At 56.0% G+C, this 275,718-nt stretch overlaps 10 protein-coding genes across 19 annotated transcripts; 5 read left to right on the plus strand and 5 right to left on the minus strand.

The window, feature by feature from the left end:
• The first annotated feature begins 19,096 nt into the window (after positions 1-19,096).
• On the plus strand, positions 19,097-33,820 carry CASQ1 (calsequestrin 1). The gene is made up of 11 exons (XM_054999137.1): positions 19,097-19,592; positions 24,282-24,366; positions 24,660-24,760; positions 25,665-25,776; positions 26,410-26,483; positions 27,370-27,500; positions 29,253-29,298; positions 29,989-30,043; positions 30,468-30,568; positions 31,445-31,519; positions 32,190-33,820. The coding sequence occupies exons 1-11, from the start codon at positions 19,350-19,352 to the stop codon at positions 32,337-32,339; spliced, it is 1,173 nt and encodes a 390-aa protein (XP_054855112.1). The 5' UTR covers positions 19,097-19,349; the 3' UTR covers positions 32,340-33,820.
• Positions 33,821-38,045: 4,225 nt separating this feature from the next.
• On the plus strand, positions 38,046-76,900 carry PEA15 (proliferation and apoptosis adaptor protein 15). 3 transcript variants are annotated; one of them, XM_054999159.1, is made up of 4 exons: positions 38,046-38,172; positions 73,638-73,811; positions 76,280-76,435; positions 76,747-76,900. In XM_054999159.1, exons 2-4 carry the CDS (start codon positions 73,640-73,642, stop codon positions 76,809-76,811), a joined length of 393 nt encoding a protein of 130 aa, XP_054855134.1. In that variant the 5' UTR covers positions 38,046-38,172; positions 73,638-73,639; the 3' UTR covers positions 76,812-76,900. The 3 variants fall into 3 exon arrangements, with proteins under 3 accessions (XP_054855134.1, XP_054855125.1, XP_054855143.1); XM_054999150.1 differs by lacking the exon at positions 38,046-38,172 and adding an exon at positions 40,154-40,324; XM_054999168.1 differs by lacking the exon at positions 38,046-38,172 and adding an exon at positions 44,801-45,024.
• A 5,332-nt stretch (positions 76,901-82,232) lies between these two features.
• Positions 82,233-117,866, minus strand: DCAF8 (DDB1 and CUL4 associated factor 8). The gene is made up of 14 exons (XM_054999189.1): positions 117,710-117,866; positions 117,149-117,209; positions 106,347-106,416; positions 103,732-104,411; positions 102,439-102,579; positions 101,600-101,694; positions 100,893-101,003; positions 93,880-93,952; positions 92,840-92,897; positions 92,398-92,505; positions 91,309-91,439; positions 90,820-90,939; positions 84,797-84,913; positions 82,233-83,298 (listed from the first exon to the last, which is right to left on the minus strand). The coding sequence occupies exons 3-14, from the start codon at positions 106,393-106,395 to the stop codon at positions 83,179-83,181; spliced, it is 1,803 nt and encodes a 600-aa protein (XP_054855164.1). The 5' UTR covers positions 106,396-106,416; positions 117,149-117,209; positions 117,710-117,866; the 3' UTR covers positions 82,233-83,178.
• A 2,259-nt stretch (positions 117,867-120,125) lies between these two features.
• PEX19 (peroxisomal biogenesis factor 19) lies at positions 120,126-123,915 on the minus strand. The gene is made up of 8 exons (XM_054999553.1): positions 123,840-123,915; positions 123,617-123,726; positions 123,344-123,509; positions 122,475-122,560; positions 122,182-122,346; positions 121,915-122,091; positions 121,786-121,830; positions 120,126-121,098 (listed from the first exon to the last, which is right to left on the minus strand). Exons 1-8 carry the CDS (start codon positions 123,883-123,885, stop codon positions 121,015-121,017), a joined length of 879 nt encoding a protein of 292 aa, XP_054855528.1. The 5' UTR covers positions 123,886-123,915; the 3' UTR covers positions 120,126-121,014.
• Positions 123,916-124,053: 138 nt separating this feature from the next.
• On the plus strand, positions 124,054-136,573 carry LRRC71 (leucine rich repeat containing 71). 3 transcript variants are annotated; one of them, XM_055003121.1, is made up of 15 exons: positions 124,054-124,184; positions 124,267-124,386; positions 125,093-125,233; positions 125,324-125,399; positions 125,837-125,911; positions 126,004-126,072; positions 126,410-126,569; positions 127,358-127,441; positions 127,901-127,990; positions 128,648-128,758; positions 133,967-134,072; positions 134,155-134,243; positions 135,706-135,814; positions 135,990-136,105; positions 136,303-136,573. In XM_055003121.1, the coding sequence occupies exons 1-15, from the start codon at positions 124,091-124,093 to the stop codon at positions 136,420-136,422; spliced, it is 1,560 nt and encodes a 519-aa protein (XP_054859096.1). In that variant the 5' UTR covers positions 124,054-124,090; the 3' UTR covers positions 136,423-136,573. The 3 variants fall into 3 exon arrangements, with proteins under 3 accessions (XP_054859096.1, XP_054825811.1, XP_054859816.1); XM_054969836.1 differs by lacking the exon at positions 127,901-127,990; XM_055003841.1 differs by lacking the exon at positions 127,358-127,441.
• Positions 136,574-137,852: 1,279 nt separating this feature from the next.
• Positions 137,853-187,756, minus strand: ARHGEF11 (Rho guanine nucleotide exchange factor 11). Of its 6 annotated transcripts, XM_054999220.1 has the most exons (42): positions 187,655-187,756; positions 176,448-176,480; positions 173,637-173,728; positions 172,676-172,774; positions 170,930-170,979; positions 169,534-169,591; positions 167,533-167,711; positions 167,351-167,422; positions 162,964-163,083; positions 161,222-161,261; positions 160,719-160,789; positions 160,485-160,628; positions 160,143-160,223; positions 159,917-160,018; positions 158,262-158,360; positions 157,963-158,005; positions 157,218-157,314; positions 156,485-156,607; positions 155,931-155,954; positions 155,008-155,149; positions 154,811-154,910; positions 154,587-154,616; positions 153,780-153,906; positions 153,258-153,437; positions 152,931-152,978; positions 152,090-152,277; positions 151,478-151,624; positions 148,357-148,436; positions 148,099-148,224; positions 144,706-144,823; positions 144,417-144,595; positions 144,253-144,328; positions 143,867-144,019; positions 143,194-143,281; positions 142,759-142,866; positions 142,565-142,653; positions 142,141-142,377; positions 141,459-141,827; positions 140,803-140,889; positions 140,082-140,353; positions 138,575-138,755; positions 137,853-138,441 (listed from the first exon to the last, which is right to left on the minus strand). In XM_054999220.1, the coding sequence occupies exons 1-42, from the start codon at positions 187,687-187,689 to the stop codon at positions 138,395-138,397; spliced, it is 4,734 nt and encodes a 1,577-aa protein (XP_054855195.1). In that variant the 5' UTR covers positions 187,690-187,756; the 3' UTR covers positions 137,853-138,394. The 6 variants fall into 6 exon arrangements, with proteins under 6 accessions (XP_054855195.1, XP_054855213.1, XP_054855186.1 ...); XM_054999238.1 differs by lacking the exon at positions 176,448-176,480; XM_054999211.1 differs by lacking the exon at positions 187,655-187,756 and having other exon boundaries at positions 160,485-160,625; positions 176,448-176,995.
• Positions 187,757-218,747: 30,991 nt separating this feature from the next.
• LOC129343194 (ETS translocation variant 3-like) lies at positions 218,748-229,521 on the minus strand. The gene is made up of 5 exons (XM_054999280.1): positions 229,424-229,521; positions 228,058-228,116; positions 227,537-227,774; positions 226,242-226,357; positions 218,748-223,364 (listed from the first exon to the last, which is right to left on the minus strand). The coding sequence occupies exons 2-5, from the start codon at positions 228,101-228,103 to the stop codon at positions 222,163-222,165; spliced, it is 1,602 nt and encodes a 533-aa protein (XP_054855255.1). The 5' UTR covers positions 228,104-228,116; positions 229,424-229,521; the 3' UTR covers positions 218,748-222,162.
• A 19,964-nt stretch (positions 229,522-249,485) lies between these two features.
• MRPL24 (mitochondrial ribosomal protein L24) lies at positions 249,486-250,888 on the plus strand. The gene is made up of 5 exons (XM_054999304.1): positions 249,486-249,764; positions 249,860-249,955; positions 250,069-250,172; positions 250,416-250,546; positions 250,679-250,888. The coding sequence occupies exons 1-5, from the start codon at positions 249,582-249,584 to the stop codon at positions 250,813-250,815; spliced, it is 651 nt and encodes a 216-aa protein (XP_054855279.1). The 5' UTR covers positions 249,486-249,581; the 3' UTR covers positions 250,816-250,888.
• Position 250,889: 1 nt separating this feature from the next.
• On the minus strand, positions 250,890-255,944 carry METTL25B (methyltransferase like 25B). The gene is made up of 8 exons (XM_054999348.1): positions 255,792-255,944; positions 255,586-255,698; positions 255,272-255,473; positions 254,855-254,917; positions 254,512-254,655; positions 252,336-253,030; positions 251,593-251,777; positions 250,890-251,186 (listed from the first exon to the last, which is right to left on the minus strand). Exons 1-8 carry the CDS (start codon positions 255,885-255,887, stop codon positions 250,960-250,962), a joined length of 1,725 nt encoding a protein of 574 aa, XP_054855323.1. The 5' UTR covers positions 255,888-255,944; the 3' UTR covers positions 250,890-250,959.
• Positions 255,945-256,333: 389 nt separating this feature from the next.
• ISG20L2 (interferon stimulated exonuclease gene 20 like 2) lies at positions 256,334-260,385 on the plus strand. The gene is made up of 3 exons (XM_054999293.1): positions 256,334-257,180; positions 258,054-258,254; positions 259,301-260,385. The coding sequence occupies exons 1-3, from the start codon at positions 256,443-256,445 to the stop codon at positions 259,412-259,414; spliced, it is 1,053 nt and encodes a 350-aa protein (XP_054855268.1). The 5' UTR covers positions 256,334-256,442; the 3' UTR covers positions 259,415-260,385.
• Positions 260,386-275,718: the final 15,333 nt, after the last annotated feature.

A 275,718-nucleotide genomic window follows, 5' to 3' on the forward strand; every position in this document is an offset into this window, starting at 1 on the left:
TGGAAAGGACGCAGAAGCCAACTGCGAGGAGGATAAGAGGAGAAGCTCCCTAAGGGCAAGTGGTCATCATGAGCCATGGAAGAGAGGGCCTCAGGAGGCCCTGAACTCTCCTCCATTGGAGGTTTTGAAGGAGAGGCTGGCTGGCATAGTGGCTAGAATATCGAACCAGGACCTGGGACGACCACGCTCAGCCGTGGAAGCCCTGCAGGTGACCTTGGGCCTGTCACAACCTCTCAACATAACCTACCCTCACAAGGTTGTGAAGATTAAGTGGAGCAGAGGGAAATGACATGAAAAGCAACTTTCAAAAAGAGTCCAGTAGCACCTTTAAGACTAACCAACTTTATTGTAACATAAGCTTTCGAGAATCACAGTTCTCTTCGTCAGATGCATGGAGGGCAAGAAGAAACTGGTCAGATATATAGGTAGAGAGGGGAGGGCAGAGTAGATGCAAACAGCTCCTTCTGATATGGAGATCAGTTTGCTCCTGTAAAGGAAATCAGTTACTTTTGATAATGAGATAACCATTCATAGTCTCTATTCAGTCCCAGCTTGACAGAGTCAAATTTACATATGAATTCCAATTCAGCAGCTTCCCATTGTATTTTGTTTTTGAAAGGTTTCTGTTGAACTACAGCGACCTTTAAGTCCTTGATGGAATGTCCTGGTAGATTGAAGTGTTCTCCCACTGGTTTCTGGATGTTGCCATTTCTAATGTCAGATTTGTGTCCATTTATTCTTTTGCATAGAGGTTGGCTGGTTTGTCCAATGTACAGAGCAGATGGACATTGTTGGCACATGAGGGCATATATCACATTGGAGGATGAGCAGCTGTAAGAGCCAGAGACACTGTAGTTGATGCCATTGGGTCCTGTAATTGTATTCCCTGGGTAGACTCCCCTCTCCTCCTCTATATCTGACCAGTTTCTTCTTGCCCTCCATGCATCTGACGAAGAGAACTGTGATTCTCGAAAGCTTATGCTACAATAAAATTGGTTAGTCTTAAAGGTGCTACTGGACTCTTTTTGATTTTGCTACTACAGACTAACACGGCTAACTCCTCTGGATCTAAAAGCAACTTTGGGTCCCCACTCAGGGAGAAAAGTGGGATGTGATTTTTTTAAAACCCTGCAGTGAACAGAAGGCTGGGCTAGATGACCTCTAGGATTCCATCCAACTCTTAACACTCTTGGGCAGTGCTGTGATACTCTGAGGTTCTAGAGCCAATTCAGAGAGGCCAATGGGTCTGGAATTCTCTTCCCCTTCTGAATGGGGGTGCTCGAGAGCCCTTGGTTGCTGCCCCCCTGAAAAATGACCACATTTTGCAGTCGTGGGGGAGGGGAGAGGTTGGCCTGCCCTGGCTGGATTCTGGCGTCACAGCTGCCTCCTTCCTTTCCTCGTACTTGAGCGCTTTTGCATCTTCTGGAGTCCTCCTCGTTTTGCAGGATGGGGGGAGAACTTGGGAGCCAGGACTCCCAGGGGGTCTGTTCTCAGCTCCTGCCCTCCTTTCCTCTCAGGGGGAGGCTCCGAGGGTGGGGGTCCAGCCACACATTCCATGCTTGCAGCACCTCCCTAAAGGCTTTGGGTACAAAATGTGCTCTCTGTGGGAAGCAGGGTGGACTGGGGCTGGGGCTGGGAGCCTGCGAGGTGCTGACTCCGGTGAACCCAAAATAGAGAGCAAGGGGGAGCTGCAGCCGCCGGATGGGCAGAGGGCTCTCTCGGGTTTCACTCTGCTCAGGGGGCTTAAATATCCACCTGCAGTTAAAAATAAGGATGCCAAGACGCCTGGTCATTTGAAACCCGCCCTGGTACTCTTGGGGGTTGAGGGAGGGGAGAAGAGGAAGATTCCCTGTGGCAGGTTGGGTGGAGGGGTGTGATGGGTGTCTGGTGAGGAGACTGCTGGGCGAAGAGACTTGGGCCCGCTGGTGACGTGCGGGTGCAGCCAGGATGGCACGAGCCGGCCAAGCCTGTCCCTTCCCCACTTGGCCTCCATGATGCGACACTTGCCCTGCTAGGCAAGGAGCTTGGAGGAGCCATGGTGGGTCGGACTGACACCAATGGGCCCACCGTCTGCTTCCCACAGCGGCCAGGGAGATGGTCCTGTGGAACTCCCTGCACCTCTTGCACTGCTTCTGAACGCTGGGGGTTTCCATCTTGCTTCCATGGCTCAGGAGGATCGTTCATGGACACGCCCCATCCCACCCCCCGTCACTGGATAAGAGCCATAATAGCCCAGAATCACAGAGTTGGAAGGTGCCATAGAGACCATCTAGTCCAACCCCCTGCCCAGTGCAGGATCAGCCTAAAGCAGCCCTGGCCAAGATTCGTCCTTCATGCCTTGAGAGGTCCAGTCCTTTTTTAGACACGGCTTTACCTGAAAACGTACTTTATTTTGCCTGCCCTGAATCTTCTGCACATGAACTTTATTAGATGTGCCCAAGGGTTTTTTTGGTAAAATTAACTACAAATTGTTTACAGAACAATGTTTAAGGTATTCAAAGCGTCAAAACACCCACACCAATTACTATGTAAGTATTTGTCCATCTAAAATAGAAAGTAGTAGAAAAAGGAAAAAGAGAAACCTTCAGGGCTTTGTCTCAACAAGCCCCCCACATTTAGTTTTAAATCTCAAGCAGGAAGGGGGACGTCAATTGCGTTCAAGTATCACCCCAATTCCAGCCATCACAGCTTTGGAGATGCTAATGGCCGTCCTGGCTGGAGGCTTCCTGGCTCACACCTTGGCTGGAATTGGACACCTAGAAGGGACACAGAGACTTGGGTGTGTGTAGAGGGGGATTGCATTTTCCTGGCCATTTCAGGAAAGGATTCTTTGACCCACATGAGCAGGCAAAAAAAGATGCGCTGAAGGGGGAGGGGACCATTTGGTGGGGTCATTTCGGCTGCTTACATCTGGGGGACTCTCACATCTGAGCTCCACCTTCATGGCCGCCATGGCCGCATGGAGCAGATAACGGGTTGGTACCAGAACAAAGAGTCTCTCTATGTGAGACCTCCTACACAAGGATGCTCACATGAAGGGAGACCCAATGAAGATGAGAAGAACAAACCCTCTGAGGAGCAATCTCTACCAGCTCTGCGTAGAGAGGTGAAACTGGCAGAGCCTTCCGGGCTAATGCCACGTTTCCCTTCGCTTGAGCATCCTTGTGTAAGAGGACTTGTGTAGAGAGACTCAAAGACGCCAAGGTAATGGGACGCTTTTAGGAAACTATAACTTCTAAGTTAAGGAGCCTGCCTTAGAATAAGGTCAGCTAGGGCATGTATGGAGTGAGGGTCCGAGGAATTGTGGGTTTGTACCTTTCTTTTGTATTCCTTGCTTGGTCCGTTGCTATGCAGACAGTAAGCGTACACAGACTTTTAACTTTTTATAAATTCTTAAATATTTTAAATGCTGGTGGTTGTTCTCCATACCACATGTGGTATGGAGACAGTAAGCAGTCGCTAGGTAACGACTATGGGGAAACTTTAATATGTAACACAGAAGAGAAGCTGAGAGTACGGGCCCTCTCAGTGGGTGCCTCCTAAACGGGCCCTCTCAGTGGGTGCCTCCTAAAACACCCGTGGGTGGCAGCGTATCAAAGAAGAAAGAGAAATAAAGAAACTCCCCCAAGGACTGGGCAAGCCAGGAGGAGACTCAAGTCAATGGCTGGGTGCTTAGACACCTCCAGGGTCACATCTTTCCCCCATTACAGGCTGTCTGTGCTAGAAGGGAGTTCTTGTTGACTGAGTGCAATCATTTCTGTCTTGAGGATTTCACTATGAGTGAGTCAGTCTTAGTCAAGATATTGAATGTCCTTTGGCTGTGGAAAGGTCTTCATTGGTAAGTACTGAAAAAGGGAAACTTCATATGCTAACATTCTCTCTCTTAGAGAGAGCTAGTTTGGTGTAGTGGTTAAGAGTGCAGGACTCTAATCTGGAGAGCTGGGTTTGATTCCCCACTCCTCCACTTGAAGCCAGCTGGGTGACTTCGGGCTAGTCACAGCTCTCTCAGAGCTCTCTCAAGCTCTCTCAGCCCCACACACCTCACAGGGTGATTGCTGTGAGGATAATAATAACATACTTTGTAAACCACTCTGAGTGGGCATTAAGTTGTCCTGAAGGGTGGTATATAAACTGAATGTTATCATCATCATCATCATCGTCATCATCATCATCATCATCATCATGATGGCACCCACAGCAATTGCTTGCTTTTCTATAACATCTGTCAGTCTAGGAAATTCATGCTTTAACCAAATATTAAAATTCCCAGTTTGCCTGATGACACCAAATTGAGGATCAAAAATTATCCAGGCTAGTGGGGACAGATTAGGTGCAATTTTAGGTCTTTGACTGTCCCAAAACTTTACTGCGTGGATAATAGTAGGCGTGGCTTCTTTCCAGTCTCCCCCCCCCCCTTAAACTGCATCCAAGCTGATGTCTGTATATTGGATTCCTTAACAATTTATAGCCACGGATTTCCACCATAGGCCTGTCACATCTGTAATGCTGGCCTTTTGTATGTATGAGATGTTAATTCTCATCAACAGTGACTTCGTTAAATTAAATTTTATAGCCAGATATCATATTGAATTCTTGCAATAACTCCATCAGCCTGGGAAGAAAAGTTTGAGGATGCTGCATAATAAACACTACATCAGCTGCATACAAGTGGATTTTGGCAGAAATATCCTGAGTGCTAATGCCAAATAGATTGTTGTCTTGTCTAATTATATCAACTGAAATTTCAACCCAGGGTAGAACAATAGTGATGAAAGTGGGCATCCTTGCCTAACCAAAATGGGAAAGCTTGAAACTGGGCCGAGAGACCCCACGGGCCTTAATTCTGGCTTTAGGGTTTTAAGAGGCAACGTGTGTCCAATGCAAAAACTTTGGACCTGCTCCAAAATATTCTAAGCTTGCATACGAAATTCCAATTCTATCAAATGCTTTTTCTGCATCTGCAAAAGATAATGTAATGGAAATGTTTTTCCATGTCTGGAAGATTTTTCCACATTTTCTAATATTCCAAGATAATTAGGAAAGCCCCCACTCTCCTGGCTTTCCATAAACAATGCAAAACTGAGTTATTCGAGAGGGCTTTTTTTTACTCAGATAGAGGTGCTGTACTGTAAGGAGGTGGTCCCAAAGACATGCTTCACTGAAGAGACAGGGACCATACACTTCACTACTATGTGCTACTGTGTACTATCTGCTGCTTTGATCCTATTGGGGAGTTCTATGTTATTCAATATGTCAGTCTTAGACTTGCTGATGTTCTGTTTCAGCATTTCTTCAACTCTGTATTGGATTTCTGCTGAAGTTATGTCTTCGTAAACCTGGATTTATTTACCCTGCTGCATTGATTATTGAAATGTCCATGAAACTGGCTGTACTCACACTATGTAATGCGCCTCCAATCTCAGTGAGAAAGGCAGACTATAAATGACACAAACAAACACACAAATTTGATCCCACACGGTGTTATCATCTGTGTGTGTGATGTGCTGTCAAGTCGCCTCCGACCTCTGGCGACCCTCTGAATGAGGGACCTCCCCAACGTCCTCTCCTTAACAGACTGGCTCAGATCCTGCAAACTGGATCCTGCAAACTCCATCTTTGATGGAGTCTGGCCATCTCGTTTTGGGTCTTCCTCTTTTCCTGCTGCCTTCCACTTTTCCTAGCAATATTGACTTTTCTGGAGAATCTTGTCTGCTCATGATGTGACCAAAGTACGACAGCCTCGGTTCTGTCATTTTAGCTTCTAGGGAGAATTCAGGCTGAATTTGATCTAGGACCCACTTATTTGTCTTTTTGGCTGTCCACGGTATCCGCAGAACTCTCCTCCAGCAGCGTATTAAACCTCTTTGCCAACATTGCAGCCTGAATTATTATTCAGTGTTCAGTTATTTTATTTATTTCATTTATACTCTGGCCGAATCCACACTACCTATTTGTTTCCGCGGCTTTTTCACAATTGGCGCGCTATTCATGCAGCTACTCACATGCTTTCCCATTCCACGTGTTCCCCGCCATCACCGCGCCACTATTGCACCTTCCCTCCAAACCACGTGATATACGCGAAAATCCATTTTCTTCCCTTTTTTTTAAAACGTGCATAATGGTCGGTATACTGGTAAACCAACTGTAGTGAGCAGCGGTTTGCACAGGAAAAGAAACGGTCACCGGAGCATGCGCATGTCACACGGGGACTGTTTCCCTATTGAGTTCCCCAATTTTCAAGAGTGCGAGGTGCTAAGCTGAGCAATCCTGTATTTCCCACAACGGTCGTCTCCAGTGAACGGCACGTGCGGGAAACATTGCCACTTCTTCAAGATATCAGTATACCGGATAATTGACCCCCTTTTTTTAAAAAAAAGGGAAATGACGTGCACCGTCAATTCTGACGGCAGAGGATGGAACCGCCCATGGTAACGTTTTACTCGGTGGCGTGTGAAGAACTGATTGCGCCATGAAGACGCATCGGAAGGGTGGATGTGAGGATGCACGGCCTGGTAGCGGAATAAAGGCGATTGCCACGATAGCGCAAGATAAGCGGAAGATGAGTGAGTGTGGATTTGCCCTCTGCCTCTCGCCCTAGTGGTGCCCTAAAGCAGCTGACATTGTTTCCTCTCCTCCATTTCCCCTTCACAACAACAACTCTGTGGAGTGCGTTAGACTGAGACTGTGTGGTTGGCCCAGGGCCACCCAGCAAGCTTCCGTGGCAGAGTGGGGGATGGGAAGCTGGGCCTCCCAGATCCTAGGCTGGGGCTCTACCACACTGGCTTGCACAAAACTGAAGGCAGCCCATCAGATGGTACTGGTTCTGGATCTTTTCCATCTTTGTGAATCAAAACTATTTTAGATTATGTCCAGTTCTAAGGGCAATGGCCACGGAGATGTAGTTGCCGGAATAACTTCTCCAGAAGAGGGCTTGTCCCTTCTGCGCTTATAAGACAGAATGCATTAGCAAGACCAGGAGACATATCCAGCGCATTAATTGCTGTTTTGATCTCTTCTAGACTGATAGGCTTTTCCAGATATGCTCTTCTGGAAATCTAGGGGTTCTGGCAGAATCTAGGAAACCTGGAATATCCTTCTCGTCAGCATCCTCTGCTTTATAAGGATTTATTTTCCTAATCTGTATGCATCCGCTTTTTCAGATAAAGTTTGTACCACCTTATTTGTTTTGGACCTATCGGCAAGAAAGCTATTCTGTGGTTTATCTACCAGAAGACAAGCCAGTATTCTCCCTGGTTTATTGTCATGCTCAGAAAGCAGCAAAGATTTAGCTGCTTACGATGTACCTTACTGCTTTGCTTTATCTCTAATCTCTATCAGATTCTTTCCATGAGTGTTTAAATTCAGTTCCCGTCTTCATAACCTCCTGGATGAGGACATTTCTGAGCTGCTCCTTTCGTTTCCTTGCATAAGCTGTTCCTATATAAAGAAGCCCCAAGTATAAACTTTGACTGTTTCCCAGGTCAACATATCATCTACAAACTGAGGGTGCCAGCTATAAGGGAAAACGGGGAGCATGTATCGATGGCACTATAGAGGGTGCCCCCAGCTGAAGGGAGCTTTAAAAGGGGGGTAGACAGATGCATGGAGGATACATCTACCTCCACATTAGTAAAGAGTCCAGTAGCACCTTTAAGACTAACCAACTTTATTGTAGCATAAGCTTTCGAGAGCCACAGCCCTCTTCGTCAGATGCACGAGAGAAAGTGCTGTGGTTCTTGAAAGCTTATGCTACAATAAAGTTAGTTAGTCTTAAAGGTTGCCTGGAGAGCCATTATAACTTCAGGAGAGCTCCAGCAACCACCTGCAGGCTGGCAACCCTATTCACAGTGGGCCAATTTAGGCCCCAAATGGGCAGGAGTGCCCCCATGGGCTGCACAGTGCCCTGAGTAAGGATGTCACTTCCTGGAAGTGACGTCATTGTGCAGCCCAGGACACTACAAGACAGGGGAGTGGGCCTGGGGCCTGGAGATCTCCCAGGATTAGAACTGATCTCCAGGCTACAGAGATCTGTTCCCTTGGAAGAAATGGCAACTTTGGAAGGGGGGCTCTATGGCGTTATATCCTGCTGATGTCCCCCCCCCCAAATCTTACCCTTTGCAGTCTTCACCCTCAAATCTCAAGGAATTTCAGAACCCGGGGTTGGCAACCATAGTCCACCCAGCTTGGCATGGAGTGCCGCAGTGGCTGGAGACTCTGCAGCTACCCAGCAGTGAAAGGCCTTGCTCAGCTCCTTCTGCTGGGGGTCCTTTAAGTGGAGAAGTGGAGGGCAGAACAAGAGGCCTCCAGGCTGCCGGGCAGATGCTTTGCCCTGGAGCTGTGTGGCTCCCGGTGAAAGGACGGCTCTGTCTGGAGGTGAGCCAATCTAACAGACTGCTCGCGATGGGGTATAACCAAAATAACAACCACAAGAAGAAGTCTCTTGTCTTGAATTTGAGCAGCACTTACAGGACCCAGGCTTCTGACCTGAAAGGGGAAATCCGATTTTCTTTTACTTACTAGAGATGTACTTTACTATGGATGGATGTGGAAGTTGGACACTGAAGAAAGCTGACAAGAAGAAAGCGGATTCATTTGAAATGTGCTGGAGGGGAGTTTTGCAGATACCGTGGAGGGCCAAAAAGACAAATAAGTGGGTCCTAGAAAAGGTCGCCCGGTCCCCTTAACCGGCCAGCAGGAGGGGGACCCAGCGCTGACCTCTCCCCTCTTTGTGCGCTCCTCGCACCTGTGTAGGGCAATGGGATCCCGAGTTCTAGACCAAATCAAGCCTGACTTCTCCCCAAGAAGCTAAAATGACAAAACTGAGGCTGTTGTACTCTGGTCACATCATGAGAAGACAAGACTCTCTGGAAAAGTCACTAATGCTAGGAAAAGCGGAAGGCAGTAAGAAAAGAAGAATACCTAAAACAGGATATAGATCTAGAGGAGTTAGCCATGTTAGTAGCAAAATAATAAAGAGTCTACTCTTTACTATTTTAAAACAGGATAGAATCACAGAATTATAGGGTTGGAAGGGACCTCCAGGGTCATCTAGTCCAACCCCCTGCACAATGCAGGAAATTCACAAATATCTCCCTCAAACCTCCCCCCCCCCACACACACCCAGTGACCCCCTGCTCCATGCCCAGAAGATGGCAGAACACCTCCAGGATCCCTAGCTGAACTGGGCTGGGGACAATTGCAATTGTCTCCAGACCCCTCCCCATCTTCGTTGCCCCTCCTCTGGCTGGACTCAGTACAGGAAGCCCGGTCCTACGGTTTGCAAGATCTGCAAAAGCCTGTTAATGGTAGGACATTCTGGAGGTCCTTCACGGAACACAGAACACAGAGAGAAGTGTACTGGCTCCACTCACCCACCCTGTCACTCACTGAAGTCACAATATTTAAGGACAGGCTGGTTACCAAATTAGCAATTCTGCCAAAAGAGCAGCTGCAATACAGGGCGCAGCAAGAGCAAGAGCAATCGTCTTTTTCTGTGAACTGCAGCCAAAGTTTGATTTATAACAATCATTATACCTGGTAACGCTGCCTTTCTCCCAAATGGGGAACCAAGGTGTGTTTCGTTGGTCTCCTCTCCTGCATTTTATCCTCACAACAACCCTGTCAGGTAGCTTCGGCTGAAAGTGGTTGAGCGGCCCGAAGTCATCCAGCAGGCTTCTGTGGCAAAATGGGGCTCCAGTAGGTCGAGAAAGTGGTTGGACCACCTTTGTTTTGACTCAGAGGGGATATTTTTCCAGTCTCTCTGTCTGTGCTTCCTGTACTTGCCTGGCTTCTCGTGAGTAAACCTCTTCCCCCATTGAAATAGCAGAGGGATGTTCTGTGGCTCATCCGTGCCACAATCTCCCAGGTCCCTTCATTTTTGGCACTGCAAGTCCCACCATCACCCTGAAGGCAATGGCTGGTCCTCACATGCCCAGCGTTGTTTTCTGGTGAGCTGCACCTGCCACACACAGAGTACCTCCGTTGCAGATAGCAAGGGGGGTCGGGGCTTTGTTGCAATAACCTGGGCCTGGAGGGTCCAATTCATTTCATCTTTGGCCCTGCAACTTCCACAATCATCCTGAAGCCGGTGGCCAGTTTTGAGACTCCCGCCTTCATGTCCTGATGAGCTAAGCATGCCACAGATGGACAGACAGATGGGTGGACAAATCCTTTTATTATTACAGATTCCAGATCCAATGCATTTTCCCAACCAATAATTATTCCATTAACAACTTTACTTAAAAGTAATCTAACTAAACATGAGAATATATGATACAGGAATATTATAAATACACAAATTGCACAGACATATGTTAAAGCTATTTTAAAAATACATAAGCCTGCACAGAATTCCTATTCTACCTAAATGAAACTGAATGCATCCGAGCTCTAAGTTCGTTCCAAAGGCGCTTGCAGAAAAGCTTCTTCCCTGAATCTAGAGCTGAGAAGTTCACTGCTGGGAGTTGATTTTGGCCCTTTTCACACTACTTACCAGGATGCGCAACGATGCGAAACATCGCGCTACAAATGCGGAAAATCGCGTTTTCTCACTCGAGATTTGTGCAACATCACGTGAGATTTGCACGACATCGCACGAGATTTGCATGATGTCACGCAAATCTCGTGCTAGAAAACGCAATTTTCCACGTTTGTAGTGCGATGTTCCGCATCGTTGCGCATCCCGGTAAGTAGTGTGAAAAGGGCCATAGTGTCTGTGACATCCACGTTCCTGCTGAATTGTCACTTTCATGATGTTCTCTGAGCATACTAATGATACTTTTGCAAACTGTGATGGCTTCGTATGGGTTACCAATTTCAGTGTTCGTGTTGTGTTTCCTGGGAGTTATGCTGGCCGACAAACAACTGTTCATAAAGTGACTATTATCAGAACTGGTAGGTATGAGCTGAATAAATTCCTCAAGGACACTAACTACATGACTGGAATGAAAAATGCGTAGTTGACGTTGTTACAGGAAGTCATAAGCCGATTAAGAGGGCCATTATTAATTCAGGGTAACTTGCGTCAACTGATGGAGCAAGGCCTATAAAAATGCACACACATTCTACACACCAGGCACGATTTTCACTAAATTCTGAAGGGGGTCTCTTACCAGTGAAACATAACTGTGATTCCCATTGCCCCACAGAAACTGGGACTCCTTGTAGGTATTCCGGCCGGGTGGGGCATCACTTCACAAGCAGGCCTTGGACACAGCCACCCACAGCCACCCAGAACTCTTCCTTTCAGCACCTCCTGATGGGTGTTATTGGCTGAAGGGGCTGAACAATAAGACTGGAGCCATATTTATTATTTTCATTTTTATTGACTTATTTATTTATTTATCTTCAATTTCTATTCCGCCCTCCCCGAACTGGCAGGCTCAGGGCAGATTACATTCTATAAAACAACACATTAATAACAACGATTTAAAAATTTTAAAATTAAACAACAATATAAAAACAGTACAATAGAAGTATTTAGAAGTACAAGGAAGGCAGTGCAGAAGTAATCAGTTTATCGATTTCAGTCGGCCCCCAACCCACCATATGAAGATTCCTTGCGTAGTTGGTTAAAAGAAAGGTCGGTGGTGGATGCCTCTAGCAGGGAGGGCGTTCACCTCTATTCGGCCGGTGGGGGCCCAGCTCAGCCTCCACCATACGCCTGACGGAACAGCTCCGTCTTACAGGCCCGGTGGAAGGATAACAAATCCTGCCAAGCCCTGGTCTCATTGGACAGAGCGTTCCACCAGGTTGGAGCCAGGACCGAAAAGGCCCTGGCTCTGGTCGAGGCCAGGCGGGCCTCCCTGGGGCCAGGGACTACTAGCAGTTGTTTGTCACCTGATCGGAGCGTCCTCTGGGGCACATATAGGGAGAGGCAGTCCCCGTCCGCATAGGGCTTTATAAGTAAGGACCAAAACCTTGAATCTGATTCGGTGCTCCACTGGCTGGCACAGGAGCAAAGGGGACTTTGCCAGCCTCAGAACCACCTCCTCAATTGCTCTCGTTACGACTCGTCCCGTTGTGACAATGCAGAAAATGCTCAGGGTGACACTGCCAGGAGGGCAATAAAGCTTGGACGTGAGAGAAGGCTGACAAAAGAGGGCTGTGGGCAGAGACCAACGGGCCGAGGGGGGGGGGGTGGAGATCACTCAGATGGCCTCTGAGGAAGAGCAGAGAAGAAGGGTGAACAGTGCAATTCTTGATGACAGGACCGGATTGAAGCCGAAAGGACATCCAGTTGCTGATGTGAACAAATGCAGAAGGAAAGTCCAAAGCTGCATGACAGGAACAGGGAGTGAAAGAATCCGTCCGGGTAAGCTTGAAATCATAAATCAAGAAATGGAATGTTTAAACATTGTAATCCTGGGTGTGAGGGGCATTTTCAGTCGGAAAAATTACAAGATGTTTTACTGTGGAAACAACAAACTTGGAAGAAATGGTGTTGCTCTAAAAGTAAGGCAAGCGGTAGCAGAAGCAGCCAGGAGCTCTTGTGAAAAGGCTGACTGAATAATAGGAATCCGATTTCATGAAAGGCCTCTCTGCATAACCAGCATTCAAGCCTACACCCCAACTACAGATGCTGAAGAGGAAGAAACTGAAGGCTTTTATGAAAGTATCCAGGAAGAAATTGATCACACGCCTAAACAAGATGCACTGATTATCATAGATGACTGGAATGTAAAAGCAGGAGACAAAGCAGAATCAAACATTGTTGGAAACATTGGTCTAGGATTATGAAATGAAGCAGGAGAACAATTCGTAGGATTTTGTGAAGCCAACCATTTGTATGTAGCAAACACATGCTTCAGGCAACCGAATAGACACTGAACAGCCAATACGAGAATCAAATAGATTACATAATCAGAAGCAGAATATGGAGAAGCTCTATTCTCTCTGCTAAAACAAGACTAGGAGCTAATTGTGGCACAGATTATCAATTGCTAATATCAAAATTTAGAATAAAGCTGAAATGCTAAATTACTCATCGTGCCAAAATGTAATCTAAGCAACATTCCTGAGGAATTGAAATACTATGTAAAGAACAGATTAGCATTACTAAGTTTAATTGATCGAGAACGAGAAAAACTGTGGGCTGAAGCCAAGAAGAATGTGCAAAGACAATTCCTGTAGCCAAAAGGAAGGAGAAGCCTAGACAGATGACTGACGAAACTCTTAAAACTGCTAAAGATAAACGAGAAGCAAAAATAAGAGGTGATAGAAATAGAATCCGAATTCTAAATGCAGCTTTTCAGCAACTTGCACACAAAGAGAACAATTATTATAAGCAGTGTAAAGAAACAGAAGAGAACAACAACAAAAGAAGAAGAAGACATCTGTCCCACAAGATCTAGGAAATCAAAGGAAATTCAAACCAATGGTAAGGGTGCTGAAAGATCAACATGGGAATGCAGGAGTCGATGGGATACCAATAGAGCTATTTCAAGCTACAGAAACTGAGTCTATCAAAATCTTAACAGGAATATGTTAATAAGTATGGAAAACAAAGCAATGGCCCACAGACTGGAAATGCTCAATCTATATTCCAATTCCAAAGAAAGGGAATGCCAAAGAGTGCAGTAACTATTGGACCATTGCACTGATTTCCCATGCAAGCAAACTGAAACTCAAAATTCTACAATAAAGACTTTTACCATATATGGATCAAGAAATGCCAGATGTTGAAGCTGGATTCAGAAAAGGAAGAGGCGCTAGAGATTGCATTGCAAATTTACTACAGTTAATGGAGAAAATCAGCCTGTGTTTTATAGACTACAGCAAAGCTTCTGGCTGTGTGGATCATGAAAAGCTATGGAGAGTCTTAAAAGAAATGGGGGTGCCACAACATCTGATTGTTTTGATGTGCAACCTGTACCCTGGACAAGAGGCTTCTGTTAGGACAGAATATGGGGAAATAGAATTGTTTCCAATTGGCAAAGGTGTCAGACAAGGATGTATATTATCTCCATAATTATCCAGCAGAGTATCAGATCAGGTTCAAGGTCTTGGTATTTACCTATAAGGCCCTGTGCGGACTGGGGACGGCGTACCTGAGGGACCGTCTCTCCCTGTATATTCCCCAGAGGACCCTCCGATCAGGAGAAAAGAAATTGTCATCAGTCCCTGGCTCCAAGGAGGCCCACCTGGCCTCGACTAGAGCCAGAGCTTTCTCAGTCCTGGCTCCTACCTGGTGGAACGCTCTGTCTACCGAGACCAGGGCCCGGCAGGGTCTACTATCGTTCCACCGGGCCTGTAAGACAGAGTTGTTCCGCCAGGCTTATGGCTGAGGCTGGGCCTCCGCTGGCTGGAGGATACAACATCTACCCCCCTCCCTATGAGAGCTGCCCACCACTGTTCTTAAGCTGCTGCTATGCTCAACTGCACTGTTGCACTATTTGTAATTAACTGTATTGCCGCCATCAAGTAAAAGAGTGCTGCTATTTTTTAATATATTTTTGTACAATGCTTTTAAATGTTTTATGTGAAATGTTTTAAATGTTTTAATGCTGTTATCCGCCCTGAGCCTGATTGCAGGGAGGGTGGAATATAAGTACGATAAAATAAAAAAAAATAAAAATAAAGAAGACTACTGAGGAATTACATAATTTTAAGGTTGGCAATGAAGAAATTTCAATTGTTAAAAGATTTTCTATTCCTTGGCTCAATCATCAACCAACAGGGAGACTGCAATGAAGAAATCAGGAGGAGATGGGAGACTTGGGAGAGCAGCTGGGAGGGCGCTAGAGAAGATCCTTAAAGATAAAGATGTCTCTCTGGGGACCAAGATCATCCAAACTATGGTATTCCTCATTGCTATGGATGGATGTGAAAGTTGGACAGTGAAGAAAGCTGACAGGAAGAGAATTGATTCCTTTGAAATGTGGTGCTGGAGGAGAGTTTTGTGGATACCAGGGACAGCCAAAAAGACAAATAAGTGGGTACGAGATCAACTCAAGCCTGAATTCTCCCTAGAGGCTAAAAAGACAAAACTGAGGCTATCGTACTTTGGTCACATCATGAGAAGACAAGATTCTCTGGAAAAATCAATAATGCTGGGGAAAATTAGAGGAAGTAGGAAAAGAGGAAGACCCAAAATGAGATGGATTGACACCATGAAGGACGTTACTGCCTCCATTTTGCAAGATCTGAGCAAGGCTGTTAATGAGAGGACATCTTGGAGGTCTTCCATTCCTAAGCTCATCAGATGCTGGAACTGCCTTGATGGCACTTAACACACACACACTATCAATTTGATCGGGGGGGGGGGTCAGATCCTTGAGGCTGATCCCAAGATGGAGAAGGAAACACGGGAGGTGACTAAAGCAGAACTTTTTGCAGCACTGACTTCACCTACCCTCTTATAGACTGGACAGAAATTTGCTTGAGTCATGCGGGAGAAACAAGCTTTTTTAGACACCGTAAGTGGCTGAGTCTTGGAGCAGATGGTCACAGGCCAACTGGAGGTGCAGCAATTCTGGGACTGGGCCTGATGCAAGATGTAGACCTCAAGCAGTGACCTCAGTGCTATTAAGCATTCAGGTCAATGGAAAGTTTCCCCCAAAGTCTGAAAGGATCACATCTGACTTCAAAGAGCGAATTGTGCTAATGAGTCAGAAGGGAGTTGAAAGGGAGAATTAAGAGACTCAAATCACTTCTAGATGCTGGAAACAATTGAGGCCCAGGTAGAATGCATCGCTCAAGTCAGGATATGGTGAATTGTAAAAGGCGATGTGGTTAGGGTTTCCAGGTGTCCACTGGTCTGGCCCTCTACCTGGTGATCGTTGGTGATTGGCAGGAGATGCAAAGAAGCCTGCAATTGCCGGCCCCGCGCAGGCATCCTGGGCTTGCGTGTGGTACAAGTGCTCCCAGCTGGTGTGACCATGTCACTTCCCAAGAAACTGAAGCCTGGTGGACTGGCCCGCCTCCTGCCAGTTGCCAGGAAGACCCGGTAACCCCGATGCGTGGTTAAGGACTCAAATCAAGGAAGCCATGAAAGGCAAAAAGTGGTCAACTTACCCCCATTAGGAGAACAGAAGGATGCACAGGGTATGGCAAAAGAAGTGTCAGGTGACAATGAGACAAGCAAAAAGAGACTCTGAGGAGCAGATGACCCAAAACTTTAAGACAAGCCATAAGTACTTTTTTTTCAAATATATCAGGAGCAGGAGACCAGCTAGGGAAGCCGCTGGGCCTTGGGACGAGAAAGAAATAAAACGATTGCTTAAGGAAGTTGCAGAGATGGCAGAGAAACTGAATTAATTCTTTGCATATGTTTTTTTCTGTGGAAAATACAGGGCACATATATACGCATGCCGAAGTCGCTGTTTTTAGGAAAGGTGTCTGAAGAACTGAGTCAAACTGAGGTAGTGAGGGATGAAGTTCTAGGACTATTGAAAACAAATAAATCTGCAGGTCCAGGTGGCAAGACCCAAGCGTTCTCCAAGAAGTCAGACGTGAAACTGTTGATCTACTAACAAGTATGCAACTTGCCACTAAAATTAGACCTCGGTTTTTAAAAAGGGGTCCAGAGATGTGCTGGCAGAGTTCAGGAGATAATCCAATCCATGCCTTGGAATTAGCTGTCAATGAATTTACCGCAACAGGATTTTTCAGAAGACATAGCAGACTGCAGCCCATTAATGCAGCAGAGAGGGCAATCACTAATGCATACTAACACACAGCAGAGAGAGAGAGAAAGAGGTCGCTTGGGGTGTTTTCACACTGCTTAGAGGCCACGGAACATCACACCAAGCTCCCGGAACGACAAGCTCCCGGAATGACAGCTCCTGGAATGCTATCATTTCGGGAGCATGGCGCGATGTTCCGTGGCCAGTAAGCAGTGTGAAAACAGCCTTGAACTGCAAGAGAGAGCATTCAATAAACCCTAAACAGGAGAGAATGTTCCTCGGCTCCCTCTAGGGTAGAAATGGACGAAACTACTTTTTCAGCAGTATTTACAGTCACTAGACTCTTAGCAGGCTGCCGCTTCTGCAACAAGATAAACCACAAAATTACACACCAGTTCGCCTAATGTCTATTCCAGGCAAATTAGCAGGAACCATTATTAAGAATAGACTTATTAATCACATAGAGGAACAAAATCTGCTGAGCGAAACTCAGCACGGAGTCTGAAAAGAGAAGTCCTGCCTCACCAACCTCTTGGAGTTCTTTGATGAAGTGAACAAACATGTAGATAATAGTCCAAGTACATAATATGTACTAGGCAGGGCTTTTTTTCAGCTGGAATGCAGTGGAACGGAGTTCCGGCACCTCTTGAAAATGGACACATGGCTGGTGGCCCCGCCCCCTGATCTCCAGGCAGAGGGGAGTTTAGATTGCCCTCTGCGCCGCTGGAGGGCAATTTAAACTTTTAAAAACTCCCCCCTTGTTCCAGCTGATCCAAAGTGACGTCATTGTGCGGTCCAGCGGTCCACCACTGAGTTCCTCCACCTCTTTTCCCAGAAAAAATAAGCCCTGGTACTAGGTAAATATTATTACCCAGTACATATTATGTACTTGGACTTTCCAAAGGGTTTTGACAATATACAGCACCAAAGACTCCTGGGTAAGCTTCGTTAGCAGTCATTGGCTAAGAAGATGGGTCCTCTTATGGATTAAAAATTGGTTAAATGATTGGAAGCAGAGAATAGGAATAAATGGGCACTTCTCTCAATGGAAGGAAGTAGGCAGGGGGTCCCACAAGAAGGGGTCCCACATGGGACTGGTGCCATTTAAATTATCAGGTACTGGGCAAGGTAGCGGCCACGTCTGCAGATGACGCAAAATTGTTCAGGATGGTGAAAGCAAAGGGGGATGGTGGGCAGCTCTGGAGGAATTCCACGAATTGAGGGAGGGGGCAACCACATGGCAAATCACGTTCAGCATCTGTAAGCATATCCCCTCCCTCGAGTCTATGCTCTTGGGGTCTGAACCTGCTGAGACTGAGAGGTGAACAGACTTTGGGGTTGTAGCGGGTCGCTGGATGGAAGTGCTAACCCAGGTGTGCCACAGCAGTGAAAAAGGCCTCCTTCTTGGCATCCCCAGAGCCCCCTCCCCCCCCCCCCGCTTAATGGCTGCCATCCGTACAGGAACCATCTGATGCAAGCGACATCCCTGAAGCCGCCAGATCCCTTTCCGTAGCTGGCCGAGGGCCTCCTGTTGGGAACTTGGCAGGGACCGCAGAGGTGTCACCGTGACGTTGGCCGACTGCAGCCAAGCCAGCAGAGGATGTGCCGAGAGCCGAGCACTACAGGAGACAATACTCCCCCCTGCACATGTACACACCCATTCTTACCTAACCACCCCAGTGTAACTCAAGAGCCCCAAAGAATCTACCAGCGGGGCCTTATAGTATCCTGCTGCCCTGCCTGGCTCTCTAATTACCCTTCCCTCCGCAAAAGTCCATCTTGATTTACCTCCGACTCATCTCCTCTTATTTTTAGCCTGCCAGCCTTCACTTGGAGCCCCCCCCCTCCCTCCACTGGCCTCACACCTCATTGCCTTTCCCTCTTTCTTAATATGGCAATAAGAAAATGCCGTCGAATTTAGGCCATGTGAAGTCAAGGCAGTGGGGAGAGAAGAGGGGGAGGAGGAGGCCTGGGTGAGACCACACCAAGGGAATTTGGGGGACCCAAAAGAGCAGCCCCCCCTCCCCCCCACATGCATCAACATGCATGTACACGCCTGCATGCCTCTCTGGCGACACATGTGGGCAGGCAGGCTGGCTCTCCAAGAGGCTCCCCAAGGTTCTGAAATCTGGCTGCCCCACTCAGGGAGCCCTGCAGCCTACGAGGCTCTGGATCACCCATATACATATATAGGCAGGGAGCAAAGGGGTGGGGTGCCCGGGCAATGCCAAACGCCAGGGGCTAAGCCAGCCCTCTGGCCCCTGGGCCCTCCCCCTCGAGCTGCTTTTATGGACTGCCGGCCTCTTTTCTCCTTTGCTTGTGAAGCTCTGCACCCCTCCGAGTGGTTGTCACCACCCAGCAGCAGGGCTCCCCCGCCCGCCCCCCCAGTTCGCCTGGCCTCCTCCTGTGTCAGCAAAGAGCCAAGACAGCCACTCTGGTTCCCTGCCCTGCCAGCCACCTTAAAGAGAGGAAGGGAGCAGGCGAAGCAGGAGAGAGAGAGGGGAAGGAAAGGAGGAAGGAAGGAAGGAAGGAAGGAAGAAGAAGGCAAGAACCAAGAAGGGCCCCTCTTTCCAAGGACATCTTTTGGGGCAGTTTGGTCTCATCGTCTGCAGGGAGGGGGCAGGACCAAGGAGCGCAGGAGCACCTCTCTTCCCCCTTCTCTCTCCCCCTCGGCTCCGGTCAGCATCTCCCCTCCCAACCCAACCCTACCCTCCAACAGACAGGATGAAGGGGTTCGGGCTGGCATTGGCAGCCCTGCTGCTGGCCGTGGCCAGCCCTGTGGCACGAGGCGAGGATGGGCTGGATTTCCCGGAGTACGACGGCGTGGACCGGGTCGTGGACGTCAATGCCAAAAACTACAAGGCTGTCCTGAAGAAGTATGAAGTCCTGGCCCTGCTATACCACGAGCCGGTGGGAGACGACAAGGCCTCGCAGCGGCAGTTTGAGATGGAAGAGCTGATTCTGGAGGTAAAGCCCGAGGGGTTCGAGGCAGCGTCGACTGACCAGTGTGGGGCCACTGTGGTGGGGGTCTGGCAACTGGCCCTCAGGCCGTCCTGCTAGCCACACAGTTGCTGCTTAGCAGGGCTTTGGACACCGAGGAGGGAGGCGGGGAGCGGGCAGTGTCTGTTGCCCATGGCAGACCCAGGCAGCAGAGCAGTTGGGGGGCAGGGGGGGGCAAAGGGCAGCAGCAGCCATCCCGTGGGGGAGGGCTGTCAGTGTTAGAGGAAGGGTTGGAAGTGTGGGGGGGGTGCTGCTCCCAGTTGCTCATTGGTCACCAGGTCTCTTTCTGGCTCCTCCAAGCCCCCCGGCTGCATTTGACCCTCCTGTAGGTCACTGTGTAATCCACAGCCTGCCCCGTGGCTGGTTGGGGGTGCAAGGCAATGCCCGCCTGTCGTGGCGATGTGTCTGTCTCTGGCGGGGAGCTGGAGGCAAAAGTGGAGCTTCAACCCACACTTGTGGCTGGCTGCTCTGCTGGGCGCCAGGCCCAATCCAGAAAGGTGCTTCTTGTGTTCTCTCCTGACCCTTTAAGGGGGAGTCGTGGGCAGGGGAGATGTTCCGTCCCTGGGCTGTACTGAGTGCGCCCAGCAGGGGCCTGTGGCCTGGGCTCTGGGCAACGGGGACCAGGCGGCTGGTCACAAACGCACCCCTCCCACTCCCTCGGGTTGCCTAACCTGCTCTGAGGCAGGTCCCCATCGCCCCATGGCCAAGCCTCTGCTCTGCAGGCGGCGGGTCCTGGGTTCGATCCCCGGCATCTCCAGCTAAACCGGCCAGTTAGGAGGCGACGAGAAAGAGCTGCTGCCCCTCCCAGGAGACAAGCCATGCTCCGGTCAGGAGAAGGCTGCTTGGGGGGGGGGGGTTGCCGGCTCTCCCTCGGAGCTGCCAAGAGCCAGCCAGGTGCTGCGGCCGCTTCCCAGGCAGAAAGGGAGCAGCAGCGGGGCTAAATCTGCCGCCTCCATAATTGGACCCTTGGTGGGACAGGAATGACGGAATGACCCTCGCTCCGTCCTTAAAGGCCTGGAATAGTTTCCTTGCAAATCTGGCGGGGGGGGGGGGTACGTGGGCAGGGGGAGCGCCAGAGAGGCTGTGCTGGAAGGCTGCACAGGTCTGTGGAGTGTCCCCAAAGTGACTGGACAGGGGTGCGGCATTCCGGAGAGAGTCTCCTTCGGGAAGGTGTTACTTCACCCTTCCCCTGAGCCCCCAAGCCAAGGAGGGGATCCAGGGGTCAGAGAGGGAGGTGGGGTGATACACACAGGCAGTTGGAGCAAGAGATCGGCCGGGGGGCTCTCCTGCTACAGGGGGCGGAGGGATCCCAAAGGTCTGACCCCACGCCGTGCCTTCTGGATCCCTGGGCGTCCGGTGGCTGTGGTGCTGCTCCAGCCTGGGCCGCCTGTGCTGGGCTCACTTCTGCCTCAGCTCTTGTGGTCATCTGGGGCCAAACAAGCCATGCAGGATCCTGAAGGCTAGCCAAAACCTGCCGAACACTCTTGGTGCGACACCCCAGTGGGAGATGATGTCCAAAGAGGCCCACCGGAAGTCCGGCCTGGAGCTGTGCAGGGGCAAGGGGATACCCCAGGCCTCGTGCAGACTGGCGCGTTTGAGCCCCCAGAGTTGCAACAGAGTGCTTGGAAATGCAAGGCAGCTTCCACTGAATGCCTGCAGTGGGTGGCGGGGGGGAAGGTCTTCTGCTCGTGACAGGACTGCCTGACCGCCCCTTGGAGCCCCTTCCCTGCTCCTCCGAAGCTGCCGGCCCCAGAAGGGTGTTCTTCACCTCCTCAGGCCCTGATTGGTGCATCAGGCAGGAGTCCTTCGGGGCTAGAAGGAGAGCACAGCAACCGGCAACCTGTTCTGGTCCTTCAGCATGGCTGAAATGCCTCTGGAACCCACCTACTCCTTGGAGCAAAATTCCAAGAGAGCCTGGGCATGAAGTCAGCTTGTGCCCTAAAATATCCTCGGAAGTCTGCAATTCCCACCGGGTTGGCATGAATCCCTAAAGGAGCAGGAGTGCCATTCCCATTCAGACACTGAGCCATCCTGGAAAGCTGCAGCCGAGTCCAGACAGAAGAGTCGGAGTAAATGCCCCTTGCCTCTACTCCTGGGCTCTCCTGTGCCCAAGACGCCTGACCGGATGCTAAACCCGCTCCTGGGCATCCTGTGGTTCTGGGTGTTGCCTTTGGGCTTGATTTTATCGAGCATTTCCGCATACCTGGGATTTAGTTGACCTGGCATTAAATAACCCGTTCAGGCAGCCCTAGAAACATTGCGTAGAAATAGAAAAACTGATCTGGGAGGGAACCCAAGGGCCATCTAGTCCGCCTCCTGCATAGTGCAGGATATTCACGCACAAAAACGATTTGAGTTTTGCATCATAACGAAGTCGGTATCCTGGTTTGACAGCAGAAAAACGGGTATACCATTTTTCTGGGGCATTGTGTGGAACAAAAATGGTCACAAACCCTGGGAAGTTAACACTGGATGTCTTCGCTGCGGCCAGGCCGTGTGAGGCCGTGTGTGGATGTGCCAACATGACATGTGCCTAAAACCTCCACCCTAGAGACGTGTGCGGCTGAACTGGTCGTGAGTTCATGCTAGATGTTCCCATTGGCCAATCCAGATGGCTGGAGCTGCTGTGGCATGGTGGTTAAGTGGCTGGGCTACGAATCAACACTCTGCTAGTTCAACTCCCACTACAGCCCTGAACTCTGCACGTGGCCTTGGGTGAGCCCCTCCTGCCAGCCCAGCCCTCCGGCTGCCTTGTGGGGATAATAACAACACTGACTTTGTTCACCACTCTGAGTGTGGCACTAATTTGTCCAGAAGGGTGGTATATAAGCGCAGCTATTATTATTTATTATTATAAGCACACTGTTATTAGAAGAGGCACAAGCTTGCAATATGTTCAGCATCGGACAAACCTGTGAACATCTCAGAGCTGATCACGCAACTGCATTTACTAGGTGGCATGTACTGGCATTTTATATTTGACAATGTGATGTGGGCGGCCTGGGGTGGGGGGCTGCTGAAGTTGGCTGGTATCAACACTCAGCCATCAAGTCCTGAACTGAGACCAAACTGTGAACACCGACATGGTTCATTTTCTTCTTTGTCCTCTAAATCTTATCTCATTGCACTGGTGGCCAAGCCCCTGATCCAAGCAAAGTGTGAGTACCTCTGACCATATGCAGACTGCATTTCTTCTACCCCAGACAGTCAACAACCAGCTTTGCACAACTGAAAGAACGGGCAGGAACTTGTGGCTGTCAGACCAGCCTGAGCCTGGTACCTCTCTTGTTAGAAGCAAACCCCCTTGGGACGTGGCCGGCCTCCCGTGCCTGGTGAAGCACAGAAAGGGTGGGATGGGGCTGCCAGTACACTCTCCTGATTGGCCTCAATATTCGGACACTTTTCTGCCTGCCTGCACCTATGGCAGGTGCAGGAGGGAGACCCAAGCCCTGCAGTGGAGGCACAGGGGGGGCTGTAGGCTTGGAGGCACTTCACAGCACAAACGGCCAGGCTCTCTTTCTGGGAGTTATTCAGGGCAATCATGTTGAATATTAACATCCCCCCAAATTGTTCTGTTCTATCTATCTATCTATCTATCTATCTATCTATCTATCTATCTATCTATCTATCTATCTATCTATCTATCTATCTATCTATCTATCTATCTATCTATCTATCTATCTATCTATCTATCTATCTATCATCTATCCATCCATCCATCCATCCATCCATCCATCCATCCATCCATCCATCCATCCATCCATCCATCCATCCATCCCCAGAAGGAGCATACTTACAGCTACAGACAGTACACAGTAGTGTAAGCATCTTTCGGAACCATTTTGTTACAGTACAACCTTACCCACGTAAAAAAATCCTCCAGAATAATTCAGTTTTGCACAGATGAAGGAAAGTCAGGAGAGTGAGGGTCCTTCCACACTCAGCGGGCAGGCTGTTCCCCCAGTGGGGGGCCACGACAGAGCATGCTTGGGTCTGGGCGGTTGCAGATTTTGTCCATTTGCAGGGCGGCACCTTTGTGGTGGCTCCATGTCCCCCCCCCAGACTCCAGGGGCCAAAATGGACGTGTTGTGTTTCTCCCTGCTGCATGACTGTATCCCCTTCCTTGGCCCAGGAGCTCTGCCACGGAGGGTGGGGACGGAAGGGGCTAACAGGCGCATGAGAAAGGAAAACCAGGCCAAGAGAGGGACGAGCTCCCGCCCCCCCCCCTGGTGGGAATGGCCCCCCCTTCTCCAGCAGGCCAGGAGACCCCGGACAGAGGGCTGGGAAATGGGAGAACTGCGTAGCCATTCCAGGCCAGGCTTCACTTGGGATTTAGGTTGCCAGCTGACCAGGGGAAAAGCCCCCCGGCCCATTCCTGTAATCTGCCCGAACCGACAGGCAAAGCTTCTCACAGTCCAGAAACGAGCCCAGTCGCCCTTCTGTGGCCTGCAGAGGATGCTGCCGCAGAGGGCGCAAGGGCAGGTGCCAAGTGGGAAAGCTGGCATCCCTCCCTGCCAGCTCTGCTGTGGCCAGGCCTTGGGCTGCTGCTCAGCCGCCTTTCCCCCGCAATGGAGCTCTCTGAAACCTTTGCATTTTCTCTCTGTCTCTGTCTGCCTGTCTCTCTCCCCCTCGTCTCTCTCTGCCTCTTCTTCCTAGTTAGCAGCCCAAGTCCTGGAAGATAAAGGTGTGGGCTTTGGCCTGGTGGACTCAGAGAAGGACGCTGCTGTTGCCAAAAAACTAGGTACTCTGTGGGGCTGGCGAGCCCTTGGAGGGGGGAGGGAGCCTTGCAGAAGGGTCAGCAGGTAGACAAGGCCCTGCGGTGGGGGTGGCAACGCACCGGGCGAGGCAGACAAAGTGGCAGGCCGGCCCTGCCCTCCTGGCAGGCTGTCACCAGAAGGTGCCTTGGCTGGCCGCTCCCCAGATTGGCTCCTGCCCCAATGAGCTTGCAGTCAGAACTTGCTCATTTATGGGGGCCTTTGGGGGGGGGCCTTTCGGGCCTTGCCACTGAAGCCGCGGCCTCCTTCCCGTGTGCAGGACTGGTGGAGGAAGACAGCGTATACGTCTTCAAGGAGGATGAGGTCATCGAGTATGACGGGGAGTTTTCAGCCGACACCCTGGTGGAGTTCCTCCTAGACGTAAGTGCCCTTGCCCAGCGCCCCAGCTGTACCCAGCCTCTCCATTTTACTGACACTTTGATCCCTTCTGCCTTTCCTTTGTCATCGTCCTCCCCAAGTAGCCGAAGAGCTGCTCTGCAGGAGGAGAAAGGTGCTTCTGTGCTGGCGGGACAGCCTGAGACGCCGCCTGCGACTTGTGGCTCTCTGGGACCCCGGGGCTCCTGGGAGCTGGGGAACCCTCCCCCCTCTTCGGGGAGGGGCATTTGGGCTGGCCAGTTAGGCTTCAGAATGGCCAGCCTGAGCCGGCGGGCGGGGAGAGTGGGGCACAAATGCAGAAACAAATAAGAACAAAGTAAAAGCCTGCGCCGAGGGTCTAGACGCCCACGTTCAGATCCCCCCAGCGACGGCAAGTTTCTAATGGCCCCCCCCTCCTCACACGCACACCTGTCCCCTTCTGCCCATCCCACCTGCCTGGTTCTCCGGTTCTCTTCACCAGACCCCTCCTGGTAAAGTCTGCCATCTGGCACTCGTGGCTGGCATCAGGAGCAACTGCTGAGCCCGAGCTGCCCAGCCTTCCTATGCCGAATGGAAATATAGAAACATGGAAACATAAAGCGTGAAGGGCTCCCGAGGGTCACCTAGTCCACCCCCCTGCACAATGCAGGACATTCACAGCTATCTCCCCCCCTTCACCTCCCCCCAGCGACCCCTGCTCTATGCCCAGAGGAAGGCAAAACCCCTCCAGGATCCCTGGCCCATCTGGCCTGGAGGAAAGTTCCAGCGTGACCCCCAAGAGGCAATTGGCATGCCCCTGGGCATGTAAGAAAGGGCCCCGAGAGCCTAACACCCCGGCTCAGCCCTTCCGGGCCTCCCTCTCCCAGTCTGCTTAACTCACACGCTTTTGCCCGCTTGTCTTCCCTGGCAGGTGCTGGAGGACCCAGTTGAGTTCATCGAGGGATATCAGGAGTTGGAGGCCTTTGAGAACATCGAAGACGAGCCCAAACTCATCGGCTATTTCAAGAATGAAGACTCAGAACGTGCGTACAGCAAGAGGGGAAGGCGGGGGTGTGTGTGTGGCGGCTCACTGGCTGTGCTTTGCTGACACCGAGCGGCAGCCGAGCGGGCCAAGGTGCCGAGTTGCGCTCCTTGTGTGTTCAGGAGGCCACGTGTGCTCAGGCCACCAGAGCCACCCTCTCCCCACAGGCCCCGCTTCAGGCCAGCACTTTCCACCTGCCAGCACTGGCATGAAGGAGGTTCTCGCTGCCACCGCCTCTCTTTGGTGACGGCAGCGTAGAGGCAGTGGATTTGGGCAGCTGGGGGGACATCCAGCTGTGCTGCGAGCGTCCTGCATCAGCTGGGCCTGGACGGTGCAGGAGCGGCTCCGGAACAAGACCCTTTGGCACCTCTCTGCTTTGCCTGCGCCGGGCATGTGCCAAGGGGTCTGGGAGCCCGCGGGAGGCAGTCCTGGGGGCTTTGGCCAAATTTGGGTCCCCCAACCAGCCCTGATAACCTGACTGCTGAGCTGTGGGTGCTTTCCAGCAACATGGCTCTTTCAGAGTGGCCCCTGCTTCAGAGGCTGGCTGGCACCCTGCGGGGTCTAAGCTGGCAACCGCTCCTCCCTGAGCTGGGGCTGGCTTTGGGAAGGGCTGACCCGCCCCTCTCCCCTTCAGATTTCAAAGCCTACGAAGATGCTGCAGAGGAATTCCACCCTTACATCCCTTTCTTTGCTACCTTTGACAGCAAGGTACGTGGGCGGCGGGGGGGGGGCTCACAGGAGGCAGCACGAAATGGGAGGGGGGGGCAGGGTTAGGCGGCTCTTTAACTGCTTCAGTTACAGTCGGCTTTTCTTGCTGAGCCTCCAGGCAGGAGGAAGGGCAGAACTGCAGAGGGTGGGCTGCGAAGGCCTCTCGGGCAAAGCGCTGCAGAACTCTCTCCATCCATCCATCTGGTAAATTTGAATCCTGCCTTCCTGCAAAGAGCTTGGGGCAGCACACATGCTCCCCACCCCCCCAATTTTATTCTCACAACAACCCTGTGAAGTAGGTTAGGCGGAGTGTATGTGGCTGCCCCAGGGACACCCCGCCAGCTTCCTTGGCAAGGCAGGGATTCAAACCCAGGCCTCCCAGATCCTAGTCTGGCGCGCCAACTACAAAACGCCCCCCTGCTCCAAGGAAGGGGGGGCCAGCCTGGAGGTGAGCGGCCTGCTGTGACCCCTCCCAAGGTGCTTATGGAAGAACATGGATTCCCTTGAAAGGTGGGGCTGGAGGAGAGTTCTGCGGACACCACGGACAGCCAGAAAGACAATTAAGTGGGCACGAGATCAAATCCAGCCTGAATCCTCCCTAGAAGCTAAAATGATAAGACTCAGGCTGTCGTACTTTGGTCACATCATGAGCAGACAAGATTCTTTGGAAAAATCAGTAATGCTAGAAAAAGTGGAAGGCAGCAGGAAAAGAGGGAGACCCAAAACGAGGCGGCTGGACTCAGTCAAAGTAGCCGCGGCCCCCAGTGGGCAGGCTCGGAGCCAGTCTGTTCAGGAGAGGACGTTTGGGCGGCCTTTCCTTCATAGGGTCGCCAGAGGTCGGAGGCGACTTGACTGCACATCACCCCCCCCCCTCTCTTCACTGTAGGTTGCCAAGAAATTATCTCTCAAACTGAACGAGATCGATTACTACGAGCCTTTCATGGAGGAACCGGTGACCATCCCCGACAAGCCCAACAGCGAGGAAGAGATCATGAATTTCCTGGAGGAGCACAAGAGGTGAAGGGCGCGCATAGGGAGAGACCCCCCCCCCCTCAGCTCCTCTCCTGCTCTGGAATGGGGAACGCCTGGAGCCCGGGGAGGGGCCTCAGCGGGGTATAAGGCCTCAGAGCCGCCCCCCCCCCCGCCTCCAACGCAACCATTTTCTCCAGGGGGACGGACCTCTGTCGCCTGGAGGGCCGTGGGCATCCCAGGAGGTCAGCCGGGGATAACTCGGTACAGCCCCCCCCCCCCCAGGGTAGCTTCCTTCCCGGGAGCCTGGATAGTGCAGCCTGGAGATCAGCCGTAGTTTAACAACAACAACAACAACAACAACAGCCTGCCCGTTCGGGGAGAGCGGAACAGAAATTTAAAGCAAACAAAATACACAGCAACAATGAGCATAATAGTTCCTGGAGATCCCCCAGGTTGGCCATCTTACTGCGAGAGGGGACGTGCCCCAGAAAAGGCCAGCCCTTCAGGAGGCGGTTGAGCCCCCCCCCCTCCCCCGCAGCCAGCCGATGGGGATTTGGGCCCCCGCCTCGCCCCCGCCCCGCCTGCAGACCCCGCAGGGATTGACGCCCCGGGCGCCTCCTCCCCTCCCGCCTGAAATCCCTCGGAATTCAGCAGAAGGCCCCCCAGCCCGCACCCCCCTCCCTCCCTCAGCCCCATTTGCAAATGACAGGGAGGGGGGCTATTCCCCACTGTTTTGTGGCACAGCCTCCCCCCCCCCGCCATTCAGCCCCCTCCGCCTGCCTCCAGCCCCCCCCCCCCAGCCAGCCGCTGCTCCTGCCGCTTGGTGCAGGGGGATGGGTTGCCATGGCAACTGCTCTCCATGCCATCCCTGGATTAGGGTTTCACCGGGAGGCTTCCCCCCCTCCTCTGCGGTTGGGGTCTCGTTTCCACCCGCCTCCTGCTGCTCGCCTGCCCCACAGAGATCCAGCCGGAGATCCTAAAGGCGCCTCCTTGAGATTCCCCAGCATGATTCCCCCCCCCCCGCCTGTCTGCCTGAAAAGAGGCTCTGACACCCCCAAACTGCCTTTGAAAGACATCCGTGCCCTCCTGTTAGCCTTTGGGGCACCCCTGGGCCTCGGTCTGCTTTTGCTCTGAGGCGGCCCCCGCTTTGCTGGCCTGCTGGCCTTCCCTCTGGGACCCCACACCAGATTTCACTGGGGCCAGACCCACACTCTCAAAGGCTAGTGGTCACAGAGCCTTGGCTCACCTCTTGCCTCTGGTGCCCCTCTGAGCCAGGAGAACCAGGGGCCTCTAGACACACCCCAGGCGAGGGGCTGGCTGTGCCACTCGCCGTCCCCTCCGGGGCTTGTCGCACAGAACCTGAGAACTGCAAGAGACGTCCCAGGAGCTCTGGGGGGAAGGATCAAGTTTTTGCAACAGAGGTGGGGGTGCTCCCTCCCTCCCCTGAACAAGGCCCCCGGTGTGCCTGTGAACTCTGCCCACCCCTCTCTGAGCCCCCCCCCCCCCGCTGGTCTCCAGATATCCCCTGAAAGAAAGAGGATGGTGCCCCTCTTAGCTGCCACTCTGAATGGCAAGCGCACCTCGAGGCCTTGGAGGTTTTTGCTGTTCATGGGAAGGGGGGGGGGCTAAATGAGGCCGGGACTCCCCAGTCCCCAAGACTACAGCATTCTGCAGGGACAGGATCTGAGCAGATTTTCTGGCTGCTTCCTTGCAGCAGAAGCCCCCCTGCCCACAAGCAGCCTTCGGCTTTCCACTGCCTTCTTTCTTCACATGCCATTCTCTGTCTATTTCTTCCAGGCCAACTCTGAGAAAACTCCAGCCAGACAGCATGTATGAAACCTGGGTATGTCCTGGGGAAAGAGGGAGGGTCTCCAAGGAGGGAAGGTCTCCTTTACTCACGTGCCACATTTGCAGCATGGTACAGCCCTGAGGGGCAGACAGGCAGAGATGCCGTGGAAATGGGGAAGGTGGGCCCAGCCCTCCCAAGGGAGCTCTTTGGCATGGCAAAACAGGAATTGCAGCCCGGCCGTGCAGAGTTCACGGGCCGCCTCTCATTCATTCAGCAAGCGACCCTCCTCACAGGGGGTCTCCCAGTACAGAAGGCAGTGCAGTGCACTGGGCACAAAGGGGCAGTCGCCAGTGCCGACGGGCGCCTTGCACCAGGCAGCATCACAGCCCACAAAGAGCCCTTGCTGGGGTTCGCTTTCCACCCGTGCCGCTAGGGCTGATCCCCCCACCCGCTCCCCCACCCCCAAAAGATGCAGCGTGGAGGTGGCCGAGTGTGGGGGGAGGCTCAGGGAGCCTGCATGGGCCAAACTGCACGCTGCACGTTGATGGAGGAAGGCCCAGTCCTTCCGGAAAGCCCTCCTGCGCAAGCCACACCCGCCGGGAGAGCAAGCGCGACTTCTGAGCTACCCGTGCTCCTTCTGAGGGGGCTCATGCATGCAAGCTGCCCTGGAGAGGTGTGCCAGGGCCTGTGCACGTCGCAGGAGGCAGCCTGCTCACACACCCTCCCTTGACTCCCCCCCCCCAGGAGGACGACCTGGACGGCATCCACATTGTCGCCTTTGCCGAGGAAGACGACCCTGGTAAGTGGCCCCAGCCGCTGGGCTTTCGTGGCATCTGGCTATGGGGAGCGGGCAGGCCTGGGGCACGGCACTACATCTGCTCCCCCGCCACCACTGTTTTTCACATTTTACCATGAAGAGTGACCTTGAAAGGAAAACAGATGCACATTATATTATCCCAGAGAAGCTCGGTCAGAAAACGTGTGCGCAGCAGTGTCTGAAACCAGCATCCCATCCGCAGCCGCCCAGAAGCCTCCGGGGCGTTTGTCCCCCGCCGGAAGGGACTGGGAGCCCCTTGAGCTGCTCAGGGGGCGTGTGGGGCAGGGCTTCCCGCGGGGGGGGGGGGTTCTGCAGAGAGGACCTGGCCAGCCAGAGAGGGGCTGCGGCAGCGTCACCCGTGCGGCCTCCCCTCACTCCCCTTCCCTTCTGCTCCCTCCGGCCACAGACGGTTACGAGTTCCTGGAGATCCTGAAGGACGTGGCTCAGGACAATACAGACAACCCGGAGCTCAGCATCATCTGGATTGACCCCGAGGACTTCCCACTGGTGAACAGGCAATGGCGTTCTTAGACGCGGGGAGCCGCAGCCTGCTGTCCTGCAACCTCTCCCTGCAGCTTAGCCTGGCAAAGGTCCTTTAAGCCCAGAGAGGCCCCCAAATGTGCTCCAGCCACTCAGCTGAGCACATCCATTAGACCCAAGGATGGGAGCGGCCCCTTCCAAGCCCTTCAGTCGTGTGAACGGTCCCCTGAGCTGCGGTGCAGAAATCCACTCGCTTCTGGTTTGTCCGTTGGGGCGTAGAAATAACAGCGAGATCTATGGTTCACCCAGAGCCACGTCACAGTTGTACTCCTTTTTTTTTTTTAATATGGAGGGATCTCAGGCAGAAAAGTCAACATGAGTTTGAGGAGGGGCATTTTGGGGAGCATAAAAGTAAATGGATAAACTCAACAACTTTGTCTCCTCCACTGGACCCTCTCAGTGGTGTCTGTGTGTTCTTCTGTGGAAGAAAATCACATTGTACAATTTTCCTATAGAAAGAGCAGATGCTATTTATAGACCCATGCCAGAGCTGAGTCCATCCGTAGTTCCAGAGGAGTTAGCCATGTTAGTCTGTAGTTGCAAAATAGTAGAGTCCAGTGGCACCTTTAAGACTAACCAACTTTATTGTAGCATAAGCTTTCGAGAACCACAGCTCTCTTCGCCAGATGCATTGTCAGACGAAGAGAGCTGTGGTTCTTGAAAGCTTATGCTACTATAAATTTGGTTAGTCTTAAAGGTGCTACTGGACTCTTTACTATCTAGTCCCTCCATGGCACCCATCCCCAGGAAAGGGCAGAAGAGGGATTGTGTGTGTGTGTGTCCTGTCTGCAGGTGTACGTGTGTGTAGACTTCACTCCCACTTCCTTCTCCTCTCCTTCACAGCTGATCCCATACTGGGAGAAGACTTTCGACATTGACCTGAACCGGCCTCAGATTGGGGTTGTCAATGTGACAGATGTAAGTACCCAAAGTACATCGAGATCCCTCACACACACACGCACACGCACACGCACACACCCCAATTCAGGAGTCTTTCTGCCAAAACACTTCCAAAGGGCCCTGTCAAGGACGCTTGGTAGGGGGATGCGGGAGGCTTGCTCTTGCAGCCCGTCCCGGAAGGGCTTTGTTGCTACCGAGAAGGCAGGGACTTGCTGGGCCACCTCCACTCGCTTTGCTTTAAACTGCCGCAGATAATGGGAGTTCTCGGCAGAGTCCTCACTCTCTGTGTACTACTCCATGCGAGGCCTGGTCTTTTCACAAGGATGTGGTGAGACTCCTTCACTGATCAGTCTTCAGTCGCAGCCTCGCCTGCCTCCAGGCAAACGCACACTTGAGCTCCCCCCCCCCCCGCCCAAGTCTTGCAGGCAGTTTTGCCCATTTTTGTTCTTAAAATGCCACGCATTTTGTGAAAAGAACCACACCCCCATTTCTGTATGTGCTTCATGAAAAGTGACTGTTCTTTCCTACACAACCCAACCTGAAAAACTAGCAGTGAAGCCCCAGGAAGTGAAACGGCCCACCCGATGATCCCCTCTGGCCCTGCTCCTCTTCGGCCAGGAGGCCCCCTTCCTAGGCCCTGAGCCAACCCCCCCCTCCCCTCTCACTTGGCCGGGTGTCCTCCCTGCAGGCCGACAGTATCTGGATGGAGATGGACGACGAGGATGACCTGCCCTCTGCAGACGAGCTGGAAGACTGGATTGAGGACGTGCTGGAAGGAGAGATCAACACAGAGGATGACGATGATGACGACGACGATGACGACGACGATGACGACTAGAGGCCACTGCCGGCAGCTCCTGCTACGAGGCAGGTCCTGCCTGGGACCACCCGTGTGCCACACTTTCCCCCAGAGTGCCACACAGGTGACCCCCATGGCAGGGCGCTTGGCCTGCACAAGAGCGACCGGTGCTACCAGACCCCGACGCGAACACCTTTTTATATTGACCCTGTTTAAGCCAAAGGCCCCCACCTTGTCCTGCCCCCCCAACCTCTGGGGACCCCCATTCTGCGCTTCTGAAGCACAGACGGAGAATCGAGGTCAGCGGAGGGTCTTTTCTTCAGCCTCCCCTCCTCCGCCCCCTCCCTCTCCCCCTCCCCCCACTGGAATTGCCAGCTCCTATTGGGCTCCTGTCCTGAGAACAGACATATTGGATCGCAGAGGAGCCTGGAGTGCAAAGCAGAACCAGCTCCCAGGACAGAACCCACTGGCTGGCCAGTCCCTTTTGGGCCACAGAAATCTCACTGCCCCGCCTCAAGTCCAGTATGTCAGCCTAGCAGGAACCAGGAGTGTGTGAAGGCTCCGAAGCCCAGCTCAGCCAGAGACGACCTTTCCCCACAAGACACAGGCAGCCCTAGGGATTTCCCAGCCAGGGCCTTTGACCGGCAGCGCACGCAAGAAGGGCTGCGCTTGCTGGGACTTCTGCCACTCTGCAGCCACTCTGCCACTTCTGCCACTATGATTAGTGACTTAAAACCCAACGTGCAGTGCAGAGGAGAGGCACACCTCACCTAGGAGCAAACGGGCTTACAGCAGGGTAGGAGAGTTCCAGATGTCTGAAGAAGGGAGCTCTGACTTTCAAAAGCTTATGCTGGGAAAACCTTCGTCGCTAAGGTGCCACTGGACTCAGATCCAGCCAAGTAGGGGCCTCCAACAGTTCTGCAGCAACTGGGAGTGCGGGCAGACCAGAATTTAGAATCTGCCACCTCAGCCAAAAGAACACCGAGAACGCACAGAAATAGCTCAGAAAGCTGCTGCTTTCTGATCGGGACTCTTCAGCGCAGGCTTTCAAACACTAGAGGGCAGCAGTGCGGACCATGCAGATGTGAGTTCCAGCTGTGGGCATGTAAACAGCAGCGGAAACAGGCAGGAAGGCTGCCTCTGGTTCTCGTTTTAGATGCAGGAGCTGAAAAGCGGCCCTCGAAGAAGGGTGTCCCGCGTCCCTCTCCCCCCTCCAAAATCCCTGCAATTTCTGCTAGCAGCCCCCCCCCACGCCCCGCCCCGCCCCGCCCCTTGATCCTTGCACACACACACACACACACTCCATGGGCCTGGCTTCTGTTCCCAGGTTCTTTCCGATGCAAAACGAGGCCCGCCTTTGAGCCCTGGGGTAAAGGCCTTCCTGTGGCTTGGCCTGGCCTTTCCATCGCTTTTCTGGAGGGGGGAAGAGCACAGCACTTGGTGGGTGGACAATGTACAATTTGTATATTTTCAAACAACTTTGTACAGATAAACCATGGTGATTAAAAATGTCAAACCACCGCACGCGAGACTGGTGAGGTGTCTCCCCTACCCCTCACCCCCGGAGATTGGGCAAAGGGTCTGCTGCTGCTGCTTACCAGAATGCCCCCCCCCCCCGTGAGCTCCCGCTGGCTGCACAGGGAGAAAGGGAGCGCGGTGAAAGGCGGCTTTTGTTTCCATCCTGCCTCTTGTATGACACACGAGAGAGATGCAGCAGAGGGTGGCTGTCCATTGGGCCTGGACCGGTGGCTGATGGGAGGCCGGGGGGGGGGGGCGTGCTTTCGGGCAGGAAGGAACCTGAGCCCTTTCAAGACTTTCCCCACTTCGCTCCTTTGTGTGCTGAGTTGCCAGGGATACAGCAAACACTGCCCTGGGAACAACCAAGAGCCTGGCCGGAGAGTCTGCACTGCTCAAAGGCGCGAGATGGCTGGGGAGGGGGCCACATCTGAGCACTGCACAAGTGTGCCAGGCAGGGAAGGAGGACTGTGAACACGTGCACTCATGCGCTAAGCACGTTGGCATGCCTGAAGCTGCCCACAGTTCCCAAGAACATTATTGGCCCCTGCAAGGCCTCAAGCCCGGAGAGGCCCTTTGCCAGCCCTGCGCCTCCCACACTCAGCACCCATGCCAGCGGGCTAAGGCCCTCCCTCCAGGAGAGCCAGGGGAACGGGGGGGGCAGTGCTCGAGGCCAAGGAGTGCACATGCCTCATTATGGCCCCCCCTCGGCTGCTTTACTCAAGGATGCCTGGTGGGGGGACAGCAGCCTCCCCCCCCACCCCCGCCCCCTGATCAGATGCCAAGATGCCTGCTGGCTGTTTCATGAGTGTGGGACGCTGCCTGCCAGTGCCCGGGGGAGGGTTTGGGGGCCGCTTCAACGCTCATCCCACAAGCAAGCTTCCATGCCTCATCCGACAAGACTGATGGGGGCTCAGTCCTCGTGAGCCAGAGCCCCACTGTCCGGGGAGCCTGATAAAGCCTGGCTCTGGGGCTGGGCCCCAAAGGTGCCCCCCCCGGCTGGATGCCTCCAAATTCGGCACCAGCAGAAGAGCTTCCAGCAGCCCAAGGCTGTGTGGCAGCCTCAGCCCTGCGGTGCCCCCCTGGATGCGGATGGGAAGAAGAGAACCACACCATCACCCTCCGCTCCCAGCTCATATTCTGGTCCCTCCCCCTTACAGCATTTTGAACAAACCCCCCCCCCCTCTGGAAAAGGCTTGGCAACTGCTGCCTGGCTCACCTTCCCAGCCAGGATTCTCAAGGACCCCACTAGGGCGAGAGGCGGCCGGGGGCTGACGGGAAGCAAGCCCGGCTATTTCCCCACGGAGCATTCTGGGGCACTCCCCTCCCCTTAGCCTGTGAGCAGGGGTGCCAAGGCGAAAGACGAGGTGGGCTGAGCAAGTTCACCGCGGGCCCACGTGGAGGAAGTAGCCCTGTGCCACTCAAACGCCAAACAAGTGACTAGTCCTCAAACACATTGACTTGGCTGGCCGCCTGCCCACCCAAACACCTCCTTGCCGCTCACACGTCACCTCCAAGAACTAACACCGGCCGAGCGGAGTCTCCTGCAGAGAGCCTGGCTGGCGACTGGGTGCTGGTTTCGTTCTTGGGGCTCCACCGGTAGTGTGGAAGAGGAGGTGTACCTGGGCCACGGGGTTGCCCAAAGAAATGGGCTGGCAGGAGATTCAGGACTGGCAAAAGATGGCTCCTCTTCGCCCAGGGCAAAGGGAACTCACTGCCACAAGATAGGGGGCAGCAGCTGAGAGAGCTGGGCAAAGGGACTCGACACAGCAGTGGAGGAGGAGACGTCTGTGGATGGGGCCCAGTCGCCACAGCCAGTGGGGGTGGCGGACCCGTGCAGGCCATTTGCTGGAGGAGGAACAGCTGTGGGGCTGACGAGGCGGCTTTCCTGCTCGCTCTTCACGCTCCCTGGAGGCAACCTGAGGAGCCAAACCCAGTAGCCCTCTGGGGACATCCTGGAGCAGCACTCAGTAGCCCAGCCGGGCACGGGGCCCTGCTTCAGAGCTCCCTCCCCAGTCGGAAAGCCAGCATGGGCCTGCCTCCCCGGCCTGCTTCCTCTTTCCCCATGACCATGTTTGCTGGCCCAAAGTCTGGGCCAGAACCCCTGGCAGATCTCCCCATGAGCAGCACGGCAAGCCTGGGCCCTCGCTGTGAGGAAGAGGCCCGCGTGCTGGAGGAGCATTTGGTACAGGAGGGGCATTAAAAATGCAGGAGAAACCTCTCCGGCCAATTAAGACCGTAAAAAGCCCTTTGGCATCAGCTCTGGAGGGGCCGTGAGGACCCAGCAGCGGAGGAAGCCACCTGGACGGAGCCTTGCCTGGGGTGGCCCTGCTGCTGTCCCTTGGCTCTCCTATCCCGTGCCAAATGGGACAAGAAAAGGCTCTGGGCAGCAGGGCTGGTGGCGTGGGGGGGCCTCAATGGGTCCCCTGGAACAAACAGGCCCAGAGCCAACTATTGCCTCCCACCAAGGCCTGACCTGACCAGGTCACATAGCAGCCCAAAGGATCTTCGCTTCATGAGCCAAAAGGCAACCCCCCGCTCCCCTCCCAGCAGCATCCCAAAGGAGGCCTTTGGGCTGCTCTCATGTCACCCGAGCAGGGGGGCCCCACTGGCTTTCCATGCTCCCCTTTTCTAGCCGGGCGCTGCGCATGCCAAGGCACGCATAAACATAATACATAATACAGATGTGTTATCTATGCAGCTGCTCCACTTTTCGAAGCATTGCTGGCTGATTCCCAGCACTCTGACAAAACAGCAGCTCCTCTTTCTCCCCTAGGATGCTCAGCCTTTGTACAGCGCATGGCACATCAGGGAGTCTTAGGGGCCAAGAGGCCGGGCGCCTCCCCCAAGGAGCAGAGAGCAGGAGGGAGGTTGCTGGTGGCTGCAGGGCGGCTGCTGGTTGTTCAGCCCTCAGCTGACCCTGGAGCGCCAGCGGAGCCAGACTCACCCGCTGAGATTCTCAGCCCGAGATTGAGTCATTTGTCTACAAGGAGCTCCTGGAAAGAGAGTGCAACAGGTGAGGTGAAGCCAACTGGCTCCCAAGTGAAGGACCAGCCCCCCAAACCCCTTTCAACAGCCACATCCAGACAGGAAAGCCCAGTGGAGCAGGCAGGCAGGCAGGCAGGCAGCCTCCTGCTCTCGAGAAGCCCCAGCAGCAGAGCCTGCCGGAGACAGCTCCCCTGAGCCACGTCCTGCAAGCATCCCTGGGAAAACGGGAGGCCTCCTCTCCAGCACGGAGACAACTGAACTCTTGAAAAGGCCCTTAGAAAATTGCTTGTAAAAGGCCATCTTAGCCGAGGGCACGCAGAGGGCGATCAGCATGCCCTGAAGGGCACTCTATCTAGTGCACAAAGGAGGGAGTTGGAGCTGCTCCCAACACAGCAAGCCCCCCAAAGCCCCCAGCAGGGATGGGCCTCGCCATAAAGCCTGGGGTTTGGGGATAAAGCCAGTTTTGGGATGTGCAGACAGAAGGTCCCAAATCAAGAACGTAGCAGGAGATTATCTGGGCAGCCATCCAGAGCTCTTCTGGTGCCTCGCTGATGTGGCTCCAGAGACAGAACTGCAGCTGGAGAGGGAGGAGTCAGAGATACTGTGACGTGACAGGCATGCTGACCTACTGGATTGCGCCCCCCTCCGCCCTATCAGGGACGGCTTTGTCTGCCCACCATCCAGGCCTGAGAAACGCCTCCCTGTGCTTAAATTCTGCAAGCACACGAGGGAGCCCATGGGCAGGAGTCCACGAAACAGCCATCACGAAGAAAGCCAGGATGCCAAGGGCAGCCACTTTTTGTCTGGCTGGCTTCAGAGCCAGACAGGAGCAGCAGACACACTAAACGGTTGGAGGGCCCTGTCTCCGCTTTTCAGAGACCACCCCCCCCACACACTCTCGGCACTCAACACAACTGGGGCTGAACTCCCGCCCGAACTGTGTGTGGCAGGCCTGCAGTCCCTTGCCCAGGTCCAGCGCGGAGCTGCGGCAGTTCAAAATGAGGCCCCCCTACCCCCACACGCAGGGCCCCTGCGGCCTCAAGGTCCTGCGCCTCCAGCTAGAAAAAAGGAGAAGCAGAAGGAGCAGCCAAGCCAGCCCCAGCTGCCGCCCCCCCCCATTCCTCCTTCTCCTTTTCCAGATCCAGCACTGCTCTCATCTGCAGCCACACGCCGAGGGCGGCTGTGTGTGGGGAGAGACCAGCGTTTGCGCCCAAGTGGCCAGTTCCTTCTTTCATTCTTTTTCATGCTCAGCACAGACAAGAACCGATTTCCTGCTGCACTCCTGGCAGTACTGATAACAGGAGCCCAGCAGCAGCTTCATTCATCGGGGCAGCGGCTGCAGGCCCAGAGCCCGTCCTGAGGGCAGCAGGTAAGGAGCCCCCCCCCCCCCGCGCACACACCTGTAGCTGCTAGAAGCACCGCCAGGGGAGGGAGGCAGGCGGCCCCGGGCCAACAAGCTCCATGGCAGGCCCACGTGGGGCCAGAGGGCAGCAAGGCAAGGCTGGGAAAGAAGCACCAGCGAGGCCCGCCTGTCCCCAGGCCAGGGGGTGGGCCAGGCCCGCCTAAGCAGCAGGAGCCCTTCAGCCATCCTGCCTTCCTCTCCAGAAGAACCGGCCAAAGACCTGAAGCGAGATCAGCCCCCGAACTCTCAGCAAATGTGATGCCGGGAAGGGCGGGGCCAGGGAGAGTCCGTGGGCCCTGGGCCTCTCTCGCCCCCGTTGCACCGACTTCCAAGGCTCTTGTGCGGCACACGCAGGAAGGGGGGGGGGGGTCCTCAGAGGAGGGCGGGCTGCAAGTGTGCAAGATATTTGGGCGAGAAATCTTTGTATTGGAGGTCCAGGGCCATCTACTCAATGTTGGGAGGGGGCTGGCAGGCAGCACCCCTAAAGAAGCATCGGGAGGGAGGGAGGGAGGGAGGGAAGGCTCCGTGGGCCAGATGGGGCCCCCGGGCGGGCAGCACCTTGCCGGCCTCTGACCAACCCACTCAGCCTTGCCCTGAAATCAGACGGAGCCCGTTGCAGGACTTCCCATCTCTGAGTCCCGCCCAAACCGAAAAGGACAAACGCACTGCAGACTTCCCTTCCCGAGAAGGTCAGTTTCGGCTCCAGACTGGGCAGCAACACCCCCCACCCCCACCCCCACCCCCACGGAGAGCCAGCCTGGTGTAGCTGGCAGCCGGCCCGGCCCTCCGCTGGGCTCTCCCTGCCGCTGTCTCAGTTCCCCGTCCTTTTCCAGCAAGAGGAACAGGGCCCGCCCCTGGCAAGACAGCTGCGGTCAGCGGTTGCCTCTTAGTTATTGATTGACAACATTTAGACCCTGCCTTTCGGCCCTGATCAGGGCTGCCCACGTGGTTCGCAGAATAAAGCATTAAGACCAAACAAAAACCCATCAAAAACCCACGTAAAACACACACAAGCAACCCCCTAAAAACGACAACTAAAACCCAGGGCAGGATGGAGACCAGAGAGGGGCTGCCAGGCAAGACAAAAGTCTTCACCCGTTGGCAGAAGATGGCAGCCGAAGGGGACAGGCGAACCTTTCCAGGGAGAGAGTTCCGGGCGCCACAACCAAGGAGGCCCTATCCCGGGATGCCCCCTGCACAGGGCCTCGGGAGAGGATCCGAACTGCCCAGAAGGCCCCCCAGCCAAGGGCAAGAAGGGCTTTTCTTCGGCGCCCCCCCCCCCCGGCTCGGCTCGGCTCGGCTCGGCTGCGGGCGGGCTCCTTCCTGGGCCTCTGGCGCTCACCCATCCGGGCTCGGGCAGCGGGTTTGGGGGGCGGCAGTGGCTGCTGCCCCCTTCGCACAGAAGGCGAGGAGGGCAGCGGGGGGGCGGCGACTGGGGGCCCTCCCGGCCTTTGGCCCGGGCCTCCAGGCGCGCTAAGAGGGCCGAGAGCGGCCGCCACCAGCTGCGCGAGAAGAACCTCCACGTCCCGGGGCAGTCTACCCCGGAGGCGCCGTCAGGGGGAAGCCGCGGCCCCGGCGGAGCAGCTCCGAGACTTCCCGACGCCCGCGTGAGGCCGGCGCGTCTGGATCAGCCCGGCGCCCGGCCCTCAGGGCTGCGCCCGTGCCCGCGGCGGAAGGCACCTGGCGCCCCTCCCGGGCCGGGCCGGGCGTCGCGTGTGAACGCGCCGGGCCGCTCGTGCCGCTGACTCGCGCGCCCTTCCCCGGCGCCGCCAGCTCGAGTCGCGGCCGCCCCGCAGCCCGCCCAGGAGAGACCCACCGAGCCGCCCCCGCCGCCGCCGCCCCTGCTGACATCACGCGGCGCGGCGCGGAGGAGGAGGCGGAGGGCGGAGGAGGCGGCCGCCGAAGGTGGGCCGGGCCGGGCTGCCGCCCGCCCAGCCGCGCCTCTCCTCGCCGCGCCTGCCGCTGGCACAAGCGGGCGCCGCGCACAGCCGCAGCCGCAGCCGGAGCCTCTCGCTCGCCGCGCCGCGCCGCGCCGCGCCCTGCCTCGCCGGCTTCCGGGCCAGTCCCGTCGGGGCAGCCGCCGTTCGCCAGGCCGGCCGCGGGCCGCCCTCTGCAGCCGGTAAGTGGGTCCCTGGGGGCGGGACCCCGGCACTCTGCACATGCTCAGGCGCCCGCCGGGAGGGCCTGGGCGCGGCTGGCTGCCCGCGCCGCCGCCCTCGGGGGACGGAGGGCGGATCCCGGGCCGGCGCCTCGGGGCGTTGCTGGGCCCGGCCGAGCGGGGCTCCGCCCGAAGGCGCCCGCCAGCGCCCCGAATCGCCCCGGCGCGCCGGGAAGGGGCGGCCTCGGCCTCGGCCTCGCGCACCGCCGGGCCCCGCCGCCTGCCTGACCGTCGCGCCGGCCCTGGACGCCTCCGGGCGCGAAGGCTGCGGGCCGGCGGGCGCGGCCGGAACTCGTCCGGCCCGGCTTGCCCTCCGCCCCGCCCCGCCCGCCAGGCGCGCTGAGCTCTGCAGTGGCCCCGCGGGGGGCCCGGGAGACGCCCGGCAGAGCGGGGGGCTTGGCCGGGAGCCCCCGGGGTGGGGCGCGGGTCGGTTCCCGCGCGCAGCACTTTCCCGCCCTGTTCCGAGCGCTTCTGCGTTCCTCCGCCTTCAGAAGGGCCGGGCACATCGGCCCTGCGAGGCAGGCCGTGTTATGGCCGGGCTGCGCAGGCGTTCCCGTGAGAGGGGCTGGCCTGGCTCGGAGTTCCTCTGGAGCCCCCCCCCCGCCCGCGCGCTCCTGATGGCTTGGGGGGGGCGAGGGGGGTAAGCAGAACCGCCGCTCAGCGCCCGGGTACCTTGTTGAGGCAGGCAGGGGGGGAGGCCAAAGACCTTCCTCTTGGGATCAGCGGACGAGCCAGAGGGACCTGGCCGGGGGGGGGGCTGCCTCCACTTGGATGGGATTCGCATGCTGGGGTGGGGAGGGGGGCTGCCTCCCACAGAAAGGCTGGGGAGCTGAGACCTTCTTGCTTGGCTGATGTTGACCGCCAGGACACAACCAAGGACGTGTTCGTGGTGTCTTGCTTGCCCCCACGTCCCCCTTTGCATCACACACACACACACCCCTTGAAGTCTGCCTGCCTCCTTGCTATACGATCCTCTGAAAGCCTCTCATCTGCTCCAGGTCTGAACGGTTTTGCACCCCAGGCAGAATTTCAGCTGCATTTCTCTGGGCTTCCTTTCTGCAGAGCTACAGGGGAGGGTCTGGTGAAGGGGGGGGCGCCTCCCCAGCCGCTGGCACTTGCTGTTCTCCAAGGGTTGCTGCGAGGACCCTCCACTCGCGCTCTCTGCTTTGCCCTTGGCCGGGCTTACTGATTGTCCCCCCGCTGGCGGCTGTGACCCTTGTGGGGAGGGGCTGCCTGGTGGGGCGGGGTGCACTTTCAAGCCTCTGCTCCAGCAAACCGCAGGGACCAAAGCGCAGGTTAGTCGGGGAGGAGAGAGGAGGAGGGACGCTTCCACATGACTCAACACGGAGCAACCCAGGGCCGCTGCACGGATGCCCTCTTCCCCGGATCGGGCCCCTCCAAAACAGCTTCACTCACTTGGGGACCCTAACCCTCCGTACCTGTTCCAGCCTCGCATGCTTTCCGTTGCTGTGCTGCTACTCCCAGTAGCTGAATGGAAACTCCGCGTACAGAGGCAGTGTACCAGGAAATGCTCAGCCAGATGTGAAGACCAAGTAAGGAGAGGCGGTCCTCTCCTCCTGCTGCTTCTCAGGAGAGCTCAGGCCAGCTTGCCATGGCCACACCCGCTCAGAGCATGGCGAAAGGAGCTGTTGGGCTGTTCTGATGCCACAAGAGCTGCCGCCGCTGAGGGCCCCTGGCAGGTTTCTCACCAAGCGCCAAATTGCAGGGGAACTTCTTCTCTTGGCCCCCTCCTGGCCGAGGGAAGCAGAACAAACAGCAGACATTGTGTTGGGGGTGCAGGTGAAGCACGGAGCACGGGGGGACATGGGCAGAGAAGCGAGGCAGGCGGGCAAGAGATAAAGTCAGCGCCCTCAGCTCTTAAGAAGTCGTTCCTGCCCCTTCCGGCTACGGTGAGGTGCCTGGGAGCGCATCGTGGAGTTCTGCTGAAATCTCTCGAGCCAGGAAATAATCCGCTCATCACCTCCAGCAGCTGAAGGGGCAGGGTGGGGCTAGAATGAATGCAGGGCAGCGACTTCTGCCCCCCAAGGGAGATTTGTGCCACTTGGTCTGATTTCTCCTGGTCCCAGAAATCCTCTCTTTCCACTCCGCCGCTGCCGGTGCTGGAGCAGCGTGCCTTGGGGATGGAGGCAGCGAGGGCGGGCTGTGGCTCAGGCTTCTGGGGCAGGAGGATGGTGCCCAGCCAGCCTCTGGGGCCACCTGCTCCTCTCTAGCGTGAGCCATTGCGGGGGAGGGGAGGGCTCGTGCTGCTGCCACAGCCTCGCAGCCTTCGTGGAAGAGGGTGCCGCTGTCTAATGGCGTGAACGGATTTGTTGGACCCAGCATGAAAAGTCGGCTGCCTACCTCTCTCCAGTTCAAGCGCTGGACACGCACGGGCAGGGGGCCCTTTGGCAGGCCCCAGGGCCCAGCAGGGCCCAGTTTGTGGCTGGTCTGTGAGCCGAGCCTGGCTTTGTGCCCCTGCCCTGACCCGCTACCTGCCCTGGACTCTGTCGCCTCCATGGGTACGAGGGGTGCCGGCCGCATCGAGGGAGTCGCTGCTTTGAGCGGCCTGGCTGAGCAGATTGCCTGGGCAGCTCTTCTGCTTGAGAGGGTGTGAAGCCAACAGCCTGGCTCCTGGGCCTTTGGCACGCAGAAAGGAGGTTCCCTGCTAGCAGCCCTTGTGGATCCCAGTGTGTGTGTGGGGGGGGGGGGGCGGGAGAGAGGTTGGGATGTCAGGCTGGCCCTGGGAGAGCCAAGGGAAAGCCCTGCTCAGCGCGCATCCTGCCGGGCCACCCTGGGCCAGCCATCCTTTCCCAGCCTAACTTATCCCCAGGGGTTGCTGTGGGAATGAATGGGGGAAGTAGGACCACGTGCTCTGTCCTGGCCTTTTGGGGGAAGCGTGGGAGAGGGAGACGTGCTGCGCCGTGGCCGTGCCCTGTGGATATCCTGCCCATCCAGGGATCCCCGTTCACGCTGGTGTATGCTGGCTCAAGGCAGGGCTCGAGGCCACAGGCGGGGGCTCCTCTCCCCCTCCCCCGTTCCATTTGCACCAGGGCCTGCCAAGTGCTGGGTGGAGAGAGTGGCGGGCCCTGGTTGTCCTGTGAACGTCCCGGCTTGAGTGGGAATCGTCCCCGGGCGCGGCCCTCCGCCGTCCTTCTGGTGGCTCGCCCTATCCAAGCTAAAAAGGTAGAGGTCCGATGGGGTCATGATGAGAGTCCCCCTCCATGCGCACCGAAGATCTTGGGCTTACGATGCTTTGGCGGGGGGGGGGGGGTCCAGGAGGCGTGATGATGGGATGCCTTGCATCTGAGGCGGGATGAAGCCATGGGAGTGGGCCACCCGATCCCTCTGCTGTAGCAGGACCGAAAATGATCCCAAATGGGTGCCTGTCGAGCTGCGGTTGTGGGAGGCCAGAGAGGAATTGGTCGAAGGCTTTGTAAGGGGGGGGCCTTCTGCCTGTCAGCTGCAGGGGGTTCGGGGAGCTTTGCTGGGGCAAAGCAAAGAGAGAACTTTTCCCAGGTCCGGCCCAGAGAGAGGTTTTGGATCTGCACGTGCCACCCTGGCTCTTCCTGCTGCCCTGCACGGGTTTCTGCCTCGCTGCTTCTCCTTGCCCCCAGCCTGGCCTGCGGTGGGTCAGCCTGCCTCTCCGGCCACCTTCCTTCAGGCCTCGGCCTCCTGCTGGCCAGGGCTGGCGTTCTGGGTGATCCTCCCACCCCTCCCAGCCTGCCAAACATTCCCACAACATCCAGGAATCCTGATTCATCCTGGGACTGCTCATCCGCTCTCTGGCAGGGCCTCGCCTTCCGAAGGCAGCCTGCATTCCTTTCTCCCTGCCCCCCCCCCCCCCAGCAGCTGGACTTTTCAGGCCGCTCACTCAGTGGCGGCTGTCTGTGGACGTCAGTCAGTGGCTCGGTTGCTTGCCATTGTCTCTGGATTTGGGCGCTGGGGGAGCGGCACAAAAGCGCCATTGTCTGGCCCCTTCATTGGTATCTCTGTCCTGCCTGGGCTTTGTTTCGTGTCCCTGGATATCCCGCCCCCCCCGTCCCCCCCATGGCAGCCAGCCGGACATTCCATTCCATTTCCGGGGGAGGAGGAGAAGGGAGGGGGGGTGCTGGAAGAGGACGGGCAGCAAAGTTGGGTCGAATGCAGAGGGGGCAGGATGGGAGGAAGAGGCTGGGCAGGGGGGAGGATGTAGAACAGGGAAGTCGAGGGTGGGGAGAGCCAGCCAGGCCGCTGCTGATGGCCTTCCCATCTGTGTGGAGGGCATTTGGACCTGTGGAGGATGACTTAAAGCCCCCCCACCCCCATCTGCTCCTGGAAGAGGCATGCTGGGCGGAGGAGAGACTCCGTTTCTGTTGGGAAGGGCCTGCCTCTTAAGGTCCCAGCTGTGGGAAGCGGACGTGCCGCTGGGCACCTGGCCAGCCTGGAGAGGAAGGAGCCTGCAGCGTTCTGGGCATGGCTTCCCAGCCGGTCTCTAGGCCTGCCGGTCTGCCTTTTCTGGGGACGGGGCAGGCGGAGGCCCCTGGGGTGGACTGTGTTGAGAATGACCTCCTGCCCGCTCCATTGTCTGTGTTGTGTCATGTATTTCAACTGTGCTGGCTTGGTGTAATTCAGCATCAATTTTCCCGGATGTGACACACTTCAGCTCGGAGCCTGAGGCTGGGGTGAGTTTTGTGCCCTGCCTGGTGCCAAGGGGCTTGAGCCCGGTTGGAGGGGGCTTTCCCTTTCAGCGGCGCTTAGGCAGGCGCCCTGTCTTGCTTCCTGAAGGGAGGAGCTCTCCCAAAGGGGGCCCAAACTGGCAGCGTCTCCTTGACCAGAGGAGGCCCAGCATGGAGGCGGCCGCTGTGGCCTGCCCGGCAGCCCTCCACGCTGCCGTGTGATACTGCGCTAGGCAGACTCTCCCAGGGCCGGCCCAGCAGGCTCGGTGCAGGTTCCCCTGGGGCCTGGGGAGCTCGGAAGAGCTGCTGAGCCGCCCCTGCGGCTGGTGCTTTAGTCTTCCGAAGAGCCCCATGCCAAGACCTGACTGGGGTACGTGGCCTGCCCCCCAGAAAGGCGGGTGGAAGGGCTGGCTCTCCTCTCCGTGCAGAGGATGCTGCCCCTCCCCAGGCAGCACAGCTGGCGTCCCGTGGACTGCGCCACTTTCCTGAGCCATGAAACTTACTACGGCCACGAATGGGGCAGCTGGAGAGGGCGGAGGCCTGAGGGAGGGGCCAGGGCTCCCCGAGCCAGGCCACTGCCCCGCCCTTGCCTAAAGGCGCCTGCTGGGGAGGGGGCAAGGCTGAGGATGCAAAGGGGGCCTTGCCTGCCATCGGTGGCCCCCCTTCTCTGGGGCACTTCCTCCCCCTCCCCCCGCTGCGCTGGTGGGCCGTGGCATGTCAGGCTTGGAGAAGGGGGGGTTGGGGGTGAGGAAGCCAGGGAGGAGGGCTGCTGGGCGGGGGCCTGGAGGAGGGCTGCTGGGTGGGCCTGGCCTGGCCTACTGCAGAAGGGAGCGTCTTGGTGCCGAGGCAGGAGGGAGATGCATTTAAGGGCCCAGACCTGCAAATGGCGAGAAGAGAGAGGGTGCCTGGCAGCTGGGCAGTAGTGGATAGGGAGCAGAAACGGTGCGTGCGTGGGTGCCTGTAGGCGGCCTGTGAACAAGGGCTTAGAGAGCAGGGGGCATGTTTTGCCCTCCTCCCAGCACCACCCAAACAGGATTCAAGGAAGGGAGGCTGATCCCAGGTTTGGGGCCCTGGGAAGCCACTCCCTTGCTTTCGAACCAGGAGCTTACAAGTCCTGCCGTCGGCCTTTCTTTCGCTTGCATGTGCAGGGTCTCTCTGTGGGGGGGGGTCTACTGCTACGTGTGTCCCCCCCCCGCAAATCTTGCCGTTGTCCCACCTGACACCTGTGTGACGAGGGCAAAGGCAGGATGAGGCGGCTAAAGGGAAGGGGGCAGAGGAGGGCAGGCGGCCAAAGCCGGGCTGGGCTCCTCTGCCCCCAACCCTGCTGGTTTCCCGAGTCCCACTTCCTGAGTTGACATCTTGGGGTGGATTGAGGGGGGGGGGCTACCCAGGACCCGCCTCAGCCTGCGAGGGGCTTGCCTCCTGCTCTCAGAGCCCTGCACGTGGGACCATCTCGTAGGGGGGACTGGGGACTCGGAGGCCGTTTGCCCGGGACTCAGTGCCCTTGGGAAATGGGGTTTACCCCGCCTCTGTAGCATCTTCCAGCCTCCCCACAGCCTTTCCCTGATCTTTCCCAAACCTGCTTTGCTGTGAAGTTTTTGAGAAAGATCACAAAAAGGCCTGGATCGCTGCCATGTGGGTGGCGAGAAGGTTTGGATTTTCCAAGTCTTGTCCACATGGCAGCTGTTTTCCCTGTCCAGTGGCCATACTGTGATAACAATCTATGTATCATTTTCTGTGAATTCCCAGCTTCCAGTTGTTCTGAAATGTAAGCTTCTTTAGTCGTGGAGATATATGCTTCCCCCCTTATATCTCCACAGTGAAAAAGACTGGAGACTTGCTTTGGGGGGGGGGGGGAATGGGGAAAGTCCTGGTGGCATGGTGGGGAGGGGGTGGGTGGGCTGGCCACTGCTTGGAACTTAATCTTGACAAGTCAGACGTCCTCTGGGTTGGTGGAAAGGCAGACCAGGAATGTGAGGTCCCTCTCGCCTTGCATGAGGTTCGGCTCCCCCTGAATTTCAGGTTCGCCGCTCAGATTAAGTACTGCTTGACATAGAGGTCACCCGGGGAAGCCAAGCGGTTGCAGTGGTTTGGAGTGCCTTTGCCAGCTTTGGCTGGTGTGTGAGCTGTGCCTGTTCGTGGCTCGGCCAGATATGGCCACGGTGACGCACGCCTTAGTTGCATCTCAGCTGGACTGTTGCAATGCACGCTGCTTGGGGCTGCCCGTGAAGAGTGTGTGGAAGCTGCAGGGGGTGCAGAAGGCGAGGGCTGGTCGGAACCAGGTATCGGGAGCGTGTGACCCAGTCAGTACTGCAGCAATTACCGGTCCACCCCGCGCACAATTCAAGGTGTTGTTTTGGCCTTGAAAGCCACTCGTGGCTTGGGGTGTCTGAAGGATCTTCCTACCTGGGGGTTAAGAGCGTAGGGAGAGGCCCTCCTGACTGTCACGTCAGCTAAAGAAGACGAGACTGAGAGGTGATTTGTTAACCATCTTCAAGTATTTTCGGCCAAACATCAGGAAGAACTTTCTGACAGAGAGAGGGGTCCCTGAGTGGAACAGGCTTCCTCGGGAGGTGGTGGGCTTTCCTTCTTTGGAGGTTTATAAGCAGAGGCTAGAGGGCCACCTGACAGAAATGCTGATTCTGTGAACCTGGGCAGATCGTGAGAGGGAGGGCAGGAAGGCTTGCATCAGGGCTTAGTTCTCACGGCCCCTTCTTACATGCCCAGGGTAAGGCCGATTGCCACCTTGGGGTCAGGCCAGTTTGGCTAGGGATCCTGACGGTGTTTTGCCATCTTCTGGGCATAGAGCAAGGGCCACTGGGGGTGTGGGGAGGGGAGGTAGTTGTGAATTTCCTGCATTGTGCAGGGGGTTGGACTAGATGACCTTAGTGGTCCCTTCCAACCCTCTGATTCTATGATCCTATACAAGAGAGGGCCTTTTCGGTGGCAGCCCCTTGATTATGAAATGACCTCCCCAGGCACATGTGCCCAGCCCCCTCACTGTCTTCAGGAGGCAGCTGAAGACTTTGATTTAGGACAGAATTTTTAATGCGTTTTAATTGTGTTTTTAACTGCTGTTTTGAGCACCTTTGGAGGAAATAAATATTTTAAATAAAGAACCAACGAGGGACCAGTGAAACGGTGCCATTTTGCAGGTGGGGGCACCTGAGGGATGGGGGGGCACTTGGAGCAGAGGAATTGTGTTTCCTGGCTGGCTGCGAGGGAGGGGCTCAATGGGAGGCTGGGGAGGTCAGTCAGGGCACTGGCTTTTGGTTCTGCCAGCCCCCAGGTTGGCACAGAGGGCAAGGTTTGGTCAGTCAAAAAGGGATTGGACCCGCTGTGCATTGCTGGACCTGTAGCCCAAAGGGTTAACCCCCCCCCTCCTTCCCCACCTTCAGACCGATACAGAGTCCCTGTTTGTAAAGCCTGGAGGGGGACTGAGGGGGTCAAAGGCCAGCTTGTTTCAGGGTTGCCAGATAAGCTGCTGGCGGCAGGGAAGGGCCAGGGGTCACAGCACTCCAGCTGGGGCGGAGGGGAGACCCAGGGGCTGGCTTTGCAGCAAGTGGCCTCCGGACTCACTTTGGGTCCCGGTGTGCTGCAGTGGGAAGAGCGGCAGAGAAGATGCCGTGCAGAGAGCAGCCTCCTCTCACAGGCCTTTGCCGGGCCTTTGCGGCTGCTCTGTTGCCCCCTCCAGCTTTTGTGTGTTGTGAATCCCTTCCTGACCCTGGCTGTCCTCTTGGGAGCAGCCTGCAGCCCAGCCTGCCCTGGAGAGCCGCCCCTAGGCCAGCCCTTGGGGTGACCCCCTTCCTCCTGGCTGCTGCACTCTTTGCAATGCCCCTGCCCCTGCCGCCTAGAGACAGAGGCCTGGGGGCAGAGGGTGGCCACTGGAGGATGTGGGCCCAGGGACCCGAGAAGGGCGATGCAGAAAGCGTGTGTTGCGGTTCAGAAATGGAGCCAACAGCTAGGAGGCAGTGGGGCGGGTGGATGGCCGAGGAAGTGGGAGCCCCGAGGCCCAGTCCTGTGCATGTCCACGCAGAAGCAAGGCCCCCAGGGCTTGCCCCAGGCCAGTGTGCATCGGACTTCAGCCTGGGCGGGTTGCACAGCTTCCCGTGTGGCCAGGCGGAGGGTGTCCTGTGCCGGAGAAATCCTAGGCAGAGCGGCCAGAGCAGCCTGAGCCAGCCAGGGAGCCGGAGAGCCACCCCAGTGAAGTGGGCTGGGCCTGCAGGGTGAAGCATTGGCTGGAACCCGCCCCCCGCCCCCCATGCACACACACACACACACACTGAACTTGAGAAACGGAGGGGGCGATGCATTTGAGTTGGGGGGAACGAAGCGTGGCTTTCAGCCCAGACCTGTTTGGCTGTTGCCATGGCGCTCCCTCTTGCTCCGGCGCACTCAGCCAGCCAGCCGGCTGTCCTCCCCCTCCACCCCCAGAGCTGAGCTGGCCTCCTCCTCCTCTTGCTGGGCTGGAGCTGCCGGTTCTCAGCCACGGACCCAAACTGTCCTCCAGAGGGGGTCAGAAGTTGCTGAGCATTGGTGGGCATCTGTGCTGGCGAGAACCGGCTGTTCTGCCTGCTGCCTCCAGCTTCTGACTGCTGGCTGGCATCCCTCTGGCGCTGTGCCCCGTACCCCCACCCCACCCTCCGCCAGCATTCATGTGCCAGTTGCATCCCGCATGGGCTGACTGCACCCTCCTGCCTTAGCTACGCTTGCATTGGCAAAATCCCTGCCTGCCTCTCTCACGTGTGTGCACACGCAGCTCCCTTCCATTGGTGCCCAGCCTCTTGCTGCCCGTCCTTTTGCCTGTGGGTCCCTGCCTGCCTGCCTGCCTTCCCTGGGGCATCTCATACATCCTTCTTTGCCTTGGCGCCCAGCAGCCCTCGTTTTGAAGTGCCGAGCTCTCCTGCGGCACACGCTGGGCTAGGGCACAGCAACTGGGGCAGGCGGTGCCCGAAGCATCTTGATTGCTGATCCCCCCTCCCCTGCAACCGCGAGTGCTTCTGCACGTGACTGACATGGCAGATGATCATCAGGCCACGAAGAGGCTGGTGCACAGCTGGGCAAGCTTGTGTGGACCAGCAGAGCCAGGGCTGTGGTGCCCCAGCTTTGCTTACAGCCGCGAGGAACCATGTTGCGTTGGCTTAGCTGGGAATAGAGTCCCTTGCTGCTGAGGCCACTGGGCGCTGCTTCCATCCTGTTGCTGGAACTGGGTGTCCTGGTTTTCAGCTCCTGCAGCCTGGGCTCCCTGGGAACCCGTCGTGAGGGCTGCCTGGCTCCGGAAGTTGCACGTTCCTCAGCATCCTTGTGCAGGGCTCTGAGGGCCAAGGGTGGGAGAAGATGAGGTGCTTCCAGCCCCGGGCAGGCATGCGCTCCTGGGGCGTGAAGGCAGCTGCCTCCCCTGGCTTCGTATGCCCAGCATCGGACCCTCCTCCTCGACAGGGCCAGTGGTTTCCCGGCAGCTTTCCCAGTTGTCTCTCCCCCCCCCTTCTGTGAGTCTTCCTCAGTGTTTCAGAGTCAGGAGGGTCTCCTCACCGCCCCCCCCCCAGGTGACGGCTGCCTGGCCCCGCCCTCATCACAAGGCCTAGGGACCGTTCTGATCTCCAGCTTCCGTCATAACACTTTAATGCCAACAATTTCGACAAAGACAAGAGATTATATTCCTGAGCAATGAAACAAATCTCCTCCTCTCTACCCCCCCCCTTTATTTTTTTCTCAGTCTGTGAGAAAAATATTCTTGGCAGGACAGAAGGAAAAATAATTGCTCTCCGCAGCCCCCCTTGCCAACCCCCAGCTGCTCTGCATGCAGAATTGCTTCTTTTCCTGAATGGACCCCCCCCCTCATGCATATTGATGACTGCTTTGCATGTGAGCCATGAATGGAGGCTCTTTATTTATTTTGCTGTGCGGAGCTTTGCTTTTGCTCGTAAGGCACCTTCCGCCGGCGTGATGAGCTCGTGGGATTGCTTCCCCCCGCCCCATAATTTCAGGCCAAACACACACATTGTGGCTTGACGGCTCAGGCCGTTAGGCTCTGCATCATGTCTTCTGTAACCCTCTTGGATTCATGGTTGTACAAAATGGCCATTGTCACCATACACAAGTATTGTGACAAGAAGGAAATACGGCACTGTGCAAACTGGAAGTGCAAATAGAAGGGAGGCCGAGTCGGGACTCTGGGCATGCAGCTCCTTGGTCTTCGGCATCCTATGGCCTTGGCAGCGATTTCAGGAGGGGGGAATTGCCTCTTGGGCTGCTGGCTGCTTTTGCTACTGCTGCACTGGCGCCCCTAGAAGCCTTGTGGCTCCTGCAAACAGCTGGGCCAGGCCTGTGCCTGTAAAGTAGTCCTGTAAAGTAGTATAAGAGCCAGCTACAAAACACCACTCATTGAGCGAGAGAGAGAGAGAGAGAGAGAGAGAGAGAGAGAGAGGCAGCGAGGGTCCAGTAGCTTCAGGTTCCACAACAGGACTTCGCTTGTTCCCTCTGCGGCTTTGCAAGCCGTGCGAAGGGTGGGGGGTGGGGGGTGGGGATTTAATGCATCATTTTCCTGTATGGAATCCCAAGCTTAGAAACTGACCAGGTCCTTGCAAACTGCGGTTGCATCCTTCTAGAGACCACCAGGTGGTAACACACAGTAATGGACCCGGCCCAGCTGGCCCCTCTGTTTCACGGAGACGTGGAGCCAGGCTACAAGAGATGAATTGCACGAGGAGGAGCACGTGAAGGGAGTCGCCACGTTAGCCGGGAAGTGGAGTTTTAAAAACAGTGGGAAGGCTTCGTCCGTTTCCCCTCTCTAAGGAGCTGGGGGGGTTGCTGCTCAGGGGGTCTGTCAGCTTCCTCTTCGCCTGGGAAGGCTCTGTCAGTTTCGCCTCCCCTCCTAGGAGGCAGAGAGGAAGGAACCCTCTGAGGAGGGATCTTTGCTGGCTCTGCAGAGAGGGGAAATTGACAAAGCCTTGCGGTCTCTTTTAAAACTCCGCTCCCCAGCTAACATCCTGACTCCCTTCACATGCTGCTCCTCGTGTAATTCGTCTCGTATAGCTTGGCTCCTGGAGGAAACCCCTTCACCTTTGCTCTGCAGCAGAATGGCTTCAGCGCTGGCCCCTCCGTGGACTCTCAGAGCGTGGCTGGCCTTTCCTGAGTGAGGCCGCTTTGGAAGACCCCCATGGGAGTCTCTGGGTGCAGCTGATGCCGCTGGCCGGCCGGCCTCACCCATCTCTGCCTGCCTGCCTGCCTGCCGGGTCTCCTGGGTTTATTTATGGTGAGTGCAAGCTTCCTGGAAAATGTGCTTCAGCATCCTCTAAAAGGCCATTGGGATCAAATGTGACCGGGCTTTTTCCCTTAGGAAATCTGTTGTTCCGTGGGACACATTAAAATATTTGCCCAGTGGGCGGGGGAATTCCCAAACCCACCAGCAAATGCCGAAGTTAAATAGGCTATTCAAAATCCAGTTGCATGAAAAGAATTCCATACTTGCTTATTGGTTGGCGGCATTTCAGTTTTTGCTCTTTCACTGGTTTTCAATGCCCGTCTGCACACATTGCCTGTCTGGCCGTAGGCCAAATGAACTGAATGGGTGCAAGCAACTGACAACTGTTGTGGTGTCAAAGAATGTGTTCCCAGTGCAGAGGGACATGCAGGGACTGCAAATTCCTTGGAATCAGAGTGGCACCGGAGCGCATTTTCCAGCTTGTGATTTGCAAGGTGCTTTTACCTCTTAAGAGGGCGGGGTGGGGTGTGTAGATGCTGCTCACAGAAGGGTGCCTCCATTCATGGATGCTTTCCAGGGTGCAAAGGATTTTGTGCTGAGAATGAGTGTCCAGGATCCAGTCGTTAGGTTTATACAGTCCCCAATGTGCGTGGTGTGGAAGGAGCACACCTGCCTGGAGTAGGAGCTGGTGGGGTCTGAAATGTGAGACGAGGGAAGGGAGATGATGGAAGAGTGTGGAGGTGGTGGCAGCTATGGGGAGGAAGGGAGGAAGATTGTGCACGGATTCCCGTTCTGTGTGTTGGCTGGTTCTGTGGGAGGGGAGGGGAGGGGAGGGGAGGCAGTGCTGCCAGGAGCATCAGGAACAGGCAGGTTCCCCAAAGGGCTTTGGAGGAGTGGAGGGGGGGGCAGCATCATTCAGGCGCTCTGGGTGCAAGCGCTTGCTGTTGACCGCTTGTGACAAGCCTGCCCTCTCCTGCTCTCGGTGGCTCCCTGGGGACGCTCCTGTCGGGGAAGTGGCCAGGCACAGACCTGCTGGAATTCAGCAAGATGCTTCCTGGCTCGTGTGACCCCCAACCAAACCCTGGGGAACAAGTGCTGGATTTTTATTTATTTAAAACATGTCTATGCGGCTTTTCTGCCTAATGAGGGTCCTCATGGCAGTGACCAGTTAAGAGAGATTAAAAACAGAATGTACATATAAAATTGGCAATGAAAAACAGGCAGGGAGGGAAGGTCAATAAAAGCCAGTGTGGTGTAGTCACTCTAAAGGGATGGACTGGGATCCGGGTGGCCCAGGTTCTGCCCTGGAAGCTGGCTGGGGGGCCTTGGGCCAGTCCCACACACTCAGCTGTACTTGCCTCACAGGGTTGTTGTGGGGATAAAATAGAGGAGAGGGGGAGGATGTGAGCTGCTTGGGGTTCCCCCTGAATATGGAAGTAAAATAAAGAAGTGAAATAAGTATTTTAAAAAGGGTTATGTCACACAAAATGGAAAGGTCTCCCCGCCTGCTGCGGGAAGACCATGATCAAGGGGGACAGGCAACTCTCTCTGGGGAGGGAATTTCATAATTTTGTTGCCCCCCGCCCCCCTGCCCCCGGAAGGCCATTTCTCACGTTGCCACCCGCCTGGCCTCAGAAAGGAGGGAATTATCCTCCACACACCAGCTCATGGGTTTTGCAGCCTCCCTAGGATCCGCTGTAAGCACCGGGGAGAATGGAGTGTCGTCTGCCCAGATCTCTGGCAGTGATCTCAAGCAGTGGTTTCAGGTAGCTGTTGAGAAGCAAGGGAGTGGGGGGGGCACCAAGTTGGAACCTGGAGGAATTCAGGAGCCCCCCTTCCGAGAGAAGGGAGCGGCTTTCTCTGCTGTCCCCTTCCAGATCAGGAAGCGCCGCCTGCCCCACGAATCCTTCCCAAACCACTGCCAGCGATTTGTTACGTTGCTGTGCCTCCTTGCTCAGCTAACGGCTGCCGATGGGGACGTGTAGGATTTGAGTGAAGCGGCACCTCAGAGACCAACCTGGCATTCAAGGGTCGGAGCTCCCTTCTTCAGGTGGAGACATCACAGTCTAAATTCTGATCGTTCTCAGTCAACAGAGTCTCCTTCGTTGTCCGTTCTGCTTTATAGCCCCAGTGGCTCTCAAAATGTTATAACCAATATTCAGCATTTATCATTGGGATTTAGTTAGATTTGGGGTGCCAAAATTGCATCAGAGCAGAATCTTTCTCCTTTTATAATTAAAAACACCCTTCAACCTCATTTGGGAATGCCAGAGAGCCATCAAAACAGACGCAGGGATTTGCCCAAAGATTTGATAAAATTCATCTAATTCACAATAACCCCAATTCATTGAATTCATCTAATCCTGAAATCTTGCCCCCTAACGATTAATTTAATATCCATTGAAGAAGTAGTTCAAATGTTGTAGTCTGGATTTTACTACGTCCCTTAGAGAGAGAGAGAGAGAGAGAGAGAGAGAGAGAGAGAGAGATGCAGAAAGGAGTCGTTTTTTTGGTTTTCCACCAAAATTCTTCAGTCTTCAGTGTCGGTCAGTATGATGTCCTGTGTACTGCTGTACAAGTTAGGAGAAAAAAAATACAATCAACCTCAGAAAAGGAATTATGTCCAAATGAACAGTAAGTGTAGTCCTTAACTTCTGAATGTAAGACTGTGTGCGTCTTCCACAAGTCCAGGAGTGATGTATATCCATTCCTTGTGACATATGGAGGAGTAGAAGAAAGGACGATCGCCCCGTTTCCTTCTTCCTCCCCAAGTGCCGTGAGGTCTCTGTTCCGTGGCTGTGGGGCACCAGGCAGGAGTCCCTCCCCGCTTTGTCTTTAAAAGGTAAATTGCAGGTATGCTTGGCTCAGGTGTGTGATTTGGCTCAGGCTCCTTTAGGGAGAGAGGGCGTTTGAACCTTGAATCTCTGCGTGGCCTCGCTATCTGGGACTGATCCCTAGTGTTGTATTTGGCGTTTTTAAAACAAATAAGACAGATCCTTTAGTTTTAAAAAACCCTCATCTTTTTCTTTTTAAATACTGACAGAAGCAGGAGGGGGGAGGGGCAATTTTTGATTTGCAGAACTGTGTTGGAGTTTAATGATCAATCGCACTCTCCCACCCCCCACCCAGTCTGAATCGGGACCAGGCGAGTCCAAAATTTACCTTTTAAAGACGTACTGGGAATATTGTGTTCTTTTGGACTGCATTCAGACGTCATGACCAACTCTGATGAAACGGGTCTGTCTGCACTGGGCCCAGTCACAGATTGTTTGCCATGCTGGTGCGCATCGCGCGTGCCTCTGTCTTCTTCCCCCTCCCCCCCCCCCAGTTTGAACTTGTGTGTCTAATTTGTTGTGACACCCACATGCAGGTGCCTTTGTAAAGGAGAGTTTGTTTTCCCCACGAGCCAGGCTCCTTGGTGTGCCTGATGCTGACAAACACCTGTCAGGATGTCTGCCCAGGGCCTCGGTCCTGTAATTCCTATTTTGGCTGGAGATCTGCCGTAACCTCGACTCCCTTCTCAGGACGGTCTCCTGTGCTGTTTGCTCTGGCATGAGAATTATTAGAAATTATTGGTAGAAGTAACTGTGTAACAATTACAGGGGTAAGGGCGGGACATATTCTGTTTAAGTATCCTTGTATGCCGCTGATACAGATGGGAATTGGTTAACTGTGTGAATTATCCACTTAACCTTGTTAAAGGTAATTTTTGATCAGAGCCAGCTGTGCAGGACTTAGTATGGGCTGAGCTCGGTGGAAAGGAGGCAAGCAAGAGGCTCAGGCCCGCAACAGTCACAGCGCTCTCGACAGAAACAAGAAGCTTCCTACATCTCTAGACGACAACACAAAAACCCCGGTGGAAAGCTCTCCTGGGGTCTAGAGCAGGGGACCCCAATGTGGTGCCCATGGGCGCCATGGCGCCTTCCGACACATTCCCTGGTGCCCACCAAGTGTTTTTAGAAAGTCCCAGGGCTTTTTTTCTGGGAAGAGAGGTGATGGAACTCTCTATTATCACCTGTGTGCGTGCACGCTCCTGGAAATGCGTGATGATGTAACTCCCGGAAGTGACGCCGCTTCCCAGAACCCAGCACAATGCATTACGACAAGATAAATATTAGTACGCTTGGAAAATTACACTATTATGAGAAAGAGGTTTTTTTCCTTTCTGTATCCTCTAAAAAAGTGAAATCTTCCATTCCCTTTCCCAAACATTTCATTTCTTTGGAATCATATTTTAAAATATGCAAGAAGGAGGGGGCCTCTAAAAATCCAAACCATCTCACAAATCTAAATTCTAACAGATTCTCTCTGCCAGTGTAGGGGAAAAAATCCCAAAATTCTTTCTCAAAATTTCAGAGTCTGAAATTCCTAATTAATGAATATTGAATTTTCAGATTTTCAGGGAGGGTTTTGCTTTACTGGAGCAATTCAAAATTAGATACTCAACTTTAGCTGCATTAGAGTTGTACTTAGTTTAAAATGGCTTCTTCTTTTTTTGTTGCCTGCCAACTCTACCTTACCAATGGCTAAGCTGTTGTGACATTGTGAAATGATCATAAATATTCCAATGTCTCAGACAAACAATATTCATAACAACTTCCTTAACACCCGTATGTCAACTGCAATTTCAGTGATGTTAATCAGCTGAGGGTGGGGAGAACCATTTGAGTTACAGCTATTAAGACATAAGAACACCTATATGCTGATGAATATATTGATAAAAGCCTTCTGTGTCTTGGACACAGCTATCCATTCCTAGCATAAAACTGGAATAACCGTAACTGATATATTAAACTAATACAAATAACCATAACTGACATATTTAACTAACATAGAACCAATCTGCTTTTAAAAGCTGTGGGAACCATAACAATGTCATCTTCAGTCAACAAAAGAATGAAAGCAACACACACACACAGCCCCACCCACCCCTATGAAAATAAAAACAGAATGAACTCAAAGCAGCACACACATACACAGAAACCCCTGAATGAAATGGAAAGCAGAATGAACTCAAAGCAGCTAAGTCTCCTCTGCAAAGCCGACCCCAGCAGCTCTGCTTACACTCTCTCTCTCTCTCACACACACACACACGAATGAAAAAGCAGAATGAACTTAAAGCAGCTAAAGTCTCCTCTGCAAAGCTGACCCCAGCAGCTCTGCTTACACTCACTGTGTCTCTCTCACGAATGAAAAAAGCAGAATGAACTCAAAGCAGCTAAAGCCTCCTCTGCAAAGCCGAACCCAGCAGCTATGCTTGTGCTCTCTCTCTCTCTCTCTCTCTCTCTCACTCACAAATGAAAAAAGCAGAACGAACTCAGAGCAGCTTACCCTCCTCTGCAGAGCTCTGCCGGGCCCCAGCACTCTCACTCTCTCTCTCTCTCTCTCTCTCTCTCTCTCTCACCCTTACCCTTACCCACACCCACAGGAATGGGAAAAAAGCAGAATGAACTCAAAGCAGCACACACATACACAGAAACCCCTGAATGAAATGGAAAGCAGAATGAACTCAAAGCAGCTAAGTCTCCTCTGCAAAGCCGACCCCAGCAGCTCTGCTTACACTCTTTCTCTCTCTCACACACACACACACGAATGAAAAAAGCAGAATGAACTTAAAGCAGCTAAAGTCTCCTCTGCAAAGCTGACCCCAGCAGCTCTGCTTACACTCACTGTGTCTCTCTCACGAATGAAAAAAGCAGAATGAACTCAAAGCAGCTAAAGCCTCCTCTGCAAAGCCGAACCCAGCAGCTATGCTTGTGCTCTCTCTCTCTCTCTCTCTCACTCACAAATGAAAAAAGCAGAACGAACTCAGAGCAGCTTACCCTCCTCTGCAGAGCCCTGCCGGGCCCCAGCACTCTCACTCTCTCTCTCTCTCTCTCCCCCTCTCTCTCTCTCACCCTTACCCTTACCCACACCCACAGGAATGGAAAAAAAGCAGAATGAACTCAAAGCAGCTAAACGTCCTCTGCAGTGCCTGCAGAGCTGAAGGAGGAAGGAATCATGTAGGCAGATTCTAGAGCTTCCAGAACTGTGCTCTAGAGCGTTCCCCCTCAAAAAAAGCCCTGTGTGCTCCTATGAGCTACTTGTGCTTCATGTGGTCTAATGTCAGTCCTAGAATTGCTTATGTTCTGTTTCAGCATTTCTTCAACTCGTATTGGCTCCTTTCTAATGCTATGCCTTTGTGGACTTACATCTATTTACCCTATGGCATTGCTTATGGAAATGCCATTGAAATTGACTGTACTAATCTCACACTGTGTAATCTACCGTGAGTCTCAGTGAGAAAGGCAGACGATAAATGACATGAATAAATAAATGAGGTGGGGCTTTTGCCCAGCAGGGCTTCTGATTGACTATCCAGATTTTTAAAACGGCTGCCACCACAACCCAGGGATTCTCGTCGTGTGGTAATGCAAGAAAATATTTTAAAACAATATGTTCATTTTAAAAAGCATTTTGTTAAGCAGATGCTTCAGCCTGAAATTTTGAAGAAATGAGGTTATTATTTTATTTGTTTATTTTAAAGCATTTATTAGCTGCCCCTCCTTATTAGCGATATGCTCAACCTCATTCCCCGACATTTGTGGTTGGCTCCGCCTCATTCAGCAGCCATTTTTCAGTTGCGCCCTCCGCCCTGTGTCAGAATTCTGGGAGCCTGCAAGCCCCCAAAGGTTGGGGATCCTGATTCTAGTGTAATCCACCCCAACAGCTGATCTTGCACGTGATACCGTAGCAGACCTCAGTCCGGTTGTTGCTGTGCCGTGTACTTTAATGAAAACATGGTAAGAAGCGGCATTGTAACTGCCCAAAGAGGAATCCTTGTTATGGCAATGTGCAGTGCAGAGCCATAAAACTGCCCGCCTGTGGTTGGCGCGCAGAAAGCCTTCTGTGCTGTCCTGAGGCAGATGTGATTGTCCTGTGGTTCCTTCTTGGTGGGGCCCCTCCCCTCTTTTGAGGAACACGGCCGAATGCCCCGTCCCTGCCTGTGGGGTTGTGGTCTGGGGGCAACGCAGGTCTGCCCTGAGGTGTGCCTGAGAGGTGGGGAACGGCCAGAACCCGAAGCGCCTGGGGAGGGAGGCGGCACGTGGGGTCCTGTGCTGGCTGGAAGCGTCCGTGGACGTTGAAAGTGCTAGAACACACGTTTAGCGTGCATGTGATAACTGAGTTCACGAGACACACAGGCACACACACGAGCTCCCCAGATGGTGGCAGGTTTCTGTTGGGGTAGAGCTGCCATATAGGAATTGCAGCTCTCAATTTCTGCCCAGGTTTTATTTATGGAAACATCTGAACCCGTGCAGGAAAAAAACCGAGCAGCCTTGTATATTTTTGCTGCATTGGCAAACATTCTTTATTTAAAGAATTTTTTTTACTCCTCATCAGAATATTTCAGATTGGAATACAACATGAATTTTTTAAAAAAGTATTATCTGAGCCCAGTGCAGCCCCACAGAGGCAGAGTATCCGGGCCGTGCCTCTCTTAGCCTGACCAGGTGTAAGGACCGCCCTGACCGGAAGTGGCACATTGTCCGTAGGGCAGGAACTGCCCCAACAGCCCACTGAAGTTCCAAGGCCAGCCAGAAGCAACGGAGCAGGACGGGCGGAAGTCGACACCTTCCTGGCAGCTCTTCCCCAGGAAGACCCTCGCCTGCCCACTGCCCAAAGGAATGGCAGGGTAGAGCCCGCAGCCAAGGCATCGGGGCCCGTGGAGGAGCATCGCATCAAATCCCAGCCTTGGCGATACTCGGAAGGACAATAAATTAACAGATTACAGAGCTAAACGGGAGAAAGCTGGAGAGTTCGGGCACCCAGCGAGAAGATGGGGCTAATTGCTGAGGGAGAAGGAATCCCTACGTTCAGAGGCCGCCACTGAGAAGGCCATGCTCCCTGCCTCTGCTTCAGCTTGCCCCTGGAGCAAGGTGGGTGTGTGAGAGCAGTTGGAGGACAGTGGGGGCACAGGTGGTATTCTCTTCTAGTCTTCCTGTCAAAGGAAGAGGAATGCAAAGGGAGCAAACCATACTCGAGGTGAATCGTTGGCTGAGGTGGTGGTGCCGGCAGGAGCGCTTTGGGTTCTGGGACCACAGGATAAGTTTCCTTAGAGAAGGCCTTCTAGCACATGATGGGCTTCACCTCTCAAGGTCAGGGAAGAAAATGTGTGGAAAGAACCTGGAGAGCTTCATCAGGAGAGCTTTAAACTGAAACCGCAAGGGGAAGGGGACGATCGACATGGTGATTTCAATGACGAAGTGATAACACCGGGGGCCCACCTGGGTAGGAAAGGTCAAACAAAGGTACAAGGCTACAAGTGCCTATATACCAATGCCCAAAGTATGGGCAATAAGAAAGAAGAGCTTGAGCTTCTATTGCAAACAGAGGGCTACGATATAGTAGGAATTACTGAGACTTGGTGGGATGATTCCCATGACTGGAATGTGCTAGTGGATGGGTACGAGTTGTTCAAGAAAAACAAGAAGGGTAGAAGAGGAGGTGGAGTGGCATTGTATGTGAGTAGAGGGCTTGATTGTCAAGAAGTTATGGAGAATGGGGCAGACAGCCCGGTTGTTGGAGTCTGCTACAGACCACCTGACCAGCGAGAAGAAATGGATGCTGCCCGCCTTGAACAGATTGGTAGAGTATCCAGACCTTATAATTACCAGGTTCGGGCCAGGTACTTTTCAATATTTTTAATGATTTGGTTGAAGGGGTAAACAGGCTACTCATTAAATTTGCTGATGATACCAAATTGGGAGGAGTGGCAAACACCGAAGAAGATAGAGTTCAAATTCAACAAGACCTGAATACTCTGGAGAAGTGGGCAGCTGTGAATAGGATGCAATTCAACAAAGACAAGTGCACAGTATTACATCTGGGCCACAAAAATGTGAAGCACAAATACTGGATGGGGGATACACTTCAGGGCAGTAGTGTATGCGGAAGAGACCTTGGAGTAAGATCTCTTTTGCAGTTGGGGGCTCCCTCCCTACTGTTACAACTGCAGAGATGATTCTGGAGGAACCCCCAGGCTGTTCCAGGGGAAGAACAAAAGTCTCCCCCAAAGCCTTCCAGACCTGCTGCAAAGCAAGGCTCCCCTATTCTCAATTTTGCAGTGATCCATGCTGTGTGTGTGTGCACAAAGCAGCTTAAAGACAGACAAAAGAATGTATTTCAGTGCATAATCACTTGTGGAACTCACTGCTCCAGGTTGCGGTCGGGGGATTGGACAGGGGACTTGACAGATTTCTAGAGAGGAGAGGTTTTCCCAGTGGCTAAATGCGCAGAGGCCGTGGACCTCAGTTGCTGGCAGAGGAGAGCAAAGGCAATTCCGTGGCCTGCTTGTCAGCCTTTGAGGGGCATCTGGTCAGGCAGGGCAGGGAACTGGGAGCTGACCTGCATGGACCTTTGGCCTGATCCAGAAGGCCTCTTACCTTCCTTGTAGGTTTCTTCAGTCATTCACATCCTGCCTTCTCCCTGGAGGGCTCAAGGTGGCTTACAAAAGCAATACCCAGCAGCCTCCACAAGAGCAACAGAACCTACAATAAAAATCCAAATGACAGTGGAAGGCCATTGACCTGTCCAGAGGCAGAATGCCGGTCAAACGATCCGTCGGGAAACGTCCCTGCAGCACTGAGAAGCCTGAAGGCAGCTGTGTGCTGCTTTTGCCTCACAGAAGCCATTCGTGGCCCTTGTTTTGATTTATGCGCCGCCTCTCTCACTGAGACTCAAGGCAGATCGCAAAGGGGCCGTCAATGCAGTCAGTAGGATGAGACATTTACTAAGCAATGTAATAGCCCAGGGGAGCCTGATCTCGCCAGATCTCGGAAGCTAAGCAGGGTCGGCCTTGGTTAGTAATTGGGTGGGAGACCTCCAGTGAAGACCAAGGTTGCAGAGGCAAGGAATGGCAAACCACCTCTGATAGTCTCTTGCCATGATAACCCCACCAGGAGTCGCCATAAGTCAGCTATGACTGGATGAAGAACAGCCAGCAAGTTTACCAGGATTGGTGCTCATGTAGACGGGTGGTGCTGGCTGCCCAGAAAGTCAGGAATCCTTGGGGGAAGGCGGGCCAAGAGGGCAGAGCACCCGCCCTGGGACAGGGCCCAGTAAGGCGGTGGCGCCCCAGGGAGGGGCCAAGGGAAGTGCCTGGTCATACAGGGCCGGGAGAGGAAGGGCAATGGGATGGCGGTAGCCTGCCCGTAGGGAAGCCTCCTGTGGTGGGGGAGGAGGAGGAGGAGGAGGAGGCATGCTCATCAAGGGTAATTCTCTTTAAAACCCTGAACTTTGATGTAGTGGGCGAGGTGAGCCTTTGTGGCGGGCATGCTGGCATGGATTGGCGACTGTTACCAAGCTAATTGTGGGCACTTGTGCCGGAGATGTCGCAACACACACCGGCACTGGTCACACAGTATAAGACAAGGCAGTGAGAGGAAGAGAGTGCACACAACGAACAGTGTATGGTGCACGCAGTGGAATTATCCACAGTCCTATTCCCTTTATGACGGCCTTGCATGTGTACGGGGCTGTCAAGTCACAGCCACCTTACGGTGACCTCTCAGGCGGTTTTCAAGGCAAGAGATGAACGTGTGTGTATGTGTTGCCTTTGCCTGTCTCCGTGTGGTGTCCCTGGTGGTTTCCTATCCAAGTACCAGCCAGCACCGAACTAGCTTAGCTTTTGAGATGGGGCTAGCCTGGGCAGTCCAGGCCAGAGCAGAGCTCGGTTACCTTTATAAAAATGCCCTCTTGAACAATTCTGTTTTGCCTCGTTTGCAGAGAGGCAGAGGCCGGGGGGCTTTTTTAGCCTTGGCAGGCAGGCCATTCCACAAGGGGGGGGCGCCACAGAGCATGCCCACGGGCAAACACTCCTCCCCTGATGGCCGCAGCCTCTCCAGAAGGTGCCTGGAAGGTGGTGTCCAGATTGCGTTCAGACGGCTTCTCACGGCAGTAGAACTTAAGCATATTTAGAAAGCATCCTCTTCACACAGATCAGATTAACGAAAAGCCAAGCAAGTGCTGATGCGTTCTTACTGTTTGCCACCTATTTCTTTCTTTGTCAGCTTGCATTCAACAACAACTCCCCCGCTGCCACCAAGTGCCAGGAACCGTTTGTCTCCATAGATTCAGGAGTCTGTTTTAATGAGCCCTAGATAAAAATCAGCCTCTTTGGTCGCCATACAGCGAATCCCTTTTTGACTTTGAGGGGAAGCCTGTGTAGAGTGTCTCATTTTTTTTATGGCGTGGATCTGGGTGGCCAGATCGGCTGTGTCCAGGTAGGGGGCCATCCTCTGGGCTGGAATGAGTTGTTGCAGCTGTGTGTACTTTGCAGCTGTTGCAGCTGTGCGTCCTTGCTTCTGTAGCAGCAATGCTGGGTTCAGTATCACCCCGAGGCTCTTAACCGAGTCTGCCAGGGTCAACTAAACAACGTAAAGTTGGGAAGCAATGTCCTTCAAGACCTCAGCCTTCCCTCTTTGCCTCTATATTGCTGGTATTTCATTTCAATTTATTCACTCTTAGCTATTTAATCACTGCTAGAAGGCAGGAACTGAGTCCAGGAGCACCTTAAAGACCAAAGACCAACTTTCCAGGGTACAGGCTTTTGAGAGTCGAGCTTCAAGATCTCTGCTTTGCCACCAGGAGATTTGGATATCGAGTTATAGAGCTGGGTGTCATCCACATGTCGATGACATCCAATTCCAAAGCCACAAATGATTTCTCCTAAAGATGCAGAAATTGAATCACAGGGCAGGGGGAAAGGGCTGTGCCCTGTGCAACCCTGCTGAACAAATCACATACTGATAACAACATTCAATTTATATGCCTCCCTTCAGGACAACTTAACGCCCACTCAGAAAGTGTATTAGTATTATTCTCACAACAATCACCCTGTGAGGTGGGTGGGGCTGAGAGAGCTCTAAAAGAGCTGTGCCAGACCCAAGGTCACCCAGCTGGCTTCAAACGGAGGAGGGGGGACTCAAACCCGGCTCTCCAGATTAGAGTCCTGCTGCTCTTATCCACTGCACCAAACTGGCTCTCCAACTTGCCAGATTGAAAAGGATCTAGCACGGATGAGTTATCCAAGGAGAACTGGCGTTGCTGTGCCGCTGCTCTCTCTCACCTTGCCCAGAAAGGGCAGATTATAGACTGGGTGATAAAAGGCCACATCTTTTTTCTGCTGGTTTTCAAAGTACTGGACAAATAAACATCTCTTTGAGTGTCTAATGAAAGGCACCCCAAGTCACTGGCCGATGGACACCCAGGAATTGTTATTGTGATCCTTGTGTGATTGTAGCAGCCGGGATAGACAAGGTTCCAGAGCAGAAGGGCTGCCCTTCCCTGGTCAGATCCCAAGCAGATGACTCAACATCTTGGATGGAAATTCTCTGCCTCCGCATGGTGAAAAAGGACCAAAATCAACGAAAAGCCCTCCTTGTCATTCCAGGCAATCTTAACAAACGGGAGCGGTGAAGCATAGGCAGAACCAAGGAAGAATCCCTTCCTTTAGGTGTACACAGATCTCCTTGCAGCCCACGTATCAGACGGTACCTGCTTGGCGCAACAAAGCATAGTTCAGCCTTGGATCCAAAGCAACCGGGCCAGTTGCCTGGTTGTCTCGGTCGGCAGCCATAGAGTCCTGAGCTGGGCCTGACACGAGGGCCTCAGTGTGGCGTGGAGGCCCTCAGATCAGTCACGCTCAGGGCCCTCCCCACCTGATCCAAGCGCAGCTAGGCAGAGGGTAAACTCTCAGGGTCTCTGTCCCATCCCTGGAGCCAACACCAGCACAGTACAGCCCAGCTCGGCCTCCAGCTCCTCTGGGCATCTACCGAGACTCGCTGAAGGGCGCAGCCACCCCCCCTATTTCCGTCCAGGGTTTCCGGAGGACCCTGCCCCAGCTGACTGGTGCTCATTGAGATGAGGGCCAGCAGAAGACTCAGCCGGCCAAGTTTCAGCCCCGCGGATCTTTCTGCTTTCCGAAAAGAAGGAAATGCATTCCGGGGATCTTATTTTTCACTGATCTGGTGCTGCACAAAAAAGAAGGCGAAAGAGAGCCGCCTCACCCCTCTCTGAGTATGAAAAAAGGGGCCAGGCTGAACAGCTGAGCTCATCCACACCTTCTAATCTGCCTCTGATGCCAACACCCCTCCCACCACCATCCCCCCCACCCCCGTGCGCCACCTGGATGCCTGTGGATCCACTGCGCACTCCAAGCAAGGCGACCAGATAGTATTAGTCCTGGACATTCGGATACATGTTCATCAGCCACGTTCCTGACTCTGCCGCCCCAAAACACACACAGAGGGCGCCCCGGAGGACCAATCCCCATGCCAGAAAGGCAAGACCTGCTGCTGCTGCTGCTGCCCTCTGGCACACCATCAGCAGTGGCAGAAGACGAGAGTGGCAGAAGACGAGAGCGACTCCAGGTTGAAGTGCCGGCTTATGGCCAATGGCTGCGGCTACCCAGTGATGTGGGGTGTACGTGTGAGTTGAACAAAGTGTCACAGCAGGGGAGGGGGCAGCCCAGCAAAGGAGGCCAGAGGGGAGAGGGAAAGGGTGTGCAGAGATGGCCCCACTTCCCTCCCTCCATCGTTGGCACTAGGGGAAGTGTAGATGGCTCCTGTCGGTGTCCACTCAGCACAAAAACCAGAGACCAAAGAGAGGAAAGGCCCTACAATTAAAATGTGGCTGTCTGGCCTTCTGGCCCTCATTTCTGGAGTGGTGGTGGCGGCTGAAGATCCATAAGCAACAACAAATAATTAAAAGATTAAAGAACGAAGAGCTGATGGTTTAAAATGAACAGGTTAATATTTCAGAGGCTGGGAAAACCCATTTAAAACCTGAGAAACCAATCAAAAAGAGTCCAGTAGCACCTTTAAGACTAACCAATTTTATTTTATTGTAGCATAAGCTTTCGAGAATCAAGTTCTCTTCATCAGATGCCTGATCCGAACCAGTTCGGATCAGGCATCTGATGAAGAGAACTTGATTCTCGAAAGCTTATGCTACAATAAAATAAAATTGGTTAGTCTTAAAGGTGCTACTGGACTCTTTTTGATTTTGCTACTACAGACTAACACGGCTAACTCCTCTGGATCTATGAGAAACCAATGTTATCTTTACCCAACACCTAAAAACTGTCAGTGTGGGTGCCAGTTGAATAGTCAGGGGGCAGGAGTACCACCAGTGAGGCACCCATGTTGAGAGGCCCCCTTCTACCCACCTCATTGGCAAAGAGATGGGCTTCAGGAGGGTTCATGCACAAGCTTGAAATGAACTGTTTGAAATTAAATCAAAAGAGTTTTCAGCTAAAAATTAGGAAGAATTTCCTGACAGAGTGGTCCCTGAGTGGAACAGGCTTCCTCGGGAGGTGGTGGGCTCTCCTTTTTTGGAGGTTTGTAAGCAGAGGCCAGATGGCCACCTGACAGCAGTGCTGATTCTGTGAACCTGGGTAGAGCGTGAGAGGGAGGGCAGGAAGGGCTGCATCAGTGCTTAGTCCTCATGGCCCCTTCTTACATGCCCAGGGTAATGCTGACTGCCACCTTGGGGTCAGATAGCAATTTCCCACAGGCCAGTTTGTCTAGGGATCCTGGAGGTGCCTTGCCATCTTCTGGGCATGAAGCAAGGGTCACTGAGGCAGACAGGTGGGGTGGGAGTTGTGAATTTCTTGCATTGTGCAAGGGGTTGGACTGGATGACCCTAGAGGGCCAACCCTATGATTCTAAGCAGACATCACCCCCACCCAAACATGGAAGGGGCAGAAAAACAAGACATTTCTGTGCTTCTCTGGAAATGTATCATAAACCTCCTGGAAATGATTTGGGGTGGTTTGCCAAGGTAAACAGCCCTGCCCCCCAGTCTGGATGGGGCGAGAGGCGCCTGTGCGTGGAATGATGACCTGCCCCCCCCCAAGTGATGCTGCCCTCAGCTTCTTCCCTCCCTCTGTGGAGCTTCACCCACTCAAACCTCCCTCCAAGTAGCCCACAGAGGGGGGAGGGGGCACTTCAGTACCAGCCCTGCCGCCTTGCCCTCTTCCCTTCAGGCATCTGAGGAAGTGAGAGTTCCCCTCAGAGGCGCCACCGGACTCCTCCTTCACCAGCCCTCCTCAGTTGCTCACTCGGTTCCTAGGCCACCTCCAGCCAAATTGCCCGCCCTCCCCACAGCTCTCCGGCTGGCCCAAGGGGAGTCCGGGCCTCTCCTCCGGGCACAGGAAGGGCCTGAGGAGGACAAAGATTGAGGCCGCCATCTTGACACTCCAGTGCTGCTCGCTGCTCTCTAGCTGAGGAGCTTCCTTGTCGCCACACAGAATGTCTTTGAGCTGGGGGGGGGAATTGCCCCTCTTTCTACGGGCGATGCCTTTCCTGGGCACTCCGTAACGTCCCTCCACAGACTTCCCTCCTCGGCGTGTTTTAGCTCTGTGTTCAGGCCAGCCCTTCCAGGCGTTGCTGGGATCTGGCCGCCACCAGTTGGGGCCTGGCACCCCTCCCGTTTCCTCTACTGGTTCTCCTTTCCCATATCTGCAGGCAGCCGCTGAGCCTAGATACTCCCGCTGGGTCTTGCCCATTGCCACAGCCTAGTGCTTCCAAGCTCTGTGGGGCAGGGACTTTCACAGCCCCACTCCTTGGTGACACTCAAGTGCTTTTTGGCCGTCGATGGAGATCTTGCCCTTTTGTGGCACTTGGCAACCAGGGGGGGCTGTTCGTTCTGCTGGCCCGTTACAAGCTTCCTTGAGCAGGCTGCAAAGGTGGGAAGGAAAACACTGGGAAGGGGGTGGGGACAGACTACTGGTAGGGCCGCTTCTGAGGGCTGGTTTGAGCCCCCCTGCCTTGTGGAGGTGGCAGCCTAGTCTGCCACGTGAGAGAGAGGGGAGGGGGACAAGGAGCAGCGACTTGGGAAGCGGGCCGTGTGCTGGGGCTGCGGGTGCAGGGATTTCAGGCGAGGCAAAGAGGGAGGCGACTGGTTGTGGCCGCAGAGGGCTGGCTAGGTGAGGGGGGGGCAAGGTGCCCTGGAGTTGGTGGCAGCTGCTAAGGGGAGAGAGGGCTGGAGCGGGACCCAGAGAGATTTTGCTAAGGAGGTGGAGAAGAAGGGCTGTACCTGGCGACAAACTGAATCAGTTCAAAGACTTCGGGAAGATGCAAAACTTGCAAATCTCTCTCTTAATGCAAATGGATGCCCCAAATGCTTCACATTTCCCCGAGCACTCCCCCCTTCAAACAGCACCGCCCTTTTTTCTTCCCTGTGGCTTTAGTAATGCTGAGGGGATTGGCTCAGGCGTGCCAACTTGATGCTTCTCACAGCAGCCTGCAGTGGAGAGCTGAACGGTGCGTTGGTTGGACTGAGCAGGCCCAGGTTCAAATCCTGCTTTGCTCATGGATCTGATTGGGTGAATTTGGACCAACTATTCTGGCGTGAGCAGAGGACCATGTGCTGTCCTCAGCTCCTTGGGGCAAAAACAGCCCCAGTTGGGTTGGAAGCGCAGCGCCAGGAGTTTCACAGCCCAAGAGCACACCTGCCCCCCCCTTTCCTGACTCCCACCGCCTCCATTCCCCAGTTGCTTCTTGTTCCCTCCCCCCCCGCCTGTTCACCACCACCCCCCAGCCTGGGAAACGGGCAAAGAGCCCACCGTAGGCACCCCTTTGTTATTCTTGAAGGGATGCTGAATGCCTGGTGGGCACAAGGGAGGAGCAGGAGAAGGGGGGAGTCTGAGTGAAAGGGGGGCAGATTCCCTCCCCCCCCCACCCCCAGAAAAAGAAAAGCTGCTCCAAGGGGCGATGAATGAGGCAGATTGGGGGGGGAGGCTGTAGGCGCCACATGGTTGTGGCCGCTCACTTGATGTGGCCTGCCTGGAATATTGAGTGCCTCGGCAAAGAAAGAACGTAGAGGGTTGGCCCAAGGGGGGGGGGGGGACGTGGGACTTGGCTGCAGCCGCCCTCCCTGCCCCGTCCCCCCAGTGAGTTGCTGCCTCAGGAAAGCCGGCCATCTGGGGAAGGCCATTTCCTCTTCCTGGGGAAGCCGCAAGGAGACCAAAACAGGACAGGGAGGGGGCAGCCCCAGAGCAGGTGGCCATGTTTCCGCCAGCCCGGACTCCTGCGCTAGATCGCTGGCGGGCTACGGCTTTCCTCTCCGTGCCCTCTGCCAGTCTCGGCGCTGAACGGGCCAGGCTGTTTCCTCTTGTCGGCTGGCAGTTCGGCTTCTAGTCCTTGTTCGGACTGCGTTGACAAGCCACGGAGGGACGGGAGCGTCTCTGTGTCCGGTGGCTGCTTTGTGCGTTGGGCTCTTCTTTTTAAAAAAATATTTTATTTTCAGTTCTAACATTTTTTAACAATATAACAACAAGCAAGCATCCCTTCCCCCGATGAACGATCACTGTAACAGGGTCGTTTTAACAGAACATCACAGACTTGCGTAGCAGGTAGCTGTGCTTGGTCACGGACAGTCACGTAATTCAAGAACGGGTGCCACAGATTTACTAAGCTGGACTGAAACGGGGGATCGTACCGTGCTGTGAGTACAGGAAGACTGACCTGGTTCCAAGATGAAGCTGTACGGGGTTTAGCTGCTGAGAGTAGAAAGAAAACACGGTGGTCCCTGACCCTTGGTGTGGTGTGGTCCTTCCACAAATTCAATAGGATGATTTCAGGTTGCAAAGGAACATTATGCCCTGTGATCCTAAAAATATGCCAGAGAACCTTCACCCAGTAGAGTCAGGTGTGTGTTGGGCTCTTCGTGTGGTGCTGGCGCTGTGCTTGGCACTGTCCCAAGAGGCCCCTTCGGGAGGGCAGAGCTGTGTGCCCTCACCACCACCACCACCCCTGGTCCAAGCAGCTGGCTCTCCCCGTATCAGTGGCCCCGCACCCATCTCCCCCTGCTGTACTAAAGCCAGCAAGAAAAGTTCTGTTTGGGCCTGCCCTAGGCCAGGAAGGCAAAATGTGTTTCTGTGTGTGGGGGGGGGGCAGTGAAGCGCAACATTCATTTGCGTTAATTGCCACTGTGGAGGCAGTGAAGGGCACGAATAGGGGAAGAGTTATATTTGTGTTTTTTCTTTTTGGTTTAAAATGAAAATGTGAGTGCACCCCCCACACCCACACCCCCCCCCCTAAAGGGAAGGCCGGAGAGAAGTCTAAAGGGAGGAAGGCGTCCCCAGAGAGGCCCCTGCAGCCCCCTGGCATCTGCCTCCCAAGCCCTGTCTTGCCTGCTGCCCAATATCCTGCCCTCCTGGCACCCACACAGAGAGACGGCGCCTCAGCCCCCCCCCCCCCGCGCCTCCCCCCCCCCCGTCCTCTTGCCAGGCCTGGCCCCATTTGCACAGAATTGACACAGGCTCCAGTGGGGGGGAGGGGCATAATGGGCAGGATATGGCAGTTGCCATGGAAACGCCCATGACCGTCATGGTGGATGATAGCTGTCTCCTAGGCAACCGTGAAGAAGATGGCACTTTTTGGGGCACGGAGGAATAACACTTGAGAAAAACGCGGCGCAAAGGAAGGGATCCGGCGGGGTGGGGTGGCAGGTGCCATGTGCGTCTCTCCAGGAGAAAGAGCGGCTCCAGCTCCAGGCCTCCCTCCTGCAGAAGGGGGGAGGGCACAAGCAGCCCTCGGGGGGCCTGGGAGTGGGCTGCCCAGCAGGCCCCCTTCCTCCCCTGGCAACCTGCCCAGGAGGCAGGCCCCTCTTCGCTGCCCCGTCTTCCCAGGGACGGAGAGAGAAAGAGAACTTTTTCTCCCCGTCTCCTCATGCCGGAATCTGAGGGCACCCAACAGCTCTGCTGGGCAGGTCCAGAACAGACAAAAGGGAGTGCCTCTTTACCCAGTGAGTAATTAAGCAGTGGAGGAGGAGCAGGGGCAGAGGAGGTAGCCACGAATGCCCTGCCTGGCGCAGGAGGGTTGGGCCAGATGACCCTTGGGCCCCCCCAGCTCCACGATGCAAGTATCCCGCTTCGAGCTGGAATGGCCGGTCCTCAAAGACCCTGGCTTCGGTCTGGGATGTGCGCACAGCTGGCTTTACTTTGTTGTTGTTTCCTGATGCTTGTGAGCTGCACTGGAACTCTGAAAAGGCAAAGCCACAGCTGGGGTTGCATTGTAGAGAGCCAGTTTGGGGTAGTGGTGGAGAGCGACAGGACTCTAATCTGGAGAGCCGGGTTCGATTCCCTCCACTCCTCCACTTGAAGCTGGCTGCGTGACCTTGGGGCAGTCACAGCTTCTAGGAGCTCTCTCAGCCCCACCCACCTTGTTTGTTGTGGGGATAGTAATAAATCAAATGCTATTATATTATTATTGCCAAATCTAGGTTGGGGAACTGGTGGAGCTTGGGGATGGAGCCTGGGGTAGGCAGTGTTTGGGGGTGGGGAGGGACCTCAGCAGGGTATAACACCATAGAGTCTGTCCTCCAAAGCAGCGGTTTTGTCCAGGGGAATTCAGTTGTGACCTGTAAATGAGTTGTAATTCTGGGAGCTCTTTAGATGGAGGTTGGCAACCGTAGATACTGCACTTGCGAAATCAAGTTAAAGAAATTAGTGAGAAGCAAGAAAAGGCAAGTTCCCTATTCCACAGGGATGACAACCTAGTATTTGGTGCGGTGGAAGAGAAATGAGCATGAGGCCGAATGCAGAAGGGTCCCAAGCGCCAATGCCTGCCCTGGCACCTCTTTGGCTGGGCGTTGGCCTCTTCTGCCTTTCGGGCTGGTGGGTTCCCTGCCGGCTTCGTAACGGCCATTCCCGCATGGGTTATCTGCCCTGGGTTCCATGCTGTTGGGAAGGAAGCTTTTTCCTGCTTCCTCACAGCATCATGGTGTATTTGTGCACCTTCTGGGGGTCTCCCTGGCTTTTCTCTGATCTTTCCCAAACCTGTTTTTCTGCAGAGTTTTGGGAAAGGTTGCAGTAAAGTGGGTGAGAAAGTGTGGGTTTTCCTGCCCACATGGCAGCCACCCCCCACCACCTGGGTACTGTTTTGATTTTGGTTTTAAGTCAGCAAATGAACATTATAATGTTAAGTCCTCTGAATTCTCAGCTTTCATTTTTTTAAAAAGTAGCCCTTGCCATTGCAGAGATATAAGAGGAAAGGCATCTCTCCACAACATAAGGGGCTAGAGATGTATTTTGTTGTGAAAGCTGCACATTCTGAGAACCTGTTACACATAAGGTTATAGCCAAATAGCAATATTCAGCTGCCCATTTTTAAAAATGGGGAAAAAACCCAGTGGTGTGTGGGGGGGGAATGGGGCAAGGGATCCTGCCACGTGAAAGGCTTCTTGCCACTATCCTGGCAGCCAAGCTTTCTTATGAACCAGGGCTAGCTGCTTGTCTCATTTGCGTGTGATCCCTGGCCAAGCTCTCCTGCGCGCTGCACCCTCTGCCCCGGGTTGGCCTGTGCCCAGATCTGCAGGGCCAAGCAGCTGGGCCCGAGGAGGGAGCACACATTCTGTGCCCGTTTGCAAGGGGGTTGGGTGTTTGTGTGGGTGTCTTCTTGGGAGTGGGTAGCCAGTGCTGTGCAACTGTGTGTGGTTGTGTTGAAGGTTGTCATGAGACAGTGCTGGGGGTGGGGGGGGGGGGGATGAACAGAGGCTTCGCTCCCTCTGTGGGCCGTTGGTGTCTGCTGTGCTGTTGTGTGATGCCCTGTGCTTTGGGAGGGGGACCCCGCCAGGGCTGCTTCTCCTGGCAAACGCTCCCAGGCTGCCTAATCACTGGAGAGGGAGCAGAGCGGCTGCAGGTGGGGAGGCTGTGTGGCTGCCTTAATCGGACCAGCCGTGCCTAGAAATGCAGCTGTTGAATTAATCACTCAAGGGGAGGAGAATTAAGAGGGCTGGCTGCAGAAGTGGGACGACTTACTGGGGGGGGGGGGCAGAGGGCCCTTTAAAAAGAACAAATCCGTCTCCCCCTTCTCTGAGGGGATCACGTGCTAAGGTCCCAGGGTGCGCTCTCACACACACACACACACAGAGCCTAGTTGAGAAGTGTCAAGTAAAACTGGCAGCATGAAGTGCAGAGTTCTTGCATATGCCCCCCCTTGAAAATAAAAAGACAGCCCCCCCCATCCCATGCTGTCAGTCTAGTCACAGCTCAAATCCTCCTTTGGACTTGGGAGATGGCACCTCGGAAGCCCGCATCTCAGCGGTGAGAAGACAGCATATGCGCCAGGCACGGTTTATGTCTGCGAGAGTGACCTGTTCAGAGATCAGTTAAAGGGAAGTCCATATCCGGCTTTTCTGTAACGTGGGGGATGCAGAGCAGCTGGGAGCCGTCTAAGCTTCTCCTGTGAAACAAGCAGCCCCCTCCCCAACTGCAGAGGGCAGCTCAGCTTTCATTTGAAGCCTGCCTTGAATTGGCCAGCATGGCGCATGGAATCCCAGGTCCTGTAGGGGAGCGAGCATGGGCGGCTTGGGACTGGCCAGCTGGGCTGTGGGTCTGACTCCTTCTCTCCCCCCGTCCCCCCCGCAGTGATGGCCGAGTACAGCAGCCTGCTAGAGGAACTGGCTGAGAACATCACCCTGGAGGATCTGGGCCAGCTGAAGTCTGCCTGCAAGGAGGACATCCCGAGCGAGAAGCACGAGGAACTCGCCACCAGCCAGGACTGGTTCCGCTTCCTGGAGAAGCACAAGAAGCTGGACAAAGGTGAGCGTGTGCTGCCCGGGCCATCCCACCCCCACCCACCCCCCGCCGCCAGAGGCCAGACCGAGAGGCGGTGGCCCGTCCGGGTCCAGCCTGTGCTCCTGCCTCGATGCAGCCGGGAGCTGGCTTGCGTGCTGGGGAAGTCCCCAAGCGGCCTAAGCGGAGCGGGTGCTTGGCGTGAGCCAAGGGGGCTGCAGGTCAGCCCCACTCAGGGATGCTCCTGGGCACGAGGCGGCCTGTGGGGCTGGCAGGGCGGGGTCTCTTGGGGGCAGACGGGGCAGCTGTGGAACAGATCGAAGGCGCGACACTGAAAATAAAAGCAAATCTGGCCCCAAAGGAAGGAGCAGTTCTACTGCCTGCATAAATTAGGCGATTCAAGTCACTTCGCGTCTTATTCCATCAGTTATGGGGAGGAGTAGCAGCCCTTGGGAGGGGAAGGAGGGCCAAGTCAACACAAGTTCTGGCCCTCCCTGGGCAAGGGATACCTCTCAGGTTAATGGCACGGGCATGAATCGGGAGGGTTACTTATGCCTATTTAATCTTCCAATTAAAATTATTCTGTTCCTTGAGCCCCTTGGGGCAGGCAGAGTCTGTTTTCACAGCTTAATGCACTGCTGGGGTGGGGGGGTCCCAGGGGTCCCACAGTGGCTGCAACTTTGCATTGACAGAAGGCAAGGGAGGGGACTCGGTAGCCCTGGGCTCCCTCCCCAGGTGGTTGAGGAGAAACCAAGGGGTGGAGGGATCTAGGTGGAGGGGGGCGACTTGGAGCAGAAGGGAGAGGAAGGACCCCCCCCTCCCAGAGACACCCCTGAGCAGCCAGAGCAATCGCCAAGAGGGGAGGGGGAGGGGAAGAAGCCCCAGACGTGCCCCCCTCCCCCGCTGCACTCTAGTCCTGCCGATGGATCGGTCTCAGCTATTCGCCTCTGTTTACTGCCCCCTCGCTCCAGGGACCTCGGAGCAGGCTTTCCCCCTCCTCCGTTTCTGTTCTCCCAACAACCCAGCCAGGTTGCCTGAGAGCAAAGGGGTGGCCCAAGCTCCCCCAGGGAGCAAAAGGGCTGCTCAGGGATTTCCACCCGCCGCTCGCTCGCTCTCCACGGCCCCTCCCTCGCCCTTTGGCCTGCTGAGATGGAAAGGCAACACAGCCCTTCCTCGGGCCGCCTCCTCCCATGGCCGGCTGGCTCCCCCCGCCCACCTCAGCCAGATGATCTCACTTGTTTGGAAGAGAGTTGTTTTCTGAGGGCAAAGCAACCTGCGGCTGGCTGAGTCTCCATTGCGCCGCGGCCTCGCATGGGCACGCACGCACGCACCCCCTCTGCACAGGCCCAGCCGCCCACGCAGCTCCAGCACCAGCTCCAGCGTGAGCAGACTCCCCCACACAGAGCGTCACATGCCTCCGGAGATGTTCACAGTTGTCAGGCACACCTTGCAGTATGCAGGCATCACCCTCCCGCCCCCCCCCCCATACATGCACGCTCACAGGAAGGCTCTGCCAGTGCTGTGAAGGGGCTGGTTCTCAAATTACCAAGAGCGAACCGCTCCTTCTCCACTCCCAAGCTGTCCTTGGTGGAGTCGCTCAGCACCAGGGGTGGGGGCGCTGCCCCTCAGAAAGCCCCATCTACTGCAGGGTATTGGAGGGAGCGAGGCAGGGCTGCACGTTTCCACCAGTGGCGATGGGCCAGCTGTGGGAGATGGCGCCCTGCTGCCCAGACTCTGGGGGTGGGTTAAAGACCCCCCCTCTGCCTTCTGCAGAGTCCCTTGGTTGGGGGATCGGGCCCATTCCTGGCCACCCACCGCCTCGTCCGGCTTCGTTCCCCGTTCCAGCTCTTGCATCCTCGGCAGCCCGTGGGCCTTCTGGACCGGCTTTGCTGTGATGTGCAGAATGAAGCCACAGCAATCTGGTGCATGGAGGGGGGAGAGGGCGGATCCTTAACACACAGGCAGCCGTTACTTTTCAAAGCTGCACTGTAAAGCTCTGAGGCCCAGAAACATGAAAACGAATCCCAAGGTCTGTTTCAGTGGCAGAGCATTTGCTTGGCATGCCACAGGTTTAATCGCAGCATCTCCGGTTCAAGGACTAGGTAGTAAATTACATGGAAGGAGAGCCAGCAGGCCCTGACTGCTGGGGCACTGGGTGCCGCAAACACGCAGCTCCTGCTCAGCACTGTTTGCAAAAATGGACAGGAAACCACTTTTTAAAAGCCCAGGACCAAAAGCTTCAAGAATCTGACCTGGCTGTCTTGGAGAATTCTCCCAGCCCCGGATTCTGGCTGAGGGTGTCTTTTGCAACCGTCTGCCCCGGGGAGTCAGCAGGGCCTTCCAAGAGGAAGGGACTGTTTGGGCATCTCCGAATCTGGGCTTTGAAAGTGAGCCAGGCAGGCCTGCTTCTGGGGCCTCGGTGGGTCTGTGCAGCGTCCGCTCTGTGGCTGCTTCCCTCGCCCTCGGGGCACTACCTCTCCTCCCATCTCCCACAGACAACCTTTCCTACATCGAGCACATCTTTGAGATCTCGCGCCGCCCAGACTTGCTCACCATGGTGGTCGAGTATCGCACACAAGTGCTGAAGATCTCAGAGGAGGACGAAGTGGACACCAAACTGACCCGCATCCCCAGCGCCAAGAAGTACAAAGGTCAGTGGCCGCCCCCCCCCCCAGCACGGTCCTACTTGCTGGGCTCGGGCACCCGTGGCTGATGCCTCAGCCTGCCTCTTGCCACCCTCCCTGCAAGGCAGGGCTAGTAAACATAGCCAGTGGGCAGGGCGGGCTTGGAAGAAAGGCCCTAACCTGGGGAGACTCTTGGATTCCTGGAAGGCCCAGTGGGGGCTTACAGCACTGGATATGCTACACTCCAGCAAGCCCCAAAAGGGGAGCCATTGGGCGGAGGGGGGGGGGAAGAGATGCACCCATCTACGCCCTCAATTTCTTCCCTCCTCTCTTCACAGACATAATCCGGCAACCCTCTGAAGAAGAGATCATCAAATTGGCTCCACCACCCAAAAAAGCTTAAATGAGGGGAGGGAGGAGGGGGGGGGACACGCCTCCTGGGCCCAGCCTCCCCCCCCCATCCCGCTGGCTGTGCCTCTCCTCCTCCTCCAGTGCATTCTTCCCATTGTCTGTGTTGGCCCTTGGATGGGGTGGGGTACCCTTGACCACTAACAAACACCTGAAGCCCCCATGGCCTCCCCCTCCCCCCCTGACTAGTCTAGAGAATTCTGTGCATCTGTGGGGCACTTTGGCAAGGTAGGAACGGACCTTGCCTGCAGCTGCTTTGCCCCCTCGCCCCCCCCCCCACCAAGGAGCAGACCCCCCCAAATTAAGCATCGTTGGATCAAGAGTTTGTGGGGCAGAGAAAGTTGTTTGGGTGGAGATGAGAGCAGACTCAGATGTGAAGGGGCACGGTGCAGGCCCAGAGTAGACATGGGGAATACACCCCTGCCCCCTTTCCTCTTCGAGGCCAGAAGGGGGCTGGCCTGCGTGGCTGGCTGAGGGCAGGCCAAGGGGGTCCCTTTGCGCCACGCAGGGGGCTGCCTCCAGCCAGGTTGCAAGCGAGAGAGAGAGAGAGAGAGAGAGGGAGAGAGCAGCTCTCTGGGCTGGGGGGCACCGCGGGGAGGGTCCTGTGCAGCCCATATTTTTGTGTTACTGCTGAGCTCATTGGGGGGGGGGTGGACAGGAGGGGGCAGCAGGAAGGGCCCCCCACCGGTCCCTCTGCCTGCCTCTCATGGATTGAGAGTTGAGCTGAAAGGCCTGTGCGGGGGGGTGGGGGGCGCTCTGGCTGGAGGGCGCTGATTTCTCGGGTGAGATGTTGCCAGCCCTTCTGACTCGAGAGGGGGCGAACCCTGCAGCTGTGCCTGTCCACAGAGGCCCACTGCCCACCACACTTGGTGCCCCCATTTCAGCAGGCCTGACCAGAGCAGAGCAACGTGGGAGCGGGCAGTTTCCCAAGGCCCTGATTCTTGAGCAGATGGGGGGGGGGCACTTGATGCAGCACAGCTGGGGGGTCCTGCATGAGGGCTGAGGGGAGGCAGGTGTCTGCGGGGGACGAGCAAGAGGGATGCTTGGTCAGGGCTCTTCTCCTTCCCCCTTCAGGTGTGTGTGTGGGGGGGGGCAATGGATCGTGCTCTCCCCTCCCCCAGCCCATCAACCTTGTGCCTTTCCTTGGTGTTGGTCACAGCCTTGCCTCTCCTTCAGGGCGCTCCATGGTGGTGCTTCTGCCGGTGGGGCGTCCAGTTTGCCCCCAACCCTTTACCTGCCGCCTGTGCTTGGAGGGGGAAAGGCAGCAGTCTTGAAGGCCCTTTCCCTGGACAGGGGGGCACTCCCAGTCAGGGACTCACCCCCAGCAGCACCCAGGAGGGTGCCCCCCCCCTTGGTATGCACTAACACGCGACCCGGACCGACTCCCTCCCGTGTGGCTCCGCTTAAGGCCCGGGCCTGTGAAGGACCTTCTGGTCCGGGTCTTTCTTGAATGGATGCTGAAGCCGGCGCTGTGCATCTCCCTTGGCGAGCCGGGTCTGGCCCCGTCCCTCCCCCCGCCTGGCTCGGTGGCCAGCTAAGCAGACGGCCTCCTCGGCTCCAGCCCCAGGGGGCTTCATTCCCCAGGGGTCTCCCCGCCCCACGGGACCAGCAAGCTTTGCTGCTTGAGCGTGCAGCAGGGAGCACCCCTGGCTGAGCCCCTGCCCCGGCCGGCCGGCCATGACTGTTCATAGGTCCCAGGAGCTGGTAGAACCGGCACCGGAGGGGAAAGGGGCTTCTCCCGAGGGCCAGGCCCCTTCCACACGCATCCAAGGAACCCTGCCCAGGGCCCGGGTCTGCCTGGTGCAGGAAGCTGTGGCGCCCAAGCTGTGGGTCCTCCTGCCTGTACCCACTGCTGGCCTGGTTCAGTGGCATGCCTGGCCGTGGCCCTTCCGTGCAGAACCGCACAGCATCACCCACCCTCCTTGGATCCAGAAGGCCAGCGCGCTCCCCGCCCCCTGGGGGCTGGCCGGACAGAGGGAGGCACTCTCAGATCTGTGGCTGAAGGGGCCAAGAAAAGCCTTGCTCGCCTCGAGCGGGCAAGACACCACCCCTGCAGCAGCAGGGGGACCCTGGTTTGGCCAAGCGTCGCATCGCATCCGGGCGCTCCGCGCAGAGCTGGCTGAAAGAGGCCCTTTTGCCCCTAGGCTGACCTCCGCAGCCTCTCCCCACACGGAGCCTTCCTCGGCTATGGCCGTGCTGCTGCCCCTCGCACTGTCAGAGCCATCTGGGGCCAGGGCACCCTAGAGCCATCCGAAGCAGGGCCAGCTGCAGACCAGACGGGGCAAGCCCCATCTGCCGAAAGGGAGGGAAGGGAAGCCGCACCACTGCCAGCCCGCGGCCCAGAAAGGGGCTCAGCCGCTCCTGCCAGCTCGCGAGACTCTCCCCCAGCCCCTCCCCCCCTTCCCCATGCTCAGACCGTGCTAACTGTGTGTACATATATATATTTTAAATATATGTATATTAAATATAATATTGAGCGTTTTCCTGACTGTTGGTTTAGTGTTAACTTATTTTCTTTTTTGTCGAGTGGACCAAAACAAGAAAAAAAACAGAAGCAAAGAGGACACGGAGGGGGGCCATTTCTTTCTAATGCAGCACAGTCTTGCTTAAAGAAATATTTTGCTGGAAAATTCTCCTTTGGGGCCCACCTTGGACCCGCCTGCCTCCCAGCCCGTTGGTGCCACACGGGAGGAGGCCTGAGCACTGGACCCCCGCCCCATGTGAAAGTTGCCCACCTGCCCTGAACAACCAGGAAGGACCCGATGCATGGCACGGGGCGGGAAAGCCTGCCCCCGTCAGTGCCAGTTCTGCACACACAACTACTGTTGCCAAGGTTTGTGCTAAGGAACACAATGGCCAAGAGCGCCCGTGCAAACAAGGGGGAATGTGACCCCCTCAACTTTGCCGCCTCCTCCCAAAGCTCAGCCCCCACCCACCCCATCTCAAAATGACACCCCCACTGGGGACACCAACAAGCCCCCGTCTCAATGGCCACCAGGCACAGAAGGAATTCCTCCCCAATTCTCCCGATTTCTGCTGTGGGTGGGTGTGTTGTGTGTGTGTGCGGGGGGGGGGGGGGAGGTGGCACCAGTGCTGCTTATTTGGAGGTGCCAATCATGAACACACCACCGCATGCCTCTCGAGGGACACCCGGCCCAAGAGCATGGCAGAGGTGTCCGTCAGACTGTGCTGACAGCAGGCAGCCTTCTGGCCCCCATGTCTTCCCCCACCCCTGCATAAACGGGGGGCCTCTGGCCCTGTACCATTTTCAGCAGCAAATTTCATACCTGATTTTGAAAATATTTCTTTAATAAAAACTGGTTGTACCTAGAGGAATTTTTTAAGTTGTAAAACATTCCAACTGACTCGTGCTTTGCTTATTCTTTCCCACCCCCGTTTCTCTTCAAAGTGTAAAGAAAGTTGTTGTGCTAATGGAAATAAAAATCAAAGGTATTGTCTCTATCTGCTGTGACTGGGGCTTTTCTTTAACGGCTTTTTGCCGGAAGCAGCTTCTCCTGCCCTGCGCGTTTCCTGACCCAATGCTAAGCAGGAGTATGGGAGAGTCACACGCCAGTGGCAGAAGGGTCCCGGCCTCTGAGGGGCACAGGTAGCCTGGCACCTCCCTCCCTCCCTCCTATGCCACAGCCCCTCCCAGGTTTGCAGCTTCCAGGAACAGTAAAGCATTCCTGGTTTGCTTGCTCAGAGGACAGGCAGAAGGCAGAGTCAGACCCTGGGACCCTGTGGCCCCGACCACCTCAAGCATCGCCACACACCCGAGGCCACCGCTCGACGTCTCCCTGAGCTCCCACTTCCCTGCTACTCCAGATGCCAGGCTGCAGAGCAGAGCCCTCCAAGGGCAGCCCTGGCCTTCCCGTTCAAAGACCACCCAAGACACAGCAGCATTAATCAGAGGCAGGTCGGTGGCGCAGGACCACCTCAAGGGGATCAGCCTTTGGGCCAGATGGTCCACTGGTTGGGTGGGAATCACTACAGTGCAGACAAGCCCCAGCACTGCCTGTTCTTATCCGGTGCCTGGATGTGTGTGTGGGGCGGGTGCATCTAAGTAAGAGGGTCAGGTGCTAAGGCTGAGACACTGAAAGGCATGGAATAATGGGGACTGAAGAGACTCCAGAAGGAGCTTTTAGCCTTTATCAGTCCTCTACTCCTGCTAGAGGCCTGACCTGGAAAGGTAGGCGTCCTGGCTTTACAGCTTGGCTCTCCATTACAGCTGCAAGACCAGGATGCCTACATTTCCCATCAAGACTTGAGGGAAGCTGACAAGTGTCCAACCTGTGTCAGGCGTCACCTGCAGCTTGGCTCTCGGAGTCTAAGCAGAGTCGGCCTTGGTTAGTAATTGGATGGGAGACCTCCAATGAAGACCAGGGCTGCAGAGGCAGACCACGGCCAGCCACCTCTGTTAGTCTCTTGCCCCCAAAAGCCCACTGGGGGCCACCCTAAACCAACTGTGACTTTAGGGCACCCTCCATTACCCCCAGGTCTTCTCTCGTAGGGTGTTCTCAGCTTCCCTTGGGGCAAAGGTGGTCGCCCCCCCCCCGGACTCGACTGATCTACCTGCACTGTTCCCCCCCCCCTGCAGCCTCAAGGCTGAACTACCACAACGCACCGAGTATAGGGCAACCCTCAAAAGCAGCTTGAAAGAACAACTGGCACAAAATACAGCTGTGGGAACACACGACTCCCCCCCCCTTTGGAAATGGCTCCGGGGGATTTGCTGGCAGATCCAATTCAAGCGCCTCCTGCTCTAAACCCGCCTGGGCTGGGCTGGGCTGGGCTGTGCTGTGCTGTGCTGCCTGCCACGGATCCTCTCCACATACTCCGCTCCTCCAAGACCTCCCCTGCCTCCCACCGCTCAGGCAGGGGCCTTCTTGGCAGGGGCACCAGCTGGCTAGAGGGAAGGGGGGGGGGGAGGACTCTGACACCGGCCCACTCCCAGGCGTGTCTCCTGGAGAACAACTGCTGGGGAAGGTCTGCAGGGCAGCAGCCGACCGTCTGGACGGGTCAGGCCTCCGTGTTCTTTGCCTGTGCGAAGCGACCAGCAGCAGCAGCAGCAGCTTAGATCAAACGGTGCCCCTGCCCTTGCATTGCAATGAGGAAGACTAGGATGGTTGGCAAAGTACCACTGGGGGGAAATGCCAAGAAGAGATGCGTAAAAGTCACCATGGACCGGGGGGGGGGGGGCGCTGAGCCCCTCCTAGGCCAAAAGTCAGGCCTGCCTCTTATGGCCAGGAGGCGGCAAAGCAGACCAGATGTAGCTTGAAGGGGGCCACAAACAGACCCTGCAAGAGCCCCTGCATGCTCCCCCCCCACCCCTACATACTTCTGGGTCTCTGTCTCAACTTTTTATTGCATTTATATAATATATATATATATATATATATTTAAACTTTTACAATAATTTTAACTTGATAACATCCAAGTTTAATTTGGTTCTTGTCTTAATACATATAAAATTAGGCCTCTAAACAGCAATAAGGGATTTTTTTTTCCAAAACAAATGGATAATTCTGAAGAGGAAGAGAAAAACAACCTTCCGTCAAAGGATGGGAGCTCGCGCCCTCGCCGCCCCTGCCCAGGAGGAGGGGCCCTTGGCTCCACTGCCTCCCCGTGGAACTTCCGGCTTCTCAGAGGTGGCGGCGCAGGAGACAGACCAAGTGCAAATCACCAATATGTACAAACTACAGGCAAGCAAACTCTGCTCGAGGAAGCAGCCAGGGCCAGGCTGTTCCCAAGAACCCCCAACAAGCTCAGCAAAAGGCAGTCTAGGCAGCACAGGCGGGCTCCGGACTGCAACGGAGGCGGTGTTCTGCGCCCGAGAGCTGCGGCTGGAAGGGGGGGAGGACAACAAAAAACAGGAGGGGCACAAAGCCCCAAAATGTAAGGGGGGGGGGGAGTAAAGTGTGCTCATCCTTGAAGCAGCAAAACCAGGGTAGGGGGTGCATGCGCTGGCGCTCACTGGAAAAAAGAAAAAACGCGCCTCCACGTCCTGCAGCACTCACGCCAACAGCTCAGGGGAAGATAAAAGGAACTCGCAACCCACTCCACGCAGCGCCATGGGGAAGAGGCAGCCGAGCCCCTGCCGCACCTGGGAGAGGAGGCTTAACAAGACTGAAGCCACGGTGGGGGAGAGCAGAGGGCCGTGATCCCCTCCCCTCAGCTGGAGGCTAAAGCAGAAATCTAAGTGCCCTTCGGGGCTAAGCTGCCTGCCCTGGGCAAGTGTGAGGGCCAAGGAGGGGCAGAGCTTCCTTGGGGCTTCAATAAAAAGCAAAAAAGGTGGTGAATTAAAAGGCAGGGGGGGGGCTTTGCTTCAAGTCTCCGCCCAATCACCCCCACCCCTGGACGCCTCAAGAAGGCATACACTGCACTCGGTCCGGCCCTTCCTCGTCGTCGTCTGACGTGTCGGAGGAGCTGGGGGATTCGTCCGAGTCACTGTCCGCAGCACCCATGCCGGGATCTCTTCGGCGCTGCAGGGAACAGACAGCCATCAGCCCAGGCAACATGCGTGGAAGGGCCAGGGGGGGGGGGGGGGCCGATTGTAATTTATTTATTTAATTATATTTATAACCCACTCCCCCCGCAGTGGGCTCAAAGTGGAGCACAACATATACCATAATAATAGAATACAGCATGGCAGCATAAGATAAAACAGGGAGCACACAACCCGCTTCCTCTCTTTAGTCCATGGAGATGCTAGCTGGGGGGGGGGGGGAGATGGCCTGTCCCAGCCAGCGCAGTGCTGGCTCTCTCCACAGAACGTGGCCCCCCAAATGCAGCCCCCTATTCAGAAGCCAAGGGTGGGGCCCCACTACGCTATTCCACTAACAGGAATGCCTCTCTCTGGGATGCGGAGCTGTGGGGAGGTGGGGGGGGAACCAGGGTCTCATCCAACAGCCGCTCTCCACGGCCCTCCAGGCAAAACTGCAACCCGCCCCTCCCTTCAGGCTGACTCTGGGCCCGCCAGACCCTGGGCCACGGCAGGCGAATCTGTGACTGGCTGACAGGCTGCGCCCAAAGAGTGCTTGTCAATGGTCCCCCATCCTCCTGGAGAGGAGTGGCAAGTGGAGTGCCCCCGGCATCGGTCCCGGGCCCTGTGCTGTTCCTCATCTTTATAAGTGACGTGGATGAAGGAATAGAGAAGCAGCTCATTGAATTTGCAGACGATGCTAAATTGGGGGCTGCAAATGCAGCAGAAGACAGAGGCAAGATTCAAGGTGGTCATGACAGGCTGGAGAACTGGGCAAAAACTAACAGAATGAATTTCAACAGAGATAAAAGTAAAGTTCTACATTTAGATAGGAAAAATCAAAGGCACACTTATAGGATGGGGGAGACCTATCTCATAGCATCACAGAGTTGGAAGGGGCCATACAGACCATCTAGTCCAACCCCCCGTTCAGCCTGGAGAGGAGGCGACCGAGAGGGGGTATGAGAGCCCCCTTCAAGTATTTGAAGGGCTGTCACGTAGAGGATGGAGCCGAGTTGTTTTCTGTTGCCCCAGAGGGGTCTACCAGAAGCAATGGGTTACATTTAAACCCAAAGAGTTTTCGGCTAAACATCACGAAGAACAGTGAGAGCGGTCCCTCAGTGGTGGAACAGGCTTCTTCGGGAGGTGGTGGGCTCTCCTTCCTTGGAGGTTTTTAAGCCGAGGCCACGTGGCCATCAGATTAAGAGAGGGAGGGCAGGGAGGAATGAGCTGATGAGAGGCTCTCGTGGCCCCTCCTTAGATGCCCAGGGTAAGGCCAGTCGCCATTTGGGGCCTGAAAGGAAGTTCCCTCCCGGCCAGATTGGCCAGCGACCCTAGACGGTTCTTTTGCCTTCCTTTGGGCGTAGAGCAGGGGGTCGCTGGAGAAGGCGACGGGGAGAAGTGGCTGTGGAGTTTCCTGCATTGTTCAGGTGGCTGGACCAGATGGCCCGTGGGACCCTTCCAGCCCTCTGTTTCTATTCCTGGCCCTGCCCACCTACCCGATGGTGCCGCCTCTGTCGGAAGTGGTGCATCAGAAACCACATTAAGTGGCTCTCGTACATGTCGGTGTGGTGAAGGCTGTCCTCATCACGTTCGCGCTTGTTCTTCTTGATCACCTGTGGGAGGGGGAAGGGGTGGAAAACAGGGTTCCACTTATCTGTAACCACTGCTGGGAGTTCTTCCGCGCAGGTACACACTGGACTGCACATGCACAGGCCTGCCGGCCAGAGACATTTCTATGGCTTCCTGACTCCTCCACTGGGGGCTGCTTCTCCCAGTGATGTCCCAGCCAGTTTTCCTGCCTAAACGATCACGTGACTACCTCCCGGGAGGGGCGCCCTCTTCCCCTCCTGAGTCACTGCGATCTCATACAGGACCTTGCCAGAGAGTCCACAGTGGGACAGGAGCAGGGGGGGGGGGAAGCGGGCCTGCGCAGAAGAACTCGATGAGCCATGGTTACAGGGAAGTGCAACCCGGTTTTCATCTTTGTTCTTCTGTGCAGTCCCACACTGGGAGATTACCAAGCTACACACTCATGGCGAGGTGGGGTGAATCTCTCCAAGGCAGAATTCACTAATATTAAAACTTAATCCTAATACATAATAAACTTTGCATTTAAAAAGTTTGCAAATGTGTAGGCAAATAGGAGGCAGGCCAAAAAAGCTGTAACAACTTGCAATGACTTAAAATTGTATAGTGCCCACTCTCCTCCTTTTTAAAAAGAAAAAATTATTTATTTTAAAAACAGACTCTAATACAGTTCTAGCTACGGCCACGTCATATGTGGCATTAACACCTACAGTATAATGTTAGACAAAGGGGTCTGGACTATGACCAGGCAGCTATCTTGCAGATTTTTTTTTAAAACGAGGAGTGCAGAACTGCCACACATGGTGTGAAACTCATGTCTAAAGCGTAATGCCCAACGAAGGCACTTGATGAGGACCGAGGAGCTGCCTTACAAATGCGAAATCGAGGTACATTTTGCAAAAAAACCGAAGAGGCAGCTGGAGATCCAGTAAAGCCAACCCTCAGGCGAAGGAGGCCTGAGCAGTATGTCGGCATGTCAACAGGATGATAGACACCACATAATCTATCCATCGTCTGGGCTGATGCCCACCCAGAAACACATAAAAAAAATGTGTATCTAAACAAAAATGACAAAGCTCTTTTGAACTGTAATGAGTGCAATGTCTTCTACGTACTGCATTGCGGGTCTCGGGAAAATACAGGAAGGGTGACATCCTGAGACAAGTCATCGGTAGGAACTGGAAGCCTGGACAGAAGACAGCTCCCTGGTCATAAAATTTGGGAAATGGTGGTTCAGTCCTGAGCGCTAACAAGCCGCCTGCACTCCTAGCCAAAGTAATGTTACGGAGAAGCTCACCCTCAAAGACAGATGCTCCAACATGCTAGTGGCTAGGGGCTCAGAGGATGCTAACATGAGGCGGGATAAAGACTGAGCACCCCCTTGGGGAATTAGCAGGAACCGGATAGGATTCTAAGGTTGAAAGGTGAGCCTTAAAGACATGGTAGGGAAAAAACCTGACTTCAGGGTGTATAGATACTTAAACATAAAGAGTAAAAGACAACTCTCAGCCACAGTGCTATTACTTTGCTTCTTCCCTGAAAGAACGTTTCTATTTGGAGTCCTAAAACATCCTAGTGGAGGCTCTCCTAACATTCAGGATAATTGTTTTATGGAGATTACCACACAATGGGCCGAATGCATTATGCTGACAAGTGCATGGAACTCAAATCATGAGGAAAACAGCGTTCCTAGTTGAATCGTGCCTGGTATCAGAGGAAGTGGCAAGGTCTTCTGTTCGGACCGAGCAAGTACCTTAAGACGCAAATTTGCCTGGGCAAAAAGAGGGCACAATTTGAAATGTCCCTTCTAACAGGCACACGACTGAATACTAAGGGGGAAATGGTGTGACGCGTAGAATAGGCAATCTGTTCATACATGTTGGAACATGTCCCAAAAGAGAGAGGATTACTTCCTGTCCTAGAACAGAAACACCTGTGCTTTGGCATTAACCATAATCTTGAACGTGTTCACATCTGGAACTACCTGTTGCAGGAATACTGGATGTAGGTTGATTTTGTTTACAACCCATTCATGAGTGGAACTCGAGACAGCGCTCAACTCCTTTTGTCTGGTGTTGCCTGAGCCTGGGATGTAGACGTCCTGCATGGAAATGTTGTCAGGAATTGTCCAACTGCAGATGGCGTAGTCTCTGCCCAAGGGTTAGCAATGCTGTGCCTTCCCACTTGTTGCGGTAACAAATCACCACGGTGTTGCCTGTTTGTATTTGAGTATCTTTGTCCCAACACACAGCTGCGACGAAACAGGAGCGTAACTTACAGCTCTGCATTCTCCTACATAAATATGTAACGTCCTTTCACTGCCAGACCATTCATTCTTGTATAATAACATCACAACGTGCACTCCAGCCCTGCAGTGAAGTATCTGTTGTCAGAGTAACCTGATGCTGTCTAGTACCAAAGGATACACCCAAGAACAAATTAATGGCCTGATCACCACCCGTCAAGGAACCTGAGGATCTGTCTCAGGACGGACAAATTCTACGGCTAGGGAAACGTGAGGATGCCCTGAAAATTTCTCAGAAACCACTTTTGCAAGTTTATGTAATTAGCTTGGCAAAGGGTATTATTGCCGTGATCGTCACCATCAGTCTCGACAAACTCTGTCTGCTCCAGATGATTTGGAGTCGCTTGTCTGAGTCCTGCCCAGGAAGATGAGCTTGGTACTTATGGAGTCCAACGTTGTGTCAATGTAGACGAATCTCTGGGTAAGCTCCAGCCGTGACTTTTCCCCCCAAAATCACCAAATGTAGTTCTTGGCATTCCACAAATAGCTCAACACAAGTTACCAATTCCAAAAATGGAACCACCACGGCTAGGAGATGGGCTAACCTTGGCGTCTTTGCAGTTGGTGAACACTCTGCATGTTCAATATATTGTCGAAGGCTTTCACGGCCGGAGAACGAGCTCTGTCTTTTGGTGCTACACCTCTGAAGATGCCAGCCACAGCTGCTGGCGAAACGGCAGGAACTACAATGCCAAGACCATGGCTATACAGCCCGGAAAATCCACAACAACCATCTCTCTGCATGTTGTTGAGAAACCAGAAAGGGGAGCACCGTGTAGAGAATGCCATGCTTTGGCATCTGAATCACTTCTGTGATCCTCTCTAATGGAGATATGGGAATAATCGTCCCCAAAGGCCCAGAGCAGCCAACCAGCAATTAACCTTTGAGAGAGACAACAGAGAGGAGAATATGGCAACATCTGAACTAGGTTTTGCTGTCTAAGACCTAGTATAAACCGAACATCCCAATCTTTCTTATGGACTAAGAAAAAACGTGGCAACGAAACCATAATTGGAGTCCCTGGAACGACCCCTTTGCCTTGCAGAACCAAATTTCTTCCCCTAATGCTAACGAGGAATTAATTGCAGCTGCAGTAGGTAACAGACACAGAGGCAACTCTTTAACTTCTAAGCCGTGGCCATTGTCCGTTATGGCCAAGACCCCAAAGCCAGATGTCACTGATCACATCCAGGGAAGTAGGTTGTCAAACCGTTCTGAAGGATCCTTGTGATGTTGTGAGTGCTGCAATGATTTTGGGGCTATTCAGAGCCCTTCTTCCCACCTGAGGTGGTGCTGGTGAACTGGAGGGACGCTGCAGCACTGATCAGTTGGGTTAGTGACCCCAAGAGACGTATCGTTACGTCGTCTTTTCTACTGAGAATTCCCCTCATCTATGTGAGAAAACAGAGTCACCTACTCCAGACTTCAGTCTCGGGGCGGGGGGGGGGGGGGGGAGCCTGGGAATAGTAGCCGGTGTAACGCCTCATAAGCATCACTTCTGCCATACCTCGGGTGAGGCATTGACAGCATGTCTACCTGCGTTCATCTGATGCATAGACAATGTTATCTTCTCCGTTAGTAACAGGGTGACCGCAGATTTTCACACTGGGAGGTCAGCGATGTAAGCTTTTCCCAGAGATATGGAAGGTAGCCGTCCATAATGATTTAGAGATTTTCAATGCACAGGTTTAAAAAACTGAGGCAGAATAGTGACTTTTGCCCAGTCCATCAGGTTTTCTGCCCACCCTGTGAGGGGAAGTAGAGTGTATTACCAGATGGTAAAATTGATGCATCTCTTCTGTAACCAGCAGAGATGGTGCTGGGCGTTCCACCCAAGATGGCCAAGAATTAAGTTTGACCTTATACATGAGTTCAAACCATTTAGATGTCTGTAGGTGATGACTGGCTCCGATGAGCCCTAGATTGGGGCGAGACTGCCTGTTTTCAGTTCCCAGATAGAAAGGAGGTCTTGGAGTATGGGATTTTTCACCCGTCGGATCAAATCTAGACAAGAAGGCAACACAGATCCAGCCCAAGATGGGGGCTCCTTCACGACAGATGACTTAGCAACTGGGGTATTGGAGCTTGCTGGATGCCCCTTAGCAGCAGATGGCTTCGCTGCCTGAGATCAGAGCTTCCCCAACACCCATCAGTGGTAGAGGACTTCGCTGCCTCAGGGTCGGAGCTTGCTGGATGCCCCTTAGCAGCAGATGGCTTCGCTGCCAGGAGATCAGAGCCCAGCGGATGCTCCTTCGCGTCAACTGATTTAGCTGCCAGAGGAACGGAGCCTGTCAGAATTATTCGTCAGTGTAGGACATCCAGCGTACCTCATGAAAAATGCCCTCTGAGGTAATCTGAGGGGTGGCAGTTATGACAAGCGAAGTCAAACTAGCTGAATCAAACCCACCTCAAAACACACAAGATGTAAGGAGGAGTGAAGATATTCCAAAATTTATTAATTTCCTCCCTCCCTATTTTCCTCTACAGCAGCTTCACTCATCCAAACAGGGTCTCCTGCAGGTGCCAGGCTGCACATGAGTGAAATCAACAGCAGCCCATACACGGGCCTTCTCTGTGGTGGCCCCTACCCTGCGGAACGGCCTGCCTGAGGAGGTCAGGAGAGCCCCCACCCTCCTGGCTTTCCACAAACGATGCAAAACCAAATTATTAAAAAAGGCTTTTTACTCAGATAGGAGGGCTGTATTGTAGGGAGCAGATCTCAGAGGCTTTGCTAATGAGTTAGGGACCACAGACTTCACCACTACGTTGTATTGGATTCCTGCTAATGCTGTCTTTGTGAACATGAATCTATTTACCCTATGGCATTGTTTATGGAAATGTCCTTGATACTGATTGTACTAATTTCACACTATGTAATCTGTAATGATAATGATAATGATAATAATAATATTTGATTTATGTACCACCCTTCAGGACAACTTAATGCCCGCTCAGAGCGGTTTACAAAGTATGTCATTATTATCCTCACGACAATCACCCTGTGAGGTGGGTGGAGCTGAGAGAGCTCTGAGAGAGCTGTGACTGACCGAAGGGTCACCCAGCTGGCTTCCAGTGGAGGAGTGGGGAATCAAACCCGGCTCTCCAGATTAGAGTCCTGCCACTCTTAACCACTACACCGCACTGGCTCTCCATCTTGAGTCTCAGTGAGAAAGACAGACTATAAATGACACAAATAAAAATAAATAAAAATAATTTTTTAAAAAATAACGATGCTCGTGAGTGAAGTTCTTCTCTTCACGGCAACTAAGAGAGAACTGAGGGAAGGGGTTGCTCCTCCCAGATAGTCATGTGACCGTTTAGGCGGGAAAATGGGCTGGGAGAAGCAGCCCCCAGTGGAGCTCTATGGAAGCGACAGGCGTCTCTGGCTGGCAGGCTTGCGCATGTGCACAGAAGGACGAAGATGAACAGAACAGTCACGACCCCCAAGTACAGGAAACCACCATCAACACTGGGGGGCTTCTGTGGGAAGCCACTCCCCGCCCCCCAGGAGCACATCACGTTCCTTGCTCCCCAACAGGCAGGCAGCATGCGCACCGGGGGGCCCAGGCTGGCCACACGGGCCCAGCCGAGAGAGCCCAGGGCCACGGAGAGAAGCTCCCCCTCACCTCCTTTAAGCCTGTCAGCTGAGTGGGCGCCTCGGCTGTGGGGGCCCAGATCTTGACATCATGATCCAAACCGCTGGTGGCCAGCACAGGCAGATGCGGGTGGGGCTCCAGGCAGTTGACCTGCCACCAGAACAGGAACAGAGCTCTGTATTACCGGGGGAGGGGGGGGGCACACAAAGCAGCTCCTGCCGTACCCTCCCGTGGAGAGGGGCGGTTGTCCCCTGCTGTCCTGCAAAACACAGCTGAGGCACCTGAGGCACCTGAGGCCCTGCTCATCCAGACACAGGCCCCTTTCCTTCAGCTGCTCAGAGAGCCCAGGAATTAGGGCCCTGGGGGTCAGGACACCGAAGCAGCCACGGCTCCGTGGTCATGAGTGCAGGGAGGCAGGACTGAAGCACGTAACCCGGCCCCGGCAGCTGCAGCCTGCGGGCACGAGGCCCCCCCCCCACCGCTTGCCCCCTCCATCCCAAGAGGCCAAGCCCAACTCACCACACCACCTTTGTCGCCATCCATGAACTGCACAATCTGGCAGGAGGATTTCTCCCATAGGAAGATGTGGCCACAGTCGCTGCCGCTCACCACAAACTCGCTCTTGGGGCCGTAGAAGTTGACGCCTTTCACTGGAAGCAGAGAAAGCCTCTCAGACTGCAAGGCCCCCCCGTGCCCGTACCCAGCGATCCGCAACTGGGCAAGCCAGCAGGGGTCTTCGGGTGCACTCACAGGGGGGCACACAGAGGACCCGTGTTTGGGGGGCCCAAGCGAAAACCCCCACTAAGCTTTCAGGCTCCTGGGATGCCTTCCAGAAAGGCCCTCCCTCAATCCCCCTCATGGCCCGCTGAGGAGCTGACAGCAAGACACGCTTTTCGGCTGAAGGGCACAAAGACACGGCTGGGGGCCTGCATCAGCGGGAGGCCCTAAGCCCAAGTGACCGGCTCGGCCCAAGCTCCCCGACACAGGAACCCACGGAGGCCCAGCTTCAGGCAGGAGCCCGAGAGCGCCTCAGAGGCAGCACCTGAGCAGTTTGCACGGCCCTTCCTCAGCCCCTTCAGCTTCCGGGAAAAATTCAAGGCATTTAGACGAGCATTTGGAGAATGAAGGGCTTTACTGTCATTTAATAAAGTGGATTTTACTTGGTTATTTCAACCGGTTATTTCCTTCATATCCTCTCATGCGGAGCAGCAGGATAAAAAAAACTACCAAAAAATTAACGCATTTATAAAATGTGGTCAATACTCCTCTGAAGCCATTACCACGTGCATGCGCACTACAGTCCATCTAACTGTGGCTGTGAGGCGTCAAGATAGAAAAACAGGTGCCACTCGGAGGGCCTCTGCGGCTCCCCCAGTGCAGGCCTGTGGCTAAGGCAGGGCTGTGGGGGCAGGAGAAAGGAGCTTCCACAACTCCAGGCAGCCGGTTTTCAGCTAGGAAACTAGAAGGCCATTTGGAGAGGGTGTGCACAGCCTTATGATAGCCTTAGGACAGCCTCTAAACATCACAGTTCCAAGGACTAAGGCAATCCACTGTCTCTACATACGGTGAACCTGTTGGGGGCGGGGGTGTGTGTGTCTGTCTATGCACCTGTGGCACTGTTACGATGCCCCTTATATCTCTTGATGTATGCTGCTCCATCGCTGTGGGAGGAGTTGAAGAGATAAATGTCTTCATCGTTGTAGCTGGCCAGGAGTTCTGCAATGACATGTCAAAGCCTTCAAGAAGACCTCAGGATGCAGACCCCCGCCCCCCAGCACTCCCAGGCCCTCGAAGACCCCTGCCTGCCCAGGAACACCAGCAGAGAAGAACGTCTCCTCCCCTCCCCACTTGCTTTGCAAAGGCAAGGCATTCTGACTGACTGCGCAGCGGCTGGGAAAGCTTCATCCGCATCGTCAATTATGCCAACAAACTGATCTGGGGCAAGAGGAGGCAGAGAAGGGGGAGAAGGGGAAGGTGCCCTGATCTGTGGGCAAGTGAGCACCGGCCATCCCTCTGTGGCAGCCCCACCATCACCAGCCCACGCACCCACCTGACCCGTCGTGGCTGTAAACCAGGCAGGTGATGTTGGCTTTGGACTCGCTGTTGACCTGGAAGGAGAAGCACACAGAATGCACCAGGGGAGCTCCCGCAGCCAAACAAGGGCTGTGCTCAGAGCTTTGTTGGGGACTGGAACTGCACGGGGGCTCTGTGTTTCCCCCCCAAGGAGCAGCCGTTTTGACCTTTACACAAACTACAATCAGTTCTGTAGTCTCCACATGCAAGGAGACTCCGGGGAATTCTTTCTTTCCCTGAAACCCCCTCCCCCCCACTACCCCCCCCCGTAAACTACTGGTGTACCAAAGAGAAGGCTGGCAGCCCTCGAGACAAACCCCCTCCCACCAGTGCCCCCCCCTGCTGTATCACAAATGCCACAAAACCCCCCCGCAGCAGCCCCTCCCCCCCCTTCACGCCCCCTGCAGCAAGACAGCCAAGCGTCTCACTCGCCACAAGGGACGCAGCTGGCGGGGAGAGACAGCAGCCACGTGCAGGCAGCCCATCGAGCCTGGCCGGTCCATTCCACACGGCAGTGGCTTCCCCAAGGCCTCAAGCAGAGGCACCCCCCCTCCCACACACACACACACACACACACACACACACCCCTCCTCCTCCTCTAGAGGGGAGGAAGCCTCCCCTGGGAGCTGGGGCATGCGAAGCCTGCACTTGGCTACGGACCTGCCTCCACGCCCTCTTCCAGCTCACCCCTAACAACCTTGTCAAGCAGGTCAGGCAGAGGAACAGGCAGATGCACCCAAGGTTCAAAGAGGTCCAAGGCTGGCCTGGATCCCAGATCCCCCAGGCCTCCTCCCTCCTCCCACGGAGCGCAGGCAAACTTCAAGCAGCCGCCATCAAGCCGCAACCAACTCAGGAGAGCACTGTCAACACCCCCCCCCCCCGCACATCGTCTCTCTCCCCCCACCCCCACAACGTGAAGCTGCTGGTAACAAACTCTGCGCCCTCCCTGGGCAGAGGGGAAGGGTGGAGGAAGCCACCCCGGAAGGAGGCCCTGCAGAGGATGAAACGGCTTCTTACCAAGTGGGGTGGGCAGAACTTCTTCAGCACCCCATTGCTCTCATTCTCGTCTATCTTCCGCTGGTCGTAGATCCTGGGCCAAGACAAGCATGTGGGTCAGGGCAGCGGGCAGCAACTCAGAAGACATCAGGCCCACCCACGGTCCGTCCCCCCTCCCGAGCCCACACAGCACTGCTGCTGAGCACCACGGGCCCCCCTGAGGAGGAGGAAGCAGCATTTGGCTAGGCATCCAGCAGCAGCAAGACCCACCCCCCCAGCCAGGGGAGTGGGTGTCAGAGACCGGCTGCCAGTGCCAAGGGGGTCCTGGACAGAATCCCCTGCTCTGGAGAGAGGAGGGCGGCGAAGCTGCGTGACTTTCCGCTGGGGCTGCAGCAGGCACTGAGCAGAGAGGTCCAGGCAGTCCAGCCAAGAGCGTCCCCCTTCCTTCCCGGAGACAGCCCCTCCCCCCCCCCACTCCCCGCAACACACTCCACGTGCTTCAGCGCCACATACGAGCTCGCCTGATGGATGCTTCAGCTCTGTCCAAGGAGAAATGTCAGAACAAAACCCCGGACCTATCGCAAGAGCTCCTTCTCCTCAATGGAACGGAGGCCTCCTGGAACTGGGCTGCGTGCCCCACCCACTCCCCAGGCAGGGCTGCTACGCCGTCGATCTTCCCAGGGATTCCCCTCATATTGTGAGATATGCTCCCTGAAGAGCATGAGCTCCTGCCCCAAAGCTCCCCCTTCCCTGTGGGAGGGAAAGGTATCTTCCAGTCCACTGACGAGAAGAAACCCGCACAAGCTAAGTCCGACATTTCATTCTCCACCAGTGAAGGAAGGTATCCTGAAATGGGATGCTGGAAAGCTGTTATCGTCCCTGTGCTGTATCATTATTCTATGATTCTGCCCTGGGTGGGAGGCCTGCTGGCCGCAGGAGGAATTAATGGGGGGGGGGAGAGGCCTGCTGGAGAAGCCGCCTGCCAAAGGCTGCACCTGCAGACCTCCTGCCAGCATTCTGCATACAGCACCTGACACAGGCGGAGGCTGAGGTCCAGGTTGCTGGCTTGCAAACGTCTACGATGGGAGCTGAGAAGACACAGGCTCGGATCCCCCTCACCACAGCTACCTCCGTCCCCAAGGGAGAGGGGCTGAAGGAGACACGCCGCGCGCCTGTGGCTCTGCACGACTCCATGAGCTTCACGCCAGCCCTTGGTGTCTTCCTTGCATCCGGTCTGCGCACCCTTCTTCTGCTTGGAGTATTCTGGACAAGGGCAAAAGCACGGCAGGTGGCGCTCCCGGTCCTAATGAAAGGGTGAACTGACCTGTGGCACGAGAGGGGGATCACGGGGCCATTTCAGAAACAGCCTAACTCGCATCTTATTGAGATAGCAGGAAGTTCCGAGATGCATCTCGCTGACGTGACGGCCAGCAAGAAGGCCCTCTTGAACGACAGGACACCGAGAGGGACTGATCCGAGTGGCTCAAACAGGCCCTGGTGTAATGCCCAAAGGACTCTGTGTAGGAATGGAGTGTCATGGGAGGGGGGAAGAGAGCCGCTCCCTCTCAGAGGCTGACTGATACAACTGGATGATGAAAGAAGCCGCTTGTTCCCTGAAGACAGGGCCGAGACTCGTCATCTCAGAGCGCTGGCCAAGTCCCGAGAGGGGCCTTTGGGGAGGCATCAGAGCACCTCCCCGATTCCTGCCCGCGAGGGCTGCGTTTCTTTCTCCAGCACCGCCTGCTGAATTGCCCTCCATGTGGTTTCACAGATCCCACGGGCTGAAGGTTTTACGGGTGCCAGCGTGATGCCTGTGACCTTGGGAGGGGATAGTGATGCTATTCCATGGCCTGCCTTTCAACCTGCAGACAGAGACGCGGAGCCCGGCTGGGCAGAGATGTGGGAGAGGACCCAGGAGGAGGATGTCGACTGCTGGAGGGATAATCCAAGGAGGCCGGCTTGACGTTGTGACCAGCGGTCATCTTGATCACTGTGGGTGGATGAATGTTAATTCTGCCCCCTCCAGCAAATGCTGTTTAACGCCTTGGTTGGTTATCACGGGTGCTGGTGGGAACACGTACAGGAGGCGTCTCTGGGGCCACTGAGCTGTGAAAACATCCTGCCCTTTTGCTCCCTTAGCCCAGAACCTGGGTCCAGTACCAGGATGCTCACACGCTGCTTAGTCACCGCCCAGACTACGCTAGGGTTTAGTGTCCACTCACCCCAGTTGGTGCGCCTTAGGGGCTGAGCCAGCCTGCCTTCAGTTGCAGGTTCCATGGAGGTGTTGAGCTCACTGGAGGCCCGTATGGGTCTCTGCCCACAGGAGAAGCAGGGGTCCTTTCTTCCGTCAGTTTGGTGAGCCAGCTTGGCGTAGCGGTTAAGAGCGCGGGACTCTAATCTGGAGAGCTGGGTTTTATTCCCCACTCCTCCACTTGAAGCCAGCTGGGTGACCTTGGGTCAGACACAGCTCTCTCAGAGCTCTCTCAGCCCCACCCACCTCACAGGACGTTTTGTTCTGGGGGTAATAATAACATACTTTGTAAACCACTCTGAGTGGGCGTTAAGTTGTCCTGAAGGGCGGTATATAAATCGAACGTTATTATTATTATCAGCAGCAGCAGCAGCCAGCCAGGATCCTGTTCCTCTTTGCTGACTGACACCGTCAGTTGTCTCTGAGGATGAGGAGATGGGCTGGGACAGAAAGGCTAGGAGCTCTGACCTGGTTATGCTGTGTCTGGTTTCCAAGCCGTGGGCGATTTGGTGTTGGCAGTGCCCCACCCCAGCCCTGCAGGTTGGCCTCTGTGGTTATTTCCGACGGGGAGCGCAGGGGCCAGGGAAGGGGGTTCCTTTTATGAAGTTGCCCCTTTGGGTGCACCAGAGAAGAAACAGGAGATGCGACCGTCCCCTGGGAGGGAGATCTGCTTGTAGCAGCACTGCAGGGGTGCTGTCCCAATGAGACAAGAGGATCTGCTGCTATTGTGGGCGCGTTGTGATACACGGATGCCACAAATTGTGCATCCAAACCAGCACGCTGGGGCAAACTGAGCCTGCAGATCTGGCAAACGTAAGGAGGATCAGCGCGCGCTGGATATTCTCTCCTCCAGCAGAGAGATCTTGCACGTGCTTGTGTCCAAAGGGGAGCCCAAATGCACGAGGGATTGTGACGGAGTCTGGGAGCTCTTTTGGCGGGGCACGAAGAGCCCGTACTTCACTAGTGCCTCTGACCCCTCTGGCCTTGGATGGCAAACTGAGATCGCTTGGGGGGATAAACAGGCACTCCTGAGCAACTAGGGTGACCATCCGCTCAGTGAGGGCCAAGGGCCAAGGGGGCAGCACCCTGCACCGGGAGTGCTGGCTACGCTATGCCAAGCGGGGGAACTTCCTGGAAGGTGGCTGCAGGCACATGTGGGCACAGGCCTCCTCGGCATCCACTGACACCAGCAAGTCCCACCGAGGGCTCCCCTGCAAGGTGCCTTTTGCAAACCAGCTTGTTGAGACATGTGAGATCGAGGATGCCCCCCCCCCCGCTCCATTTCTCCTGGCCACAACAAGCTGAAAAGAGCATCTTCTGGGAAATCGGGAGTCTCCGGAACCAGCTCTATTGCCTGTATTTCCCACAAGTTGCTGGGTGACTTTTGGCTGTGCTTGTACCCGGGAGAAGGGCAGTGGGGGGTTTCCACTGTGTACCCCCATGGGACCTCGGCCGCCTTGAGCTGCCCGTCTTCGGGTTGAGGCAAAGGCCTGGAGGTGTCTGCCGATGATCTGCCAGGAGCTGCAGGGCATCCGGACTGGCACTGGCTGCGAAGGCAGAGGCTCTCTCGTTCCTCAGCAGAGAATCTGACGGGGTCCAGGTGAGGGTTCTGCAGGGGCTCCTCTGCCCAAAGGACCAGTGCGCTGGGGAAGACTGACAGTCAGCACTGAGGCTTCGTGAGCCTTCCTGAAAGAGAGGCTTACTCTTTCTGTCTGCTGGATCCCCGAGTGCCTTGCCACCAGCCTTGGCGTGCCTGAGGGTGGGCCATTGCACGGGCACCCACCAGGGAAATCTGCATGGTGGAGGAAGGCAGGAGGAAGAGTAACTTTTTGTCACCAAATGCCTCCTCAGGGACAGCCTGTTCATTCTTCAGGGCTTCCTCAAAGAAATCTGATGGAGTCAGAGTAGGTAGGCGGAAGACCGCAGATGCTCTCCTGCTAGAGGTGGTCTGGGGGGTTTGGAGCAGCAACTCACTGGGGAATTTTAGCCCAGCAGTTACTTTGCTTAAAAGGCAAGAGAAATCTTCTCGCTGGAAAAGACGTGCGGAGGTGGTGCTGTACTCGGAGCCTCCCCTCCCAACCGTTCCCTGTCCTCCGTCAGAAGGCGTGGAGTTTGAGTGCAATGCACAGCCATGAGGATCCCAACGGCCAGAGGCAGCCATGTGCAGCTGCATGTGTGCCAGACCGGGGCTGGGGGGGGGGCTGGGGGGGGCGTTTGCACCCTTCTGAGCCTGGAAGAAGCCCCAGAATCTCTGCCCCTGGAAGTCCATCAGGGTCCTGAGCATCAGAAGAGCCCTGCTGGATCAGACCAGTGGTCCACCCGGTCCCACATCCTGTCTCACAAGGGCCTGCCAGTTGCCAGGGAGGCCTCAAAGATGAGTCAGAGGCCACGTCTTGATGTCACTTCTGGCCCCGGGATTCAGAGGTGGACTGCCTCTGGACATGGAGGTTCCCTTTAGCCACCAGGCTCCGCAGCTGCTGACAGACCCATGCTCCACGCATCTGCCTCATCTCACTTTCACTGAGCTCTACGCCACAACCCCAAGGCCCCTTTCCGTCTCGGCCAGTTCAGACCTCATTGGAATAAACCTGAAACTGGGATTGTCTGTTCACATGAGCATCGCCTGACAACAACAACAACAACTGCACTTATATCCCGCTCTTCTAGACAGATGAGTGCCTCACCCAGAGCAGTGAACAAGTCAGCATCATTATTATCCCCACAAGGCAGCTGGGGAGCTGGGGCTGAGAGGAGGGGCTTACCCCAGGCCACCTGCTGAGCTCATGGCAGGAGTGGGAGTCGAACCAGCAGAGTCCTGATTCGCAGCCCAGCCACTTAACCACTGTGCTACAGCAGCTCTACTTGCCCACATGGAACTTCACTTGCCACCCTGGTGCCCATTCACCCAACTGTTGGGAGATCCTCTTGAAGCTCGTCTCATTCCGCCTTGATTTTCACCATCCTGAATAAGTTTATGTCATCTGGGAACTTCGGTGCTACACGGCTCACCCCAGTTCCAGACGATCTGTGAACTCAACAGCACAGGCCCCTACTCCCGTGGGACCCCCGCTGCTTGCTTTCCTCCGGGGTCTTCCTGCAGGCGGAGAGGATAAGGAGTCAGGCTCTATCAGGGGAACGCCTGCGGGGGGATCTCTGAGCTTCTTTCTTGGAGCAGGAAGCGGGAAGGAGGGCGGAGCCCAAGCCCGGACATCCCTTCTTCCCTCAGGCTTTTCCAAAGCCCGCTGTGGACATCCTTAACGGCCTTGCAAGCGATCCACGTGCAGACACTGGGGTGCAGGGACGGCCAGTCAGAAGCCCTCAGAGGGGATCCCCAGAACAGGTGGGAGCGCTGCACGCGCCTCCTCCTGGACGCTCGATTGGTTGCTCGCTGAACGAGAAGTCTTGTTGCCAGCACTATTTGGAATCTCTCAGGCCTGCCTGTGCTGCGCTGGGGGGGTCTGGCATGCCTGAACAGAGCGTGTCATCAAGATGTCTGACCAGCACGGCTTCCACGGGGGGGGGGGGGGCAGTGGACTCTGGGGAGGCTCCCGCCCCAGCTGAGGAGTTGGTGGGGTGGGACAGAGGATCTCGGCCGGCTCTTCTGGCGGTGGAAGCCCCAGCTGTTCCCTCCACCCGAGGAGCTGCTGCGGGCCAAGCATCTGCTGCAGGAGCGGCCACCCTGGCAGCCGGGTGCTCAGCCGAGCTCCCTGGCCACACCGCCCTCCACGGTCTGTGCTGCGGAGGAAACGGGGCCGGAAGCCCCCGTGCCCAAGGGCCTTTGGGGGCTGCTTCACCATCTCGCATCCTTTTTTCTTTTCCTTGCTTAAACTGCCTCCTCGCCCCGTTTTCTGGCTTGCCCCCTAGCCAGAGGGGGAAGCACAGCGGTAAGAGTTGCCTGCAGAGTGAATGGGGGGGGGGGGAGGCGTAACTCACTCCTCCACTGAAGGAGGAGTCAGCACCCACCCGCAACCGAGCGGAGGCGAGGGACCAAATGCTGAGCACCTACGGGGGGTGTGAAGGGGAGCAAAACAGGACATATCCCAAGCCATGAGACGATTCTGCTGCTCAAACGCGCAGAAGTCCTGATCACGGGGTCAGGGGCTGGGCAATCACCAGACTGTGACTCTGAACAGTCTTCAGCAACTGATGCTTTGAGAGAGAGAGGGGGGGGGCGGGCAGACAAGAGGCTTTGGGGCTCTTTCTCCAGGGCTTGGGCTGGGGGACAGTTTCTTCCGCATGGGCTTCCCTTAGCAGGGGAAGATGGGTGTGATTTCTAAGGCAGCTCAAGGCGCAATATGCTAAGGAACGAGGGGAACACACTGCTCCCCTGTACTCTGAAAGAAGTTTGCCTAGAAGGGGAAAGGACATCCTGGACTTGGGTACTGTGTACAGAACCACCAGGGGAGGACGTGGATAGTCCAGCATAGTCCAACAGGAGGGCAGGCAGAGGGGGAGCCTATCCCACAGAGAGCCCTGGACTGTCAGGGAAGAGCAGATCAGGCCTACAGCATTCATCGGGGAGGGGAGGGCAAGGAGCCACAGCTAAAGCTACCAGCAAGCCCTCCTGCCCTGCCAGCAGCGGGGGCTTCCACGCTCCACTGACAATGACCCCGCCCAAGGTTCCCCAGCAGCCTCTGAGCCCACGCCACCTCAGCCCCAACAGGCAACTAAGACTCGTCCCAATGATGTATTCTGCTTGTAGCAAGCGCATACTGCCAAACAAAGGCGGGCAACACTGAGACCCATGCTGCCCCGCCCGAAGGCTGAGGCTGTTCCAGCTCACCGGACATATTCATCTCTGCCCCCCACAGCGAACTGGTGCGTGCTGGCGGGATTCACGTAGATGGTGTACAGACCCACTTTCTTCTCCTTCTCTTTTGTCACCACCAGTTTCCTAAACACAAGAGCAAAGAGACACAAGAGCTGATGCTCAACAGCCCCTCCTGCTTCCAGACTGAGGCCCCCTCGCGGGCCACTTCTGCCACTCCCACCAACACCAGAGGAGGAAGTCAACGTGTCTGGATGCGGGCCTCGCAGCACTGCCAGCCAGAGAGGAGAGGCAGCCAGAGGTTTCACCACCTGGAAAGCTGGAGGCAGAGCCCCTGAACCTCCCCTCCCCCCCAACACCTGACAATTTGAGGCTCTGAAAACATACAACATTGGGCCAGTCCTGAACTCTGGGAGCTATGCTACCTTGGGGGGGGGGGGGGCGCAGAAAAACGGAGAATACTCTAGCTGCCACGGCAGAGAGAGACTGCCTTGACCCCCAAGCTGAACAAGCAAGCAAGACCAGCTTTGCAATACAGGAGGAGGGCAGAGTCCAGCTCGGGAGCCCCCAAAGTGCCTGGACTGGACTGGAAACATAGCAGGGCTGCTACTGCTTCAGAGGGAAGCCCCAGGCCCACCGGGCACTGCAGCCATGCGAGCGCCAAAGACTGGAGGGGCTGCTGGTGACCGCCTGGCACAACCAAAGCCCCAACCACCACTTACGAAGCAGGCCGGTCTTGTCTCAGGTCAATGGTGAAGACAACGGCATCTTCGCCAGCCGACAGGAAAGTGCATGGAGAATCAGGCTCAAGGGCCAGCTGAAAGACAGGCAGGCAGGCGCATGGACTCACAGGAGAAGCAGGCTCCCAGGCCTGGCGGTCCTTTTGTTCAACGGCTGCTGGGCATGAGAGCCAAGTGCCCACCGCCCTGCCAACTCTCCCAAGCACACCTCTGGCCAAAAGTCCCTCTGGGTCAAGGGCAAATAAAAAGGATTCCAAGGGCGGGGGGGGGGGGCCCACAGAGTACACTCAGCTTGCTAAAAGGCCACTCCTGGGGGCTAGGGAAAATCTCCTCTCAAGCAGGCTGTCTTAGCACATCAGGGGCCATTCTTCCAAAGTGGAAGCGGCTTTGGCCCTGCCAAACACAGATGATGTGGGGCTGACTTCAGAGGGAATGCGGGTTTCCTTCCCCCGCACCGCTACAATTTGTTAAGTGTGTCCTCAAGAGATTCCCATTTACTAGGAAGTAAGCTCTATAAAGGCTCCTTTCCACACAGGTTCCTCCTGTCACCCCTGGATTAATTCTGCTTTCTGAATTACACAAGGTGGGAATCCTCCTCTGGAATGGTTTGGCCTCTGCAGCTATTACCGAAAGGGGAACAGTTTGGCAAAATGCGAGTGCCAGAATATTCTGTGTAAGTATCGGCTCATTCTGCACCCCATTTGTTATGTTACAATTCGACAGGCAGGCAGTGCTGAAGAACACAAGGCCCCCAGTGGGCAGGGTCCAGCTCCTGCACGCCACACTCCTTACAGTCCCTCTCCACTCCCCGGCAAACTCACTTTGTGTGAAGCGCCCTTGTGCTGAGCCACCTTCTTGATATTCTTACAGCACTGGGTAGCAGACAGCTCAGCCACTCGCACTTGGCCGTCCCGCGCACACATGGCGAGGGTCGAGTCACCGCTGTTGGGGAGGAATTTTGCCTGCAAGGGCGGAAGAGGAAGGTGAGCCCCCCCCGTGCCTGAAAAGGAACTGTTGTACGCACACACGCGCACCACCCACACCCCCACAGGGCACATGACACGCTGCCTCCTATTTTGAGGAAAGAAATGCAGAAGGGATTGTTTGCAGCTCACATTTCCATACTTGTTTTCAATTATTTCCACAGAGAAATTAAAATTTGGGGGGAAGTACTGAAAAAAACACTATGGAAACATTTTCTTTTCGAGTGTGAAAAAGCTTGTCTCACAAAGCGTATCATTTTTCTCAAATGTACAGTATGGGAGTCTGAGGATTTTCTCAATCTTTCCAGTAGGACAAACTGGGGGCATTTTGGAGAGTGCTAAAAACTCGCGAGGAGCATCGTAGATAAATACAGTATTATGAAGAATGTTTGGGGGTGGGGGGCTGTCCACTGCTTCAACATTTTTGGAAATTTTACATCTGTCCCCATGCATATCAAACGTTACCTTTTTAAAAGTATGTCTAATTTTGTTTTCAATGTTATAAAATTTAGTGCTAGCCATCGGACTGGAGGAGACCACACCTGTGCAGATAAAGCACTTTCTTTTCTTCACTACAGCTGGGGTAATATACAGGTGTTAAGGCAGCTCTCTCTCGTACTGGGGTAAAGCTTTTTTGGCTTGTAGAAAATGAAGGCATTTATTTTGTTCAATGTCATAGATATATCAGATAGTGCAATTTTACATGCTACCAAGTTAGATGCTAAGTTATTAAGGAGTAAAATAAGTTTAGGTTTGATAAAAAAGTATGTACTAAATACGTATTAATTCCCCCCGCCCCCAATACCCCTTCCCCGACTCCGCCATTTCCATTGCTTCTGCATTCCCAGAATTTCTCTCCCCCCCCCCCCCCATAACAGCAGCCTTTGGAACAGGGACTCCAGTGCAGGGACTGTGAGCCCCTGACCCTCCGCCCTGCCTGACATTCTGGGCCCTCAGGCTCCGCACAGCCAGACAAGCCTCTGCCCCTATGGAGGAGGCTGGGCCACTCCTGAGGCTCCCACTTCTTGCCATGTAGGCTCTCTGACACCTCCCGTGAAGGATGACCCCGAGGGGCGGAAAGGACTTGCCTATTTCTCTGTGTGTGATGGCACCCACTCCTTGTATGCTCACCTGGAACACATTGCTTTTGTGGCCACTCTCAAATTCCAGCACTGGCTTCCTTCTGACCCAGTCCCAGATCACCACCTTGAGGTCATCACTGCCACTTGCAAGCCACGTTCCACGCTGGTTAAAGTGCAAGGTATTGACGCAGCCCCCGTGGCCCTCCAGGCCATACTGGAGGCGGAAGCGCTGCACAAAGACCCGGGCCCCGCAGGCCTCGTAGATGAAGCGGGAGCTGGAGCCCAGTTCCCTCTCCCGGAGGGCACGGATTGCTTGCCAGTGAGGCCGGGACAGCGCCGTTGTCTCTGAAGCTACCCAGTCCTCCAGGGCCCGCTCGTCATCCGAGGAGTCTCGGTCCCGGTTTGGGCGCTTGCGCTGAGCTCGCCTGTGAGAATGCTGCACCTCTACTTCCAGACCTTCCTCCTCCTCCTCCTCCTCCCCTTCCTCCTCCTCCTCTGAGTGAGATCGGTCATAGGTCCGGCTCTCCTCGGTGAGGGAGTAGTGCCCAGTGTCGTCCATGCTGTCGGAGTCCTTCTCTTCTGCAGAGCTCTCTGGGGAGACACGGCTGGGGCCCCCCTCGTCACCGGTGAGGCTGAGGCTGAGGTCAGAAGCTTCCACTTCTACACCTGAAGAGGTCTCACGCCCCTCCGTGGCTCCAGACATCTCCTCCGGGCTGCTGGACAAGCTTCCTGGGTGGTAAAAAACCCAAAAAGTAGCCAATGCTGCTCTGCCCAGCCCCGGAGCGCGCCCACACCTGGCCTCACACCTGGCAGCGGGCGACAGTGGGATTCCTTTCTTGGCAAGTTATGAACCAGTTCCTTACCCCATGCTGAACTGGGGAGCAGAGAGGTGGACAGGGACATGCAGGTGGGGGCAGCAGCCTGCTAGTCAGCCAGCGCCCCAAGACTATTTTATTTATTTATTTATTTCGCACTTCTATTCCGTCCTCCCCGCAAGCGGACTCAGGGCGGAGAACCACCCATTAAAACATTAAATGTCATCTGTATAAACATTAAAAGATCATTAAAACAGCGAAATTTCCTATATCGTACAGCAGCAGCAATTGAGGCTTAAGCATTTAGAACAATCAAAACATTAATTATTTAAACAATCTAGCTTAAGAATTGAAGCATAATGGTCAATAGTCCTCCAAGGGGGGGGGGGTTAGGTCTTAGATGTTATACACCCCCCTCTCGGGCTGGCAGAAGCCTTATGGCGGACAGTCCTTCGCGGGGAGGGAGGGAGGGAGGGAGGGGGAGACGTTATACACCCCCCTCTCACTAGCTGCAGGGGTGGGGCTGGCAAGTTCTCGCGGGGCCCAGCAGGTTCCCGCCTCACCCCATGCGGCAGGGAAGGCCAAAGCTACCTAAGGAAGGATTGCCCCCCCCCCACGCACACACTCGAGAGCACGCACAAAAAAGGGGCAGGCCCTCCATCCGCCTCCAGGCCTGGACCAAACCCCCAAGCTCCATTCTGCCACCCAGTTTCTGCAAGGTGCCACAGCATATTCCTCTGGGCAATCTTTTCTGCCTCAAAGATCTTTGTTTGGACCAGTGCCCAAAGGTCAAAAATTCCCAAGATGTGCCAGTGCTCCATGCCCTTTTGCCCATTCTGCTAATGCCTTGGCTGGAACCCAATCTCATTTTGGCCAGAGGTGCCTCATGTCTGACCATCTGCATAGAATGGAATGGCTCTGAAGCCTGAGCATACCCAGGGAATCCCGGAGCCCCAAAGGACTGCCCTCCAAACAAGAAATGAGCTCCCTGCAGAAGAGGACCGGGGACGCAGCTGTGCTATCACCACAATCCCCCCAACTTAGTCTTGAGCCAAAGGGAATCAACATCAGAGCAGATGAGATGTGGGGCCTTAGCCCCCCTCCCCACAAGATGCTGTAGTGGATCCCACAGATCTCTTTCCAAGGCAAAAGGTTCCAACCCACACTACTGTAAGCACGCCCCCTGAATAAAACAGGCAACCTGACCCCTTTGGATGGAACCAGAGTGCATGTTACGACCCCCTGCCCTGTATGTGCCAACAGTGCCAGGCTCCCTGGCTTGAGCAGCAGTGTCTGCACAAAAAAAAAGACACCACACCCTATGCCAAGGAGACTGGCAGGCCTGGCAAGTGCTACCTGAGACTGCAGAGCCCAAAAAAAAGGCCTTGCCATTTTAATTTGTGCGTTCTATTTTTCTGAGTCGGTGTCGTTGCAACGATGTTGCTATTAGCCAGCTCCCCAGAGTCTAAGGACACAAGGCAGGGACACGCATATCCTGAACAAACCCACAGGGGGACATGGCTTGGATTTCTTGGCCAACGGGGCAGGAGCAGGAGCTCTGAGCCGCTGGCCAAGCTGGATGACCGCCAGTGCTCTGGACACTCTTCTGACACAAGGCAAAGGAGCAGCAGAGGGAATGTCCTCCACGCAAGCAGCAGAGGGAAGGGCAGCAGGGACCCGTGCCGGCGCGGGTGCACCATGCTCCTTCACACGTGCCTGCCTGGCCCTGCCAGACCCGGGCAGCCCAACAGAACCACAGGCACAGGCATCTTCCGGCCTGCCGCGTGACTCAGCCAGCACTTCCTGACAGCGGCAACAGCCGTCCTTGGAAGGAAGGACCACTCCTTACCGTTGGGTATATCTGTTTTCCCATCTGTGCTACTCCCTGCATCTGACATCTTGTTTCTTGAAAATTCACCCTGAGAGTTTAAAACACAAACACACACACACGAAAACAAAAGAGCGAAAGAAAAGTCCGTCACTGTTAGTGGAACCAATCAATGCAAGGATTCTTTGGCCACGGGGCTCTCCGGCCGTCCTTGGCTCTTCAGAACAGAACGTTCTGTGCTGCTGGTCTTTCTTCTCCTCTGACTGGCTCAGAAAGTGAGAATAAGGCCCTCACAGGAAACTTGCACAGCCCATTCCTGCCCATTGTTCTGAGAGGCAGTACCCGCCGCCACTCACACAAGTAACAGCAAGGAGAGCTACAGCTGGCAATGCAGGTGACCTCCCAGCACTCACGGGAGCTTAGAAGGCACAGCCCTTTCTTCAAGGACGCACCACAGCCTTCCTCCGCTCAGCACCTGATCTGGAAGCTTCTCCATTCCTGCTTGCACAAAAGGAAGCGGGCCCGGACAGAGGGACAGAGGCATGGCGGAAGCGCTCCTTCACAGCAGCAGCACACCACCTCACTTGTTCCAACCCCCCTCCCCCCGCTTCAGCTTGAGGCTAAGCAGGGCCACAGCAGCTGAAGCAGCGGCTCCCACCCAAAAAGTGGGCAGGGGCCACCTCGCTGGACTTCCTTCCCGAGGTGCAACACATGGGTTCACCCGCGTGAGATGCAGCTGGCAGGAGCAAAACCACTTCCGATTCAGGGGCGGGGCGGGGTGGGATGTTCTGAACCTGTTGCCCTGCCACTGAGAACAAAAGACCCTACGAAGCACACAAGGGCAAGCCCACAGCCAAAAGGTTCTGTGCCAAATGCGGGGGTGCCTCAGAATCAAGGCGGGACAGCCAGATACATCCAGCAGGAATCTCAGAACGCCCAGCAGAACGATCCGAAGCGGCCACAGGGAAGAGAGCCTGGGTGACGGGCGGCGTAACGGGGGCGTCAGCTTAAACTGCAGCAGGAGGGAAGAGGGCAAGTTCGACTCCGCATTCAGTTTTGGGCACCAGAGTTTATGAAGGATGTTGACAAGCTGGAATGTGCCCAAAGGAGAGCAATGAAGATGGGGAGGGGTCTGGAGGCCAAGTCCTCTGAGGAAAGGCTGAAGGAGCTGGGCGTGTCTAGCCTGGAGGGGAGGCGACTCAATATAGTGGGAAGGACCTCCCAACAGAGCCGCTCCTCAACGGCACAGGCTTCCATGGGAGGTGGTGGGCTCTCCTTCTTTGGAGGTTTATAAGAAGAGGTAAGTTGGCCACTTGACAGAAATTCTGATTCTATGACACGGTATGAATTTAGGAATATTGGGAGGAGGAGGGCATGCACGGATGAGCTGGGGCTCAGCTCTCGTGGCCTTTTCTTCTATGCCCAGGGTAGTGCTGATCAGGAAGGAATTTTCCCGAAGGATCCTGGAGATTTTTTTTTTGGCCTTCCTTTGAGCATATAAGAAATGTAATATATAGTTATACATTTAGGAACCAAATACATGATTATACACTAACCAAGTTATGAATGTAGCATTTTAAACTGTTAAAGGACTGGAGTACTGTATATGTTTTAAGATTTCACAAAAACTTTGGATGCAGAAATGGCACAATTCCCTCTGCAGGTTTGGCCAAGGGGAAGATGGAGAGTGGGGGGGGGGCAGTGTTGGAGGGGGGGTGACAAGGTGCGTTTACCAGCGGACAGCTCCTTCCTTCCCCATGTGGAATTCACTAAAGGGTATTCCCACCCACCCCCAACCCCACTAAATGCGCAGCCTCCCAGTCTGGCTCCTGTCTGCTGCTGGGCACCGCTGGGCTCAGGGGAAACTCACTTGAAACCCCTCTGAAGGGCTACTGGCTCACAGCCCCTGTCCCAGGCACACACTTCCTCTGAAGAAAGCCCTGCTGTGCTCCATGAGGCTGGCAGCCAGGGAAAGAAGATGGAGGGAGGCCGCCAGCCACCCCTGCTGCAATAACTGCCTCTGCCTCTTGTTGGATCCACTTCAGTTCCCCTCCCCTCCCCAAGCAACTTCACAGATCTTTACAGCCAGTACAGGACACCTCTCTATTGCCCCCCCCTGCAAAGGCTCTGCCTCCCCCCCCCCCCCCGTGCCTGTCTGCTCTCTCCCTTCTCTTGCAAAGTGGGCAACTGAGACCAGCCTGCAGGGACTCGCACAGGAACAAAGATGAAAAATATCTGGACATTCTGAAACCACGGGAGGGAAAAAACGGCCCACTCCCAAACAAGGAATATGTATTACTTTCCTATCAATCCAAACATGAATTTTGCCCTTTTAACGTTAAATGTGCCACTTATAACTTAATATCAGGATCTGAGCAAGCCTGTTAAAGGCAGGGCGTTTGGGAGGTCTTTCCTTCTAAGGGTCGCCAGAGGTCGGAGGCGACAAGACAGCACGTCACACACACACACACGCACACACACACACCTTAATATATAAAATTCTACAAATCAGTGCATTTATACAATTTAAAAATAAAATGTCTCAGCTTCCTGCAAGCAAAATTACAAATAAACCCCCAATACTTGAGAAGGAGCTGTAAACTGATGCACTTTACACTATCTTAGCACTTTTCAATTTTTGCCATCTGAGATAAGAAAAAAGAAGTTCAAACTGGAAAACAAAAACACAACAAAGTCTGATGGTTGTTGTGGATTTTCTGGGCTGTAGCACCAAAAGACAGAGATCTCTCAGTGTCACAGATACACCTCTGAAGATGCCAGTCACAGCTGCTGGCGAAACGTCAGGAACTACAATGCCAAGACCACGGCAATACAGCCCGGAAAACCCACAACAACCATCGTTCTCTGGCCGTGAAAGCCTTCGACAATATATACAACAAAGTCTGTTTGGACAGAAACAGTCTACAGACAACGTGCAGAACCAACAGCATATCTGACTATCAAGTTAAACTTTTCAAAGTGACAATGATCAATTACACCATATTAACTGCTGAAGCAATTATTCAAACAACATTCTTGAAATTATGCTGCCTATGTCTATCGTACTCATAGAATTTATTATCTAATACATTTGTTCATGCTATATAGTTTGCATGAGTAAAAACCTTGCCTTAAAAGCATTTTACTCATTCCAAAACACAAATATTTCACAGCAGCTTCCCCTCCCCCACCCCCCGCCAATGCTCCCCAAAATTTCCCAACTTGCCTACTGGAAGAAAACCAATCCCCCCCCTTTACTCCTGGGCTTTCCCATCAATACATAGGAGGAGCAGTCACTTCGCAGAGCTCCAACTGCCCCACTGTGTCCTCCTTCTTGTGTTCTTCTGCAATGAGTGGAAAGGCTGGGGAAAGGAAGAAAAATGACTGCCATGCCCTGCAACCCGCTGACTTGCCTGGGGCTCTGTGCAGTGGAAGCTGGATGCCCCCCCCACCCACCCTTCTATCCCACATGCTCTATGCGCCTTTTCAAAGCTCAGGACCCAAGTCCCAGGGTTCACAGCTCCAAGTCTCCTTTTGCGACACTGCAGGTGCCAGAATGGCCTGCGGGCCTTGCCACTGAAGGGGCTGTGCGGACTGGGCCAAAGGCGCTTGGCTTGAGTTTGCACCTGAGGCTCACGTACAGCAGAATGCTGGGAACAGCATAGCACCAGCCACACACATGGTGCTTTGGAGGGCAAGAGTAAAGGCAGACCAGGCAGGTGGTCAGGGGCAAGCAAGTGCCAGGCTGGACACCAGAACTGTCACGGAAGAAGAGCCCGCTTTTCTCCAGCCCCTCAACTGCACACTCTCTTCCTTTGCAAAGGACCACCTAGCAGCTAAGGATGCTTCCCACCAGCACAGCACAGCACAGCACAGCACCGCGGCAGGCTGAACAACGCGGCAAAGGCTGACTTGTCAGCTCACCCAACCCACCCAAGAGAAGCAAACCTGCCACTGGACAAGAAACTAGACAGACCGCCCTCCAGACAAGGAAGTAACGGAACGGAACAGGGGCTGTTTCTCTTGCCTTGGCGTCAGGAAAGGAACTTGAGCCTGGAAAACTACAGTGCCGTGAGCTGACTTTAAGAGCTGTTAAAAGCAGCTTTACAGGCTTGAGAGGGGTTTCGGCAGGCAAGCAGCTGCCTGCACCTGCGTGAATTTGGCAGGACTTGTGTGTTACCACGCCTCGTCTCCTCTCACAAGCTTCTCCGGGCAGCAATTGTTAAGTGATGGTTTGCCCTGACTGGCTGGATTCGCTTTAAGGTGGGACTCTTTCCAGCCATGGGGGCGGCGGCTCTTCTTGCTATGGACGCTGCTGGACCGTTATCTCGGCCTTAAAACTGCAAGACCAGTTATCCTGCTATGGAGTCCGTTGGTGAGGCCAACCTGTGGGAGTATTAGTCAGCTAATTCAAGTGTCTCAGTTATGTTAGCCTTAATTAGCCTTTAGTAAGGATTTGTTATTTTACGTAGATCCTTGCAAAGTTTGAATTTTCTAGAATAAAAAACATTTTTTTACTCTGTGCACTTTGGTTCACTGTCTCTAACGCTACTGTGTACTGTACTCTAACACTACAGTGTACTGTGTTACACTGGGTGAACTCACATTTAAAGACAAAGGGGTTTCCCCCCCTGACACTTGGGCAATCCAAAGCAAGAGCTGAGTAAACCAATTTGCATTCCAGACAATGGGGGGTAGCAGCTGCACAGCCCACTGTATCCTTCACTCGCTTGTGATTTTAATATCCAAACGAGATGTAAATGCACTCATGCTGGGACCGCTACAGGGCAAAGACTGAGTGCAGAGAAGACAAATAGCACAGTGCCTAAGAGGCAGTGCGGCGGGTGTGTGTGTGTGTGTGTGTGTGTCAGACAGAGCCTTGGGCATGGGGATCGGGCAGGCTGTGTCCAAATCAAGGCACAGCTATGAGGCAGGCTGCTAGCCAGGGTCAACAGCTGCGCCCTGGACACCTCAAGAATGAGTCACACCTATCAAAGCAGATCTAGCCCACTAAGCTACTGAATGCCACAGGTAAGAATTCCCCCTCGAGAGGAACATGGAAGCTGAAACCCAGGGAGATGATGACCAGTTAAAAGTAACTCCTGGATCCAGTTCCTAAGCCCCCCATCTCCCCCTCTCTTCCAGACTAGGGCCAATCCATGCTCTACCACACTTAGCTTTTGGATCAACCTATCTGGAGGGGAAACCGGGCCCTTGCCCCAGCACCCAGGCAGGAGTCAACTGGGCACAGGCTACCCTAGGGCAGTTTGGGACGGCTACATTCTACAGTAGAAACCTCTCCAGCAAATCCCGTTTCTGGTGCTCAACAGCAGCTGGCTTGGGGCAAACCAAGCAGTTCAGGACTAGAGAATGAAAGGAGGGCAGTAAAGGAGGACCGCGTGAGGAAAACAGAGGGCCAGGGGAGTCAGAGATCCTTGGGAGGGGGGAGATGAGGCACAGGTGCCTACATGCCAGTGGTCGAAGACTCTGAGCCAAGATGGGAGAGCTGTCATTTAGCACCAAGCTCCCCGATGTAGCTACAGGTGGTCCTGCCCAAACCTGATGGGATGGAGAAAATCAAGAGGCCACAGTCACCCCTAGACAAGAACAAGAAAGGACAGGGTTGCTCTGTATGTCAAAGGCAGCACAGAATCACGTACAGCCAGAAACAGCACGGGAAGAGACTCCTCTATGGGATCACTATGGGTGAAGACATCCCCCACACCACCTTTTTATTTTGCTGTCACGTTGCAGCTGATTTATGGCAACCCCTCATGGGGCTTTGAACGCGAGAGACTTCAGCGCTGACCTACCATTATCTGCCTCTGCATAGCAACCTTAGACTTCCTTGGTGGCATTCCAGGGCTGACTAGGCTTCACTCCCAAGATCCGATGAAACTGGACAATCCTAGGCTATCATGATAAGGTTAGGCTATTAGGCTGTAAGGATTACTGAAAAGTGGGGGAGCAAGATTTGGTCCAGTCGCAGAGCACGTGCTTTCAAGAGTCAAAGATCCCTTTAACAGATACAAGAAGCGGGGGGGGGGGGGGACTTCTAGAACTGTAATATCCAACAGATATAGTAAAAAAAAAAAAACCCCAGATCAGCAAAGCCAGAATGACACCAAAGGGTTGACCTGCTACAGCAGCAGCACCTCTCTGGTGGTGACGCACAGTCCACTGCTGAAACCGTTTCCACGCATTATTAAGGACCTGAAACCTATGCCAGACAATGATACTGCTCTCTCTCTCACACAGGCATTGGGAGAAAAACATTTTCTTGACCACAGACAGCCCCCAACCTTAAACAATTCCTCTCACAACAATGCACTTCCCAGCATGGAAAAAAACCCTCTGGGACCAGGGCCTGAATAAACCAAGGTGCCAACTCTGTCTGGTCCCATATTCACCTCCAACAACACCATCAGTGGACCTAACACCACCACAAAAAGAATGGAGATAACTCTGGTATCAAAGATCACAACACTCAAAAACCAGCAGCAGAACATTTTCATATTCCAGGACATTCCATCGCTGCCCTAACAGAAGCAGTTCCCACGCAGAGAAACTTCAAAGGAAAACTAAAACAAGAGATTTGGAACAATTGACACCCCATCCCCACCCCCACCCCCAGATCTGAATCAGGACTCCCCCCCCCCCCCACACACAGACACACACACTTCAGATGCTGATTTTCTGCACTTTGGACCCACGCTCTAGTGAGCTAATTACAACATGTATTATAGCTAGTTTCCTGACATCTGCAATACCCCTCGCACTCTCTGCCTGGATTATAAAGACTCCTACCTTTTTTTACTCCTTGTATCTGACAAAGGGAGCTTTTACTCCTAAAAGCTCCTACCCTGGACATCTAGTTGATCTCGGTGCCACTGGACATGAACCCTTGCTCTTCTACTGCAGACCAACACAGCTACCCACATGAAATTAACATTGGGGATGTATTATCACCCCTGATAAAACCAGAGGCTGATCTGAGATAAATGAGGAAGGTGACCAAGGAGAAGAATCTATTACGAATGAGTGACTTTAACTTAAGCAAGTTTTCTAGACCTCAAAAGTAACAACATTGGAGCAGTTGGTCACAAAGCCAGCTAGAGGCATGGCAGGTCTGGACGTAGTTCTGAGTGGCGCTTGAGACCCGGGGCAAGACGTAAACTATGTAGTAAGCAGTGAGGTGCAACAAGGATCGGTATTGGGGCCAGTGCTATTTAACCTGAACTGGGGGTGTGCATCTTAGAGGCCAAGTTTGCGGATGTGACATTTTATTATTCAGGACGGTGGAAACAACATCCAACTGTGAAGAACTCCTGGAGGATCTCCATGAATTGGGCGAGTGGGCAACCACGTGGCAAAAGAAGTTCAGTGTAGGCAAATGTAAGGTGATGTATACTGGATCAAAAAATCTTAATTTTAAATATATGCTAAGGGGGTCTGAATGGGCTCAGAAAGAGGAAAGAGATTCGGGGGCTGTAGTGCAAAGCTCAATGAAAACGTTGCCGTTTGCAGCAGCAGCGAAAAAGGCAAGCTCCATTACTATCAGTGGCAGTATTGAAAATAAAAAGGCTGATAGTAGAATGCCCTCGCATAAGTCCGGGGTGCAGCCGCATCTGGAATTATGCGTACATTTTGAGTCACTGTATCTTTTTTAAAAAGACACTCCAGAGCTGGAAAAAGGAGAAAGGAGGGCCACCAACATGATTAGGAAGTTGGAGCCCCTTTCCCGCGAGGAAAGGTTTGGGAGACCTGGACTTTTAAGTCTAGAAAAAAAAACAAGTAAGGAGAAGCACAACAGAAGCTTCCGAGTAGAGAGGAAGTTCTTTGGGGACATGCAACGAAGTTGCTGAGAAATACTTCAGGACAGACCAAATCAAATACTTTTTTACTCAGTGAGTAATTAAGCCATGAAATTCACTACTAGCGAACACCATCGTGGCCACAAGCATCAATAGCTTCAAAAGGGGATTAAAAAACACGAACAGGCACAATGCAGCTTTATCCCGCACCAGACCACCAAGAGCAGCACTGGCTACTCAGACTGAGAGTGGCTCTCCAAGACCCAGGCAGCGGGGCCTCCGTGCTTCATCCGCCACCGGCTCCTTTCCACCGCGGATGGCAGGGGCTGAATTTGGCTCCTCCCCAAATTCACAGAGGAACGGTTCATCAATGGCTACTAGCCACAGTGACCGAAGGGAGCCTTCATATTCAGAGGCCTCAAGCCTCTGAGTATCAGCACGGGCAGGCAGGCCCAGTGACTGGTCGGCTGCCGTGTGAAACAGCATACGCCATTAGACTGACCACTGGTCTAGTCCAGCAGACTCTCCTGATGTTCTTAAGGAACTGGTGGAAATGCATTAAATACAAAATTATTGAGTACACTGAGGAACGAGCTTTACCTGAGGGGGAGACACCATGGCTACTACAAAGGGAAGTCCTGTTTCTTTGAGGGAGTTAATATTTATATGCAGCCCTTTCCACCAACCACGGCAGCTTAAGACAGCTATCTAGGTGCGAGCGCAACATGGCGAAACATAAGAGCTGCTGTAGTACAGAGGTTAAGTAGTTTGCCTGCAAATCCGCTCTCTGCTGGTTCGACTCCCACTCCTGCCCTGAGCTCAGTAGGTGGCCGGGGGTAAGCCCCTCCTCTCAGCCCCAGCTCCCCAGCTGCATTGTGGGGATAACAACAACACTAACTTGTTCACCGCTCTGGGTGAGACACTAATCTGTCTAGATGAGCTGTATATAAGTGCAGTTATTACTAGATGCCTGAGCTTTCAAAAACATTTGATATTAATCTGCAATAAAGGCTCTGGAGTAAATTTAGCAGTTGTGGGATAAGCCTTCTCATGGTTCAGAAACTCTTTAAATGAGAGGAAGCAACAGCTGCATTTATATACCATTCTTTTGGACAGATCGGAGCCCACTCAGAGCAGAGAACAAAGTCAGTGTTATCATTATCCCCAAAATGCAGCTGGGGAGGTGGGGTGGAGAGGAGGGGCTGACCCACCTGCTGAGCTCATGGCACTAGAAGGACTCGAACCAGCAGACTGCTGACTCACAGCCCAACCACTTGCAACTTGCAAGGGAGGGAAGAGAGCAACAGGGACCCACTGGAGCTATTTAATTTGGTCATGAGCAACGGGGAATCTAGAGCGAGGTGGCCAACGAAGTGCAGAGGATACTCAACTGTTTAGGATGGTGTGCAGTAAAGTAGACAGCAAGGAACTGGAAAAAAGATCTCTTCGAAGTGTGCGGCAACATGGAAAACAAGGTTCCCTGCAAGTGCACAGTGATGCGGAGGACAAAAAAATTCTCACAATACAAACAGGCTGATGGATTCTGAGCCAGCCAAGAATAAGCAGGACAGAGCTCAACTCCATGCCCGGAGGCATTACAAAAGGCAAATTCCAAATCCCATAGGAATTATTTTTTAAAAAAAGCAATTGCAAGTTAAATAATCGGTACTGTACTGACCCGGTGTAAATTTATGGCATGGCTACATTTATAAAAATTGCCTTCCTTTGTTACCCCAAAGCGAAAAGGATATTATAGCACTGAAAAAAGCACAGAAAAGATCAAGCAAATGAATCTAAGAGTTAACCCACTTTCCTTGTGAAGAATAGTTAAAGCTCTTCAGATTAAACTCTTCAGTTTTAAAAAAGGAGGCTAAAGGGAACCATAACAATTCCTAAAATTATTCATAGTACAGAGAAAGTGAAGAGAAAACCAAAACTCAGGACAGACAAAAAGAAGTGTTTCTGTTCAAAAAGCAATTAACTTGTGGAATTCACTACCACAGGATACAGTGAGCACAATATTCAAGCCTAAGGCTGGAGTGCAGCTATACCCTATTAAGGCAACTCAATACCTAAATTCTGGAAGAGGTTAGGAAAGCTCCCACTTTCCTAGCTTTCTACAGGCTATACAAAACTAAATTATTAAGGCAGAGTTTTTTACACAGGTAATGGCACTGTGTTATAGAAAAATGGTTCAGAAAAATGATTTGGCAAAACAAATAGGTACTGTAACTGTGTACTGTCTGTTACCGTAAGCTTGCTTCTACTGGATAGTTTCCTTGTTATTTTACACATCATGCCAAACTGTTTCTTTTTTGTTTCAGCAAAATAAAATAAAAATGGGACACAGCAGCCTGACCACAGGCTCTCTCTGTGGTGGCCCCTTCAGTATGGAACGGCCTGCCTGAGGAGGTCAGGAGAGACCCCACTCTCCTAGCTTTCTGCAAAAGATGCAAAACTGAATTATTCAAAAAGCCTTTTTACTCAGATAGGGGGGCTGTATTGTAGGGAGGGGGTCTCAAATGCTTCACTAATGAATTAGGGATCCAAGACTTCACCACTATATTGCCTTACGTGCTACCTGCTGTTTTAAATATGTGCTCCTACGAGCTACCTCTGCTTCATGTAGTTTATTGACAGTCCTAGAGTTGCTTCTGTTCTGCTTCAGCATTTCTTCAACTCTATATTCGATCCTTACTAATGCTATGTCTTTGTAAACTTGGGCTTATTTACCTGTGGCATTGTTTAGGGAAATGTCCTTGATACTGATATGAATCTCACACTGTGTAATCAGATTACAAAAGACATAAATACTGATAACGATTCGAAAACTGTTAATGCAAGAGCAAAAGCCGCGGATGCAAGGGCTGCTCCCCAACTGCACGCCCATTTACTTGCAACAAGCCCCACGGAAACCACGCAGATGTTCTTCCGGCTCCCCTGCAAAGGGCCAGCGGCACCGCCCCCGCCCCCGCCCCCAGTGCTAGGCAGCCCCCGCCCGGCACTCACCTGTCCTTCAGAGCAGGCGCAGGCGCACCAGGGGGCTGGCGCCAGGGAAGGCCCCGTCAGACTGGGAGGGAGAAGGAGAAAGGCGTTTAAAGCCCCAGGCTGCCCCACCGCCCAGCCCCAGGGGCCTCCCTCCTCTCCGGCCCGGCCCGGCCCTGCCCGCCAGGCCTTTGGGGCCGTGGAGGAGCGCCCCCGCGGCTCCCTTCCTCCCCAGGCCAAACCTCCCCGGCCTCAGGGTCAGGCCCAGGCCCAGCGCGCCGCTCCCCAGGGCCGCCCAAGCTCGCCTCGCCTCGCCCCCCGCCCAGAGGGGGGGGGGAGGAGGAGGAGGAGGAGGGCGCCCCGCCCCGCCCCGGGCCAGAGAGCTGCGGGCCCGACCCGGGCGGGCCTCCGCCGGCGCCCAGACAAAGGAGGCGCCCCTCGAGCCCCGCGCTCTGGGCCCGGCGGAGGCGGGGGGCGGCGGCCCAGCAGCGGGGAGTTCCGCGGGCCCAGCGCTGCCCGCCCGGCCGGGCAGGCCGCCCTCAGGCGTCGAGCGAGGCCCGGGCTCTGCGGCGGCGGCGGCGCTACCTGCGCGTGGGGCCCGGCCGGCGCTGCGGCCGCGCTCTCTCCCGGGGCCTGGGCCTCCCGCCGGGCGCCCGGCCGCCATCTTAGGCCCAACCGCTCCGTCCCGCCGCGGCCTCCGGCGCCGACGCTCTTCCCGACGGCCGCGCTTGACGGCAGACGCGCCTTTACGACGCCCGGGCCCCGCCCCCGCGGCGCCACTTCCGGCCTCTCTCCCGGAAGTGGTCGCCCGCCGACCCGGAAGCAGGAAGGGCTGGCCGGGCAGTCGCGTTCGGCCGGGGGACTCGCCGCCGCCAGATGCGGGGCTGCGGGCGCGGGTCGCCCGGCGGGCTCTCTTGGGCAGCGCGGTCAAAAGCCCTCTGGTCAGGCCCCGCAGGTTGCCAACTCTGGCTTGGGAATTTCCTGGAGATTTGGGGGACGGCCCCTTGCAAGGCGTGATTCCATACAGCCCCCCCTCCTCTATCGGCCACGTTCTCCGGGGGGGGGCGAATCTCTGTGGTCGGGAGAGCTTCAGGCCCCACCGGGAGGCTGGCAACCCCTTTAGCCGCTTGGCCTGGAACCCCTGGACATCTCTCCCGGTTGCCACCGCTCTCCGGCCGCCTGGAGAAAAGGGAAGCTCGGGCGGCCAGACTCGGCGGCTTCCCAGCGTCTCGTCCCCGCCACCCGCCCCCCCCCCGGGGCTGAACCAGGCAGAGGGCGGCTGGGGGTGGGGGCGGTTCGGCAAGAGCGGCTGTACACGACTGGAGAGCCAGCGGGTGTGGCCGAGTCGTCCAGGCTGTTGCCCGAGCTGCTCTGGAGGCTTGCTGGGGGATCCTCAGCCAGTCACTCAGCCCTAAGCTACCCTCCTCCCAGGGCAGTTGTGAAAATAAAACGGAAAAGAGGGGGACTGTGTCGGACACTCTGGATACCCACCAAGCAGCTGCAGATCTAGAGTTTGAAAGCCTCCCTTCTGTCCAGGGCAGGGATAAATACAGCAGGAGCCTCAGAAATTGGTCTCAAGTGACAGCACGCTGGTGGGACTGCCCAAAGCGAAGGGAAATGGAACATATCCTGGCCCAGGTTACCTGCAGACCCAGTAGAGTGATCGGGTGCAATTCAGGGAACTCTCCAGGCCCCACCCCAAAGAGGCCTTCGTTTCCAGCACGAGGATAGCAGCAGTTACAGTGCCAAGAGAGAAGGGAGTCAAAACACCCTGGCCTGCGTTATCTGCAAACTCCCCCCCAGGAATGTGCTACGGAAGCCAAAGTTGTGTTTGTGGCAGGCATAATTAAAGAGAACATAAAGCTGCTTATTTTGGTATTGGCCACCATCAACATGAGCATGGGAGCTGCAGCATCTAAAACGAAGAGAACAGGATCATCCAGGCAACGATTGTCTCCCAAACATCCCTCCTGGCTTTTACAGCAGATGCAAAGCTTTACTCATGGGAAGTCAGCAAGGGCAGGCAGCACAGAAAGGGAGGGTGGAAAATAGTCCACTTTGACAAAGGAAAGGGAGTTTTAACAGTTTCCCTGGCCTCTTTGAGCCAGTGTGTAGTAATGGAATGTCAGACTAGGACCAAGGAGACCCAGGTGGGAATCCCCACCCTGCCATGGAAGCTTCCTGGCTGACCTTGGGGCAGTCACACCCTCTCAGGGTTGTTGTTATGAGGATGAAATGGAAGACAGAACCACGTCAGCTGCTTTGGTTGCCTACCAGGGAGAAAGGCGGAGTAGGACATTTGTTATAAATGCAATTCTGGCTAGAGTTAGTAAAAACAGACAATTGCCCTTCTTTTTGCTTCATCTGGTATTACAGCAGTACCTTTGGCAGGAAGCAAAATTACTTCTGTATTTTTCTTCCGTATTTATCTTTTGGAGAGCTGCTGTGGAACGGTAGAGAAGTGGCTCAGCTGTGAATCAACACCCAACTGGTTCAAATCCCACTCCTGCCATGAGTTTAGTAGGTGGCCTTGGGTAAGCCACTCCTCTTAGTCCAGCTCCCCAGCTGGATTGTGGGGTAATAATGCACTGACTTTGTTCACCGCGCAGTTGTTATTATTCAGCTTTCTGGTAAATAGCACAACTGCAGCAAACACTGGGATTGGCGAACTGAGCCAGTGGGGTAGAGTTCCCAGCAAGGATCAAGTAATCAATAATCAGCTCACCGAGAGCCCGTGTGATGGCTCCGTGCCCCACGCCTCCCAGCAAAGCTGCACGTGCTCCTTGTCATGGGGCTCTGCCTCCCCAGGGGGATTGGCGGCTCCAGAACTCCATTGCTGAGAGCAGGAGGACTAGGCAGGTTTGAGAGCCCAACCCCATTAAGCACAGATCTTGCCCTCCAGCAAGGCTTGCATTACTGGAGGAAGGGAAAAATAAAACCCATCATCCCACATCCCACACAAACATCCCAGCCCCCATTTAGTCAGAGAAAACAGAAAAAATACTGGAAAGGATAAACTTCCACCTTTATTTTATTCATAAAGAGTTCCAACGCCATCAAGTTCTGCCACCCTTAAGCACGGGCAGGAGGTGGAAATTCACCCCCCCTGCCCTCCCTCCATCTCTCCAACTATCCCAGCTGGGCTGCAGCCACAGATGGGGCCTCTAGCCTCACACTGAGGCAGGGAAACCACAACCCTTCTGCCCAGCGGCCTGGAGTGTTCCAGGTAGGACAGTGAAAGTGGCTGCAAGGAAAGGCAGAGAGAAGCTGGACCCCCCCTCCAGGATGCCTTCCCTGGGAAGCATCTAGGCCTGCCGGGCTTCCGCCTTAGCCTCGCCCAGTAGACACAGGCAGCGCTTAGTCAAGGTCCTAACAGAAGCCATCCAGGAGCTCTTGGGCAAGCAAAAAGTCCTCAGCAGCAAAGGGGAGTTGAGTTACAAAGGCGCAAGCCCCCCAACACAAGGCCAGAACCCTCCAGCCCCACATTGGAGACCCACAGCAGGACACCCTTGCTGGCTGCTGCCTGCCTTGCCTGTCAGGAAACAGTGGTCCGGCCAGTTTGTTAAGCTCTCAGCAGGGGCCAGAGAGCGGGGCAAGAAGCACACACACCGAAATGGGTGCTGCTGAGCATGATTTACAAAAATCCAAGAGTGGGGTGCAGACCTTTCCAGCCCACTCGGGAGACGGCAGTGGGGCCTGGGAAGGGCACCTCCCATTCACTCACATTCATTTCATCTCTTTCTTGCAAGCCCCAGACTTAGAATTACCCTTTTGGGATCTTTAAACATAAATGGCCATGTTAGTCAGCCCAGCCTGCTTCAAGCATCCTGGTGATTAAGAAAAGTGCAGCCCTTCCCTCGACGCAACGTTCCACTCCACACGGGTGGCGGTCACATGATCCGGCACTGCTCTCCTCCTGTACTGGCTGCATCGGGCAGATTCAGTCCCTCGAGGTCAAAGTTCAGACCAGGCGGCTGCACAAGGTGCGGGGGGCAGAGGAACACAGAAGAGAAGAAGCGTCAGTGCAGGCAGCAGGGCTGAGGCACGTGCGAGTCCCCAAGAGAAAGTGGCAGGGGCAGCAGCAGCGCCAAGCCTGCGGGCACCTCCACAGACTCTGGGTAACTCCGCTAACCAGAGGGAAGGAGAGCGGTGCCTGCAGAATGAGTCAACAGCCAACAACCTGCCGGGTATTAAAGCACGTTCAAACTTGGTCAGCAACATCACACCTGTCCTGCACACCCTCACACACAGGTGTGCACAGGGCTCCTGCCCCCATTTGCCTTCAAGGCAAACCAGGAATGGATCTCCCCAGTCCAAATCTGGTGTGTGAAATACTAGGCCAATACTTTTCTGACAGATGCTGCCTGGTTGGACAAGAAGGACTGCACTTGAGAACTGTTCCAACAAGTGCTGGCTCCAGAGATGTGGGGGCCAACCCCCGAAGAAGGGAGTCGAGAAGGGCCACACAGACCCCCAACTCCCTTCAGGTGCTCCATGCAAAAAGACAGAATGTTAGTCCTGTTTGGGGGAGACCTGGGTCAGTCCAGAACCCCCAAACACCCAGCCTCTGCCCATACGCTCCCCTGGCAAGAACATGGCCCCCAGACCCCACCCACAAACCCCAGTGCGGTCACCAGCCCGCCCCCAACACACACACTCACCGATTCCCCAGCAAGTTCCTTAGGAGGGTGGCCCAGATCTTGAAGCTGGAAGGCAGAGGCAGGATTAGCCACCGACCACCTTTCCCCTCCCCCACCCTTCCCTTCCACCCGCTGCCAGACCCCCCTTGCCTGCTGCATCAGGTCCAGGATCAGCTCAAAGCGGGCCTTGTGCTCTGTGTCACCGTCGCTGGGCCGCTCCGCCTCAAACTGCTCGCAGATTTTCCCCATAATGCTGTGCTGCTCCTGATACTTCTCGTACTGCTCCTTTGGCAGAGAGTCACAGTGGCTGCGGAGCCACTCTGGGTACTAGGGAAGAAAGAAAGAAAGGCACAAAGGAGGTGGGAGGGAAGGACTGCCGCCCGGCCCCGTGACGCCCATGCCTCCTGGCCCACGTACTTTGTCCGTGATCTCCTTGAGCGAGGGGTAAAGCACATCTTTCGAGAGGAGGTTCCGCATGATACCTTGCATGAGGGGCAAGAGGTTGCCTTCGCCGCCATCTCCCTCCTCGAGGCAGAGTCCCTCCATGGTCTTGGCCAGCTCCTCCTCAGCTGCCGTGGAGTTCTGCAGGGGGGAAAGGACAGCAGCAGGGAAGCAGGTAGGGCAGAGAAGCTCCAGGGCCGGAGGGGGGCTACAAACACAGCCCCCCTGCCCCCTCCATACCCACTTGCGGTCTCCCAGGAGACTCGTACCTGCAAGTCGTTGGCGTTCTTGGCCAAGCCGCTGAGGGTCTCCTTCAAGCAGGAAGTGAACTCTTGCTGGGATGTGGCGTCACTTCCTGCCAAGAGAGAGGGAGGGGCACTGGAGCTGTTTTCCAGGCTTCCGGAATGCTGCAGCTGCGTGTCCTCGGGGCCTACATGAGCTACCGCAGCTGCACTCAGAACACACAACCCAGCCTTCGCGGGAACACTTTCGCGAGGCATTCAAGCCAGGAATTCAACCCCATAAGCCACCTTTTGTTGCAACACAGAACCAGGGCGTTTATACTATCGTCAGCCACAAGACCCAGGAGTCCACCCTGTTTGCAGGCAAGAAGCAACGACTGGTTCTTAATGCTCCCTGATGGAGACGGCCAATTCTGCACTCACGTGAGCGCGAGCGTGGCCGGGAGTTTGCTTGTGACCTCTGCAGCCATGAAAAAGGGCACAACGCTTGACCCTGAGGGAACTCTTGCCCTGCTTCGGCTTGGGAGGCAGCAGCCCGGACAGGCACCCAGCACAGGAGACGGCATCGTTCCAGGGACTAGCACCCCCAAGCAAGGGTGGCTGCGAGGGATTTCGCGCGCCCCAAGTCCTTCACTCCCAGTCCCTCCAGAAGGACCGCCCTGCCTGCCGAGGGCTCCCTGCTGTCCAGGGGGCAGAGACCGGTTCGGGCCCGGGGGGGGGGCGGGGCGGGACCCTGTTTGCAAGCCTCGGCAGCCCCCTGCCCTCCCTGCCCCCCTCATCGCGGGCCTGGCGCGGAGGGGCTGCGGGGAGAGGCCTGGGCGCCGGCCAGGGGCTGCAGCCCGCTGAGGCGAGGGGGCAAAAGCCCTCCCCTTCCCGCCCGGGGCCGCGGCGCTCACCGACTCTGCCGGCGGCCTGGGAGAGCTTCTGGAACTGCTCGACCAGGTGGGGCTCCTCCTGGGCCAGCTCCCGCATGGCGCGCTCGAACTCGGCCGTGGCCTGCGAGGCCAGCTCGCCCTCGAACAGCTCCTGGAAGAAGCGCTCCTGCGAGGCGAACAGCGCGTCCTGCGGGCCGAGGGGGGGGGGCGTCAGGGCCGCGGGGGGGGGAGGGAGGGGGGACCGCCCTGCCCTGCCCTGCCCCGCCCTGCCCCGCCCTGTCCCGCCCCGCTGACCTGGGCGGCCTCCCCCGGCGGCCTCGGCGGGGCTTCGACGGCGCTGCCGCCGCTGCTGCTGCTGCCGGGCGGAGGGGGCGGCGCGGCCTTCTCGAAGTCGTCGAGGGCGCCTACGGGGAGAGAGGAGAGGGGAGCCGGGTGGAGGCGGCTCCAGCGCCCGCAGCCCCGCCGCCGCCCGCCCCGTCCTGCCCGCCGCCCGGTCCCTGCCCGTCCCCGGCCTCACTCTCCAGCAGCTCGTCCAGCTCCCGGTCCTGCTCGGCCGCCGCCATCGCGCCGCTGGACGGGGTGGGCGGGGCCGGGGAGGCGGGCCCCGATTGGCCGCCCTCCGCGCGAGGGGGCGTGGCGGGGAGGAGCGCCGCCCCTTCCGCGCGGGCGGGGCGGGTAGACACCGCCGGAGAGCGCAGGCTGCGCCGCGTGACGGCCCGTTGCCCCGGCGCCCGCGGGAAGCGTCGCCCGGCTCGGCTCGGCTGCGCCATGGGGAAGAAGGGCGAGCGCGGCGCCAAGGAGCGGACGGCCGCCTTGGAGGAGGAGGCGCGCAACGCCGCCCGCCGGGCCGAGCACGGGGAAGGTAAGGCGGGCGGGCGGGCGGGGGGCGCGCGGGGCCGGTCCGGTCCGGGCTCAGCCGTGCCCCCTCTCCCTCTCCCCGGCAGAGGAGTACCAGTGCAGCGGTCTCCTGGAGCAGGACTTCGCCGAGCTCTGCGCCCGCGCCGGACTGCAGGAGGTCCCGCGGGTGGTGCTCCGGCCGCACCCGTCGCAGCCCGCCGCCGCAGGTGAGCGCCGCCGGGACTCCCGAGGGGCCGCCGCAGAACAGGCCCTGCCCAGCCTCGCCTCTCCCGCCGCGGGGCGCAGAGGGCCGGGCCGGGCGGAGGGGGCCGGGGGCCTTCCTGCAGGGGCTCCACCCGAGGCTCGAGGGGCAGAGCGAAGCGAAGAGCTCCCGTGGAGGCGCGGCACCGTCGGGGGGCCGGCGATGCAGGCATGGGGGGTGGGAGCCGCCGGCAGCCTTGCCTTGCCGCGCCTTGCGTGAGCCCTGCTCCGGCGAGGCGCCTGCCTTGCTGCTCCCTGCTGGCTTGTGCCTCGGCAGGAGACCCCTGCCCGGCACGCGCTCAGGGCACGCGCGCTGTGGCCGCCGAGCAAGCCCGAGCTTCCACCCCGGCCAAGAGCGCGCAGCCCCCGCCAGCTGCAAACCTGCCCCCAGGGCAAGGCTGAGAAGCAGCCGGGGCAGCCCCTGGAAGGGCCGCTGACGGCTGGGGCGGGTGAGCTGAGCGCCGGTCTCTGCTGCAAAGGCCTCGGCGCCTGGCCTCTTGCCCCCTCGGGAGAGCCAGAGAGCCCCAGGCAGGCTCTACTTGAGAACCGCGCCTGTTCTCGTGGAGGCAGAGGGGGCAAGAAGGCTGAAGGGGCTGGGCTGGGCGGGCGCACCCTTCCCCCTCCCCCCACCCAGCCCGCCCGATTGCTGGGGAACACCCTCTTTCTCCCCAGAGGAAATGGACCCCCTGGGGGAGAAGGAGGGGCAGAGCATCTTGGCACAGATCCAGGGCAAGTACGCCTACTTCCGCCCCGCCATCCAGGTGGAGCTGGAGCACGAGGACCCCAAGACCACCCGGGAGGTCTTCATTCGGGGTGAGTCGCCTTGCCCCGGTGCCAGGCAGGGCCCTTGGGGGAAGGGTGTGCCCACCCGGTCCAAAGAGAACCCCCTTCTGCCCCTGACAGGTTGGAGACTGGAAGAAAAAATGCTGGCCATCCTGGCCAAGTGCCTGCCAGCCCTCTCTAACCTCCAGGCCATCCGGTGAGTGAGGCTCAAACCTGCCGAGGGAGGCGCAAGGGAGTGCGCCCCAAAGCATTGCTGGGACTGGCTCTGCTACCCCAGGCAGGGCATTTGTGCTCTCCCCCCCCGCCCCCCCCAAGTCTGCTGGAGGAGGTAGGTTGCTTTGGCTGCTGGTGGGGTGGCCTTTGAACGGTGCCTTCTCTCTCCGGACATGGCAGGCTGAAGCCCTGGATCCCAGCCCCCACGGGCCTTGCCCCAGAGCAGCAGAAACGGAGGGTCTCCAGGCTCAGGAGCTGCTCCCAGTTCCAGCAGGGCATCCTGGGAGTGAGGCATAGCGGGGTTCCCTTGGTGTGCCTGGGGGCGAGGTGCCCTCTCAGCCCCTTCCAGCCCTTGGGTTCTGCCAGGGAGTGGGCTTCCAGGGGTCTTTTGGCCAGTGGCCCTGTCTTCTTTCCTTCCAGCCTCTGGAAGGTGGGCCTGACGGACCTCACCTTGCTCTCCTTGATCTCCATCCTGCCAACCTGCCCCAACCTCAAGTAAGGAAGCCCTAGGACTGGGGCCTGTGGGAAGGGAAGACGAGACCCCACGGGGCCACATCAGTTTCCCAGTGTGTGTCTCTCTCCTGCAGGGTGCTGTCCCTAGAAGGGAACCCGCTACCTGAGCGATCTTTCTACAAGCTGATTGGTGAAGAGAGCACGTAAGGCGGGGGGGGGGCGTTTCAAGAGTCTGGACGTGGCCCTTGGGCAGAGAGCATGGAGGGGTTGCTTGCAGGCTCTGGGCCCAGCCTCCTTGCCAGGTGAGGCCTTGCTTGGAGTCCTGCTGGACTTCTCCCACAGCCACCACAGCCCTTTAATGCTGCCTGAGACAGCACAGCTAGGGGCGGCTGCTGTTGCCCCACAAGCCTGGCTTGATGGGAAGAGGCAGCTCGGAGGCGTGTCTTCGCCAGCCTGGGAAGCCAGGGGCCTCCTGAACAGCGGGCACAGAGCTCTCTGCTGTGCAGCTGGCCCTGCTGAGCCCCTCGCCCCTCTGCTCAGCTTGGCCCACGTCTCCCTGCGCAACAATGACATTGACGACGAGGCAGCCGCTCTGCTGGGGCAAGCGCTCTCATCCCTCCGGAGCTCCAACAAGACCCTGGTCTCCATCAATCTCAGCTACAACCACATCACCGACGTGGGAGCTGCCTCCTTGGCAAATGTGAGCCCTGCGAGGCGGGTCTGGGCCTTTAAGCAGCTCCTCAAACACAATGGCCCGAAGGGGGGGGGGGGTCAGGCCACTCAGAAGGAAGGAAGCCTGTGGGAGGGTCGAGCAGCGCAGCAGTCACAGTGGGTCTCTCCTGGTGCCCTCAGGCCTCTTCCCCTCACTAATAATAATAATAATATTCAATTTATACACCGCCCTTCAGGACAACTTAACGCCCACTCAGAGCAGTTTACAAAGTGTGTCATTATTATTATCCCCACAACAAAACACCCTGGTGAAGTGGGTGGGGCTGAGAGAGCTCTAAGAGAGCTGTGACTGATCCGAGGTCACCCAGCTGGCTTCAAACGGAGGAGTGGGAAATCCAACCTGGCTCTCCAGATTAGAGTCCCGCGCTCTTAACCACTAAACTGGCTCTCACAGCACCAAACTTCCTCTTTACCAGTGGGTTAGGGTTCCTGCCTCGATTTGCTTTTTGCTGATGGAACTGAGTCTGGAACGGTCTCGTTGCCAGCTTGGTAGTGGATTGTATTTGTTTGTGGTTTTCTGCCCATTTGGAGAAGGGCAGGATCCGAAGAAAGAAATCCTCCCATCCCGGCGTTGGCGGCACAGCCTGCCGGCCCTTCGGCATCAGTGTGCTGCAGCCGGCTTTGGGCAGAGGCTTGGCTTATGGCTGCTTCTGCCCCGGCTCCGAGGGAGAAGTGCTGCCGAGTTCGCCAGCCCACTGCTCGCAGCTGACCTCCCCCCCCTTTCTCCTCCCTTGCCTCTCGGCTGCGTTCGGCCAGGGCCTGCGCCTCAACCGCTCGCTGCTTTCCCTGTCGCTGGCCCACAACCGCATTGGAGATGAGGGAGCCCTGCAGCTTGCAGAGGTCAGTCTTGGCGGGTGCCCCAGATCCTGCAACGCCTGGGGGCGGGCCTTTTGGTCTGCAGGGCATGGCACGGCTCTCTCCTTGGTACGGCCAGAGTGAACCTCGTGAAGGGCTAATGGATCCATGGGAACAGGAGAGCCAGAGGCAGGCTGGAAGGTGGTGGAAGCAGGAGGGCCTTGGCAGCCATTGCCCCTTCCTTCCTTCCCCCAGCGCTGCAGAGCAAGAAGGGCCCTGTTGCGTAGGAACACTGGCTGGGCCTCCCCCTCCTGCCAAGGCTAGCGTAGACCACGCGCTTTGGATCTGTGCCGGACCCCCTGTCCTGGGAGGCACTTTTGACAACACCAGTGGCTCATTCTAGTCATGGGCTGGGATTGGGTATGAAATAGGAGCCCAGTGAGGAAGGGGGGAGGGAGTGGGGGCCGTGGCAGCAGCCAGCGTGGTCCCCCACTTGCTTTGCAGGTTCTCGCTCCATTCGCCCTCACTCACACTGAGGTCGTGGAGAGGCGGCGGCTTCTGCTGGAAAAGGAGTACCAGGAGCGATGTCGAATGGTGAGAAGAGGCAGGTGCCTCCAGAGCCCTCGCTTCCTGGAGGCCAGGTGCACCTTTCCTGCGTCAAGATTCAGGTCTCCACGGAGAGGGCTGCTGCTGGCGTGGCTGGAGGGCGTCTCCCTTGGGGAGGGAGGGAAGGAGGTGGTCTTGGACCACCTTCAAGAAATGGCAGCTGTTTCATTTTCCTTAAGTGAACGAGGTGACGGATGCCACGTCAGTGCCTGGACGTACACGTGGTTCTTTTAACGTTAAAAAGCCGGTGCAGTTGCAGTAGGGTCACTGGTCCTGCACAGCGGTCACCTGGGCCCAGCTGGCCACCGCCTGCCTTGGGAACTCCATTTACTCACCCGAGGGCCCAGCACAGAGCAGCTGGCTGGCCTGGTGGACAGTGGAGGCTGGTGCTGCGCTCTTCCGGGCCCTGGGTCACGGGCGTCTGAGCCCACCCACCCCACCCCACCCCGCTTCAGATTGTGGGACTGAGCGGGGCGGCCCTCCCGAGCCTTTCTCCTCCATGCCAGATTGAATTGGTGCCGATCCCTCGAGCAGGGGTCCTTCTCCGGGGGGGGGGGGAGGGGGTTGCCCCTCAAGGCTGTTGGAGCAGAGCCTGGCCACCCTGCCACCACCCCCAATGGCCCTTTTTTCTTGGCTTTTTCCTAGCCCCAGCGGCACTCAGATGTCAAGAGCGACCGTCCTTCCAGCCACATGAGCAACACAACGCTGGAGAAGCTGCAGCCTGCCAAGGCCGGCAAAGTCACCACCAAGAAGAAAGTGAGGGTCGAGGGGCTGCCACCTTGGGCCGTGGGGCGGAGGTCCCACCCCCTCCTTCCACGAGGGCCCAAGTCCCCTCCTCCCATCCAGCCCCCCCCCATATACACACTCTGCAACCATTCCTCCCTTCCCCCAACCGATGGTGCCGGAGGGTTTTCTGCTTGTACCGTTGGTCAGGATGCCACTGAAGAGGAGAGACAAGGCAGCCCCACTTAGAGGCTGACTGACCTGAGCCTCTGGGGTCTCACCCGGTGCCACGAGGGGCAAGGGCAGCAGCAAGCGCTTCCACGGGCCTTGAACCAGAGGGCCGCTGGTGCATGGAGGCATTTGTCCTCCCCGCACGCTGGCCATCCCTGCTAGCCTGGCAGGGCATTCCGGGAGGAGGAGCTCTTTTCCTTCACTCCCAGCTGAGTCTTCTCACCTCAACTCTTCTACCTCCTAAGAGTCAGAGCCCCTAGTCTCTGTTGGGGGTGGGGCAGGGTATTGCCGCTTGCAGCCCCCTGGGCCTCCTTCCCTATTGCTTCTGGGTTAGCGTTAGGTTGATGCACGAGCAGGCCCGCTTCTCTTGTTCCACAGCATCATGGAGGACTTGGGTCTCATCACCCCATGTGGAGTGAGTGACCGAGTCCCGTCTCTTGCAGGGGTCACGGAACCCCCGCCCCAACCCTCGAGCACCATTCTTGTGTTCTCCAAAAAGTCACGACACTCGCAGGCCATTGCAAGTCTTCACCCAGTGGAGCACCACTCTCCCGGAGGGGTACCTCACTTCTGGGATTACCACTGCCCCAGCTACTCAGTTAAAGTATAGCCTGCTAAGAGTGCCAGCACTCCTAGCACTCCTTCCACTTTGCAGTTTACAGACTCTTGACAGGAGCCTGTGTCTATCGCGCTTGCACACTACCAGGGGCCTAGCGATCTGTTGAGCAACTCTTTGTTCTCCACAGCGCCGTTTTAATAACATGTTCGAAATGGGTCTGATCATGGTAAACGGAACAAACTTTCAACATTCAAATGAATTAAAACATTTTAAAAATATCTACATACATACTGAGCACCTCAATGGATCGAGCAAGGTTACAAAGTAAAGGTGCATATACACAATCCTCTGTCCCTTGGCTGTAAACGTACCCTGTTGTTATTCTAGGCCTGGCTCTTTACTCTTAACATGACAGCTTTATGTTCAGTCTTTGTCCAGTCTGGCTGACCTTTATGAGCTCCATTTGGTAATGGCGGCCATTGAGATGGAAGCAGCCGAGAAAGCCCTTGCAAGAGGATCTGCCAAAAAATGGACCACTTTCTTCATGTACAGGAAATTTATTCTCTCTGCTCAACCGTCCACCCCACCCCCCATAGGTCAATCCAAGATATTTTGCTTGGCATGGATTTCCTGATGGATGAGGAAAGGGCATCTACAATGGTCTAGAATCCCACACCAAATCCATGATAGTGCCTAGCCAATCCCAGAATAGCCCTGACCTATCTTCTGGTCTTAGGGGCCTTGTAATTCTGTATTGCCTCTACCACATCCCACATACTGCTATGCTCTCAGTACTCAGTGTCCCAAGTAAACTACCTCTGGTATTCCAAACAGACATTCATTAATTTTGTCTCACACTTCCTGGATGGCACCTAACACCCTACCTGAATGCTCAAGAGCAAATCCATGTCCCAGCTAAAAATAACAAAGTCATCTATATGAGCTGTCGCAAATTCTGTCATTATGCCGAACAAGTTATTCATCAACCTCTGAAAAGATGCAGGTGAATTTCTGAGTCCAAATGAAAATACAATAATTCATACAGACCATCTGGAGTAATGAAAGCAGATTTTGTGCTGGCTTCCCTCTCTAACCAGCCAGCTGGGTGACCTTGGGTCAGTCGCAGCTTCCCAGAGGTCTCTCAGCCCCACCTATCTCACAAGGTGAGATAACATACTTTGGAAACCACTCTGAGTGAGTGTTGTTCTGTCCTGAAGAGTGGTATATAATTCAAATGTTATTATAACATTTGTGAAAAACTCTTAGAAAGATACGCAGTAGATATCACTGCAGCAGACCCCAATGCCATCGATCCAAGGCACAGGATAAGCACCCAACTTCATGATACTATTAACGTTCCTGTAGTCCACACAAAACCTGACTGAACTGTCTGGCCTAGCAACTAAGAGAACAGGAGATGCCGACAGGCTCGAAAACCTTCTGAAATTGATGCAGAACTGAATGGATTCTCTCTTTAACCTACGTTGACACTAACTAGCCAGTCCAACTTCTCCCACTGTGCCTATTCAAATAAGCAAGCCAAGGCATCCACCAAGCTTTCATCTGATTCCATGTCATCTCTTCCTCTTACTGTTCCTCTTAACTCCTACTCCTCCCTGTCAAAGTAAGGCTTCAGAATGCAACCTTAATCCTCTTGCCTGACCCTTCCACTGAGACGGCATAAGTGACTGCCTCCAGCCTGTCCGGTCAAATGAGACCTATCCCAGGCAACGCACAACAGCAGAACAACCATCACGTTAACCCATGACAGATTTCCTTGCCTTGGGAACCTTCTCTTCCCACCTCACCACAAAATCCAACGCGCCTCTAATCTTTCTACCAAACAGGAGTTCAAAGGCAGGAAAACTGACAGACACTTGGGGAGCTTCTCTGTATGCAAACAGTGGCCATATCTCATCCCAGTCCCAGGGTGGGTGGGGGCGGGCAACCTACAGAAGTTCCATTAAACTGCTCTGTCAAATCATTGGACTGGGGATGGTAAGCAGGCATCTTAAAATGCTTCTCCCCACAACAATTCCAAAAATATTTGAAATTTCACCTGCTTCAAGATATCTCGCGGTATGGTCCACCAAAATCAGGATAAATCACTTTCCTTTCTGAGAAAGTGAGATGCTTCTGGGCATAGACACAACACATACATTAGACACTGAACTGCCAACACTGCCTTGATTGATTGCTGGAAAACCGGACCTCGGCCTGAACGACTTGGGACTGCAAATACCTCCTTTGACCTTGTTATCTTGAGAAACTGAAACAGACACTGCAACCTGATTCCAGAAGCAGGCAAGCCAATATAGCTTGCTGCAAAATTACACAAGACCAATGATATTCCCTGACATCTTGTGCTAACCTGAGCCAGTAGAATTTCAACAAAAGCCTCATCTGGTTGATCCCTGAGTTCCCTGCACAAGGCGTATTAGTCCCACGAGTTTCTCCTGTCCTCTTTCAGAACGACTGTGCCAACTTCCTGTCTGCCCTGCGGCATCCAAAGCCTACACAACCTGCTCAGTTCTAAACCAATCGTTCAGAGCAAGACTCCAAAAATGCCAGTTCTTGATCCAAGGCTGCTCGGTGGGTGATGTAGTTCTAAGCAACCTTTTGCAGTGGGGTTGAAGGTCTTGGCTTGTGCTGGAGGACAGGATTCAAAGCAGGCTGGCCTGGTTCCAACTTAGAGACTTTCTTAATTTCTGCCAGTGCAGAAGACCCTTCCAGTTTGGAGTGAACCTTCCTGTTCTTCGGAACCCTCTCCTTTCCCCCTCCAGCTGAAGAGTCCTCCATTCAGACCACTCCCAGTTTAGCCCCAGCTGATCCCCAGTTTCCAGTGCTCCAATTGCACTCTTTGGCTTTTTGCCTTTTCCAGATATGCAAACTCTTTGGACAGCTTCAAGGAAAATTGATCCAGCATGAACTGTTGGAATAATGCTTTATATTCCTCTGCATCTCTTACTCATTTCCTTCCCAGCTCAACCGTTTTCACCACATAATCATCCTATGGCTTACCCTGTGATGGCAACAACTGGAACTTTGCCCCAGCTGGAACCATTTGAAAACTGCATCTTTAAAATCTTTAAATGTTTTTCTCCTCTCAACCTGTGGCAAGCGATCGTAGATGGTTCGTATGCTGGAAAGAGAGGACATGTAATCTGCCTCCGCGATTCCTCGCTGTGTAGAGGCGTTCTCAAAGGGCCCTTCCCCTCCCTGTAAGGAACAAAACTTTAGGAGTAATATTTCTCTCTTATGTTTTGCTCGGCTAGCAGATGAAGCACCTCCTGCTTGTTCCTCTGCTCCCCCACCTGGGCCTTCCTTTTTTCTTCCAGCTCTTTTCCTCTCCTCCACCACCTCTCCTCCCGTGATCCTGCCGCCGCTGTTCTGCCGCCACTTCCTTGAGGTGAATCTCATCCTGCTGGTTCAAGTGCTCGGACTTGGCCACTCCTGCCCCCGGCTGACTCGTGGGGGACCGCTCGCCACTGCTTGCATATGGGGGCTTATCGAGACGATCTTTAGCTCCTCTGCAGACCCACCACCACTCTATTCCCCCAACAGACCTGCCGCTTCATTTTCTTGATCCCTGGCTGTTCCGCTAGCTCCATGCTAGCTAGCCTGATCTGACCCGACTTCAAATCAATGTGAAAATAACACAAACTTGGTTGCGTGTGCGCCATAATTTCTTCCTCCCTTTGTTCTGCTCCTCCCCTGCTGCCCTGCAAGTGCCATCCCAGAGGTTGAGGCTTGGTGGCAGTCCTGGGTCTCCTCTTGGAAGTACCCCAGTCTCCCGCAGCCCCCTGGCCCCCAGAGCAGCCCCTCGCTTCTCTCTGGCATTTCCACTGCCACCAGCTGGTCAGTTAGAGGGCTACCTGCTAAGAGGGCCACCCATGTTGCAGTTTACAGGCTCTTGCTCTTAGCCTTCGCAGGGATGGCTTCCCGCCCTTGCACTCTCCGGGCAACCTGCTGACCAGCCGTCTCCGTTGCACTGGTGCCTTTTCAGTAACATGTTCAAGTGGGGCTTATTGTGGTATGGAGAACAAACTTCTAGCATTCAAAATAATAAGAAATTCTCTCGCTCACCTTTACTTTGAGCCTGTGTCTGGGCTGCCTGCCCCTTCTTAGGTCTGCTAGGTAATGACAGACATCCAAATGGATTCCGCTGAGATGGATCTTGCAAAAAGAACCTGTGACAAATGGAACCCCATTTCCTTCTGCCTGGGGACTTTAGTGAAACTCCCATGCTAGCCTTTCAGACTCATTGATTTCTGGGGCCTGGCAGGTGCGGGGACTGCTATCAGTGGAGCTTAAAGACACATCCATGTGGACAGCACTGGGGGGCTTCCTCCAAGGGCAGACCGAGGGGGTGGGGTGAAGACCGCAAGCGCCGGGCAACCTCTGCCTGCCTGTCCCCGGCACATCAACAAGGGGCACTCTGCTCCTAACAGGAACCCGCCAAGAAGGAGGAGAAAGGGCAGGGGAGTGGCGGGGCAGCCACACAGGTTGGAGGAGCAGCTCAGGCCAAGAAGGAGGAGGTCAAGCAAGCCAAAAAAGGTCTGTCCAAACTCTGCCTCTGGGCTGGGCTGGGGGGGCCTTGCCTGGGGACCCTCCTTGACCTCTCCTCATTTTCCCCCAGCCGTTCCTGCCCCGGAACAGAAGGCAGCTCGCGGTAAAGGAACAAAGTCAGGCAACAAAGACAAACGGACCCAAGTCACAGAAGTGGAGGTAAGGCCCAGCCTATTCCTAGGCCAGGCAAGGGGGTTCCTGCCTGCTGGGGGTGGCGGTACCTGGCATAGCCGGGGAATGCCTCCATGGGAGACCCTTGCAGAGGGCTCCTCTGGTAGTGAAAGCCCCAGAGCAAAGGCTCCCCCCCGCCGGCCTTCTTCCCACCAGCCCTTGAGTCGGGGCCTGGTCTAAAGCCTGCACTGGGACTGCTGTGCCACGAGCCAGAGGTTCACTTTGCAGCGCCCTGCAGTTCCACACCGGTCTTGTCCTCCACTGCGAAACCCACACGGCAGGAGAGTCCCACACCCCTCCTACTGACCTTGTTATTTTTATATTCATTTTACTTAGTTTACTAAATGTAAACTAAATACTCTGCCTTTCTGCCCTCATAGGGGCCACCAAGGCAGCCAACACATTGAAAACATACATTACAAAATCAGATTTTAAAAACCTGGAAGAAACGTATCACACAAGACCAACGATATTCCCTGACGTTAAAATACACACGCAAAACCGTAAGAAACAACACTGGGCATGAAGAAGAGAATGCCAATTAAACACACAAAAAAAAGTGGCAACAAAAGGGGGGGGGCAGAGAGCATTCCAGACTTTGGGTGCCACGACCAAGAAGGGCCCCCCCCCTCCTGGGTTGCCCCTTGCCTAATCTCAGAAGGCAGTCAGCTGAAGATGACTGCAGCGCTCAGGGAGGTTTGTGAGGGAGTGTAGGCGGTCCTTGTATGTTGGCCTCAAGCCATGTCGGGCTTTAAAGGTCAACATCAGCACCTTGAATAGTGCCTGGAAATGAACTGGGAGCTGGTGGAGATGGCCCAAGACGGGGTGATCTGTTCCCTGTGAGCCACTCCAGTCAACGTCCTGGCTGCAGCATTCTGTATCCACTATAGCTTTTGGACAACCTTCAAAGGCAGCCCCGCACACAGCACATGGCAGTAATCTAGCCTAGATGTCACCAGGGCATGCACCACAGTGGCCAGGTCTTTCCTGCCTAGAAAAGGTCGCAGCTGGCCAACCAGTTGAAGCTGGTCAAAGGCACCCCTGGGGGACACCTCAAACCCTGGGTCAGTCCCTCCACTCCCCAGCAGCGCCTCCGTCTTGCCAGATTCAAGCTTCAGTCTCTTCGCCTGCATCCACGCCAAAACTGCCTCTCGGCATCTGTTCAGGGTTTCCACAGCCGCCTCCCTGGGATCAGCCAGATTAGTCGCTTGCTGTCCAGTCTGGCCGGCTAAAGGCAAGGGGTGGGAGCAGCAGAATGTTAAAAACACAGCCCCGGGCAAGGACCGGCATCTCTCGCTGGCACAACGCTCGGGGGCCCCCAGTAGAAACCATCACTCCAGGCCGGCCCGTCCGACCACCTGCTCCTACCACTGCTGTGGCCACGTAGCCACTCGTGGGAGACTCTTCCCTGTGCACCCTGCCCTGCAGCCCCCTCTGTTGCTGTTCGCAGGCGATGGAGCCCACAGAAATCGTGAACCCGCTCCTGGAACAAGCCGAGCACAGAGACGGGAAGGTCTTCCTGCCGGGAAATCGTGTCCTTATCTACATGAACCTCCTCCGTATGCTTGCTGGGGGGGCGGGGGGTGGGGGGCACTTGGCTGGCGCAGATCCAGCCCACCCCCAGGAGGGTGCTTGGACAGGCTTTGGCTTTCGGGGAGGGGGGGGGCAAAGGAAGGAGGGGCAGCCAGGGCTTGCAGCCTTCATTCCTTTTCTCGTCGGCCCTCTTCCCTGCAGGCAACCAAATCACGGAGCGGGGCTTGCGGGCTTTTCTGGCGGCCGTAGAGCAGCAGGCGTGCAAAGGGCCCAGCGGAGGGAAGGGGCCGTCGGGCCTCCTGCGGCTCTCCCTGGGGGTGAGTGTACGCTGGAAGGCGGGAAGGAACAAAACGCAGGGGGAGCAGAGGGGACACCGGCTGCCCTTCGGGGAAGGGGTGGATGTCGAACCCAGTCATGCCCCCGCCCCCAGTAAATGCTGGGCAGGGGGCAGAATTGCCATGGCTTCCAGCTCTTGCTTACCGCCCCCGTCCCCCTCCCATGTTGACCATTTCAGAAAAACAACTTCCCCTTGGACAGCAAGGTCTTTGCCCGGATCCAAGAGCTAATGATGCCGCGCGACCCCCTTCCGAGGCCAGCCAAGGCGGCCGAAGAGGATCAGACTGTTGCTGTGTAGCGCCCACCAGACAGAATGCCCCCCACCCCCACCCCACCCCCTTCCTGCCAGCTCTGCCTTTGGACCCTGCTTTAGCCCCCGGCCTGAAAGAGGGCAAAGCAGGACTCCCAGGACTGAGAAAAGCGCCAATAAACAAGAGGCTGCGTCAGAAGGGTGCCATCCTGCCTGGGTCTCGGGTGCGGTCCTGATCACGGAGGAACGCAGGGGAGGGGGGATTCTCTGGGGATACAGGAGCCGGGTGCTGTTGAGAGTCCGCCTGCCTGCCTGCACCACGCGTCACACAATGAGATGGCTGGATCGGGGGGGGGAGGGGCAGCTGAAGTGCTGGACTCTCTCTCCGGGGGGGGGGGGGGGCTCTGCAGCGGCCCTTCACAGCAGCTCATCGCAGGCCTTTCCCTGAGCCCCCCCCTCCCAAAACTGGGCCTGTATGTTGCCCCCATTCCCCAGAGACTACAGGGATCAGTCCTCTCCCCGGCAGGTGTCCCTCAGCCCTTGACCTCAGCTCAGGCCAGGCCAGGCCAGGCCCGCATCTTGCTCTCTCAAGCTCAAGTTCATCACCGCAAGCACCAGACACCCTGAAAGGGGCTTAAGCGTGCACCTGGGTTTTCAGGCAAATATCCCAACCAGCTGGTTCCTGTGCTCTGAAGTGACAACTGACACAGCTTCCCTTCTAGCCAAGTCTAGTGGCATTGGACGCGACAGCCCCTCTCATGGCTCCCCCACCCCACCCCCGTGCCAAGAGCCGCTGTCACCAGCCCCCAGGCTCTGCTCTAAACGCCCCCCCCCCAAATGCCCTTGCACGAGCATGGGAAGAGAACTTTGCCTGGGCTTCTGTGAACTCTCCAAGGCCTTTGCATTGTTGGACAGCCACAGAGCTGGGCAGCAGAAAGACGACTCTTTTTTAAAAAATCCTTACCCTTAACAGGCTGAAAATCAAAATGGCTCCGAGGAAGCTGAAGAGCGCAACAGCCCGGCCTCTCTGTCACCTGTGCCTTCACTGAACCATACAGGCGGTGGCACGGCAGGAGGCCCATCTTCGGCCACAGAGGCCCCACCCAGGCGCCACTCCTGCGGCCTCCTGCCTGCCCTGGCTTGGGAGCGGAGACCTCGTTTCTCTCTCTCAGCAAAGCGTCCGGCTGATTGGAAAGGTGGATTCTCCTAGCCAAAGCGGGCCCTCAGCAGGTGCTCCTTTCCCAAAGGAGACTCCAGCGCAGCCCACGGAATGCGCAGCCTCAGGCCGGAGGGGCCCACGCAGCCTCCCCGCTTCCAAGGGCTGCACGGGGCAGCTGGCCAGCGCCCCCCCCCGCTGGTGCGTCGTCCCCCCCCCCCCCGTAACCGTTCTCCAGCCAAACCCAGGGGGGACCAAAGCAGCGGTTTTTCTAGCTGCCAGTTACCAATCAGGGTGGGAGAGCAAATTTTTAAAAAGTCAACAGTCTATTCTTATATTTACAATAACTCAATACACATACATACATATTTATATCAAATTTAAGGTCTGGAAGCAGCTGGTACTCCAAGAAGCATGGAGAGGAGAAACAAAACCACCCCAAAAAAGTGCAATTATACAGAGTATATTCCAGCTTCCATGTACAGGGGACAAGCCAGTCTGCAGGGTATGGACAGAGTTCGGCCCGGAGGGGTGCGACGGGGAAGCCGAGCTGAAGCCCCAGAGCAGACATGCGGGTGGGGGCGGGGCATAATTCCTGGCGCCGGCGAACAAAACGGGCGCCACCTGGAGGGCCTCACTGGCTGTCCATCACAAAAAAGCGCCCCCCCACGGGAAGAAGTCCAGGCAGCGCTTAAAAATAGGTTAAATTAAACCAGCAGAAGGGATTCCAGTTTCTCTTAGGTTCATGCTGCTTGCCGGCTTGTCCCTGGCCGCTCTGTTCCAGGCAGCCCACCCCCCGTGGGATGGGAGGCGGGGGCAGCCGACGGTGGCGTGTGAATCTTCCTTCAGAACAAGGCCGGTCCCCTAAAGGGTCACTTCTTGATGGCTGTCTTCAGAGGGGGGAACCCCACCTGGAAGGGAGGCAAAGATGGAAGAACAGCACGCACTGGCCCCTGCAATGAGGAATGCCAGCGGATAATCACCCCACCCCACCCCACCCCCACCCCGGAAGTGGACAGGGAGGCGGAGCTCCCTTCTCCTTACCGCGCTCGGCTGCCTCGGGGGACTCCGGGAAGGGCGAAGGGTTCCGGGCGCCTTGGGAGCTGCGACGGCTCTCAGGTGGAGTTCTGCAGGTCCCCCGCAGGGCACTGGCCACAGAGACGGCCTCTGTGGAAGCCTCTCCGCTGAGTGACGTCCGCAGCTGTTGATGGGCCAATTCGACGTCCTGCAGGAGCGGCAACCCAAGAGGGCAGCGTGAGGAGGGGCCCAGGGGTCTCCCTGATCTGAGCACCGGACCAGTTTCCTGCCTGGTTGCACTTTGGCAGCACAGCGCATAGAGAAGGGATGTGCGCACAACACAAGGTCCTCTCAGGACACTGTCACCTCTAGAGTAGGAAACTCTGCCCCCAAAGCACAGCCAGTTACCACGGACAGTTTGCTTTCTGTGAACACAAAAGCACCACGGTAGAAAAACCATCCCAGAAAGGAATGCAGTTTGCCGGGGGGGGGGGGGGCACTTCATGACAACCTGACGACCCTTCCAGGGAACACAGGGAATCATTTACTTCATCCATGAAAATACCCAAGATACAAAAGCATTAGAAATGGTTTGCCTTTAAAATTCATGCAGGTTTGTCACCTAACGTCTTGGATTCCAGAGTTGTTTGTTTTAGTTACTACCTTGGTACAGCAACCACACTGGCGTGGTGGGTCCACGCCAAAGAAACCTGCGGCCCAAGGGTGCTTTCAAGCTCGGGGTGCTGTAACGCTCCCAAGGCCTTCTGCCCCCTCCAACATTTCTGTGTTGCCAGGAACTTCTCTGTCCCAACACAAGGACACTTGGCCTTGACTATATACCCCAGAAGTCATTTTTCAACCGGGTCAGAGGGACTTTCCCCAGTACACAGACTGCAAAAGATATTTTAGGGCTTTTAAATGGGGATGGGGAAGGAGGTAGCTGAAGGGGACCTGAGGTCTCCGGGCCCCAGCCAGAAGGGCGCCCACCCCCCCACCCCCCCATCTCAGAAGCCTGGCCAGAAATCAGCGGCTGCTGCTCTGGAGGCCAGGATCAGCTTAACAGCCATGAGTCAACTTGCATTCACAGGCTTCCTTTTGTTGTCTTCTGTAATCTCTGACTCCTCCTCTTATCTGTCAACAGCCGATTTCCTCCAGGTTTGTGAAAAATGGAGGAGAACTGGCTGGGGGGGGGGGGCGTCCCAAGCAGGCAGGCATGCGCAGAGGACGCTAATGCCGGCATTTGTTGGGCAGCTGGCTAGTAAAGGCACAAATGGGCAACTCCCTTGTTGACCTTCTTTGCAAGACAGTCCTGCATCTCCCAGGCTGGACAGTGTGACCCCGCCCCCCCATACATAGCCCCCCCCCTCCAGTTCCCTACCCAATACTCAAATGTCCCCCTTCGCGCTCCTGTTCCCCGCGGGGCTCCAGACAGACACAGCGGCGGGAGCAACAGCCCGCTCCTTTCCCAAGGGACTGAAAAGGTGGCATACCCCCCCTGCCCCCCAGCGGCAGCATGCTGCCCTCCCTCCATTACTTTGAGCTTGGTCAGCTTCAGGGTCAGCTCTTCTATCGTCCGGAAGATCACAGCCACATCCTGGGTCACTGGACTGGAGGGGGGCAGCTCTGGAGGCACGGAGCCATCGAGGGCGTTCGGCCACAGTGGCCTCTCCTTGGAGTGCCTCTGGGAGCCGGGGGGTCTGGCAGAAGACAGAGTCCTTTGCTGGCCAGCAGGCTCTGGAGGGCACGGGCTGCCAGCATCCGTGTGCGACTCAGCACCAGCCGGGAAGCTAACGTAGAAGTAGTTCCCTGCAGGAGAGAGACGGGCTGGACTGCTCACCTGTGCTTGGGGGAGGGCAGGGGCAGCCTTCCTGCCTTCAGGTTTCCCTACTTGCTTCCCAGAAGCCCCAGCTCTGCTACTGTCCCAGCAAGAGACCCCCGAGAGGAGGGTGTGCAACTCCCTCGAGGGAGCTGCTGAACGGGGAAAGCCCCTGTGCCTTTCACCAGCCCCCACTCCCAGCTCAGGGCCTTGGGGAAACTTCAGAGAGCCCTCGCCCTCCATCGCCCTCCCTCCCCAGCCTCCCCAGCAGAGCAAGCCCATCTGCAGCAGGCTTCCCCCTCAGATGGATCCTCCCCCCCCCCCAATTCTTGGGCCCTCCGTAACAAAGAACAATGTCGGGGGGGGGGCAGAGCCCAGTCGACTGCTTTGCACATCCTCCCCATGGCACAACAGGAAACAAAGGGGTGCAGGGGGTTACCATCCAAGTGCTGGCCCTCTCCTGTGCCACTGCCTGACTGGCTGCCAGCTGGGAAGGGTTGGGCATCGCAAGCTCCCTCCACCGTGGCTGTGCAAGAGACACCAGGAGAGGGGGAGAGGGGGGAGAAGGGAGAGAGGGGGGGAGGCAGAGTGGGAGGGGCAGGAGAGTCACGGTCAGAACCCACGTCCTGGGCACGCCAAGTGCCCCCAGAGAACAGCTAGAGGGCGGGAAAGAACTCAGCAGAGAGAAGGGAAACGAGGGCACCGTGCAAAGGGAAGGGGCCCAAAGCAAAGTGACTGAGATGCACCGCACAGAGAGCAGCAGCAGGCTGAGCAAAAGTGGAGCACAAGCGACGGGGGGGGAGACCGCTGGGGGCTTCCGTCAACCAGACTCGGGTTCCAACCCTGACTCAGTCCTCCCTGTTCCAGGCCGAGCACGACCCCAGAGGGATCAGGGTATTAGTCTGCAGGCAGAGGCCGCAATCCAACTGTCCCCCCCTTGAGGGGGACACGAGAACATTTGGAGATGGAAAGCTGCAGGCAGGGGGCGCTCTCTTTCTTTTTTACATGCTGCTCTTGGCCAACAGCCCACCCACCACAACACAGGGAAGCCCCAAGAGTCTGCCAGCTCCAGCAAGCCGGCCCCCACGCCCCTACCTTTCCGCACTACTCTGAAGCTGCCCTGCCCTTCGGGGGCCACCAGCCCCTCTGCCTCCGGAGAGCCTGCCCGGCCGGTGGGCAGTTTTGTCGTGTCTGCATGACCGGCAGCCGCGGCCGCCTCCGCTGCCCCCGTGCTCCACGCTCCTTGTGCTTCAGGGCTGGCGCCATCTCGTTCAGAGTCCACCAGCAGGCGACCAGAGACTAGCGAGGGCTCGCTGCCCTCCACTGGCTGCTCCCAGCTTCCCGAGTCCTGCCGGGCCAGCCCCACAGAGCCAACCACAGATGGTGTTGGGGTCAGGTCCTCTTTGGGGTCGGGGTCTTGGTAGGGAAGAAGGTTCTGCAGGAGGAGGCGGCGCAGGGTTTCCACTGCCAGGAACGAAACACAGGGGTGGTTGGAGGCAGGCCCTCCGAGAGATTTCCTCCCTCCACGCCAGGCTTCCCCTGGTTACCAAGCCCAGCTGTGCAGGCAGCCGCAGTTCTGGAGGCCGCTGATGGACAGACGGGATCCTGGAGTTCAGGCTGATGCTCTCACTCGCAGGTTCCTCCCCCAGCCCTCCACAGCCTGTGCTGGGAGCCTCTCTCTCCTGTGAAGCCCACAGCAGCAGGCACACCGCTGCAGAGCGGGCCACCAGAGGGACAAAGGAGGGAGGAACCGAGAGAGAAGCGGGCAGGCGCTCACCGTCCTCCAAGGCTGACTCGGCCAGACTCGGCATCACCACCAGTGCTGAAAGGGGCTTCGCGGGTCTGATAAGCCCTGGCCCGCCTTCCTCAGAAGAAATCCGCTCGTCTCCCGCAGGCCGGTCTGCCAACGCAGCTGGCAGTGATTCTTCCTCTTCCTCCGGGCTGTCTTCAGCCTCGGGTTCTCGTGACGGCACTGGGTGCCTCTCTGCGTCCAGGACCTCCGTGGGGGTCTCATCTGCAGGGAAGGGAGAAGTGGAGACCGGGACGGAGCTCCCACCCCAAACCCGCCAAGCAGAGGCTCAAAGGGCGTTTGCAGCTAGCAGAGAAGGCCACCCGCTGGGGTCTGCACCCAGGTCCCCCCCTTCCTAGCAAGGAGCCTTGGACGCTGCTAGGAGCCCTCGGCTGGGCGTTCAGCCACTCACCTGAAGCAGCCTCTTCTTCTGTCGCCTGGCTGAACGCGCCATTTCTATGGGGCACATCTGGGGGGACGTCTGCCTCTTGGAGCTCCAGACTGGATAAAGAAGGGGAAAGATGCCCACCTGGTTCAAAGCAGGAGGCCGGCATCCCGCGACAGCCGCACCCTCCCGGGTGAGAAAGGGTTAGGGTTCTTCCTCACCTGGCAGGCGCAGGGTGGGGCAGAGGCAGCTCCTGGGAACGGTGCTGGGGAGGGGAACCGGCAGTCCGTGTGGTACTCTTCACAGCCTCGTCCAGCAGCTCCATCCACCTGCCGAAGGGCGGGAAGGGCGGGAAGACCGTAAGAGCCTGGAGACGGAACCTGCTCGCCCCTCTGCCTGAGCGGGTTCCACAAGGCAGGCGGCTGACGCGGGGTGCCACACGCCGTTCGGGGCCTTGTTCAGAGACCCGGTGCCAGCTGCCCCCCCCCGCGCACCCTCCAAGCAAGGCTGCAAGCCCCGCACCCCTTCTGCCCTGTGCCCGGGGCCCTGGCCGTTCCCCTCCTCTGCTTCCTTCCCCTTGTCCTGGGCCTTCCTCGCGTCCTCCTCCTCCTCCTCTCCCGCTGCCTCCCACCCCCAGGAGAAAGCAAGTGACTTGCGTGTTTTTCTCCGAAGAGGTTGAAGCGACCAGCTCGTAGATCTGGGGTCCCAATTCTGAGGTGCAGATGATGAAGAGAGCCCGCTTGTCTAAGGGAGAAAGGGGGGTAAGAAAGCGGCCCTGGACCTTCCTTTGAGCTGCCGCCATTTCAGCAGGGACAGCAAATTGGTGGGTGGGGAAGACAGAGGCCAGAACCTGCCCCCAGATAGATTTTCACTCTTAAAAAAAAATAATTTATTTAAAACACCAATAGAAACAAAATGGCTGTCTTACAGAGCATATTACCATCCTTATACAAATCTTAATCATTATGTTAACAAAATGTAATTGAAACAACGGTGATTGCAGAAGGAATGTGGAGAAACTTCGTTCTTTAAAAGTTTTTCCAATACTGAGTACCTCTTATTCAGGAAACTTCATTCTGGCATAGGATACCCATAAGACCGCCTATGGAATGGGCGGGGCCACAGAGGCTGCAGACTGACTGCTCTAGACCCCACCCTTGGACACCTTCTTTCCCAACCAGGAGGCAAGCCCTCCCCCCCTCTGCAAGCATAGAACCCGTCCTCAATTCCTGGCCCTGGCCGGTGCTCTTCCTAACGGGCAACCTCAAGCGTGCCCTGGGCAGGCCGGGAGTTCAGCTCGCCAAGGCTGCAGTCTTCTCCGCTGGTTACCTGTGGCCACAGAACGGATGAGGACAGAGCTGAGCTTGAGGACGGGGCTGAAGAGCTGCTTGGTGTCTGTCTTGCTGTGGCACTTCAGCACCAATTTCTCATCTTGCCTCTGAAGAAGCACCAGGAGATCTTCGAGCAGCAAGACGTGCAGGTCTAAGCAGATCGTGAGAGAGAAAGGAAAGCTGAGCATCTCTGCTGGGTGCCCTTTCCTGGCTGCCCTTTCCCCAGCCCAGCTGAGCGCGCATGGCTGAAACCCAGGGCTGAGGATTCTTGTCTCGGGAGTTGACGAAGACATCCGAGGGTGGATTGGAGGGGCCTCCCAAATGGACAGGGGACACACACACCCCGCTCCCTCCTAGGAGGCCCCAAGGAGCCAAGTTACGCACCCACAGTCTTGTCTTTGCTGATGCGCCAGTTCAATGGCCCCTCATGGATCATGCGCCGACTTCGCAGGTCAAGATTCTGGGCAGGAAAACCAGGGCAGGCGACGTTGTGAAGGAAGAACAAAAACTGGGGGGGGGGGGAGAGGTCCAGCAAGGACTGACCGTACCTTGAACTCAGCTGCTAGCGGGTTGCTGGTGCGCTCGAGAGAGGTGGCGTCCAGGCGCTTCTGATACGCCTCCAGGCGATGCTGATTCTCCGCACGCCTCACCGCCTCGTTCACGTACCTCAGGATTTCACGGCCCTGGTCACGGGCCCGGCAAAGCTTCCTGTGCTCCAAAGTCTCCCCTACACAAGGCAGCCGAGATGGCGGGTCAAGACTCTGGGCTGAAGGATGCTCCACAGGCACCGGCCGGGGGCCACAGACGCACTGCCCCCCCACCCCTCCGCCCACCTACCAGGGGTGTGTTTGATGATGTTCTCCAGCAGGAGGGGGTACTTCGTCAGACGCTGCATCTCCGAGATGAGGAGGTCCTTTAGCTGCAGGCGGCGGCACTGTGGGTTGCTCTCGGCTTCCTGCAAAGAGCAGAGAGGCCAGGAGGAGGGAGGCCGAGGCCGAAGGGTGCTGCGCGGGGGCTGAGACCCGAGGGGAGCTGCATTCCACTCCCTCACCCCCACCCGGGAGGGAAAGACCTGCAGGGAGAAGCCTTTTCATGGCCGGCCATGCCACAGGGGACAGCTGGGGCTGGCGGCTTGCACTTTTCGCTCCGCCATCGCCTCCCCCAAGAATGAACAAGGACGCTTGATTTACAAGGAGGGCGAAGAATGGATCTCCAAGCCCCCCTGCAGCTAAGAGGAGGCGGAAGGCAGAGCGAAGCCCCCTTCTTGCGCCAAGTTCAAATGCTGAGGGGGTTGTGCACAGACACAAAAATTCTGGAATTTTTGAAGTCATAAGGGAAAAACCCAGAAATAATGAGAAAAGTCAAAACATTTTTAATAGTTACATTCTTATCAAACTTACTGTACTAACATCAAATGCATCATTTACAACAGCACATAAAATTGTACCCTTTGGCATATCTTTGGAATTTAGAAGTGTAAAAATATACCGAATACTTGAGAGAGCTATAAATTATGCTCTCATGTCATATATGACCTTTGTTTCTGCCGTCTGAGAGAGAGGAAAAAATAAAAGTTAAAAATGGAAAACAAATTTTGGAGCCAAGCCACAGGGTAGGTGTGACCGGCCCCCATTGGGGACAAAGGTGGAGTATAAATTCTCAATCAATAAAATTAAGTATTGGACTATCATCAATGTTATCATAGAAATCAATATCTAGGATCCATCCCAGGACAAGTAGAGTCATGCAAGAGGAAAGCAACACGCCTCCTCTCAGGACAGGGAACTGGCAGAAATCGCCCCCTGCAATGGGAAATGCCGTCCCGTTGGGGGGAAACCGGGTTGTACGTACCTGTAGCTATTGTTCATCGAGTTCTTCTGTGCAGGCACACATGGGACTGCGCATGTGCGCAAGCCAGCCGCTCGGAAGAATCTTTATAGCTTCTAAAAGGCTCCTTTAGGGGCCGCTTCTCCCACCTCGCGTAGCAACCCATTTTCCCGTCAAAATGGGCAGGTGATAAAGGAGGAGCGACCCCTCTTCAGTTCTCCTGAGTATTTAAAAGAGAGGTACTTCCTGCGATCCCTTCTGATGGACACATGAAGTTTGCATCCTTAAGATCCAGGACTGCAAACCACTCACCGGGGGTTCAAGAGAGCTAAGACTGCCATTAGTGTAACCATTTTACATTTTGCTGTCTTCAGATACCAATTAAGACCCCTTAGGTCAAGGATAGGCCTTAGGCCTCCATCCTTCTTGGGGACTAGGAAAAATGAGAGAAAAACCCCGGCGAGGGATTAGCATCGTCGACCTGCACAATCGCTCCCTTCTTGAGGAGAGCTTAAATCTCAGCTTGCAATTCAGGTAATACATTGTTAACAGATGCCAAAGACAGTATGCGATCAGGTGGCGCCCCAAACTCTAACCCGTAGCCAAATTCAGCAATGGCCAAGACCCGAGAGTCAGCTGCTATTGACTCCCACTCCTTCAAGCAGAGGGACAGACGACTGTTCAGGGTTGGAGGTGGCAGGAAAATGTCAGAATTGCTTGGAAGGGCCCTGATTGTCCTTCCTCGGTGGTGTTGCTCTTGCTGTTGTTTGGGCTTGTACGGTCATCTTCTGTTCTGTTGGCCAGACTGACAGCATTGTTGATTAAATCCTTGGTATGGCTGTGCTGGTCTAGAGGGCCTGTCGTGGGGCTGGTAGCGCTGGTACTGGTGCTGAGGAAAGTACCTGGGTTTGAACCTTTGGTCGGCAGGCAAGATTCCTAAGGACTTTGCAGTTTGTCGATTCTTCTTTTTCTGCGACAGGATTTCGTCGAAGCCGAGAGTAATGTCGGATGAGAACATGCCCTTGGCGGACACATTTCCACAGAATGCCAGACTTGGAGCGTTCCTTCAACCCCGACTTGCTTGACTACGAGCGAGACTTCGATTCTGATCGGGAACAGGCCTTCTTCGACCTCGACTTCGGATCCATCGGGAGACGTGCTCTCTCTTTCTCGTCTTCTTCACAGGCGGATCCGATGGTCTGCTAGGCTCATGGATCCCTCTGCGAGTTTCGCTCTCACTGGCTCTGATCTTGCCACAGAAGCAAGAGAGACGACAGACCCTGCCCGCAAAGAGTGATCAGGGGTTGAGGGTGGCGCGTCACTCTGACCCAGAGCTTGAGACGGCTGCTCAGACGGGAGCAGTTTTTAGAAGCGAAAACCGTCTGCCATAACGCAGCCTTGAGATGGACTGATCGTTCATTGCGCACCTTCAGTGTAGATTGTTGGCAAATGGAGCACGCTCCAACATTATGTCCCTCACCGAGGCAGAGAAGGCAGAGGTTGGAAGATCAGAATGCCTCTATCTTGGTGCCACATTTGACGCACTTCTTAAAGCGAGCCTTTGCCTCTGCCATAGTGGCCTAGAGCGAGGCTTGAAAGCCAGGAGCAACAAGTTAGACGTAAACTGTAGGGGAAGTCAAGCCGATCCGAAGTAATTAACACCAAAGACTTACAAAAGCCAGTCCAAATCCAAGAGAAAAGTCAGAAAAATGGTCCAAGGTTCAAGAAGCCAAAGATCAATCAGACAGAACAGGAAACGAACGAAGCACAAAAGCGAAGATCCCCTCCTCGCGGCAGCTCAGGAGAACTGGAGGGGAGGGGGGGTCGCTCCTCCTTTACCACATGCTCATTTTGGCAGGAAAATGGGTTGCTACGCGAGTTGGGAGAAGCGGCCCCTAAAGGAGCTTTTTAGAAGCTATAAAGATTCTTCCGAGCGGCTGGCCTGTGCGCATGCGCAGTCCCATGTGGGACTACACAGAAGAACGATGAGGAACAACTGTTACTCCAATTCAATAGCAGATCCAACCAGGATACTGCTGCAATATTATCACACACAAGATTCTGCAAACAAGGGGAGGGGGGGCTTTCTTTGGTGCCTCCCTCCACCTGCAGGCTCTCTGCGCATGCTTTCCCTGTCTCCCAGAAGCAGCACGTCTGCAGGAATTGGTGCGCCTCAGATGGAAATCCCTTGTCTATGCAGAAATCGCCCGGATATTCAAACCAATAGCTTTAAAAGAATCTAGGAAAATGTTTAGAAATGGGTCCTTGGGGAAAAGCTCTTCTTTTTCCTCGAGGGTTCTTGCTTTTGTCCTGTGCCTTCACCTCTCTCGTTGCAAAGGTGTCCTTCCCCCACCCTCCCCCTCCCCTCCCCTCCCCCTCCCCCTGAGGTGCCACTTGAGGTACCTGCATGAACAGCTGGAAGCGAGCCTCCTTCCGCTTCTTGGCTTTGATCAACTCAATGGCCGCGGACTGATATGCACAGAAGTCGGCAGCTACCTGCTGGATCTCCTCTCGCGCCGGCCCGTCAAACTGGAGAGAGAGAGGGAGACCCCCCCACACCCACAAGTCACCTCTGCCTCTCTGGAAACCAGCCAGCCCTGTACACGACCTCCCAAGCGACTGAGACTCAGCCCCTGCCCACAGTTCAGCCTGAATTATTACCCGGGACAGCATGAGGTCCCCGATCTCCTTGATAACCGGTCCTTCCTCTCGGAGCTTCTTCATCGATTCGGAAAGAGCATCTTAACAAGAAAGGGAGAGCCAATGATAAGAAACGGGGCAGATGAAAGAGGAAAAGAAGGCCTCTGGAAACAGGTGAGGGGGGAAAGGTGTGTTTTTGGGCAGCCCCCTGCCTGGTTCTCCTGGCAGGCCATCAAGCCCAGTTACCCTCCAACGTGGTCTATGTTGTCTTGTGCTGCCTACAGGGGCCAGCGGGACTCAAACCTTTCAAGGCAACCTGCCAGATCTCTCCACACGACTTTCCCCAACAAAAATGCAAGAATGTCACACCAGGCATTCCTTGTTTCTAGGATATGTTGCGTTTAGGAGTAATTTACACCTCGCACTGCCGAGTGACGCACACCCTCTGTTCTTTCTCCTCCCTCCTGGCTCACTTTTGGGTCCTGACCAAGAGGATCTCCTTGCTATGCCCGTTCTGCATCTGGAGTCCTCTGTTCATCGGGTGGTTTTATGCTGATCTATGGCTTTATGACTTTGGGTATTTTTGGAAACCGCCTTGGAAACAGAAGCTGAGAGTGCAAAGAACACACAAGCAACTTCTTTGCCAAAAGAGCCTGCAGGAGAAGCTCCCGCCTGGAATGACTGGACGGAAGTTTCTCAGCAAATTCAGCCACTACCGGAGCTGGACACAGCCACAGGCATGGGCTCCTCGCACCGTACTGGTGCCGATGTGGCTTGGCTAGCCCAGGCAGGGAGCCGCCAGATGTTGAGGACAGCCACAGGCTTATCTGGGGCGCATCTGGATCCTGTGTAGGACAGCCCGGCACCACTTTGTCACCTGACTGTTTTCTCTCTTGCCATCCAGCAGGGAGAAGGACACCCACTGGGCACCGGATGAAATGGCACCAAGCCGGGAAGCTTCTGCCACAGAGTTGTGTCCGCAAAGTGTCAGAGGACTCCTCGCGCATTAAATGAACGCACGCTCCCATTCTGTACCCACCAGGGTGGAGACAGGGAGGCAGAGGTTGGCAACTGGGACAGCTGCACAGGAGGGGACTTTCTTTTCCCTTGCAAGGAGAAAGACAAACGGACCTCCTGCCGCTTTAGTCACGACAGGATGACAGATCTGGTTTTTACGCCAAGCGCTCGCTTTGCTTGGAGGAGGCAAGAGGGTGAGCAGAGCGCAAGACTAGAGCGCTTGGACCCTCGCGGGGTCAGGTCCAGCCGCAGCATCTCAGAAAGCCGCCACCGCCACCGCCTCAAAGCAGCGTTTTCATTCAAGTTCCCAGAAGGGCCATTTTAAATAGGAACCTGCACGAGAGCCCTTCTGCTCCAGGACCCCGATTCACGCAGCAGCCTACAAACAGGGCAAAGAGGCCGAGGGCCTCCCCGGTGCAGCCCCCCAGCACGGATATTCAGAGGCTGATCGCCACCCTCTGGGCACGGCGGCTCCCTTCAGCCACCGGGACTGGCAGCCCCTGACCGGCCTCCCCTCCGTGAAGCTGTCCAGCCCCCTTTTCAAGCCACCTGTGCTTGTGGCCATCCTGGGACACACACACACACACACACACACACGGCAATGAAGTCCACAATTAAATTACTCATAAGAAGTAATCCCTTTTGTCTGTCCTGGATCTACCACCCATCAAATTCATTGGGTGCGCTTGAGATCTAGCAGTTTGAGAGGGAGAAACAGTTCTCTCCAGCCACCCTCTCTACCCCGTGCATAATTTTACAGAACTCCATCATACCCTGCCCCCACCCCCCACCCCCCCAGTCGTCTCTTTTCTAAATGAGAAATCCCAGAGTCCAGGCTTTCCTCGTAGGAATGGTGCTGCCTCAGCATCTCGGATGCCCCCTCCTGTACTTTCTCCAGCTCTACAAAGTCCTTTCTGAGGTGTGGCGACCAGCCCTGCATGCATGCAGTATTCCACCTTAAGCCGCCCCACGGATCTACAAAGGGGCATGATAATATGGGCTGGGTTTCTTACAGAGTTTGGTGTGAGAGCCATTTTGGTGTAGTGGTGAAGAGCAGCAGGACGCTAATCTGGAGGGCCGGGTTTGATTCCCCCCTCCTCTGCTTGAAGCCATCTGAGTGACCTTGGGTCAGTCACAGCTCTCTCAGAGCTCTCTCAGCCCCACCCACCTCGCAGGGTGTTTGTTGTTGTGGGGATAATAATGACATACTTTGTAAACCACACTGAGTGGGCGTTAAGTTGTCCTGAACGGCAGTATAAAAATCGAATGTTGTTGTTATTATTATTTATTTTCACTCCCTGACCTTTTTCTCCATTGCTGCACACGGGGCCAACACTTTCATCCACCTTTAGTTTAGAGCCACAAGGTCCCTTTCCCTCTCAGACTCAACCAGTTCAGTCCACATCGGCATCTGTTTAAATTGGGGTGTTTTTGTTCCAACAGTTCCTACGCTTACCCACACTGAACATCACTTGCCACATTATCGCCCGCTCATCCAGTTCGGAGATCCTCCCGGATCTCTTTCACTGCAACAGGCCGGACCTCCCTTTGCAGATTGTCCAAGCTGATTTCCCCTCAGCAGGTTTCATTTCTCGTTGCGCTTAATAATTCTATCTTTAATCATAGTTCCTACTAATTCAGACATTAGACTAACTGGCCTGTAATTCCCTGGACCGCTTTTTAAGAACTGGTGTGAAATTTGCTATTTTCCAGTCGGCCTGTATGGCTGCCAGTTTTAGCAATGAATTACACATAAACGTACCAGTTAACAGAATGTAAGATCACATTTGAGTTCCTTAAGGACCCTTGGTGTTTACAGCCCAGGGCATTCTACTTTAATACCATGCTTCAAAAAAGCACGCATTTCTATCAGGTGCAGGACAGACAGGGAGAAGTCTGCGGCTGACAGCCTCGGGCATTTTGGGTGGACGGTGCTGTGGCTTGTCATCCCCTCTTGGTGCTGCTTGGGCTGGCCTCCTGGACAAGGGGCTATGGAAGCCTTGTGCCCCCCCCTCCACCTGCAGGGGGTGAGGCGACAGGCCACCAAGGGAGCAGCCCCCAGGGAGGGCAACGGAGGCCGAATCCCGCTAGGCCCCAAGCAAGAGCAGCTGTCGAGCACCCTTACTGTGGATCTCGATCAGGTCTGGAAGGTTGGGGAAGAGCAGCGCCACTTCCTCCCGAGGCAGCAGGCTCTCCTTCCTCATGCGCTGGTAGAAGACGGTGTCCAGAACACGCAAGATCCGCAGGTGGGAGGCCTCCGTCACAAAGAGCTCTGCCCAAAGCGCACGGCCGGGGGGGGGGGGGCGGGGGGGAGACGGGGGAATGATTAGTGAGCTGGCGGTGGGCTCTGGGACATGGCACAGCTGATCCAACCTGCCCTCTGGCAGGCTGGGATGGGTCCCAATCCCTCCTCCCAAACTGGCCAGCAGGGGGTGGTAGACGACCTGATGTCCGGGGTGGAGGGGGGGGGAGTCCCCATTTTCTGCCTAGTGGCCAGAGTGTGTGAGGGAGGGGGTCAAAACAGGGGACAGGCCCACACTGCCCTCGCATCCCTCTGAATCTGCCAGACCGCCCCGCCCCACCCCACCCCCCGCCTTGATCTTACGGGAGCTGATTTATGTCCTGGTTCCCGAGGATGCCAAGCGCCGACCTGAATGCGCCGAGTCATTCACTGCAGACGCGGGGCCCGGGCCCTCTGCCTGCTTGCCCCCCGCCCTGGCTCCCCCACGATGCTCACCGTTGATGACCTCCTGGCGCTCAACCTCCCTCTGGGGCAGAGACGCCACAACGTCCCGGCCAACGGTGTGCTGCCAGTTCTGCGAGTCCAGCTCTGGCTCCAGGTCAGAGTGGTGACTGAATTCGTCCTCCAGGACGTGGGGCAGGACGGCCTCCGTGCCGAAGCCCAGGCTGGGGGACTCAATGCTCCTGCAAGGGTGCCAAGAGAGGAGCTGCCCAAACCCTCCGGGCACACAATTCCGACCCCAAGGGCTACACAACTGCCTTTCAGCCACATGGGAACTAGAGGAACGGGCAGGAGGCATTTCCTATGCAGGTGAGCATTTTTGAAACATGAACAGGGTCTTTTTTTAATGAAGAGGGAAGGCCTAATGCCAACAATAGCCACTGGGGGGGGGCCAAAATCAGTGTATCTGAGCCAGCGAGCCTTTACAGAGTCACAGCCTGGGCGGCTGATGAAGTATTCAAGATATTCCAGATGTGACTACTTAACAATTGTGGATTTGCTGCTTGGATTAGGGTAGCTGCGCGTTTGTGAAATGTGTGGTGTACGACAGATCCTCTGTAATTTTGAGCTGGAAGGTGTCTTCGTCCAGTAAGTTAAGCGCCCCGCCACTGGAGCACGGGGGCAGCCATTCTGCCAGACCTTTGGGCCAGACAGAGCAGCCTTCAGCCTCCCTATCGAGGCTCCCCCCCCCCCACCCGCCCCCTCTAAGGGGTGGGCTCCATTCCCATCCTGGAGCCAGAAAAAGCAGCCCAGGCATGCTGAGGGTCAGGCGGGCACCAGAGCCTTCGCCCCCCACACCCCTCCCTTTGGTAAACACCCCCCCTCCTCTTCTCACCTGCGCCCCATTTTGGGAGTGTAGGGTGGAGTGGGATTTTCCAGTGACCTGCCAACGAAGCAAGAAATCAGTCCAGCACGGATCCAGCAAACAGCGGCCTAGGGGGGAACGATGCTGACCCCGACCCTTTGTCCCCAGCTGACAGAGGTGGACGAGAAGGACCCAGCAGAGACTCGTGGCCCGGGAGAGTCGGGGCAACAGGCCACCCCTCCGGCACACTGGAAAGGCTGACTGCTTGCAGGAGGACACCCCCCCCACCCCCCACCCCCAGGCTGATCTCTCCCCACTGCCTCTCACTGCCCCGACTCAGCAGCCCTGGGCTCCTACCTGGCCGAGAGACTGGAGGCCGAGGAGGAGGCCGACTGGTGGAGCCGGGTGGCTTCGGCCGCAGCCTCCATGTCCACGTCGCTCCGGGAGCGAGGCACGTTCTCTGCCTTCCGCAGCCGCTTCAGCTCCTCCCGGCCCTTCAGGCTCTCTGACCGGCCAAGCCTGACCTCCGCCCTGGAGCTGAAGAGGAGGCAGAAGCTTCCGGCATGACCCCAAAGACCCCCAGAAATGCCGTGCCCCAAACCCCAGAGCCAGGTCGGCTTTCCCTCCCAAAGTTCCTCTTCCCACTTTCCCCCCTGAAGGTGGGCTTTCTCAGCACATCACAGAAGAAACCACAGCTGGGGTGGGGGGAGGGGGGCATAGGCAAGCGTGTGTGCAGCGCGTGGGCTGAAGGGAGCCCTTTCCCGCTGGGCCGATGCCACTGGACGCCCCCCGCAGCCGTTACTTCCAGGGCCCACAACAGGAAGAACTGTTGGGAGGCTGTGCTCAGGAAAGCCGCCTCCGGCCCTCCCTGCCTCCTACCTGTCCATCTCCAGGAGATCTTCGGGGAAGCTGCCGGTGGACAGGCGCTGGGCGCCAGGCTCCTGGGGCTCATAATACTGGCTGTTCTCAAAGTGTTGGATGATGTTCCTCACATTGCCAGGTTTAACTGGGGGTGGAGAAGGGTCAGAGTTGTGGGTTGGGCAGCCCCGTCCCTGGCAGCAAGCAGGGGCAGCGCAGGGCTCGCAACACGGGGCAAAGACAAGCCACTCCTGCTCAAAGCGGCCGGGGCTGGCCAGCCACCCTCCTCGGGGCCGGGGAGGGGTCTCCAAGGCAACTGTGGCCTGCCCAGCAACAGCTGCCTTCAGCCTGCCCCAATCTCAGCCCCCCGTGGTAATGGCAAACGCAGAGACAGAGAAAGCAAGCAGGCTGGGGGGGGGGCGGGGGGGCCAGAGCACCACAAATGGAGCGAGCCCGTCCAAAGGACCGGCTCAGCTGGGCTCAGGAATGTCTTCAGCTGGGGCGCCAGCAGGCTCCCACGCGCTCCCAGCAGCTTGCCACAGAGACGGCTCCTGGGGTGCAATGTGCTCAGGGTCCACTGGAGGGCGAGAGAGAGGGCCCAGCCAGAGACAAGGGGCAGCGCCCGCAAGGCCAGGCGGGGACTCTGGAGCTGGGCTGGCAGGCACCAAACCCCAGAGCCAGAGGCGGGCACAGGCGGGCAGCATTTGCTGCTGGAGGGTCCCATCAAGAAGCCAGTGGCCCTCCGTAGTCGAGCCCAAAGTCAGCCTCGACAAAAGGCCCCTCCCCTAATTTGGAAACAAGCAACTGAGATGGGCGGGTCACTTTTACCTTCGACGGGGGACAAAGGGACATGAAATGCTGGAAAGAAAAGAAAAACAAGGTGGGATGTCAAAATCAAATTTTGCACAGCACAATGTAAGATGAACAAGGAACGCCAACAAGGGAAGCTGGGGGGGGGGGAGAGACCCCACGGAACCCTCCAAAGAAAGCGGGGGCCAGGAGCTTCTGCAGGCAGCCCCCCCCCATACCGCCCCCCCCCGGTACACACTCACTGCTCTGGGAGGAGCTCTTGGGCTTCCCGATGTACTTCAGGATGGGGTTCCGCCTCTTGTCCTCCGAGGCCTCCTTGTCCTTCTTGGTGCTGCTGCCGCTCTGTGGACCCAGAAGAGGCGGGGTGAGGGGGGGCCCCTTCTGCAAGCTCTTGGGGGCCCGAGACACCCCTAGAGCGCCAGCGGCCCCCACCTCCTACCTTCTTGGCCTTGGGGAAGAACGGCAGCCATTTCTCCTTCTCCTGGGCTTGCAACTTCTCAGCGGTGCCGGCCAGGCGGACCTCCCGGGTGCGGATTCCCAAGTGGCCCACGTAAGTGCTCAAGGCGAAACTCATGGGGGAGCTGCGGGGTGGGGGAGAGGAGAGAGCAACGGCCCGTTCTGCTGAGGCTGGAGGAACGGCACCATCAGCCGCAGGATGGCACATCGCACCATCTGGGCAGCATCCCCAGCCGTGCCAGGTGCTGCAGCCCCGCCAACGGAAGCGGCAAGCAGGGAAGCGCAAACGGTGAACCTGAACGCCCCCAGGCCCCTGCGGGCTGCTCGCTCGGTGCTGTCAGGACCCTGAGTCCTAGCAGGGTGCCTCCCTCCCGTTCTCGGCCGAGGCTCTGGCTGTCAGCAACCCTGCCCAAGAGCCCAGGCCAACACGGGGGCTCCTTGGCAGCCCCGGCGGCTCGAATTCCGCTCCCCCTTGCACTTTCCGCCTGCACGCAGACCGCTCCCTGGCACTAGGGGAAAGTGCAGGCGTCGGGCAAGCGGATCCTCCCAGGGACACAGTCGACGGCTTCCTGAACTGCCTCTGGGCTCCCGAAGAAATTCTAGAGCCCTTCAGGAAGAACGGCCAACCCAAAGGTCCTGGGCAGCAAAACTGCCTTACTCCAGGGATGCTACCCCTGCCTTGAGGCTCTGCGAGAGAGGCGGACTATAAAATAGATTTTTTTTAAAGAAACAGGGAATGTCATAGGGGCATAAAAAGTTGCTCTGGCCCCAACTGCCTCCAGCTACCCAGGATTTGCAGAACTGCCCCCCAAATGTGACTCCCTCCCCCCACCCCCGCCCCAGCACCCTACCAAGAAGGTGTGTGCAGCGGGCTGTGAGCTCTGAAGTCAAGAGAAGCGCACTCACCTCCTGTCCTCTTCATATTTGGATCTGGAGAGAGAAGGGAGAAGGTCAGGCATCTTGCCACGTCTCCCCCAAACCGCCTTTCTAGACCATGCCTACCGAGGCCACATACACACTGGTGCTGTCTGCCAGAGGGAGGCCCCCTCAAACCCCAGCCGTCTCCCCTCTCTTGTCTGTCTTGTGTGCATTTTAAGCCCCTTGGTTTCTCCAGAGCGGAGAAGATCAGCCCTGCCAGGGAGGGGTGCCATGGCTCCCGGGCCAGCTCTCTCTGGGTTGGCACTCCCAGTGAAGACTCCGGAAGGACCACCTGCCTGCCTGCCGGGCAGGGGTCCTGCTTCTCCCTTCGCATTGGAATGGATTCCACAGCAGAGCAGCCCAGGCCCCTCCCTCCAGCTGCCTCCGAAGCACAGCATGAAGCAACGCAAGAGGGGCGGGGAGGGGAGGTCTGCCCTCTGCTGCTGCCCGGCCTCCTGCCCCTGGGAACACACACACACACCCCATTCCCAGAGAGGGTGCCACGCAAGCCCATCCTCCTCCTCCTCCTCCTCGGCACTCACAGTATGTCCCCGAGCTGAGCCATCTGCTTCTCGGCCACTTGCCGCTCCTTGTGGGGGTCTCCGTCCAGGTCGAGAAGGTCGTTTTCCCCATATAAGCTCCCCAGCCCCATGGTGCGCTTGGTCCTGCGAACACAGACAGCTCCGCTTTGGCTTCCCTCCTGTTGGCCTCCCGCAGCTCAGGGCCCCCGCAATGCAAAGCGGCTACAGGCACAACGGCAGGCGTAAGACATCCTTAAAACCAGAGAGGCGCTGCCGCCCCCTTCCCTTTCCAAAGCGCCTACAGCTGGTCGGAGGCCTCCTCTGCTGGCCTCGGCCTGAATGAAAAGGCCCTGCCCCAGGACCCGCACCTTGGTCCCAACTTCTCCAGGCACCGTGTCCTGCTACAGATTGGGGGGTGGGGGGGAGGACAGAGTTGGGACAGACAGAAAACGCCACCCAAGCAGGTCAAAAGGAAACAGCCGTGGGCCTCCTTCGCTGTCCCTTTGAGGGCTTGGCCGTGGCCTCTGAGGGCCAGCCCGAGAGGGCAAAGGACGAGGGCCCTCCAGGGACCCCAAAGACATTCCAGTTATGGGCTGAAGGGCAGAGAGGGAAGGAGGAGGCCACAGCTCAGCGGCCGAGCATCTCCCCTCCACCCCAGGGGCCAGAGCTGGGGGCATCCTCGGGATCCCGGGCGGCCACTGCCAGAGGTCTGACACGAGCAGGAGTGCAGCCAGCCGAGGGAAGAGGGCCTCACCTGTAATCCTGCATCTGCTCCTGAATCTCAGGCAAGACTGCATCCTGCACCTCTGAGAAGGCGCTCCGCACATCCTCCCCGTTCTGCAGCCGGGACTCTGGAGGAACCATTTCGGGGCAAGAACAAAGCGTTAAGGAGCCAGAAGGGGCCCCGTCACCTCTGCAGCTCCCGGGAGGCCTTCACAGCCCCTCCTCGTTTTCAAGGCCCTCTTGCTATGCTCGTGGCACCCGCCACACTTGAGCCACGTGGAAAGGCAAGGTGCAAACGCTTCCCATAGAATAAAGCAATAAAACCGGCTGCTCGAGCCTTGGCCAGCATGCAGCATCCTCTGGGTTGCTCGGGAAGGGCTCTGCGAAGGGTGGATGGAGAAGGCGGAGGCCTGGCAACACCTGGCAAGAGCTGTGCTCTTCCTCCAACCCGCTCAGAGCCTCTTCCGGGGGCCCACCTGGCTCCTCTGCCCAAGAACGGACAGCCTGGCCCCAGCCAGCACTGCTCAAAGCACAAGCACCACACAGCCCCAGTGCTGCACACACACAAGGAGGCAAAACAGCCCCCTCCCTCCCTCCCCCCCCCCTCCCCCCGCCCGGGAGAAGGTCTCCTTCGAGAGGGCAGGTCCAGATCCCTGGAAAAGGAAAGGGCTGGGCAGTGAGCCGGGGAGCTCCAGGCTCTCAAACACTCCCAGAGCAGCTACATTTCTAAGTGCAAAGAGGGGGCGTGCTGCATTCTCACACACAACCCAACATACCTATTTCAGCCAGTAACAGATCGGAGACCTTTACTCTCAGCGGCTGCGGGAGGGAAAAGATGGTGTCAGAACATCCCAGGCTGAGGGGGATGGCTCAGAACAGCTCCCCCCACACCGCCCCCAAGGGGGGGGGGCAAGGCTGGCGCTATCTCTTGGCACGCCCCGTTCGGGAGGGGCTCCCCTCTCTCTTTGCTGAGATTCCCAACTTCAAATGACACATCGATCCAAATTCACGCACTGGGGAAAGCCGCGTCCCGCTCCGGGCCCTCAGCCCCCCCCCCCGCCCCCCCAACACTTACCGCATTTTTCTCCAAAAAGATGTTCCAGATGTCCTTGCTGAGCCCCCGAGCCTCCTTGGGGTTCATCTGCTGGCCAACATCAGCACACAAGTACAGGAGCTGCAAGAGCCGGAAGGAAGAGCGGCAGGCGTCAGAGGTTGCGAAAGGGCAGCGGGCAAGAGGAAGCGGGCACGAAGGGCCTCCTCTGCGCCAAGGCAAGGGAGCCAGGCCCGAGGCGGAGCGTTCGCTCCCAGTTTAGCTCTGCTCTGCTCTTCTCCCGCTCTGTCCTCCCCACCTCTATCCCCACAGGGTGGGGGTTAGGCCAAGAGGGTGGGACTGGCCCAAAGTCACCCAGCAGGCCCCCCCCCCCCCCGTTCCGGACCGAGGAGCTGAGTCTGCGCCCCTCGCCCCCAGATCCTGGCCCGACACTCTAACCAGGACGCCACCCTGGCTCTCGGTTCTAACCCCCCACCCCACCCCGAATGCACCTGATGGAGTTTCCGCCCGCGTGCAGTCAGCAACCGCCTACGCGAATGAACCTGAATGTTCAGGACACGGGGGGCAGGCGGGGGGGGGGGGAGGCGGCCTACATTCAGGCCAACCAGAGAGTGCTCGCCCACCCAGCGGCGCTTCAGGGACTCAGCCCCACCCACGCACCTATTCTAGGCAAGGGTCCATGGCTGCTCCCCACACGCGGCAAGCGGGGTTCGGCCTCGGCTGCTTTCCCATTTCTAAAACGTGTGCTCTAAAGCCCCTGTTGGCTGAGGAATGTTTAGAAGCGCACAGCCAGCGTCCCAGAAGACACTGCTCAGTTTGCTCTTTCACCCTTGGGGGTATTGATTGATTAATTGATTGATTGATTCAAATGTGTGGCCTGCTCTCCCCACAAGTGGGCTCAGAGCGGGGAGCCAGCTTGGTGTAGTGGTTAAGAAGAGCACAGGACTCTAATCTGGAGAGCCGAGTTTGATTCCCCACTCCTCTGCTTGAAGCCAGCTGGGTGACCTTGGGTCAGTCACAGCTCTCTCAGAGCTCTCTCAGCCCCGCCCACCTCACAGGGTGTTTGTTGTTGTGGAGATAATAATGACATACTTTGTAAACTACTCTGAGTGGCTGTTAAGTCGTCCTGAAGGGTGGTATATAAATTGAATGTTGTTGTTATTATTATCAAATGTTGTTATAACAACATCTAAGATAAAAACTACTAGAATGTAAAAATTTAACAATTTACAATTACAATAAAACAGTTTCAGAATGCAGCACACGCTATCACACAAGCCCGGACATCAAATCCCCGTAGGGCAGGGGTGGCATGCTCTTTAAACGGACAACAAGATCAGGAGGGGAGCTCAACGGCCACCCCCACCCCCAGGAGGAGGCCAGCCGGATAATTTGGCCCCCTCGGCCACCATAAGCCTCTCCGTCTTGCAGGCCCGGTGGAACAACTACTGCTGGGCCCTGCGGTCCACCGGCAGAGAGTCCCACCAGGCTGGGGCCAGGGCCGAGAAAGGCCAGGGACCAGTCGCAGATGTGTGTCAGCTGAACAGAGCACCCTGCCAGCTGGCAGGATCCACGGAGGAGGAGGAGGAGGGTGAGCCTGCCGGGCCCCTCTTCTGCCCTGCCCCTTGCCCCGGAGCCCTGCAAGGGCCAAAGCAGCGAGACCAGCGAGGCGGTCATACCAGAGGGCTTGGATCGGCCTGAGAAAAGATGTAGCGCAGGAAAACCCCGAGGTGAGCCGGCCGGGACTTCAGCTTCCCCAGCTCCTGGAACAGGGAGTCGCCCTAGGGCAGAAAGCACCAGACCGAGATCAGAGCGGGGAGAAAGGGGGGGGGCGCGTGCCAGGAATGCCAGGGCACCCCACACGTGTCCCCTGGGCAGGGCCCCCCGGCCTCTCAGGACACCCACCTCCTTGTTAAAGTATCCTGGGTCACAATCCTCCTCGGGACCGATGATGAGTGGTCTTGGCGTTGGGGCTGCATCTGTGCCCTGCAGAGAACAACAAACACAACCAAGCGTCAGGAAACATGGCAGGGCCATCAAACGGAGAAGCAACAATCCGGGAAAGAATAATGGGAAGTCTCTGCTTTAAAACCAAGTTTCTAGCCCCCATTGTCTCAGAGGACCAAAAGCCTGAAGCCACATTGCCCTCCAAAGCTAGGGCTCCACGAGACAGACGAGCTTCCGGTTCTCCCAGGCATCCTACCTGGGGCACCTGCGGAAAGAGGCCCGCCCCTCCCTGTGGCTCACCTGTTCCAGCACAGGGCAGAAAGGCGTGTCGGAGCTGTGGGCCCAGCGGGACTGGGGGGCCTTGGCAGGGATGACCGGGGAGGGGTGGGGGGGACTGTCCACACCAGGGTCAGACAAGACAGAATGTCGATTCAGGGAGATCTGCTAAAACACACACAAAGGGGGGATCGGTCCGTGCTGAGGGGTACTCCCCACCGAGCCCGGGGGCAGCCCAAAAGAGCCCTCCGGCCTCACCTCGCTGAGTGAAGGGAAGCGCTCAGGACCCGAGTCCAAGCCACTGTCGCCATCCTGGGAGTCCAGGCAGCCTGTGGGGAGGCAACGCAATGAAAACCCCGCAGGCAGAGAAGAAGGGCAGGCCTTGCTGTGGCTGCTGCGGCTGCTGGAGCAACCAGGTGGGATCCATTTCTCCCCCAGAGCAGAGGTGGCCCACCCCCACCTGCACTCTCCCGCTTCGGAGCACAGGTGAGTGCTGCCAAGAGACCCCCAAACGGCTCTAGCTGTGCTTTCCCTGCAGGCTTTCTCCTTGCTGAGCAGAGGAAGTCCTCCTTGTCGGGGGGGGGGGGCTCTCCCTCATGTAAGCCACGAGCTGAATGCCTCTTCTGACACCGAGCCCCTTCTCCGGCCACAGCAAGGCACCAACCCACCCCTTCTGGACCGCCTGGGCCAACAGCCGTCTGCGCTACAAACCTGCAGCTCAAAACCAGGGGGCAGAAAAACGCAACCACTGCATAACTCACCATCAGCTGCACGGGAACCGATGGAGCTGGAATCGCCGGCCTGTAATGGAATGAGGCCTAGAGGTTAGCGCTACAGCCCCTCCTGCCAGGCAAAACTCTGCAGCCTCATCCTCTCTGCTGGTTCAGAGACCGCCAACTCCGCTTTTCTTAATCCTAGAATCACAGAGTTGGAAGGGGCCATGCAGACCATCTAGTCCAACCCCCTGCCCAGTGCAGGATGAGCCTAAAGCATCCCTGACATGTATTCGTCCAGCCGCTCCTTGAAAGCTTCTTCCTTCAGGACATCTCCTTGCCTCAAAGGAGAGCCCCCCCCCCCCACTGCCCCACCTTGTTATTATTTCCCAGGGCCTTTGGAAGCTCTGCTTAAGTTCCCCTCCTCTCAGCCTCTGGATCAGCAAAGGGGGCAGCATACTCCACCCAGCCCAGCACCGCCGCTCTGCTCATGCCTTGACTCTTAAAAACTCTCCTTCCCCCAGCTGTGAACCCCACTCTTCCCCGCCCCTCCTGGGGGCCCTTCCTTGGAGAAGAATCCCCGCCCAGCCAGAGGCCCGGCTCTCTTTCACGTCCTCTCCTCTCGCATAACTCTACATACGCATGTCCTTCTGAACACAACCACGTCACTGTCCTTACCCTTGAGGATCTTTTCATTTCCTATATATCCCCTTGCTAAACCTTGCTATGGAAAAGATCTGGCTATTTTGTGGTTACTGCTAACCTATTAGAGGCACTTTAATAATAATAACATTCGATTTATATACCGCCCTTCAGGGCAACTTAACGCCCACTCAGAGCAATTTACAAAGTATGTCATTATTATTATCCCCATAACAACAAACATCCTGTGAGGTGGGTGGGGCTGAGAGAGCCCTGAGAGAGCTGTGACTGAGCCAAGGTCACCCAGCTGGCTTCAAGCGGAGGAGTGGGGAATCAAACCTGGCTCTCCAGATTAGAGTCCTGCTGCTCGTAACCACTACACCAAACTGACTCTACACCAAACTGGCTTGCCTGCCCACTATCCAGGCAAAAGATCCCCCTAAATTGCACGTTCTGCTCTGCTAAATGGCAAATGTGTCAGTTTTCCAAGCTAGCCAGACTGTGGAAGAGGGTTCCCCCAATTAGTTGCGGTTCTGGGTGAGAATCCCCAAACCTAAGATAGAGAGTCCGCACATGTCTCAGAATACACGTGAAAGGGAGCACATGTGGTAACAAGGGACCGCTGGAGTCCATAAATGTGGCGTCTGGAGAAGCACAGAATTGGTGAACACTCCTGTCAGCTTGACCCCACCACTGTCCACCCACATGTCAGAAGGGGCCAGCCAAAGGAATGCACGACCCTCTCCTTCCCCACCTCCAGGCAAGTTCAGCAAGCGATCCGGGCTCCCCTCAGCATCCCCCAAAGCGCCAGAACTCCACGGAGCAGCTCACAGGCGAGGCAGCAATGGAGGCTTGCAGGCACGGAGCACATGAAGAGGCCCTCTTCTGGACCAAGCCTCTGGCCTCTCCTCAAGCTCTGCATCACCTCCTCTGGCTGCCAGGGGCTTCGGGGCAGAGCAATGCCCTTCCCAGCACACCTGCCGCCTGGAGGCACCGAGGACGGAGCCCGGGACCACCTGCCTGCCCGTTTGGGGCCGACAGTGATTGCCCAGCCTCCAGGAGAGAAACGGCCTTCTCAACACTAGGCGTGCCAGAGGCCTGGACTGGAGAGGGCAGGACCGAGCCGGAGCTCCTCCAGACGGGCTTACCGCCGAGCCCCCCATCTCCTGCCTGATCTTCAGCTGCAGCTGGCTGACTCTGCGGCGAGCTCCTTCGATCTGCTCCTCGAGAGGCGACGCCGGGTTCCGGCTGTAGACCTCGTAGAAATGCTGCGGAAGAACGACAAGGGCCCAAGAGCATCAGCCAGTGTTCGACAGCACCTCGCGGGCGGCTGCCACCGGTCTCCTGTGGCTCCCGTGGTCTGAGACGCTGCTGAACAGCCCGTGTCCCACCTCTCTCTCTCCCATGAAGGAATTCAAGGCGGCCTCCTTCAGGTAACGAGGGGCAAACCATTAAGAGCCAAACACACACACAACAGCAACACACACGACTGCTCAGGAGGCACAGCTGAACATTCGCCACTCGTTGCTAAGAGCTGGGGAGGGCAGACAGAGACTGCCGAGGGATGCGGCGGCGGACGACCCCCCCCCCCGTTGTACCTGCTGACGGCTGGCCTGCCCAGCCCTGCCCCGGAGAGGCTCCGCCAGGCCTGTGGCCGAGGTTGGGACCAAGGGGGCTCCTTTCAGCCGGTCTGCCCTTGAGTGAAGAATGCAGCCCCTCCCCCCCGACGGCCTGCCAACCCACCGAAGGGGCAGGCCGTCCACCCCCATACCAGGGGATTACGAGATCAGGCCTCGGCAGATGGGCCGCTGTTAAAAGTTACCGCCTCTGGTACTGATGTTTATGATTCTAATGTAATGACATGTTTGTTTTTAATGCAATTAATATATTTAATGGATTGTAACGTGTTTTTGACTGTTGCTACCTTCTATGAAACCCTTTTCTCTTTTTGAATGAGAAAAACCTTCTCTTGAAAACATTTCACAAAATCCAAACGTATAGCATGAAAACATCCAGGAACTCAATTGTTCCAACAGAAAAACTCAGAAATCTGGGGGGGGGGGCACTGAAAAAAACCCTATGATTCCCCCCCCCCTTGTGGATGGAGTTTGATGAGCGATAGTATGTTACTCAAAATATGCAGTATGGAATTTTTATTTATGACTATCTACAGCATTAGAGAATGATAATTCCTATGTATACTACACAACTTTTTCAAGATTTTTGTTTAACAGTAAATCATTTGGGCAACGATTAACATGCTATAATGTGTTTAATGTGTGACCGCCTCTCTCCCCATGTTCCGCCACAGCCGCTTCGCCTCCTTCTTTGGAGGTTTGTAAGCAGAGGCCAGATGGCCACCTGACAGCGCTGCTGCTTCTGGGAACCTGGGCAGATCACGAGGGGGAGGGCAGGAAGGGCTGCATCGGTGCTTAGTTCTCACGGCCCCTTCTTACACGCCCAGGGTAATGCCGATCGCCACCTTGGGGTCAGGTAGCCGTTTTCCCCAGGCCAGTTTGACCAGGGATCTTGACAGTGCTTTGCCATCTTCTGGGCATGGAGCCGGGGGGGGGGTAGTAGTGAATTTCCTGCGTTACGGTTGAGCTAGGTGACCTTGAAGGTCCCTTCCAACTCTCTGTGTCTATGATCTGAACAAGGCCTTCTGTGGATACCACCCTGCAGTTGGGCAAAATCAACAGCTGCCCCTACATACGCTTTCTCCATGAAAACCCCCACCCTGTGGAACGGCCTGCCTGAGGAGGTCAGGGAAGCTGCCACTGTCCGGGCTTTCCACAAACTACGCACAGCTGGATCGCTCAGGAGGGCTTTCTACCCAGACCACACGGCCGCGTTGTAAGAAACAGCTCGGAGGGATGCTTTGGTAGGGATACTGTATGCTGCGGCAGGTACGGGCCACCAGGGAGCTTCCACGTTGCTTAACACGCCACGTAAATTAGCTAAGGGTAGCTTCAGAAAGATTTCATCTCTACGCTTATTTTATGCTCGTTTTCACATTCTCTGCTACTGCAGCTTTGCACCGTTGCATGTTTCCTTGTTTATGGAAATGTCCTCGACGCTGTATGGAAACGCCTGCCCTTGTCCTTGCCACTGACTGTACTAATCTCACACTATGTAATCCGCCTTGAGTCTCAGTGAGAAAGGCGGACTACAAATGACATAAATAAAAATAAAAACAAGAATGTCCTGTGCTCGCTGTTGTGCTTGCCCAGGGAATGCCCCCCCCGCCCTGTTGACTGCATTGCATTTCAGTGGCACTGTGTAATTCACCTTGGATCTCAGTCAGAAAGTGGGACAATAAATAAAATAAAAATAAATAATGGTAATATGTTATTCAGAGTTCTCGGTATTATAACATTCAGCTTGTCAGGTTCTGCCAAGGGTGTCGCCAGGTGCCTCCGCCTTGAAGGACCTTCAGGGACTATGCGGGATCCCGCTGTATGGAAGGGGGGGGGATACCTCACCCTCACACCCCCTCAGTCCACTCGCAGGTCCCCTCAACCTGACCTTGTCCCGGCTGCCTTGCATGACAGCTGCCCCCATCCAGCTGTCGGTGGTCCTCCTCCTCCTCCTCCTCCTCCACTGCTCCCTCATTCTCTCTTTCCTCCACTCCACCACCCTCCTACACAACAACCCGCCCGGCCCTGTGGGTGGCCTTCCCTTATATCCCTTGCCCCCTTCCTGGCTCCACCTCCCAGCCATGGCCCCAGCACCCTAGCCACAGCCTTGGCTGTCGTGGGCAGTCACACCTGTGGCTGCTTTGCTGACTGCCTTGGCTGTCTCTGCTAAGGGCCTCAGGCAGCTCCACCTGTGGCTGCTTTGCTTTCAGCCCCACCTGGTTCTGGCTGGTTCCTTCTAGCCTGCCTGCAGGCTGGGGCGTGGCCCTGTGCTGCCCTTCCTCTACTGGAGGTAAGGCTGCTGCCTGTCTTGCTGCTGGCTGGCTGTCCCTGCTTCCTGGGCTTCCTCCCTCTGGTCTGATCCCCTCCCGGTTGTCCTCACTCTCCCTGCCTGGGCTCCCAGCCTCCCAGCAGAGGGTGAGGCTAGCTGGCTTCCACCTGCCCCTTCTAGACCTCTGAGGCTTGGGTGCTTCTTTACCTCCCGCTGTTGCTGGCAAGTTTGGGACCTGGTCTGTGGGGGCGGCAGAGTAGTTGCCTCCTGGCTGTGCCCCGCCTGTTCCTCTTGGCAAGCCTGGGGGTGGAGCCTCAGACCCCAGACACAGCTTAATACCCAAACATGCTGACAGCTCTCCCTACAGTAACTCCATGAGAGAGGTTCTGTCCAAATAACATGCTTTCTTCTGTTTACTACAGAATCTTTCTTCTGGGTTCCACTTTTATATCTCCTGCCTCTCCGATGGCAAAAATTAAAGACCCATGTGCTATGGCAGCACAGGGTGCAGCAGTTCGCTACTCTTCCTCAAGCACTGGGCATACCTGCAACTCTTCTTTTAAAAACACCCAGATATGTATACCTTTAAATTCCATGAATATGCCAATAGTACAATTTTGCATGCTAAGTTATAAATGAAGAACGTTATGCTGTTGTTGGGCTTTGCCGTCGTCCGCAGCAGCGTGGCAACCCGGGTCTTCCAGGGAGGTCTCCCATCTGACCCTGCTTAGCTTCTGACATCTCATGCGATCAGGCTAGCCTGGGCCGTCAAGTTATTAGATCAGTAAGAGAGGTTTAGGGTACATTTCCCTTTTCCACAAAATTTCCATGTTTCCCCCCCAGAGGATAAGATTTTTTTCCCCACAGCCTCAAAATTTCTGGAAACGGGACGCTATTAAACTTGTCATCCAGAAGATAGCCATGACAGTGCCAGGTGTATCTTCCCCGCCCCCTGATAAGGGAGCCACCACAGAAAAGGCTCTGCCGCCGCCGCCGCCGCCCCATCCCTGCCAGTCACCGGCCTGGTCTCTGAAGCCAGGGCCAGCGTGGAGCAGGGCTCTGGGTGGCCAACACGGTGGCCCTGAAAGGCAGGCCTACAGGCCCCCCAAGAGGCTGCTCCGTTTAACCAATCAGGGAATCTGCGGAGAATCGACAATGAAAAGCCCACGGCAGCAGCAGCAGCAGCAGCCGCCCAAGAGGGGCTTTGTACGGCTTGTCACAGGCTCTGCACGGGAGCCGACAGGAGCTAAAGGCGCTCTGGCCACAAAGGGCTGGATCCTGCAAGGGCGTTCGGCCCGCAGAGGCCCTTTCCCGCGGGGGAGCCGCGGGGGAGAGTGCCGCTGTCAGCGGAATGGTTCTGCCGGACCCAACCCAATGGCCCCTCGTCCAAACCAAGAGGCGCAAGAGCAACACAGAGAGAGGGAAAGACGTGGAAGAGGCTGAAGCCTGGGAGCAGGCCCGGGGGCCTTCTGGGGCCTCACCCCCCTCCTCCCGCCACCCCAGCAGGCTGCTTCTCAGAAGGGGGAAACTTCTCCTGCCTCCCTTTCCCTCCCCATCAACCTCCCAGCTCCTGCTGCTGTCCAAACTGGAGGCGGGAAACAAGGGGCTGAATCAGGCCACTCCCCTTACCTGCAGCTCCGCCTCCTCCTGCCTCAGCATGTTCTGGAGGATCTGGGTGGCGTGTTTTTGGACTTCCGGATCCTGGATTGGGAAGCAAAGCAAATAGTTGGTCAACATCCTCTGGGCTGCCCGGCCCCCTCCCTGAGCCCCACAGGACGCGCCTGCACACAGCGCCCATGTGCCCCTGGTACCTGCAAGGGCTTTGGGCCAGTGATGCGCTGAGGTGGAGGGAGTGGCGGTGGAGGCAGCGGGGGAGGACACGACGGCGCGATCTGAGGAGGCCCCGTCTGGTCTCCATCTTGCTGGGAACTCAAGAATCCCACAGATGGAGCAGGGGAGCCCAACAGGGTGAGAGCAACGTAAGCGCCAGCTGCGGGGGGGGGGGGGGGACAGAAAGCGAGAGGGGCTTCAGGCGGACTGCAGCCCATCAGCCAACCCTCCGAGAAACAGGGCAGAGGCAAGAGGCTGTTCCCTGGCTTCAGTGCTCAGGAGACTTCGGGCCCCTTCCCGCCTGCGTTTGCACCCGGGGTTTGTCCTGGCTCCGTCTAAAGGGACGTTGCGGTGGCAATTTCAAACAGCATTTACATCCCTTTATGAACTGTACATGAAGTGCCAGGGCCCTTTCAGGTTTTGCCACTTTTTCTGGTGCCGGAAGCGGCCACCCCACCCACCTCCCTGCGCCACCAGGGCTTCTGCCATTTTCTAAAAAACAGCACTAGAGTATCATTACATTGATAGACTGCTGTAATGAGAGGCACAGCCCGTTCCCTGAATGCCCGGCTCTCACTCTTTAAGCCTCTCGCCCCTTTCCTCACAGAGATCCTCCAGAGACTCCTCCCTGCCGAGAGCCAAAACTGCAGCAAGGCGCAAGGGCAGAAGAGGCACAGCCTTCTCTGCCACTGACGTGGCCCCCTCGGAGGGCGCTGGGTGGCGTGCTCCAGCAGGGCTGCATCTCCCCAGCGGCAGGAGGCGAAGACACTCCCAGGAAGGCAGCTATGCTGCTGGCTGGCCTGCTCATGCAGTTCTTGCCCTGGCACCGCCGTTTCCCTGGGAAGAGGCCGGGCCAGTTCGACTCATTTTGCTACTCCGACCAGGAGGAATGCCGTGAAGGAGCAGGCGTGGGCCCCTCCCACTGCCAAGATGACCCGCCCTGGAGCTAGGGGGCAGCTCAAGCACACACTCTGGCCAGCTCCTGGCGGCACTCCAAGGAGCGGCTGGAGGTCTCTTCAGCCTGCCAGCAGTGGGCCGACTGGGATACCATGACCAGTGCAAGCCATGCCTGTCACCTCTCCCACCCACCCCCCCTGCTTGGGTCACTGGGGCAATACGCCAGTCCTGGGAAGCAGCCTTTGGACCGGTCGCCACCCCTCTCGGAACCCTCTCGGGAAGAGGCCTGGCAAAGAGGCGGCACAGCTTCTCAGCATCAGGCAAGGCGCAAGCGTCACGCTGCGACACGAGCGTTGCTCAGAGCTCTATGGGATTCTGTGTATATTCTGCAAAAGTGAAAATGCCGTTATATTTTGAAGTGGGGCCTCTTCCTGTGGGACGGGCCTTGTTCAATACCCGACTCCAGGCTCCCGGACCTTGCTGGAGCGATGGGAGGGGGCTCTGCTCCCAACCAGCTGAGCCACGGAGTTGGCTCACTTAACGCACCCTCTGTGGACGAGCGTGGGAGCCCCCCTACCCCTCCCAAGGGGCTGTGCAGGAAAGAAGGCTGCCCTCCTAGAGATTAGCCACCTCTGGCTGCAGAGAATTGTCCCTGGGTTTTTGCACGGGGGCCAGGGGGGGCAGGGTGTGTGTGTGTGTGTGTCACATCGTGGCTTCCCCAGTCCCCAGGCAGTCCAGAAGTAGGCAGGGGCTGGGCCGTCCCGGCCAGTCTGCTCTGCTCCAGGTGGCAGGGGCTCTCCAGGGTTCCCAGCCCAGAGGCCCTTCACACCCCCTGCTGACTGAGGCCTTTCCTCCGGCGGGAACCAAACCCGGGACCTTCTGGTTGCAAAGCAGGGCACTCAAACGACCTCCCCCGCCCAGGCACGTTTGTTGCTTTGTGCAAAATGGGACTGTGGACACCCCTCAAAGGCCACGTCCAGCGAAGCGTCTCACGGAGGATGCCCAACAGACTCACGGGCAGCGACTCCCCCTCCCTCCCTCCCTCCTCCAAGGGGTGGGACTGCCCCCTCCTTTGCCACACTCACATTTGATGAGTTTCACAACCTCAAGATGAGAGCTGTTGGTCACCATCGTCCCATTGACCTACCGGAAGAAAAGAGGAGGGTCAGCAGCCCCCTCCCCGCATCCTGGGGAGAGTTTCAGAAACCCCACTGCTCTCTCTGTAAGCCGCCTCGGGCTACCCGGGGAGGGCAGGGGCAGAGGATCAACCCTTTTCGTCAGTCACTCTAAAGGAGTGTAACTCATCAGCAGGGGCTCCCTCGAGGGCCCCCCCCCAAGCCTCTCCCCTCGCTGGTGCCATTTCCACAGGTCCGACGCCGTGCAGCTTTATGAAGGGAAAGCCAGAAGTGGAATTGGGCTGCGGCTGCATCTCTTTCGCCCCGTCCACAGAAGCCACGGGTAACAAGGGAAGCCCAAGCCACTCGTCGCACCCCAGAGACCGACGGGCATTCAAAGCTCTCCTCAAGGAGCAGGAGGCAACACCTGGCTACACCTGGGCCAAACCTCCCTCGCCTGCTTGGGCGCCTTTCTCCTAAGTCTGGAGTGGGGGGGGGACCAGAGGGAAGGGGGAGGGGCTTGGACTGAAGGCTCTGCCAGCAGAACACGGCCTAGGAGGGGCAGTGCCCTGGGACAGCCAGTTTGGTGTCGTGGTTAAAAGCGGCAGGACTCCAATCCGGAGAACTGAGTTCGATTCCCCACTCCTCCGCTTGAAGCCAGCTGGGTGACCTGGGGTCAGTCACAGCTCTCTCAGAGCCCTCTCAGCCCCACCCACCTCACAGGGTGATTGTAGTGAGGATAACAACAACACACTTTGTAAACTGCTCTGAGTGTGACATTAAGTTGTCCTGAACGGCAGTACATAAACTGAAAGTTATTATTTTTATTCCCCCAGACTAGTCTGACTCTGAGCCAGTGAGAGGTCTTGGAACACTGAAACTAGGTCCGAGCGGGGGGGGGGGGGGAGCCCATAATCACAAACAACCCCCCGGCCGGTCCTTCCCCTGCCCCTGCTCCGAGGCGATCCCCCTCCATGCTCCGCAATGGAACACGGCACATCCTGCCCAGGGGTTTGTGGCTTTTGGTGCCCGTCTCCCTGCCCTCCTGCATGAAATGGGGCCACAAGACAGTTTGAAGTGAGAGACAGGAAAAAGTGCACGCCAAGCAAGCCCACAGCAGAATTCGAACCAGGGACTCTCTCAGCCAACAAACCACCAGAGCAGCCAAGTGCAAACCTCTCTCAGTCATCAGTCCACTGAGCGGCTTCAGGCCAATCTTTTCCTCTCGTGCGTGGCCCCCCCCGCCCCCCGCCTACCTTTTGTCACAAGGAAACAAACTGGCCTCAAATATTAATCTGAACCGCTTCAAGCTCTTATCTGAAGCGAAGTGGGATGAAAATCAAACCAGTCCATAAATCTGACTCACTTTGACAATCCGATCCCCCTCCTGCACCCCCGCCTTCATCGCAGCTCCCCCTGCAGGAACAAGCACAACACAAAGAGACGTCACCCGTTGAACCTCTGCCTGGAAATGAAAGCAGAGCTTCAGAGCGGGGGCTTTGAGGCCTGCCGCCTGCCCTCTGAAGCCGAAGGAAAAGTTTAACTTTTCAACAGCCTGGCTGAGAAAAATGGTCTTGGGGGAAGAGTGTTAATAACACCAATAAGCATCGGTACAGTCCCAGGACCTTCCAGCAGCCCGGGGCATCGCCTGCCTGCACCCAGCACCCTCCTGGCCCCCAGACGTGTTTTGCATCTGCAAAGCAAGAGAGCGGAGGGCAAGGAGAGGGACTCGGGCCCTCCAAAGAGTAAGGGGCTCCAGTTTAAAGGGCATAAGAAAGGGCTGGAGGGGGCAAGCCCTGAAGGGATGGACTCGCAGGCCCCACATTCTTACAGATTCCCGGGAAGTCGAAAAGCTGTGAGGCCATCCCAAGTCTCCACTCAGGGGCACCGCCTGTTTCCCCCACTCCTGCGGAATACCCAGATACCACCTGGGTAGTAAATGCTGCCCCCAGCAAACCCACTGGATGGACTGGCGCACCCAGCCCTCTCTTCCTGCGCGGCCATTCCGAGGCTCCACCTAAGAACTGCCTCTCCACTTTGCTCCTCTAAGCCAGGGCAGCGACAATCGATCGCGCTCAGAGCTTACCTGCTGCCCCTCCCATTTACCAATCTGTGGATAGCAAGCCTGAATAGGAGTGGTGCGTTTGCAGAGATCAGGCTTTGAGCGTTCAAAACAGACGGAGGGGTAATGGACAAAAGCAGAGCAGTCGTGGCCTTTGCACACATCACGCTGAGCAAGGATACAAAGGAAAGGGGGAAACACGCAGTCCCCTCTCAAGCCTAAGCCCTGTTCTTATCCTAAATTACGTTTCATTAGGATAGGATAGCTATTATTGAAGCCGCAGGATTTAGAAGTCCATCGTTACCCTTTGTTCTGGGAGTTGGGACTTCTCCCCACGGGCAAGATGGAGTCCCCAGGCAAAGACCTCGTCCTTCACGGCTCGTGCCCATCCACAGAGGAGAGCAAGACGGAAGAGAGGCTGCCATGTCCTGGGCATTTCGAATCTGCCCACCCCCACCCCCGGGGTCGTTCTGATCTTCCTGCCTCAAGGAGGAGAACTCTCTCTTGCCCTTTGGCTGCCCAGGCCTCTGCCCGTGAGATGTGGCATTCTAGCGAGGTGCCCCCCCGTGCTACTCTGGCCGTGCTCTGGCTTGATGGCTCCTCCCCCAGCCAGCCCCATTCCTTTCTGGTGGCCGTGAGCCTGCAGCTGGGCTCCAAATCATGAACCAGCCAAGTTCGAGTGGGGTGAAGTCGAGGGCGGGGGCAGTTCCCCGCACAGGCCGAGACTGAAGGGTCCGCAGCAGGCACTCCAGGGGGGCCCAGGCACAGGGCCGCATGCAGCCTTCTGCCCAGCCCTAGCGGCATCTTCTTCGACAAATTAAGAAGGGAGATCAGTATCAGGGAGGGGGGCACACAGGCTGCCACCCCACAGCCGAGTTACCCTCTCTCTCTCTCTCTCTCTCTCTCTCTCTCTCTCTCTCTCTCTCACACACACACACACACACACACACACACACACACACACACACAGAGGACTGTTTCCATTCAGATCCAGGCCTGGACCGGACAGAGCCGGAGGCCCCAGCCCTCCCCGCTCAGGCCCCAGCTCACCTGGCCGGACAGACTGCACCAGCACAACCCTGTCCCCGCTGACGGTGAAGCCGAAGCCGTGCTGGTCCTTCTGGATGATGACGCATCGCTGAACCAAACCTGGGGGGCGGGGGGGGGGGGGAGAAGATCACCAAGTGGCATCTTTGTTGTTGTCCCACCTGCCCCCCTAGAACCCCTCCAGGTGGTCTTTCCACTTCCATCCTACCCAAGTCATCCTGACGGCAACCCTGCGAGGCAAGCCAGGCCGAAAGGCGGCAAATGGCCCGTGGCCGCTCCAGGGGCTCCGTGGCTGAGCAGTCTGGAGGCCCCCCCCCCGACTCTTTCCCCAGCCACAAACGGCTCCCTTCCCCCCCACCGCCGCAGGCAGGCTCATTCTCAGGGCAGATCAACCGCTGCAGCGCCCCCCACCCCTTTGCAGGACAGTGCCTCAATCCGGGGGGGGGGGCGTGCATTAGGAAAGCGGCCACCCCCACTTCCGTGAGGCATGCACAGCACATGTGGGAACCGGGGCAGAGTCCCTGGGAAGAGGCAGGCACCACATCTTGCCCCAGGACAGCACCTCTTGGGCAGCGGCAGGCCAAGTACAAGGGAGCAGAGACTAGGGCAGGCCTCCGGGTGGCCAAAGGGCCCCCACAGGGTCGGGCACGGCAGGCCTACGAGATGGTCAAGCCTCCCATCGGCAAAAGCTGCACTGACTGGGTGTACTGTACATTAAACGGGGAGGGGCCAGAGGCAGACGTGTGAGTAAGAGAGCGCGTGCCCCCCACAAAGATATTCTTCCCTTATCAAGAAGACGCTAGCAAAAGCTTGGCCGCTGGGCAGTCATGCCACGGGCCCCGCACAGTGGGAGTCTCCCTGCCTGGAGCCAAGAGGCCTGCACTTTTCCTCCAGGCCTGAGACCAAGCGGAGTATTAGGGTGCCCGTCACGTGGGACCCTGCCCCTTCCACACAAAGTGGTCACCTGTTGTTTCGCTGCAGTCAGACGGCTGGCGGCGGTGGCCCGGAGAGCGCCGTTCTGGAGCCGAGTCCCCCAAGGAAGACAGGCTGCTTAACCTGGGGAGGGGCAGAGGAAAGAGAGAGTCAGCAAAGGCCGGGAGGGGCCAAGTCCCACCGACGCCTGCAGCTGCAACAGGCCTCTGGCTCGCTGGATGCGGCCCTCCGCCTCTCGCCTTCCTCCCGGGGGGGGGGTGTTCCAGGGGGCAGAGGGGCTGCCACCGACCTCTGATTCAGCCGCGGGAGTGCTGGAGGCAGCAGGGCAGCCCTGCCTTAAGGGAACTGGGGGCAGAATACAGTGGGGAACAAAATATTCTCCCCAGTGCTCTGACCCCCACCTGCTGCCCCGGGAGCCCCGCCTCTGATGGAACTGAGCCCTGGCCGGAGGCGGGGGGGGGGCGGGCTGCCTCACTGGGTGCTTCTTGACAACTGGCACGGAGGGCCCAGCAAGGAAACCTGGTCCCACGGCCTCACTTTGGCCAGAGCAAGAAGGCAACCTACGACACGCTCCCCGCCCTTTCCATTAGCCACGAGGCCCGATTGGACGCTGCCCAGCCCTCTTAGGCAGGAACTGGACCCAACACAGGGTCAAGCAGGCCACCACGGTCCCTAAAACCAAGTTTCTCAAAGGGGCCGCATCAGGCCACACTCCAAGCACCAGCAGAAAGCAGAAGCCTCGTGGGAGGGGCAGCCGCTGGCCAAGGGGGTGTTTTGGGTTCTGCACAACGGGGGAGGGATCTAGAAAGCCCTGGGCACGGCGGAGAGACGGAAGGACAGAAGGGGGCCAGGCGGGCAGCCAGAGAAGCGCACACACAGAGCCTCTCCCCCCCCCCCCAGATCTTACCAGGCTGCAATGGGGCTGACAGAGAACACAACACAATGCAGCAACAGGTGATGGAAAGACAGACAGACAAGGCACAGTTACAACCCGGGCTCCTTTGTCCAAGAGCGCCTGGCTTCGGGGCCCCAAACACAGCCCTCCACCCACTCAGCAGCGGCAGAAAGGGACCTGCCCTCTGGGTCCATCGTCCCATTGGGCGGTAGGCTGGCTTGATAGGAAGGAGGGTTACTAACTGGGCCCGCCCCCGTCCTCTTACTTCACTTAGGAACTCTCCTGGCAACTCTGCAGCCCCCCCCCCCAAGTGTCCCAGCACTGGGCTTGCAGCAAGGGGGCAGTGGCAAGTCCCCCGAGGAGATGCAGCTGCCAAGTGCAGGAGCCCAATTCAACAGGGAACTGCAGCAGGCGCGGGGCGGGGGGGAAGCTCTGCGCTTCCCCTGCAGTTCTCCCAATGCAACATGGCCCAGGGAGGCGGCTGCACCCACGACCCTGATGGGCCAGTGCTCCCAGTGCCCTTTCAGAGGCAGAAAGGGGGGAGGGGAAGCTGGAGCCCCTCCCCCTGCACTGCAGTCCCAATCCGAACCGAGCCCCCGAGGCAGCACTTCAGAACTGAGCTCCCGGGGGCAACCGGTGGCTGCAGGTCCGCAGGGCCAGCAGGGGCTGCTTGGGTCTCAGTTCCTTTCGCAGTGGAGTCTGCAGATTCAGGCTGCCAGCAGAGATGCTCCAAAAGCCCACCGTGCTCAACCCACAGGAGTCCCTTCCAGCTCTTCCCCCCCCCCGAGCCGTCAAGGGTGCCAGCACCCAAGTGTCTTCTCACCAGTCAAGCCCAGCAGGCGGGAGACACCGCCAACACACACAGGAGCTACAGTACGGCACCGTCTCCGGCCCACGGCATTAAGGACAGGAAGCTTCATGCAGCAGCCAGCAGGAGGGGAAGGGGCCCCACGAGTGGGGAGCCACGCCCCCCCCCCCGCCCCCCATGAATGCTCAGCCACCTCGGAACCCAGCGGGGACGGAAGCGGCCAAAAACTGCTTCTCACCCATGCTCGGTCCTTTTTGGCTGGAGAGGCCGGGGACTTGGGCAGGGGGTCGGACTAGAAGGTCTGTATGGCCCCTTCCAACTCTGTGATCCTGATTCTGTGACTGAACCGGGTGGGGCCTTCTGCCTGCAAGGCGGGAGGCCCTTCCCTGAGCTGCAGACCCTCCCCCTGTCCTTTGCAGCACAGAATCTGTCCCTGGAGCCACTGCCAGGACCAGGATCCCGTGCAGGACAAACGCACCGCCAGCCACTCCGCCCTCGCAAAAGCAACGGCATGCGTGCAATTGAGCCACAGAAGCCTTAGCCGTTGATTTCAGAAGCGCGCTGGCGAGCCTGGCAGTGGCCCTGTGGGACCGCCTCCGTTGGGGTGCCAAAGCCGCCTTCTGCTCAGGCAAAGAGATAAGGAGCCCAGGGAGAACTCGGCTGATGCCAGCGTGTCGTAAAACGATTCTGCACAGCTGGCATTTTGGGAAAGCCAAGCATACTCCAGGCGAGCGCAGCAGGAGGCGGTGCGGCACAGGGGCCACGAGCCTGAGTCCCGACTCCAGCCTTGCCTCTGCCACACCCTGTGGCACGCCCCGCCCCACCTGCTCACAGAGCACCTCAGCCCTGAGAGCCTGATAAGGGCCCAGAGGCCACAAATGGTGCTTTGAACACCTGGGACCTGGGAAGCGCTGGGAAGTGGGAAGCAGGACTCTGAACCGTGCCATTTCTGCAACTCAAGCGGCAGACTAGAGGCCAGACGGAAAGGAGCATTCGAGACGGAGCAGGCACCTCGCGCCCCCCCCCACTCCAGCGGCTGGGCACATGCACCCCAGCAACATTCCCTTTAAAAACAAATGTCAAGCGCTGCCACCTGGGACCCTCCAGCCACAAACCCCCACAGCCCGTCCCCATCTTACCTGGGCAGGTGAGGGTGCTTTTTACTGGCCGTTCTGTTGCAAAGAAGGGAAAGAGAGAGACTGGCACCAAGGACAAGGAAGATGGCGAAAGAGAACGTGCAAGGCCCGGAGAGCGTGGGGGGGAGAGAGAAAGGACACAGGCGCATGAAAAGGCAGGGCAGGAACCACCAGAAAGCTGAGGCCGCTTCACGGACAGGGCGCAGTACCCCCGGTGCGCGGGCTGGGAACGAGGGCACCGAAGGGCACTGTGCCGCTTAACAGTATGCCGCTAGCTTTCCTCAAGAGAACCAGCTTCTGGTTTTAAAGACATGTTTACAGCCAGAATGCATCTGAACATATGCAGAAGGCTCCTCTTAGGGCAAAGCAAGGAGGACCCAATTCCAGATGCAAAACACAACAGGAGCCCAGCAGCAACACCTCCAAGGCAGACAAAACTCATCCCAACCCACACTTCTGCGAGGGAGCCGGATCTCCCTTCGGCAGACACACCCGACTCACCGAGGCTTCTGCCAGACCCAACTTGGTGAGTCTTTGCCGCAAGGCCCCTGCCGTATTTTGCAGCTACGGACTCGCACAGCTACCCGCCTGGAATGTGCTCCTAGGTACAGGGGGGCACCTGGCAATCTTTCACCCACCCACCCCCTTTCATGTTTTGTCCTGTAGAGACTAGAGGATAAAATTCTGGCCAGGCCTGTGAAATTCCGGCCACCTGTCGACCCAGAGACCAGCATTTCCGCACCAGCCCAGGAAGGGGAGGAGCTCTCCTAGCAAGGGCAGCAGAGCCCAACACAGGTGCCTCAGCGCTGCCCTCCAGCCAAGAACCGCCCCATACGCACCGCAGGCAAACAAGAAGGGAACTCGGGCAGGCTGCCGCTTCCCAAAAGGCACGGATCCCATTGCCAGGGGCACCCAACACCCCAAACCTAGGTGCAAGTTTTCATGGAACCTCCTTACGGCCAGGAAACCTGGGATCTAATTGAGGGAGGGGCTGGGGGGCTGTAAACGTCTTCATTTTATGAGGCCACACCTCACATCAAAAAAGAAAGAAGTTACACCAGGTGTACGGCTCACTTTGGACTCGTACTGATAAGGTTCAGAGGTGGGTGGCCTGGTTGGTTTCGAACCCAGCTCCGAAACACCTGCAGGCACCCGCTTAGTCTCCTCCGAGACAGGTGGTGGTGCCTTTTACCAGCTGCAGTCAATACGGCAGCTCTGGCCTGGGCAGCCTCCCCAGACACCTGCTCAAAGAGGCTGCTAAGAAAAAACAAGACCATAACGTTTTTTTTAAAGCTGATATAAATTATAAACATTAAAAAATGCCTGGAGAATAAAAGTGGCATAGCCTAAAAAGATATCCATAAAGCGCCTTGGGCTAGAAGCGGACTATAAAAACCTGGTGAAGCCCTTAACTAAAAGCCTGGGAGGGAGTTCTTCACTGTGGGCAGGAACGTGCTGGAGCTCCTCCAAGAATCTGGCCCCAGCCACTGGGGAGCAGGGCCTAAAGGACGGAAGCGGCCCTCAGAACTGTGTCCGGAAGCAGAGGTCCAGAGGAGTCAGCCGCGCCAGTCTGTAGTGGCAAAACAGCAAAGAGTCCAGCAGCACCCGGAAGACTAACCAACTTTACTGCAGCAGAGGCTTTCGAGAACCACAGCTCTCTTCGTCAGATAATACAGTGAAGTTGGTTAGTCTTAAAGGTGCTACTGGACTCTTGGCTATTTCGAAAACAAAGGGGCAGCCAGTGCAGACCTTTCCGCACCAGACTGATATGGTTTCCCGCGTCCCACCCCTCACTATAGCCTGGCTGCCCCATTTTGGACTGGAACTGGCTGGAATTTCTGGACTTTTTCAAAAGCAGCCCCAAGAACAGCACATTTTTGTGACCCAACTTCAAGGCTGAGCACAGTTCCCTCCTCAAGGTCCCTCCAGCAGCCCCAGGCCGCCTGCCCCAGCTGCAGGGCGGTGGGCGGTGCCCGCGCCCAGTCCTAGGGAACCACCCCTGGCTGTGCAGCAGGCTCACCTTCCTCCCCTGGTAGCAGAAGTGGATCAACCGCAGGCAGGCACATGGGAAGTCCCTGGCGGCTGGGCAGGGCGCCAGTGCAAGCCCCGTGCCACCAAGGGAGCCGCTGGGGAAGCTTCAGAGGCAAGAGCCGTTGGGCCGAGGGGCAGAGCAAATGCCCTGCCCTGGGCTGGGAAGGGGTGTGGCCGAGAGCCTACCCAGCCCTCCCATGAGATAGGCTGGGAGAAGCGCCATTCACGGAGGCTGGGTGGGGACCGGGAGGAAATTCAGGGAGGTGGGGAAGGGGGACCTTTTAAAAGCAGGCTCCTGGAAGGGCCGAGGAGGAAGCCCCGGCTGGGCATCTGGGGCGTGCTGACCCTGCCGCAGCAGGAGGAGGAACACGGTGGCGCGGCCCCCTCCGTGCCCACCTGAGGCCTGAGTGAGGAGGACAGGAGCCTTTGGCAGCCAGCAGGGCAGCAGAGGGCCAGATGGGGGCGCCGGTGAGGGAGGAGCCTCACAACGGCCACCATTTCTTTCCATCCGGGCTTCTAACAGAAAGGCCCTCTCTTTTTAGAGCTCTTTTTATGGTCTGCCTCAAGGTCATGATTATTGTTTAATACTTCCTTTATGTCCTGAGAGAGTTCTTAGCTTGCTTGATTAAATATTGATAAAGTTTGTGCTTGCTCTTTTCGGAATTTATCGTCGTGCCGCTTTGGCCTTGTGAGCCGGAGCACGCAAGTCTCAGGCGAGGCCGCCTACCCACTGCCTAAATGAATAATTCCTCCTCTCATCCGTTCACTGGAATCGGCTTACAAAATCACCATCGATTAAAACAACAAACTATATACACAATCCTAATCAACAGTATTTAAAACATTTTAACAGCCAGAAACATCCCGGCTGGGCTCTTCCCTCCGGCCCGACATGGCCTCCAGCACCCAAGAGCAGGCGAGGCGAAGCCTGGGCGAAGAAGCCTCAGCCTCCGCGGGCCACCAACCAGGACGTGCGGTTCAGGACCAGAGACTCGGTCAGCAGGCTGAGACCCCAAATTGCGGAATGGCCCTGGGGGAAGCGAAGGGGGCCCTCGGCTCCTACCCCACCCCTTCCCGCTGCTCGCAGGAACACGAAGGTAAGGAGGTGCAGGGCCCAGACCTCAAAGGGAAACCACCAGCATCTGCAGAGAAAACCCACAACATATTCAGCTGAGAAATCACTCCACTACAAACACTATGGGGCTATTTTGAGCCTGCCACACAGACACACACACACACACACACAAGCTAGGAAAGGGAGTGCAAATGGAGGGTGACGCAGAAGGGCAGGGCAAGGCAGGGAGCTCCTGGAACCGCCAGCAAATGCTAAACTGGCACAAAGTGGGAGTTCAGCGAAGCCTTCAAAAACCTTCCTGCCAAACGGACAACCCAAACGTCAGCCCTGCGGGAAAACCAGCCCGGTGCCCTCTCTCCCCCTCCCTCCGTGGCTCCCAATCCTGAGCAAGCCAAGGGGGGACCCTCAAAGCAAAGTGTAGTTTGCAGCAACCAAGACAAGCGCCACAAACCGCGCTGCACCAGCATAATTTCCAAGACGGAATGTCTCCCCATAACCACAATTAGAGGCACGCTGGAGGCAAGGGAAGGTAATTACATCCTCGTTCCACCAGATCAGCGTTCCCTTTGCCGCCACCCCTCCATCCTGCAAAAAAGCAAAAGAAAAACCTCTCCCGTTGCCAAGACAGAGAGCCGCAGGCACAAGCCAACGGCCTCTCACACACCAGGCATCAGGCCCGGCACGGAATCAGAGGGTCAGTCCGCCAAGGTCACTGCAGCCTACTCAGAATGACAGCAGCTCTTCCAGGCTACCGGTATAGAAAGGTCATTCACCTCACCAGCATCTCGGCCCTTTTTAACTGGCGATGAGGCCAGGAACTGAACCTCTGAGCCACGGCACTCAGCTTGACCAGCTTGCAAGACTTGCCACCTATCATGTTTTGCCGCTCCGCCTTCGCCATCCCTCATCCCTCCGGGTAGGTGGGAGCCCAAAAGGCACAAGCAGGCAAAAGTATTTGCACCAAACACTCAAGGCAGGTGACATAAGGGAAGGAAACCTGGCCAGGAAGGAACCAGGGGCTGTGCCTGGAATCGCGGCCGCCCAGGAGGCCCCTGCCTCAGTTCTCCCAGTGGGGCTGGTGTGCCGAGACTGGCCTTGTGATTTCCTTACTTGAATGCAGAACTGCGTTTATCTGTGCTGAAATTCATTTTGTTTGTTTTAGCCCAGTTATCCATCCTATATCCTGACTCTGTCTTCTCCCGTATTTGCTACTCCTCCCAATTTAGTATCATCTGCAGTACGTGCAGAAGAAACTCAGCTCTACCTTTGGCCAGGTGGCCGCCTGGGCCAAGAGGGCAGAACACAACCCTGCTGCCCTTAAGTCTCCCCGGACAGCTCACCAGCAAACAGGCAGGACCATTCCAAACTCTTAAAGGCAAAGAGTCCAGCAGCACCTTTAAGACCAACCAACTTTACTGTGGCAGCAGCTGTCCTAAGGGGCACCGGCTCCAGCAACGGAACGCAAGGGTGTCTCCGAGCTCCAGGCAAAGCAAGGCCCCGCGGCAGGGGCGGGGGGGGGGGGGCGGGGGGGATTCAGGGTGTGCAGTCCCTTCAAGCAGCCAGCAATCCCCAACTCAAACCCCCCCCCCCCAAGAACTCAAAGCCACTTCGCTGCAAGAACGCTGGACAGAAAGTCTCTCGCCAAGGGCCTCGCCAGCCGGCCGTTCACAGAGGCAGGCACCCCCCTTTCCCCCCAGGATGCCAACTAAGTCAGGCCACTGGGCGGGGGGGGGGGTCCTCCCAGCTTTGCAGGGGAAGAGACAGCAGTCACAGGCAGGCAGGAATTAGGCTGTGGACTTCCCTCCACTCCTCTTCTCCGTCTTTCCTCAGGAGGAGCCCACCCCATCTTTAAGTCAGGATAAAACTGGCCCAGGACGGCTCAATGGAGCACCCAGAGAGGCAGCAGTGACAGTTGTGGGGGGGGGCCTGCAAGAGCCGGGCCTGGCCATGCTCAGAAGAGACCTCAGTGCGACAAGGGCTGCAGTTGAAGGTGTGTTCGCCCGCCCCCCCCCACTGACTCCTGGGCAAAGGGGCCCAGGGTTTCTCCTGCACAGCCCCTGCGCGCGGGCCACTGGGCCGACAGGGCGCAGCAAAGGCCAGCCCACTTTTCTGTCGCTGTCCATGCTACAAATTGCCCTTGCAAGATGCTGAGCTCACCAGGAATTAGCTCTGTTGGCGGGAGCCATTGGGTGGGGGGGGGCCCTCTGCAGCTTAAAATAAATCCTAATGCAAAGCCACAGACAACTCTCTTAAGTCTGCGCACGCACTCACACACACATAGCAGGCCTTCCTGCATTTCTTTTGGAGACGGGGGGGGGGCGCGTGTTCTGAGCTCAGCAGTGCCCTCATTCTCTTGGCAGAGGGTCGGTGCTGCCCACAAGGGAAGTGGCTGCAACCGCGAGAAGACCCAGCATTAAGAAAGCAAGAAACACCAGGCCAGGCAAAGAAAATGCCGCCACCATCTTGCGAGCTGGAGTGGAACAAATGCTTCAATTAGAAGATTAGGAGGGGGGGCCGAGGGGAACAGGATCAAGGCCTCAAAGTGGGTCACTCGGCAGCCAGAGCTTGGCACGTCTCCCCTAGAAGCCTGCAGGGGTCAACCACACACGCCACCCACACCTAACACCGCCAAGAGACCGACAGAAGGTCTCCAGCTGGTATGAAAAGAATAGCCAACAATCTTCCAAGCAAGAGGCGTATCTTTTGCAGCGATTAGAGGGGCTTTTATAGAAACACTTCTGCAGGCTTCTAGCAGTCCGGTCTTGCGAAAAATGCAGAGAATTTTGTCACTGAAACTGGCTATTTAAGACGGAAGCAGTCCAAGACTACAAGCTGTCGACACCTGCAAGCCTCCCGAGCCCCCTTCCCTCCCCAAACAGGTGAACCCGCACCCATTCCTGGGTGAGGAGATGACGGTGGGTGCTGGGAGGGAACAGCCACACTCACACGGTCCCCCCCCCCCAATCTCACACAGACCCTCCGTGTAAGACGGCCAACCCCCTTCTCCCCCTGCAAACCTCTGGGAGGGCCCATTCTGCCCGGCACAGCTCGGGATCTGCACCCGGGACCAAGGGCAGCCCTCCACCTGGCAAAGCACTGAGAGTAAAGCAGCTGAAGAGTGCCCAGGGATTGTGCTCTCCCCCCACACCAGGGAAGCCCCTTCTCCACCAGCCTCAAGGCGCACCCTCCGAGGTCAGCCATGTCCCATTTGCACATCGCATCTGTCTCTGACAAAGGAGGAGGAGGCGGCTGAAAGCCCCTTCCCACAAAGCACCGGCCCCTCAGGACGTCCCACCCGAAGCATCAACAGCGACAGGAAAGGCAGCCCAGGCTTCCCACTTAGGAGAGAGGATGCGGGAGGGGAGCAGAAAACCCTTAGGGGGGCGGGAGGTTTTGACCAAGGGATTTCCCCACGTTTTTCTGATGGAAAAGGTGGGAAATTTGGAGAAGCTCGGGGGGGGGGCGGGGGGAAGAACCTCCTATGAAATATTTTCTTTTTGGGTGAAAAGCTTTTGTAAGCCCACTAAATATGCACAATGAAGATTTATCAACAATGTTTTTTATTAAATGAAATGAAAAATATCCTGACTATCCTGCCCAGCATATTAAAAAGGTTTGTCCTGGCCTAGAAAGAGAACATGGATTTGGAAGCGCACCAGAAAAAGGAAGCCGTTGGCTAAGCAGCACAGAGAAAATCCTATAACATAAAAGCTTTTTTTACAGCCTAGAGCAGATCTTTCAAGATCTTCTCCTGGATCTTCTAGGGGACACACGAGTTAATTTGCAGCAGCCTGAGAGCTACTGAGAGATCAGCACCTTTCAGAGCCCCCTAATCGCGGCACTCGAGCACAATAAAGCACGCGTACTATAGGTCTCTCTGACATATTTCCAACCATATAGTTATTGTTTAAATGTGACTAGTATTGTCCACAATGCCATATATATGACAAACAGTACAAATGTATACGCTAAGTAAGTTATAGCGTTTTATGCCATTACAGCAGTAAAATAAGTTTAGGCTTGATAAGCAAGCAAGTATTGCCTATATTTCAATTTTCCCGCAAACTTCCATTTTCCCCCATGGCTTCAAATTTTCTGGAAACCTGACATGTCGACTCCCATTATATAGACATGGTGCACATTTTAAAACATGCCTGAAGAAGGGAGCTCTGACTCTCAAAAGCTGACCCCCCTGAAAACGTTGTAGGTCTCTAAGGTACCACCATACCCACATCCTACTGTTTGAGAACAAAAGCTTGAAGACATTCCTATTTTCACAGAAGGACTTGGAGGATAATTGCTATGCTGTGGAAGCCAAAGGCCAGCGCAGTGGGGGCACCCCCGTCTGTCCATCCACGCAGATAGCTAAATGCCCCCCTGCTCAGCACCCCGTCTGCTCCAGACAGTTAATCTGATTTCCTGTGCAGGGTGGACGCGGGCTGCTTCCTGGAGAGATCCAAGGCAGAGCACACGTCAGAGCTAATTACGTGCTGCCCATCAGCCGAGGAGATGGAGGGCGAAGGGCTGGGGCTCCCCCCCCACACACACACACATACACTCTTAACAGAGACAATGCCCACCCCCACCCCCACCCCCACCCCCACCACCATCATCACATTTCACAGCTTTAGAGGTGCTCAGTCAGCACAGCAGAGAAGCTCCCCCCCACACACGATGTCCGGTTGTTCCTCCACTCCTCTGGGGACGTGATTTCCCCAGCCCTCTTGGGAGTTTTTGGCTCACGCACAGAACAAACTGGGAGGTCCCCATGTCCTCCCAGAAGGCGCTAGGCCCACTTTCTGCGCTAGGCAGGGAAGAGTTCCTTCTGGGAGGATAAAGGGCTTCCGCAAAGCCCAGATGGCAGCGCAATCCTAAAACTGCACTCCTGAGAGGAGGTCCCACCGGACACAAGCAGACTTCTGACCTGCTAGGCAGGGCTCCCAAGTGGAAGCCAATCCTACTCAAACTAGCAGTGCAGGCAACGCTGTGTAAATTAGATTATGCAGAGTGCCGTATCTTTTAAAATCATGTGTTACTTTCAAAACAGTGTTTGCCTTTATGAAACAAAGTTCAATGAATATGTGACTGGCTGTGTACGTATCGGCTTCTGATACGCAGCGGCCTTTGTGTCCTACCAGGCAAGCCAAGAGCGACACACAGGGCGTGTGCGAGTTTTAATTGCATTGTGTTGCGTTGCATTCTGAAATGAAGTAAAGAAACTCTTGCTGCCCAGAAATCCAAAGTCTACACCACAGGACCTTAAACCCTGAGACTAATGATTACCCTCCTTCACTCATTTGGCCTCATTTACTTTTATTTCCAAAAACCTGGTTTTAAAAGAATTTAAGACACTTTCAGCAAGGCAGGAGATGACCACCTGGACACGCCCAGAGCTGGGCAGGAGAGTGACAGAGCTGCCCTCCACCGCTGCCCAGCCACATGCGCGCGCCCGCCTCCCTGAGCCCTTCCACCACAGGACCCTGGCTGACCTTGGGCCCCGCATTCTCTCAGCCTGCCCTACCTCACAGAGTTGCAATGAGAGTAAAATGCAGAAGGCAAGAGCCACGTCCATCGCTCTGAGCTTCTTGGCAGAAGGGCAAGAGAGACGTGAAAATTAATAAACAAAAAGACCTGCACCAGCCCACAATCTCCTGTGCCGCTTCCCTTTTGAAAAGGACAATATCCTCGAGGGCAATCTCCTACGGCCTCGCTGCACCAGCTTCCGAGACTCCTCAAGTCGAGGCTGGCCAACTCGATGTGCTGACGCCACGGCCGCCAGAAAAAGGACAGGCCAAGAGGCAGGGCCGCGGACAGGCCTCCAAGCCCAGCCCTTCCTCGGGAGAAGGCAGCTGCTCACACCCTGCACCATTCACCGCCTTCTTCACCGTGTCAGTAAGCAGAGAAGGCAGCCACTGGACCCAATCCACAAGAAGAACGCCGAGAGAGCCCTGCCTGAGCAGTTCACAAGACCCCCGCCAGAGACTCCCCCCCCCCGCAAGCCGGTCAGCATCCCCAAAGTCGGGCCACAGCGGAAGACGCGCTTCCCACCCTGGGTCACTTTCCAGCCCTCCGGGCCCAAATCTACTAGGCTCAACAAGGAAGAATAAACTTCAGCACCATTTAGGCAGACTTCCTCCCCCTTTAACGAGCCCTTCCTCCAAAGAATTCAGAGTGCCATACCTAGTTCCCATCTCTTGCCCTCATCCCATCCTCACAACTACCCCATGAGGTAGGCCAGAGAGAGAGACTGGCTGTGTGCACGTTACTGGACCAATGTCGCCCAGTGGCACAGGATTCTTAACCCAGTCTCCCCAGCCCTCGCAAAACACCACACCACACCGATTCTTGTTTTCTGCTGTTTTCAGCCCTGCAAGAAAACACAACAAGGGGTTTGGCCCGGGGTCGAGGAGTCAGCCTGTCCTGGAGAGGGTGGAGGAGCAGGTGTGGGGCTTGGGGCACTGCTGGACCCCCGGCTCAAGGTGAGAGGCCCAGGTCTGCTCTGTGGCACGTAGTGCCTTGCACCAGCTTTGGCTCATGCACCAGCTACGGCCGTTCCTCGAAAAGGAAGACCTGGCCAGGGTGAATGATGCTCTGGTCACAGCCAAGTTAGACTACCGTAATGCACTCTACATGGGGCTGCCTTTGGAAACTGTTCAGAAACGGCAACGGGTCCAAAATGCTGCAGCTGGGCTGCTGTCAGCGTCTGGTGACAGAGATTGCATCATCACCCTTGTGGCTGAGGGTCTGCAGTCATCATCACCCATCTGTGTCCAGGCCAAATTCAAAGTGCTGGTTCTTAAGGCCCAGAATGGCTCCGGGCTGGGGTGCCTGAAGGACTGCCTCCTCCGGTGCCATCCAGCCCGCCAGTCGTGGCCTTCCTCTGAGTGGCCAGCTCCCTGGAGACGCCCTCCCACTGGAAAGGTACCTAGCACGGACTTTTACTGTCTCTGAGACCCAGGCCGCAATGGTCCTCTTCACCCAGGCACTGAACAGAACAGTTCGATCTTTTAGCTGAGGTCTGTTTTGTAGCTAGTTTTCAAGCCCCCGGTAGACTCCTGACTAGTTTTCTCTGGCCTGTCCTAAAATTCATAATATCATGGTCGTTGATGTCTCTGGAGATGCAGTGCTGAAATTTTCCAAACAGCTAAATATGAGGACGTCAAAGAGGCCATCTTCCTCTCACCACCACCCCCCATCTTGCTTCTGTAAATGCTTCCCTAACCCGGATTATATTCCCGCTGGACCGGCCTTTCACGCAGATCAGAAGATATTTGCCTGCGGAGCTTCCAAGGAACACCACTGCAAGCCACAGGGCAGATGGCCGCGGGGCGGGGGGGGGGGCGGCTGTGGTGTGCTCCAGACTGCGGCCAGCAGGGCCTTCTCTGCGGGGGCCTCGGAACTTCGGCATTCCTCCTCCCCGGGATCATTCCACCTGCAGCGCCCTGGCCGGCCCGGCTCCCCGGGTGGGGAGGTGAGCTTTGCGGAAGAAGATGGATTTCTCGGGTCCGCCGGGGGTTTGGGACCAGCGGCGGTTCTGCAGCCCAGTTAGCTGCGGCGCTGGCACTGCGGGGGCCGAGCCGGGGCTGCTCAGAGCCCAAGCGGCGTTCCCCAGCGCCGCCTTCCCCGCCTCCCGCTCCCGTCTGCAAACGGGGCTCCCGGGGCCGCCGGACCCAAACGCGGCGGCTCTCGCGCAGGCCACGGCGGCTGCCCGCCGGGTCTTGCTTGCACGTTACGGGGACTGCTTTCAACGCCTTAACCGGCATCTCGGGCGCCCCAGGCACGGAAGCCCCCTTGGCGCCGCTCTCCGCGCCCTGCCCGCGCCCAGCCGCCCGGGGACCGGGCTCCCTCCCGCCCAGGCGGGCCCGGCCGCCCCCCCCCCCCGGAGGTCCCGCGCCCCAAGGCCCACGAGGGCAGCCCCGGCGCCGCTGCGGCGGCGGAGGGCGACGGTTGGGGGCGGCGGCCGCCCTGCCCGGGCACCTGCGAGCCGCGCCGCCCCTCCAGCCCCGCCCGGCGGCCGCCCTGTCGCCAGAGCCGGCGGGGCCCCCCAAGCGCCCCCGGGCCCCCGCCCGTCCCGCCCGCCCGCCCGCCGGAGCGCGGCGCCTACCTGTCGAGGGCGGCCTGCGGGGCCCGCATGCTCATGGCGGCGCTCCTCCCTCGGCTCAGCGGCAGGCCGGGCCCCGCGCGCCCGTCCCCGTCCCCGTCCCCGTCGCCGCCCCCGCCGCGCCTCCGGGCATCGCCCGCGCCCGCTCACGGCGGCGGCGGCGGCGGGCGGGCCATGGGCGGGCGGGCCGCCGAGTGGAGGGCCGGACCGCGCACAGCCTCCTCTGCCGCCGCCGCCGCCGCCTAGCGCCGCGACCGGCCGCCGCTCCCGCGCTCGCCGGCCGCCTCTGCAGGGCCGCCCCAGGCGCGCGGACGGAGGCTCCGCAGGGGGAGGCGCCGCCGCCGCTGCTGCTGCCGCTGCCGGGCTGGGCCGGGGCGCCTCTCCATGCACCCGGGCCCACCGGCCGGCAGCCCCGCTCTGCGCTCTGCGCTCTGCGCCCGCCCCGCCGAGGCGGCGCCCCGGGCCGGCCTAGCCGCAGCCCCCGATCCCCGGCCTTGCCCGGCCTGCCTGCCCGCCCGCGCCCGGCCTCCTCGCCTGCCTTCCCTTCCCTTCCCTGCCTGCGCTGCCCGAAGCAGAGGGAGGGGCGGCGGAGGCGGGCCCGGCCGCTGGGAGGAGGGACGGGGCGGCGCGGAGGGCGGCGGGGCCGCCGCTTAGGCAGCCCCGCGGCAGCCCCTCGCCGTCAGTGACCAGCAGCACAGCAGCCTCCCGACCAGCCTGGCCTCCGCCTCGGCTGGGCGCAGGACCGCCTGGTTCGCTTTCAGCTCTTGGGCCAGGCAGCCGCTCGCGGTCTGCGCGGCCCTGCCCGGGGCTCGGGGGCCATCTGCATCCACCTCCGTAGCTAGCGATGAGTTCCCCTAAAGGCTTTACATACAGGCTAAAGAACAAGGGGAGAGACGCCCATGAGAGCCAGAGTGGTGTCAGAAGAGGATCTGGGGGGCGGGGGGGGGGATCCAGGTTCGAATTTGCACTCTGCCATGGAAGCTTACAGGGTGACCTTGGTCCAGTTCCACTCACTCAGCCTAACCTACCTCACAAGGTGGTTGTGAGGATAATATGAAGGTGAGAATGATAAATGCAGCTTTGGGTCCCTATTATGAAGAAAGGCGGGGTTGTGCCTGTCCCATCGGTTAGGAGTTTGGGCGTGATTCTGGACTCCTCCTTGTCTATGGAGAGCCAGATCGCAGCTGTGGCTCGGGCGGCCTTTTTCCGCCTTCGGCAGGCCCGGCAACTGGCACCATACCTCTCGGCCCAGGACCTGACGACAGTGATCCATGCAACGGTCACCTCCAGGTTGGACTACTGTAACTCGCTCTACGCAGGGCTGCCCTTGGGCTTGATCCGGAGACGTCAACGGGTCCAGAATGCTGCTGCGTGTGTCCTAACTGGAGCTTTGTGTAGGACACACATTACGCCTATCTTGCTGCAGCTTCACCGGCCCCAGTAGAATTCTGGATCTGGTTCAAGGTGCTGGTTTTGACCTATAAAGCCCTAAACGGGCTGGGACCAGCATACCTAAGGGACCGTCCCTCCCTGTATGTGCCCCAGAGAGCACTTCGTTCAACCAGAAAACATCTACTGGTGGTCCATGGCCCTAGGGAGGCTCGGCTGTATTTTCCGTCCTGGCCCCAACCTGGTGGAGCTCTGTCTGAGGACAGTCGGGCCCGCCAGGATCTTGTATTGTTTAGACGGGCCTGTAAGACAGAGATGTTCCGCCAGGCATATGGTGGAGGCTAATTTTAGTCCAGTGCCGAACCTTCCACCGGTCTCCCTCTATGAGGGATTATGGAGAGTCCACTGCTGGCTGCCCCCGGAAAGGGGCACAGTATTCTATCTGTTCGCTACTACTTCCCCTTTTTGTATGCCGATGGGCAGGAGTGCAGGACTGCCCATCTTCGAATGGTTTTATTGATTGCTGTTTTAATGCGGTGTTTATTGTTTTTATGTTGTAATTTATTCAATGTTGTACCTCACCCTGAGCCCACTTGTGGGGGGGCAGGTTAAAACTATAATACATAAATAAATATAAATAACATAAAAAATTTTAAAAATAAAAGATTGCATCCCTTGGAACCCCACACAATGATTCCCACACTGAAGATACCAGTCTCCCTTCCGAGCCTCTTCCATGAGGAACCAGCCCAAGGCACGTCCCCTGAGACCCAGTGCTGCCTGCCTCCTAACACCTCAACTGGATGAGGTGGTCTACTTATTAAAGACTGCAAGATCGGTCCAGGGGGAGCAGTAAAGAATCACAGGGTTGGAAGGGACCTCCTAGTCGTCCAACCCCCTGCACAATGCAGGAAATTCATAACTATCTCCTCCCCTCCACACACACACCCAGTGTGGCCTTTGTCTGCACTGAGGCAGAGATGCATCAACCAAAGCCACCAGAGCTGTCTCCGTCCCATAGCCCAGCCTGAAACCCGACTGAAACGGGCCTGTAGCGCAAGAGATTTCCAAGAAGACCTACCTAACCTTGTCACCTGCTGCCCAGAAAGGGCAGATTAGAGACTGGGCGATAGTTGGCCACATCATTTTGGTCAAGGGATGGTGTTTTAACTAGTGGACGGATAACCGCCTGTTTGAGCGGCTGGGGGAAGGTGCCCTGAGTTAATGACCGATTAAATAGAATTTGGGCGGCTGAAAAGTGCGATCAAAATACAACAAGCCTGTGTTTCTGTGCCGTCACACAGGTGATCTGGGGGTGCTTTAAGGAGTCTTGCAGAAGGGCTTTTAGTCTGGGGTCCAGGACTTCCTCCAGGGCTAGGAAGATGCCCCCTTAGCAAGAGAGAGAGAGAATCTGACCAGGGGGTTGGAAACGGCACTGGTGTAGAGTGGACTCAGACTTCAGCTTGGCTCATCTCTTCTTAGTTACTGGACCACTTCACAACCGACAAGTTGTTGAGCATTGTAGTTCCCCTCATATCAGCAGTGACTTGTCTGGGATAGGATGTGTGGTGAAGGAGCTATTCCCATGCAAATTGGAATGGGAAGATATCGGTGGGGGGTCTGGAAGCTGGGGGGTGGGAGTAACCCAGCTTGCTGGTACGCTGTGTGCGATGTGATCTCTCTAGTGCCTCTTCCTTTTACGAATACACCTTGAACATCTGGCATTTCTTGCTCCAAGTATGGTAAAAGTCTTAGTTGTAGAATTTTGAGCATCAATTTGCTTGCAAGAGAAATTAATGGAATGGTTCAATAATTGCTGCAATCTTTGGCATTTCCTTTTTGGGATCTTGAATGTAGTTTCCAGTGTGTGGGCCATTGTTCTGTCTTCCGTATTTGTTGACACTTGTTAAGATTTTGATGGACTCAATTTCTGTAACCTGAAAGAGCTCTATTAATATCCTATCTACTCCTGGTATATGTTCCTCCCGCTTTGAGTGCAGCTTTCACTTCACTTTCTAAAATTATTGGTTCTTCATCAAAACGTTCTTCTTTGCAGGAATCTTGTTATCCTTCCATCTCTTCTGTTTCCATCTTTTTTTTTTATTTTCTCCTGATAAGATAATGCCTTTCTATGATGATCTTTTGGCATTCTTACTAAAGGTTGGAGTTTTCCTTTGATTTCCTAGATCTTGTGGAACAAATCTCTCATTGTATTGTCGAAGGCTTTCACGGCCGGAGAACGATGGTTGTTGGGGGTTTTCCGGGCTGTATTGCCGTGGTCTTGGCATGTAGTTCCTGACGTTTCGCCAGCAGCTGTGGCTGGCATCTTCAGAGGTGTAGCACCAAAAGACAGAGATCTCTCAGTGTCACAGTGTGGAAAAGATGTAGGTCATTTGTATCTACTCAGGAGGGGTGGGGTTGAGCTGAGTCATTCTGTAAGAGTTTCCCAGGGTGTGGAATGCTAATGGCGGGAGGCTTCACTGTATCCTGAGGAGGTTCTTTTGCATATGGATTGGTGCTTGATGTGCTAATCTTCTCTGCAGGGCTATTGTCGGGTGTGGAGTGTTTTGTTGGCCTGGTGTTTTTCAGAACTGGAGCCCATGCTCTGTTCATTCTTAAGGTTTCTTCTTTTCTTTTCTTCTTTCTTCTTTTCATTCTTAAGGTTAAGGTGGCCATGGGGAGCCCACTCAGCCCAGTTATAGCAAACTTCTACATGGAACATTTTGAAAAAACAGCTCTAGAATCAGCACCCCACAAACCCAGTGTATGGTTCCGGTTTGTGGATGATACATTCATCATTTGGAGCCATGGGGAGGAAGAATTGAGGGAGTTTTTGAATCATCTCAACAACATCCACCTGAACATACAATTCACAATGGAGAAAGAAAGTGAGGGAAAACTCTCATTCCTGGATACCTTGGTCATCCGCAAAGCAAACTTTCAGTTAGGTCACAAGGTCTACAGGAAACCAACTCACACTGATCGGTACTTACACAAAAACTCCAATCACCACCCCCGACAGAAAAGAGGCATAATGAAAACATTAGTGGATCGTGCAAAACGGATATGTGAGCCGCGCTTTCTCAATGAGGAAATTAATCATCTAAACCACGCACTTCAGGCAAATGGCTACTCCAGAAATGAAATCCGAAGAGCAATCAAACCCAGGATGAATCAAACAACCAAGGAAAAACAGTCACCTACAGGAAAAGTGTTTTTGCCATATATCAAAGGAATTACTGATCAGATGGGAAAGCTTATGGAAAAGCATAACCTTCAAGCAGTATTCAGACCCACCCGAAAAATACAACAGATGCTACGATCAGCAAAAGACAGCAGAGACCCCCTCACCTCTGCAGGAGTATACCGTATACCCTGCAGCTGTGGACAAGTTTACATCGGGACCACAAAGCGTAGCATCCAGACAAGAATAAAAGAACATGAAAGACACTGCAGACTTGGACAGCCTGAAAAATCAGCAGTGGCTGAACATAGCCTAACTCAAACAGGGCACAGTATCTTATTCCAGGACACCAAAATACTGGACAACACTTCCAACTACTTTGTCAGACTGCACAGGGAAGCCATTGAAATTCACAAGCATAAGCAAAACTTCAACAGGAAAGAAGAAACCTTAAGAATGAACAGAGCATGGGCTCCAGTTCTGAAAAACACCAGGCCAACAAAACACTCCACACCCAACAATAGCCCTGCAGAGAAGATTAGCACATCAAGCACCAATCCATATGCAAAAGAACCTCCTCAGGATACAGTGAAGCCTCCCGCCATTAGCATTCCACACCCTGGGAAACTCTTACAGAATGACTCAGCTCAACCCCACCCCTCCTGAGTAGATACAAATGACCTACATCTTTTCCACACTGTGACACTGAGAGATCTCTGTCTTTTGGTGCTACACCTCTGAAGATGCCAGCCACAGCTGCTGGCGAAACGTCAGGAACTACAATGCCAAGACCACGGCAATACAGCCCGGAAAACCCCCAACAACCAAATCTCTCATTCTTCCTTTTTTAAGTCTCTTCTATTTATCTGCACTGTTACTGTAATAGTTCTCTTTTCCTCTGCATGCAAATCACCGAAAAGCTGCATTCGGAGATTCTGACTCCCTTTCTGTCACTTTTTGCTTTTGCTTCTCATCTGCCTTTAGCCGTTTGAAGGCCTTCACCAGGTCATTCATGCAGGCGTCGTATTTCTTTTGGCTGCAGATATCGTCTTTGTGCATTCTTCCGTGATGATGTCTCTGATTTCCATCCACAGTTCTTCCGGTTCACATTCAGCTGAGCCCCGTAGTGCAAATCTGTTCTTTACATGATCTTCCAATTCTTCGGGAATGTTATTTAGATTATATTTTGGCACTACGATTATTTTAGTATTTCTCTTCATCTTTATTCCGACTATTGATATTAACAGTTCAGGATCTGCACACAGTCAGCTCTTGGTCTTGTTTTAGCAGAGAGATCAGAGAGTTTCGATTAAGTATCGTGATTTCTGCCATTAGTGATTTCAGCTAGTAAGAATTTCAGCTCAGAATAACATCTTTATTGAAGACCAGAACAGACAGACAACAAAAGCTCAACAGGACCAAATATATACATATATAAACCACGCCCCCATGTCAACCAACAACCAATAGGCACATGAAGCTGTAATCCTTATTTTGCTTTAGCTATATACAAAGTAACTTATTTACAGCGCTGTGATTGGACTTCGTTGTACAGTGTGGATTGGATGCAGCCAGCAGGAGAACAGCCAATAGCAACCAGGGCTTCAGGAGGCCAGGTTCAGACCTAAACTCAAGCGACACGGCACAAGCATTCCAGACAGGAAACCTGTTGGGGCCCCCTGTGCCAGCTGCGGGGGAAACCACGAGCGTAGGTCCTGCCGATTCCACGATGCCAAATGCCGGCCTTGCAGGAAGAAGGAGCACGTCGCTCGGGCCTGCAGAGCAACCAAGAAGGAAGAATCCCCACCGCAGACTCCGCACCCAACTCTGCGCCAACGGCGGCCAGCAGAGAAGAGTTCTCCCTGGCCTGAAGAATGCCACTCCATGATTGAGTGTCCTGGCAGTACCGTTGTCCTGACCACCAAGCCAGCCACCAAACAAAAAATCCGCATCACGGTGCACATTGAGGGGACGCCGTGCGAGATGGAAGTCGACTCTGGGTCACTGCTCTCCGTTTTCTCCATGGACACCTTCAACCGAGTGTGCTCCAAGGGGAAGAACCGACAACTCGAGCTTTGTGATCTGATCCTGACAGACTGCCAGGGTTGTCGGGTTCCAGTGGCGGGAGTTGGCCGAGAGTCACGGTCAGCTATAAGGACTTCCATGGCCCCCTCCATCTGGTCATAGTCAAGAGGCACTTCACGAGTTTATTGGGACTCAATTGGTTTGAGGCATTTGGCATCCACGTCACCGGGATCCAACAAATCAACCAATCCGGCATTGAAGCTGTTTGTGCAGAGTTTCCCGCCATGCTCGATGGCTCGTTGGGGTGCTACACAGGGCCACCCGTCTCCTTCGACCTCGATCCAGCAGTGCTGCTAGTCCATCTGAAGGTGCATCGAGTCCCCTTCGCACTCAAGCTGCGCATCAACGCAGAGTGCCTGATCACTCAGGGAGTCCTCAAGCCTGTATCGCACGCCCATTGGGAGACACCGATCGTCACGCCCATCAAGGCCAACGGGGCAGTTCGTATTTGCGCAGACTACTAATGCACAATAAACAAGGCACTCCAACAGCACGCATATCCGGTGCCGGTAGTCAGCCACCACCTGGCATCTCTCTCAGGAGGGAAGACATTCGCCAAAACTGACCTAGTGCAAGCCTACCAGCAGCTTCCTGTGGACGACACCACTGCGGAGGTGCAGACCATCGTGACTCACCGCGGTGGTACGTTCAAGGTCAAGCAGCTTCAGTTCGGGGTCAGCGTAGCCCCCGGCATTTTCCAGGGACTTATGGAGGATCTGCTGAGGGGAATCCCAGGAGTCATCCCCTACTTTGATGATGTCCTAATCACGGGGGCATCCTCCACCGAACTCGCCGGCCGCCTTCGAGAAGTTCTCCACCGTCTCCAGGATGCCGAGCTAAAAGTAAAGAAAGAGAAGTGCCAGTTCGGTGTACCCCAAGTGGAGTTCTTGGGGTTCCTGATTGATGCCGACAGCATCCACCCAACAGACAGCAAGGTGTGAGCTATCACCGAGGCACCACCACCGCGCTCAAAGGAAGAGCTGCAAGCGTTCTTGGGGCTCCTGAACACTTACCATGCATTCCTGCCTCACAAGGCATCGCTGGCAGAGCCCCTACATCGGTTGCTAGAAAAGAACGCTCCTTGGACCTGGGGCCGGAAGCACATCATCATGTTTGCAGCTGTCAAAGGAGCTCCTGTCATCCAACACAGTTTTGACACACTTTGATGAACGCAGGCCGCTCATCCTCACCAGTGATGCTTCACCTTATGGAATTGGCACCGTCCTGAGCCACCGGATGCCAGGCGGGCAGGCGGCCCCTATCGCGTACTTCTCAAGGACATTGTCACAAGCAGAACGGAACTAAGCGCAAATAGATAAAGAGGCCCTTGCCCTAGTCGCGGGAGTTAGAAAATTCCACGACTACGTCTACGGGTGCCACTTTGAAATTACGACCGACCCCAAACCTCTTCTAGGCCTTTTGCTTCGGACTGGCAGACCCCACAAGTTCTGTCTCCCCAGATGCTGCGTTGATCAATCTTTCCATCAGGCTGCGACTACCAGCTTTTCTACAGACTGGGCAAAGTCATAGGGCATGCCGACACCCTCAGCCATCTGCTGCTGCCGGGACCTGCCGCCGACCCCTCTCCTGCGTACTGGATCATGCAAATAGAGGGCTTGCCTCGGCCTTCCTTCCTCTCATGGAACATCACAGCGCACTCCACCAAGCCCCCCCCCCATTTCCAGGGTCCTCAACCCCTCTACCAACACATACGCAGCAGGCCCACCTGGGATCACGGGGACTTTCCATAAATCCTCAGGTATCGCTGGAGTTCCGTTGCCCACTCCTTCTGCCATGGCACAGGTAGGGGGATCTCTCTGGTTCCCAGGTTCTGAGGCAGCTATGGCATTCTGGGCAAAATGTCAGGGCTGGCCAGGGGATTCTCTCAGACTCTCCACTTCATCCAACACAGTGGTATGAGTTAAAAGGGTCTTTATTCAGATAAAACTCTTTAGAAGTGCAGCTATACATAGAGATTGCCCAGAATGCTGAAGCACAGTCTTCCCCGAGAGGCTATACTCCAGTCCCCCTCCCCCAGTCCAAACAAGTCGGCTGAAGTCAGAGAAAGTCCTGCAAAAGATGCCCAGCCGAAGTTCCCATGCCTGGTTCCCTCACACGGCAAGCAGCGCTGATACGGTCTCTTAGCAGAGCATAGGCATAGTGAAGGAAGCTACACTGCAGGAAGAAGGCCCATTTCTCCCCCCCCCCGCCCCCCGCCCTCCGCCAGTAGACATCCATTCACAGTTTTGGCAGGCTTGCCTGACAGTCAGCACATAACAGTCTCCATCTTCTGCTTCCGATTATGTTATCTATTTTATCCCTGTATTTCCACATATATAATTGTTTGTTATGTTGCCTGAACAAGTCATTGGCTTCACAAAATTCTGAGCTGCTCTCCGGCTTCATTTCATAATCCTTGTCCAGTTTTTCCAACTGTGTTTGATTCTGTTTTGTCTCCAGTTTTTGCATTCCAGTCAGCTATGATGATCAGGGCTTTTTGTTTAAGTGTGTGATCAATTTCTTCCTGGACACTTGCGTAAAAGCTTTCGATTTCTTCCTCTTCAGCATCTGTAGTTGGGGTGTAGGCTTGAATGCTGGTTATGCTGAGAGGCCTTTCATGAAATCGGATTCATATTTTTCAGTCAGCCTTTGCATGAAAGCTCCTGGCTGCTTCTGCTACCTCTCACCTCTCATACAACCCTATGTAATTTTCTGACATAATCCAGTCAACTTTTGTTCATTCACACTCAGGATTACAATGTTTAAACGTTCCAGTTCTCGTTTTAAAATCGGAGCTTACCTGGATTCAGACTTCTCACTCCACGTTCCCATGATATGCATCGTATGCCTTTGGCCTTTCCTTTTGCATCTCTTCACATCAGCAACTAAGGGCTTCTCCACATGCTCAGTTTTCTCCAGATTTTCTTGACGGTCGCTCCACAAGCATTGGAATTGGTTTGGGCACAGTTTTTCCGCATGTCTGTTCTCCCTCTGCATTTTTTACAGTTGTGGGTTTGTTTTGTTTTCTTCTGCACGTGTCTTAAATAACCAGGATTTTCAGGGGGGGGGGCTGTCATCATCGAGAGTGTCACAGTATCCCCTCCCCTTACATTTTTTGTGCATGCTTATAACCATATGATGGCTGGATTTTTAAAAAGATAAAGATGAACACACAAAAAGAAAGAGTGGGACACACAAGGAGGCCGGGCGGGAGAAGGAGAGCATTCCTGGGGGAGGGGGTGTTGCAACTGGCTACTTGGTAGGGTGGATGTGAGCCCACCCATGCAATGTGGAAACAGCAATTTCAAACAGCATTTAATAACAACATCTAATAATAACAACTGTGCATATATATCGCTCTGCTAGACAACTTAGTGTTCCAGTCAAAGCGGTGAGCAAGGTCAGTGTTATTTTCACTGGAGAGCTGGGCTGAGAGGAGGGGCTCACCCAAGGCCACCTCCTGAGCTCATGGCAGTCGAAGGAGTCGAACCAGCAGAGTGCTGATTCACAACCCAACCACTTAACCAACATGCGACATCCATTTGTGAACCATATAAGAAGCTCTGTATCCCTTTCAAACCATGCTGCATTATTCTTGGGCCAGAAGTGGCCATCCTGCCCCCCACCCAGCCACCAGATTTTTTGCAATTAAAAAAAATCAGCACCAGAATATTGTTACAGGGATAAACTGTTGTAATGAGAGGTTTAGCAGGTTCTGAATTCCTCTGAATTCCCAGCTTTCATTTTTAAAAAAGTAAGTTTCTAGCCCCTTCCCTTGTGGAGATATAAGGGAAAAAGGGTTTTTGCATTTCAGAAAGAGAGAGAGATGGATGTAGCATATTGTGGAAAGGCCTCTTGCCATGGTATAAGGGAGCAGCAGGGAGCCCCTGTATTGGGAAGAATATCCTTATCAAGCCAGTATTTAAGAATTTTCCCCCACCACGATGCTAACTGATGATGAGGGCCGCGGTGGATTCTGGTACTATGAAAGACGGAGTGTTTCTGGCTGATAGATAATAAAGCCTCTTAGAGGCCTGAGTTGGCTGCTGTGCAAAAAGGGACGGCACATGATAAGGGCAGGAAAGAGGTGGACTCCTCGTTGAGGTCTAGCAACTTGAGGCCAATGGCAGTCCTCACACCCCCTCACTCAGCCTTCTCAGGCTCTGGGCCTACCAGTGGAATCAGGTCCCAGCCCGAGGGAGATCTCCGGTGGGGGCGAGGGAGACCCAATGCACATGAGTTTTGCCATGAATGTATGTAAAGTGTGTGTGTGGGGGGGATCTATTTGTAAGGGGCACCAGCCCGGTTCTCCCCCACAATCATCCCCAGTTGTGCTGTGCTTTTCAGAGCGGGGGGGGGGGCTTCCCCAGCTGTACTCTGATACCAACAGGCAGAAGGGCTGGGAGAGAAATACTGAAATCAACCAATCCCAGTGAGCTAAAGGTTGGGTGGTGGGCCAGCTGTAGGGCCCCTTATCTGTACATCCCATTTTTTAAAAAAGGCCCTCTCCCCACCTCTGCTTGAGCATCTAAGAAGAGCCCTGCCAGATCACACCTGCCACCCACCCTGTACACCTAGGGAAAGAGTGGAACTCTCAGCCACCGGCCAACTCACGGTCCACTGTGGCCTCTCAGCAGTATCAGTTGCTGCAGACTTGCGACGTTTTATCTGCCTGGGAACGGGGAGGGAAAGGGTTAGCCAAGACGCACCCTGCTTGGTGGGGGGTGGGGGGAGTTACACCTGGTCGATCTTGTCTTGCTGGAAATCCCTCGATGGCGGGTGTCGTTCCAGAGGGCTAACCAAGTTAGCATGTGGCAGTGAAATTAAACATCTAGTTGCATCTTAGATTAAGCGAATTTATCGCAGCATAAATGTGCCTGGCTGTGATGTGATTTTTCTGACATCTGGGGACTTCATATTGAGAGCCAGCATGCCTAGTGGTTTGAGAGTTGAACTAGGATCTCGGTGTTTCTGGGCTTGGGTTCCCCATCTGCCGTTGAAACTGGCTGGGGGACCTTGGGCCAGCCACGCTCCTCTCTGCCTAACCTACCTTTCAGGGCTGTTGTGAAGACAGAATGGAGGAGAGGCGGATGCCGGCCACGTTGAGCCTCCATTGCAGAGAAAGGTGGGGTATGAATGAAGTCAATAAGCATTTAGGCTAGGATCATTCCTTGTTAGCACACCAGCATTATCGGCAGTCAATTACTCACAACCCTTTGAAAATAAGCAAGGGTTTGAAGAACAATAGACGAAAGAAACTCCTTGTAATCAGCCCTTGATGGTCACTGGAGCTGGGGCACCTGGGCAGCCCCAAACTGGGAGCGAGTGGCCCACGCAAGGGGGCTCCTCTGCTCTCCCCCCACCGCCGCCCCAAGCACCAGCCAGAGCTTGCCATGCGCCTGCAGTGCCACCAGGGGCCCTCCGTGCCTCACAGACAGAGCCACGCTGGACAGACTCTGGAAGGCGCAGAGGGCTCGAGTTCGGGTGGCAGCAAAGAGTGTCAGTCCAAGTTTTGATCAGGCATCTGACGAAGAGAACTTGATTCTCGAAAGCTTATGCTATAATAAAATTGGTTAGTCTTAAAGGTGCTACTGGACTCTTTTTGATTTTGCTACTACAGACTAACACGGCTTACTCCTCTGGATCTAAGTCCAAGGAGGATCCTCCTCCCGGAGGAATGCTTAAACCGACCCGTCCCTTTGCTTTGGTTCCCCCCCCACCAGCTGCTGTCCTGCCATGGAGAGAGGAGCCCTGCACTGTAGGCCACGTTCCACGTTTAGAACGAATTGGAAACTCCTCCTGGACTTTCTGCGTGAAATGGGAAAAAATGAACTGATGATCTGTGGATCTGACTTTTAAGAGGACAAATCTGGGGAAATTAAACAAAAGGGGGGATACATTGAAAAGGTTGTGTATCAATAGGACTACAGGAATATTGTTCATAATGATGTTATACCTGTCGTGGGAAAAAACTGAAAGTGGTTTATTATATACGCATTATTTTTTCTCATTATTTTCTGTTTCTTTCCTTTTTCTCATTCTTTCTTATATATGTTTTCCTTTTCCTTTTAATGAACATTTAATCTTTCTATTAAAATAAAATAAAATAAAAATTTTAAAAAAGGAAAATGGCTTTTCCCAAGTTTCACTGCATGGCTAAAATAGCTGGGAGCAGAGAAGACTTTGCCGAAGACTTCCAGATGCCTGGTGGAGAAGAAAGTGGAGGAGAAAAGTGTTGTGTGCTTGCCCCTGAGTGCCACTTTGGGCCTCACCCTGGGCGTGTAAGAAGGGGGCACGAGAACGAAGCACCGATGCAGCCCTTCCTGCCCTCCCTCTCATGATCTACCCAGGTTCACAGAATCAGCACTGCTGTCAGGTGGCCCTCTGGCCTCTGCTTAAAAACCTCCAAAGGAGGAGAGCCCACCACCTCCCGAGGAAGCCTGTTCCACCACCGAGGGATCGCTCTCACTGTCACAAAGTTCTTCCTAATGTTTAGCCGAAAGCCCTTTTGATTTAATTTCAAGCTGTTGGTTCTGGTCTGACCTTCCGGGGCAGCGGAAAACAACTCCGCGCCATCCTCTATATATGACAGCCCTTCAAGTACTTGGAGATGGTTATCGTATCACCTCTCAGTCGCCTCCCCTCCAGGCTAAATATTCTGAGCTCCTTCAACCTTGCCTCATAGGACTTGGTCTCCAGACCCCTCCCCATCTTTGTTGCCCTCCTCTGGTCACGTTCCAGCTTCTCTATAGCCTTCTGAAATTGTGGTGAACACATCACTCTTGGTGAAGTCTAACCAGAGCAGAGTAGAGCGATACCATCACTTCTCGTGATAAGGGCCGTTTCCAGACAGCCCCCCGCCTCGCGAAACGTCGCGCGTCGTCGCGCGTCGTTGCGCAGAAAACGCGAAATATCGCGTTTTCTCGCGCGAGTTTTGCGCGACGTCGCGCAAAACTCGCGCGAGAAAACGCGATATTTCGCGTTTTCTGCGCAACGACGCGCGACGACGCGCGACGTTTCGCGAGGCGGGGGGCCGTCTGGAAACGGCCCTGGACACCATGCTTCTGTTGATACAGCCCCAAACCGCAATTGCCTTTTTAGCTGCCACATCACACATTGTGACTAAAGGGAACCTCCCCATCCGGAGGCAGTCTGCCTCTGAATCTCAGTAACGTCAGGGGGGAGCCCTGGGCCGCTGTGCCCTGTTGCATCTGATGAAGAGAGCTGTGGTTCTCGAAAGCTTATGCGACAGTAACGTCGGTTCGTCTTAAAAGGTGCTCCTGGAGTCTTTGCCATTGTGCCCCATTGTTGGCCTTGCGTAGCAACTGGTTGGCCAGGGTGTGAGGCAGGAGGCTGGACTAGAGGCCCCCCCCCTGCTCCGATCCTGCCGTGCTCTTCTGATGTCCTTAGTACTTCCTCACTCAGCAGACAAAAGCCGTTTTTAAAGCCTGACTACCCGGCAAGGGTCCTGTGGCCAGGGCTGGATCCACCAGCGGCGTCAAGGAACACCCACCGACCAGAGGCAGCAGCCGCCAGGGCTGATCAGCCCCCTCTTGCCCTCCTTTTTAGCAGGCGCTGGAAACACAGCCAGCAGCACACGGGCCCAGGTGCGCCCCTTGCCCCTCTTTGCGGCAAGGACAATGTGGGGGCTGAGTCTGAGCAACACTCACCCAGAAGCCTGAGCCAGCCAGGGGCGCGGGCCATGCGCTTGGCCAGTTTTTCTGACAACATACAGAGTGGGAAGGGTTTTCCTGTTCCTCCTTGCTAAGTCTCTTTGATGGGCTCCTCCATCCCACCAGAGTCTCTCTCCCCCCCCCCCACTGGAGCAGTTCTGTCTGGATTGCTTTGGAGAGTGCCCTGGTGGGCGTTTGTCTGTCCCCGGGGGAGCCCGCTGTCCTGCTCTCTCTGCTAAATCCTCCCTCCAATCTGCTTAGCCCTTCCACAGCCTCCCCCCCCCCGCCGCCAAGTGGTCCTGGCCATTTCAACTCTTCTCTAGCTTTGCACAAACTGGGCAAGGAGGTCACAGGCCTGTTTTTGTAAACACTTAATAGGATTACAGGCAGAAGATTACAGGATCTCAGAACAGTTAGAAGACTTGAATGCATTGGGGAGGGGGGGAGGGAGACTGGGGGGAGGGGAGGGCCCCAAGAACCAGCCCAGGCAAAGGCTCCTTATCCTCCTTGCCAGGGGAGTTTGGGAGGGGAGGGGTCACCCAGCCCTCCCTCTCCCTCTCTGCTTTAGCAGCGAGCCAGTTGATGCCCAGTCGAGGCCAGTTGGCAAGCAAGTTGGCATGTGCCTTCTACCCGAGGCCAATCTGCTAACTACGTGGTTCTGTAGGGGCAGCAGCGGGAGGGCAGGGGGGAGACAGGCAGTTTTGAATGTGAGCAGAATGGCTCTGGGTTGAGAGGGAGGGAGGGAGGGCACAGCATTGCCGGAGAGGAGAGATATGGCCAGGACAGGGTGGCCCCCCTGCCTGGGCTCAGAAGGGCTTGGGAGCACCGAAGCCATTTCTGTCCTGCTGTCCTGGGCAGGGGCATTTGCTGATCACTGGGCTCCCCTAAGTCCTTCCCCTGGGCTGCCGGGTGCGGGTTGGAGGCGCCTTTCTCTGGGCAACCCAGGCCCTGCCCTGGCGCGCACACAGGCCTCTGAGGGCTCAGCTCAATTGAAAAAGTTGCCTGATGAGGCAGAGGAACAGTTTGCCAAGAACAGCAGCCCTTCCCTGACTTTTAACAGCCCTCTTCGTTCTCCCGAGATCAAAACCAACGGCAAGGAGGAACCAGGTGCTCGGCGACCCAGTGGCACCCGGGGGTAGCATTGGCCAAAGCTCATGACACACACACACCATAAAACGCCATTCCATCACTCCAGCTCCTCCCTTCTGAATTGCAGCCCGCAAGGCAGGTCATGAATGGACCACAGTGCAACTGAGCAAGAATGAAAGGCCAGCCATGAAGGGGGGCGGGGGGAAAACTGGAGGCAGTTGAGAGGAGGGAGGGACGGGCAAACAGCAAGAATGGCCAGCAAGGGAGGAGGTCACAGAATTCACCACGTCCACAGGGTCTGCAGCATTGGGGCCCCCTTGCAGAGGGGGCCATGAGAACGGACTTGCAGCCCAGAACAGCCCCTTCTCCCAGGTAAAAAGATATTAATTCCTCCACTCCGAGCACAGCATGTGAAGAGCATACAATCTCAGGTATGATGGGGGCGGGGGTTTACCACCCACCCCATCAAAGCCCCATCTGAGTGGGGCTCAAGACCTGGTGTGAAATTTCATTTATTTATCTCCTACCTCACAGCCCACCCCTCGTGCTGGCAGCCAAGGCAGATTATAAAATGTGAAAAACAATTCTATCAGACAGCACAAGACGTCCAATAACGAACGCAACAGGACTAGGTTCATAACGACTGTGAGCCATCCAGTTGCAACAGCATCACCGAGACCCCCGGACGAGGAGGGGCGTTGCAAGGCAAGAGGGGGACAGCGGTGGTTTGCCCTTCCTCTGCAGGACATCCCATCTACATGCCTCCGCGTAACTGGGCCTGTAACAAAGTGGTTGCCAAGGGTGAAATGAGTGCTGCTAGCAATTAATCTGTCTTAAAGAGAAATGAAAAAAAAATGTTCCACCTGAGGGTTGATGGGCTGTGGGGCCAGGGAGGGGCCTGCAGGAGTCTTGGTGTGGGACGCCCTTCTTGCTGGACTACAACTCCCAGCTGCCCCGGGCCAAGAAAGTGGGGGGGAAATAAGGGGTGGAGCCTGAAATGAGAGACTCAGCTGATCCTGAGGGGAAAACGTCAGTTAGGCGCCTTCTTGGTTGAAGAAGGAGAGGCTCCTGCTGCTGGGTGAAACCCGGGTGCCGAGGCCCTAAATGTGGAGGGCCTGGGAGGCAGCAGAAAGGGAATAAAAGGGAGTCACCCTTCTTGGTTGGAGAAGGAGAGGCTCCTGCTGCTGGGTGAAGCCCGGGTGCCTAGGCCCTAAATGTGGGGGGCCTGGGAGGCAACAGAAAGGGAATAAAGAGAGTCACCCTTCTTGGTTGAAGGAGGAGAGGCTCCTGCTGCTGGGTGAAGCCCAGGTGCCCAGGCCCTAAATGTGGAGGGCCTGGGAGGCAGCAGAAAGGGAATAAAAGGGAGTCACCTTCTTGGTTGAAGAAGGAGAGGCTCCTGCTGCTGGGTGAAACCCGGGTGCCTAGGCCCTAAATGTGGGGGGCCTGGGAGGCAGCAGAAAGGACATAAAAGGGAGTCACCTTCTTGGTTGAAGAAGGAGAGGCTCCTGCTGCTGGGTGAAGCCCGGGTGCCTAGGCCCTAAATGTGGGGGGCCTGGGAGGCAACAGAAAGGGAATAAAGAGAGTCACCCTTCTTGGTTGAAGGAGGAGAGGCTCCCGCTGCTGGGTGAAGCCCGGGTGCCTAGGCCCTAAATGTGGAGGGCCTGGGAGGCAGCAGAAAGGACATAAAAGGGAGTAATCCTTCTTGGTTGAAGGAGGAGAGGCTCCCGCTGCTGGGGGAAACCTGGGTGCCTGGGCCCTAAATGTGGAGGGCCTGGGAGGCAGCAGAAAGGACATAAAAGGGAGTCACCTTCTTGGTTGAAGAAGGAGAGGCTCCTGCTGCTGGGTGAAACCCGGGTGCCTAGGCCCTAAATGTGGGGGGCCTGGGAGGCAGCAGAAAGGGAATAAAGAGAGTCACCCTTCTTGGTTGAAGAAGGAGAGGCTCCCGCTGCTGGGTGAAGCCCGGGTGCCTAGGCCCTAAATGTGGGGGGCCTGGGAGGCAACAGAAAGGGAATAAAGAGAGTCACCCTTCTTGGTTGAAGGAGGAGAGGCTCCCGCTGCTGGGTGAAGCCCGGGTGCCTAGGCCCTAAATGTGGAGGGCCTGGGAGGCAGCAGAAAGGACATAAAAGGGAATAATCCTTCTTGGTTGAAGGAGGAGAGGCTCCTGCTGCTGGGTGAGACCCGGGTGCCTCGGCCCTAAGTGTGGAGGGCCTGGGAGGCAGCAGAAAGGGAATAAAAGGGAGTAATCCTTCTTGGTTGAAGGAGGAGAGGCTCCTGCTGCTGGGTGAGACCCGGGTGCCGAGGCCCTAAATGTGGAGGGCCTGGGAGGCAGCAGAAAGGGAATAAAAGGGAGTCACCTTCTTGGTTGAAGAAGGAGAGGCTCCCGCTGCTGGGTGAAGCCCGGGTGCCTCGGCCCTAAGTGTGGAGGGCCTGGGAGGCAGCAGAAAGGGAATAAAAGGGAGTCACCCTTCTTGGTTGGAGAAGGAGAGGCTCCTGCTGCTGGGTGAAACCCAGGTGCCTGGGCCCTAAATGTGGAGGGCCTGAGAGGCAGCAGAAAGGGAATAAAAGGGAGTCACCCTTCTTCGTTGAAGAAGGAGAGGCTCCCGCTGCTGGGTGAAGCCCGGGTGCCTGGGCCCTAAGTGTGGAGGGCCTGGGAGGCAGCAGAAAGGGAATAAAAGGGAGTCACCCTTCTTGGTTGAAGAAGGAGAGGCTCCCGCTGCTGGGTGAAGCCCGGGTGCCTGGGCCCTAAGTGTGGGGGGCCTGGGAGGCAGCAGAAAGGGAATAAAAGGGAGTCACCCTTCTTGGTTGGAGAAGGAGAGGCTCCTGCTGCTGGGTGAAACCCAGGTGCCTGGGCCCTAAATGGGGAGGGCCTGAGAGGCAGCAGAAAGGGAATAAAAGGGAGTCACCTTCTTGGTTGAAGAAGGAGAGGCTCCCGCTGCTGGGTGAAGCCCGGGTGCCTGGGCCCTAAGTGTGGAGGGCCTGGGAGGCAGCAGAAGGTGAATAAAGAGAGTCACCCTTCTTGGTTGAAGGAGGAGAGGCTCCTGCTGCTGGGTGAGACCCGGGTGCCTGGGCCCTAAGTGTGGAGGGCCTGGGAGGCAGCAGAAAGGGAATAAAGAGAGTCACCCTTCTTGGTTGAGGAAGGAGAGGCTCCTGCTGCTGGGTGAAGCCCGGGTGCCTAGGCCCTAAGTGTGGAGGGCCTGGGAGGCAGCAGAAAGGGAATAAAGAGAGTCACCCTTCTTGGTTGAAGGAGGAGCGGCTCCTGCTCCTGGGGGAAATCTGGGTGCCTGGGCCCTAAGTGTGGAGGGCCTGGGAGGCAGCAGAAAGGGAATAAAGAGAGTCACCCTTCTTGGTTGAAGGAGGAGCGGCTCCTCCTCCTGGGGGAAACCTGGGTGCCTGGGCCCTAAGTGTGGAGGGCCTGGGAGGCAGCAGAAAGGAAGTAAAGAGAGTCACCCTTCTTGGTTGAGGAAGGAGAGGCTCCTGCTCCTGGGGGAAACCTGGGTGCCTGGGCCCTAAGTGTGGAGGGCCTGGGAGGCAGCAGAAAGGGAATAAAGAGAGTCACCCTTCTTGGTTGAAGGAGGAGCGGCTCCTCCTCCTGGGGGAAACCTGGGTGCCTGGGCCCTAAGTGTGGAGGGCCTGGGAGGCAGCAGAAAGGAAGTAAAGAGAGTCACCCTTTTTGGTTGAGGAAGGAGAGGCTCCTGCTGCTGGGTGAAAACCGGGTACCTAGACCCTAAATGTAGAGGGCCTGAGAGGCAGCAGAAAGGGAATAAAGAGAGTCACCCTTCTTGGTTGAAGGAGGAGTGGCTGCTGCTGCTGGGTGAGACCCGGGTGCCCGGGCCCTAAGTGTGGAGGGCCTGGGAGGCAGTAGAAAGGAAGTAAAGAGAATCACCCTTCTTGGTTGAAGGAGGAGCGGCTCCTGCTCCTGGGGGAAACCTGGGTGCCCGGGCCCTAAGTGTGGAGGGCCTGGGAGGCAGCAGAAGGGAAGTAAAGAGAGTCACCCTTCTTGGTTGAAGGAGGAGCGGCTCCTGCTCCTGGGGGAAACCCAGGTGCCTGGGCCCTAAGTGTGGAGGGCCTGGGAGGCAGCAGAAAGGGAATAAAGAGAGTCACCCATCTTGGTTGGAGAAGGAGAGGCTCCTGCTGCTGGGTGAGACCCGGGTGCCTCGGCCCTAAATGTGGAGGGCCTGGGAGGCAGCAGAAAGGGAATAAAAGGGAGTAACCCTTCTTGGTTGAGGAAGGAGAGGCTCCTGCTGCTGGGTGAGACCCGGGGGCCTAGGCCCTAAATGTGGGGGGCCTGGGAGGCAACAGAAAGGGAATAAAGAGAGTCACCCTTCTTGGTTGAAGGAGGAGAGGCTCCTGCTGCTGGGTGAAGCCCGGGTGCCTGGGCCCTAAGTGTGGAGGGCCTGGGAGGCAGCAGAAAGGGAATAAAGAGAGTCACCCTTCTTGGTTGAAGGAGGAGCGGCTCCTGCTCCTGGGGGAAACCTGGGTGCCCGGGCCCTAAGTGTGGAGGGCCTGGGAGGCAGCAGAAGGGAAGTAAAGAGAGTCACCCTTCTTGGTTGAAGGAGGAGCGGCTCCTGCTCCTGGGGGAAACCCAGGTGCCTGGGCCCTAAGTGTGGAGGGCCTGGGAGGCAGCAGAAAGGGAATAAAGAGAGTCACCCATCTTGGTTGGAGAAGGAGAGGCTCCTGCTGCTGGGTGAGACCCGGGTGCCTCGGCCCTAAATGTGGAGGGCCTGGGAGGCAGCAGAAAGGGAATAAAAGGGAGTCACCCTTCTTGGTTGAAGAAGGAGAGGCTCCTGCTGCTGGGTGAAGCCCGGGTGCCTCGGCCCTAAATGTGGAGGGCCTGGGAGGCAGCAGAAAGGGAATAAAAGGGAGTAACCCTTCTTGGTTGAGGAAGGAGAGGCTCCTGCTGCTGGGTGAGACCCGGGGGCCTAGGCCCTAAATGTGGGGGGCCTGGGAGGCAACAGAAAGGGAATAAAGAGAGTCACCCTTCTTGGTTGAAGGAGGAGAGGCTCCTGCTGCTGGGTGAAGCCCGGGTGCCTAGGCCCTAAATGTGGAGGGCCTGGGAGGCAGCAGAAAGGACATAAAAGGGAGTAATCCTTCTTGGTTGAAGGAGGAGAGGCTCCTGCTGCTGGGTGAGACCCAGGTGCCTCGGCCCTAAGTGTGGAGGGCCTGGGAGGCAGCAGAAAGGGAATAAAAGGGAGTAATCCTTCTTGGTTGAAGGAGGAGAGGCTCCTGCTGCTGGGTGAGACCCGGGTGCCTCGGCCCTAAGTGTGGAGGGCCTGGGAGGCAGCAGAAAGGGAATAAAGAGAGTCACCCTTCTTGGTTGAAGGAGGAGAGGCTCCTGCTGCTGGGTGAAACCTGGGTGCCTCGGCCCTAAGTGTGGAGGGCCTGGGAGGCAGCAGAAAGGGAATAAAAGGGAGTCACCCTTCTTGGTTGAAGGAGAGGCTCCTGCTGCTGGGTGAAACCCGGGTGCCTAGGCCCTAAATGTGGGGGGCCTGGGAGGCAGCAGAAAGGGAATAAAAGGTGAACCTTCCCTCAGACCCCCCCCCCTTAAGGTAGAGTAGGGAACAGTGTGGTAGGGAAAGCAGACGGCGGTTCTCTTCAGTTTGATTTTCTGCCCTATGAGTTCTGAACAGGGGGGGGGGGGTTTACCCCTATGTGTGGTGCCTTTACCTGCTTTGTATATAGTGCTCTGTATATAGTTATTAAATTACACTTTTTTGGAATATAAAGGACCTTGTGGTGCTCTGACTACGTAAGCTCCCCCACTTGGCATGCTACAGGGAAGGAGGGAGCCCAGGAGAAACTGATCAGGCCAGACCTTGGTGGGTTGCCAATTCTCCAGGACCCACCCAAAGATTGGGGAATTCACTTCCCAGTAAGGACATTCAGCCAGAGGGGTCTCACTGCCCCTCAGTCAGGCGGTGTACAATTCAGTGAGTGGTGGCAGCGACGAAGAGTGCGAGCCACGCCCACCAGGGACGGTGGGAGGCGGATAGCGGGGCTAGCAGGCCATTGACGATGGCTCAGTTGCCCGGACTAAGAGCCAGCGCCCGTTCCGCCACATGGCCAAACAATGCTTCACCTGTTCCGGAGCATTTAAAGGCTCAGAATTTGGAGACAGAAGGTGCCAAAATACTTGGCCACAACGTGGCTGATGAAGTGGCAGCAGAGAAGTAAGATTTCTTTGCCACGGTCTCCACCCTGTGTCAGATGCGCTCCTACTTTTCCAGCAAGACGGCTCTAGGTGGTTCCTGGCCCTCTTCAGGTCACCCAGTTCTGAGGTCAGCCAAAGAGCTGGATTCAACCTCGAGGACACAAGAGGGTCGAGGACACAAGAGGGTCCTACAACAAGGGGTAACCCTGCCAATAGCTTCTAGGAGCCTCAACAGCTGCCATTTGGGATACTAAACCCTCCAGAGCATTCTAGAAGCCAGTGGGCCCCGTGAGTCTCTGCCACTGAACTTTTTCAACCTGCAATGTGCCCCCTGCCAAGTGTCGGTGGAAGGAGCAGTCCTTGTTCCACCATATTCAGAGTGAAACTTTGGTTGAGGCTTCATGCCTGTAAGAGATCTCTCTAGGCCTGTTTGCTGAGAGGGGCACAGCCACTGTGAATTAGCTGCACCAGCATTCCCATCGTTTCCTGAGAAAGGGGCCTTGAGAAGCCCAGTGCCTGGTGCTGCCCTCCGCTCTAGCCATCCTCCCTGGACTTTCACACTTAGGTAATGTCCAATTAAGTAACAATCCCTGATTGGTTCCTTGAGACAGCTGATGGCCCACACCACTTTGAAGAAGCCTCACTGTTACCAAGCAGTTTACCATTTATACCCCATTCCTGTCTTGACCAGCTATGCTACCTGGTAATCACTGCCAGCTACCAGCTATGGAAGAGGAGAGCTCCTAGCTCCATGCCACCTCCAAGATGCCTAGAGTGGGCTGGCTTGGATGGACTTTGGTAAGAACAACCTGCCGTGGAACCAACTCAGAGAACGTTTAGACAGCTAGCCAGCAAGTAGTATTTTAGCTAGATAGAACATAGATAGAATTAGCAAGCTGTTATTTGTTTTTGCTTTGCCTAAATGCTTTTAAGAGCGGTTTCTGCCTAGCACGTTCTTACGTTCTCTAATAAATCCTTGTATCTTTTACCAGCCTGTGTCCAGTGCTGCTTGCTAAGGAGGTGCACACACTCAAGAAAGAACCCAGAAGCGAGGGTGCTTCAAGCTAACAACCAGGGCTCTTAGAGGCTCCTTGGGGTCCTGTGCGGCCTGGTGAACTGGCAGGAACGGGAGATGAGAGGCTCTGGGTCGATACTGTCAGTTCCACGTTCGCCTGTGTCTTGAGGAGGCGACATGCAGACCATGGGCCCGGCAGAACCTCCAAACCAGCCCTTCCCCTGAAGGCTCAGGGCAAAAAATGAAATCCAAGTTACGTCTTTTTCACGTGCTGGGCCCATCACAACCTGGGAGAGACCTCTGGTGGGGTCCCCATGGTGAATGTTGACATCTCCCCAAACAATCAGTCTTGGCGTCTCCAGCACCAACCACAAGAGCCCTTCCCCCAACTCGAGACAGGATGCCTGTGGAGGAGGAACAACTAGGTGGCTGGGGAACAACTAGGGCACCCCGTCTGTCCCTGGCCCCACCTTATGGAGGGGGCAATCAGTGCTGCAACAGGTTGCGCTGGTTGTCCAGAAACGGCTCACGGCAAGACCACCTGGCTTCCTTCCTGGCTTCTGCAGAGCAGTGCTGAAGGATCACATGACCCATTTTCCTCCAACCAGGTCTTGGTAACAGAAATCAACTATGCAAAGGGAAGACCCGCCTCACCGACATATTGGAGTTTTTTGAACAGGTTAACAAACAAGTGGATAAGGATGATCCAGTAGATCTTATATAGATCTTTATATAGACCTGGCCACCTGGATCCATGCTACGCTAACATCAAAACTTGACTACTGTCATGCATTATACATCGGTCTCTCATCTAAGTTAACTAGGAGGCTCCAATTGGTGCAAAATGCTGAGGCTGGACTATTATCAGGAGCGAGCAGGAGCTTGAACATCACTCCCATCCTACAGTCACTCCATTGGCTACCTGTCAGTTACTGTGCTCAGTTCAAAGTCACGGTTATTACATACAAAGCCCTTCACGGCGTTGGCCCGACATACCTACGGGACCACCTCTCTCCCTATGTCCCTCCACGGCACCTTCGCTCTTCTGAACTGGGTCTCTCTTGCAGGTGCCAGGCTGCACACGGGCAAAATCAGCAGCAGCCTGTACACGGGCTTTCTCTGTGGTGGCCCCTATCCTGTGGAATGACGTGCCTGAGGAAGTCAGAAGAGCCCCCCCCCCTCTCCTGGCTTTTTGTAAATGATGCAAAACCGAACTATTCAAAAAGGCTTTTTACTCAAATGGGAGGGCTGTATTGTAGGGATGGGGTCTCAGATGCTTCGCTAATGAGTTAGGGACCACAGACTTCATCACTATATTGCCTTACATATTATCTGCTGCTTTAAATATGTACTCCTATGTACTACCAGTGCTCCATGTTGTCTAATGTCAGCCCTAGAATGGATTATGCTCCGTTTCAGCAATCCTTCAACCCCGTATTGGATCCCTGCTAATGCTCTGTCTCTGTAAACTAGTATTCATTTACCTTATGACATTGTTTATGGAAATGTCCTCGACACTGTGTGGAAATGCCTGTCCTTGTCCTTGCTACTGATTGTACTGATCTCACACTGTGTAATCCGTCTTGAGTCTCAGTGAGAAAGGCGGACTATAAATGACATAAATAATAAAAAATATATGGTTGTTGGGGGTTTTCCGGGCTGTATTGCCGTGGTCCTGGCATTGTAGTTCCTGACGTTTCGCCAGCAGCTGTGGCTGGCATCTTCAGAGGTGTAGCACCAAAAGACAGAGATCTCTCAGTGTCACAGTGTGGAAAAGATGTAGGTCATTTGTATCTACTCAGGAGGGGTGGGGTTGAGCTGAGTCATTCTGTAAGAGTTTCCCAGGGTGTGGAATGCTAATGGCGGGAGGCTTCACTGTAACCTGAGGAGGTTCTTTTGCATATGGATTGGTGCTTGATGTGCTAATCTTCTCTGCAGGGCTATTGTCGGGTGTGGAGTGTTTTGTTGGCCTGGTGTTTTTCAGAACTGGAGCCCATGCTCTGTTCATTCTTAAGGTTTCTTCTTTCCTGTTGAAGTTTTGCTTATGCTTGTGAATTTCAATGGCTTCCCTGTGCAGTCTGACAAAGTAGTTGGAAGTGTTGTCCAGTATTTTGGTGTCCTGGAATAAGATACTGTGCCCTGTTTGAGTTAGGCTATGTTCAGCCACTGCTGATTTTTCAGGCTGTCCAAGTCTGCAGTGTCTTTCATGTTCTTTTATTCTTGTCTGGATGCTACGCTTTGTGGTCCCGATGTAAACTTGTCCACAGCTGCAGGGTATACGGTATACTCCTGCAGAGGTGAGGGGGTCTCTGCTGTCTTTTGCTGATCGTAGCATCTGTTGTATTTTTCGGGTGGGTCTGAATACTGCTTGAAGGTTATGCTTTTCCATAAGCTTTCCCATCTGATCAGTAATTCCTTTGATATATGGCAAAAACACTTTTCCTGTAGGTGACTGTTTTTCCTTGGTTGTTTGATTCATCCTGGGTTTGATTGCTCTTCGGATTTCAGCTCTAGAATCAGCACCCCACAAACCCAGTGTATGGTTCCGGTTTGTGGATGATACATTCATCATTTGGAGCCATGGGGAGGAAGAATTGAGGGAGTTTTTGAATCATCTCAACAACATCCACCTGAACATACAATTCACAATGGAGAAAGAAAGTGAGGGAAAACTCTCATTCCTGGATACCTTGGTCATCCGCAAAGCAAACTTTCAGTTAGGTCACAAGGTCTACAGGAAACCAACTCACACTGATCGGTACTTACACAAAAACTCCAATCACCACCCCCGACAGAAAAGAGGCATAATGAAAACATTAGTGGATCGTGCAAGACGGATATGTGAGCCGCGCTTTCTCAATGAGGAAATTAATCATCTAAACCACGCACTTCAGGCAAATGGCTACTCCAGAAATGAAATCCGAAGAGCAATCAAACCCAGGATGAATCAAACAACCAAGGAAAAACAGTCACCTACAGGAAAAGTGTTTTTGCCATATATCAAAGGAATTACTGATCAGATGGGAAAGCTTATGGAAAAGCATAACCTTCAAGCAGTATTCAGACCCACCCGAAAAATACAACAGATGCTACGATCAGCAAAAGACAGCAGAGACCCCCTCACCTCTGCAGGAGTATACCGTATACCCTGCAGCTGTGGACAAGTTTACATCGGGACCACAAAGCGTAGCATCCAGACAAGAATAAAAGAACATGAAAGACACTGCAGACTTGGACAGCCTGAAAAATCAGCAGTGGCTGAACATAGCCTAACTCAAACAGGGCACAGTATCTTATTCCAGGACACCAAAATACTGGACAACACTTCCAACTACTTTGTCAGACTGCACAGGGAAGCCATTGAAATTCACAAGCATAAGCAAAACTTCAACAGGAAAGAAGAAACCTTAAGAATGAACAGAGCATGGGCTCCAGTTCTGAAAAACACCAGGCCAACAAAACACTCCACACCCGACAATAGCCCTGCAGAGAAGATTAGCACATCAAGCACCAATCCATATGCAAAAGAACCTCCTCAGGTTACAGTGAAGCCTCCCGCCATTAGCATTCCACACCCTGGGAAACTCTTACAGAATGACTCAGCTCAACCCCACCCCTCCTGAGTAGATACAAATGACCTACATCTTTTCCACACTGTGACACTGAGAGATCTCTGTCTTTTGGTGCTACACCTCTGAAGATGCCAGCCACAGCTGCTGGCGAAACGTCAGGAACTACAATGCCAAGACCACGGCAATACAGCCCGGAAAACCCCCAACAACCATCGTTCTCCGGCCGTGAAAGCCTTCGACAATAAAAAATATACTTTGCAGTTCCAAATAGCTTTTGATAAGACACCTCACTGAAGAGTCCTGTGCAAATTTGGCCATTTAAACGACAGGAAGGAGAGAGCAGGAGTAAATGGGGCCCTTCTTGCGATGGAGGAAGTCGGCAGCAGGTCCCACAAGGATCAGTACTGAAGGCAATGCCATTGAATCTGTTCATCAGTGATCTGGAACTGGGGGTGAGCAGCACAGCGGCCAAGTTTGCAGATGGCACAAAACTATTTGGGACGGTGAAAACCGAGGCCGACTGCAAAGAGCTCCTGGAGGATCTCCACACACCACGTGAGCGGGCAGCAACGTGGCAAATGAAGTCCCACGTAGGCAAGTGTAAGGTGACGCACATTGGAACATTGTTATCGATTTATCGAACATTGTTTATCGAACATTGTTTATCGATTTTAACTGTTCACCGCCCAGAGCCCCTGGGGATGGGCGGTATATAAATTGAAATAAATAAAATAAATAACAAAACATAGATCCAGAGGAGTTAGCCGTGTTAGTCTGTAGTAGCAAAATCAAAAAGAGTCCAGTAGCACCTTTAAGACTAACCAATTTTATTGTAGCATAAGCTTTCGAGAATCACGTTCTCTTCGTCAGATGCATGGAGGGCCAAAAGAAACTGATCAGATATAGGAGAACTGTGATTCTCGAAAGCTTATGCTACAATAAAATTGGTTAGTCCTAAAGGTGCTACTGGACTCTTTTTGAAATAACAAAACAAAAATCCTAATTTTAAATATATGTTGATGGGGTCTGAACGGGCTGAGGCAGAGACAGAGAGATTGGGGGGGCTGCAGCGCAAGGCGTGATGAAAACGTCGGCTCCATGTGCTGCGGCAGTGAAAAGCTCAAACTTCACGTTGGGGATTATCAGGAAATAATTAGCAAATAAAACAGCTGAGACTGTAATGTTCCTGTAAGTGGCCATGCTGTGGCCTCATTTGGGATACCGGCAGAGTTCTGGTTGCCCTGGCTGGGATCACCCCGGTGTGCCCAATCGCTTCAGATCTCGGAAGTTAAGCAGGGTTGGCCTTGGCGACACTCTCCACCACCAACATACATTCTGGCCACCAAATCTCAAAGGTATTGCAGAGCCAGAAAAAGTGTACGCGAGGGCACCGGCATGACCCTGGGGCTGGAGCCCCGTTTCTAGGTGGAAAAGCTGGGACTTTTCAGTTTGTAAAAAGGCAACTAAGGAGAGACATGAGAGAGATTTGCGCAGTTATGGACGGGGCGGAGAAAGTGGACAGGGATCTTTACATTCCTCGTCCTTAATAGTGGACGCTCCCCATCCCAAGTGAAGTGGTGTGCGTTTATTTATTTCAAATTTGTATTCCGCCCTCCCCGCAAGAGGGCTCAGGGTGGATACCAACATATTAAAAATACAATTAAAATACAATAAAAATGCATATTCATTAAAAACAACACATTTAAAAAAAGATGGTGGACAGCCTTCACAGAGAGGGTTTTATACACCCTTTTTTCCCAGGCTGGCGGAGGCCCAGCCTCAGCCATATGCCTGGCGGAACAACTCTGTCTTGCAGGCCGGGCAAAAAGATAGTAAGTCCTGCCGGGCCCTTATTCCAGCAGACAGAACATTCCACCAGGTGGGAGCCAAGACCGAAAAGGCCCTGGCTCTAGTGGAGGCTGGGGGGGGCTCCTTGGGGGCCAGGGACCACCAACAGCTGTGCACCCACGCACTCCCCCTTTAGGGCCACAAGGCCAAGGACGTTTGCCCCCTGCTGCGTGGACTCCCGGCCAGCACCTGCTCCTGCAGTAGGGCAGGGCAGGGCAGGAGGTGCGCCGCCTGCAGCAGACGCCCCTTACTCTGAGCGGCAAGAGATCCCTTTCTTCTTTTCCAAAAACGGACTGGCTCATCCAGTCTGGGTCGCTCCCAGGCAAGAGGAGCCAGCTGCTCCAGAACCGCCTGTGGGGCTGAGCTGCTGCTCCAACACCTTAAACCAGAAATCAGGCCCGGAGGTTTTGAATTACCTGGGGAAGGTGGAGTTCCCCAAAGGCTGTGCCCCCCCCCCCAGAAATGGCTTGGCGGGGGGCGGGGGTCACCTGGCCCTTGCTCTTCCGGGCCGGCCTGGGCAGCTGAGGCGGCAAGGGAAATGACGGCCCCCGCCGAGGGATGGAGCACCGATTCACACCGGTGGAAACGCGGCGAGGTTGCGAACGGGGCGCCTCCCGGCCTTCCTTTTTCGTTACAAGCAACTTCGGAGGCGAGGCGAGGCGAGGGCGGCTGGGGCGAGCCTTCGGGCTCCGCTGGGCAGGAAAGGGCTCAACAGCCGGCCCACCGGCGCGCCTCGCCGGGCGCAGCGCCAGCCCGGGAGGCTCGGCGCCCTCGCTTGGGGGCGCGCCGGGCGCTCCCAGCAGGCAGATCGAGGGCGCCCCCGAGTCCACCCCCCGGGGCCGCCCTCGCCCTCCTCGGCGCCGGCCCGGCCCGCAGCCCCGCCGGCAGAAGCCCCGCCGCGCCCCGCCGGATCCCGTTCCCCGGAGCCCCTCCTTCTCCCCGAAGGGCGCCCGGGGGCCCCGCGGCGCTGCCCGGCGGAGGCGGCGGCTCGGGCCCGAGAAGGCGGCGCGCTCCCCCAGCCCCTCCCGGCCTTCGCGGCCCTCGGGCGCCGCCCCTCCGCGCCGCCCTGGAAGCCGGCTGCTGCTGCTTGCTCGCTTGTGCGCCCGCCCGCCGGCCGGCGGCGGCGGCGGGGCCCGAGCGAAGGGCGCGAGTCCGGAGGGGGCGGCGGGCAAGCCGGGCGCCAGGCCGCAGCCAGGCCCGCCTCCAGGGCCTGAGGGAGGGGCCCGCAAGGCCCGAGCGGCCCTGCAAAGGGCTCTGGGCCCCGCCCCCTTTGACGGAGCGCGATCAAAGCTCGAAGGCCGGCAACATTGTTGTGGCTGCCTGGCAACGCCCACGATGGCCACGGAGCTCTCAGAGGGCAGCCATCTCTTACAGTTACAGACGTTTCTTCTATCATTTGGGTTTTTTTTAAACAAATGATTTTTTGAAGACTTCAGATTTTTCTACAAGCTTTCCCCCCACCCCCCAGGTTTCTAGAAAGATCTGGCTTGTCTGTACCTGGTCCCCACCTCCAGATTTAGGTATCCACAGATCGGGCCCTGCTGAGAATTAGATATATTGATGGCTTGATTTCCCCTTTACTGGCCCACCATCCGCTCTCAGGCCTAGCCTTCTCCCCCAGCACCTTCCCTAGATTTCACACTGCCATTCCTGGCTGGAGGCTCCCCAGCTCCTGTCAGCTTTCCCTCAGAAGTTAAAGAGAATTCATTCAAGAAACTTATTTGTAGGTTACTGAAAACCAGCTTTTAAAGAAACATTCCTTAGGCACAGCTCAAGGAGAGCCGCAAAATTCGTATCAGTGTTTTAATTTGGGGGATATTCTGGGCAACAGTTTGTATCTTTAACATGTATTTGGACATAGGAATCCGATATATCCGGGAGAGGTTTTTTGTAGGGCCGGCCACTGATGACGACTGTTCTGAGAGCATGGGGCAAGGGCTGGAGTGTCAGAACAGGATGTGGGAGGCCAGGGTTCAAATCCCCACTGCGCTACGGGAACTCGCTACATGGCCCTGGGCTCCTCCCTCTTTCTCAGCCTAATGTACCTCGCAGGGTTCTTGTGAGGACACAAGGAAGGGGGAGAATGCAGCACGCCACTTTGGGTCCCCGCTGGAGAGGAAAGCAGGGCATAAATGTAGTTTGTCAACGCACTTTTGGTCTTTTTCCTTGACTGACAACATAAGGGTTTTCATTTTTATACATTTATTTAAAAATATTTATGCAGTCAGTTTAAAACACATGGAATTCGTTGCCACAGGAGGTGGTGGCAGCTACAAGCATTGCCAGCTTCAAGAGGGGACTGGACAAATATATGGAGCAGAGGTCCATCAGTGGCTATTAGCCACAGGAGATAGATGGTATTCTCTTTGTGGGGAGGTGGTGCTCTGTTGTCTTGGTGCTGGAAGGAAGGCAGAGGGAGGGCTTCTGGTGTCCTGGCCTCACTGACAGTCGTTTAGATGGCACTGGATTTCTAGCCACTGTGTGTGACAGAATGTTGGACTGGATGGGCCACTGGCCTGATCCAACATGGCTTTGCTTATGTTCTTAAAAGTGATTGGATTTATAATTTAGCATTTACACACACACACCTATCGCAATTGCTCTCATTTATAATAACATTCGAACTATATACCACCCTTCAGGACAACTTAACGCCCACTCAGAGCAGCTTACAAAGTATGTCATTATTATCCTCACAACAATCACCCCGTGAGGTAGGTGGGGCTGTGAGAGCTCTGAGAGAGCTGTGACTGATCCAAGGGTCATCCAAGCTGGCTTCAAGGGGAGGAGTGGGGAATCAAACCCGGCTCTCCAGATTATAGAGTCCTGCTGCTCTTAAACACGACACCAGACTTTAGATTCTGGGCCTCCCTCCCCCCTTTTGGTGCACCCCCAACTCCCAGTGTTCTCCCCCCCCATGTGTAGACTGACTTGCTTGCCAGACAGTTCCCCTGGGACCAAGCGAAGACACCCCCAATCAAGCGCCTGCTGAATGCACAGGGGGTGTGTGGATGCACCATGCTTCGTCCCCATCTCGCCCAGATCTGCCCAGGCCCCCCGAGGAGCGAAAGACCTCAAAGCAGCGTGGGGAGGCTTATTTAAAAGGTTTATTTAACTTCTTAATTTGAGGTAAAATACTTTTCATATCAACTTTCATAACAAAATACAGAGCTATCAGATACCCCTGGAAAAATATGTATATTATACATATATCTCTATAACATTACATCATATATATATAATATATATGCAAACTTTTTTGAAGACTTTATAGAAAGTGGAACGTCTAAAGGCACTGCACAAAAGCATGAGGACTACTTCCTTTTTTACACACAATTTTAATCCTGCTTTACATAGACAAATACCTCCAGCTAAGAGCCGTCACTCAGGTGTGCAGTCCCTGCTGAGTCAAAGCATCATAAAGACAGGACCGTGTCTCATGAAAAGTGATTAAGAAAATTCAGTAAATACTTTGTCACTTTAACACTCTAAAATCGAACAATTAAAAAATCTAATTGAAAGTATTCCAAACCAAAGAAATCGCTCTTGTTAAAATCCACCGGGATCCGTAAGACCCAAAGAAAAAGAATTTCATTTTCCAAAAGCAAAGCAGGCCAAACCCTTTAACATACCCCACCGCCCTTCTTACAGCGCAACCCGAGTTTGCACATCGTGGGGCAAGTGAGGGGGGGCAGAAGGGGGCGCCATGGCTTGAGTGGACCCCAGCCGCCCCCCCCTCTTTGGCATGCACAAGTGACAGGAAGCCACGTGCTGAGCAACGGCCGTCCTGCCGTGCAAGCAAGAACCCTTTCCAGCCAGGGCGCCAGGCTGAAGCCTGGGCCTGCCCTCTGGCAAGGGGCCTCTGAGCCCGAGCTGGAAGCACGGCAAGGGAGGAGCCAGCCCCAGCCCCCTCGCCCCCCTGCAAGGCCCCACCTGCCCACTCTTTAGGGAAGGCTCAGGAAGCTCACCTGAGACCGAAGGGGCCGTTTCCCAGGCCTTTCCCTCACTGGCAATGGGCAGAGTTCTCCTCCTCTCCCCCCAACACGCCGCACAGCACCCCACTGGGTCAGTTCGCCTTCCAAGTTTTTATTTCCAGACATTTTCTATGGCTAGCAAATCAAGTAAGTGTACAATGTGAATTATGCTCTCGACAGGTGGAATTTCAAATACTCCCATGCCACCGGCTTAAAATATTTGGCACAAGGAACAGACCCTTTGTGAAGTGTTGCATGCCCACTTCGTTTTCGGTTGGGAAGAGGGCCTCTCACCCTCTGCAAAGCAACAGGCGGCTCCCGGAGCCAGATGGGGGGAAAGCAGAGCCATGTCCGGGGCACCCGCCGCCCGCCCAGAACGCAGCTTCTTCGATGCTCCCCTGGCTCCTGGCCCGTTGCCCTAAGAACCTGAGTCCCTTTATCCCTGAACGAGGAATTCTCACGTTGCAGTGCAATGGCTATTTGATAAGGGCCGAGACCAAAGAAAAACCCAACCAAACCAACCACAATTGTTCCCAAGGAAGAAGCAATCCTTTCCAGAAAGGGAAGAGGGTGCTGCCCACCCACCCCCACCCCCGCTCTCTCCAAATGAATCAGGAGCCCCCCTCCCCCCATCAGCTCTGGCACTTGGGTTTGATGGACAGCAAGAGTTGCAGGGACTGATCTGTAAAGGCCTCGTGTTTCAATTCCTGAGTCAGAGGACCCCCCCCCCACCAGCCTCCTTCCACTTTGGGAAAGCGCCTGCCTCAGTACAACGGGCAGGCACCCCACTCCCTGCCTCCCAACCAGAGAGGCAAGTAAGGCCATGGTGCGTGGAGGTTGGTGGCTAAAGGCCGAGACGGAAGAGGCCCTGGGGTGCCGGGCAAGCCATCCCACACACACACACACACACACCCCTGGCACGACAACTGCACGCTGATTCTACAACTAGCAGCCCCTGCACATTTCACATACTTCCCCTTCCCAAACACAGCCGGAGCATTTTATTTAGCAAGCAGCCACCGTTACAGAGCTCTTTCCACTGCTTTCTTTACGTCCTTGCTGAAGAGGAACCTCAAGACAGCGAAATGGCTGGCCAGCCAGGACATCACCCAACTCCTCCTGGTCTGGAACCACCTGCTAAGCACAGCAGACCCCCCACAGCAGCGCGGGGAGGAGGAAGAGCAGCCTGTGTCCACCCCAGGAGGCGCGTTCCCACTTCTTTACCTGGGAAGCATCTGGCAGGCTTCTTGCCAGGAAACGCCACCAACTCGGACACGGCCCAGTCTTTAGCTCACCCTAGGGCCATTAAGCCCTATTCCCCAAAGGAAGCCACAGCGGCTTTTGTGTGGCAGGACAAGACAAGGCACACGCTCTTCCCGCGTTCCTCTTGGAGCCCCCAAGCCAAGAGCAACCTCTGCCAGAGGGGCAGGGCCCAAGGCCTCTTCCCAGAGCAGCCCCACACAACGCTCCCAGTGCCCGCTCTCGCAAGGACCAGCATGCGGCTTTGCTACCCCACACTCTCCCCCTTCCAGCACGCTCAGATGTGAAAGGGGCGCCCTCCCCCAACCCAGGAACCCACCCCCTCGCCTCTTTCAGCCCCTCCCCACAGCTGGTCTCTCAACACACAGAGAGGCAAGCCAAGACCCACAATACCAAGCGGGAGCACAACAAGCAGGGAGCCCCCCCAGGGCCCAACATTCAGTCCTCTCTGCCCACCCCATCCGCTCGCTTCCCAAATCCTCATCTGAGAGAACAAGAAGGAAGAGGAGGACGGCTCTGATTAAAGGCATTTGGGTTTGTTTCACACCCACATTCCTTTCTCTTCCCTGAAAAGATTTTGCAACCGCTCATCATGGCTTCTCCAAGATTTCAAGAAGGCTGTTTGAAGTGTGACCACAAGGTCATTCCTGCCCCCCACCCCCACCCCCGTTCTAGAAGTAAAGCACAGGCTGCAAAGGCCGACCACCAGCCACAAAGCAGGCAGGGCCCCCAGACCCTCTAGCCACCCTGCCCCTGCCGCTGGTGGCGCCTTGGGAGTTTTGTGCCGTTTTCCTGCAATCTCGGCTTTTAAAAGGTAAAGACAGTGCAATGTCCCAGTAACCCCCACCCAAATAAAGCGTCTTCCTATTTTGACACAGGACACATTCCAGTTTCGAAGTCCTCCTCTGGTGCCCCCCGACTCCGTGGAAAAGAACTATATACATTCAGACAGCTTCTGGCTTCTAGGAACAGTACAGAACAAAAGCGACTGAGGAGGGCCCACTCACTTCGGTGGGAACTCCAGAGGCAGACCGGGAAGAAACTGCCACACAGCATCCCACAACGAAGAGGCACAATTCAACTGGGCACCCCCTTCCCCATCCCCTGCCCCAAACGTGGCGAACTGGGCCTGTCCGCCGACAAAACACGCAAAGAGCAAACCCGCCCGTCCAAAGCCCTCTAGTCCCCTCCTCCTCCCCCCCCCGCCCCCTGCTGCTAGGCAACCTTGCTACATCAGAGCCCCGGCAACCCCCCAGCCCTGGGCCCCTGCTGGCCTAAGCATCTGCTGCCGCTGTGGCTGCCACGGCCTTGGGGGGCACCAGGCTGGGTGGGGCATTCAGGTGACTGTCCCCCCAGTGGGGCTTCCTGCCCTGCCTGTCCTCGAGGAGGTCCAACTGCTGGTCGTCGTGCCAGCGGCGCTTGAGGCGCAGCTTGGGAGGCATCGCAGCGTCTTCCCGCTTTCCCTGAGCGCTCAGGTCCCCCGCAGGCTCCTGGGGGCTTCTCGTGCCCCCTCCTTCCTCCGGCTTGGGCTTTTCTCCAGCTGGCCTATTGGCTGGGGCAGGTGCTGGCAGCGCCACAGGCCAGGATGGGGCCACAGGCCTCGCAAACAGCGCTCCCCCCACTTCCTGACTTTGAGAAGCCGCCACTGAGCTCGCCCCTTCCTCCTCCTTCCCCCCTTGGTCCTTCCCTGGGGAATCTCTGCTCTCAGCTTCCTTGTCCACAGCAGGCTCTATCTTAACCTGAGGAGACACGGCAGGCGCCTGAGAAGCCCCTGCCCCTCCACCGCTCTCCGGCCTCTCACGATTCTTGCGCCCGACAGGCGGGGGCTGGAGCTTGATGGGAAACGGGGGCTGGTCCTCAGGAGGCACCTGTCGCTGTGTGGGTGGGAAGAGCAGCCCTGGGTAGCGAGGGAAAGTTCTGGGGCTCAGGTGGTAGTTGAACACAGAGCACGCCTGCGAATGGAGGTAGTGCTTCATTTCGTCAGGGTTGAAGGAGAAGCAGCTGCTCCCGGGAAAGGGGCTCATGCCTGGGGAGGGGCTGTACGAGAAGAGGGTGGGCGTCAGGGACAAGGCGGGCGAAATCGGGACGTTCAGGACCCCTCCGCGTGCTGTGAGTGGGGAGACAGCGAAAGGACTGTGCGGGTCAGGGTACATCCCAGGTCTGCTGAAGAGAGGAAGCACCAGGTCTGGCTTGCGTTTGGGGTGGCTAGCCCCAGCGGCACCGGAGGCTGAGTTGCGAGAGGGCAGGAGGTCCACCCCATGCCGCCAGTCTGGGGAGCTGCCATCCAGCTCTGGCACTGGAGACGACTTCTCGCCAATGCTGCCGTTGTTCATGGACTCCTGGCCAGGCGGCACCAGGGAGCGGGCTGAGAAGCGGCTTGGCTGGGGGTCTTCAGTGGGAGAGTGGCTGTCCAGCGGAGGGAAATGGAACCTGGAGGAAGCCGTTGGGACAGGAGGGGCACTCTGTGGAACAACACCTGCGGGAAAGGAGAAAACAGAAGAGCAGCATTAGGAACAGAGGCCCACCCCTGGCAGCCACGGCTCATGCCCAGCACCACGCAATTGAGGCAAGAGGATGAGGAGAGACAACGGAGGCCAGGCGGCCCTGGCACGCGCCAACAAGCAGGGCTTGGGCTCCCTCAGTGCTGCAACCAAGGGGCCCCTTGCCCTTTCATCTTGGCTGATCGGACAAGACTCCCCCTCCCCTGCCTTTCCTTGGCTAACGTTTGAGAACATAAGAGAAGCCATGTTGGATCAGTCCAATGGCCCCTCCGGTCCAACACTCTGTGTCACACAGTGGCCAAAACCCAGGTGTCCTCAGGTGATCTGCCAGTGGGGAAGGAACACTAGAAGCCCTCCCACTGATTGCCCCCCAAACACCAAGACTACAGAGCCTCAATGCCCTAGACAGAGAGTTCCATCTGTACCTTGTGGCTAATAGCCTCTGATGGACCTCTGCTCCACACGTTTAGCCCCGGCTTTGGGACCGCTAGCATCACCCAGCACCCTTCACACACCTACCTCTGGCAGGATTAGAGGTCAACTTATGGGACCGCAGGGAGTGCGTTAGCACCACTTGGAGGCAACTGCAGGACTGGACTGTTAAGAGTGGGCCAAAAGTCTGTGGCTAGAAAACTCAACCTGAGCTCAGAAGAAAAGGCAGAAACTGACCTGTGGATTTCTACAGGGCCCCCTCTTCAATGCGTCTCACTCTTAACTAAAACCTTGTTTCCCACGTGGCCCCAACTGCTGAGGAACCCCTCGACACCAGCCAGCCCCCCTCAGCCTGTTCTAGAGAGGTCTGCAGTCCACATGGACCCCTGTGAAACCAGAGTTAGAAGGCACCCCGAGGGCTGGCTGGATGCTGGGAGGGATCAGCTGCAGCACAGAGGTGGCTGCTGCCCCCAACCCTGCTGCCACCGCCCACCTTTCTTTTGAGCAGCCCTGATCAGCTTCAGACCAAAGCCCGGCGATCCCTAAATGCAGGTGGAACCTCTCCCTTTCAGGTGAATCCTTCTCACCCCTCCCAAGATTCTCAGCTGTTCCTCCCAAAGCTTAACCCAGACGGATTGGGAGAGCGCTTTTCCGGTTTAGTGCAAAACGGCAGAGAGGCTCTTGCTTCAGAGACACGTGTGGGTGTGACAGAGTCCCCTCCCGCACTGCAACCGGCGCACTCCTCCTCCAGAACAGGTTTGATGGGTCAAGGGAGGAGGGAAGCAAACGAGTTGCCATTGCAAAGGGGCATTCCAGGACTCGAGCGCCCTGTTCTCTTCTCCACACCTGCTCCAGGGAGTGCCGGCAAGCAGGAAGAGAGGAACAGCATCCAGCACAAACTGCCCAGACTTGTTGTGAGAGTCAGCTCGACTCCAGCAGGACAGCTTTAGCCCGGGGATCATGCCTCTGGACGGCCGACTCCCTGGCCAGGGCCCTCCTTTCCAGAGTCAAGAACGGGCATCTAGCCCAGGAGCCAGCACCCAGCCCGCTTCCGCAAGACCACCCTGGCTTCTCTTTTCAGGAAAGGATCTTCGGCACGAGCCAGAAAGAGGTGCCCTTTCAAGACTGCGTGACAGACCCCGGGGCCCTTTGCTAGTACTGCCTTTCCCAAGAGACGCTTCCTCTCCCTCTCAAAAGTAGGTCGTGCTCCCTACCCACTAAAGAGAGAAGAACTTCCCTCTCCGCCTCTCGCTCCTTTCCTAGGGCAGGCATTCCCATGACACTTGCCGAGGTTTCCCCCCCCCCGACACGCCCTGTACAGCCCAAAGCGCTAGTAGGAACATCAGCCTCTGTCCCACTCCCAGCCCTAAGGCTGGCTGCCACTGGCTTAAGCGCTTGGGAAATGCTTGAAGCCAGCAAGGGCAGCAACAGAAATCCAGTTCTCAACCAGTGCCCCTGCGGGTGGCTCCTTGCATAGAGACAGAGCCCCCTGCCCTCCCTGCCAGCTGCAGAGGGTCGTCAGCACTGGAGCTGTCAGGCCGACCCCTCCCCCGACGCCGGCCACACAAGGGGCAGGTGGGACCTTTTGGCCATCACAAAAGGCCGGCTAAGTTCACAAGGGGGCTCAATGTTGACAAGAGAGTTTCTTTGAAAATGGATGTGAAACAGGTACTGGCTGAATCAGTTCTTCCAAAACTATGACATGGATGTTCCTTTTAAGATGACAAATGCAAGAAGGGGATTAGTCAGTGATTGTTCCAGGCCACATGGCAGTAAAACAGGTGCAAATGTAGAAGTGCAGCCCCGTTATAAAATGTTTTATTAAAAAAAACACCTCCAAACATTCATGGAGCAACTACAGGAGCCAGAAGACAGTTTTCCGATGTGAGCGTGGTGTGCAGAGCTGTGTGTATGTGGATTCCACAGGTACTCTGGCCAAGCTAGGGGGAAGAGCCACTGCCCCACCTGCTAATCAAGCCCACTGCGGTGCGGTTGGCACACCAAGGGTCGTGTTGCTCTGTGGCAGGCCGAGTGATGCCCCAGGAGCTCACTGTCTGCTGAGCCTTCAGACTAACTTCAGTTCTTGGAACCTCTGAGGCTGTGAGCCCGGGAGAACCCCTCGGGAAGGGGCTCCCTTCATCCACTTCCTTTGCTCTCTCTCTCGGCTGCTCAGTTTCCAAGAGGTGGCCATGAGCACTGCGTAAACAGCTGCCGCCTGGGTAGAGGTTGACTTCACCCAGGGAGGACAAGTATCTCAAGAGCCATCCCTGAACAGCGGAGGGGACAGCAGCACGGCCTCGTCCCCTGTCTGCTGCGTGTGTTATCCTGTGCCCACTGTATGGCCTTGCAGCACGCGCTGACCCCTGGGACACGTCTCAAGGAGCCCGCTGGTCCCTGCACAGAACCGCCTCTCCACTCACCATTTGGCCGGATGTTGATGAAGGGGTAATTGGGCATCACCAGTTTGTTGAAGTTAAACTTGTAAGTGAACCGCTTCCCCTTCGTCTTGTGAAGGATCCTCTTATTGTAATAGTATCTGCAAAAAAACGACAGACTTGGCCACACACCCTACTGTGAGACAGAACACACTGGGACGAGCTCCACACAAACTCATTCAACTGGAAAAGATGGCAAAGGAATCCAGCGGCCCAGGGAGGCTCAGCTGGCCAGCCGGCTGAGTGGTGGCGACTCATCCCCCCACTACCACACTTGGCATAACGGAAGAAAAACTGGCCAAGAACTTTGCTTCCTTTCCCAGGAATCCACCGTTACATTCGCATCTTTCGATGTATTCCTTCCTTCCTCTTCCACGCTGTAAAATACCATAAGGGTTGCGCCTTGCCTGCCTTGGCCTCTGCCAGTCAAGTGGCATCCAAGGGCCACGGCAGCTACCTATGGGCTCAAGCAAAGGCAGGACGAAGACTTGTCCAGCTGGGCTGCCTGTGCCCTCAGCTTGAGCCCAGCCAGTTCTCAGCTGCACTAACTTAAAAAGGCATATATAGTAAAAGAGTTCTGGCAACAGGCAGGCTTGAGGCAGCCAGGGGCTCTGCCAGGATGTAGTGAGGGCAGGGACAGTTAAGGCCACAACAATCGCTAGCCGGGTCACTGCGGCAACGCCTCACGGTGGCACATCTACCCCAGTTAGGTAGCCAAGCGGCAGAGGCCACCCCGGCAGTATTTCTCACCAGAGCCAGTAAAGGCTCCGTGGCAGAGCCGAGCTGCCAACAACACAGCAACTCTTGTGCCTACTGCATGGCCTTGCAGCACGCACTGACCTCTGGGGCGCATCTCAAGGAGCCCACTCGCCCCTGCCACTAAATAATGGCTAGACCGGCCACCCTTGCCTTTCCTTGCCTGCAAACTGCTTGGAAAACACAAAACATCACTTCTTAATGTGGCCTCCGCAATAATGGAATTAAGCACCAGAAAACCAGACAGCGCACACAGAATTACAACCCAAGTGTTCCAGACTGTCTGCAAACAAGATGGCAATCTGCAGCCACCTGCCACGAGCAAGGCTGGATTGCAAGGCGCCAGGCGAGAATTCCCTCCACTGCCCATCGACCCACGCAGAACGGCCTGTGCCTGTCTGACAAGGCCAGATCCCGCTCAGCTTTGAGGCATCCATGCAAAATAAGGGCTTCCATCCAAGACAAGCACGCACATGCGCACGAGACCCTTCCCAGCCGCCTCCTCGCACTGCCCCCCGGCTGACCTGAGGGCCCGGCTCAGCTTGTCATAGTTCATCTGGGGCTTGCACTTCCTCCTGCCCCACAGCCGTGCCACCTCGTCGGGGTCCTTGATCACAAACTCCCCGTACTCGCCCTGCTGCCAGGCAATGACATGGCGGAACTCCTCCTTCTGCAGCAGCTCCAGAATGAAGTGCCACAGCTGGATCTGGCGGGAGCCAGGGCTGGATTCGGTCTTGTAGGCCCAGTCGGGGAAGTGATAGCCTTGGGAGCCAAACACCAGAAAGGGAGCTGCTGAAAGGCAGGGAGCAATGCTCCAGGCACAGGCAAACCCTTCCCCATGACAAAGAGCTGCTCTGGCAGCCTCGCGGCTGGGAGTCTCCCGCTGTGACGCCACTGGGCTGCCCTCCCACAGGCTGCATCAGGGCCTGCCAACAGAACCACTCAGGGAGCAAGGGAAGAGCAGCCCCTAAGGGGAAAGCTTGCCCAACGTCAAGTGGAGTAGAATCAGCGCCAGAGGGGCTGACTTCAGAGGGCCTGAGCTCACCTCCTCCTCCTTCTGGCTTCTCCACAATGCTGCAGCCCGCCTTCATCTTTCTCCTCCTCCTGCGGAAAAGGGGGTGGGGGGAGGCAAGGCACAATTACCTATCAAGATGCAGTCAGGGCGCATGGAATTCCAGCCACGCATCCTGGCGAATTCTCTCTTACCCAACAAAGGCCCTTCCAGTCACCTCCCCAGGTCTGTGCCAGGGGTTTCACTACTATGAACAGCTGTAACTAAACACCACCCAAACTTAAACCACCAGCTGCGAAAACAGCACTTAGTGCTTGCCTACCCTCCCAGCTTGCCACCAACCTAAGGAAGGCAAGGGCAGAGGGACAGGGCAAGATGGTACACGGCTTCTTGCTGCAGACGGGGGTTGGGGTGGGATACAGGGTGACGGGCTCATGCTTGGGGAAGGGAGGAGGCTCCATTACTAATCCCTGCCTGTGCTTCACTTTCATGCCCCTACAGATCCCCCGGGGCCCGGGAAGCAAACACCCAGGAGCCTTCTGGGGACGGAGCGAACTCGCTTAAAGGCCATCAACAGGAAAGAGGCAGAGGAGAACACCTGGCCCCGGACCGGCTGCCAAGGGGAGGGAAGGGAGGCCACCCCAAGGCAGGGAAGCTCTGCTCGGGCCCAGCCGGGAGGAATCTTCCAGGCTTACCGCCCTCTCCGGGAAGAGGCAAGGCCGGGAATGAGGGGGGGGGGCAGGGCCAGGCGTGGCGAAGGCCTCTCCCGGCTCCCCGGGCAGCATCCTGCGCTGCAGCCCTCCTGCTTGCCAAGCCCCCGCCGCGGCCGCAGCGCTGGCCGCCCGGAGGAGCGCAGGTAAGGGCGCCCTTCAGCCACCGCCCGGCGGCCCCTGCAAGGGAGGCAGCCCGCCCGCCCGCCCGCCCGCCCGCCCGCCTGGCGGGAAAGCCGCTCAGGGGCCTCGGCGCAGCCCGGGGGAAACCTCCGGAGCCGCCTGACTGGGCCGAGGCCGCAGCCCCTCCCCGCCCCTCCCCTGCGGGGCAGCCGGCGATCAGAAGGGGCGACAGAGGGATTACCCGGCTCGGCCCTCCCCGCCCTGCCTTCCCTTCCCCGCAGGGCTCGGCTGCAGGCGGCGCTCCCCACGGCCCGCCCCGGGACGGAGCGGGCGGCACAAGGCCCGGCGCGGCCCGGCCTCCCGCGGCACCAGGCTCGGCCCCTCCCCGGAGCCCGGCCGGCCTGCGGAATGCCCTGCCACCAGGCGCGGGCGGGCGGAGGGGGCTCCCGGCCGGGCTCCGGAGGGGGGGAGGGGGGAGGGCCCAGCCCCAGCGGCCCCCCCCCCACCGCGGGCCTCGGCCTCCCCGCCCGCCCCAGCCCCAGCCCCAGCCCCGCCGCGCCCCTCACCTCCGGCGCCGAGGGCCGGCCAGCTGACCGAGCGAGGGGCGGTCGGGCGGGCGGACGGGGCTGCTCCCCGGCTCGGGCCTTCTCCTGCCGGGCTGCGCTCGCCGTCCTCCGGCCTCCCACCCCCAGCCGCCGGAAACGGAAACGCCTCGTCGCCCGCCCACTCGCCCTGACTCACCCCGGCGTCACGCGCACGAGCACGCACGACGACGCCTACGGCGGGGAGGGGGGGAGAGGCGGTGGGACGTCACTTCCGGAAGCGGAGGCGGAAACGCCGGCAGGAGCAGCGGACTCCCTTCCTGATGCGCCCGGAAGTCTCCTCGGCGCCTCCTTCCGGTCTCCCTCCCTGGCGCTGCCCCGGCGGGCCTCGTCCCTCGCTGGGGCGGAGGCGGGCTGGGCCGGGCGCCGCTGAAGCTGCCCTCGGGGTGGGGGGCGCCCGGGGCTGCCCTGCGGCCTGGCTGTCCTCCCGGGGGGCCGGAGCCTCTGCGCCGGCCTGGCGGGGCCCCGGCAAGGCGCCTGTGCGGCTCAGGCCGGGCTGGAAGGCGACGCCCCTCGGAGGCCCCCCTCAAGGCCCCGTCGTGTTTCCGCCCCGTGGCCAGAATGGCCAAGCCGCTGCCCCGCACACCGCTGGGGCCGCGGGCCGCGAGGCGCCTGTGTGCCGGCGGGGCCCGGCTGCTCTGTCCTGCCGCGGTTCTGGAGGGACTTTTGTGGTCCCCTTTTTGGTAAACAGTCAGTGCCAAGGTGTGTGACGAGGGTCTCTGACGTGGCTGCTCCCGATGCACATGAGCTGAGGAGGAGGATGCATCTGAAACTCTCTATTTCTTTGGTCTCACTGTGGTGGGAGTCTTGGAGCGTATTTGGGGAAGGGGCAGGAAGGAAACCTATAATTGGCAGCAGAGCAGTATTAAGAAAAATCCCCCTGTCAATGGGCCAAATCCGGCTCTCCCTCCACCCATGCGGGTTGCTCGCCAGGGACAGAGAAGCCCCTCCACGCACTGGGGTGGGGGCTGCAGGCAAACGGCCACGGTCTTGTTTGCCTGGCAACTGACCCCGGGCTCTCCTTTGCCACATTATTGGGGAGGGGGGGTTGTTTCCCAGTTACCCTGAGTCCTGCCCAAGCTGAAGCAGAGACCCCCACCACAAGCGCTCCATCTCAGGCGACTTCTGGCCTGGAGGGGCTGCAGTGTAAGAACACATTAAACAGGCACAATTCTCTAGTGTGATGTCGGTCCCTTTGCATCCCTTTGGTGCTGCAGGAGAGGGGGGGGATTCCATTCCTATGCTCCATCTTGGTTCTATTGGGCTTTCTCTGGGATGTGCTCAGCTTGCATTTACGAGTGTGCCCTAGTCATGGCAGCCTTGCCATGGTGAATTTCTGCAATGGGAGTCAGCTTTGACATTTTCCCCAAAGGAAACAATGGTGTGGCTGGGGGCATCTTATTTGGGGGCCCATAGAATTGGCCCTCAGGATCTAATCTTCCTGAAACTCGGGAGGAGGGAGTGGTCTTGAGAGGACAGTCGGGGAGGCCCCCTTTGTGGAGTGTTCTTGAAAAATGCCCCACCATCCTCCTAGATAGCCCCCAGATTGAGTTCCCCATAGGGAATGACAGCAGAATTAAACCAAATTTCTCTAATATGACAAAACAGAATTGGAGAATCAGTTTGGTAATCCCAGAAATCTGAATTTTTGGGACTCCAGAATACCGAATCTGGACTTCCCCCTTTTTTCTTTTTTGCACACATCCCTAGAGCATAGGCCACGATGCTTTCAAAGTGCACCAGCTAATGAGGTTACTCGGGGGGCTTTACAGTTTAGACAACAACCTGCAATTCAGCCGGGCAAGCCAGCACACCTGTGGGCCGTTGAAAGCCCAGGGGCCCAGCTGCAAGCTCATGGAAAAGCCATCTTTGCCACCACAGGTGCTTCCAGTCTGGCACAGTCATGTCCATGTCTTGCCCTGCACATAAAGAGCACTGCCCACTGAAGACCAGGAGAGTGTAATCAGTCTAGAGAAGAATTGCGGCTGGGCCCTTACACTGCTCCTTGCATTGGGATCTAAGGATAGGTTGGGGTATTCGGTTTGTTTACTGGGCAACTTATTTCCTAGTAAGCCCCTTTATGAGTTGGCAGAGAAGCTCTTGGACATTTTTTATTTGTTTGTTTATATATTTCAAATTTCTATTCTGCCATCCCCACGGGCGGGCTCAGGGCAGATTACAACCTATTAAAACAATAAAAATTTCATCAACATTAAAACAGCAGCATATTTCTATTAATACACATTTTAAAACAGGATGGTGGGCAGCCTTCACAGGGAGGGTTAGAATTTTATACACCCTTTTTTCCAGGCCAGCAGAGGCTCAGCCTCAGCCATGTGCCTTGCAGAACAACTCTGTCTTGCAGGCCCGGCGAAAAGATAGTAGATCCTGCTGGGCCCTGATCTCAGAAGACAGAGCGCTTCACCAGGTGGGAGCCGGGACGGAAAAGGCCCAGGCTCTAGTCAAGGCTAGGCAGGCCTCTTTGGGGCCAGGGACCACCAACAGCTGTTTGTCCCCTGATTGGAGTGTCTTCGGGGGAACATATTGGGAGAGATGGTCCCTTAGATACGCTGGCCCCAGTTTGCACAGGGCCTTATAGGTCAATACCAGAACCTTGAGTCTGATCCAGTACTCCCCTGGCAACCAATGCAGCTCACGTAAGAATGGTGTTATATGCACCTTATTTGACACTCTTATAACACATGCTGCTGCATTTTGTACCAGCTGTAATCTCTGGGCCAGGCTCAAGGGCAGCCCTGCATAGAGCGAGTTACAGTAATCTAGCCTAGAGATGACTGTTGCCTGGATCACTGTAGTTAAGTCATGGGTTGACAGATAAGGGACAAGTTGCCTGGTCTGCCAACAGATGGAAAAAAGCAGACCTGACAACCGCTGTGACCTGTGCCTCCATTTTCAGAGAGGCATCCAGAATCGCCCCCAGGCTCTTAACCCTCGGAACTGGCACTAACGGTGCCCCATCGAAGGCCAGGAGCTGGAGTCCTGAACCTAATCCGTGGCTCAAGTACAGGACCTCCATCTTTGTCAGGTTCAGTTTCAGTCGACTGTTTCAACCAATCAGTCATGGCTGCAAACGCATGTTCCAGGACATCTGGGGCTGAGCAGGGCCGGCCGTCCATCATCAGATACAACTGGGTGTCATCTGCATGTTGATGACACCCAAGTCCGAAACTTTGCACCAACTGGGCAAAGGGGCACATATAGATGTTAAATAATAATGGGGAGAGTATTGCTCCCTGGGGGACCCCGCACACCAAAGGGTGGCGGGATGGCAATTTCTCCCCAAGTGCCACCCTCTGTCCCCGACCATGGAGAAAAGAGACAAGCCACTGTAAGGCAGTCCCTTATATCCCCACATCGGCGAGGCGGTGAGTCAGAAGATCGTAATCGACTATCGAACACTGCTGACAGATCCAATAATAGCAGTGCTGAGCCGCCTCGATCCAGATGTCTATGAAGATCGTCTGTGAGGGCAACCAGCAGCATCTCCGTCCCATGTCCCGGACGGAAACCGGACTAGAAGGGGTCTAGGGCTGAGACATCCTTCAGGAAGCCCTGCAGCTGTTCCACCACCGCCTGCTCAATCACTTTCCCCAGAAACGGGAGGTTTGAAACCGGGTGGTAATTGACCAGGTCAGTGGGGCCCAGCGATGGTTTCTTTAAAAGAGGCCTCACCACAGCTTCCTTTAATGGCCCAGGAAAACCCCCGGAGCCTCCAGCGAAGACTGTAGCCCCTTGGCACTGGACATGTGGTGGGCCTAACTGATTGCATGGTCCTGTCAATTTCCTCCCCAGAGAGTGGGCTGAAATGATCAAATATTGACCCCAAAGACAGCCAAGGGGTCTCTAGCTCATTCACTGAATCAACTGTGGCTGGCAAGTCATGGCAGAGAGACAAAAAATCAGCAAAAAAGCTGCCAAAAGCCTCACAGCTAATAGCCGAATTCAAAATTTGATGGCCTCCCTCTGGCAAGGAGACCAATGATCGAACCACATTAAATAACTTTGCCGGGCGTGAGATAGCTAACGCGATGGAGGCTGCTTAAGACTCTTCACATCCTTCACCGCCACCTCATAGGCTTTCATAAACATCCTATAAGATGGTCTTGCCTCTTCGTTGCGAGATCGCCACCACACTCGCTCAAGCTGTCTGTGGCGGAACAGGCGCTGGCTCTCACTCCGGGCAACTGAGCCGCCGTCAATGGCCTGCTAGCCCCGCTAGCCTTGAGCTTGTCAGTCCGGAGGGGCAGAAACACCATTACCTTGCCACCTATCTCGAAGGTTCTGGTTCTAGCAGTTTTGTCATACCAGTGACTCTGGTGGGCTTGGGCTTTGGCCAAATTTCCCTTTACCAGGGTCGTCATGTCTTTCAACCTTTCCCTGAAAGAAAGGACATAGTCCACTACTGACCGTTTAGCCGTGGAGATTTTCTCCTCCCAATTCTCTCTTTACAAGATCCAGGGGCCCCCACACCTTCCTCCCGAACATCAGTTCAAAGGGAGAAAAGCCGGTTGAGTCTTGGGGTACCTCACGATAGGCAAACAACAGTTGGGGTTAGGGATGCGAATTCACATATGCCTTCAACATTCCCTTTAAGGTACCATTGAACCTTTCAGTCAACCCATTAGTCTGAGGGTAGTACACAGTCGTTTTTAAATGGCGTACCCCACAACACTTCCATAGACTCTCCATTAGACCAGATAGGAAATTTTGGCCACAATCAGTTAAAATTTCTGTGGGAAACCCCAGCTGACAGAAAATCTTAACTAGAGCCCCAGCTACGACTGGTGCCTCAGTGGAGGCTAAAGGCACGGCTTCTGGATATCGTGTGGCATGATCTACCAATGTCAGTATGTATCTCTTCCCCCTCTGGGTGGGTTTTGGGAACGGCCCCACAATGTCGATGCCTACCCTCTGGAAGGCTTCTCCCATAATAGGAAGGGGCTGTAAGGGGGCTTTGGTCTTACACCCCACCTTACCCACTCTCTGGCCCGTTAGGCAGGTCCTGAAATCCTCCCTCACATCTTGTGCCAGTTTAGGCCAGTAGAAATTCAATCGCAACCTCTGCCTTGTCTTGTTGGCACCTAGGTGCCCGGCACAAGGAATATCATGGGCTAGTCCCAGTAAGTCTCTTCTGTACTTAGCTAGTATTACTAGCTGTTTCACCACCTGCCCGGGATTTGGATTCTCTTGTGGCCACCACATCCTATACAGCCTCCCTTGGTCCCATACGATTTGATCCATAGTATTTTTAGAAGGCTCTCTTTCCTGCTCTGTAGCAGCCTGTCGAAGGGATTCCAGGCTAGGATCCTTCTGAGTCTCCTCCTTGAACTCCCCTGGATCTCCCAAACTGCCTGTAAATTGTTCCCTGCTGACCCCTTCTACTAGGTTATCTTCTTGTGGCTCCTGTATGAGCCTTTCTCCTCCTACTATCTCATCATCTAGTGCTTCAGGGGGGTCCAATGGGAGACCTTCTGTTTCTGAGGCCTCACCTTCCTCCCCCTGGAGCTGGTTACAGCTGTCCCCTTTTTCTGGATCAGCGATGGGTTGGACCCTCCCCTCTAAGGTTACCAGGCCTACGCCTTCAGGCTTCCCCCCAGGGTTAACTGACTTACTTTCCCCATGGGTCTCTTTGCTCCCTGGAACTGGGGCCAGCTGTTTTCCACCCTTTAAGGTCTGGCTGCGGGTCACTACATTTATGGGAAATTGGCCTGCCAGAAGGTCCCTGCCTAGCAGTACTGGGCAAGGTTGGTCTGTCTTCACCCCCATCTCCATGAGGTAAACCTTTTCCCTCCATTCCAGGGGCACCCTTACCACTGGTACCATCTGAGATCCTCCACAAGCCCCCACAATCTTAAAAACCTTGTTTGGTGGTACATCCGCGTCAGATACCAGGTCAGACCTTATAAGCGAGATGGATGAACCCGTATCAGCATACCCTAGAACCACTTGGTCTTTTACCCTCGCTGGTTCTACAAAATCAGCCCAATCATCAAGGGCCTTCATTGTGGCAAAGAGGCATTCATGTTGGGTTAATGCCACCTCCCCTTCTTTCACCTTTGAGACAGCTGGCACCGTAAGAGTGGGGTTGGGAGATGCTGTTTGCAATTTAGGGCAAGTAATTTTTATATGCCCTGGGTCCCCACAATGATAACACTTTCGACTAGGGGCTTTGTTTCTCATGGCCATCTCTGGGGTTTTTTTAGGGCCCGCTGGGGTAATAACTTCCCTTCGCCAAGGAGGAGGGCTTGGTTTTCCACCCCTCTGGCCCCTCCCCCTGCCACATTTTTCCACTCCACCCCTTCCCGATTGGCTACCAGCTTGTCTGCCAGGTCAGTGGCCTCAGCAAGGGTTCTGGACTCCTTGTCCTTGATCAGGCATTGTAACTCCCTAGGCATCTTGGAGTACAGCCGATCAAGGAGCATCAGTTGGGACACCCCCTTCATATCATTTACTTTGGCTTCAGTTAGCCACCTTCCCCACATTTCTCCCAGTTTAGTACCATACTCCAGATAAGATTTACACTGCAGCAGGCTTAAGGCCCTAAACTGTTTGCGAAAATGGTTGGGTCCTAACTGGAACCGTTTAAACACAGCCGACTTGAAATCTTTGAAGGCGATTCCTCCGTCCTGGCTAGGCATGCTATGGTACACTGCAGCCAACTCCCCTGTCAAGATGCTGCAGAGGTAGGCCATGAAGTCTGTTTCTGCCAGACCCCACTGGGTCGCTGCCTTTTCGAAGTTGGACAAATAGACTTATGGGTCTTCCCCCTCTTTGAAGGGGACAAAATCCTTGGGAGTGACGCTGATCTTGTGGCTTTGACCCACTTGAAGGCGTTCATGTCTACGCTGCTCCTCCTGTGTCAGAAGACGCTGCTTCTCCATCTCCATCTCGGCTTTCTTCATCTCCTGTTCGTGTCTGCGAGCTTCTGCCTGTCGCTCAATCTGTAGCAGGCGTATTCTTTCCAATTCTACTGCCTCGGAGGAGCTGGACTTCTCTGAGGCAACAGCTTTATAACGAGATGTCAGATGGTATTTCAGTTCATCCACCGTCATGTCTCCTGGATCAATGCCTTGGAGTCTACACTCCTCCTGCAATTCATGCTTTTTCAGCGCAGAAAGTCTAGCAAGGATTTCTTTTTCCATGCTACCTAGCTAAACTGCCCATACTCCGTAGCCCGAAAAAGAAACAGAAAGCCCTTTTTAGTCTGTTCAGTGTGTTTATGCCTACTAGGTGCTCGGGGGGGGTAGGTCTACCCCCCCCACACACACTATTTGGTGCTCTGGTGTTCGATCCCACCTCTACCACCACGTGTGGCGGAACGGGCGCTGGCTCTCAGTCCGGGCAACTGAGCCATCGTCAATGGCCTGCTAGCCCCGCTTCCGCCTCCCACCATCCCTGGTGGGCGTGGCTCACACTCTCCGTCGCTGCCACCACTCACTGATTTGTACACCGCCTGACTGAGGGGCAGTGAGACCCCTCTGGCTGAATGTCCTTACTGGGAAGTGAATTCCCCAATCTTTGGGTGGGCCCTGGAGGATTGGCAACCCACCAAGGTCTGGCCTGATCAGTTTCTCCTGGGCTCCCTCCTTCCCTGTAGCGTGCCAAGTGGGGGAGCTTACGTAGTCAGAGCACCACAAGGTGCTTTATATTCCAAAAAAGTATAATTTAATAACTATATACAGAGCACTATAAACAAAGCAGGTAAAGGCACCACACATAGGGGTAGACCCCCCCCCCTGTTCAGGACTCACAGGGCAGAAAATCAAACTGAAGAGAACCGCCGTCTGCTTCCCCTTCCACACTGTCCCCTGCTCTGCCTTTAGGGGCTGGTGGGGGTCTGAGGGAAGGTTCCCCCTTTTATTTCCCTTTCTGCTGCCTCCCAGGCCCTCCACACTTAGGGCCCAGGCACCCGGGTCTCACCCAGCAGCAGGAGCCTCTCCTTCTTCAACCAAGAAGGGTGACTCTCTTTATTCCCTTTCTGCTGCCTCCCAGGCCCTCCACACTTAGGGCCCAGGCACCCGGGTCTCACCCAGCAGCAGGAGCCTCTCCTTCTTCAACCAAGAAGGGTGACTCTCTTTATTCCCTTTCTGCTGCCTCCCAGGCCCTCTACACTTAGGGCCCAGGCACCCGGGTCTCACCCAGCAGCAGGAGCCTCTCCTTCCTCAACCAAGAAGGGTGACTCTCTTTATTCCCTTTCTGCTGCCTCCCAGGCCCTCCACACTTAGGGCCCAGGCACCCGGGTCTCACCCAGCAGCAGGAGCCTCTCCTTCCTCAACCAAGAAGGGTGACTCTCTTTATTCCCTTTCTGCTGCCTCCCAGGCCCTCCACACTTAGGGCCCAGGCACCCGGGTCTCACCCAGCAGCAGGAGCCTCTCCTTCTTCAACCAAGAAGGGTGACTCTCTTTATTCCCTTTCTGCTGCCTCCCAGGCCCTCCACACTTAGGGCCCAGGCACCCAGGTTTCACCCAGCAGCAGGAGCCTCTCCTTCTTCAACCAAGAAGGGTGACTCTCTTTATTCCCTTTCTGCTGCCTCCCAGGCCCTCCACATTTAGGGCCCAGGCACCCAGGTCTCACCCAGCAGCAGGAGCCTCTCCTTCTTCAACCAAGAAGGTGACTCCCTTTTATTTCCTTTCTGCTGCCTCCCAGGCCCTCCACATTTAGGGCCCAGGCACCCAGGTCTCACCCAGCAGCAGGAGCCTCTCCTTCTTCAACCAAGAAGGTGACTCCCTTTTATTCCCTTTCTGCTGCCTCCCAGGCCCTCTACACTTAGGGCCCAGGCACCCGGGTCTCACCCCGCAGCGGGAGCCTCTCCTTCTTCAACCAAGAAGGTGACTCCCTTTTATTTCCTTTCTGCTGCCTCCCAGGCCCTCCACATTTAGGGCCCAGGCACCCAGGTCTCACCCAGCAGCAGGAGCCTCTCCTTCTTCAACCAAGAAGGGTGACTCCCTTTTATTCCCTTTCTGCTGCCTCCCAGGCCCTCCACACTTAGGGCCTAGGCACCCAGGTCTCACCCAGCAGCAGGAGCCTCTCCTTCTTCAACCAAGAAGGTGACTCCCTTTTATTCCCTTTCTGCTGCCTCCCAGGCCCTCTACACTTAGGGCCCAGGCACCCAGGTCTCACCCAGCAGCAGGAGCCTCTCCTTCTTCAACCAAGAAGGGTGACTCCCTTTTATTCCCTTTCTGCTGCCTCCCAGGCCCTCCACACTTAGGGCCCAGGCACCCGGGTCTCACCCCGCAGCGGGAGCCTCTCCTTCTTCAACCAAGAAGGTGACTCCCTTTTATTTCCTTTCTGCTGCCTCCCAGGCCCTCCACATTTAGGGCCCAGGCACCCAGGTCTCACCCAGCAGCAGGAGCCTCTCCTTCTTCAACCAAGAAGGTGACTCCCTTTTATTCCCTTTCTGCTGCCTCCCAGGCCCTCTACACTTAGGGCCCAGGCACCCAGGTCTCACCCAGCAGCAGGAGCCTCTCCTTCTTCGACCAAGAAGGCGACTCTCTTTATTCCCTTTCTGCTGCCTCTCAGGCCCTCCACATTTAGGGCCCAGGCACCCAGGTCTCACCCAGCAGCAGGAGCCTCTCCTTCTTCAACCAAGAAGGGTGACTCCCTTTTATTCCCTTTCTGCTGCCTCCCAGGCCCTCCACACTTAGGGCCCAGGCACCCGGGATTCACCCAGCAGCAGGAGCCTCTCCTTCTTCAACCAAGAAGGTGACTCCCTTTTATTTCCTTTCTGCTGCCTCCCAGGCCCTCCACATTTAGGGCCCAGGCACCCAGGTCTCACCCAGCAGCAGGAGCCTCTCCTTCTTCAACCAAGAAGGTGACTCCCTTTTATTCCCTTTCTGCTGCCTCCCAGGCCCTCCACATTTAGGGCCTAGGCACCCAGGTCTCACCCAGCAGCAGGAGCCTCTCCTTCTTCGACCAAGAAGGCGACTCTCTTTATTCCCTTTCTGCTGCCTCTCAGGCCCTCCACATTTAGGGCCTAGGCAACCGGGATTCACCCAGCAGCAGGAGCCTCTCCTTCTTCAACCAAGAAGGGTGACTCCCTTTTATTCCCTTTCTGCTGCCTCCCAGGCCCTCTACACTTAGGGCCCAGGCACCCAGGTCTCACCCAGCAGCAGGAGCCTCTCCTTCTTCAACCAAGAAGGTGACTCCCTTTTATTCCCTTTCTGCTGCCTCCCAGGCCCTCTACACTTAGGGCCCAGGCACCCAGGTCTCACCCAGCAGCAGGAGCCTCTCCTTCTTCAACCAAGAAGGGTGACTCTCTTTATTCCCTTTCTGCTGCCTCCCAGGCCCTCCACATTTAGGGCCCAGGCACCCGGGTCTCACCCAGCAGCAGGAGCCTCTCCTCCTTCAACCAAGAAGGCGACTGACTAACATCCCCTCAGGATGGGCTGGGTATTTCTATTCAGGCTCCACCCCTCATTTTCCCCGCCCTTTCTTGGCCCCGGGGCAGCTGGGAGTTGTAGTCCAGGAAGAAAGGCGTCCCCTACCAAGACTCCTGCAGGCCCTTCTCTGGCCCCACAGCCCATTAAACCTCATGGGGAACATTTTTTCCCTTTTTAAAACAGATTAACTGCAACCTGCACTCATCTCACCCTTGGCAACCATTTCATTACACCGTCTTAGCTCCCGCTTCTTCCATCGGAGCTCCTCTGTATACCAGGAAGCCCGTCTTGCCACGGGGGCAAAGAGGGCAATGGGGGGCGATTTCATTGATGGCTTCAGAGAGCCAGCACTGCCAGTCTTCCACCAGCTCATCTAACAAACCGCTGTGGAGCATTGGATCCCGCAAAATATTCTGGAACCCAGTCGGGTCCGTAAGTCTCCGTGGGCGCGCATAAATCAGCTCACCATACTTGTGAGGGGGGGTGGTATCCCCAGCTGAGCCCTCAGGACCGGGTGGTCTGACCATGGCACCGGTTCTACTACTTCCAGATCCACATTCAACCCCATCCCGAAGATCAAATCTAGCGTGTGGCCTGCTTGATGTGCAGGGGTCGATACAAATTGGGAGAGTCCCAGTGCTGCCATGGAAGACACCAGGTCCGCAGCCTGCACAGAGGAGGCATCATCAACATGGATGTTGAAGTCCCCCAGCACCATCAGTCTGGAGTACTCCAAGGCCCACCCCGCTGCCACCTCCAGCAGGCGCGACAGGCTATCTGTTGGTGCGCTAGGTGGATGGTCGGTACACCAGACAGCCAAACTCTCCTTGGCACCCCACACCAGGCCTACACATTCAATGCCAGAGATCTCGAGGGTGGTGAGTGGCATGAAAGAAAAAGACTCTGGCAAGGATTGCCACCCCTCCCCCCCTGACCTCCTATTTGGGACTGGTGAAGGACCGAATATACTGGGGTGTGTGTGTGTCAGTTCTCACAATGCAACTGTTTCGCCCTCCCTCACCCAGGTTTCGGTCATGCATACCATGTCCATATCACTCACCGCAAAGAGATCTTGCAACGTTGTGGTCTTATTGTTTATGGATCTGGTATTGTACAACATCCGTGTTGAAGGGAGGTTCTTTTTCCTAGCTCCATCACCAGTGTTTCTGAGGATGGGACGCAGGCTAGAAGAGCACCAAGCCACACCACATCTCCGTGCCCTTCTCAATTGAGACCAGCTTCCACCGTCATACCTCCCATGTCCCCAGAGGACTGGGATCCCTGACTCCATGCCGGCCCCTCTCCCTATGTCCACCATCATCCAACTTCCTCTCTGTTCCCCACACCAGCAGCAGGTGAGCTCAACATTAATTCAAGCAAAAGCTGTGAACAAGATCAATACTGGTCCCATGTACCCTGGAAGAGCCCAGCCATATAAACACCGAGAAGGGCGGGGCTGAGAGGCTGGCTCCTCTCACACAGGCAGGCAGGAGTTTGCTCTTCTCCCTCCCTCCCTCTCTGGCAGCACAGGCTCCTGGAGACAGATGTTGTTGAAGTACTTCAGGCACAGAGAAGGGCGGGGCTGAGAGGCTGGCTCCTCTCTCACAGGCAGGCAGGAGTTTGCTCTTCTCCCTCCCTCCCTCTCTGGCAGCACAGGCTCCTGGAGACAGATGTTGTTGAAGTACTTCAGGCACAGAGAAGGGCAGGGCTGAGAGGCTGGCTCCTCTCACACAGGCAGGCAGGAGTTTGCTCTTCTCCCTCCCTCCCTCTCTGGCAGCACAGGCTCCTGGAGACAGATGTTGTTGAAGTACTTCAGGCACAGAGAAGGGCGAGGCTAAGAGGCTGGCTCCTCTCACACAGGCAGGCAGGAGTTTGCTCTTCTCCCTCCCTCCCTCTCTGGCAGCACAGGCTCCTGGAGACAGATGTTGTTGAAGTACTTCAGGCACAGAGAAGGGCGAGGCTAAGAGGCTGGCTCCTCTCTCACAGGCAGGCAGGAGTTTGCTCTTCTCCCTCCCTCCCTCTCTGGCAGCACAGGCTCCTGGAGACAGATGTTGTTGAAGTACTTCAGGCACAGAGAAGGGCGAGGCTAAGAGGCTAAGAGGCTGGCTCCTCTCACACAGGCAGGCAGGAGTTTGCTCTTCTCCCTCCCTCCCTCTCTGGCAGCACAGGCTCCTGGAGACAGATGTTGTTGAAGTACTTCAGGCACAGAGAAGGGCGAGGCTAAGAGGCTGGCTCCTCTCTCACAGGCAGGCAGGAGTTTGCTCTTCTCCCTCCCTCCGCCTCTCTCTGGCAACATAGTGCTTGGAGACATCCAGACTGATGGTTCTGAGTGCCTTCATCATCAGGACTGGCCCCAGATTCCACAGCTTCCCCCCTTTGGCTGCCTGGGATATTAAGGCTCGGGGATCTCCATTTCTACTCGTGTCTGAGGAGGGGAGCGCTGACTCTGGAAAGCTTGCACCCTCGAAATCTTGTGGGTCTCTAAGGTGCCACACTAGCCTAGGGATGACCCACACAACCCGAGTAAAACTGCAGCATCACCCGTTAAGTGCTCATACGGCCGGAAAGTCAAACTGCTTCCCCAGCCACAGTCCCACCCACAAGCCTGGCATAGTTCAGAGTGCTGCCAATCAGACCCCACCCCCAGTGGCTGGGGACCAATAGGGAACAAGCGTTTGAGAGTCAGAGCTCCCTTCTTTTAACTAAACGTTGCCACGGTGCCTGAAGAAGGGCGCTCTCGCTCTTCAAAGCTCAGAAAATCTCACTGGTCTCTTGGGTGCCACTGAACTCAGATCCTGTTCTACTGCAGACTGACGCAGCTGCCCCCCTGAAACTACGGCAAAGGGGTGTGTCAGTGGTTATGAGCCACGATGGCTCAGGGGACCCTCCACATTCAGGGCCCTCTGGGTCTCACACTCCCGATAAGCCATGCAGCTGCGGGGGAGGGGGTGTGGGGCAGAAGGAGTGCTGGGGGACAAGGGGGTGGGTGGCAGTGATGGCCCTCTGAGCGTGAGGCGGAGGAATTTCGAAGGGGCGTCAGGCCAAATGATGGTCTTTGGGGCATCACCACGTGGCTTCTGGGGGCAAAGCCTCTGTGCCCAGCGGGACTGACTGGGAGCTCTCTCCACGTGGGGGTCAAAACCAGGGCCTGGGCTATCCCTGTCTGGGTGATAGAGCTGGAAGGGACCCCAAGGGTTATCAAGTCCAGCACCCTGCCCAACACGAGAGATTCACAACTATCCCCCCAGCTGGCACGGGTTCCTCAAGAACAAGTCACATTAGAGTAACCTCATCTTCCTTTCTGAGTTACTATTTTGGTGGATGAAGGAAATGTGCTGGGCGTACTTTATCTTGATTTTATCAAGGCTTTTTACACGATTCCGCATGACATACTTGTTGAGAAGCACACAGAATGTGATTTGGATGCTGCAACTGGCCTCACAGAGGGCTTGTAAATGTTTCCTTGTCTATAATGTTTGTCAGGAGTTATTTATTCCCCACTGATTTATTTTTTAAAGAAAGTCGAGTTCTGTTTTTCCAACTCATCTTTCTTCCAAATGACTCACAGCACACACAACTGCAGGAATAAAGCTAAAATTGCCCTTAAAGAAATCAGTCAGTGGCCAGTGACATCCGTTGGAGAAAGGAGGGCCACAAAAAGAGACGGTGGATCAGGAGGAGGAATTTTTTACCAGCCATTAAGAAGCCAGCCAGCCTCCCTCATGGGTGTGTCTGTCCTTAGAATCATAGAGTTGGAAGGGGCCATACAGACCATCTAGTCCAACCCCCTGCCCAGTGCAGGATCAGCCTAAAGCATCCCTGACCAGTATTCATCCAGCCTCTTCTTGAAAACTGCCAGTGAAGGGGAGCTCACCACCTCCCTAGGCAGCTGATTCCACTTTTGAACTACTCTGACGGTGAAAAGGTTTTCCTAATATCCAGCCGGTACCTTTCTGCATGTAATTTAAGCCCATTGTTTCGGGTCCTACCCTCTGCTGCCAACTGGAACAGCTCCTTGCCCTCCTCCAAATGAAAGCCTTTCAAATATTTAAAGAGAGCAATCATGTCCCCCCTCAACCTCCTCGCTCCTTTCCCTTCCAGCACACTCCCCCACGGAATGACTCTCATCAAGCCTCTGAGTTCATCGAAGTTGGCCCTACGAAAATCTAATCTACGAGTCTGGCTACAAACTTCCTTGGCTCCCCACAGCAACTGGAATTCAAGGAAGACATGGTCACTTCCCCCTAAGGTCCCCACCACCTTCATCTCATCTACCAATTCTTCCCTGTTGGTTAATATCAAGTCTAGTATGGCTGAGCCCCTTGTAGCTTCCTCCACCTTTTGAAAAAGGAAGTTATCGGCCAGGCAGGTCAGGAAATTGCGTGATTCATGACGCTTTGCTGAGCCTGTCTCCCAGCACACATCGGGGAAGTTGAAGTCACCCATAATTACAAGGTTCTGATGTCTGGACACTCTGCCAATCTGTTCAAAGAGGGCAGCATCCGTTTTCTTCTCGCTGGTCAGGTGGTCTGTAGCAGACTCCAACAATAATACCCTTTGACCTTCCTCCCCTTATTTCTACCCATATGCTTTCCACCGGGCTGTCCACCCCATTCTCCATAACTTCTTGACAATCAAGCCCTCTCCTCACATACAACGCCACTCCACCTCCTCTTCTACCCTTCCGGTTATTCTTGAACAACTCATACCCATCCATTAGCACATTCCAGTCATGGGAATCATCCCACCAAGTCTCAGTAATTCCTACTATATCGTAGCCCTCTGTTTGCAATAGAAGCTCAAGCTCTTCTTTCTTATTGCCCATACTTTGGGCATTGGTATATAAACACTTGTAGCCTTCCAGAGGCCTGGCCCCATAACCGCACAAAATGCATTGCAGTTTTCAAACGTTGATGTGCCCAGAACAGGTATCTCCCCAAGAAATAATTCTGTCTCTTCCAATAAATGGTGAAGGACCCTCCATACCAAGGAGCTTGATTCGAACAGATCACTCATTGTACCAGGCAGCTCAGCCAAGCACTAAACACCCAGCGCAGCTTCAGGATAGTCCCCTTCCTCCAAAGAGAGTGAGGCAGGCCAGGGGCTTTCGTCTGTGGCCCCACCCAGTTCTTTCCTTGGAGAGAACTAGTTGGTGTGTTCTGTGTCTGGTTGGTGTGTTCATGCTGGGAGGGGGGGCAGCAGGGCGGGCGTTCATTTCTCTGGTGCATCCATTCTTGGGGTGGGGGCATCACCCACCAATAGGGCCGCTTTCAACCAAGGCAGATGGCTATGACCTCATAAGTGGCCACCAATTCCGTGCTCTCTGTTCCTAGGAAACTGGCTTGGGTTCTGTGGGCTGCAGCGCAGCTGGGCTTCAAGCAAGCTGTCCTTGCCTGCACCATGAAAGCTTGGTTCTCCTGGAATCATCACCGGAGAAGCCCAGGGTGAGGGAAGGAAAGATCATCCCAAATCTTTGGAAATGTGATGGTTGCTTGTGGCTTTTAAAAAAAATAGATGGTCTTTGACTACGTTTCTTGGCAGGCAGGGTGACCTCAGTGCCGGATCAAGAGAGGCTGGCCTGTATCAGCTGCTCGGCTGATTTGGAGCACTCAGTCACGACTCATTTATTTATTTCTGTATTTGTTTATCCTGCTTTTCTGCCCCAATAGCACCACCAAGGAGGCTAACAAATTGAAACAGGTTAAAATCTCATCTTAAAATCTATTAAAACCAGTACACAAATACGTCATTAAAATAATTGAAAAACAGAGCTTAAAATAAATACAAAAGATAAAAGCAACAGTTAAAACAGTGGGGGGACTTTCCCTGGGGGCAGTTTTCTGACTCCTTGCAGCAGCTCGTGGTTTGGAGGGGAGGGGGACAAAACCTGATCTGTCTTTTAAAACTCAAGCATCTCTCTACATGGGGCCTCTGAGTTTTTAAAAGACAGATCAGAAGGCTTTGTTGATTTCCCCTCTCTTCAGAGCCGCAAAGTGTGTTCCTCAGAGGGTTTTGTTTATTTCTGACAGAGCCTTCCGATCTGTCTTTTTACACTACATTTCCCAGCTAACATTGCGTCTCCCTTCACTTGAGCAGCCACATGTAACGTGTCTTGTTTAGTGAGACTCTGAAGCGGTGCCTCCAAAGGTGGTTCAGAGGGCTCTTCAGGGAGTAGGCGGTCCTTCAGGTATAGGGCTTTGAAGGTCCTCACTAGCGCCTTGGATTGCACCTGGAAACAGGAACAAAGGGGAAGCCGCGGCGTAGATGAGCCAGGGCTGCAGTGAGGCGCTTCCCTGCAGGTCGCTCCAGTCAGCATGGTGGCTGCAGCCGTCTGCAACCGCTGGAGTGCCTGGCATTCTTCGAGGGCAGCCCCACATAGAGCACCTTGCTTGCAGGGCGTTCACCTAGAGGTAATCAGGGCATGCGCCGCAGTGGCCAGGCTTTTCCTGCCCAGGAAAGGCTGCAGCTTCCTAACCAAAGCTGGGAAAACTGCCCCCTAATTACCCAGCAGCATTCCTGGGACCACGAACACCCCCAAGCGACTGGCCTGGTCCTCCCAGAATAAGGGGCGACACCTTAACTCCCGGGCCAGGCCTTCCTTTCCCCTGTAGCACCTCCACCTTGTTGAGACTAAGCGCCAGTTTATAAGCAGGCCGCATCCCCTCCAAAACTGTCACCGGGCACCAGTTCAGTGTTTCCACAGCCTCCCTGGGATTGGCTGGAAGCGCAAGACAGAGCTGATATTGATGACAACCCATCCCAAATCTCTGGATGACTTCTCCCAGGGATTTCATGCAGATGTTAAAAAGCGTAGGGGACAAGATGGAACCTTTTGGGACCCCAAAGGCCAAAGGGCGGGGAAGGAGTTCCCCAGCAGCACCTTCTGAAACCTACACTCCAGGTAGAGGACTGGATCCACCACAGAGGGGTGCCTCCCAATCACAGCGTGGAAAGGCGGTCCAGAGATACCATGATCGGTGGCATCAAAAGCTGCTGAGAAGTCCAGGAGAAGCAACAGAGTTGCACGCAGTCTCCCAGCGCAAGTCATCCACCAGAGTATATCATAAGGAAAGCTGGATTAGATCTAGGTGGAGTGAAAATTGGTAGGAGGAACATTAACAATTTGAGATATGCAGATGACACCACATTACTAGCAGAAAATAGTGAAGACTTGAAACGACTACTGATGAAGGTTAAAGGACAAAGCGCCAAAGCAGGATTACAACTGAGCATCAAGAAGACAAAAGTAATGACTACTGAGGAATAACACAATTTTAAAGTTGACAATGAGGAGATTGAAGTTGTTCAAGATTTTCTATTCCTTGGCTCAATCATCAACCAACATGGAGACTGCTGTGAAGAGATCAGAAGAAGATTGAGACTTGGAAGAGCAGCTGTGAGGGAGCTAGAGAAGATCCTTAAAGATAAAGATGTCTCTCTGGGAACCAAGATCAAGATGATCCAAACTAGGGTATTCCCCATTGCCATGGGTGGATGTGAAAGTTGGACGGTAAAGAAAGCTGACAGGGAAAAAATTAATGTGGTGCTGGAGGAGAGTTTTGCAGATACCACGGACAGCCAAAAAAGACAAATAAGTGGGTTCTAGATCAAATCAAGCCTGAATTATCCCTACAAACTAAAATGATAAGACTCAGGCTGTCGTACTTTGGTCATATCACAAGAAGACAAGATTCTATGGAAAAGTCAATAACGCTAGGAAAAGTAGAAGGCAGCAGGAAAAGAGGAAGACTGAAAACAAGATGGCTTGACTCAATAAGAGAAGCCACGTCCTCCAGTTTGCAGGATCTGAGCAAGTCTGTTAAAGATAGTCTTTCATTCATAGGGTCACCACAGGTCAGAGATGACTTGATGGCACATAACACACACATAGTCCTTCATCCATCGAATTATGGGAGGTGTACATTTCTTTCTCCAATATTGTAATATAAGTCTTTTAGCAACAGGAAGGGAAAGGAAGGTCCATTTTCTACCCTGAGCCCATTTGTGGGGGAGGGCAGGGTATAAATCGAATAAAATAAATAAATAATTTCTGTTGACCACTGGTTAGGTTCCAGGCTCCAGGCAGGTAGTTTATTGAACTGGGTATTCAAATATAAAATTAATACGAGTAATGATGTCCTTCCAAAAAGATTGCATAAGCTTATGAGATGTCCAAAGTATATGCTTAAGAGAGATTCTCTTCTCCATTTGTGTAACTAGTGGCCCAGGCACCATGAGAGTGTTTCTAGAGCAAACCAGTGGTACTCGGTGCCTCAGGATCTTTGGCATGTCTCCTGTGGCTCTAGTGAGCACAGTTCTCCCATCTGGCACCTGAGCCCTGTTCCAGGAAAGCAAGCAAGCAAGGCCCCTGGTGCAGGGACTGGAGGAAGGGGAGAGCGGCAGGCAAGCTTTCCTGAGCGGCTGGTTTCAGTCCCTTCTGCATTGCTGCTTTGGAAGCCCCGCCATGGGATGGCAGTCAGCTGGCAAGCTGGTGCCCGCAGGGAAGTCCCTCTCCAGGGAGCTTCACCTGGCCCCTGTCTCTGCCCTTCGCTGGCAGAGGCGCTGCTTGGCCTATCCCCAGTAATCTCTTCTTGGTCCTCCCCCATGTGCACGTGTGTATGTTTTTGTTGCGTGTATTTACATTGTGCGTGCTATTATAACGTTTTCCAGTATGTCGCTTGCTGCCTTGGGGACCCTGCTTGAGTGGAAAGGGGCATACAACTGTTCTGGACGGGGAGGGGGGCTCCGCCAGGCCAGCCCCCCTCCGCAGCCCTTCCCTTCCTTCTCCGCCTGTCCCCGAGCCAGCTCGGAGCAGGCTGCCGGCCTCAGGAGGGCAAGGCCGGCGAAGGGGAGGGGGCGAGCAGGCGGCTCCCTCCCGGAGGCCGAGGCAGGAGCCCGCAGCGGGCGTCCGACCGAGGGCGCGCTGCTGCTCCGGGGCTCCCCTAAGCGGAGCCGTCTGGCCTTCCTTTCAGCCCGGCAGATCCGGCGGAGCAGGAGCAGGAGCAGGAGCAGGAGCGGGCGGCCCGGCCAAGCCCGGGGGCAGGTGGGTGAGCGCGCGCGCCCGCCCGACGAGGCGAGAGCAGGCTGGGCCCGGCCCCGGCCCAAACCCGCAGCCCGGGAGCGAATGCCGGGCCGGGCCGCCTCTTCCTCTTCTCTCTCCCCCCGACCAGGCGCGCCGCTGCCCCCCGCGCGCCTGAGCGCCCTCCGGGACGAGCTGGAAGCGGCGCGGGAGGTCCAGGCGCCGCACCCGCGCGAGCGTAAGTGGGGCCGGGGGGCGGCCGCGGAGGGGCCGGGCCGGGCCGGGCCGGGCCGAGGCGCCTGGGCTCCATCGGCTCCCTCCCTCCCTCCCTCCGCAGGGCAGAAGGACGCGCGCAGCTGCCAGGCCTGCCTCCGCTCGGCCCGCGCCCTGGAGCAGCAGCTGCGGGCGGTGCGCGGCCGCCTGGCCCGGGCCGAAGCCCAGCTGGGCCTGCCGGCGCCCCGCGAGCGCCGCGCCCACGACCTCCACCTCCACCTGGCCCTGGACGGCGGCAGCGACGGCGCGGCGGCGGCGGAGGAGGGCGCCGGGGAGGGGGCGGGGCCGGGGGCGGGCGCGGTGTGACGCGCAAGCCGGGCCGGCCGCTGGGCGGCGCGCTCCGGCCTCGCGTTGCCTTCAGTGCGCCGGCGGCGAGGAGCGGGCCGGGGGCGCGCGCAGCCTTCCCACCCCGGCGGCGGAGAGGGCGGCCATGCGGCTGTCGGCGCTGCTGGCCCTGGCCGAGAAGGCCGCGCTGCCCGCCCACTACCGCCACGGCATGAACCGGCCCGGCTCGGTGGCCGACCGCGCCAGGAACCCGCCGGGCCTGCGGCGCAAGAAGGTCTGGGTGGAGCCCATCGCGGAGCGCGACTGGAAGCTCTTCCAGGGCGACACGGTAGGTGTGCGCGCCCCCGCCCGGCCCTCGGCGCGCCCCCGCCGCCGCCAACCCCCGCGCGCTCACGCCGCCTTCCTCCCCCCCCCCCCGCGCAGGTGCAGGTGCTGAGCGGGAAGGACGCCGGCAAGCAGGGCCTGGTGGTGCAGGTGGTCCGCGAGCGCAACTGGGTGGTGCTGCTGGGCCTCAACGTGGTAAGCCGGGGGAGGGGGCGGGGAGGGGGCCGGGCCGGGCCGGGGAGACGCCGCCGAGCCTCCCGCCTGGCTGCGGGCGCCCTGCTCCTGCCTGGCCCTTCTCTCCCCTGCAGCATTACCGCTACGTGGGCAAATCGGCCGTCCACCCTGGGACCTACGTGGCCAGCGAAGCCCCCCTGCTGGTGAGGGAGGTGGCGCTCATCGATCCCACCGACAGGTAAGGCAAGGTGGGGGACCCACCGGGCCGGAGAAGTGCAGGCGCCACTGAGGGGCTGCCGCCTGGTGCCCTGCCAGGGATGCTGCAGCACTGGGGTGGGGGTGCTGCTGCAGGCTTGTAGGGGGAGGGCTGCCTCCCTGCCCGGGTCGACGGGGGGGGGGGGGACGAATTCAGCTGCTCAGGCAGCCCTGCAAGACAGTGGCACAGAACCCGTCCCGTCCCCCCCTCCTTGTCCCACTCCAGGAAGCCCACAGAGGTGGAATGGCGCTACACGGAAGAGGGGGAGCGGGTGCGGGTCTCCCTGAGGACCGGCCGGATCATCCCCCAGCCCATTGCGCAGAGGGAGGACGGGATTGTGCCGGAACAGTGGAAAGGTATGGGGGCGGGGGCAGGGGCGGGAGCGCTGCGTCTTCCATGGCGGCAGGACTCTCCCTGAGTCAGGAGGGCCAGAAACGCTCACTCCTGGGGCTCAGCCCTCCAGCTCTGCTCTTCTGCCTCTTGTCCAGATGGCCCCAAGGACACAGCCGTGGACGATGCGCTGGAAAAGACCTACACTCCCTCCTTGAAGACGTTCCAAGAAGAAATCACGGAGCTGAAGGGGATCGTGGAGACACGATGCTTCCGGAAGTCCTACTGGTACTGACGCCTCGCAGTGGCTGTAGTTCAGTTTGGAAGCCACCTGTAACTTTGCTCTTTCAAATAAAGCGGTAGCCGCAGTCTTTCTCAAAGAGGTATTTATTAAAATATTTACACCTTGCTGTTCATCTCGGGCCAAGTGCCTCTGTTGCTAAGAGTCTGCAGCCAGAGGTCGGTTCTTCTGGCCGCGCTTCGGCTTGAACCTCCTCCCCGGCCCCCTCCCAGGCAGGCCTTCCTGCTCCCCGTTCTGGGAGGTCTTCTTGTTCTCTGCCCCCCAATTAGAGAAAGCAGAGCTCAGCTCCGTCTTTGCTGCCACCAGCACAAGATTTCGGGGGGAGAGGGCGGGGTCGAACAGTGGGATCAACTCACACTGGAAGCCTGTCACGAAGCAGAGACGAGACGGAGGTTAAGTCCAGCCATGCCATGGCACTCCAGAGCCAGCAAACGGCCCGGGTGAGTGCTGGAGCACTGGCCAGCGGAGCAGCCACAATCTGGTGGCCAAGCAAGGCACTTGTGGAGATTAACGGAGAAGCCAGTGCGAGTGGCTTCCTAGGGAACTTTTGATACCCAGCACCAGGAGACAGGGCTGCTTATTCCTCCTCTGCCTGAAGGAGAGGCCTGCTCCCAGTTTAGAGGCATCCCAGCCCAGGGAGGGCCACTTCCCATTTCCGCCTCATGGGCGAAACAGGCAGTGCTCCCCAGGCGCAGAGTCCAGAGCCCGGGACCGTGGCCTGCTGGCACCTCCTATGCAGGCTCTCCTGGCAGCCCTTCCCCTCCCACTCACCGTGTTCCTGCAGGTATATCATCCGGTCCAGCATGAGGAGAGTCTCCACCACCGGAGCCAGCAGCAGGGCCAGGCAGAAGAAGGCCACGACCCGCTGCTGCTGGCCCAGCATGGCCTCCAAGGCGGCCTGGTCCAGGGCCAGGCCCGGGTTTAGTCCCACTCGCTCCAGCCCTAGTCGGATGTATCTGGAGAGGGGGACAGAGCAGCCCACCTTAGCGTGCTTTCGGGGCGGGGCGATACATTTGCCCGGAGCCAGTCTTGATCGTGTCAAATCAATTCAAGATTGGGATTACAGCCTACTCCTCTCTCAGGTACGTGCTATATACGAAGATGGAACAGCCCCGTCGAAAGGGACCATGGGCCACAGTAGACATTACCTGGTTGCTGCCTGCAGCATCTTGATCTCACGGCATTGTTTTCTCCTGAGGCAATACCATTTTCTGCACTGTGCAACATGTCGTGTAACTGCTTGTTAAATATCTCTTCCTACTGCTCACATCAATACAGACTGTCAGTATAGCAGATCATCTCCCCGCCCCCGCCCCGCTCCGTTTCTGTGAATTGGACCGGATCCGTTCACATGCAGGCAGACCACAGCCTGGTGTGGCTCCTCTTCACAGCCGGCACAGGGCCCAGGGCACAGGGCCAAGTAAAGCAGCCAAACCGAAGCACGCACCAACATGAGAGGGAAGCCCTGGCTGTGTGAACTGGGCCCCTGCCCATGAGCACGCAGCCACACTCACTCTTCAAAGGTGAGCATGTGGGACTTGTTGATCGTCTGCACCCCAAGCCGTTTTTTAGTTGGGTCAGCGGCCCGTATCACCGTCTCCAGCATGGCGCGGAAGCAGTGTGTCCGGAGGGTGGCGCTGTCACCTGCGAGTCTCCGCAAGTAGTCCTCCAGGGCATGGCAGGCCCCTTCCCGGGCCTTGTAGGAAAGCTGGTGGCCTGGCAGTCCAGACACCCAGGCGCTGAGCGGGTAGCCACAGGCCCTGGGGCCAGGGGCCAAGGCTGCCTCCTGCACAGTCAGCTTCATATAGCAGCACGCCACCGAGGTGATGCCCACCACCTGAGGACAGTGAACAAAGTGCCACAGGAGGGCGACGCTGAGGTTGCCGCAGGCATGGAGGCCTGTGAGCAGCATGGGCCTTTCCAGCGGAAGGGGGCTGCGTGGGCAAAACGGGCCGAGGGCCTCTCCTCCTCCCAGAGGCTGCTGCTGGTCCTTTCCACAGTTCATCCTCCTCTGGGGCCCCGCCTTTTGGCAGTCCTTCTCTTCAGGTCCCCTGTGGAAACCGGGGCTCGTCTTTGGGGTTCCGTCAGCTCCAGGAGAGCCTTCCTCGCCCTTCCTTTGCTGTAGCAAATGCAGGAAGTCCTGCCAGGGGGCCTGGGGGTCAACCCGGCCCACCACATGGCTTGGCCCGCGGAGAGAGAGGTCACCTGCCTAGGAGAGAGTGAGAAAAAGCGCGGAAACATCACATGCTCTGAGAAGCACTACAGAGCCACACAAGTGGAACTGAACCATGCAAGAACAGGCAAGGTTTGTGCTCTGAGCCAGCTCCTACGGAGACGAGGAAACGAGCAGGCAGGAACGGAGAGACCGCGCACAATCCTTCATCTGTGCAGCTTGACTGTCCCAACATGCAGCGGTGCCCTGGAAGGGGATTAGACAAGGCTGGCAGAGGAAGAGAAGTCTATCAAAGGCAGGTGTGTCTAAACTGAGCCTCCTGGTTTAGAAGCAGTGCACCTCTGAATACCAGGAGGGGGACATACACAAAGGTGGTGCGGCATGTTTCCCAGTGATGAAGGCGGCCAGATGAATTATTTATTCATTTTGCTGGTCAGGGGTTCATATATTAAAAAGAGCCTGCTGGGTCAACCCAGTTTCCTGTTCCCAAAGCAAGAAGCCTGCGAGCAAGTCCTGAAGGTGGTAGCCCATCTCTTTCCACGTATAATCAATTAAGACCGCATACAGCTATCCAGAGCTGATAATAACAACATTCACTTTATATACCGCCCTTCAGGACAACTTAATGCCCTCTCAGAGCGGTTTACAAAGTGTGTTGTTGTTATCCCCAAAACAGTCACTCTGTGAGGGGGGTGGGGCTGAGAGAGCTCTGAAGGAGCTGTGACTGACCCAAGGCCATCCAGCTAGCTTCAAGCAGAGGAGTGGGAAATCAAACCCGGCTCTCCAGATTAGAGTCCTGCCGCTCTTAACCACCACCCCTAACTAGGTGGAACATGCCTGTCACACCCCTTCTGCAGCGACTCCTTCGGCTGCCAGTTACTGGGTTTGATTCAAGGTTCCGGTAATCGCCTACAAAGCCTTTGGTGGCCTTGCATCCACTGCTCCTGCTCGACACCACTATGAAAGCTTTGCTCATCTGTGTTGTGGCTCCCACCTTGTGGAATGCCTGCCTGCGGAGAGGTAATTTATGTATTAAAACATTTATACCCTGCATTTCCACATAATTCAAGGCAGCTGGCAAAATGATCCCAGTTAAAATCACTCCCTCCCCACCTGCCCTTAAAAGATGCCTGCCTTTCTTTGGGAGTAGCCTTCGGGTTTTTGTTTACTGTACATATCGCTTTGCTTTTACAGCCCCAGCCTTGCACGTTTATGATCCACCCTCTGCCTTGTCTAGGACATGTTGCGCCATTGACAGTTCCAGTTTGCATTGCTCCTAAATTCTGCCATCCTAGTCCTGCTGTGTTATTTATAGGGCGTCTTGCGTTGTTTGAGTGAAGTGTGTTCTACACTTTGTAACCCGCCTGGAGTCTCAGCAAGAAGGGTGGGCTACGGACCCAGCAGATAAAGTAGATAAATAAACGTAGCTAGAGCCAGAATCCCATCCCAGGCCGGTGAAGCCCTGCGGCCTGATCTCCCCCCAGCCCCTCCTCCTGGCAGGAAGCTCCCTCCCTTACCTGAGTGCCTTTGGCTTGCTCTTTCTTCAGGGCCTGGAGCAGCTCTCGGTCGAACTTGATGGCTTGGCCCACCAGGTGTGGATCGTGCTCAACAGCAGTGACAGACAAATGGAGGCCGAACGCCAGAAAACGAGACAGGTGGCCCTTTGGGGAGAGAGGCGGGAACAGGCCACTGAGGCGACCTTGCCAGGCTGACTGCCACCAGTCTGGTGTCATCTGAAGGCGTCGTGATGCCCTTTGCCCAGGGCTGAACCCTGAATTCTTGGAGGTGAATTGAAGCCCAGACACCTGAGCCCGCAGCTCCTCTTCCCCCCCCCCCCCCAAAGAGCTCCTGTAGGCCTACCTGGCCAGAACCCACGTCCACCACCTGGCGGCACCCTGTGGCCTCGCTGAGCTCCTTCACCAGCTGCAGGGAACGGGAAGCCCCAAGAGGAGTCAGGGCGCTTGCAATGGCGGCTCAGCTGCTCTGAGGGGGGGTCTCGTCCTCCCCCCCCTCTCTGTAGCCTCCCTCCATGGAGAGCGCTGGCGAGGTGGGGGGGCAAGGGAAAGGGGGGCTGGCCGGAGGGGGAGGGCCGCCAGAGCCAGGGGGAGACGGACAGGCAGGCGGCTGGTCGGGAGCCCCGGAGGGGCCTGCCCTGGCCATGAGCGGCGGGGGGCCCGGCCGGCCCGGGCCAGGAGAGGCTGCCTGGCACTGAGCGGGCCCCTCGGAGGGAGGCCAGCCCCACCGCCACCTCCCGAAGCCGGGCCCTCCCCGGGGCACCTGCGCCAGCCGCCGGATCTCGTGCTGCTTCTTGGGCTTGACGTGCTTGCGGAAGGGCGGGTCCAGCGGAGAGCGGTGCCAGGCGTTGCCCTGGAACTCCTCCGGCCGCGCCTCTGCCCGTGCCCGGGGCCTGCGCGGGAAGGACAGCGCGTGGGCGGCCGCGGCGAAGGCCAGCAGCGACAGCGGCCACACGCGCCCGGAGCTGCGGGAGAGGAGCGGAGCGGAGCGAGAGGCGGCTCAGCGGGGAGGCCCCTAGCCCCAGCCCCGGCCTTGCCCTTCCCCAACCCCGGCCCTGCCCCTGCCCCGGGGCTCACCTGGCCGCTCCGCGCCGCAGCAGGAGGGCGGCCAGCTGCGGGGAGGGCAGGTCGGCCAGGGCGGCCTGCCAGGAGGGGGGCAGCCGGCCCCACAGGCCCTCGGCGAAGAACTCCTGCGGGAGGCGGGGAGGGAGGGAGGGAGGCGGCAGGTGAGGGCGGGGGGCGGCCTGCCAGAGAAGCCCCCGGCCCCCGGCCCCGGCGCCTACCACGACGTGGGCGTCCAGCAGGAAGCCGTAGAGGCCCAGCAGGCGCCCGATGTCCCGCGCCAGGCGCCGCTGCTGCTCGGCCGAGAAGCCCCGCATGGCCCCCGCCGCCCCCCTGCCCGCCCGGCCCCGGCTGCCCAGGCGGCGCGCACCACCCACCACCGCCGCGCACGCGCACCAGCTGGGCGGGGCTCCGCCGCGCGGACCAATCGCCGATTGGCTCTGGAAAGCGGGCCCCGCCCCGATGACGCCAGACGAGCGCCGCTGGGGGCGGCCCTCGAGGCGCGCGCCTGCGCAGCTGCGACCGGCGTGGCCCGACGGCACGCGGCCGCCTCCTCGGCTTGGCCCCGGCCGGCCGCCGTCCCGTCGCCGCGGAAGGCGGAAGAGGACCGGAAGCCGCGAGCGGTGCAAGCGGGAGAGGCCGAGGCGCTCCGGGGGCGGCGCTTCCTGCCTGACGGCGGGGTCACAAAGGCGCCGCTGGGCCCGGCCGCCCTTCCCACCCCCCCGGCCGCGCCTGCCCGACGACGCCCCCTCCAGGTAGGCCTGGCTGGCCGCGCCCCCCCCCCTCCCGGGCAGGGCCGTGGGCAGAGGGGGAAGGAGAGGGGGAGGCCCCCGTCGAGCAGCGCCTGCTGGGGGCTCGGAGTGTAGCCGGCCATGTCCGACATCGTGATCCACGTGGACACGGCCCTTCAGCCGCGCCCCAGCAGGGGCTCCGAGGGCAGCCGGAAGCACAAGCGCTTCGTGAGGCGCCGCCGAGTGCTGGAGAAGAAGGGCTGCCTGAAGCAGAAGCAGCGGCCCCCGCAGCCGGCCCAGCCCAAGCAGGAGGCGGCCCAGAGGCGCTCACGGCCCACGCACCGAGGGAGGCGTAGGAGGAGGCGGAAAACCGGCGGCCCAGGCGGAGCAGGGGCGGAGAACGGCGTGGGGCGCTGGCTCGGAACACCGTCTCCCACGGAGAACGGCGGCGGCGGCGGCGGCGGCGGCGGCAGGAGGACTCCGGGCCTCGCAGCATGGGCCCAGCCTGGCGGCCTCCCGGCAGCACCCAGCAAAGCAGGAAGTCGCTCCGCGAAGCCCGGGGGAGTGAAGCACCATTGCAGCACGCGGGACCGTGCAAGAGCCAGCCTGTGGAGCGAGTGTGAGAGCGGCCTCCCCTCGGCCCCGAGCCTGGCCACGCCCAGCAAAATGGTGGCCGTTGACTGTGAGATGGTGGGCACCGGGCCGGGGGGGCGGATCAGTGACCTGGCCCGCTGCAGCATCGTCAACTACTACGGCGATGTGATGTATGACAAATACATCCGGCCTGTCAACCCCATTACCAATTACCGGACTAAATGGAGTGGCATCAGGAGGCATCACATGACAAACGCCGTCCCTTTCAAGACAGCCCAGAAGGAGGTGAGGGGGCCGAGGAGCTCACAGCCTGGCTTGCCTGCTGGGGCCTTCAGAGCCTTGTCCTTCTTAGATCTCTCGCGTTACCCCCCCCCCCCTGTATGCCAACCTGGTGAGCTTCCTCAGTGCATGTTGCCGTCGAGAACGATTCCTCTTCTTTCACAGTCTCACCCTCTATTAGTAATGCATCACAGCCTAACAGCGATTCTGCCCCGATAGTGAGGGAATGCTCCAACTGGAGCATAGAGGTAGAGAAGCGCCAGAGATGCTGGATGTTTTAAAACCTGCTAATAGGCCAGGAGGGTTTTCTACGTATCGGGAAGACACATCTATTGTCACTCAGGTCCTAGAACAGGCAAACTTGAGCTCAAGCGTGGAGGGATGTTTCGGGGATTGCTCTGCACCTGGCAGTTGTTGTGTGGGCTGCACGGGGGAGTCCCAGGAACATCTTTGTGGCCTTTCTGGGGGTGATGTTGCTGCATGTCTGTTGGCAGAAAGACATTGCATGAGGCCTCCCTTTTCTAGATTTAGAGTAACAGATTAATTTTTCAAGGCCTAGTAGTTGCGTCTGTGCTGCCAGGCCTTGCCAGCGGTCCCACTCTTAGCTCAGAGGGTAGCTGGCAGTCGACCCAATTCATCAACCAAGGAATAGAAAGGGCCAGGGCCAGGGGTGTAGGCAGAACCAGGCAGGGGTCAAGTTCTAAGGCCACAGTTGGTGGCTGGCCTGCATGCAGTTTGGGCATGGGGGTGTCTGGTGGTTAGCCTTCTGCCGTCGGGTTGGGCGTAGCTGGGATCAAAATGCTCAGTTTGTGCAAGTGGCTGCCCCCTCTTCCCTTTGTCTGTTGGTGTAGAGTGAGAATTCCTCGGCCTTTCTTTCAGATTCTGAAGATCCTGACTGGGAAGATCGTCATTGGTCATGCAATCCACAATGACTTCAAGGCCCTCAAATACTTCCACCCCAAATCAGCAACCAGGGATACTTCGAAAATCCCCCTGCTCAACCGCAAGGCTGGCTTCCCGGAGAATGAGTCTGCCTCACTGAAGCGCCTGACCAAGCAGCTCCTCCACAGAGACATCCAGGTAACCTTGAGCCCAGGGGAGAGGGGACTGCGTACTTAGGGAGCCTTACCAAGCTGGCCAGCTGCAGTCCACGCCGTCTGGTGGTGGCCTGTAAGTTCCTGATCCTTCTGGTGGGACCGGCATGGGATTCAGGAGAGTCTTCAGGTGTTTACATAGTTCCTCCCAAACCCTTGATTTACATTAAAGTGGTGTGGTAAAATGGGACTTTTTAAAAAGGAAAATTTCATCAGCTTGTAAAGGAGGAGGAGGAAATGTAGAAACTGAAGCCGTTTTCTCTGCGTGTCTTTTTACACGTCAGCTGGAATATCAGTGTCTGTCTTTGCAAGATGCCTGCAAGAATACGTAACATGCCAGTTGCAACCCAGTGATGACGGTGGATGTCCTGAAGGGACAACTTGCTGCCTGCTTTTGCCTTCAGGGCTCCACTCTGGCATCACGTTCTCAGGATTGAAGTCCGCTGGCACCTGAAAGACCCGCTAGACTTCCAGGGTGTGCTCTTTTGAGAGTCAAAGCTCCCTCAGACCCAGGGAATCTAGTTGGTGTTCAAGGCGCTTTTCTACTGCAGACCAAAATATCTATCCACTTGAAACTATTCTGAGGATCGTGTCTGGTTTGTAGCACTGAGCAGCGTCTTCTGAATCCTTTTTAAAGAGAGCCGCGGTTGGTGTGAGTTTGATTCCTGCTGTACTGGCTGCCTTCCAGAGGGTGTTTGCAAGGCATCCCCGGCAGGAAACTCAGCCAAGTCCCGAGGACAGAGCCTGAGAGGCCCGGGCTCAGGGACTCCCTCTGCCGGTGAAGCTCCTTGAGTCCTCCCCCCTCGGCCTCGCCAGCTTCACGGGGCAGTTCTGAGAATTAACGTGTGGCAAAGAGAACAGCTCTGAGCTCCTTGGAAGGAGGGCGGGGTAGGGACAGAGCAGGGGGCGTATCCGTACTGTGGGGCGGTGCAAGCCTGTGCAGCCAGCTGCAGAGACCTGGAGGTGCTGGCCGATTCCTGTGGGGCTGGCGGGTGTCTTGCCTTCAGCCCATCTTTCCCATTTCCCCTGCAGGTTGGCCAAAATGGCCATTCCTCGGTAGAAGATGCCCGGGCCACTATGGAGCTGTACAAGGTGGTTGAAGTCGACTGGGAGAGCTATCTGGCCTCGTCCCCAGCGCAGGACTGATGCTTCTGGGTGTGGAGGGTGCCGTCCGCCAGCCCGCCAGCGGCCTGCGACTTCCAGAGCTGGTACTGCCGATGCCCAGGAGTGGTTCCGTTGGGCCTGGGGGGTCTGGAAAAAGAACTGAACTGGGGGGGGGGCGGGTTGAGTGAAGACGGGCTTCTGGGAGGTGACCATTACATCCATTTCCAGTTCAGGCCTGACACAGTTTGTTCCTCAGAGGCTGGCCGGTTGCCTTCTGTCTGTGTGACTGGCTCAGTGCTCCTGTGGCTGACGTTTCCTTCCGGGCTGAGTGCCGGGTGAGATTTCTCTACCACCATCGCCGGACATGTTGGCCTTGGGTCGAACAGTGGGCCTAACAGCGCTCTTAACCCCTGAAGTGGCCTCCTGGCTGCGGCATCATTTGGCGTCTTTCCTTGGAGGGAATTGGGCACAGTGACAAAGGCCCGGAAGTCCTTCTCCCGGCCAAGCCGGGCCCAGCAAAGTCTCTGTTCCTGGCGACTGGTATCTGTGCTCTTCTGCCTCTGCCAGGCCCATGGCCTGGGAGGGCCCGGTGCCTCCCCCGCATCCCTGTGTCCCCACCTAGAGAGTCTAGCAGAGAGGATGGCCTCCGCTGCTTGGGTCACAGGAGGGGGTAGGTGGTGTGACACAATAGAGGTTCTGCTCAAATACCAAACTTTAGAGTTTAAAAAAATGCAGTTGCATTAAGAGAGACCATCAGTGAGCTGAGGAGGTCTCCAGCCCTTCCCAGGTGGTGGAAGGCCAAGGATGGATTCCTCCAAGGAACGGACCTTCTTCCTGTAAGGCCGAGGGAGGGAGGGGCCCAGGGACACTTCCACACGGCCCGCCTCATCTGGGTCCTCTGGGAGCAGTGCCTCAACACAGCCACGGGGACGTAGCTGTGGTCAGTGGTGGGGTGTTTATCATTATGCCAGGAATAAAAATCCCATTAGTGAGCAGGGGAAGAGGGGAGGCAGAAAACGAGGGGTGCAAAGGGAACACCCAGAAGAGCGCCGTATCTAGCGAGAATCTGGCTCACTGGCACCTGTGCCGGATTGCCTTGGACTGGGTCGAAGAGCCCCTGAGGGGTGTTTGGGGTGGCTCTCTAGCTCCCAGCCTGCAACTGGAGGGGCTGTGCCCGTCGGTGCCAGGAATGTGAGGCGTGCTGGACAACCTGTGTCTGTATTCTGATTCATTCTGAGTGTTGGCCATCAGACACCCCCTTCTTGCTCAGAAGCGCGCGTGGCAGCATGCTGGGAATGGCAGCCAGGGACTGGGACCACACCTGACGTGGGGGCTGCTGTCCACGTGGCTTCCTTCAGCCTTTGCCCTCCCCACTGAGCTTATCCAGAGCAGGCGTGTGCTGAGGAGATCACAGACTCATAGAATCATAATGGTGGAAGGAAGGGACTAGACCATCCAGCCCAACCCCCTGGCCAGTGTAGGAACAGCCTCCGAGGCTCGTGTGAGTGGCTGCCCAACTCCCAGGGAAGGTCTCTTGCACTGCATCCTTCCTCTACTAAGCCATGGTGTGTGAGAGGCCGGCTGGCAGTTCCAGCCCTTGGTGGACTTTATCCGTGGGGGAGGGGTGCGGCTTGCTGACCCCTGGGCCAGGCAGGGTGTGCTGTCCCCCTGTTGCTGCTCTGCCCTTGAGCTGCGGGGTGGGGTGGGGCAGGGCAGCCTTCTGCTGGCTGGAGGCTTTGGTGTCAGTTGTGTGTCCATCTCCTCCACCAGTCGAACAGCCCCAGTTCCAGGCCAAGGCAATCCAGCACAGGTGCCAGTGAGCCAGATTCTTGCTAGATACGGCACTGTTCTGGGTGTTCCCTTCGCACCCCTCATTTTCTGCCTCCCCACTCCCCCCGCTCATTAATGGGATTTTTATTCCCGGCATAATGATAAACGCTTGAGTCGGAGCCAGGACAGGCAGCTGCATCTCCAGCACGCCCCTTCGCCGGTTTGCAAACACAGAGTGATAAAAGGCCAGTTTTTGTGGAGTCTGAGAAAGGGTTTCCTGAGGTGTGCCCTCAGTGATGGTGTGCAGACCTCAGGGTGCTCATCCAGACATCGGTGGAGCTTGTGCTGAGGGAGCAGCAGCAGCCGGCAGAATGAAGGGAGAATGTTCCTCGGGAAGTTTCCCCTGCTGGGCCGTGCCTCCCACATTCCCCTCACACCCTTGTGGGGCTGACGGCATCTTCCACGTCCCCTTCTTGTGCCACGAGCCAGCCCAGGACGGAATGCAGTTGCGTGCGCCAGCTTGGAGGCCGGTCTAAAGACGTGTCCTGAGCGGCATGGAGGAAGTGGGTTCCTGGCAGAAGCCTTAGCAAAAGGGCTGGAGGTGTTCTAGGGGAGTGGAGATGTTTCACGTCTCCAGGGGTCTGGTGGCTTTTCCATCCGAATGGTTCGCATCCAGCGTTTGTTAATACTGGCAGTGACAAATGGGGATGTCATTTGTGCTGTTTTTTTAAAGAAATGAGCATTCCGCACACCTGTTGCCTCAGACCACCTCCTGTTCTTGGGTTAGATGGGCGTGGCTGGAGAAGGCCGGGCCCTGGGGTGCTTTCGGCTCCAGTCAGCCCAGAGGTTTTGATTCTTCTCTGTGTTTCATTAAATGCTTAATTTTTTAAAAAATCCATTGGCATACAAGAGAGACGTCTCGGATTGCTGCACGGGACAGCATGTGGTCAGTGCGCCTGAGGGCTGAGTGCCCCTGGGCCTGTTGGAGCTCCTTCCTTCCTTCCTTCCTTCCTTCCTGTCGGGCTGCCCCAAAGGGCTGTCAGCAAGGCTGCCAGGCCTGGAGCAGCGTTCCCTTGGTGCTTCTGTCGTTCCTTGTTGAAGGTGGCTGTTTTGGGGGTGTCAGATGCCAAGCCCAGGTGGCCCGGGGCACCCAGCGCCTGTGCCTGTGACGTGGCTGTTCCCCCCACCCCCGCAGGGTGAACGAGAGGGAGCTGTCCGTTGTGCCTTCGCTCTCCTTGCTGGCCTTCGGGCCTTGGAGCCGACATCTGCCACAGGCTCCCTGGCAGGCAGCCCTGGAGAAGAAAGGGCAAGGCTTTGAAACGTGGGAGTGAGTCCAGGGGCTGGTGCATGCACTCTCCTTCACGGCCACTGGGAGGTGCAACGAGCCAGGTTGTTGGCTCTTTAAAGCCTGCCTGGTGCTGAGCCTTCTCGGAGACCAGAAGACACAGCTGCAGCCTTTACCTAAGCGGGTGCCTTAGAGATGGAAACGACCAGGAAAGCTGGCTGAGAAGGCCTTAGGAGGAGGCGTCCTTTTTATGTGGTATGTCTGGGGCTGCCTGGCAAAAGCTTGGAAAACAGCAGTGCTTCCTTTGTCCTGGGGGTGGCGGTGCTGTTGCCCCAGAAGGCCCCATTGGACGTGATGGGGAGCAGAGGTGCGTGATCCTTAATGCCCACTCCCCCCCCCTCCGTTGGCAGAGGGCATCACGTTCCACTCGAGCCTAATTCCTACCGCTGAGGCTCAAGTTGTCAGGCCAGTTCACAGTTAAAACTCTGGCACGGGCTGTCGAGTTGAGCCCTACCTGAGCATTGTGTCCCACATAGGGATGTCCATGCCCAAAAGATTTGGGTTTCCCGCTTAAGGTTTATCCGAAGCGGGGGGAAAAGTCACTTCAGGATTCTGGTATTTAACTCACTTCGGTATGCTCTGTAAGGATTTGGAACATACTGAAGTGAGAGGGAGCAAAACTCCACCCCCTCTGGAGCAAACCCACCCACCCCACTTTCCTAGCCGGCAGGAAGAGGGGAAGCCGATCAGCTGGGTGGTGAGAGGGCGCCGCAGCGGCGGCCCTTGCAAAGTTGGGACGGCCAAGGGCCGCAGTGGCCATTTGAGGGGCAGGAAGGGCCACCACCGCTACAGCCATTGTGAAGCTGGAACAGCCTGGAGCTGGTTCCTCTGCCGCCACGCCGCCGCCTGCGGGGCCTGCAGCAGCCAACTGGGTAGTAGGGAAGGATGGAGCCGCTGCCACCGCGGAGGCCAGAAAGGAAGTGCTGCCGCTGCCTCCACCACAACGGCCCTGTCAGCTCAGGTGAGTGGGGGGCGGGTGGGGAGGGATTTGGGCCAAGTTTAAAGGGCCCTGCCATTTGCAAGCGGCAAGGAAAGGGCCCTTTAAACTTCAGCTGGCAGGCGGGGGGATCCCCATGCCTGCCAACTGAAGCCAGCCCTGGCCCCGAAGCAATCCGAATGCTTGGGGAAGCTTTGATTCGGGAGTTCCAAATCTTTACAGATTGGGTCTGATTCAGGCATTTCCCCCAAATTGGATACCCAACGCTCACACCCCTAGACCCACAGGGCTGGCTGGTGGCTTGATGGGCTGGGGAGGAGGCCCGGGTTGCTGATCCAGGGGTACAGTGAGGAGTACCATGCCCTTCAAGGTCTCTGCTTTCCCAACAAGCATCACTTTGGTCTTTTCTGGGTTCAGTTTGTTTTTCCACCTTTTGGAACTGGGGGAGGTGGTGGATCTGCAGCAAGCAGACTCCCCCTTTCCTAGCTGGGCCTTCTTGAGAATAACGAAGGGGTCTGAAATCCAGCTGACTCACAGGGGGAGCACTCATGACTGAGGCCCCAAGGACGTGTCTTGCTGGCAGGGCCATTCTTTGCTCTGATGACAGCTCTCAAACGTTGCACTGCAGCCATGCCGAAGCGTCTGTCCCTTTGAGGAACGGGGACAAAATGGAACCTTGCTCTGCGGCCAGCACCCAAACAGCTTGCTGGCTTTGCTTTAAGGCTCCTGTGAACTGGAAGTAATGCCCTGCACTCTCCCACCCAGGCCACGGCCACACAGGCCTCTTTGTCATCCTCTGCAGCAGCTCCACAAATCCCTTAAGGCTGGGCCTGCTTAGGGGGTGGCACCTGAAGAGATGGGTGGCCCAGCCTCTGGACTCGATTCAGCGTTTCCAGTCTCGGCATGGTTAAGGTGGTGCAGAAGTTATGATCCCTTCCTCCTCCACTTTTGGATCACACGAACAATGCAGAATGCAAGCTCTGCAGGATGCTTTGTGGCAAGCGCAACTCGTGGCATGCCAGGCGGACGAAGGAGAGCTGGTCTGACCCCTTCTGCAGAGGTTCCCACGCTGCTGCTGCTGCTGCAGCTGCAGCTGGGGCGTGTGGGTTCTTGTGCAGCTTGGAGGGAGTGGGGGCGTGGGGGTTGCTGGTCTCGGGGCCCCATCTTTGGATGCAACCCTGGGCCTAGAATCTTGGCTAACAAATCCAGGGGGCCCATTGCCTGAAGCGTAGCCTGGGGCTCTGGGTTCTCCGCCTTGGGCTAGGAGGCTCTGCCGGCTGGAGCTTCTGTGGCAGGCCTGGGAAAACAGCCCAACCCCTCCAGCCTCTCCTGGGCCGCCTGGGCAGGTACGAGTATTTTTCTTGTACTTCCACAGGCCCTTGCCTGCTCCGCTCACTTAAGCGAAGGCCTCTTGCGCGTCAAAAGACAAGACTGCTCCTGCCGCTTGTGGGTTGAGCTGGTGCGCTATTCAGGTCGCCGCCATATTTGAAAAAAGACACTGCTGAGCTGGGGAAGATGATGAGGGAGTGGGAGCCCCTTTCCCGTGAGGAGCGGCGGTGGGGTCTGGGGCTTTGCGGTCGAGGAAGAACGGTGGCTGAGGGGGGATATGAGGGTTAGGGTTAGGAAACTCTGCATGGAGTGCAGGGAGTAGACAAGAGGGGGGGCGCTTTTTCTCCCTCCCTCGCAGCATCAGTACTCCTGAAACTAGTATTTCATTAGGGCACCCAATGAAGTTGTGAGGAAATAAGCTCAAGACAGACAAAAGGAAACGCGTCTTTACTCCATGAGTAATTAAAATGTGGGACTTGGTGCCGGTGGAGGTATTATTTATTGAAAATATTTCAATGCCGCCTTCCCCCCCCCAATTCAGGGACCCCCAAGGTGGCAAATATTAAGACATTTTTTTAAAAACTAAACATTTACACATTAAAAAGCATTTAGAATGAATGCACGTAAGGTAAATTTTAAAAGTAATATAAACAGACAGGAAGAAGGTCGACTCAGAGCTGTGAGGGCTGCAGCCCAGCACGTTTCGGCAAGAGCGCGGTCTTTTCTTTCTCCCAGAGTCTTCCACTGGCCTCTGGAGGCCGCCTTGTGTGGGGACCCCCCCCCAGGCTTCTCACACATTCCGGAGGCCCCCGGAACGAGGAGCTCCGGCCGCAGCCCCAAGCGCCGCGCCCGCCTTCCCTCCCTCCCTCGGGGCCATGACCTCCTCCCTGGGAAGTCACGGCCGGGGCCCCGGGGCTGAGGCCAGCTCCTCTGCCCTGCCCCTGCCCCGGTCCCCCTGGCCTCTGTGTGGGAGGATCCCCCCTTTGCCTTGGGAAGCCCCTCGCCGCCTCACAAGGCACATCTTTGTCAGCTCGCCAAGTATGCCTCGACTAGCTTTTAACTCCTTCGGATAGGCAGGTCGCTTTTGAATGATCAGGGCTGGGCTGAAGGTGGCTGCACCCCTGCAGGGAGAAGAGCCCCCCCCCAATTTCCACACACCCCATGACAGTTTCTACAGTTACTGCCTCAGAAGCCCCTTCGGACAGCTTGGCAAGCAACAGGCTCCTCGCTGTAGAGGGAGGCCCAGGGCAAACTCTCCTGTGTCGGACGCCCATGCTGGGTTTGTGCTTTGGCTGGTGATCCCTTGCAGCACCCTTTCTCGCAAGCAGACCCTGAAGGCGACCCAGGCCCCACATGGGGCGTAGCTGATGTGGTCCCCAGGCCATGGGCCCCGCTGTTTTCAGACTGCTTGAGCGGAAGGAGGGGTGACTGAAGAGGGGCAAAGGGGAGCAGAGGTAGAGGTGGCCTGGACCTGCTTGGGAAGAGGCCAGCAAGGCGTTTGAAGGGTGGTCTGCTTCAGTGTAGACCCCTCTTCCCACCTTGCCAGCCATGCCCCGTGGCAGAGGGGGGGCCAGGCCTCTGCGTGCTCTCGCGGCTTTGCTCTGGAAGCAGCTCTCATTTGTGTGGTTTGCATTAAAATCCAAGGCGGTAAGGACCTGGGGCCCAGAGGCAGTGGGGGCACCCTAGGAGTTTGTCTCAGCCCCCCAACTCTCCCTAGGCTTGGGCATGCCCCCCCTCTGCTGCATCCCCCACCCGCCCACGCCAGTCTGCTGTTGGCGGCTGAACTCCTGGCCCTGCCGAGAAGCCGAGGTGAGGGAGGGCTGGAAGAATTCCTTCCAATTCTGTGCATGTCAGAGAGATCCTTGGGAACTGTCAAGTGCTTATTAAATTGATGGGTCATAGCTAGACCCGGCTTTTCGGTTGAAAAGTGTGTAGGTGGCATACAATAGAAAACCGGTGTTAATTATGTAAAAACGAATGAAGCTGGGTTTCGGCTGCTCCTTTCTGCACCCATCCCAGCTCTCCTTTTGAGATGTGCTTCCCAGAACTGTCCACAGTATTCCACATATGGCTGCACTGTAGGTCCAGCTGTCCTGTCTTCTGGTGGTTTTCCTAATAATTCCAAGCCTAGAATTCGCCTTTTCGCCACGGCCCTGAGCTGCGTTGTCACTGAGCTCTTTGCAGCAGCCCCGAGGTCTGTTTCCGGCTCAGCCACCACCACCTCAGATCCCATCAGCGTCTGTTTTCGGTCTGGAGGGGTTTCCCATGTGCATCACCTTAAACTTGCCAGTGTGGAACTTCGTTTGCCACTGTGGCTGCCCACTCACTCAATGTTTTCAGCACCCTGAGTAACTTTTCTGTCGTCTGCAAACTTGGCCGCTAGGCTGCTCACCGGCCCCTCCCCTCCCAGTTCCCAACCGTAGTTCCAGTACTGGTGTAACTTACTCTCTCCATTACGGGTCGGCTGCAGTTACTCCTGTATTGTAGGACATTTGGGTTGGGCTGCCCGACTAAGCAATCTCCTCCCCTGGTTCCTCACAGGGCCTGAACCTCCTTGGTGAGTGGCCAGCAAGAAGTTGGAAGAGGAGCCTATTTCAGGCAGCGTAGGAGCCTCCCCCCCCCCCCGCCCAGCCCCAAAACTAATCAAGCCCAGGCGGGAGGAAGTTGCTGTCTGACTGGCTGGGCTTTTTTGTCCCCCACCCCACCCCTCTGGCTTCGAAAGGCCATCAGGTCGCTGGAGTGCAGGCCTGGCGGTGGGGGGGGGGGGTCCTCTGGGGCACTGAAATCCAAGTGAATCTGATTCCCTGCACACACACACACACACACCCCTTGGCGGTTTCTCCCTCGGGGTCGGATGCTGTCCAGGGATGGCAGATCTGTCTGCAGCACCTGAAATCTTGGGAGCCTGGGCACAGCAGCGCCTGCGCGGAGGGTGGCAGGGACCACACAGATAGACAAGAGTCCTTGAGGCTCAGCTCCCCTGGCCGGACGTCCCTCCGAGGGAGGCCCTATCATTAAAGTGGCTGGGGGTGGGTGCTTGGAGTAGCTCTCTTGTTTATAGAGATAAGGGGGGAGTTGTGCAGGCAGAAATTAATACCAGCTGCAATCTCCAAGTTAAGCTGTTCCCCAGACTTTGAAGTCTTCCTCTGGGTTGATTATTTATGGAGTTACTTATTTAATTACTCTGCCTCCTAGCAATATTCAGAGTGGCGGAGACGGGGAGCCCTGAAGCTGGAGCGAGGCAGGTCCTGTGAACAGGCCTTCCCTGGGCTTCTGAGCTGAAGGGCCGGCTAGCAGTTGGAGAGGCAGGTTGCCGGAGGGTGGCTTTGACTCTGTTGGCAAGCTCCGATTGCAGCAGGGATTGCTGGCCCGCTGGCGAGGGCACCACAGGCTGGCGCGATCAGCTGGCGGGGCTTGACTCGGAGCTCCTATGAGGCTAGGACGCTGGCGCACAGAAGCGAGTGATGAAGGTATCTGCCGGCTTGCCCACAACTGGGGTGGCGGCCCAGCGCTCAAAGAGGCAACCTGGCAGAGGAAGCCGCCTGGGGGAGGTGGCGGCGGTGGCGGCATTGGCCCACCTTTGGATTGGCTTGGTTTGTTTGTCGTTCACCTTTCTCTTTGAGACTCGAGGTGGATTACTCAGAGTAAGTCAACACAATCCATACTGTCGTTCAGTAAACAATACAAGGGGATATGGATCGCAGAACTTTGAAAACAAGTAGAAATCCAAATACAGAACTGAAGCAGTGCTGAGCCAGAACACAAACAATTTGATGCGATGTATTTAATGACATGGAAACTACCAGGTGGGGCAAACCTACAGCAACAGACAGTACGCAGTAGTACAGTCTACACTCCCTACATCTCTCTGATCCATTTCCTTACAGCACAGCACGTTACCTGTGTAGAAAAGCCCTCCTGAATAATTGGGGGGGGGAAGGCTCACAGGCGCTGCCTGGAGTGCCAGAAGCCTGAGAGAGGGGCAAGGCCAGGCAGGAGGGGCTGTCAGACTGCAGAGGAGGGCATACAGTGGAAGGGATTTGCAAAGAGCCAAGAGGCGTCATTTGGTGGGAGCTCCGATGGGGTTCACCGGCTTGGATTCTGACTTGAACTAGCCTGCCCGAGTTGCAAGGGGCCTCTCTGGCCATTAATAGCCACCTATAAGCATTTACTTTTTGGCGGTGGTTCCCTTTGGCCTTTCTGTGGCCACCCAGGAAAGCCCTCAGGATCAGGCCCGTCAGGCAGTCGGCCGGCCAGCCTTCCGCTTGTTCCGTCACTCGCTGACTTTCTAGTATATCCCCCCCCCGCCGCCGCCCCACATTCACCCCTAAGCGTCTGGGCCCTTCTCCATGTCTGCCTGTGGATGGATGAAGAGGCAAGGGCGGGGGCGGGGGCTGCTGTAATCTCCAACAGAGTTTTTCTTCCAGACAGGCAGCAAAATTTGGGGGGAGCAGAGCCTCTTGTGTAACATAAAACCACTTTACCTTCCCAGCACATCTTGCAAATGGACATCGGAGTGGGGGGCAGGGGGGGCGGTTTTGTGAGCATGGGAGGGATGGGAGCAGAGTGCTGCTGTTTCGGGCTGAAAGGACGAAGGGGGCGGGGGTGGAATTGGTGCATCTGGCCTGTATTTGGAGGCAATTAAGCCCCCGGTTTACAGTGCGGGTTATATAAATGGCCGGTCGTTAAATTTCTTGTGCCTTGGGGAAATGAGAGCCAGGCATCGAAGGGCCGTGTGGGCAGATGGGGGGGGGGGCAAGGCCATTCGAAGGAAGCCCAGGACCCCTTCCTCTGCCCCTCTGTTGTTCAGGCTCAGTTTGCGGTTCTGAAAGGGCAGCGAAGGCCAGCCTGGCTGAGGGGGAGTTTCTCAGGGGCCTGTTGAAAGCGGTCAAGCTTTCCTCATGCAGCAGAGTTCCACTTGCAGACCTTGGGCTGCTTGCAGGATCTTTGTGGTTTCGCTTGGAACAGGGCGAGATCAGGTGATGCAATTGTGCACTCGGGGGTGCATGGCACACCTTACAAAATGTTTCCATGGCATAGCTAGGGATAATACACACATCTGAGCACTGAGGGGGGAGACCAGGGCATGAGTCTCTTGCAGTCTTGGGCAGATGGTCCAATTCAGATTGCTGGATCGGCAAAGCCCCAAGATCCATTCTGCAATTCCTCCCTACCAGAAAGAACACACAAGCTTAAAGAGAAAGCAAGAAGAGACTTCTGCAGGAGGAGACCCAACTGCCCTCCCCCCATCCCCACAAGCATCTTTGCACGTTATCTGACGGGGAAGAGACGGCAGCAGCACCTGAAGGGGGAGCAGGTCGGGGCCGGTGGGGCTGCCTGGTAAGGAAACTAGACTCTCGGGGGAGGGGGAGGGAATGTGCTTTTCAGCCCTCTCTTAAGCCACCTGACCTTAGGAATCAGCACAGGCCTATCTCAAATGGACATGGCTGTAATCAGCGGCAGTCTTACCAGTGGGCAACGGGGGCAGCGGCCTTGGACCTGGCACGGGGGGGGGTCAATCATCCACAGCCCTTTTCAACCTTCAACATCCCCCCACCCACTGTGACAGGGGAAAAGAAGAAGAAGCTGGCTTCTACGAGGGCTCATGCCCGCCTCCTTCTGGGGCTTGGGCAGCTGCCCCACGGTGGCAGCTTGTGCCTGCCCCATCCAGGGCTTGGGCAGCTGGCTTCCAGGGGCTCCTGCCCACCTCCCATAGGGCAAGGCCCTGGTGGGAAGCCGGACAGACTGTGCCACCCTGGGTAAGAAACCGCCCTCCTTTGCCCTCTTCCCACCCCCAGGAATAAACACCACCGGGGCCAGGGCAGACCTCCCTCAAGCCGGTCCCTCCAGGTGCCTCTGGAGGGTGGCAGTGCTGGGAGCCCAAATGAAGGCAGTGCGCAGTGTGCAGTGTGCTGCTTTCTAGAGCTGCTCTGCACCCCACTGGAGCTGCTGCTGCCCAACCTCTTCAGCTTGCTCCCAACCTGGCCGTGGCGGAGCAATTCTGGGGCCCCAGAAGCACTGGCAGCTCCCTGGCTGCAAGATGGTCTCGGAGCATCGGTTGAAGGCCTGTCCCACAACAACGTTTCATGTGCGGACTTCCGCAGCAACATCACCAGGCTGAACGTAAGTGCGTGGGTTGGAACCGTCCCAACGCAGAGCCAGCAGGCCAAAGCGCTCAGGGCAGCCAGCCCGACCGGCTCTGCTGCCGGGCACGGGAAAGTACATGCAGGGGTGGGGAGGGGGGGTTCTCCCCACCATTGCACCTTAATGTATCTGGTTAATTTATTTCATTATTGTTTATTGTATGTTGATTTTAGAATTGTTATTTTCTTGTTTTTATTGATTTTAACTTGTTCACCGCCTAGAGCCCCTGAGGATGGGCGGTTTATAAATTGAAATATAAATAAATTAAATAAATAAATGTATTGTCGAAGGCTTTCACGGCCGGAGAACGATGGCTGTTGTGGGTTTTCCGGGCTGTATTGCCGTGGTCTCAGCATTGTAGTTCCTGACGTTTCGCCAGCAGCTGTGGCTGGCATCTTCAGAGGTGTAGCACCAAAAGACAGAGATCTCTCGGTGTCACAGTGTGGAAAAGGTGTTGGCAGGTCATTTATATCTACTCAGGAGGGGTGGGGTTGAGCTGGGTCATCCTGTAAGAGTTTCCCAGGGTGTGGAATGCTAATGGCGGGAGGCTTCACTGTATCCTGAGGAGGTTCTTTTGCATATGGATTGGGGCTTGATGTGCTAATCTTCTCTGCAGGGCTATTGTCGGGGATAGAATGTTTTGTTAGCCTGGTGCTTTTCAGAACTGGAAACCATGCTCTGTTCATTCTTAAGGTTTCTTCTTTCCTGTTGAAGTTTTGCTTATGCTTGTGAATTTCAATGGCTTCCCTGTGCAGTCTGACAAAGTAGTTGGAAGTGTTGTCCAGTATTTTGGTGTCCTATATTTATAAATAAATGTCATAGCGGTTGCTTGTGGGGTGCCGTGTCCGTGCTGTGGCCCAGCTCGGAGGCGTCGTATCACACAGCCGTTCCCATGGAGGGTCTGCGGCCTTTGCGTTTCTCCTGGCTGGCCTCTCCCATGACAAGCAGGCTGTTGGACTCCATTCCCCTTTCTGGAGCCCAGAGCTCATTGCAGACTGAGCGCTGCTTGGTGGCCTTCCAGGAAAACGTGAATCAGCACGTTCCCTTCTGTTTTGCTCCCTACCTCGGCTTGACATCTGGGCCAGGGCTGGGGGTGGGAAGCATGTGACGGTGCTCTCCAGCTTGCCAGCGGCACAGAAGAGGCCAGTGGATCAAACCCTCCCCTCCACGGGGCTTGCTCTGCCCTTCTGCGCCTTGCTTGGCCTCCTCCTCTGCCTGACCTCATTGCTCAGCTCTTGCAAGGGTGGGTGATGTGCACCCCCCAGCAGAGGAAGTCTGTCCAGGACTTTCCAGGACTTGCTAGGCTTCTTCTCCGGGAGGCAGGAGCAGAGCCCACTAGAACACCCCCGGGCAGTGGCTCCAGAGGCCCCCCGTGGGGTGCGCCTAAGCAGAGCACGAAGGGGGCGCCCAGACCCTGCTCTTTCTGCCCTGTAGCCAAGGGGGTCTCCTGTTTAGTTGTGATGGACAGCTGCTCCCCAGCATGATGGCTGGCAGTGGGGTGGGGGGCTGCGTTGGCTGCATAGCACCTGGGTGTGACTGGCAGCAGGGCTGGATCCAGGGTTTGGAGGCCCTGGGCAGAGGGTGTTCAGGCCCCCCCCCATGCCCACTGCTAGGCTCCCCTTCTTGCCCTTACATCCACGTGCCCTTGATGGCCTGCTTGCTTCCCACCACCTGCAGTCCCAGCTGCCCACGTGGCCTGCACGCCCCTTCCCCGATAGTGCTGGGCGGAGGGTGCAGCCGGGGTCCCGCCACCACGGCCCCAGGAGCGCTGGTGCTTTGTGCATCCCCCGCGGGCCCCTCTCCCGCAGTGCTGGGCAGCATGTGCAGCTGGGACCACAGGGGACGGGGCCCTCGCAGGCGGGCAGCGGAAGGGGGGGTGAGGCCGGCATCAGGGAGCCAGCAGCCGTGGGCCCCACCAGAAGCCACGGCTCCCCTCTGGCTGCTGCGCCCCCTCACCGGGTGCTGATGCCGGCCCTGAGTGGCCGGGCCTCCTGCTGCCTCATACGGGTCCAGACAGCGCCCGGGTGGAATGGGAGCCTTTCTCCCAATGAGGGTTTTAGCTGCAGGGCAAGGGGTGAGGCTCGCGCCGCCCCCCCCCTCCAAAGCTTGGCTTGTTCTAATTGAAACAATCTGTTACCTTTGTAACGTCTCATCAGTCAGGCCCTGAGAAAAGGTCTGGGGTGGCAGGGGGGTGGGGGGGAATTAATAATCACATTAAGATGTGGAAAACGGCATTGACCTGGCGGCCCAGGGACCGCCGATGCTAGCCAGATGGCGCCTGCCTTCTCTCACACCCCGTTCCCCTCCCTCCTCCCTCCCACCTCTTCCTGAGACCTTTGTCCATTTTAAGAAGTAGCCACCCAGGATAGGCAGCAGCAGGCCTGGCCCCTTCGCCGCCGGCACCAGCCAAGTGCTTCCATGGACGAGTCTCGGCTGCTGGCGGCACGGTCCTGAGCAAGGGGCCAAGAAGGACTTGCCAGATAGCCCGGGATTGGCTTGGGAAAGTATTGCCCTTGCATTGGGACTCCAGCGAGTGCAGTTCCGGATTCAGTTTTTGCACAGATTGAGTTCAAAGGCGATCGTTTCAGTTTTGGAATTGTTCTAGGCTGGCCTTTGGCCCTGCGCCAGTAGATCGGAGTTTGCCTGCACAGTGACAGCATGAAGGGGGAATAAAAACCAGCAGATAAAACACCCAGGAAGAGAACAAAAAGAGGAAAAAGCAAAATGCCAACAATATTCACGAGAAGCAATCTGGGCCATGAAGTGAAATCTCCAAACCAGTCTTCAAACTGTGTATTCACGGTAGAGCAGAAGCATCCTGAGGGGGCAGCCCCAGCGCCCTGGGCCAGGGAGTTTCCAAGCTTCGTCCCTCTCCTGTATACGCCCCCCTGCCCCACACCTGGCCTGTCTCAAGGCGGAGAAGGGTGGCAGAGCTTCCTCAGAAGCTGTGTGCCGGGACGCGTGGGCAGCCCCAGCCCACGTGCTTTGAAGGTGGGAATTGGGGCACAGGAACAGATCGTGTCTGAGCTCTCCCTGCAGTGTTGGGGGGCCAAGTTTTCAAAGACAGCTTCAAGTCCTCCGATCTGGATCTAATCTGTTTATTGAAGGCATTTATTACTTGTCTTTCTATGTTAAGGGAATTTAAGGTGGCTTACAATATACAGCAGAAACAAACATCAAAACCCATCCAAAGCACAGGTAAAAACTATGAATCCATTCATTCGTGGCTAAACAAAAGCCCTCCCTGGGGATGCTGCTCCACAATTGTGGGCCACTGAAAAGACCCCCCCCCAACTGAGCTTCTTGGGCTGATGGGCCCCCTTCCTGGGATCTCCCAAGGCATCTCTGTTTGGGGCCAGCTCTTCCGTCCCCGTGCTGTGAGCCTGCTCTTTTGGGGAGGGCAGCCCCGTCCGAAGCCAGCTTCTGGCCCAGTCCACTCCACCTCACAGTTCATCCCTCTTTTCTGTATTAAGCTCCAACTTTTGTTTGCTCACTTCCAAGCTTGCACAAGCTCCGAATTCCCACGGGCCTGTCTGCATTTTGAAGCAAAGGCAGAGAGAAGAGCTGTGGCTGCCTTTTGAGGATTCCAAATCCCAGCAGTTCCGTGTGGGTCTTAAATGGCACAGAGGGCCAGAGGGAAGCCCAGGGCAGAAGAGAAACTCTCTAGCACAGTCTGCCAGGAAGAAATGAGGCAGCTGCCCAAAGGTGCCCATCCCAGTTAGATGGGCACAGTCAAGGACACTGGGAGCCAGGGGCATTCAGGAGCACAAACAGGGATGGACCCCCCCCCCACCACCCATGGGCTACCTGGGGACAACGCTAAAGTGTGGTGGTAAAGGCAGTTTCTGGCTTGTAAGCGGGGCAAGAGCCGGAGAGGAAAGAGTCAAATCTGATTTATTTGAGCATCCCTGGAGCTGCCTTGTGCCAGTCTCTCTCTTCTGCTACATTGGCAAGAAAGGGAGTGTTTGACACTGGACAGAAGCTGTTAAATCTGAGAGGGCTTTTTAAATACCAGCTTAACAACTGCCTCCTACAAGACCCTTGGAAAGAACCTCCCTCCAGAAGAGTGTTTGTTATCCACCCTGCGCGTTGAGCCTGAGGCCACGGTTTGGTGGCAGGGATCCTGCTTTGAATTCTGCAGGGTGTCTGTTCACTGCCCGGCATCTCCAGATAAAGGACCTCTGGACATTCACAGTCAAGTGTAATAATAAGCCATGATGGGCAGGGGCCAGGGGTGCACCCTACTCAGGCCAAAAGCGTCCACAGAGGTCAGACTGGGGGAGGCCGCCCAGTGCAGCTGTCCTGAACCCGTCCAAGTCAGATCACCCACCAGCATCTCTCCAGTGGGCCGCACCGACCTGCTGAGGGTTCAGAATCCTGCTGTCCCGCTTCACGCATCAGAGCTGACCCTCTCCCCCCCCCCCGCTCCTCTGAGGCACCTCCCTGCCCTGTCGCTGCTGGAGGCCACTCTTCGCCTCATGCTTGCTTGTCATTTCGCAGGGATTCCTTCCTCCTTCGGCGCCAGAGTTGTGCTGGGCTGTTTGCATCTCCAGCTGGGGGTCAGGGTTGGCCAGCGTCCAGGCCAGAAGTCCAGCTGAGTCCAGGGCCAGCTGTGTGTGTGTGAATCTTGGCAGATGAGTGTTCCACTGGGCTTCCGGGTTGCACTTCCTGCACTGTCATCTGTGTATGAGGGTGGAGAGAGAGGCGAGGCCGAGGGCTGGGTGTTCCCTCCGGACATCTTTGGCCCTGGCAGAGGTTTTCTCAGCCTTTATTCCTACTTGTTTCCACTTGTTTCTAGGCTGGGTGGGTGCTCAGGACACC

Source organism: Eublepharis macularius, chromosome 1, assembly GCF_028583425.1.
Source record: "Eublepharis macularius isolate TG4126 chromosome 1, MPM_Emac_v1.0, whole genome shotgun sequence".
In the NCBI taxonomy this organism is placed as follows: Eukaryota; Metazoa; Chordata; class Lepidosauria; order Squamata; family Eublepharidae; genus Eublepharis; species Eublepharis macularius.

Excerpts from the sequence above, each read along its gene's own strand:
- CASQ1 (XM_054999137.1), top strand. The coding sequence starts at position 19,350 with ATGAAGGGGTTCGGGCTGGCATTGGCAGCCCTGCTGCTGGCCGTGGCC. Across the intron at positions 26,484-27,369 it reads TTGCTACCTTTGACAGCAAG|GTTGCCAAGAAATTATCTCT; the intron begins GTACGTGGGCGG and ends TCTTCACTGTAG. Across the intron at positions 29,299-29,988 it reads ACAGCATGTATGAAACCTGG|GAGGACGACCTGGACGGCAT; the intron begins GTATGTCCTGGG and ends CCCCCCCCCCAG.
- PEA15 (XM_054999159.1), top strand. The coding sequence starts at position 73,640 with ATGGCCGAGTACAGCAGCCTGCTAGAGGAACTGGCTGAGAACATCACC. Across the intron at positions 73,812-76,279 it reads GCACAAGAAGCTGGACAAAG|ACAACCTTTCCTACATCGAG; the intron begins GTGAGCGTGTGC and ends CATCTCCCACAG. Across the intron at positions 76,436-76,746 it reads CAGCGCCAAGAAGTACAAAG|ACATAATCCGGCAACCCTCT; the intron begins GTCAGTGGCCGC and ends CTCTCTTCACAG.
- DCAF8 (XM_054999189.1), bottom strand. The coding sequence starts at position 106,395 with ATGTCAGATGCAGGGAGTAGCACAGATGGGAAAACAGATATACCCAAC. Across the intron at positions 102,580-103,731 it reads ACAAAAGCAATGTGTTCCAG|GCAAAATTCCTCCCCAACAG; the intron begins GTGAGCATACAA and ends CCGCCCTTGCAG. Across the intron at positions 93,953-100,892 it reads GGCAGAGATGAATATGTCCG|GATCTACGACCAGCGGAAGA; the intron begins GTGAGCTGGAAC and ends GTCTTGGCCCAG.
- PEX19 (XM_054999553.1), bottom strand. The coding sequence starts at position 123,885 with ATGGCGGCGGCCGAGCAGGACCGGGAGCTGGACGAGCTGCTGGAGA. Across the intron at positions 123,510-123,616 it reads CGCCGGGGGAGGCCGCCCAG|GACGCGCTGTTCGCCTCGCA; the intron begins GTCAGCGGGGCG and ends CTCGGCCCGCAG. Across the intron at positions 121,099-121,785 it reads AGGAACTTGCTGGGGAATCG|CCGCCTGGTCTGAACTTTGA; the intron begins GTGAGTGTGTGT and ends CACCTTGTGCAG.
- LRRC71 (XM_055003121.1), top strand. The coding sequence starts at position 124,091 with ATGGGGAAGAAGGGCGAGCGCGGCGCCAAGGAGCGGACGGCCGCCTTG. Across the intron at positions 134,244-135,705 it reads CCCAAGTCACAGAAGTGGAG|GCGATGGAGCCCACAGAAAT; the intron begins GTAAGGCCCAGC and ends TGCTGTTCGCAG. Across the intron at positions 136,106-136,302 it reads TCCTGCGGCTCTCCCTGGGG|AAAAACAACTTCCCCTTGGA; the intron begins GTGAGTGTACGC and ends TGACCATTTCAG.
- ARHGEF11 (XM_054999202.1), bottom strand. The coding sequence starts at position 176,593 with ATGCGCCTGTGTCCTTTCTCTCTCCCCCCCACGCTCTCCGGGCCTTGC. Across the intron at positions 148,437-151,477 it reads AGACCTGATCGAGATCCACA|ATGCTCTTTCCGAATCGATG; the intron begins GTAAGGGTGCTC and ends TTTCTTGTTAAG. Across the intron at positions 142,654-142,758 it reads CCCCACCCTGCGCCTGCCAG|TCTGGAGCTCCAAGAGGCAG; the intron begins GTGAGGAAGAAC and ends TTCTTTATCCAG.
- LOC129343194 (XM_054999280.1), bottom strand. The coding sequence starts at position 228,103 with ATGAAGGCGGGCTGCAGCATTGTGGAGAAGCCAGAAGGAGGAGGAG. Across the intron at positions 226,358-227,536 it reads AAGCTGAGCCGGGCCCTCAG|ATACTATTACAATAAGAGGA; the intron begins GTCAGCCGGGGG and ends GTTTTTTTGCAG. Across the intron at positions 223,365-226,241 it reads CATCAACATCCGGCCAAATG|GTGTTGTTCCACAGAGTGCC; the intron begins GTGAGTGGAGAG and ends CCTTTCCCGCAG.
- MRPL24 (XM_054999304.1), top strand. The coding sequence starts at position 249,582 with ATGCGGCTGTCGGCGCTGCTGGCCCTGGCCGAGAAGGCCGCGCTGCCC. Across the intron at positions 249,956-250,068 it reads TGCTGCTGGGCCTCAACGTG|CATTACCGCTACGTGGGCAA; the intron begins GTAAGCCGGGGG and ends TCTCCCCTGCAG. Across the intron at positions 250,547-250,678 it reads TGTGCCGGAACAGTGGAAAG|ATGGCCCCAAGGACACAGCC; the intron begins GTATGGGGGCGG and ends CCTCTTGTCCAG.
- METTL25B (XM_054999348.1), bottom strand. The coding sequence starts at position 255,887 with ATGCGGGGCTTCTCGGCCGAGCAGCAGCGGCGCCTGGCGCGGGACATC. Across the intron at positions 253,031-254,511 it reads AGCAAGCCAAAGGCACTCAG|GCAGGTGACCTCTCTCTCCG; the intron begins GTAAGGGAGGGA and ends ACTCTCTCCTAG. Across the intron at positions 251,778-252,335 it reads CACATGCTCACCTTTGAAGA|ATACATCCGACTAGGGCTGG; the intron begins GTGAGTGTGGCT and ends CCCCCTCTCCAG.
- ISG20L2 (XM_054999293.1), top strand. The coding sequence starts at position 256,443 with ATGTCCGACATCGTGATCCACGTGGACACGGCCCTTCAGCCGCGCCCC. Across the intron at positions 257,181-258,053 it reads TCAAGACAGCCCAGAAGGAG|ATTCTGAAGATCCTGACTGG; the intron begins GTGAGGGGGCCG and ends CCTTTCTTTCAG. Across the intron at positions 258,255-259,300 it reads TCCTCCACAGAGACATCCAG|GTTGGCCAAAATGGCCATTC; the intron begins GTAACCTTGAGC and ends TTTCCCCTGCAG.